The 288358-nt window shown below is 40.6% G+C and overlaps 1 protein-coding gene, 1 long non-coding RNA gene and 1 pseudogene across 16 annotated transcripts, besides 12 other annotated features; 2 read left to right on the forward strand and 1 right to left on the reverse strand.

Moving 5' to 3' along the window:
- Nucleotides 14937-15137: a silencer, noted in NCBI's record as "peak5226 fragment used in MPRA reporter construct". NCBI's record gives its function as "represses an SCP1 promoter by STARR-seq MPRAs in K562 erythroleukemia cells {active_cell/tissue: K562}" and the evidence as "EXISTENCE:reporter gene assay evidence [ECO:0000049][PMID:32103011]".
- Nucleotides 63053-63439, forward strand: RPL39P22 (ribosomal protein L39 pseudogene 22; annotated as a pseudogene).
- Nucleotides 64948-65733: an enhancer, noted in NCBI's record as "NANOG hESC enhancer chr5:36590466-36591251 (GRCh37/hg19 assembly coordinates)". NCBI's record gives its function as "activates a minimal SCP1, AML or CMV promoter by ChIP-STARR-seq in naive H9 embryonic stem cells {active_cell/tissue: H9 hESC(naive)}" and the evidence as "EXISTENCE:reporter gene assay evidence [ECO:0000049][PMID:30033119]".
- Nucleotides 71172-162918, forward strand: SLC1A3 (solute carrier family 1 member 3). 14 transcript variants are annotated; one of them, NM_001438460.1, is made up of 12 exons: nt 81190-81319; nt 82913-83188; nt 104034-104171; nt 104527-104628; nt 104999-105084; nt 145613-145817; nt 148633-148675; nt 151476-151768; nt 154211-154444; nt 154979-155173; nt 158448-158582; nt 160649-162918. In NM_001438460.1, the coding sequence occupies exons 5-12, from the start codon at nt 105048-105050 to the stop codon at nt 160851-160853; spliced, it is 1347 nt and encodes a 448-aa protein (NP_001425389.1). In that variant the 5' UTR covers nt 81190-81319; nt 82913-83188; nt 104034-104171; nt 104527-104628; nt 104999-105047; the 3' UTR covers nt 160854-162918. The 14 variants fall into 14 exon arrangements, with proteins under 14 accessions (NP_001425384.1, NP_001425389.1, NP_001425390.1 ...); NM_001438461.1 differs by having other exon boundaries at nt 104999-105066; NM_001438456.1 differs by lacking the exons at nt 104527-104628; nt 104999-105084 and adding an exon at nt 81757-81895.
- Nucleotides 81297-81396: an enhancer, noted in NCBI's record as "active region_22479". NCBI's record gives its function as "activates an Ori minimal core promoter by ATAC-STARR-seq in GM12878 lymphoblastoid cells {active_cell/tissue: GM12878}" and the evidence as "EXISTENCE:reporter gene assay evidence [ECO:0000049][PMID:35858748]".
- Nucleotides 93563-94077: an enhancer, noted in NCBI's record as "OCT4-NANOG-H3K27ac hESC enhancer chr5:36619081-36619595 (GRCh37/hg19 assembly coordinates)". NCBI's record gives its function as "activates a minimal SCP1, AML or CMV promoter by ChIP-STARR-seq in naive H9 embryonic stem cells {active_cell/tissue: H9 hESC(naive)}" and the evidence as "EXISTENCE:reporter gene assay evidence [ECO:0000049][PMID:30033119]".
- Nucleotides 120630-121829: an enhancer, noted in NCBI's record as "CDK7 strongly-dependent group 2 enhancer chr5:36646148-36647347 (GRCh37/hg19 assembly coordinates)". NCBI's record gives its function as "activates an origin of replication core promoter dependent on BRD2, BRD4, P300/CBP, MED14 and CDK7 cofactors, with strong dependence on CDK7, by STARR-seq in HCT116 cells {active_cell/tissue: HCT116}" and the evidence as "EXISTENCE:reporter gene assay evidence [ECO:0000049][PMID:35650434]".
- SLC1A3-AS1 (SLC1A3 antisense RNA 1) lies at nt 140479-199772 on the reverse strand. Of its 2 annotated transcripts, XR_001742638.2 has the most exons (3): nt 199698-199772; nt 180264-180435; nt 175465-177548 (listed from the first exon to the last, which is right to left on the reverse strand). It is a non-coding gene; the product is annotated as an SLC1A3 antisense RNA 1 (long non-coding RNA). The 2 variants fall into 2 exon arrangements; XR_007058736.1 differs by lacking the exons at nt 175465-177548; nt 180264-180435 and adding an exon at nt 140479-143295.
- Nucleotides 163994-164223: an enhancer, noted in NCBI's record as "active region_22480". NCBI's record gives its function as "activates an Ori minimal core promoter by ATAC-STARR-seq in GM12878 lymphoblastoid cells {active_cell/tissue: GM12878}" and the evidence as "EXISTENCE:reporter gene assay evidence [ECO:0000049][PMID:35858748]".
- Nucleotides 164679-164878: a silencer, noted in NCBI's record as "silent region_15973". NCBI's record gives its function as "represses an Ori minimal core promoter by ATAC-STARR-seq in GM12878 lymphoblastoid cells {active_cell/tissue: GM12878}" and the evidence as "EXISTENCE:reporter gene assay evidence [ECO:0000049][PMID:35858748]".
- Nucleotides 170711-171005: a silencer, noted in NCBI's record as "tiled region #9536; HepG2 Repressive non-DNase unmatched - State 13:Ctcf, and K562 Repressive non-DNase unmatched - State 12:CtcfO". NCBI's record gives its function as "represses a minimal TATA promoter and a strong SV40 promoter by Sharpr-MPRA in HepG2 and K562 cells {active_cell/tissue: HepG2 | K562}" and the evidence as "EXISTENCE:reporter gene assay evidence [ECO:0000049][PMID:27701403]".
- Nucleotides 198350-198399: an enhancer, noted in NCBI's record as "active region_22481". NCBI's record gives its function as "activates an Ori minimal core promoter by ATAC-STARR-seq in GM12878 lymphoblastoid cells {active_cell/tissue: GM12878}" and the evidence as "EXISTENCE:reporter gene assay evidence [ECO:0000049][PMID:35858748]".
- Nucleotides 198410-198459: an enhancer, noted in NCBI's record as "active region_22482". NCBI's record gives its function as "activates an Ori minimal core promoter by ATAC-STARR-seq in GM12878 lymphoblastoid cells {active_cell/tissue: GM12878}" and the evidence as "EXISTENCE:reporter gene assay evidence [ECO:0000049][PMID:35858748]".
- Nucleotides 198500-198769: an enhancer, noted in NCBI's record as "active region_22483". NCBI's record gives its function as "activates an Ori minimal core promoter by ATAC-STARR-seq in GM12878 lymphoblastoid cells {active_cell/tissue: GM12878}" and the evidence as "EXISTENCE:reporter gene assay evidence [ECO:0000049][PMID:35858748]".
- Nucleotides 219302-219391: a silencer, noted in NCBI's record as "silent region_15974". NCBI's record gives its function as "represses an Ori minimal core promoter by ATAC-STARR-seq in GM12878 lymphoblastoid cells {active_cell/tissue: GM12878}" and the evidence as "EXISTENCE:reporter gene assay evidence [ECO:0000049][PMID:35858748]".

Below are 288358 nucleotides of genomic sequence, written 5' to 3' on the forward strand. Positions count from 1 at the left end.
AAAAAAATTAAGGCAGGTGACTTCTAGTAAAGTTTGCAGATTAAACACGACCATCCACTTTCTTCCCCTCCTAAAACACCACTAAAAATGCCTTTCAAATGCTTTCTACTTGGTAATCAAAACTATCCTCACCAAAAGAGAATGGAAGGAAGTCTACCAGAGACTGAGAAGGGTAGTGGGGAGGTAGGGGAAAGGTGGCAATGGTTAAGGGATACAAAACAAACAGAATGAATGAATAAGACCTAGTATTCCACAGCACAACAGGGTGACTGTAGTCAATAATAATTTAATTGAACATTTTAAAATAACTAAAAGAGTATAATTGGATTGTTTGTAACACAAAGGATAAATGCTTGAGGGGATGGATACCCCATTTCCAGCATGTGACTGTTATGCAATGCATGCCTGTATCAAAACATCTCATGTACCCAATAAATATATATACGTACCCACAAAAATTAAAAATTTAAAAAAATTTTTAAAAAAACTATCCTCTACAATTCATGGGAATCAAGCCAGCTTGAAAAAGGGACAAGTTGTGCTTGTAGGCTGGATGTGTGCATATTAATTATAATTATCTGGATATGCACTGAAAGCATCAAGGGTGGGAAAAGCATATATACTTTTTTTTAACTCCTCAGGTAATTTCAAGGGTTGGCCTGGTAGAGAAACCCTGGGCCAGCCCCTCAATATCCCCACATTCCTTAACCTGGGGCAGAGTTTCTCCAACTTTCTTGGTAAGATTCACCTGGGATACCTGCTAAAGATACAAATTCCCAAATCCATCCGTTTCTCTGAATCAAGTCTTAGGGGAAGAGGCCTAGAAAGTAGGTGAATGATATCATCTGGGAGTTGGGAAACACCGCCCACAGTTCCTCAAATGTTACCTGAAAACCTTGCTTTTCCTCAGTTACCTGAAAACCTTGTTTTTAAGAAGTAAAGATTGCCAGGCAGATCCACCCTAACTCAAAGAATTTTGAGAACCCTGGAGTGAGACTTGGAATTTTCACTTCTACCTAGCACTCAAAGAATTTTAATTTGAGAACCCTGGAGTGAGACCTGGAATTTTCACTTCGACCTAGCACCCTCGGTTGACCCCCAAGTCTGCTACTCCATAAGAAATGCTGCTCCAAACCTCTGGAATGGCACCAGAGAATGGAGGATGATTCCTAAGTACTGCCAGCTCACACCTCCTATGCCTGAACCAGACACTTGCTTGAACTTCCTTGTGGCTATTAAAAAGGGTTGACTAATTATACAAAGGGACAGCCCTGAGCCATTTCAAGCCTGGGGAGTGAAAGCTGTAAAGTAAGGTAGGTGGCCTGAGGTGCTGAGACAAGCCTGGGCAGGCAAGCCAGTGTCCAGAGAAGTTGCATTCCTAGGGCTGCTTTCCGGGGCTCCACCCCCTTTAAGCTGTGAAACAACTCATATGCGCCGCTGCCCCCAAGGAAGTGCTCCTTCACCCTGGTGCTGTAGACGTGTACAAGGGTCTGGCCACTAGTGACAGACCTGGCGAATCTCCCTTTGGCATCCATTCTCGGGGCTCCTGCCGCCATCTTGGATCCCATCCCCACGGGGTCTGCAGACTCATCACTAAGGACAGAACCTCTCTGGGCACATGATGTAGTCTCCTCTCGAGTATATTTCTGTCTCCAAGCAAGGAGCCATTAATTATGGAAAATGTGAGGAAGGGGGGCATTTTCTTCCTTCCCTAAAGTTCCTGTCAGCATGCAAACAAGAATTTCTGTCCTCTCCAATGTACTGAAGCAAAAGCTGCTACTTCCCAGCCACCTCTCATTGGTTTCTCCCTAAGTGATAACAGGGGGTCAGTCTAGCAGTGTAGGAAGGTTGTTCTTGCTGGGTCTCTGCCCTCAGCTGCAGGAATTTATCCAAGGGACAGCTTGTGCCCCCCTGTTACTGTGTACTCTGGAGATCCTGTGGCTTGTCCCTTTGGCAATATGAATGTTAAGGTATGGATTCAGAAATACAGTAAAGAAAAGCTTGCTTCAAAGTATAAGAGGACCTGGGGATTCACTATTTGTCTTTAAAAGATGAAGGGGTAAACTTATTTCTACCCTTCCATCACCCATCTGTTTTAATCTCTCTTTTGAAACCACTATCATATAAGAGTGCGGGACGAACACAGAGCATGAGTCCCTGAGCATGGGGTGCTGACGGGCAGACTGACTGGCTAACCAACTACAGAGACTCCCAATTGAATCCACAGCCCATCTATCTATGTTTACTCTTAGAGTTAATTTTTCATGGTCACCAACTAAAGAATTTTAAAAAAATTAAGGCAGGTGACTTCTAGTAAAGTTTGTAGAGTAAACACGACCATCCACTTTCTTCCCCTCCTAAAACACCACTAAAAATGCTAATAAAGAGATTTTTTTTTCTTAAGCCACAAATCTAAAAGGCTGATAGTCCATGAGAGGGGGCATGAAGAGCAAAATTTTGAAGGCAGAAAATGCACAAATGCAATCTGTCAACCAGAAAGCTAAGAAGCAATTTGATTTGCAACAAGAGATCCTCCAAAGCTTAAAAATTAGCAGCCACTAGTAGGGGCTGAAAGGAGTAGCTGAAATAAATAGGAGTGGCTGAAAGTCTATATTTTAGAGTCGAACCCTCTAAGCCCCTCCCAGGGCAGTCATGTTATGCAATCTGTGGCTTTTCTCCTAACAAATCTCAGAGACTTCTGTGATTCTAATTTAGTTATTTATTTATTTATTTATTTATTTATTGACAGAGTCTCACTCTCGCCAGGCTGGAGTGCAGTGGCACGATCTCGGCTCACTGCAACCTCCAACTCCCGGGTTCAAGTGATTCTCCTGCCTCAGCCTCCCGAGTCTCTGGGATTACAGGTGCACACCACTGCGCCCAGCTAATTTTTTGTATTTTTAGTAGAGACGGGGTTTCACCATGTTGGCCAGGATGGCCTCGGTCTCCTGACCTCATGATCCACCAGCCTCGGCCTCCCAAAGTGCTGGGATTACAGGTATGAGCCACTGCCCCTGGCCTTGTGATACTTTAAACTATGTGCATTTACTGCCTTTAAAAAAATTTGTTTATATAAGGAGAAAGGGAAGGTGAGAAGAAGGGATTCTCCACTGATGCGTATGTTGAAGGCCAATTTCCCGTCTTCCTCTTCACTCTGGATCTGGCCTTTTTAAGTCCAACACACACTGTCAGTTGAAGATCTGAAAGGAGCAATGCCGCGGTGTGAGGAAATTTCATCGTGAGAACAGTTGGGTGTGGTAGCACATTACTCAGGAGCTTGACTTTTGTCTAAAGCATGTAATTAGGCCCATCCAGGCTCTCCCCTTCTGCCAGGGCACGGGCCCTACTAGAGGCCCTGACCCTCAAGGCTACTGTCCTTCTGGCCAGCACAGCTGACTTCCATGACCCTGGCCAAAGCTGAGATCATCCTGTTAGCTGCACTTTGATCCTGGAGAAGGCCTTCTCCCATGCTGGCCAGGGTTCCTCGTTGGAATGGAAGCCTGTCAAGTCACATTCCTCACCACCTACGTGCTAGAAGCCCATATTTTCTAAATCACTCCTGTTGTGCTCATCAAGGTTCTTCTTGCTGAGAGTCCACCCAGTCTCTCCATTTTCAGAAAGCCCATTCTGGGTTAGATACACACTCATCCTTTCTTGGCATTTTCTCCTCTGCAAAGTGGCTTCCTCCCAGCTCTGCCTCAGGCCAGCCTTACCATGCCAGGTCCCATTTGGGACTCTTTTGCTCCAAAACTCTGAAATCTCCATTTTCAAGGACAAGACAATGATGTGGCTCTGGGAAGCCCAGTGCACTTAAATTGCAGCTCTTTAAACTCTTAGGATTCTGTCTAATTTGCATTTTAATGCATATACCTCTAGTGGCTTGCCTGAACCCTTGTCGCCATCTTTGGGAGAGGAAGTTATAAAAGCACACTTGCTAGAAAGAGGAACTTTGTGGTCATTTCATTTATGGAGACTCTAGTGTCTCTGGGTGCTTCTCCTTAGGATATCCTAAGGAGATATCCTATCCTATGTAGACTACTGGGACAGTAGTCTACCTTCTATGGGTAGACATCACTAATGTAAAACATTACTAATCCTCACCTATTTTTCATACTCTTAGCCCCAGAGCAGCTTACTGGAAATGATTTCCTGAAGAACTGGACAGTCATTAAGACTGTGTGCTCTGGGGTATGGAATCCTGACTCAGTTGTGTGACCTTAAGAAGTTAACTTAACTTCTCAGTTTATTCATCCGGGAATAACAATAGTATTTGTCTCATGGGTTTTTATACTAGTTAATCTGGGTATGTGCTCTGAATGGTACCTGGCGTAGAGTAAATGCTCAATAAATACTATTATCATGAGATCCTCCTGTCCTTCAAGGAAAACCCACATGACCCCCAAGTTACCCACTCCCCTCTGTTGAGCACTGTGCCTAATATGTGTGGCTGTTGTTGCATTTATCACCCTGCAGCCTCCCCCAGCTGGACAGTGGCCTCCTGAGGACAGGTGCTGTATCTTAATCCTCTCTACATTCCCCAATATCTGGCACAGAGCTCAGCATTTTGTAGATGTGCAATAAATGTTTGTGGAATAAATACCTTTCAGAGGAGAGGGAATGGCAGGCAGTTCTGAACTACTCAGCAGGTTTGATCAGGCAACCAAAGAAATGTGAAATAATTCTTGTTATCTTTCCTTCCTCAACTGCACCTTAACTGTCAGGGACTCTGGCCACATCATCTGTGTCACCGGGGAGATTTTCCCATTTGATTATAACTTGTTTCTCCTCAGGGAGGAGTGGTGAAATGCCTCTAGAGAGGAGGGATGCTGGAAGAAGGATGGAGAGAGGGAATTGATCCAAATGTGGTGGATCCTGATCAGCAAGGCAGCCAGTTCATTGTTTTGTGTTCTGTGACCTTTTGAGGATGTCATTTTTCAAGACTTCTTCTCAGCAAGAGCACTCTGCCTCTTTCAAACTCCCCTTAGCATTATTGTACCACCCCAGAGTCTGTTGACCACAAAGTTTGTTTACAAATACTATGGCAACCCCAGGAGCTCTGGCAAATCTATTGCCAGCAAATAAAGCACAAGGCTGGAATCACCAAAGCCCTCTGGAGTCTCAGCCTTACGGATAGGGTTTTTAAAGCATCTGTTTTATGTTCCTGAGCAAGCGTTTCACCATGATTTGCAGGGCATTTTTTTTTTCCTTTAAATGTCTCATATCCCTCTCCTAAGGGACATTTAAAAAGCCATTCTTCTTGCCAGTAACCCCATTAAAGTTTAGTTCCAGAGCTTTACTGGGGGGATTTTCAACTATCTTTTTGATGTTCTGGTTTTAATGGGACAGTATATCAAATGTGAGTTTTTATTGTAGCTCTATCCCCTTTGCCGTACCTGTTTAGTTCTGTTGCAGATCCTGATATTAGGACTCAAGTATGAGAAGTTTTGGAAGCAGGTGATCCCAAGAAACACTGGAGGCAAAAAGAGGAAGTAAGCAAAGAGAAGACAATGAATAAATGGTGTATGATCCATGAATAAATGGTGTACAGCCAATTTCTGCTGTGACTGGAGCATGAATCCATTTGGGGAACACAGGAGTCAGAATGAGTGCCTGAGAGTTATCAAGTCCCGGGGCAAGGGAGCCGAAGGATCTGTACACCAACTTTCATCAGTCCCTGGTTGAGGACAGCTGGGTAGGAGAGATGGAACTCATCTTTACACACTTCTCACCTGCTGAAAGCAAGCCCTAGGGTGTGAGAAGTCTGGAACTACAATAGTAAGGCCAGAGAGGATATGGGCAGGACACCAAAAGCAACCCCTAGATACCCTCCTCAGCCTCATGCCCAAGAATGGGGGATTCTGTTCTTTGTATCCGTGTGTTTCTGTCTTTCTTCTCCCAAAACAGAATGACTGATGGTGACATGCACATGGGATTTATCCTCTCCAAGGAACTGTGGATCACATGTGATTGTACATGCAGCACCCACATGGGACAAGAAAGAGAGTTAGGTCTTGCTAGTCATCCAACACACATACTTCTACTGTTTATTTCAAAGCTCTTCTAATAGTTCACTATAACCACCCTGTCCTGTTGAGTCTTTGCTTCTCTAGGCTGAATGTTCCCAGATGCCTTCATGAGTATGAGTAGAATACAGTAACACCACCTAGTTTTTGCACAATGCTTTAATTTCTTATGAAACACAGAGCATAGTCATGCCACAGTTACCACTCACTCTGAGCCCTCCCGTACCTCCCTGTAATGAGGCTATGCTGCTGGCTTTAAATATGGAGGAAGAGGCCCATGAGCTGAGGCCTCCAGAAGCAGAGAAAAGCATTTTCCCCAGAGCCTCCACAAGGAACCAACCCTGATGGCATTTTGACTTTAGCCCAGTGAGACTGATTTTGGACTTCTGACCTCCAGAACTGTAAGGTAATAATTATGTTGTTTTAAGTCTCTAAGTTTTTGATAATTTGTTATAGCAACAATGGGAAATTTAAATAGATGAGAAAAGATATATCATGTTAACATTAATCAAAATAAAGCTAGTGTGCTATTTTAATATTAGATAGGTAAATTTTAGAGTAAAGAACACTGTCATGGATAGAAAAGGTAATTACATAATGATAAATGGGTCAAGAGAACATAAAAATTCCAAAAATGTGTACATCTAATAACAGAGCTTCAAAAATACATGAAACAGAAACTGACGTAACTTCAAGGAGAAAATTTTTAAATCTGTAATTGTCAGATTTCAATGTCGGTCTCTCAATAATTAATAGGAAATATAGAATGTAAATCAAAAAAGATATAGACATCTTGAACAACACTATCTGTTAACTTGTCCTAATTGGTATTTATAAAACACTCCACACAATAACAACAGAATATACAATATTTCCAAGTGCACACGGAACACTTATCAAAGTAGACCACATTCTGAGCAATGAAACAAAACTGTATACATTTAAGAGGATTATATTATACAAAGGATTTATATTATACTGACTTCTAATTTAATTTCATTGTAGGATGCAGCCAAAATGGTACTTGGAGATGCAAGTATAGCAGTAGCCACCTATATTAGAAGGAAGACCGCTATTGAATCAATGATTTCAACTTGCACCTTAAGAAATTCTAAAAGCAGCAAATTAAACTGAGGAAGTAAAGCAGAAGGAAGTAATGATAAATATCAAAGCCAAAATCAACAAATACACAACAGAAAAACAATAGAGGAAAGCAATGAAACCAAAAGCTGCTTGCTTGAGAAGATTAATAAACATTGATGGATAAATAATAAAACTGATGAATCTCTACCTAGAAAGGTCAGGTAAGAAAGTAGAGAAAAAAAATCATTCATATTAGAAATGAAAGAGGTGACTGCACCTCAAATTCTACAGATATTTTTAAAATAATAAGGAAATATCATGAGCAATTTTATTCCAATAAATGCAACAACTTAGATAAAATGGACCAAGTCTTTGAAAAATACAAACTAATAAAGCTCATGCAAAATAGATTAATTTCAAAATAATTATGCTGAGTGAAAGAAGCCAGACAAAAAACAGTATATATTGTATAATTCCATTCATATAAACTTCTAGAAAATGAAAACTAATCTGAGAGGAAGCAGATCAGTGGTTGCCTGGGGATTTCGGGTGGAGCTTTGGAAGGTCAGGGAGCAGGAATGGAGGAGAGAAATGGATGACAAAGGGGCAAGAGGAAAATTTAGGGGGTGATGAGTATGTTCATTTTCTTGGTTATGATGACAGCTTTACCACAATCAAGTGACATATACGTCTGCCAGGACTTATCAAATTGGAAAACCTAAGGGTAACACTTCAAGACATTGGTCTAGGCAAAGATTTTATGGGTAAGACTTCAACAGCACAGGCAACTGAAGCAAAAATAGACAAATGGGACTGTATCAAACTAGAAAGCTTCTGCACAGAAAAGAAACAATTAACAGAATGAAGAGACAACCTGTAGAATGGGAGAAAACATTTGCACACTATTCATCCAATGAGGGACTAATATCTGAAATCTACAAGAAATTCAAACAACTGAACAGCCGGAAAAAAAAAAAAATCCCATCAAAAAATCGGCAAAGGCATTTCTCAAAAGAAAACATACAAATGGCCAACAAGTATGTGAGAAAATGCACAACATCACTAATCACTTGAGAAAGGCAAAAAACAACCACAGTGAGAGATAATCTCACCCCAGTTAGAATGGCAATTATCAAAAAGACAAAAAATAACAAATGCTGGTGACAACTGGGAGAAGGGGAACTCATACATGCCATTACTTGTTAATGGCAAAAACTGCAATCAAAAGTAACGGCAAAAATTGCAATTACTTTTGCACTAACCTAATAGAAAACAGTAAGAGGTTCCTCAAACAACTAAAAGTAGAACTACCATATATGATCAGCAATCTCACCTCTGAGTAAGTATCCAGAGGAAATGAAATCAGTATGTCAAAGAGGTATCTGCACCCCTATGTTTATTGCAGCACTATTCATAATAGTCAAGATATGGAATCAGCCTAAATGCTCATCAGCAGATGAATGGATAAAGAAAATGTGGGGCCAGGCGCAGTGGCTCACACCTGTACTCCCAGTACTTTGGGAGGCCAAGGCAGGCAGATGACCTGAGGTCAGGAGTTCAAGACCAGCCTGGCCAACATGGAGAAACCTTGTCTCTACTAAAAATTAAAAAAAAAATTAGCTGGATGTGGTGGCGCATGCCTGTAATCCCAGCTACTGAGGAGGCTGAGACAGGAGAATCGCTTGAACCTGGGAGGTGGAGGTTGCAGTGAGCAGAGATTGTGCCACTGCACTCCAGCCTGGGCAACACAGTGAGACTCCACCTCAAAAAAAAAAAAAAAGAAAAGAAAAGAAAATGTGGTAGATATACACAATGGAATACGATTCAACCATAAAAAAGAATGAAATCCTGTCATTTGCAGCTACATGGATGAGCCTAGAGGACATTATATTAAGTGAAATAAGTCAAGCACAGAAAGATAAATACCACACGTTCTCACTCCTATGTGGGAGCTAAAAAAAAAGTTGAGCTCATAGAAGTAGAGAGCAGAACTGTGGTTATTAGAGGCTGAGAAGAATAGGAGGGAGAGAAGGATATGGAGGGTGTTTAGCAGACAGGAAATTACAGGCAGATAAGAGGAATAAGTTAGTGTTCTATAGCACTATAGGGTGACTACAAATAATAATTCATTGTGTATTTTCAAAAAGCTAGAAGAGAGAGTTTTGAATGTTCACCAAGAAATGATCAATATTTGAGGTTATGAATATGCTAATTACCCTGATTTGATCATTGCACATTGTATACATGTATTAAGATATCACTCTATATCCTATAAATATGTATAATTATGTGTCAACTAAAAATAAAAGGAAAAATCTTATCAAATTGTACACTTAATCACATGTGGTTTATTTTGTGTCGATTATACCTTCATGAAAGTGTGGGTTTTTTTCTTTTCAATTCGAGGGCTGTTCGATAAATCACTACTCAATCTACCTGTTTTTAAAGTTTGAATTCCAAGGACCATCCAGCTTTATTAAAATCCCAGCATTTTGAGAGGCCAAGGCGGGCAGATCACCTGAGGTCAGGAGTTTGAGACCACCCTGGCCAACATGGTGAAATTCCGTCTCTACTAAAAATACCAAAAATTAGCCAGGTATAGTGGCAGGCACCTGCAATTCCAGCTACTCAGGAGGCTGAGACAGGAGAATCACTTGAACCCGGGAGGTGGAGGTTGCAGTGAGCCGAGATCACGCCATTGCACTCCAGCCTGGGCAACAAGAGCGAAACTCTGTCTCAAAAAAAAAAAAAAAATCCCCTTGAAACCAGGGGATGTGAACGGTCATATGCATATTTATGTGCAGTATGCTGAGTTCTGTCCTGAAGAGGAAAGGAGAGGTGGACAGAAAGGGAGGGCACAGGCAGCAAGCTTAGCGGAGCTACCAAAAGTGCTACAGACACAAAAAACTTTCACTTGCCACCCTCTCCCCAGGCAATACACAGGATACAAAGTAAGTGAAATCCATTTTCTTTACTCCTGGCCCGACATAAATATTCACTGGCCTGAAGCAGAAGAACTTGTTCCAGCTAGCTTGCCAGTTACACCATCCTGGCCAGGCCACACGCTTAGCAAGCTGTATTCCAAGTCACTGTGTCCTGGCTAAGCCGCCAAGGGCATTGCTTGGGACCTTGCTATAGGCAGGCCAGAGATTTGCATTTCTTAGCTGGGGGATTCCAGCAAAGAGATCAGTTCGGGCACCTGAATCTGACATGGAAATGTAATATTTGATCCATGAAGCCAGTTGAGATGTTGCAACTCCTTTGCACCGATCTGATTTTACTCTAGAAGTATTTTCCTCCAGCCTAGACTTGGCTCAGGTGTCCTAGAAATCAGAACTGTATGTGGGTAAAAAGTGAGCAGGTCTAATGTTTACTGAAAAGAACGCAAGGTCTCTGTGCATAGGGATGTTATAATTGCTCTAGGAGTCAGGCCTCCCTCCATCCCTCCATCCGCTGGTCAGTGTGGGGTTTCCTTCCACTGGGGTGGGGAACAGAGCTGCTGAGAATGCTGCTGCTGCTCTCAGAAATGCCACCACGGTTGCCATTGGCAATCCTTTCTTGTGCAATGTCCTTTCTCAGGAAGATGAATACAGGCTGTACATAAACCAAGCATCAGTCAAACACTCAGCAACCCCCGGTCTCATTAAGCAGAAACTAAAAGGACCCTGAGGAGAAATAAATTTGGCTAAATCTGGAGTTCAGGGGAGAACCCAGGAAAGGGAAGGAACTTCCTGCCACATGGGGACCACTTTTAGGAAAAAACCCTGAAGCCCAGCACATACATTTTCCTCCCTCCCAAATGCCAAGGCCATTTTAACTTTCATCTCTTTGTTCATCTGTTTCATCAGCAAAATCCCTGATTTGAGAGTCATGGACAGAAAGAATTGCTATAAGTAAAGGTCTGTGCAGAACAGGATAGCACTTGCTTCTCTTAGAACAGATGTGTTTGCAGAGAAGGAACAATACACCAGGGTTTTTCTAATCTATATCTGACTCTGATTAGTTGTGAAACCTCAAAACAAGAAGAGTGGACTCTAGTTTTCAAGCTGTAAAGTTCTATAACCCATGATTTAATAAAATCCACCTCTGATTGCTCTCTGGAACTCTGAACTCTTCAGAAATCAGCCAGAATCCAGCAGAAAATAAAAGTTGGCCATGAAGGACAGCCATTCTACTTTGATTTATTTTTGCTGCATTTTATCTTTTGTGTAAAATATTTGGCACATAATGACAAAAGAAACAATCAATCTAAGCTACAAGGAGCAGCAATTGTAAGGGCAGAAATGATTTCATAAGAAAAATTTCTTTGACCATGTGCCAAAAAACCTGCTTTCTATGTACAGTGATCAGGCTGCCTTTGAGTTTTCAGACTCTTGGTAGAAAAAAAAACAAATTCCAATTTTGAATGTTTCATGTTTCTTGGTACTTTGCCCTACACAGATAGTCTTAAAGTTTATTGTTATTTCTAGGACTAATCTGGTCTTAATTCTTCATAATAACATAGGCCAAATATCATAAAACAAAACATCATTTATCCAGTGTCATGGGGGTTATATTGGTCAATGTTTTCAGTTGCACATGGCAGAAGCAACTCTAGATGTTTAAGCTGAAGAGGAATGGCTTTCTTTGAGGATATGATGGTGGGCCAGGGATTTTTCACCTGTGGCCTGGTAGCCAGAGACATTGTTCAAATTATACCACCAAACTTCTCCTATTGCTGCTACCTAGGTAAACCAAGTTAGTGGAACATCAGTTAACCTTTTCCTGGGGCCGAGGGCTATTGCTCTGAATAAAATGTGTTGTGATATGAAGTACAGAGAGACTGGAACTGGAGCCACGCAGTGGGGAGGCAGGAAGCGTGTGTATCAGGCATAAGCTTTCAGCTGTAGCCCCGGAAGCTGGTACTAGAGGGCTCAGACTCACTTTACACTGGTGACCCACCTCGTGTATATGTGGAGTCTCTGCATTCTGCCTCCAGCCTCTGTAGGATAGACAAGTGCAGGCTGAAATTTACGTCTTCTGGGGCAACCCTCAATGAATTTAGTACAGAGTAGAGTGGGCAGGTAAATGCTCTAGCCCCTCTCATCTTCAGGGAAACTGTCTGACAGGCATTCTGTACACTTCTTAAGAGACCCTGGCAGAATCCAGCACTGCTGTCCATAGTAGCAGCTTTGATCATGCATCCTTACACTAGCTTTTCCTCCTTCCTTGCCTCACTGTCACCATCCCTCACTCCTGCTTCCTAAGAACATTTCCTCAGTAAAGAGGCATCCCGAAAGACTACTCAAGTCCTTGTCTCAGGCTCCGCCTCAGGGAGAACGCACACTGAGACAGCCTGGCTCATGAACTGAATCTGTCAACTTGGAATTCCATCACAGAGCTTTGCCTGCATCATGTACCAGGGGAGTGAACAGAGGATGAAAGAGAGAAGAAAGGGCAGTCTCAGCTCACTGTGCCAGAGTGCTTAGCTCAGCGTATAACAGGGACTCCATAAATATGGAATGAATGAACAAATGAATGAAAGAATTGAACATAGCAAGTTCATCTTCAACAATGATAAATGTAACAATAACTACCAATAACTACTCTGTATGCACCTTCTTATGTAAAATGTACAACCATTGTACAGCTTAGGTTTCAGAATCAGAGCTGGGTTGGAATCCAAGCTCCTTGACTTGGATTAACTTTCAGCGTTTTTACTTAACCTCACTAGGCCTTAATTCCCTCATGAACAAAATACGTGTAATAATAGTATTTACCTCGATGTTTACAAAAGATGCTTGGCACAGGGCTTATCTAGCACTTACATAGCTAGCTATTTTTCTTATCAGTCCCTTTTTGCAGATGAGAAAACTCAGGTCCAGCTATCAATGGTTGAGTTGGAACTTCATCCTGATCAGTTCAGTGGCAAAACTTAAGTCATTTTAGCTGCTATTTGTCCCTACTGCCCTGCTGGAAAAGTGGTCCAGAATTTTACCTATGGAATTGGGCAAAGTTTGTTCAGGTTGTAGGCATGATTCAACAGAAACTGAAAACAGTGTCTTATGTTTACAACAGTTTGTGGAAAATACCAAGTGCATAAGTAGCTGCTGTAGGCTGGATGGTTGCATCTCCCCAAAATGCATATATTGAAGAAGCCCCTGACCTCCAATGTGATAGTATTTGGAGATGGGGCCTTTGGAAAGTAATTGGACTTAGATGAGGCCATGAGGGTAGTGTCTCATGATGAAATTAGTGCCCTTATTAAAAGAGAAAGAGACATGGAACCTCTCTCACTGAGGAAGGGAACATTCCAAATACTGAGCATTTACCTGAAGGCAAGTGTATTACTAAAGAAACCTAGAAACCATTAATGAAATGTTTGTTATTCCCTGCAACCTGTCAGGTAAGGCTCATGCAGATTAATTGTGTTGCAGAAAAACAAAGAACCAATATTTTCTTTGCACAACTGACTAGGAGTAAATAAATTATCACCACATTGGGTGATGAAAAAATTTTTGAAAAAGCTGCTGTGTTGCTCCTGACAGATTTTTTTCCCATTCTTTGTACTAGTTTCCGAGCTTGAATGCATTATAACCAACGACAGTTATCTTAAAGCTAGTCATATAACATTCCCTGGTCGATTGATTTTATTATATACAGTTAACGATAAAAGAAGTGTTTATATGGGTGGGGGAGTGGCAAACATAAATGTAAAATAACAGTATTTATTTTACATTTACTCTTCACTTTGACAAGCAAATAATGTGGTTTCAAGAATGCTTTTGAAAAACAGATAACCAGGCCGGGCGCAGTGGCTCACGCCTGTAATCCTAGCACTTCAGGAGGCCAAGGCGGTTGGATAACCTGAGGTCAGGAGTTCAAGACCAGCCTGGCCACCATGGGGAAATTTCATGTCTACTAAAAATACAAAATTAGCCAGGCATAGTGGCACATGCCTGTAATCCCAGCTACTCGGGAGGATGAGGCAGAAAAATTGCTTGAACCCTGGAGGTGGAGGTTGCAGTGAGCCAAGATTGCACCACTGCACTCCAGCCTGGGCAACAAGAGTGAAACTCTGTCAAAAAAGAAGAAAAGAAAAGAAAAGAAGAAAAGAAAAACAGAAAACCAGTAGAAAAATGTTAATATAAGATAAATACTTTCAAAAACACTGGAAAATATTGAAATAAGGGAAGCACAGCCCATATAGGAAAAGACAGTATACATAGTAATGAAAGAAAAAGAAAAAACATGTTTTAAAAAGAGGACATATATACCAACTATATCATACTCACAATAAAAATAAATAGCTTAATCTCCACTATTAGAGCTTGAGATTTTCAGAATATTTACAAATTCTAACTATATTTTATTTATAAAACATTTATCTAAATCACAGAAAGTTTAGGAGTAATAGGATAGGCAAAGATATGATAACTAAATGCAAACAAACATAGTTACTCAGTATCCATATGTCATAGTCGAATTTACTCCTCCCCCTAAAAATGAACAAGACGGAGGGTAATTTCTTTTCTAATTATTTATTTATTTTAAATTAACAGATAACATTGTATGTTTTTATCATGTACAACATGACATTTCAGAGTATATAAACATTGTAGAATGGTTAAATTTCAGTAATTAACAAATGCCTTACCTCACATAGTAATTGTGGCGAAAGCACATAACATCCACTTTATATTTTTTAAGGAAACAAATAAGCATACAATGTGTCATCATTAACTATCGTCACCTTGCTGTACTGTAAAGCTCTTGAAATTTATTGCTTCTATCTAACTTCTGTCTATCTAATTATTATGACTGACCAAATCTCCCTCCTGTCTAACCGTCCAAGCCTCTGCTAACCACCATTTTACTCTCTACTCCCATTAGATCAGCCTTTTCAGATTTCACATGAGTGAGATCATGCAGCACAGTAGTCCCTCCATATGCACAGTTTTGCTTTCCAGTGTTTCAGCTACCCACAGTCAACTGTGGTGTGAAAATAGGTAAGTACAGTAAATGTGTATATACCACATTTTCTTTATCCATTCAACCACTGATAAACACTTAGACTGATTCCATATCTTGGCTATTGTGGATGGTGCTGTGATAATCACAGGAGTACAGATCACTCTTTGACATAGTAATTTCATTTCCTTTCGATATATACCCCGTAGTGGGATTGCTGAACCATATGGCAGTTCTATTTTTAATATTTTGAGGAAGCTTCATACTGTTTTCCATAATGGTTGTACTAATTTACATTCCCACCAATGTATAAGGGCTCCCTTTTCTCCACATTCTTGCCAACACTTATCTTTTGTCTTTTTGATAATGGCCATTCTCACTGGGGTGAGGTGATATCTCATTGCGGTTTTGATTTACATTTCCCTGATGATTAAAAATGGTGAACATTTAAAAAACATACCCGTTGCCCATTTGTATATCTTCTTCTGAGAAATGCCTACTCAGATCTTTTGCCCATTTTAAAATCAGGGTTTTTGTTGTTGTTGTTGTTGTTGTTGAATTCTGTTCCTTATGTATTTTGGATATTAACCCCTTTTCAGATATATAGTTTGCGAATATGTTTTCCCATTTAAAGAAGGTAATTTTATAAGAATCTTAATCATGATAGTGCTCACAAAAGCCAGTTAAAAAAGGAAACAAAAGAATTTTAATCATGAACCTTTATGAACAGAATAGCACTCAGTTAGAGAAGGCAAAAAAAATAAGTGTGGTGCATCATGAAGAAAATAAGAGCACCTGTTTTGCTGTTTGACAAGTCAAATAGTAAAAGTAAATAAATTAAAACAGGCCGGGCGTGGTGGCTCACGCCTGTAATCCCAGCACGTTGGGAGGCTGAGGCGGGTGGATCACCTGAGGTCAGGAGTTAAAGACCAGCCTGACCAACATGGAGAAATCCCGTCTCTACTAAAAACACAAAATTAGCCGGGTGTGGTGGCAGGCGCCTGTAATTCCAGCTACTCGGGAGGCTGAGGCAGTAGAATCGCTTGAACCTGGGAGGCAGAGGTTGCAGTGAACGGAGATCACACCACTGCACTCCAGCCTGGGCAATAAGAGCAAAACTCCATCTCAAAATAATAATAATAATAATTAATTACTTAAAACAAAGATCTGAATAATATAGGAAAGTTGAATAGCTATAGCTACAGTTGCAGCCAAATTTTATTCCCTACAGGAAATACATTATCCTTTCTAGAGCCCATTAAACATTTATAAAGATTGATCATGTATATTATGCCATAAAAATTGTCAATAAATTCCAACTGTAGATACTGCAGAGGTAACATTCTGTTATTAGAACAAAACAAAACAAAACAAAAAATATGGCTAGTTTCCCAATTTATTTTATTAAGCCAGCATAATTTGATGGCAATCCTTGACAAATGTATGACATGAATTCACTTAAAATATAGATGGAAAATTCTAAATATAATATAAGGAAAGTGGAATTTAGGAGCACACTAAAAGAAAGAATGCACTGCAAACAATTGGCTTTATCTCAAGAATATAAAGCAGATTTATTGCCAATCTCTTATTATGGCATCTGTAAATCAAAATAGAAAACTTCATGATCATGCTAATAGATGCTAGAAATGCATTTGATAATATTCTGTAACCATTCCTGATAATAACTTTGGTAAATCAGAAGAAAGCCTGCTTTAACATAGCAAACAGTTACAAGTATAAATAACTATTTAATCCTCACCAATACACTAATGGTGGACAATATTATTGTTTCTGACTTATAAATGATAAGTGAAGCATAGAGAGGTTACAACACCTTCCACTAATAAGTAGAATGGAAATGAAGCCAACATAATATTTGTATCAGTAAGAGTTCCACAGAAAAACAGAACCAGTAGGAGATATGTATTAAGAGATTTATTGCAACAAGGCCAGGCCAGTGGCTCATGCCTGTAATCCCAACACTTTGGGATGCCAAGGAGGGCCGATCACCTGAGGTCAGGAGTTTGAGATCAGCCTGGCCAACATGGTGAAACCCCATCTGTACTAAAAATACAAAAATTGGCCAGACATGGTGGCCCATGCATGTAATCCCAGCTACTTGGGAGGCTGAGGCAGGAGAATCGCTTGAATCTGGGAGGCAGAGGTTGCAGTGGGCCGAGATCTCACCACTGCACTCCAGCCTGTGAGACAGAGCGAGGCTCCACCTCAAAAAAGAAAAATTAAAAAAAAAAAAAGATTTATTGCAATAAATTGATTTTTGTAATTCTGGGAGCTGGTTACAAGTGCAAAATCTGTAGGCAGGTCATCAGGAAAGGAAGGTACAGAAAGGAAGCTGCAATCCACGGATGGAAGTTTTTCTTCAGGGAAGCCTCAGTTTTGTTCTTAATGCCTTTCAACTGATTCAGGCAGGCCTACACAGAGTATGGGGCATAATCTCCCTTACTTAGTAAAGTAAGACTTCGTTTTTATAAAAAGGTTTTATTTGGCTGGGCCTGGTGGCTCGCTCCTGTAATCCCAGCACTTTGGGAGGCCGAGGCGGGTGAATCACAAGGTCAGGAGTTCAAGACCAGCCTGGCCAAGATGGTGAAACCCCATCTCTACTAAAAATACAAAAATTAGCCAGGCGTGGTGGCACATGCCTGTAATCCCAGCTACTCAGGAGGCTGAGGCAGAGAATTGCTTGAACCTGGGAGGCGGAGGTTGCAGTGAGCCGAGATCGTGCCACTGCACTCCAGACTGGGTGACAGACTGAGACTCTGTCTCCAAAAAAAAAAAAAAAGGTTTTATTTTAGGTTCAAAGTTACATGTGCAGGTTTGTTATATAGATAAAAAGTGTGTCACAAGGGTTTGGCGTACAGATTATTTCATCTTCCAGGTAATAAGCATAACACCCAATAGGTAGTTTTTCAATCCTTGCCCTCCTCCCATTCTCCACCCTCAAGAAGACCCCAGTGTCTATTGTTCTCTTCTTTGTGTCCATGTGTACTCAATGTTTAGCTGTCACTTACCAGTAAGAAAATGCAGTATTTGGTTTTCTGTTCCTGCCTTAGCTTGCTTAGGATAATGGCCTCTAGCTCCATTCATGTTGCTGCAAAGGACATGATTTTGTTCTTTTTATGGCTGTGTACTATCCTATGGTATATATATATCACATTTGCTTTATCCGGCCTACCATTGATGGGCATTTAGGTTGATTCCATGTCCTTGCTATTGTGAATAGTGCTGAAATGAACACATGCATGCATGTGTCTTTTTGGTAGAACAATTTCTATTCCTTTGGATATGTACCCAATAATGGGATTGCTGGGCCAAATGGTAGTTCTGTTTTAAGTTCTTTGAGAAATTGCCAAACTGCAGTCCACAGTGGCTAAACTAGTTTACATTCCCACCAGCAGTGTATAAACATTCCCTTTTCTCTGCAGCCTCACCAGCATGTTATTTTTTGACTTTTTAATAATAGCCTTTCTGACTGGTGTGAGATAGTATCTCATTTCGGTTTTGATTTGCATTTCTCTAACTATTAGTGATGTTGAGCATTTTTCATATGCTTCCTGGCTGTGTATATGTCTTCTTTTGAGAAGTGTCTGTTCATGTCCTTTGCCCACTTTTTAATGGGATTGTTTGTTTTTTTCCTGTTAAGTTCCTTATATATTCTGGATATTAGATCTTTGTTGGATGCATAGTTTGCAAATATTTTCTCCCATTCTGTAGGTTGTCTGTTTACTCTAAAGATAGTTTATTTTGCTGTGTAGAATCTCTTAGTTTAATTAGGTCCCATTTGTCAATTTTTGTTTTTGTTGCAATTGCTTTTAGTGCCTACTTCATGAAATCTTTGCCAGGACCTATGTCAAGAATGGCATTTCCTAGGTTTTTTCTTTATTTCTGGGCTGTTCCATTGGTCTATGTGACTGTTTGTGTACCAGTGCCATGCTGTTTTGGTTACTATAGCCTTGTAGTATAGTTTGAAGTCAGGTAATGTGATGCCTCCAGCTTTGTTCCTTTTCTTAGGATTGCTTTGGCTATTCAGGCTCTTTTTGGGTTCCATATGAATTTCAGAATAGTTTTTCTAATTCTATGAAAAAATGTCGTTGGTAGTTTGATAAGAATAGTATTGAAACTGTAGATTGCTTTGGGCAGTATGACCATTTTAACAATATTGATTCTTCTTGTCTGTGAGAATGGAATAGTTTTCATTTGTTTGTGTTGTCTCTGATTTTTTTCAGCAGCGTAATTTAATTCTCATTGTAGAGATCTTTCACCTCCCAAGTAAGACTTTAATCCTACTTTAATCACATCTATAGAATCTTATCCTAAATATATTATATATGCACCCAACATTGGAGCACCCAGGTTCATAAAACAGCTACTTCTAGATCTACAAAAAGACTTAGACAGTCACACAATAATAGCAGGGGGACTTCAAAACCACACTGAAGAATTAGACAGAACATCAAGGCAGAAAACTAACAAAGTAACTCTGGACTTAAATTCGACACTTAACCAACTGGATATAATAGACATCTACAGAACACTCCACCCATAAATTGTAGAATATACATTCTTCTCATCTGTACATGGAATATACTCCAAGATTGACCACGTGCTAGACCATAAAGCTAGTATCAATAAATTTAAAAATATTGAAATCATACCAACCATACCCTGAGACCACAGTGGAATAAAAATAGAAATCAATACTGAGATCTCCCAAAACCACACAATTACATGGAAATTAAACAACTTGCTCTTGAATGACTTTTGGGTAAAGAATGAAATTAAGGCAGAAATAAAAAAATGTTTTGAAATAAAGGAAAATACAAACAAAACATACCCAAATCTCTGGGATGCAGTAAAAGCAGTGTTAAGAGAATATTTATGGCAGTAAACACCTACCTCAAATGGTTAAAAAGATCTCAAATTAACAATCTTACATCGCACCTAAAGGAACTAGAAAAACAAAAACAAACTAACCCCAAAGCTAGCAGAAGAAAAGAAATAACTAACATCAGGGAAGAAATGAATAAAATTGAGACCCAGAAATTCATACAAAAATCAATAAAACAAAAAAATTGTTTTTCAAAAGAATAAACAAGATCAATAGACCACTGGCCAGAGTAACAAAGAAAAAGAAAATTCAAATAAGAACAATCACAAACAACAACGGTGACATTACAACCAATTCCACAGAAATACAAAAGACCCTCAGAGGCCATTATGAACACCTTCATACACACAAACTAGAAAATATAGAAGAAATGGATGTCTTTTGCAACAACTTGGATGGAACTGGAGGCCATTATCCTAAGTAGTAACTCAGGAACAAAAAAGCAAATACCTCCTGTTCTCACTTATAAGTGGGAGCTAAGCCATGGATTACACAAAGGCATACAGAGTGGTAAAAATGGACATTGGAGACTCAGAAGTAAGGAGGGTGGGAAGGAGGTGAGGGACAAAAAAAGGTCACCTATTGAGTACAATGTATACTACTTAAGTAACAGGTGCAATAAAAGCCCAGACTTCATCACTATACAGTTCATTCAAATAACAAAAACCACTTGTATCCCTAAAGCTATTAAAATAATAAATAAATAAATAAATAAATGCTTTCTTTCTTCAATAACAAATTAACCTTAACTTATGGTAACTTTTTTACTTATAATTTACTTACTTTTAATTTTTTTTAACTTTTAAGATTCCTTTGTAATAACACTTAAGTTAAACACACATTGTACACCTGCACAAAATAATTTTTTCTTTATATGCTTGTTCTATAAGCTTTTTTCTATTTTTAATTTTTATTCTTTTACTTCTTAAACTTTTTATTAAAAACTAAGACACACACACATTACCTATATGACTGGCAGTGCGGTAGGTTTGTTTGTAATAGTGTCACCACAAACACATAAATAATGTATTGTATTACAATGTCAGGACATCACTAGGCAATAGGAATTTTTCAACTTCATTATAATCTTATGAGACAACCACTGCATATGTGGTCCTGTTGATCAAAATATTGTTAGGCAGCACATGACTGTGTTGTCTATCCTATGTTGAAATTTACATGATTATCTCAAATGTCTTTTGTGTAGTTGTTAGACCTATACAGAGTCTCCAGGCTTGCCACCAAGGCTATACTGTTCATGGACTCTTTGTGCAAGCACTATGGTGGTTGAGGACAGAGACTGGCTGGTCTCTAATGGCTGAGTTATCATGTCCACTTGTTCAATGCATTCTCTGTGGTTGATACCCTCTTTATTCACTGACTTCTATCTCCCCTTGTTTAGGGGTTTCCCCAAGAGCATAATTCTTCCCACACTTCTGGGTCATGTTTACACACAATCAAGAAAATTTCCGTGGTGTTGAAGAAGGCCTACAGGCAGTAAAGTGAGAAATGCAGGTCCTTGTGGAAGGAAGCTGTCAGCATGCCAGGAACTGTCTGCAGCTATAGGTATGCTCACGTTAAGTGAAGGCAATATGCGGTGAGATAGTAGAAGCATCAGCTATAAATAAGAAATGTCATAAGCCTATGCTATAATAGAGAAAATAAAAGTTTGGACAAAGCTTCCCAAGCATAGGCAAGGTTAAAAGAAATTAAATAGAATCTATGAATAGAAACAAGAAGAAGAAGATAAAGGAATGTAGCATGCAAAAGACAAACGAAAGACTAAAATTGGAATAGGGCTCAAGAAACAGGAGAATATTATTTTACAATGTCTCTATAGAATAACTTTATTAAGAATATTAATTTGACCAGGAACAGTGGCTCACACCTGTAATCCCAGCACTTTGGGAGGCTAAGGCAGGCGGATCACAAGGTCAAGAGATCCAGACCATCCTGGCCAACACGGTGAAACCCCATCTCTACTAAAAATACAAAAATTAGCTGGGCGTGGTGGCACATGCCTGTAGTCCCAGCTACTCGGGAGGCTGAGGCAGGAGAATCACTTGAACCCGGGAGGCAGAGGTTGCAGTGAGCCGAGACTGCGCCACTGCACTCCAGCCTGGCCACAGAGTGAAACTTTGTCTCAAAAAAAAAAATTAATTCAATATAAAAAGAATGCAAAGGCAAGAACATATAACAACATGGAGATGGGAAAGGAGATGGAGAATGAAAAAAAGCATATTGAGAATACCAAAAACCTCTCACCATTATATATCCCATAAGTAACCTAGATACGGCAAGGAATAAAACAGATAAGGCTAAATATTAAATCAATGATGTGGAGGAATATCTTAAGATAAAAAGAGTGAATACATAATAAAAATAAAAGAAATGAAATGAATGAAGGTAAAATAATAGAGAACAAAGACAGTTCAACTTAAATGTAGGTGGTGTCCTTGAAGTAAAAAATAAAATGGATTTAGAGGGGGAAAATGTATTTAGAGATATAAAATTACCCTGAAATGAATAAAGAACAGAATCTAAAAACTTGAAAGAGCACACTAAGTATCAAGTAAAAATGATATAATGTACTAAATACCACGACGTAGTCTGATTAAACTGTTAAACTTTAGAAATAAAGGAATCTGTATGTGTACTATATTTCATAATAAAATATATAAATTTAAAAATAAAGGAAGAAATCCAGGCAGAAATTTAAAAGTCATAAATAGGGTAAAAATGCAGGATGACTTATCCACAGAAAATTTAATTCCAGAAGACATTGGAATAACATATACCAGATTCTGAGAAAAAGAAAAGATCTACCCATACATGTTGTCTGGTATAAAAACCACAGGTAAACATTTTTAAACAAAAATCATACTTTCTTAAAACACATTTTGAAAAAACTATTTAACGATGAAATCCAGTCACACAAGCAAGGAATCAAAACAAAAGAGTGTAGGAATCTAAAATGGTAAAATCAATGTAAAAGACTGAATCTATTGAAAGTAGCTCTAAGCAGCCAGAGAAATAATTTCATCTCAAGCAAAACATAAGTATAGACTGAACAATCAAACAAAAAAACCAGTAAGGGTATAATGGGGCTGAAAAACACTATAAATCAATCTGACATAACTAATATTTATAGAACACTATATCCAACAACTACAGAATACACACTCTTTTCAGTGCATATGGAATGTTTATGAAGACCACACACTAGGGTATAAAATAAATCTCAAGAAAATGAAATGTATTGAAATTATAGAGTAATATAATTTTGTTGCATATGTGACCACAAGGCAATAATTAGAAACCAACAACAGGAAAATATCTAAAAATATGCAAATGTTTGGAACTAACAATATACTTCTAAATAACCCATAGGTAAAAGAATATGTCACAATAGAAATTAGAAAATATTTTGAACTCAATGAAAATGAAAGAACAACAAAGCAAATTTTGTGAGATGAAGCTAAAACAGCGTATAGGAAGAAATTTATGGAATTTTAATTGTTTAAACAATCATAAAAGAAGCTCTAAAGTCAATGAACAAAGCTTTGACTTGAAGCTAAGAAAAAGAAGAGCAAATTAAACCCAAAGTAGAAGAAAGAAAATATTAAAGTTAGGAGCTAAAGTCAGTAAAGTTGAAAACAGAAAAACTGTACATAAAAATCAATTAAAAACAAAACCTGTTTATTTGAAAAAGTAAAATTGATAACCTTCTAGCTAGAGATATTACATCCATTAAAAAGATAATAAAGGGCCAGAAGCGGTGCCTCATGCCTATAATCCCAGCAGTTTGGGAAGCCAAGATGGGAGGATCACTTGAGCCCAGGAGTTTGAGACCAACGTGAGCAACCTAGTGAGACGCCATCTCTACAAAAAATTTAAAAATTACCCAGTTGTGGAGGTGCATGCCTGTAGTCCCAGCTATTTGGCAGGCTGAGGTGGGAGAATCACTTGAGCCTGGGAGGTTAAGGCTGCCGTGAGCCTCACATCACTACACTGCAACCTGAGTGACAGAGCAAGACACTGTCTTAAAAAAAAGTGACAATAAAGGCATATTACAAACAATTTGATCCCATAAATTTGACAAAAGAGATGAGATTTTTAAAAATTCTTTGAAAAAAACAAACTACTAAAACCTAGTCAAGAAAAAGTAAAAATCAAATAATCCTCTATTAAAAATTAAATTTATAATTTAAAAGCTTCCTACAAAGAAAATTTCAGGCCCAGCTGGTTTCATAGACAAATTCTATCAAACACTTAAGGAAAAAATAATATCAATTCTACACAAAGTCTTTCAAATAAATTAAAGAAGTGGAAATATTTCTTACTCAACTCATTCCATAATGCTAGGATTTCTTGGATACCAAAATTAGACAGACATTATAAGGGGGAAAAAGCCTACATATCAATGTTTCACACTAATATATACTCAAAAACCCTGAATAAAAGTTTAGCAAAATAATACAACAATATATAATAAGGAGAATATATGATAACCAAATGATTTTCATCTCAGGAATGCAAGGTTTGCTTAACATTATTATAATATTGTCAATCAATGTGATATTGCTTAGAACAAAGGAAAAACTATTGATTCTAATAAATGCAGGAAAAGCATTTAATAAAAATCCAACATCCATTTATTATAAAAATTTTCAGGAATCTAGGAAACAATGGAAGTGTTTTCATCTAATAAAGAACATTGAAAAACCTACAGCTGACATCATCCCTAAAAGCAGACTTTCGTCCTTACATCAGGAAGAAGGCAAGGATACCCTTTCTAACCATGTTCATTCAGTATTATACTAGACTTCTTAGCCAGTGTGATCAAGCAAGAAAAAGGAATAGAAGACATAACTACTGAAAAGAAAGAAACAAAGCAGTCCTTGTTCTGCAATGATATGATTATATATGTAGAAAGTCCTAAGAAATCTACAAAAAGAATACTAAAACGAATAATGGACAGTTTAATAAAGGTCAATATATAAAAATTAATTTATATTTCTGTATACTAACAATGAAATATTAAAAATTGAAAGTTTAAAAACACCACTTAAATGTCACAAGCAATCTACAGGATCAATTTTGCAAAAAATATATAAGACTTGCATTCTGAAAGCTACAAAACAATAGTGAAAAATATTTTAAAGACCCAAATAAAAGAGATATACTATGTTTATAAATTGGAAGACTCAACATTGTTAAGATGTCATTTCTTTCCAAATTGATTTATAGATTCAATGCAGTCCTAATCAAAACCCAAGCAGGTATTTTTATAGAAATTGACAAGCCGATTCAAATATTTATATGAAAATTGCAAAGGACCTAGAATAGTTAAAACAACTTTACAAAAGAAAAACTAAATGAGATGATTTATATCATTTGATTTCAAGACTTGCTGTAAAACGATAACAATCAAGATGTACTACTGACATATGGATAAAAAGATACATCAGTGGAACAGAATAGACAGTCCAGAAATAGGCCCATACTTTTGGGGGTAACACCTATCTTTTTTTAAATAGACACTGCTAAGAAAACGAAAGGAGAAGTCCAGGAGCGGTGGCTCATGCCTGTAATCCCAGCACTATGGGAGGCCGAGGAGGGTGGATCTCAAGGTCAGGAGTTTGAGACCCATCTGGCCAACATAGTGAAACCCTGTCTCAACCAAAAATACAAAAATTAGCTGGGCATGGTGGCACACTCGTCCCAGCTACTCGGGAGGTTGAGGCAGAATAGCTTGAACCCAGGAGGCAGAGGTTGCGGTGAGCCAAGGTCATGCCACTTCACTCCAGCCTGGGCAGCAGAGCGAGACTCTGTCTCAAAAAAAAAAAAAAAAGAAAGAGAACAAAAGGAGAAGCCATAGACTGGGAGAAACTTTAATGTATCTGTTATATATTATATAACTTGTAACCAGAATATATAAAGAGTTTACAACTCAGTAAGAAGTTTACAACAAAATTTAAAAATGGGCAAAATATTTGAACAGATACTTTGCAAAACTGGATACACAAATGGCCAATACACATATGGAAAGATGCTCAATACTAGCAATCTTCAGAAAAATTAAATTAAAACCACAATGTGATATCAATTCATATCCATTAGTATAATGCTATTAAAACGACTGCCAAAATCAGCTGGGCGTGGTGGCACATGCCTGTAATCCCACTACTCAGGAGACTGAGGCAGGAGAATCTCTTGAACCTGGAAGGCAGAGGTTGTGGTGAGCCGAGATCACGCCATTGTACTTCAGCCTGGGTGACAGAGCGAGACTCCATCTCAAAAAAAAAAAAAAAAAAAAAAAAAAAGACTGTCAATGCCAAGAAGCAACTGAAACTCTTATGCATTGCTGGCAAAGATATAAAAAATACCACTGCTTTGGAAAATAATTTGTCTGTTTCTTCTAAGGTTAGATATAGCCTTACCATGTGACTCAGAAATTCTAAGTATTTTTTCAATAGGAAAAACAGTTGAATGAAAGGACTTGAACATAATAGAAGCTTATTCATAACAGGCAAAAGCTAGAACAACACAAGTGTTTATCAACAGGTGAATGGGTAAATAAGTCATGCTATATTCATACAATGGAATTCTACTCAGCAAATTCAAATTTTAACACTGATACACACAACAACATAGATGAATCTAAAAAACATATCTTGACTGTGGAGGTGGTTACACAGGTGTAAAAAGTGGATGTATTTTATTGTATGTAAATTATACCTTTATAAATTTGCTTTTAAAAATAAGCAAATATCAGACTTTTTAATGGAAAGATCAGGCTGACAATGTCTGAACCTACTGATTTATCTTAACATCACAAAAAGATAAATATTCCGGTAATCAAATATGTTTTTCTCCTGATGTTGCAACCGGCCTTTTTTTTTTTTTTTTTTTTGAGATGGAGTTTTGCTCTTCTTGCCCAGGCTGGAGTGCAACGGAGTGACCTCGGCTCACTGCAACCTCCGCCTCCCGGGTTGAAGTGATTCTCCTGCCTCAGCCTCCTGAGTAGCTGGGATTACAGGCGCCCGCCTTCATGCCCAGCTAATTTTTTGTATTTTTAGTAGAGACAGGGTTGCACCATGTTGACCAGGCTGGTCTGGAACTCCTGACCTCAGGTGATCCACCCGCCTCAGCCTCCCAAAGTGCTGGGATTACAGGTGTGAGTCACCGTGCCCAGCCACAATAGGATATTTTAAATGTCATTTACATAATGTTCTTGCCAGAAAATCAACCCTGAATCTGATAAAGTCTCTAGTTCCAAATACGAGTTTAAAGAAAAGAGACAGAAAAACGTGTTAAACTACTATGAGGTGTACAATCAGCAGAAACCAGAACATAGGAAACTCTAGACGATAAATGAATGACATGTTTTTTTCAACAACTAGATTACAAAGGAAATTAAAACAGTGAGGAAGTCTATAAAAAAAATTGCCTTACCGTGAATCCACTAGTAAAGAGAGCCTGAGGCAAAGCTTATCTCAGGAAATGAGGAGAAAGGGAAATAGAAGAGGAAATAGGTTAATAAAAGAGTGTACATTTCTGACCTGCCCCACTTGGTGCCAAGTGTGCAGTCTTGAGGGACCGTCTTCTGAGACACAATTTGAGCTACTGCATTTCAGGACAGCCTACATAGGAAGAGGACGATGGAGGAATTTATGCACTAGCTCCCATCACCCATTGATCAAAGATTTACCTTTGAGTGTTAACAACCCAAAACTTCCCTGTGCACATTCATGGGTCCCAAAATAACTCACGTCTCGTGGAAAAGGAATTCCCAAGAAGGAATGCAGGAGCCCCATGCCATGGGCATGATGCCTCACCACTGTTGGGTTTTGTTTATGTGAAGGCTGTCACTAAGGCAACTGGAATAAAACAAGTGGCCAAGGGCCTGGGGAAAGGTGAGCTGAGAGGATCTGAAGTGGTGCACCTAAGAGGGGCTTGATACATAGACTTAGGAGACATATTAACCAAACACAAAGTGAGGACCTTGGTTGGATGTTTATTCAAACAAGTTGTAGAAAAACGTCTATGATATAATTGGAAGAAATTGAAAAATTGAAAAATGACTGGATACTTTGTATTAAATAATTAATATTTGGGTTATAGTAACAGTACTATGTTTATTTTAAATACTTATCATTTACAGATATATGCTGAAGAATTTGTGGATGAAGTATTATGATGTCCAGGATTTGCTTCTAAATAATCCATTGGGCAGAGAGGGAGGTAAAGATAACCCAAAGTTGGCCATGTGTTGATAATGATTAAAGCTATACGCTTATCATATGAAATTTGTTATACCCTTTTGTCTACTTCCGTCTGTTTAAAATAATCCACAGTATAATATTTTTTAAAAATAGGGCACTAAGAGCTTTTACATTAAAGGCTCTGGCACGTGGGTGAGATGCCCTTACTTAGGGGAAATAGCAATATGCTAACTTTAAATCTCTTTTCTTGGACTGGTCAGAGTTCCCAGAGAAGATCCTCTCAAATCCCTGCCTGCAGGGTGTATTTGTGGATGCCAGAACTCTGGGAACAAAGGAGAGGCAGACTCAGGGTGGTCTCACCATTCAAAATGCCCAATTTCACTTATCTCCCTGTTTTTAGCATGGCACCTCTACCCTCAACCATGTTTGATATCCATCAGCCTCCTCTGCTCTCCCTCTCCAGAGAATAAACCTCCTATCTTCTCCTGGAAGCAGAACGAGCATTTGCCCAGCTATGCAGATAAGGAAGAATGGATCTCTCAATCTCTAGATCTTCAACCAATCTGTTTTCCCACTTCTAGAGGTGGGAGTGAGCAACGTATTCCCTATTCCAGAGACTTTTGAGGATCCAGCGTCAAAAATCATGCTGCTTCTTAGCATTCCCTAAAGTCAATTTAAAGTTAATGTTCTGGGGACTTTATCCATCTATTTCCTAAGTTCTAAAATGTTGGTGTTGTGTTCGTCTATGCCTTTTTAAAAGAAAAATCAATTTACTGGCATTTTAGTAGAATTTAAAGAAGAAGCAAAACTAAATCAACAGCTTTATAAGGATATAATTCACACACCATCCAACTCATTCAATTAAAGTGTAAGCTCAATGGTTTTTAGTATATTCACAGAGTTGTACAACTATCACCACCACCAATTTTAGAAAATTTTCATCACCCGGGGAAGAAACCTCATACTCATTAGCAGTCACTTCCAATTTCCCTCCAAACTCCAAGCCCTAGGCAACCACCAATCTATCTTATGTCTCTATAAACATTTGCCTATTCTGGGCACTTCATATAAATACAATAATATAATATGTGGCCCTTTGTGACCAGCTTCTTTCACTCAGCATATTTGCAAGATTTATTCAGAATGTAGCCTGTATCAATACTACATTTAATTGCCAAATAATATTCCATTTTATAAACATATCACATTTTATATATCCATTCATCAGCTGATGAACATTTGAGCTGTTTCTACTTTTTGGATCTTATGAATAATGCCATATGGACATTCTTTTTTAACTTTTATTTTAGGTTCAGAAGTACATGTCCAGGTTTGTTAATAGGCAAATTATGTGTCACGGGAGTTTTGTGTACATATTATTTCATCACCCAGGTAATAAGCATAGTACCAGTAGACATTTTTTCAGTCTTCTCTCTCCTCCCACCCAACACCCTCAAGTAGATCCCAGTGTCTGTTGTTCCCTTCTTTGTGTCCATGGCTACTCAATGTTTTGCTCCCACTAATAAGTGAGAACATATGGTATTTAGTTTTCTGTTTCTGTGTTAGTTTGTGTAGGAGTATGGTCTCCAGTTCCATCTATGTTACTGCAAGGAACATGACCTCATTCTTTTTTATGGCTGCATAGTATTCCATCGTGTATATGTATCACATTTTCTTTATCCAGTCTACTGTTGATGGGCATTTAGATTGATTCCATGACTTTGCTATTGGGAATATTGCTCCAATTGCACATATGTGTGGGTGTCTTTATGGTAGAACAATTTATATTCCTTTGGGTATATGCCCAATAATGGGATTTCTGGGTAAAATGGTAGTTTTTTTCTAAGTTCTTTGAGAAATTGCCAAACTGCTTTCCACAGTGGCTGAACTAATTTACATTCCAATGAGCATATGTATAAGCATTCCCTTTTTCTCCATAGTTTTGCCAGCTTCTGCTTTGTTTTTTTTTTTTTTTTTGACTTTTTAATAATAGGCATTCTAACTAGTGTGAGGTGTTATCTCATTTTGGTTTTGATTTCCATTTCTCTAATGATTAGTGAATGTTGAGCATTTTTTCATATGCTTGTTGACTGCCTGTGTGTCTTTTTTTGAGAAGTGTCTATTCATGTTCTTTGCCCACTTTTTAGTGGAGTTGTTTGGTTTTTGCTTCTTAATTTAAGTCTCTTATATATTCTGGATATTAGACCTTTGTTGGATGCATAGTTTGCAAATATTTTTTCCCATTCTGTTGTCTGTTTACTCTGATGATAGTTTCTTTTGCCATGCAGAAGCTCTTTAGTTTAATTAGGTCCCATTTGTCAATTTTTATTTTTGTTTCAATTGCTTTTGGCATCTTCATCATGAAATCTTTGCCAGGGCCTATGTCCAGAATGGTATATCCTAGGTTATCTTCCAAGGTTTTTATAGCTTTGCATTTTACATTTAAGTCTTTACTCCATTTTGAGTTTATTTTTGTATATGGTATAAGAAGTCCAGCTTCAATCTTATTCATATGGCTACCACCATTTATGGAATAGGGAGTCCTTTCCTCAATGCTTGTTTTTGTCAGCATTGCTAAAGATCAGATAATTGAAGGTGTGCAGCTTTATTTCTGGGCTCTAGCAAGTCAAATCCAGCAGCACATCAAAAAGCTAATCCACCATCATCAAGTAGGCCTCATCCCTGAGATGCAAACCTCATCCCTGGGATGCAAATTTAGTTCAACATAAACAAATCAATAAACATGATTCACCACATAAACAGAACTAAAAACAAAACCACATAACCACCTCAATAGCTGCAGAAAATGCTTTTGATAAAATTCAACCTTCCTTTATGTTAAAAATTCTCAACAAACTAGGCACTGGAGGAACATACCTCAAAATAATAAGAGCCATCTCTGACAAACACACAGCCAACATCATACTGAATTGTCAAAAGCTGGGAGCATTCCCCTTGAGAACTGGAATAAGACAAGGATGCCCTCTCTCACCACTCCTATTCAACATAGTACTAAAAGTCCTAGCCAGAGCAATCAGGCAAGAGAAAGAAATACAAGGCATCCAAATAGGAAGAAAGGAGGTCAAACGATCTCTGTTTGCAGACTATATTCTATATCTAGAAACCCCATAGTCTCCACCCAACAGCTCCTAGATCTGATAAACAACTTCAGTGAAGTTTCAGGATACAAAATCAATGTACAAAAATTAGTGACATTTCTATACACCAATAATGTCCAAGTTAAGAGCCAAATCAAGAATGCAATCCCATTCACAACAGGATTCACACAAGAATAAAATACATAGGAATACAGCTAACCAGGGAGGTGAAAGATCTCTATAACAAGAATTACAAAGCACTGCTCAAAGAAATCAGAGATGACACAAACAAGTGGAAAAACATTCCATGCTCATGATAGGAAGAATCAATATTGCTAAAACAGCCATACTGCCTAAAGCAATCTACAGAATCAATGCTATTTCTATCAAACTACCAATGACATTTTCACAGAATTAGAAAAAACTATTTTAAAATTCATACAGAATCAGAAAAGAGCTCAAATAGGGAAGGCATTCCTAAGCAAAAAGAACAAATTTGGAGGCATCACATTACCCAACTTCAAACTATACTACAAGGTGACAGTAACCAAAACAGCATGGTACTGGTGCAAAAATAGACACATAGACTAGTGGACTAGTGGAATAACATAGAGAGCACAGAAATAAGGCCACATACCTACAACCATTATGAATGTTCTTAAATATATGTTTTCATTTTTCTTTTTCTTTTCTTTTTTTTTTTTTTTTTGAGACAGAGTTTCGCTCTTGTTGCCCAGGCTGAAGTGCAATGGCATGATCTTGGCTCAGTGCAACCTCCACCTCCTGGGTTCAAGCAATTATCCTGCCTCAGCTTCTCAAGTGGCTGGGATTACAGGTGCCCGCCACCACACCCAGCTAATTTTTTATATTTTTAGTAGAGATAGAGTTTCCCCATGTTGGCCAGGTGAACTCCTGACCTCAGGTGATCCACCTGCCTCTGCCTCCCAGAGTGCTGGGATTACAGGCGTGAGCCACCATACCCAGCCATGTTTTCATTTTTCTTAAGTATATACGAAGGGTGGAATTACTGATCTTATAAGAACTCTATGCTTATAACCTTTTAAAAAATGGCCACACTCTTTTCCAAAGCAACTGTACCATTTTACATTTCCACCAGCAGTGTATGAGAACTCAAATTTCTCTACATCCTCACTAACATGTATTATCTGTCTTAATTATAGCCATCCTAATGAATATGGAATGGTATCTCATTGTGGCTTTGATTTGCATTTCCTTGATGGCTAATGATGCTGAGCATCTTTTCATGTGCTTACTGGCCATCTGGATATCTTTTCTGAAGAAATGCCCATTCAGATACTTCACCCATTTTTTATTGGTGTTATTTGTGTTTTTATTATTGAGTTGTGTAATTTCTTTATGTTTCCCAAATATAAGTCCCTTACCAAACATGTGATCTGCAAATTTTTTCTTGCATTCTGCACGTTGTGTTTTCACTTTCTTGATGGTGTCCTTTGAAGCACAAAAGTTTTAATTTTGATTATATCTAATTTATATTTTCTTTTGTTCTTTTTGCTTTTGATTTCGTTTCTAAGAAACCAGCCATTGCCCAATCAAAGGTTGCCAAGATTTATGCCTCTGTTTTCTTCTCAGAGTTTTGTAGTTTCAGCTTTTACCTTTAGTTATTTGATACATTTTAGTTACTTTTTGTGTATAGTGTGAGGTAAGGATTCAACTTTATTCTTTTGCATGTGGATATCCAGTTGTCCCAGCATCATTTGTTGAAAAGATCATTCTTTCCCCCATTGAATTGTCATGGCTTTCTCATAAAAAATCAGTTGAATGGACATACCCATGTTCATTGCAGCATTATTTGTAATAGCCAAGATGTAGAAGCAATCCAAATGTCCATCAACAGACAAATGGATAAAGAAAATTTGGTATTTTGGTATACACATACAATGGAATGTCATTCCACCTTTAAAAAAAGGAAATCTTGTCATAAGCTACAACATAAATGAAGCTTGAGGACATTAAGCTAAGTGAAATAAGCCAGTTACAAAAAGACAAATACTGTGTCATTCCACTTATATGAGGTATCTGAAGTGGTCAAACTCATAGAAACAGGAAGTAAAATGAAGAGAAAGTTAAACTCATGGAAACAGAAACAGAATGTGATGACCAGGGCTTGAAAAATAAGGACATGAGTAGTTGTTGTTCAGCGGGTATAGAGTTTTAGTTTTGCAAGATGAAACCGTCCTAGGTATCTGTTCACAACAACTGGAACATAGTTAACACTTCTACACTTTACACTTAAATGGTTAAGATGGTAAATTTTATATTATGTGTTTTTTAGTACAATAAAAAGATCAATTGACTGGAAATGTGAGGGTTTATTTCTGAATTCTCAATTCTATTCTGATGATCTATATGCCAGTACCACACAATCTGAATTACTGCAGCATTGTATTAAGTTTTAAAATCAAGAAGTAATTTATCTTTAATCTTTTTTCATAAAAATTGAAAAAATTGTTTTATCTATTCTGGATTCCTTGAATCTTTATATGAATTTTAGGATCCATTTGTCAATTTCTGCCAAAAGTCCAGCTTGGGTTTCAATAGGGATGGCACTTAATCTGTAGATCAATTTGGGGAGCATTACCATGTGATGGTGAGTTTTATGTCAGTTTGGCTGAGCTATGGTTCCCACTTATTCAATCAAAAACTAATATAGGTGTTTTGTAAAGGTATTTTGACACTAAATCAGGGAGATGGTGCTATATAATCTGGGTGGGTCTGATTCAGTCAGTCGAAAGGCCTCAGGCACAGAAGTAAAACATCCCTGAAGAGGAAGAAATTTTGCCTATGGATTGAAGTTTCAGCTCATGGCCGAGTTCTAGCCTGTGCTTTCTAAAATCTGTCTTATGGATTTTGGACTTGCTTGGCCAGCTGCCATGATTTCTTGCAATAAGCAAATCTCTTTCTCTCTCTCTCTTATTGTATGTATGTGTGTGTAATATTCCCTATTGGTTCTATTTCTCTGGTAGAACTGTGACGTATGCATATTAAATGCAAGATTTAACTAAATATTATTAAATTTTACAATCATGAACATAGGATATCTTTCCATTCATTTGGATCTTCTTTAATTTCCCTCAATAATATGTTGTTTTCAGAGTATAAGTTTTGCATTTCTTTTAAAATTTATGTCTAAGTATTTTATTCTTTTTATGCTATTATAAATGGGATAACTTTCTCAATTTAATTTTTGATTTGTTCAGTTACTCTATGGAAATGTAATAGATATTTGCATACTAATTTTCTTTTTTTTAATTTTATTATCATACTTTAAGTTTTAGGGTACATGTGCACAACGTGCAGGTTTGTTACATATGTATACATGTGCCATGTTGGTGTGCTGCACCTCGTCATTAGTTGGTGTGCTAATTAACTCGTCATTTAGCATTAGGTATATCTGCTAATGCTATCCCTCTCCCCTCCCCCCACCCCACAACAGTCCCCGGTGTGTGATGTTCCCCTTCCAGTGTCCATGTGTTCTCATTGTTCAATTCCCACCTATGAGTGAGAACATGTGGTATTTGGTTTTTTGTCCTTGCGATAGTTTGCTAAGAATGATGGTTTCCAGTTTCATCCATGTCCCTACAAAGGACATAAACTCATCATTTTTTATGACTGCATAGTATTCCATGGTGTATATGTGCCACATTTTCTTAATCCAGTCTATCGTTGTTGGACATTTAGGTTGGTTCCAAATCTTTGCTATTGTGAATAGTTGCATACTAATTTTCTACCTTGAACCTTGCTGAAATTATTAGTTCTAATTTTTTTAATGGATTTCTTAAGATTATTCTGCTATTTTTAACAGAAAAAAAAAGTTTCTTTAAGAAAATGGAGGCCTAGCATGGTGGCTCACACCTGTAATCCCAGCACTTTGAGAGGCCAAGGTGGGCAGATGACTGGAGGCCCGGAGTTTGAGACCAGTCTGGGCATCATGGCGAAACCCAGTCTCTACTAAAAATACAAAAAATTAGCCAAGCATGGTATTGCATGCCTGTGATCCCAACTACTCGGTGGCTGAGGCACGAGAATCACTTGAACCTAGGAGGAGGAGGTTGTAGTGAGCCGAGATCACACCGCTAAACTCCAGCCTGGGCAACAGAGCGAGAACTTGTCTCCAAAAAAGAAAAAAGAAAAGAAATAGAAGAAAAGGGGAAAAAAATAATACTTTAAAATATGTGATAAGGAGCAATTAGAGAATGACATAGTATAGACATGCTTGCATGGAAGTGGCAAAGGATACTGAAACATAAAAGTGTGTTTCAGGTAAACCACAAATAGTATAACACACGAACAGCTCATTAATTCACTTTTTTTTTTTTTTGAGATGGAGTCTCACTCTGTCATCCAGGCTGGAGTGCAATGGCACGAACTCGGCTCACTGCAACCTCCACCTTCCAGGTTCAAGCAATTCTCCTGCTTCAGCTGCCTTAGTGCTGGCACTACGGACATGCACCACCATGCCCGGCTAATTTTTTATTTTTGGTACAGAGGGGGTTTTGCCATGTTGGCCAGGCTGGTCTTGAACTCCTTACCTCAGATGATCCGCCCCCCCTCAGCCTCCCAAAGTGCTGGGATTACAGGCGTGAGCCACCACGCCGGGCCTTAAGAAGTAATTTGAAATCAGATCACAAAGTGCCTTAATAGCCATGCTAAAGAGCTTAGACTTTATTCTATAGACCTGTGCTTCTCAGACTTTAATGTGCATATGAATCTGTGAAAATGCAGATTGTGATTCAGTAGGTTTGGTGTGAGATTCTACATTTTCATCAAGTTCCAACGTGAGGCCAATGCTATTGCTCCAATGATCACACTTTGAGGAGCAAAGCTAGAAGGCAGTGGGAGCCATCGTAAGTTTCAATGCACACATAATTCAGCCAGTTTAAGAAGGCTGGCTCTGACTACAATGCAAACAGGTACAAGCAATATTAAGAGCCAGTAAAAAACTAGATGTCCTGAATTTCCTTTGAGTTGATATACATAGTTATGACATGTTCTCCAGTGGTGTCCAAATGCAAAAAAGGGGAAGCAGAGAAACAGAAAGCGAGTTTACCTCATGTAGTACACTAGCTGCCCACCCACTGCAATCCCCTAGAGTTTTGCCTGAGGAAGGCTGTTTGCTGTATGACTGACTGGACTTTCTAGCTGAGCATCTCAGGGACTCAGAACCTCCAGAGCCAGCCTCCGATGTGGATCTGCCAAAGTAGTGGTGGTTGTGCATCGTTTCCTTTTGCCCCTTTAGAAATGACTATAGTGCAATACGCCAGAATTCCTATTGGGTAGCTTTGGGCTATCAAAACAGCAGAGAATGTGGGGAAAACAAAGAATGATCTTAAACTCTTTAGAAATGCCAAAGAGTTTGATAATATGCTTAACATTTTTGGTCCTTTGCCTGCATATGCCTGCTCCATGTCTGTTACAGGCACATTATCTTTGTGTAGCTGAGCAGAACTAAGCCTGCAGTATCTTCTTTTTAGGACCTCACTTGAGCTTGCATTTAACATGCCAAGTAATTCTAAACAGGAAAAATAAGGGGAAAAAATGCCACAATACTATCTTTTATTTTATTTGTTTGTTTGTTTGTTTGTTTATTTATTTATTTATTTATTTATTTGAGACCGAGTTTCGCTCTTGTTGCCCAGGCTGGAGTACAATGGCAGGATCTTGGCTCACTGCAACCTCCGCCTCCTGGGTTCAAGCGATTCTCCTGCCTCAGCCTCCTGAGTAGCTGGGATTACAGGCATGTACCACCACCCCCAGCTAATTTTGTATTTTTAGTAGAGAGGGGGTTTCTCCATGTTGGTCAGGCTGGTCTCAAACTCCCAACCTCAGGTGACCCACCCACCTCAGCCTCCCAAAGTGCTGGGATTACAGACCTGAGCCACTGTGCCCGGCCAGATCAAATTTACTTTCTAAATGTTTTCTCTGGATGCTGTGCATAGAATAACCCCACTCCTTAAAAATGGCCCAGATACATCTAAAAGAAACCTGGAGAATATTTTTGTAATTTTGGAGTAGGGAAGGTCATGGAAGAGAAGACTGATGCATCCATTCACAAATTCACTTAATACATTTGAATGCTAATAGCGTGTCAGGTATGGCGACAAGCCCTGGGAATACAGTGGTGATGAAACTCTGTCCTTGTGGAATTTATAAACACATTTGACAACATAGATATTGATGACTTCCGAACGGCACAAAAAGAAAAACAAATTAAAGACAAAAACAGAAAGTCACAATAAAAATAAGAGACAGCAAATGGAGAAGAAAAATGTGCAGTGCACAATCTAAAGGGTCTAATTTTCATACCATATACGGAGTTCTTATAAATCAATAAGAAAAAGACAAATAGCCCATTGAAACATGTAGGCAAAGAAAAAGAATAGACAGTCTACAAAAAAATAAAAATAGCCAATTAACAAAAGCATTTTCCAACTGCAATGATAATTTGACAAATACAAACTATAAAAAGCCAGATTATTAATATTTATTGCTGGTGTGAGTAGAAACTTGAAAAAACTTCTTGGGGAGTAATTTTTTTTTTTTTTTTTGAGATGGAGTCTTGCTCTTTCGCCCAGGCTAGAGTGCAGTGGCATGATCTTGGCTCACCACAACCTCCGCCTCCCAATTTCAAACAATTCTCCTGCCTCAGCCTCCCAAGTAGCTGGGATTACCAGTGCCCACCATCACGCCCAGCTAATTTTTGTATTTTTAGTAGAGATGGGGTTTCACCATGTTGGCCTGGCTGGTCTCGAACTTCTGACCTCTTGAACCACCCACCTCGGCCTCCCAAAGTGCTGGGATTACAGGCGTAAGCCACCGCACCCGGCTCTTGGGAAGTAATTTAGAAATGTCTATCAAAATGTGCACAGGTAGATTTGGTGAACTGTTAACCCCGTGGCCCGCCTGAGGGGTGTGCTGTCCCTTCTCCGCCTCGGTATAGTCACAGACTGCGAGCATGTGACCTACAGTTCCCCAAGAAAATGTCTTTTTCTGAGACTTTAGATCTTAACCGTTAGGATAGAAGAAAGAGTTGGAGTTTACTCATCGCTCAGTGACCCTTGGCCCAAGCTGGCCCTGCTATGAAGGGCATTCCTTTGCTTTGTGATTCTGGGCCCCCACTGCTGCAGTGGTTCTTGCCCATCTTCACGGCTGATTCTCCACATTTTTTTAGCATCTGTGAGTCCCAACTGTCCTTCCAGTATGTTCCTTTTTGCTTACGTTAGCAAGAAGGTGTATCGTTGGATTGCAACCCAAAAATTCTCATGCATACACTAAACTCTTTCACAGTGGTTACTTGCTAGAAGTGGGACCAAAAGAGTAATGAAGAGGTGGATGGGTATGGGAAAGGGAAGAGGAGTGATACGGTACTATTACACTGGTTTTTGTTTTGGTTTGGTTTTGAGACGAGTCTTGTTCTGTCGCCCAGGCTGGAGTGCAATGGCGCGATCTCGGTTCACTGCAACCTCCGTCTCCCGAGTTCAAGTGATTCTCCTGCCTCAGCCTCCCAAGTAACTGGGATTACAGGCGTGTGCCACCACGTCCAGCTAATTTTTTTGTATTTTTAGTAGAGACGCTGTTACGCCATGTTGGCCAGGCTGGTCTCGAATTCCTGATCTCAGGTGATCTGCCTGCCTCAGCCTCCCAAAGTGCTGGGATTACAGGCGTGAGCCACCGCCCTCGGACTACATTGGTTTTTAAAATACTATTCACTGCTTATATTTTTATAAGAATTTAAATACAGAAATAAAGAAAAATGGGAGAGTACAGGTAAGCGGAAATTGAGAAAAAAATGAGTCACCTGTAATATTACTAACCAGGGAGGGCTACTGTCAACAGTTTGGGGCATACACATGCAAATTTGTACGTGTATGCATATGTGAGGTTATATGTTTGCATGCACAGACACATTTATTTATATACCCGTATATAAAGATGGGCTTTTACCACATTTGGAGAGTTTCTTTGTCAATCAACAATGTATTAAAAATGCTTATTTGACAGGGCACGGTGGCTCACACCTGTACTCCCAACACTTTGGAAGGTGGAGGTGGGTGGATCGCTTGAGCTCAGGAGTTTAAGACCAGCCTGTGCAACATGGAGAAGTCCCATCTCTACAAAAAATACAAAAATTAGTCAGGCGTGGTGTCATGTGCCTGTAGTCCCGGCTATATCTCTTGAGCCCGGGAGGCAGAGATTGCAGTGAGCCAAGATCACGCCACTGTGCTCTAACCTGGGTGACAGAATGAAACTCTATTTCCAAAACAAAACAAAAAAAGCTGCCAGGCGCGGCGGCTCATGCCTGTAATCCCACCACTTTGGGAGGCCGAGGCAGGCAGATCACAAGGTCAAGAGTTCGAGACCATCCTGGCCAACATGGTGAAACCCCGTCTCTACTAAAAATACAAAAATTAGCTGGGCGTGGTGGTGCGTGCCTGTAATCCCAGTTACTTGGGAGGCTGAAGCAGGAGAATCTCTTGAACCCAGGAAGCAGAGGTTGCAGTGAGCTGAGATCACTCCACTGCACTCCAGCCTGGTGACAGAGTGAGATCTTCTCAAAAAAAAAAAAAAAGCTTTTTCATATCATCAAATATTACTAGATTGTTAATGGCACTGAAGTCTTCACTTGCTATAACATAATTTATTGAATTGATACCTTACTATTAATTTTTACGTTATTTCTCATTTCCAATATTACTATTTAAATGGACATAATAACAATGCAATAAATGATCTTTGATTGGTCATTATTCAGAAATGTAGTTATAAAGGTATTTGAGGGACAAGTGGAGAAATTAGATTATGAAATGGATATGTTAGGAAATTATAGCTCATTTTGTTACTATAATTTATGGTATTGTAGCTGTGAAAAATGTTCTTTTTTAGAGTTTAACACACACATACTTAGAGTTGAAGTGTCACACTTTCTGAAAATTAGTTGTAAATGTTTAGCAAAAATGAAAGATGAACAGATGATAAGCAGATGAGAGAAAGAGAAATAGATGAAGCAAATATGACAAAATATTAGCAAGCATGAAATCTGGGCAGGTGGTGGATACGTGAGTGCTCACTAAAATATTCTTTCTACTGTCCTATTTGTTTGACTTTTTTCATAATACAAAGTTTTCTTTAAGAATATCAAATATTTCATAGAATTTTCTGGAGGGTTAAAATCTGAGGCAAAAAAGACAATGAAAAATATCATAGTTACACTCTTTGTACCTTTACATAATTTTCTTAAGATAGATTGCTCAAAGTGAGTTTCTGGATCAATTAGTCTATATTAATTTAAGCCTTTTGATGCAATATTTTATTAAATTACCTTTCAGAAAGATTTTAGTATTTGCACTCCTAATGATAAAAAATTTGCATACAAGAAAGTATATTTCTCCATATCCTCATCATCACAGAGTACTTACTATCAAAAAAACTTTGATAAACAAAACCTGTCCTGAATTTTGTGTTGTCATTTATTTAGTATGTAATATTCATAATTTAAATGTCATTTACAGTAATTCTATGAATTTCCTGTTCATGTTCTTTGTTCTTTTTTTATGGTAGTCTGATTTTTAAAGTGATGATTAAGGTCTCTTTATATATTAAGAAAAATAATTCTGTGTCTGTCATTCTGTCACACATATTGCCGTTTCTTCTATTTTTTTTTTTTTTTTTTTTTTTTTTTTTGAGATAGAGTCTTGCTCGCTCTGTTGCCCAGGCTGGAGTGCAATGGCACGATCTTGGCTCACTGCAACCTCCGCATCCCAGGTTCAAGTGATTCTTCTGCCTCAGCCTCTCAAGTAGCTGGGACTGCAGGTGCCTGCCATCACGCCCAGCTAATTTTTGTACTTTTAGTAGAGACAGGATTTCACCAGGTTGGCCAGGCTGGTCTTGAACTCCTGACCTCAGGTGATCCACCCAGCTTGGCCTCCCAAAGAGCTGGGGTTACAGGCATGAGCCACCACACCAGGCCTCATTTCTTCATATTTTGTCATTTACTTGTTAACTATGTGTTTTTTCCCCAAATAGACCATTTTAATTTCAAGTCTTTCCTTCATGATTGCGTGTTATGATTTTAATCCCAAGATTAAATATTTATCTATTTTTGTATTTAATTAATGTCTCCCTTTACATTAAATACTTTAATCTTACAGGAATATATTTTATTATAAGGTATGCCCTAGTGTACTAACTTTATTTTTCCAAATGGGTAACTAGCTTCCCTTATCATATCTTAAATATATATACTTGAGTCCCTTTCTGTAGTTTCTGTTGTCTTTTCAATTATCTGTTTATCTGTTTCTGGGCCAGTTTCATACAATTTTATTTGCTGTAGCACTACAATGTATCTTAATCTCTGATACAGCAGAGCCTTATCATTCCCTTCCTGTTCAACATTTTCTTTTGTTTTCTCTTTTGTTAATTCTTCCATGTGAACTTCAGAAGCATTTTGTCAAATTCTAAGAGAAATTCTATTGGCATTTTGATTGAAAATGTTACAGCTATAGATATTAGGGGAGAATTTACATCTTTACTATAGAAAGTCTTCTGTCCAGGAACATAACGTGTCTCTGTATTTAATGGTCTTTTTGTTCTCTCAGGAAAGTTTTTAGTTTCTTTCAGGCAGGTCTTACACATTTTAAGTTTATTCCTAGTTACTTTGTATTTTTTGTTGCTTTTGACAGCTATATGATTTTTTTCTATTTTATTTTCTAACAAAGGTTTTATCTTTATGTCTTATCATCCAATCTGTAACTTAAATTGGCTTACAGAGTGAGATAAAGAACTAACTCCTCTCTTCCCTGAATCGATGAGCTTTTTTCCAAATAGCAGCCTCCATGGAATATTTAGTCACCAAAAAAAGTTAATACAAAAGTACATAACAAGCCAGGAGTGGTGGCTCAAGGCCTGTAATCCCAGCACTTTGAGAGGCCGCAGCAGGCGAATCACCTGAGGTCAGGAGTTCAAGACCAGCCTGGCCAACATGGTGAAACCCCATCTCTACAAAAATACAATAATTAGCTGGGCATGATGGCAGCTGCCTGTAATCCCAACTACTCGGGAGGCTGAGGCAGGAGAATCACTTGAACTGGGGAGACAAGAGGTTGCCATGAGCCAAGATCACGCCATTGCACTCCAGCCTGCATGACAGAGCAAGATTCCGTCTCAAAAAAAAAAAAAAAAAGTATGTATACACTGTGATTGTAATTATGTAAAAATATACAAGCATATTGCCAAAGATTAGAAAATAATATATAAAACTGGAAAGCAGTTTTGTAAGAGTGAATTTTTTATGTTTAAATTTTTCTATTTAAATTGGTTTTCTTTATAATCTTGTTTTCACAATTAATATAAACTGGATATTGAAGAGTTCATTTTTCCTCAGCATCCTTTTGAATGTAACAGTTTCTTGTATTTCACATTATGTACCTAGTGCTTTCAGGTGTTAATTGAGTGGCATTTCCCAAGCTAGACAACCTGGTGCCTGCTTAAAATAAGAGACGAAAAAAGAGAAACCCATGTATGCCCTCAAATATTAAATTCTGGAATAGGGACTTCTGTTTGGCTTAAGTCATGCAGTGTTTTTCTCCTTGCCTAAAAATTTGAAACAAATATTGTTCTGTGTGCCATGAACATTAAAAGGTTTTGGAAGAATCACAGCTCCTGTTGGCAAACACCTGCCACTCCATGGCCTGAATAAAACTTCCCCATCCTCTTTCAGGCTGCGTCTCTCTATTTGTCTCTCCCATGACATTTTTAGAAATTTCTATTTCTTTGTTAGTTGAACTCCATGTCTTAGCATCCCTGTCACCCTCAGGATTACTTCGTGTCATTGCTTTCTTCTCTCAGTCTTCCCTTTTTTTGTTGAAAGCAATTTCCAATACAGATGTGCATAAAGATCCCTGTGTTCCAAGCAGAATTAGGAGAGGATTCTCTTCCTTTGCAAAAAGGCTGCCATGCTATTGCCATTGAGGAACATCTTATCCTACGTTGGGTGAAGTAGAAGCAGAATGGGATACAATTATTATTATCTGTGTCAAAGAGAGTGGTGGATTTTCTAAAGTGCTCAGGATAGATAAAATTGATATGTCAAAGAGTGTTAATAGAATACCTCAGTGGCCTAGCATCATTTGAACATAAACTAGTTAATGGAAGTAAACTTTCCAGATAACTGAAGATTCTCACTGCCAGTCCAACTATTGTATTTCGGTATAGTATAGTGATGATCTCACTGCTTGTAAAGTTTAGGGTCATCTGCCCCTGCATTCAATAGCCTCAAACCCCTACACTTTATTAAAATTAGGCCTGCCTTTTGCCAGACTCTAAGTTGTTCCCTTTTTTCCTATCAGAGTCATCTCTTTCTAGCAGCATCCCACCTCCTTAATTTACTTCTACTCTATCATGGCCTAGAAACCAGATGAACACACAATTGCTGAATTGAGTCCCAATGAAAACCTAAGAAAATTCTGGGACATGTTCCTTAGCTGTCCCCTGCTACGGCTTTGGGAGGTCTAATGTCTCCTAAAATCTTTCTTCCTTGGTAGGACCGTATAGGAATAACACACCATTCATTCATTCATTCCTTTGTTCGTTCAATGAAAAATCCATTCACTATGCCAGATACTGGACATACACTAGTAACTAGGACAGACGACTAGTCTTTGCATGCAAGAAATTTAAAATCTAGTCCTACAAATGGATATTGTGAATTGAGCTTCCAAGAGTACCATGAAAGCATGGAACAGGAGAACTTGTCTACATAGGTCAACTGATAATTCAAATTACAAAAAGAAAAAAAAAGTCCTACATTTCAAAAGGACAAATTTGCTGCCAGGAAACCATAATAGTCCTATTAGAGGCATGAGTCAGAAGCTCTTCAGGGAATAAGTTGTTTCTGGCAGAGGAGGTTGGTTCTGAAAGCAGGTCCAGTCCCGTGCACAGCTTCACGCTCCAGGGCTGCAGCAAGAGACCGGTCCTCTCACACACACCCACCCACCCCTGCAGCTTCTCTTCACACTGAATCTACACAAGCCCGTTTGCTACTGGAGGAAGATATGAATATAGTCGTTGGGGGACTTGAATTTGTACCCATAGCTGGTTGAGCCAGGCAGGAGAAAGGTACCATGATACATGACTTCCCCAGAGGGTTGCAGGAGTCAGCCAAGGGGTCCTCACTTTCAAGAATAAATAAAATGGAGGAATATAGACTCCTCTCTGGACAGTTTCAAATTTGAAGAGACAGCTAAGAAAGAGAAGTGTGAAAATTTCCATGAGATGAGTATTTTGGTCGCTGGTAGAAGCATCGAGTTCACAATTTAGTTTAGGAAAATCTGAACCAGTATTTCTATTCTTTCCTTACAGTTCCAAATTTTGTGCCAGAAATTGAAAAGACTTACTCTCCTGTGCATCTCCCCAAACCTCCCACTTTTTGTATGTTTTTGAAAAGATGATAAGCAGTGGGCTTTCCTAATGGTTCCTGACAGTAAGCAGGGCAATGGGCTAAATTATTTAAAAATAAGAAAAAACCTGGAAAAATATTTAACAAGCTAACTGGTGGTTTTTGTTGTGTTCCAAAATGAGAGGCATTCAAAAGAAGGGCCTTTCTGCTTCCTATTCAAGCAGAAATTCAAGATATCAAGCCCCAAAACAGGGCCCCCGGAGCAGGGAGATGAGGTCACAGCTGACCACATGAGTGGATCTTGTCCAAGAAAACTCTTTGAAGGTATCCCTTATGGTAACTGAACAGATTGTCCCCTGAGGTTGAAGCAAACACAGATAAAAAACACTCGGGAAAAGCCACTGGCATGGCACAGGGATGATAAAACGCCTGCTGATTTCAGCTACTCAATGCAGGCTTCAGGCCATTTTTCCTTAACTCAGTCCTATGTTTACCCTAAACTCCAGAACTCTCAGTTGTGAAGAGTAAGAGGCTGATGGGTGTCCATTCAATCTGCTTATCATGAAAATTACATGAAAGCTTCCTTCTACTTCATAAGAACCCAGGAATTAAAAATGCAAATTTAATCAGGGACTCCAGGCTCTCCACTCATCCAGAATAATCTTCCTAAAAAGTCCCTTTCACTACCCATTGCTCAGAAGCCTGCACAGTCCTCTCAAGTCCGATATAAATGCTTTATAAACAGCCTTGCTGACGTAAGCTTGCTCCTGGGGACACAAGTACTCTGTTCATTTGAGGAAGGTTTCCACATTCTCCCATGTATCTTGTTGACGTCCATACCTGTGCCTGAGCACAGACTACCCTTCTCTGCTAGGTGCACCTGCTCATCTCCATTTAGGCCTCAAGAGGAACATAAGTCCTGACTTTTTCATGCAACCCTTTCTCCCATCATTGACAAACACTTGATTTCTACCCAATTTTTCACAGGTATCTTCACATCAGGGAGCGAGGAGCCTCTGAGATCCACGTAACCCCAAGATCGTGGTGTCTGTGACTTAAAGTAAACATGTGCAGAAAACTAGTTGCCCAAAACCTTGTACAGACTCCAGCATAAGAAAGACAGGGTATTCACAACCAAACTTTCCCATGCATGTCCAATCTCCCGACCCTCCCAGAATCTTTGGGACATAAAGATTATTAAAGTCTCTAGGGCCATACAAGTGTCAGCCATCAAGCTGATTATACCATAGAGAGAGGTGGTCTGTGGGTTTCCTTCCTTCTCCCATCCTCCCTGACTTGCTTTTGAATAGTTTGCCTTGAGTTGGTAGTAAAATGTCCACCTTTCTATCTGGGTCTTTTTCCATGAGCTATTCTATCCTTTGCAGTATGTTTTACATCAACCTATATCCACCCCAGAAGCTGGTATACTTCCAAGTTTTTGCCGTTTTTTCACTGTACTTGGAACATCTTTGTCCTCCTCTCCTCCTGGGAAATGTCTCACCAGTCTTTCCAAGGTTCAGCTCAAATGTAACTTCTTTCTTCATCTTCTCTTTACTTCACTCTTACATAATATTAACTACTCCCTCTTCCCTATCTCCAAGGTATCTTATTCTTTACTCTGTTTTAGAACTCATCAATTGTGTATAGTCAATTGTTTATATATCTGCCATTCCCAGCCCCTGGAGAGGAAGAACTAACTTATTCTTTATACCCCCAGTTCCTGGCCTTGTGCCAAGCACATAGTAGATGTTCTTAATGTATGGAATTGAATGCGAAGTGCCCAGAGGATCTTGAAATGGGCCGGGTGCCACTCTTTTCCACACAGGTAGAAGAGGTCTAGCCTCGGGCAATATTCTGCTGCTTCTGCTGCTTGCTGGAGGCCCTATTGACTCTCCCATGTCAACACACAGTTTCTTCCTTCTTATCCCAGCTCTGACACCCACTTCTGGTTCTGCTTATTCTGCAGACCCATTGCAGGCCAGCTTCTCAAATGTTAGTCTTTTGACCCCTCTCTGCACAAGCCTAAGTACTTGCCTATTATACTTGAGCCTCAGTTTCCTCATCTGATAACCTACTGTTAGCACTGTTGTATAGAGAAAAATGAGATGTGTATATAAAAAGTGTTTTGTTCTGAAATGTCGAACAATAATGCAACCAAACTTAAGTTTATATTTTAAGGTAAAATATATTTCTAATCCAATAATAGTGATGATGCAAAAACAACTCACAAACTTGGCATGCAAAGGAGTTGGAACTATGTTTTTGTGTGGCCGAATAGATTAAGAAAAAAAAATTATAACAATGTTAGTATGATGGAAAAAATATAAAAAGTTACTGAATATTAACTTGAAAGTTACTGAATATTACCAGTTTTAAGAATGAGAAATGAAAACCTTTTTTTTTTTACATCCTTAAGACATCTGATTATTATCTCTCCATAGACACCTCAAATCCAATATGTTCAAAAATAAACTCATTATCTCTTATCCACTCACCCTCCCCCAAACACACTTGCTTCTATACCTACATTCCTTCTTTTGGCCAGTGCCTCTACTATCCATCAGTCCCTCAAACCTGGAGGACCTACCGCTGACTCCTCACCATCCCTATTCCACCTGCCCATCCAATTGGTCACCAAGTACCATGGAGTCTAAATGCTAAAATGCCTCTTGATTCTCTCTCCTCTTATACAAACTCATTGACCCACTTTTAGGTGCTCACAATTTCTCACCTGTTCTGATTCATTTGTGTCCAATTAGATCTTCTGTCTACAGTTCATCCTCCCAAATGCCACTAGAGAGAGCTTCCAAAGACACGAAGCTTAACAGGCCACTTTAAAGTATTCTAGGACTCCCCAAAACTCCTTAGCATGTCATTCAAATTCTTTCATGATTTCACCTCTGCTTACCTTTCTTTCAAGTTATACTTTTAAGAGTATTTTCTAATATGGAAAAGTATCTTCTAAAAGTATCTTCTAATTCAGAAAAGTATCTTCTAACATAGAAAACCTTCTTGGACCTTCCCAAGGTGAGCTTTCTCCCATACATCCTATAGCATTGTGGGCTCACTTTAATTAGAGCATATGTCTCAAACATTGTCATCTCTAATTAGGTATCTTCTCCACCAGACTGTACACTTTTTGCTTATTCAACTAAGATTTTTACAGGAAGATATTAACTGAAATTCTTCCATTGCCTCCTCTTCAAGGCAGGCAGCACATGAGTGAAGTGAGAGGAAGTGGAAGAGAACAATGATGGGAATGGAGGAGTAAAGAAGAGGTGAGTCCCAACGTGGGAGGAAGAAAAGAATAGACCTTGAGGCTTTTGTTGGTGGATGAAGAGAGAAAAACTCCATACCCAGCAAATGTTTGGCCACGTGACACCAGCAAAAACCAAGGAATTTAACCCTTGATATGAGTCATCTTAAAACAATACAGACAGCAAGACTACCCACCATGGCCTCTGAAAAAGGCATCTGACTAGACAAGCTTTTGCCTGATGGATGTGGACTAATCCCAAAGAATGAATGTTTCGTTGTGAATTATGTTTTGACCACATATCAACAGGTGACTGCACTTAAAGGACTTCAGAGGTTTTTAAAGAGGTTTTCAAATATTCTCATCACAGAACTCTCTAAGGGCAGATATACATTTCAAAAACAACATGCTGAAGAAAACACACATGCTCACACACACACACACTGGCCCAAACATAGTAAAAAGAGATCACAAAAACAATAACTCTTGGTAAATTTAACCAGTTAGATTAGTTCTTTGTTGACCTCTCTCCACACAAACATGCTACTATTGGTCTTAACATCTAACCAAGCCCAAGTTTATATAGTAAGAAATAGGATATTCTAAAATTCCATCTTCTTAGGAATCAGTCTTATACACATGAGGTAGGAATTTTATCTACTTAGTAAATGTACTTTTCTCAACCAAACTTTCTGCCCTAAAAGCACCAATATCTATAAAGAACATAATACAGACTATAATTCTAGTGTTATCATTGACTCAGTTACCTACCACTTTAGATATACCTTATAGCTGTTTTTGTGATTTGCCAACATGGGGTATAAAATAATGCTGAGTCTTTTTAAAATATTTACATTAAATAACTCTGAGCTCTACTCTTCTATTGTGAAAATGTATTGCCTCCCTCTTTGGGGTATCTCACCTCCCATACTAAAAGAAAGAATGCAAAGAGGCTTGCTTTGCTGAAGGCAGCAGTCCTGGTTATTACCCCATGATGGAAGAAAACTGGGAAATATGAGGAGTTCATTCACTGAAGAATGCCAGGCTCTAGTGCAGTTGCTGCTGGTAAAGTGCTTGTGGAAAGCAGGTAGTTTGATAGTGAGATTCAATCTTTGGTCACTGCTGCAAGAACAGTGGTGATTTATCATACTTGTGCTGGCCACCCGTCACTAAAGAAAGGGACCTGGGCACCAATTCACATCAATGCTACTGGTTTGGCAGGAGTTTCTTAAGGTGAATTAAAAAAAAAAAAAAAGACATGTAAAAGTCAACAACAGTCACTACACAACAAAGGCACATTTTCTAGTTACCTGGCTCATTCTGAACAATCACACACAGATGTTTTCCAGATGTATGTCCACAGTGCCAGGAAGGGTCCATCAGGAGGAACCTTACAGCCTCGGCCACATCCTGAGCTCCCAGCCAGCTCTTTCCTTGATGATCTGGCCTTGGTTCCTTTCTCTCATAGTGAATGTACACATCTACCAGTTGACCCTCAATCTGAGCCACCTCAATTCATCAGATATAATCTCTTCATGTTAATCTGCAAAACAGAGGGTATTGGTGTCTCCATTCTATTTCTTCTAGAAAGCTCTTTGGTTTTGTGCAAATTGTTCACTCTTACAACCCAGACCCAAATCCTAGCCAAGGAGAATGTCTCAGTCAGAGTCCTGACAGTAAAGAGATGGCACATGTATATACTGAAGATAGTTAATAAAAGCACAATTTAAAGATGTGGCAGGGGGTGGGGAGGGAAATGCAATACCATACTAGTAACAAAGGAGGGCCATCACCCTCTATGGGACTGAAGGGCAAGGGGACAAAGTAGATCAGTACCTAAAGAGGGTAGGCATAAGGAGAGGGCTACCTGACAGGAGCTGTGACTTATAGTAGAGGAGCAGGGACACAACTCACCCTCCATGACCTGTTAAGAAAAGCTGTAGGAATAAACATTCCAACCTCACTCTTCTGCCTTTCTATCTCCTGCTGATTATTTCTGTTGGCCAAATGCAACAGGATGCCAGAAGGCAGGGGATCACGGTCAGTGCATGTCAGCGTCTTGAGTACAGAGCAGGGTAGAAAAAAATGAAGAATACAACTGGATGGGGAAGGGTGAGACTTAGCATAGAAAGCCAGAGGGGAAATGCCCCATATATTAACACTATTCACAGTGCGTTTCACAAACTGGTGCCAGTCTGTGAGGTATTTGCGGCTGAATTGCCATGAGCTAAATACAGAAATACAGAATGTACATTTAGAAACCTTAATAGCAACTTAGCACAGTCAGCATTCAAGTATGTGATTGTTTCATTAAACAGGAAGTAGAACAGTTCAGTAGCTATTGTTTCCTTGAGGAATATTGTTCATGGCATGAGCTATATTCTAGTGGTGTACAAATAGGCTCATGATAACACATGAGATATTTTAAGGCAAGTTTGTCAACTATAACTCAAATATTTATAAAAATATTTTAAATTGTGAGAATTTATTTATTTTTACAACTTACTATTCTATCACTTCAGTTATTAACCAAGCCTATTTTTATTTAGATATAAATTACACATTTTTTCTTATTAGAAAAATTAAGGACTAATATTTGTATTGACACTTCCATGTCTGGTATTGGCAAAGTAGCTTGTATTGACTAACTTTTCTGTAGATCGTGCTGAAAATTTTTTTTTTTTAAATCATCATCTGAAGGTTCTGGAGAGCAATAAAAGAAGCAGAAACTGGAGGAGAGTCAGTGTTTCAAATCAGGGAACTGCACTGGATAAAATTTGTAGGTCGGGCACGATGGCTTACGCCTGTAATCCCAGAACTTTGGGAGGCTGAGGCGGATGGATCATGAGGTCAGGAGTTCAAGACCAGCCTGGCCAACGTGGCAAAACCCCGTCTCTACAAAAAATACAAAAATTAGCCAGATGTGGTGGCACATGTCTGTAATCTCAGCTACTCAGGAGGCTGAGGCAGGAGAATTGCTTGAAGCTGGGAGGCAGAGGTTGCAGTAAGCTGAGATCATACCATTGCACTCCAGCCTGGGCAACATAGCAAGATTCTGTCTCAAAAAAAAAAATCATGTTTATATAGCTTTTTGTCTGAGAGTTTGCCCCAGTTGACACAAGTCTAAGATAACTAAAACTCAAGCAGAAAGTGCCAGTTTGAGGAATCAGATATGGAATTTGAAGAAAATGTCAATAAATTTAATAATGGACCCATTGAAATTATCCAATATAAAAAGAAAGAGGAAAACATTGAAATAAGATGTACAAAACTTTAGGAACCTGTAAGACAATGTCAAGGAGTGAATGCATAGCTCACTGCAGCCTTGAACTCCTGGGGTCAGGCGATCCTTCTGCCTCAACCTCTTGAGCAGCTGGGGCTACAGGCACACACCACCATGCCCAGCTGATTTTTTTAAAAATTTTTTGTAGAGACATCCACACATGTCCAAACACACATAGCACTGAGAAAGCCTTAAGCAATGACACACATGTAACAATAAGCATATCTAGTATCCGTTTGTGGTTTATAAACACCATTGTTAGCCAAAAGCCAGGTTTCCATGGAGAGAAGGAATACAAGATGATCCTGTGGTATCTCATGCTGAAAAGCAAGAAAGTGCTTAAAGAATAAGAAAGCATATCAAAAGGACAAAAAGGCAACTTGAAGGAGCTCCCTCTGGCCAAATCTAGGACAACTGATAAAATCAACTAATGTTAACTATAGTGGGTAAAAATTTGATTCACATGATCTTTGAGTAATTTTCACTAAAATATCTCCACCTTATAAGGGAGAGTTCTGGTGGACACCATCTTATCCATATGATCTAAGTCAATATCACTAATATTGAGACAAATCAACATGGTATGCCTCCAGATATGATATACTGAGAAGGATATATCGCTTTATTCCTGCCAAAAATACATAGCCCGAAACTAATCATACCCAAATTGAGGGACATTCTACAAAACAAACAGCCTTGTTCTCTTAAAAAAAAAATGTCAAGGTTAAATAAGACAAGGAAAAGTTAAGGAACTGTTTCAGATTAAAGGAAGCCCAAGAGACCTGACAACTATTGCTACATGTGATACTGGATTGGATCATGAACCAGAAAAAAAAATAGCTATAAGGGACATTATTAGGACAAGAAATGAAATTTACATAGGGACTATGGATTAGAAAACAGTGTTATAGGAACTTAACAATGTTAAGTTTCCTGAATTTAATATCCTTATTTTCAGAAAATCCACACCAAATGATTTAGCAGAAAGGGGGAATGATGTCTTGAACCTACATTCAGATGGTTCAGAAAAATAATATTTTAAATAAATACACACATGGATATGAGACAGAAAGAGACAGAGGCAGACAGACAGGGAATGGGGGATGAGTGGAGACAGAGACAGAGAGGAGAATACTAAAGCACATGGAAGCAAAATGGGAGCTGGTAAGGGCATACTGGAGCTCCTTGTAAAACTCTTGCAACTTTTCTTCTTCTTCTTTTTTTTTTTTTTTTCTTTTGAGACAGAGTCTCACTCTGTCGCCCAGGCTGGAGTGCAGTGGCATGATCCCAGCTCACTGCAACCTCCGCCTCCTGGGTTCAAGTGATTCTCTTGCCTCAGCCTCCTGAATAGCTGGGATTACAGGTGCCCGCCACCAAGCCCGGCTAATTTTTGTATTTCTAATAGAGACGAGGTTTCACTGTGTTGGTCAGGCTGGTCTCGAACTCCTGACCTCATGATCCACCTGCCTCGGCCTCCCAAAATGCTGGGATTACAGGCATGAGCCACCGCACTCGGTTTCTTGCAAATTTTCTATGAATTTGAAATTGCATCAAAATAAAAACTTAAAACATATAATTAAAATTATATAGTATTTATAAAAATATTCAGTGATCAACAAATTGGTGTTATTTTCTTGGAGAATTTGTGAATTATTCTTATTAAAAATAATTTTTTAAGCTGAAATTTTCTTTAGAAGTTAAAATAATGCATCTGAGTTCGTTAGCATATTTTTTAAAAAAATTATATTAATAGCTGAACATTAAAAAGAATAAAAGTAAAATAATTATTCTTGGTATATATTCATATACTTAATCAGTTTTGTAATTCTGTCTATAATACTATGTCACTTGTGTTCTTCCCTTGCTTCTATGTATTTGAAAGCTTTGTTTTTAATAATTACAATTTGCTATACACTTCAAAATAAAAGTTTTTAGTTGTTTCTGTCACTGAATAATTTCATTAAATATTTTCAACATAATTTTTAATATGAAATTATTATTTTTAATTTTCTCATAAAATAGCCTGCAACATTCTTTATAGGTGAATATTTTATTAATAAATTTGAAATCCATGACAGCTTCAATTGACTCTTCTCTTTTGGCCATAATATTTTTATGTGAAAAACTACTTGTCTTCACAGATGCTGGCCACTGCACAGGCAGCTCTGATCAAAGTCTACTAAATAGAGGCTATTCTCAAATTTCGACTTTTTTTTTTTTTTTTGAGACGGAGTTTCGCTCTTGTTGCCCAGGCTGGAATGCAATGGCACCATCTCGGCTCATCGCAACCTCCACCTCCCAGGTTCAAGCGATTCTCCTGCCTCAGCCTCCCGAGTAGCTGGGATTACAGGCATGTGCCACCACGACCAGCTAATTTTGTATTTTTAGTAGAGGTGAGGTTTCTCCATGTTGGTCAGGCTGGTCTCAAACTCCTGACCTCAGGTGATCCACCCGCCTCAGCTTCCCAAAGTGCTGGGATTACAGGCATGAGCCACCGCACCCAGCCAAATCTTGACTTTTTAAATTGAGATCTTAAATATTTTAGCCCAAATATTTTTACAGGTACTGTTTTTTTCCTTTAGACTACTTTTTGCAACAAATATTTTTACAAGATGAAATTTATTTTAAAGTGTCCCTTTTTATGATTCTTCTAAATATGTAATCAAATTTAGATTCTGCAAAATAATAGGTCTTCTCAATTTCCATCCATTCTAGACTGTAACATAAACTTATAAAATTAAAACGAAAATCTTCATCAAAAGATTTTTCCCATATGTTAACCTATTTCACCACTTGAGCTCTCATCGATTATTTTTTTTGCTTCTTCTCTTGCTTCTATGTATTTGAAAGCTTTGTTTTTAATAACTACAATTTGCTATGCACTTAAAAATAAGTTTTTAGTTGTTTCTGTCACTGAATAATTTCATTAAATATTTTCAACTGATTTTGAACAAGATGCAACCAAAATGAAGAGAACTTTCTTCATCATTATGGTTGATGTTTAGGTTGATTTCCCAAGTAATTCTTCAAAAAGCTCAAACCTTTTTTTTCTTTTTTTTTTTTAAGTTCCGGGATACTTGTGCAGAACGTGCTGGTTTGTTATACAGATATACATGCGCCATGGTAGTTTGCTGCACCTACCAACCCGTCACCCTGGTTTTAAGCCCCACATGCATTGGCTATTTGTCCTGATGTTCTCTCTCCCTTCACCCCACCCCCACCCCACAGACCTCAGTGTGTGTTGTTCCCCTTCCTGTGTCCATGTGTTCTCATTGCTCAACTCCCACTTATGAATGAGAAGATGTGGTGTTTGGTTTTCTGTTCCTGTGTTAGTTTGCTGAGGATGATGGCTTCCAGCTTCATCCATGTCCCTGCAAAGGACATGATCTCTCATTCCTTTTTATGGCTGCATAGTATTCCACAGTGTATATGTACCACATTTTCTTTGTCCAGTCTATAATTGATGGGCATTTGTGTTAGTTCCAAATCTTTGCTACTGTGAATAGTGCTGCAGTAAACATATGTGTGCATGTATCTTTATAATAGAATAATTTATATTCCTTTAGGTATATACCCAGTAATGGGATTGCTGGGTCAAATGATATTCTAGTTCTAGATCCTTGAGGAATCGCCACACTGTCTTCCACAATGGTTGAACTAATTTACATTCCCACCAACAATGTAAAAGCATTCCTATTTCTCCACACCCTTGCCAGCATCTGTTGTTTCTTGACTTTTTAATAATCGCCATTCTGAGTGATGTGAGGTGGTATCTCACTGTGGTTTTGATTTGCATTTCTGTAGTGATCAGTGATGTTGAAAAAAGCCCAAACATTTTTAAGGTCTGATTGATGATGCATGGCAAAGAGAAAGTATATACTGCCATCTGAAGTTTTTTGTTTGTTTTTTAACATCAGCTTTATCATAAAAAAATCAGTTACTCTATATACACATAAAAATATGTGTAAAATTTAACCACTAGCAATTCCTATTTAAATTGGTAAAACACCAAAATCTGCTTGGAGGCAATTAGGAATTGTGTGTGCACCACTGTCAATCCAAGTACACTTCTGTTTTATAGATATCATGATTAGAACATAGTTTTTACCATGGTGCTATGCTCTGCCAAAATTTATATTCATGTCACCACAGACACAAATAATTTCATTTTCAATGTTGAACTTTTCCTTGAATTCATCTCAGTATGCATAATGGTGTCAGATGTTTTGCTTTCAACAAACAAACTTCCAAAAGCATAACTTGATTTCATGAATTGTCAGGTGAAAAGAAAGTTAAGTCATTAACTGGAATGAGCTTGATCAATTTTCTATTTGAAACATCTGATGACTTTGATATACAATTGGAATTATTTAACTGTTTGCAAAGTTCTTCTATTGTTAATGGAGCCAACAGTTCAGCATGGCTTTGCACATGCACAAGAAATGTTGGTACTGAAAATGATTGAAATTAACTTAGAAGAACAGACATTTAATCTAAATGAAAAGTCACTTCAAAGAATGATGTAGAAATAAACCTTTCCACAGCTGCACATATTAAATTGTTTTCTCTGACCACAATCCTCTTAAGATAACTTCCAACTTTGAAGTAGGTGCTGTTGCTTTTTCGGCAGATGCGTGTCATCTGCTTTTTATAGGTTTAGTGATATCACTAAAACCCTTTGATGGATAGTAAATGTCAACATTTTTGTGCAAGTTCTATATTCATCATCAGCTATCTTGAAAAATGAACATTTAAGACCTAATTTTTCATTAAATATGCTCTTTCGGGTTGTTGGTTTTGTTTTGTGTTTGTTATCATCATTGTTGTTGATTTTCCTTTTGTTTTTTAGCTCATTGCTGCTGAAAGTACTTTTTACAAAATTTTTAAATAGAGTTACAAAATAGTAATGACCAAACCATTATAGCAAGAAAGTTTATATTATTTTCTGAATATGACACTTGTATCACTACTATTGAGCTTTATATCCACCACATATGTCTCATATACCCATCCTGTAATTTCCTGTATTTCCTACTGATAGACAATCTTGTGGTTGTGAGTCTTCCCAGCCATGGCTGGGTACATACAGGGCACAACTGACTGGTAGACCAAGTGGCCAGTAGAGACAGCAGCGTCAAAGCGCAGAAGGGGCGAGCTGTCGCTATTCACTCAAGTGTGAGTCTTTCCAGCTAGCTGCCTGCATGCTGTTCTTGGAAGGAGAGGTTAATTTCATTGCATCTGAAAAGAGGTGGAGAAAAGAATATGAGTTATCATTGGTCCTCTTTCCAATTTAACCACATGTTAGGGTAAAAACTCTGTTTACTGCACATGCATCTTACATGTGACCGTGGCAGAACCAAAAGTACAAGATAGAGGGCTACCGTATCCATTTTCTGTGCTACATAACAAATTTCCCTCATCTATAAAATGGGCATAGCAATGGGTCTACTTGTGGGGTTTTTGTAACAAATAAAAGAGTTAACAATACAAATATGATTGGGTTAAGGAAATATATAAGAATTAGGTATTATTATAATAATTATTACTGCTTTCTAGAAAAAAACAAATACTATAATACTTTCAACAATTCCTCATTGTTGAAATTGTTAGAAACCAAGTTGTTTTTCAGACTCTTCACTGTCATGAATGCTTTCTTCGTGTTCCATTTGCCAATTCCTGCCACTTTATAGTTGTATTTCTGTAAATAATAATTCTACTGCTACAACCTCAGCAATTAGCTTTTATGGGCAGTCATGTTACGTATTTGTTGGCTTATATTAAACTTAAGATTTTTTTAAAAAAATGTACACCCAAGTATATTTCATCTAAACCATTACTAAGCCATAGTTTCCCACTTCAAACTCAAATAGCTGGTTTTATGAAAGTACACTTAGAATTTTCCATCCAACCCTTTTTATGTAATCTTGTTAGTTTCCATTCATAGCTCTATTTCTTATGAGATCTTTTTGATCATCCAAGTTATTAGCTTTGGATTATTTGTCATTAAGAGCATAGGTTTGGGCCGGATAAGGTGGCTCACGCCTGTAATCCCAACACTCTGGGAGGCTGAGGTGGGTGGATCACCTGAGGTCAGGAGTTTGAGACCAGCCTGGCCAACATGGTGAAACCCCATCTCTACCAAAAATGCAACAACAACAAAAAATACATAAATAAATAAAATAAGCTGGGCGTTATGGCGGGCGCCTGTAATTCCAGTTCCTCAGGAGGCTGACCCAGGAGAATCGCTTGAACTCAGGAGGCGGAGGTTGCAGTGAGCCGAAATTGTGCCATTGCACTCCAGCCTGGGCAACAAGATCGAAACTCCATCTCAGAAAACAAACAAACAGGCCGGGCGCGGTGGCTCACGCCTGTAATCCCAGCACTTTGGGAGGCTGAGGCTGGCTAAAACGGTGAAACCCCGTCTCTACTAAAAATGCAAAAAATTAGCCAGGCGTGGTGGCGGACGCCTATAGTCCCAGCTACTCGGGAGGCTGAGGCAGCAGAATGGCGTGAACTAGGGAGGCAGAGCTTGCAGTGAGCCCAGATCACGCCACTGCACTCCAGCCTGGGTGACAGAGCAAGACTCCGTCTCAAAAAAAAAAAAAAAGAACATAGGGTTGGGTTGTATTCAAATAATTCTAGGCCTCAATACCAGCTCCACTCTTCATTAATTCTATAGAATTGGGCAATTTCAATCCATTTTCTCATCTGTCAAATGACAATACTAATAAATATTTCACATCACAGGATTCTTGGGGTGATTAAATGGTATAATAGTTGATACCTGTCAATATAGTATATGAATAAAATATTTTATAAATGATATTTATTATATATAACATAATATTAGATTTTAAATGCAACATGTCAAATATTACTATTTATATAATATTAATAAAATATTGTTATGAAAAATTATTCGCCAGGATAAAAATAATCACCAGGATAATAATAATAAAAATAATTTTAAAAAACTATATTCTAATAGAGACTTCCTTCTAGTAGGCATATGACAATTTTAATAGCTACAAATCCATCTGTCAATTTTAAAACTTTAGCAGCAAGAATGATATTACTGTACTAAGATAGTCAACATAAATTTTGATTGACTTCTTACACTCAGATCTTTCTTTTTTCGCAAATGTTTTGTGCCTTATTCATATTTTATTCTTCAGCTCTTTGAATATATCCATGTCAGTGTATCCACCTCAGAAAGTAAGTTCCTGAACAGACTTAACCAGACACCTACACTACCCAGAGGGAGCACACTGGGACAGAAGTCTGCTGCCTGGGAGAGCACGCACACAAAACACATTGCAAGGCAGCTCATCCCAAGGGCTGCACAAATCCTATTCCATCCGAAGAAAAAAGTCACCTATTTCAGAGCCACACACAGAGCAAGCACTCTGTACACATGGAGATAGCATTCCCAGCACTGCTGTATGGATTCCCTCTTCTCTCCTGGTGCCCACATGAACTTGCCCTAGGATATCCTACATTCTCTCTCTCTCTCAGTCCACTTATCTCCCCTCCTACACAAAAACAAATTTTCTCTCTCTCTCTCTCCCTCCTTTTCTCTCTTGGACTTTGGGAGTGTCAAGAAAGAGGGGTGGTGGGGAGGGTTACACTGGATCTTTTACATAATCTTTGAATGTTTAGCAAAGCACAGAGCTTCTCAGGGCATTTCTCCCCACTGCACAGCCAAGGCACCCAACCCAGCTGTTCCATTCACTATTGTCCTGGCAACCCGGCGTGGTTGATCTTTCCCTTGTCCTACTTTTTTAAAAGCCCTTTCATCACAGCTTTTCCCTTTGGAACATAACAAGAAGGGACAGAGGTGAAGGAGTGATGGCCGCTCCTTGTCACATTCTCCACATTACTAGGTGGCCTGCACTGCCTGGGCAGCCACCCCATCCCCAGACTCCACCCTGCTGAAGTGCCCCTTTCCTGCTGGCATTGGGGCTAGGTCTGACTGCAGTGCGGTCCGCTGGCCCTGTCCACCTTCCACTTTGCTCCATTTCCCTTTCCTCCGAGCGCTTTCGCCACCATCAGGCCCTGGTTCAGCCACTGCTGCTGGCCAGTGCCCTTCTGCTAAAGAGCAACAACTCCCTCGTGAATGCCAGAATCATCCTTAAAAAGTCTAATGGAGAAGCTAGTTCTTTAATATCTCAGCTCTTAATCTCCCTCCTCCAGAACCACAATAATGCTCTGGCCTCGCCAGATGCCTCCGTTACATGTTACTTCTACACACAGGGAGAGACGCTATTCACACTTTCAGGGTGTGTAAACCGAGACTCTGAAAGATTAGTAACTGGAAGGAAGGAGACAAGACTATTTCTTCAGTGTGTAACAGACTCCAGCTTTACACACACCACCTCCAGGTAAATGTTCCTGGGGCTGGTTACTGATGCTCACAGTCATTAGGCAACTCACCCGACACTGGAGCTGAACCTAACTCCTCCAACTCCAAACCCAGCATTCCTTCTAGAATTTGAGAAAGAACACTTTTCCCCAGATATCTCAGGAATAAAATGGCTCCCTCCCGAAGGCTCCCACCTCCTCCCACAGCCTCATTACCTTCATAGCTACCTTTACCATCCTGGAGGGTAAGGCTGCCATTTTGTTCACCTTGACATCAACTCTCTGTCTCCCACACTGGAGATGCTCAACAATATATGCTTTATGGAGATACTTTAAGACAGACAAAGGTCTCATAGAGGGAAAGCTTTTATTAATACTTAGGATCAACCTCATACACAAAGGCGATTGGAGACACTGACATTTTTTCCTAGGTGAATCTGCTCCTAATCTGACCCTCCCACCCAGCGCCATTAAAAACACAACATACATTTCCTTCTTCTGTCTATCCATGGGAGTTAGTAATAACCTTTATAGCATTTATTACGGTGTGTCAATATAACTTCTTTCTCATTCTATCTCTCCACCAGGCTGGGAGTTTATCAAGGATAAGACACCCTGTAATTCATTTCTGTGATAGATGAATAGTAGGTGGTAGGTAAATGCTTTTTGAATGAATGAATGAAGATTAAATGAACCAGAATCTCTGCTTGAAATAGGAGGTGGGGAAGGTTGACATTGTCTATGAAGTTGTCAGACTCTTTGATCTATTGAATGCTAGCGTTCAAAGGCACTTTAGAAGTGAAGCCAAATTCCTTCATCTTACCAAGAGGGAAGCCCAAAGAAGTTTAGCAACTTGCCCAAAGTTGCACAATTAGCCACTGAGCTGGAACTAGACCTCAGGTCTTCTGGTTTCCAGTTTAGTGACTCCTGTCCTTTTGAGAATTTGTAACAAAGAGGAGGGAAGACTTAGAAATCTCCCAAAGTGTCCCCATTTCTCCTTCAACCCAAGTTCCTTTAGAAGCCAGCCCAAAACTGTTATCCCTTTTTAGGGGCCTTATATCCAAGGCAGCTGTGGGAGATCATGAAGAATTTGAGCTGGGGTGGCTAAGGAAAGCCAGAACTCCCCTGATGTTCTCTCCCCTTCCCTCAAAAATTGCTTTCACTTCTAAGAATTTACCTTCATCTGTAAGGTGGACAAAGTTTTATATTGAAGGACTTTTATCACAAAGTTATTTATAATAGTAAGCATTTTGCACAATATAAGTGTCCAAAACCAGGAAAATAGTTAAATAAATCATGGTACAGCTATACAATGACTATTACGCACTAACTGAAAAATCGCATTTTGTTAATACAATGAATTCATGCATGACATAAAAATATTAATATTAGCTAACAATTAATGTTTACCATATGCCAGGTGCAAGCTAAGAATTTTACATGTCATCTTATTTAGTCCTGACAGCAAGTTGTGAAGAAGGTACTATTATTACCTCCATTTTGCAGAAGAGGATACTGAGGTTTAGAGAGGTTAAGTAATTTGCCCAAGCTAAAACAACAAGTAAGGACAGAGTTAGAAACTTCAGAAAAATGTCTTTATTATAAAGTTATGTTTTAAAAATCTGATGTACAACTTTCTGTATTATATTATTCCAACTATCTAGTTATTTTATTCAAAGAAAATATCATCAATGTAGTTGTTCCTGGCTAGTAGAAATACGTACAGCTTTTGTTTTCTATAATGTGCAATATTTTTCAAATGTTCTATAATGAATAAATATTTCTCTTACTTTATTTATTTGTTTTGTTTATTTAATTCACAGCGAAAGCTTTTTAAAAAAGTAATGTCTCCTGGGGAAATGGCAGCTACATCATCAGAATTTGAAAAAGAGGAAAAGAGGGGATACCTTAGAAAAAGTCCATAGGAAAATGAGAGAAGTTGAGCCATCTGGCTGCTGGCACCCTACTCCCTCCTCCTCCAAGCCTCTTCCCCTTCACCAGTAAGAACATTCCCAACTCAGGACCCAGAGTAGCAAGACAGGAGCTGCTTGTCTTGCAGTACCAACCATCGGTGAGATATAGATATATGGTTCAGATTTTGCCTCTCAGATCCACTTGTGCCAAACTCAAGAGCCAATGACCCAATATAAAGGAATCGCGATGTCTTTTTTCTCCCACTTGAACATTTCCCAAATTTCAAATTAGTGAAAGTTGCTGAAAATTGGGTCCCCCACATAGAAATGATGGCCATACTAGTAATGAACAGTTAGTGAGAGCCAACATTCCCCAGTCTTCACACTGAACAATCTCTCTGTGGCACTGGAACCTGCTTATGTTTGTCTACGTTCATTTGTTCAACAAACTTTCATTGATCACACAGTATATGACTTTTTCCCAAGCATTGACAATACAGAGGTTAAAAAAATACAGACCAGCCCCCTGTCCTCACAGAATGTGTCTATAAACTCTTAGCATTCCTCCCCTCAAGCCCTGGAATATGGCCTGGCCTTGGTGACTTGTTACTCCTTAATAAAATGCAGCAGAAGTGTCACCATGTCACTTGGTAGTAAACAGCAATGAAACTTCTCCTTAGCTTTCTCTGCAGTGCTCTTGGAACCCAGCCACTATGCTGCAAAGAAACGCAGACCACAGGCAGAAGCCTCATATAAGAGTTCTGGCTGAGGGTCTCGACTGAGGGCTCAGTTGATGGCCACTATCAACTACCAGATACATGAATGAAGAAGGTTTTGAGATGATTCCAACTCCAGCCCTCATCTGGCAAGTAAATGAGAGACCCTGAGTGAAACCTGCCAACCTGAGCAAAGGCAATCTTTCAAACTGTGAGAGGTAATAATAATAAATAATGTTTATTTGTTTTACACCACAAAGTTTGAGATTTTTTTTTAGGCAGCAATAGATGAGTTTACGGTGTAGCAGGGGAAAGCAGACATTAAATAATTATCCAAAAAAAGAAATTACATTATAAGAGTACCGTGAGATTCTTCCCTTTCCTGGCTCACAAACCAGAACTGCATCCCAGTTCGTCGCTATGCCCTCCCAGCTTCTCTCTCCTTGTTAATGGCATCTCTGTCCTGACAAAAACTAAAACTGCAGAATTTGTGTCATTCTGCACTATTTTTTTCAGACTCATACCTAATTGGTAATCATATCCTGCTGATTCTACTTCCAGAGGTACCTCCCATCTGGCTCTTTCTTTCCAATCCTACCACCACCTGGGACCACACTGGGCCCTGAGAATCTCATCCCTGGCTTATTGGAATGCCCTCTCCAGTCAGTCTCACAGCCTCCATTCTCTTCCTTGTCAATCCATTCTATTCTCTGCTTTCAGACATATGTTCCTATACCAGGTCATCCCCAATTTTTCCCTCCCCTGCTCACAAAACTTTACTATCTCTTCTCACTTCCCGCCCTCTTCCTTTCTCCACCATAATGTTGTGTGCTTGACTTAGCTTCTCACAAGACTTTTGGGATTAAGTGATTCCCGGCCAAGAAACAAAAGCAAAATCGTCCTATTCCCCAGTGGATTCGGATGAAAATTGGTAATAAAATCAGGCACAACTCCAAAAGGAGACATTGGAGAAGAACCAAGTTGGGTCTATAGTGTGCCACATGAGATGGCACACATATTTATGCTGTCTGAAGGTCACAATCATGTTATCATATCAAACTGAAAATGTCACCACTATCTGGAGAGCTGGACATGTTTTATTGGGAAGATATTTTTCCTCTCTGTACCTGTTACAAACCCACTGGTTGATTGAGTTGAGTAATAAATATGTGAGACCTTCTGTTTAAAAAAAAAACCAAAACTTTACTATCTCTTCATGGCCTAACAAATGCAGGCCAAATGCCTTAGACCTTTCCTGGTCTGCGGTTCACCTCTGATCTGGCTTTATTTTCCATACAGTTCTGCTACTGCCTGCTACACTCCGATAATCTGGACTTCTCCACACACTCTGAATGCCTCTTCTCTTTGATGCCTCTGAGCTCTCTATCCCCCCATCTGGATGTTTTCTTCCTTCCCCATGTGTCCAGGAGTCTACCTCCTATGACTTTCAAGGCTCTTATAGCAGCGATTGTCATCAGTCCTAAGGCCAGCTAATAATGATAGCTGTGACTGAGATGGCTTATGACCGAACATCTTGCACAATGGAAGTTAGGAGTTTTAACTGAGCGTGCGGTCAGCTAGAGACTACAGTTCCCACCCTTCTAATGCAACTTGGCACAATCAGGTGACTAAGTTCTGGAACATGGAATGTAATCAGAAGTGAAATGAGCCACTTCTGGGTGATGTCCTTAAAAAGATGAAGCATGTCTTCACCTGGCCTTTTACCTTTCTTGCTTGCTGGGATGTGGTAAGAGCCAGAGCAACCATCTTGGTCTTAGAGCTGGAAGCCATGTTAAAATGTGGAGGCCCCCTTATAGCCACAGAATTCCTACCTCTGGACAGAGAGAAGAATAAACCTCTATTATGCTCTGCTACTGGAATTTGGAGTCTTTTTGCTATAGTAGCTTAGTCCATACCCCAACTAATATAATAGTTAATCGTTATATTGACATTTTTATTATGTGGCAGATACTCTTCATCATGTTATTTAATTTTCATAAATGTCATTGTGAAGAAGATAATATTGAAGATGAAGAAATTGAAGCTCAGAAAAGCTTTGCAACTTGCCCAAGGCCACACAGCTAGCAGGTAATCAAGTTAGAACTCAAACCTAGGCCAGATGATTTCAGAAACTATACTCTTAATCACTATTTATCCCTTTGCTCTGTTCCACAGCCTTAAAGGCATAGATAGATCTCATTCAGGCTTGCCAAGTGTCCCCAAAAGCACCTAGGAAAAAATTCTTGTATATAGTAGATGCTCAATAAATGTTTGTTGAATGAATGATTGATCTTAGGAAAACTTTGTGAAAGTTTCTAACTAAAATAATGTGATACACAGCTGGGCATAGTGGCTCACGCTTGTAATCCCAGCACTTTGGGAGGCCGAGGTGGGTGGATCACCTGAGGTCGGGAGTTCGAGACCAGCCTAACCAACATAGAGAAACCCCATCTCTACTAAAAATACAAAACATTAGCCAGGCGTGGTGCCACATGCCTGTAATCCCAGCTACTCAGGAGGCTGAGGCAGGAGAATCGCTTGAACCCTGGAGTCAGAGGTTGCAGTGAGCCAAGATCATGCCATTGTACTCCAACCTGGGCAACAAGAGTGAAACTCCGTCTCAAAATAATAATAATAATAATAATAATGTGATACAGTTAACTGTTTCCGGTGACCAGTAGGCCGCATCCCTATTTTATAGAGACCACTATTCCGGGTGCTTAATACCAACAAATCTCTTCCCAGAGAATACCATGTATTGGAGCACTTTTTGCCCATATCATTATTCATCTTACAATCAACAGGGAGTCTATGTGAATTATTGGGAAAAAACGTTTAGCCTGTTTCAGTCATCTACATTTATTTACACAGCTGTTCTTCCCCTTGTTCAAGCAGAAGACCGTGGTTCAGAAATCAGAGATGGAAATAAAATTAGGGGCTTTTTGAAGACTGCTGTGTGGTATCCTGCATCCTGGGCTCTCAGCAGGGATGTGGGGTCCAGGGACTTTCAAAGTCTTTCTTTGTGCTATGTTAAGGGTCCTGGTAGAAAGTGAATAGTGCTGAGAGCTTGGGGCTGTGGGAGAGGTTATTATAAAGTACCGGCATCCTACTGTGAGGGCTGAATGTGTTCCCTCCTTCAGGGCTCTTATCTGGAGTGCTTCGACAGAAAGGGAATAGAACAGAACGTCTGAACTGTTCTAGGGTTGTCTTCAGCCCTCCTCTGGGAAAACTTTTAGCAAGAAACACAAATCAAGGGGAAGCTAAAGAATGATTTTTAAAAAGGGTCTTCAAACAGTAACAGCCAGGCTTTGTTTTTTTCAATTAAGGGGACAAAAAGAAGAAATCACAGCCAATTCTCTTTCCAATTAAGTCTCATGGACCTCCCAAAATAAAACACAGATGCTGTGACGAACACTAACACGCTCTTCAGTGAAGTGCGCTTGAACTCAGTGACACTTAGAGAATGATTTTTGAAACTAAAAATTTAAAACAAAAACAAAACAGAGAGAGAGAGAGAGAGACCATAAAAGCTTATTATAATCATGGCTTGCACTAACTCTATGGGAGGTTATGCAGTAAAGCTGAATTCTTTTTCATCAGTACATTCAAAATAAATTCATTCTTCTCTTTCACTTCCAATACAGATATACATTTAAGATGATTCTTCCTCCTATGTGTACCTACCATACTGATATTAACATATCAGTTTAAAACTAAGCATTATTTCATGTTAGAACATATGTTTGGTAAGAATGCCCATGCCCTAGAATTTCATGAAGTCATGTGTCCCAGGAAGAAGTTACATGGGTAGGAGGGCTAAGATGATCCTACTACCTAGAGGACATTTAGATTAGGAAGAGCTAGACAAACATTGAAGAGACTTGCTTGACCCACTGCTGTTCAGTTTTAATGAGGCCAAATCTCATGGAACAGGGGCAGAATGGGCGGAGAGTGGGTCATCAGCCCTGGCTAATTCTAGTTTCAATTCAGCAAATCAGAATCACGGTTCGCGGCAGCAATCCCATGGATGCCATCGAGTGTAACCGCCCAACGGTTTCACCTTGCCCGCTGCCTAGACAGAGCCGATTCATCCAGACAGGGGAATTGCAAGAGAAAGAGTAATTCGCGCAGAGTCGGCTGTACAGGAGACTGGAGTTGTATTATTACTCAAATCAGTCCACCTGAGCATTCGAGGATCAGAGTTTTTAAGGATAATTTGGTGGGTCGGGGAAAGCCAGTTAGCCAGGAGTGCTGATTGGTCACGGATGAAATCGTAGGGAGTCGAAGCTGGTCATTTCCTGGGTGGGGGCCACTAGATGAGATGAGCTAGTTTATCGATCTGGGTGGTGCCAGCTGATCCATCAAGTGCAGAGTCTGCAAAATTTTTGAATTTTGAACCATGTGAATATGTTAACTATTCAAAAGATAAATAAAATGGAAATTATTTAAAAATATGAATTATTCACTCTCCTGATGGTAGTAATGGTTTCACAGGTATATAGCTATGTCAAAACTTATCAAATTGTACACTTTAAATATGTATAATATTATATCACAGTAAAGCTACTAAAAATATGATATATGACAAATTTATTCACTATCCAATAAATACTATTAGGATATTTGGCTGCCATTTTAGAAAGTGAAATAGAAAAGTTAGATGCTTACATTACAGCAGACACAAAAACATATTCCAATTGGATTAAAGTGCTACATGAAAAACAAAACAAGCTGGGCACAGTGGCAGGCACATGTAGTCTCAGTTATTCAGGAGGCTGAGATGGGAGAATCATTTGAGCCCAGGAGTTCCAGGCCAGCCTGAGCAAAAGAGCAAGACCCCATTTCTAAACAAAATAAACAAATAAAATAAAAAGGAAAACAAAACAAAGCAAAAGCCCTATAAAAATTTTGAAAGAAAATATTGGAGAGTTACAATGTACGTTTATTACTTTTGAGTGGGGAAGGCCTTTCCAAGAAATACACAAAGCCTAGAAGCCATGGAGAAAAAGTAATAATAGCAGACTTCACCACCCAAAATGTAAAGCCTCTGACAAGAAAGACACCATGAATGAAGTTAATGTCATTGAACAAGGCATCAAGATATCCAGTAGAGGCCGGGCACGGTGGCTCATGCCTGTAATCCCAGCACTTCGGGAGGATGAGGTGGGTGGATTGCTTGAGACCAGGAGTTCAAGACCAGCCTGGGCAACATGATGAAACCCTGTTTAAAAAAAAAAAAAAAAAAAATATATATATATATATATATATATATATACATATATATAAACTCCAGTAGAATATATATCCAGTAGAATATATATCCAGTGGAATATATCTTTAGAGATAGCACGGTCCTCCACTATTCTGCACCACAGGCCCCTATCACAGTCTACTGAAGCACCTTCTCAGATGACATCTGGAGATATCTGAAACAATTGTAAGGTGATATGAAAATATCTGTGATTTCTATGGGTGACAAAGTCCGAGTACTGCTAAAACTCATGTAATTTTCTGCCTACATCCATTAGTTGAAGGAATTGCTGAATTTCAACTAAAGGTTAATGAAAATAACCTAAATATTTTTCCCATTCAAGTTCACAGACCCCTGGAGCCTATCCACAGAACCTTTGTAGGGTGTCTCCAACCCCATGGGCAGTGTTCCAGGGAAAGATCTTGGCATAACCTCAAAAGACAAAGAAATGCAAAGGGTAAAATGTGAAAGTCCAATCAAGCAGTATAGCCCCCCTGGGGTTGCTTAAATTACGTGCCCTCAAGCCTTCAAATTCATAACAGAGAGAAAGAAAAGAACACCTTCCTTCATATGGCAGCATGGAGGTGAGAAGCAGTGCCGTGTGTGCCCAGCTTCATATGTCACACCCAGCCAAAATCTCTAGGCAATGGGCAACATGACTAGCTGAAAACAGAATTCCAAAAAATTCCCCTAGGAAAGCATCTGAAAATTGTTTGGATGACATAATTATTTTCTTAGCAGGTATGTATCTATAATCCTAGGGAGATTTAGAATTAAATGCAGAGGTGAAATAAATAAAAGACATAGTATTCTTTGCTTATGCCGAATTAGGGGAGACTCTGAGACTATTTGATGTTTTCAGTTCTTGTAATTTTAAGATAATTTGGCATGTTAGATAGGACTTCTGCTTTTTCCTCCCTTATCTCATTATCTTCCTTCCAATTCCTCGATATATTCTCCACCTCTAGACATTGGAGAGCCCAGGGCCTTTATCTGTTCTCTAGCTACACTCACACCCCATAGGAACACTATCTATAGCGGATAAAACCAAATCTAGTCTCAAACCAGACCTCTCCCATGAATTCATTCTCTCATATCTAACAGTCTATTCAACATCTCCCCTCGATTGTCTCAAATTTTGACTTCCTGCCCTGACCACACCCCACAAGTCTGTTCTCAGACTTCCCCAAATCAGTAAATTACAACTACATTCCTACAGCTACTCAGGCCAAAAACCTTGGTTTTAGAGTCATTAAATCTTACATAAAAATTTGGCTAACAAAATGAGGCAGAATAATAGAATAGAAATTGGATTAGGTATAATACCAGCTTTTGTAATCGTGTTTGTTGTACTAGCATGTATAATGTTAAATAAAACAACTTCGGCCATTTAATTTTTAGTTATTCCACCCCATTTTGGTTTTGAATCTTCTCCTCCATCTTCATTCATTGTCACGCTCCCTTGGCATGATTACACAGAGTTTTAAATTCTGTGTGTGCCACAGGTCCCAAATATAGAGCTCCAGCTTCACCTCTCTCGAGAATGCTGTTGCCACCTAGAGATTTCCACTGGAGATCTACGAGCATTCAGAGCTCTTCATTCCCCTGCACCTAACTTGAACCTTCAGTCCTCCACCTCATTTTAGTCTATTTACCTCGTTGCTCAAGCCTAAAACTTCAGCTTTATCTTTCACAGCTCTCTTTTCTTATTTTGTCCAATTTTTCATCAAATCCTGACAATTCTTCTTCCAAACCATATCCCTAAGTTGTAGCACTTCTCCCCACATTTATGGTTAGTCACCTTAATCCAAGCCACCAACAACTCTCACTGGGCCTTTTCCAATGGCCTCCCAGGTAGTCTCTCACCCTGCTAACCATTTTCCACAAAGCAGCCAGTTAGCCTTTTAAAAAAAAAAAGCCATTTCATTCTTCTTCATGATGTCCTACAGTGGCTTCCTATTTCACTCCGAGTGAGATCCAAAGTCGTTTCCTAAAGCAGTATGCATTTATTTGTTTGGGGTCTGTCTCCCTCCACTAGAATGTAAGTTCCATGAGGGTCAAGACATCTTCTCCTTTGTTCACTGCTTTAACCACAGCACCTTAAACAGTGCCAGGCAGAGTGGGGATCAAGAAATACTTGTAGCACAAAAAGAGAATAAACTGCTGAATGTGGAGTGAAGGCTGGGAGTATAAAGCAGTGGAGGAAGGAGGGCAACACTAACATTTTAGTCTATATTTTGTACACTTTTGCAAAGAGATGTTTTGAAGACCTCAGTCTTCAAAAATCTAAAAGGAAAAGAAAATTTATTTAAACTTGTTAACAAGTCCAAGCTCTATATAATGACTGAAAGGGCAATAGAATAAGATAGCAAAATCTGTGGGTCCAATGTGGGTAGAGCTGAGGAATCTGGAAATGTTAAATCAACTTTAAGAGGAAGAGGCCGGGCGCGGTGGCTCACACCTGTAATCCCAGCACTTTGGGAGGCCGAGGCGGGCAGATCACCGGATGTTGGGTGTTTGAAGACCAGCCTGACCAACATGGTGAAACCCTTCCCTACTAAAAATACAAAATTAGCCGGGTGTGGTGGTGTGCGCCTGTAATCCCAGCTACTTGGGAGACTGAGGCAGGAGAATCTCTTGAACCCAGGAGACAGAGGTTGCAGTGAGCCGAGATCATGCCATTGCACTCCAGCCTGGGCAACAAGAGTGAAACTTGGTCTCAAAAAAAAAGAGGAAGACCAGGGCTCCGTGTGGCGGCTCTTGCCTGTAAGCTCAGCACTTCGGGAGGCCAAGGTGGGAGAATCACTTGAGTCCAGGAGTTCGAGACCAGCCTGGGCAACAAGCAAGACCCCCATCTCTACAAAAATAAACAAATAAAAAATTAAAAAATAAGAGGAAGAACAGATAGAAGCCATGCTCTAGTCTGTATCGACTTTGTAATGAGGTTCAAATCCCAGTTTTGGCCGGACACTGTATCCCTGAAGAACATCTGTGCCCTTGCCCACTCCTATTTGTTCTTTTCCATTTTCTCATCCTCACAACATCGATTTCAACTCATACAGCCCAATGGGCATTTTAAAATGTCCAGGCAGCTCCTTTTGAGTTAAGATACACCTGAAGGAAGGGTTTTCTTCCATAAAGCCCCAACATCTCCAAATAAAGATTGCAATCTCATCAAAAAGACCCAAGAGAATACTTCAAAATGGACAACCAGCAACCAATGAATTCTGCCTAGCTAGAAGCTCCAGACTTTGAGGACTCGTGGATTTGTGATGATTTTTTTCTGTCTGTGATGAGGAATTGGGAAGACCAGACATTCATGGTGGGTAAAGGAAATGCCAGAGAGGAAGCTCCAGGATTACCAGTAAGTGCCTCTTGAAAAGGGCCAGTTTTGGAAAGGTAGGATTTGCTAGTGCCTGGCTATGGTAATGGGTTTGCAGGAAATGACTGATGCAAAGCAGGGTTAACCTGAAGTAAATTTACCCCTCAGCAGGCCTCCTTTCCTTAACTCCGCCCCCACATATTTTAATCAAGAGGCAAACCCCCAGGCTGGGATTAGACAGGGACTACATTTTAATCACTAAACTTCTTCATAACAATAGGCCTCACTTAATGGTCCTAACTTCCTGGAAGATTTTGAAAGCAGAACTAGGGGGAAAAAAATCTCTGAATCCTTTGGGATTTAATGGAGTAAAGGTGCAAGTCCAAGTAGCTCTCTAGAAAGGGGAGACTCCAGCTACCCTGTGCAGGGCTTGAGGGGTGAGTTCCATCTTAAATATTACATTTGAAAAACAGCAAACATCTAAAAAGAGTTTCCCTAATAAAATTATTCACTCTCTTCTACATCTGGTGAAAGGTGCTTCTTCTAGTCTTGTCTCTCTGCCTTGTGAATGTTAGCAATTGTGACGATTTGGTGAATCTATTGCCCTTTAAGACAGGTCTTCCTCTAATGGAAGAGAAGAAAAACCAGGGTTTTAATCAGAGCACGGATGGGGGCCTGTTTCTGCTGATAGATATCTTGGAATACGGAAGAATGTTGCCGCCTGGGGGTTGCTCCCGTGGTATCTGTGTCACATTTGGATGTTTGGGTTTTTTGGTTTGTTTGGTTGGTTGTTTTGTTTTGTTTTGCTTTGCTTTGTTTTTGGCTCATGGAGATTGGGTAATTCTTGGAAGGTCTTCAGGCTGATTTTGCTGTGGTTGGTGTTACTGCTCGTTCTGCCAGGTACTAGAAAAAAGACTAGCATTCTCCAAAGTGCATTAATATAAACCTATTTTTGATTTTGAAAGTCACACCGAAAACTTCTTCTTCCTTTCTTTTTTTTTTTTTTTTTTTTTTTTTTTTTTTGAGACGGAGTCTTGCTCTGTCGCCCAGGCTAGAGTGCAGTGGTGCGATCTCGGCTCACTGCAAGCTCCGCCTCCCGGGTTCACGCCATTCTCCTGCCTCAGCCTCCCCAGCAGCTGGGACAGGGGCACGCCGCCACGCCCGGCTAGTTTTTGTATTTTTAGTAGAGACGGGGTTTCACCATATTAGCCAGGACGGTCTCGATCTCCTGACCTCGTGATCTGCCAGCCTCGGCCTCCCAAAGTGCTGGGATTACAGGCGTGAGCCACCGCGCCCGGCCCAAAAACTTCTCTTCAACCCAAGAAATGCTGTCACTGCCTTGTCAAGAAAGCAAGGGATACATCTTGTTTCAGCTTTGTTCCCACTCCTCAACTTGTCCTGACTTGGAACTCTCTCCTCAGTCTTTTTTCTGACCTCTTGCCGTGGGTAAACAGCAATCTGGGCCCCCTTGCTGGTCCCCTCACAGGACTTGTCTTGCTCCCGCCATTTCTTCCGCCTGGCACGCCTCTCCCTAGCTACTCCTAACTGCAGAAAAACCTTCCTCATCTTTAGAGTTCTTTCTGAAATGCTGCCTCTTCCATGAAACCCTCCCTTTTCCCCCACAACTGGAATGAATTCATGTCTGTCCTGTCCGCTGAGGGATTTTATGTTTTCATCTCTCTCATGAGGTCTTCCTCTGACACGTATTTCATTGCTCATGTTTTCCCTACCATAATGTAAGATCCTCGAGGACTGCCACGATTTTGCCCCACCTTCTGTATCCCACCTTCCCTCCAGTGCCTTCAAACATAGTGGGAATCTGTAGAATTCTGAGAGTAGTATTTTCATCCGGACTGTTAGTCCCAGCAGAGCAGAATTGTGTAGCGCTTAAGTTCCCAGGCTTTAAGTGCAAGCGGACTAGGGTAGAATCTTGGTCCAACCACTTAACCAGCTCCTGACCTTGGCAGTTGCTAATTCTCTGAGAATCTCAATTCCTTCATTGGGAAAGTGGGAATAATAAAACTTAGTAACAGTGGGATTGTTGTGACAAGTAAATGAGGCAAATATAAAACACTTGGCATGGTGCCTGACACATAAGTCTTTTCAAAAAGACTTAATAAGTGGTGGCTCTTTTATTATTATTACTATTACCATTAGCCATAAACTTCTGTGCAGAAACCAAAATATTCTTACCACATGTTAATCTATTTAAATAAATTAAGAGTGATTGCTCTGGAGAGAGGAATTCATGAGCCCTACCAATTCTATCTTTTTCCAAAGACTCTTCTATAAAGAGCAATCACTTTCTAACAGTGCTGACCAATAGAAATATAATGTGTTATATACATATTTAGAATTTTCTACTAGTTACATTAAAATAAGCAAAAATAAGCAAGTGAAATTAATTTTTTTCTTTGTCACCCTGGCTGGAGTGTAGTGGCACGAACACAGCTCTCTGCAGCCTTGACCTCCCGGGCTCAAGTGATCTTCCCATCTCAGGCTTCCAAGTAGTTGGGACTATAGGTGTCCGCCATCATGCCCAGCTAATTTTTGTATTTTTTATAGAGACTGGGACTGGGTTTTGCCTTGTTGCCCTGGCTGATCTCAAACTCCTGCACTCAAGCAGTCCGCCAACCTTGGCCTTCCAAAGTGCTGGGATTACAAGAGTGAGCCATGGTGCCCAACCAAAATTAATTTCAATATATATTATTTAACTCAATATATCCAAAATATTACCATTACAACATGAAGTCAATATAAGTATTAATGAGATATTTTACATTTTGGGGGTACTAAGTTTTCAAAATCTAATGTATACATAACACATAAAACAGCGCATCTCAAATCCTACTAACTCTATTCAAGTGCTCAATGGTTACATGTGGCTAGTGATTACCATATTGGGCAGCACAGATCTATAACACAGAATTTGAAAACCTCTCCCTCATAAATGAATACTATCATTCCCGGCTTTCACAGAATGTAGTTGGTACTACAAGACAATGTGTTTCTCTGAAAATGGTTAGGACTGGGAGTGCCAACTCTAGACTCTGGTCTGGACTCTGCCATTTACTTGGATAACTTTGGGTAAACCATTAAATTTGGCAGTTTTATTTCCCGCATTTGTCCTGGGGCTTAGCTAGGTCACAAGGCACAAAAAATAGGACTGCTCTCTTCAACTCAGTCTGTCTCATTGCCACCTACGTCCCTAGGAATAGGCCTAAGACCTGAGACAGAAACCCCTACACATCGTAGCTACGGTTGAACTTTTTTTTTTTTTTTTTTTGAGACGGAGTCTCACTCTGTCACCCAGGCTGGAGTGCAATGGTGCTATTTTGGCTCACTGCAAGCTCCGCCTCCAGGGTTCAAGCGATTCTCCTGCCTCAGCCTCCTGAGTAGCTGGGACTACAGGTGTGCGCCACCACGCCTGCTAATTTTTGTATTTTTAGTAGAGACGGAGTTCGCCATGTTGGTCAGGCTGGTCTCGTACTCCTGACCTTGTGATCCACCCGCTTAGGCCTCTCAAAGTGCTGCTGTGGTTGAACTTTTAAAACAAGCCATGTTTTGAAGAAGATTTATTTATTTATTTATTTGAGACGGAGTTTCGCTCTCGTCACCCAGGCTGGATGGAGTGCAGTGGCGCTATCTAGGCTCACCGCAACCTCCGACTCCTGGGTTGAAGCAATTCTCCTGCTTCAGCCTCCCGAGTAGCTAGGATTACAGGCATGCACCACTATTTATTAATTGAGGTATCATGAATACTGTGGAGTTCTTGGAGTTTAACTCATGCTTTTCGTTTTTCCCCCAGAGGTTATTCCAGTTTATGGGAATTTCATTCTTAGAATTTGAGTACTTTGAGTTACCCAATCCAGTCATTTCCAAATCTTGCCCCAACAACTTGGAATACACTCAGGGTCCAGATGCTGGTGGTTGGGGTTAGGGAAGAGAGAGGAGGAGGGGAAGCTAGAGGAAGGGTGAATCAGTGGCTCTGCCTCCCGACTCTTCAGGTTTAGAGCTGATGTGTCATGTTGCTTGTTTCATCATGAGATTTGATTGGAACAAAGGGTTAAAAAAAATTGAAACCCAGACCTCACCTCACTCTTCAGTTTGGAGGAGAGGACCTCCTACAATACTGTATTTGCCCAACCTTGCACCACTCAGGTCTCCTGACCCCCAGTCTCCATGCATTTTTCTCTAATGTCACATGACCTATCCTGATTTCACCTGTTGATTATTAAGCGATTTTGAAAAATCTACTGCATGTCAGCAAACAACTGAGGCCTGGGGTACGAGTCAACTAGTCATCCTGCGTTAATTCTATTTCAAGCAAGTGTGATCCATCCTTCCTGGGGAGGCAGTGGGATGAGGAAGGAGGCTTGCATTTGCTTCTTCTATGACTCAAAAATGAACTGCCTCATAAGGCAATGGGAATTCCCTGCCTGGCCAAGGAAAAGGGGATTGTTAAGCATTCTGAAGGCTTTCTTCCCTGGTCTTTCAGCTTAGAATCAATCCATAGGCACGACATTCACAGAAGATAGAATTTGACTCAGGAGCACAGCCCAAATCTTGAATGTATGTTTTAACGCTTAAACTAACTTTATTCTAACCTTACCCCCAGATTACTATGATTGCATCCAATGTCCAAAAGTTATTTCAGCCACTAAGGTTGATTTGTGCTCAAGGCCCAGTTTCCACCGTTCACCCTGTTTTCTCAACCCAAAACTGCATTTTCTGTTGCTTTAAAAATTTGCATATTTTCTCAGTGCCTGTTTCTGACTTACAATAAACAATACCCAGACCTCCTGCCAAAAAAATGTCCAAATGCGAAATAGTTGCTATAATAGTCGTTTCTGTGATGGCAACTTTGAGCTGTGTGCTTTTAAATTATAATTACTTTTTTCCTTACAAAAGATGTGTATCTGTCTTGATTGCTGTAATTATGATTCTATACCAGCAAACAGTTATAAAAGATTCATGTCATCACTGTGCTTCATAAAACCCATGCCCCTCAATAAGCTTCCTTTGGTACTGTATTATGTTTGTGTTTAATTTGTGGCAGGGAAATCCTAATGAGAAGCCATTAATCACTGAGTGTATATAAAAATTTGTGTCCTTAACTAAACAGACCAAAGTGGATATGGCAAGCCCGTTATTGGCATGACATGATTTAGAATCAGGAAAGCGATTTGAGAAAAACAATCTAGTCTAACCTAGTTTTACGGATGACATTCAGAACTGGGAAAGGAGAGCATGTGGCTTAGTGACTGCACACATAATGGGACCAGGAGCCCAGAGATCCAGGTTTGAAACCTGAACTTGGCACTAAGGAATTATGGCACAAACTGACTTGACTTCCTCATTCATCCTCGCTTCCCAACTGTGATGTGTAGAATCCACACATTAAGGAGGTGCCTCACCCAGGGAGCTACCTGGGGGCAAGAAAAGGGGGACACTGAGGTAGGCTCTGAATCCCACCCACCCCCCATTCAATTAGAGCAGCCACACTTGGATTTATTTTACATTGTAATGATTGAAGAAGGAACTCATTGGCTTTTTTTTTTCCTTTTAAGTTTGATGTTTACTGACTTCCTTTCTCCAAGTCTTAGAATTGGAAATGGACTGATGAACCCTCTTGTGTTTGTGACTGTGTTGCATCTGTTTATTGGTGCAGCAACTCTTTTCTGAGCACCTTCCGTTCTGGTTCCTAAGTATGCAGTAGTTATCCATACAGGCCCTGCCCTCAAAGACCCTGCAGTCTAGACAGGGAGAATTGCAGCACAAAGTGGTAATGACTCTGGAGATTTAAACCCAGGGGGCCTTGGGAGCACATAGGAAAGGCAACCAAGCCCGTTGGATTTGGGGAGTGGGAGGAGATTAGAGTTGACTCCCCAGAAGAAATAACAGATTGTAGGCCTTCCTTTTAATGTTCTTTCCTTTCTTTTCTATCTGTCTTTAAAAAAACTCCTGGGGGCTTCTTTTGGGAAAAGATGAGAAATCAACATGAAGAACTCTTGTCTTAGCGCTGACTATGATCCCCAGCATATTACTCAATCCCTACTGATCTCCAACATCTGGGTCTACAGGACCAGTAATAATAGAGTAGAATAGACCTCAAAGTATTATCACGAAGATTAAATTAGATAATGTGTGTAGAAGTACTTAAAAAACTATAAAGCCCTGTAAACATGTCTGCTGAAGGCTTCAATTCCAATCAACCTACATAATCTTTTCCAGCTAAACGGATATTCTTGGTTCTACAAAGTCTTGACTCATGTTGAGCAACTGGGGAAAATGTCACTTTTCAATATAAATAATAATTGATAACAATAACATGTGTGAAGCCTTCATTAAAAAGCAGACCCTCTTTAGCTTTAGAATGGAGAAAACATGTTGTTTTTTAAGGCATCATTATGTCCACCTGTTGGATCACTTGTGAGAAAAATAACAGTTGGTGTAATTTCTTGCCACGTGGGAATCTATTTGGGGGGGTTCCTCTTGCTGGTCTTCACCTTTGTGTTGGTGTTCCCTAGGCTTCTGCCCTTGCTCAGTCCTCTTCTGAAACCCCATCAGAGGTCAAAACAGAAGAACTTGCTAGAGCCACATGCTGATAACTAACTTGAGTGAAGTGAGCAGGACAAGTGGGCTGGAGAGTGCACACTCCACCTACAGGAGGCAGCCTTGGCTCAGTGTCAGCCGACCCCTTCAAGGGCCTTGATATTCTCAAATGGTCAGTATTTTTCAGTGTGAATGTGAACTCACCTAGTTTGTAAATGCTCCTCCTGCCCCTTGACTTCCTAACCCAAGTCTTAGTCACTTCAAGGCTTTGCATTTTACCTAAAACGAAAATTACTTCCCTGCTTAAATCCTGTGGCTGGCTCCCCATTGACTAGGAGTGGAGTTCAAGTTGTAAATTCGGCCCCTACTGGCCTGTTCTCCAGCAGGAACCACTACTGGCTCCCTGCCATGCCACACGATGGCTGCTATGGGCAGGCACCTGCTAGAAACAGTGTACACAATGTGGATCCAGGCACAGCCCCTTCTCTTAAGTTGCTACCAGTCTTTTTGACATACTAACTGGTAAATAGGCCTCAGCACACAGCGATCTCATAACCTTCTGTTGGGCCCTGTCCTGGCCCACTGCTTAATAATTACGATGCGTTTATGGACTCCTTGAGGAAAGAAACTGGTATTTGGAACACAGTGGTTGCTCAATGTTTGTTGAAAGAATAAATGAATGTGATAAAGTTAATTTTAGTTCACCTCTCTGTAGTTGGATGTTTTTAGGTTTCATATGACTATAACTTTAAAATAAAACCTAGTTATTTAAAAATTCAACTAACCAGACTTCACCACAGGTTTTTTTGTTGTTCTGCTTTTTACATTCATATTTAAGAAGAAAAAAAAATCAAAACAAAATGGAAGACAACTACCACAAGTTCTTCTACACCTACTGCCTCTAACACATCCACTGTTACACTCTGGGGTTAAGTCAGGTCCTGTTCATTGTCTTAGCATTCTACAATTTCCAAATTCTAGGAGGAGAATTGACATTCATGATGATCCTAAAATGCAAGCTATTTAAACAAGGAATGATTTTAAAACCATCATTAAATTAAAAATCAACTTGGAAAATATTGAAAAAAGATTAAAAGGTTTTCTAATCCATTTTGTTGCTCAAAAAAAAATCCAATTAACCAAAATTTCCTAATTTTGAATGGTGAAGTTTGACTGGCCTGTACCATGCTAAGATCAGCACGTGCTTATTACCGTAATCTCTTGTTCTTCAAACCAATAAATGCTCCCTTTAAGGACAGGTTGGATTTGGTTATTTCTTGTTATACTGACATTTTTTCCCAAAGAAAGAATTTACTGATAACATACTTCATCACACAATGTTCACAGAAAGATCTTGACAGATTTTTTCAGCAGGAACAGCATTTGCTGCTGGTGTTTGTGTTTTTTTCATTTGATAATACTAACATTAATATGATCCCCCAGCTTCTGTGTCTCCCACCCTGAGTAGCTTTAAATGAAATACAGCATACAGAGACTTGTTCATAATTTCTTGATCTTTCATTTATTTAGTGTTTCTAGAAGGAAAAAAAAAGATGTTTTAAAGCTCAAGGGACTTAACTATAAAGTAGAGGGGAAAAGGTAGAAATACGCGTTGAGGAAACCCAGGAGGCCCCCAGGCATGACTTTTGCTATAGCTTTCCAGAAAGAGAAAGTGGTGCTTAAAGAAGTAATTCCCAATGTTTCCCTCCAGACTAAAATTGGATGAACTCTGAACTGAGACTCTTTGCATCTCATTTTCTCATTAGGTTTTATTACAGCCAACAAAACTTTCAGTGGTGAATTACTTCCCTTCTCAACAGAATACCAGACTCCCATAATGTCTACACAAACTGAAATAATGAAATGGTTTTTAACCAAGCTTTAGGGATTAGAGAGGAAAAAAAAAGTGAAAAAGAAAGGGCACCAGGGTCTTCCCATCTCTATGCTAACCAAAGTGTGGTTTTCCAGCCCTTTTTCTTGCCTATTAACAAAAATAAAAACAAAAAATGGAAATGCCACTGGGCTTGAAACCCCATTTAAAATCAGATTTCTCTTTCGAGTTCCCTTGCAATACAAGTCAAAGTCATTTCCACCAAAAAAAAAAAGCGGTGGGGGGGGGGGGTGTGCAAATTAATCCTAAACTCATGGCTCAGATAGGACCTGGTATAGTAAATAAATGCTTTTAAAAGTAGTCATGGCATTGAGAAATGGCTCCATGCACCTAAACCAGAGGCACCAATGTAAAAACTAGTAATTGTGTTTTAACACAAAAGATTGAAAAGCGTTTTGTTTCACATCCTAATATTATTCCACCCACTTAAAAAGAGTTACTTAATATTGACTCTGTATTAGGTATAAGACAAGTTCTTGCCCTCAAAGAACTTATAATTTAGTTGAGAAACCAAAACTTAACATGAGCTTAAAAAGAAGGATGCAGTACAAAACATGGTATAATTAAGTGCTAAACAATGTAGTATAGATGCTCAGTGACCTAGGAGATCAGAGGAAGGGAAGGGTCACTGAGGGCTGGGAATGTCAAAAGCATGTACTTTCAGTAAGTTCTTAAAATGATAGCATGTTAGAAAGCTGTTATAATTGCTGCTGATTTGTAATTTTAAAGCATTGACATGATTCACCATTGCTTTCCAACCAGTAGCTGTTTAAAAGGACATACAGTTGAGGGTGAAAGGAGATATTTCTTTATGATCTCCAGAGATTTGTATTGAGGGGAAAAAAGACATACTTTCTTGTTGAATAATAGACCAAGAATTGAGCATATTTTGCATGGGGAATATTAAATTCAGTGAACAAGAATCCAAACCTCAGGCTGTGATTCTGGTATAAATTTTTGTTTCTAATGAACCATTTTCTTCCTTCTAAAGAAGATTTAAGTTTTGGGAATAAGTCACCTCAAAAAAATTTTTTTTTATTTTCTAATATCTATTTTCACAATTTATTTTTCTTTTAAGAAAAGTGGACTAGAAGCTCAAGTTACCTTCTCAAGGCAATGAGAATTTTTTAGCTCTAAAAAAGTTGTGTGTGGTAGGGAGAACATTTAGCATCCTTTAAAATGGAGACATCTGAACAGCAACCTATCTTTTGAATCACCAAATCTCAAGTGTACTTTGCACTCTTGGTCTTAAAATGCTTTTCATTTTCTAGTTTGGCAAAAATTCCAGTCTCTTTACATTTGCTACCTTTTCCGTCTTTGCAACACAGGCAGTGTGAGCTAAATTAGGTTTGTTAAAATGAAGTTTTGAAGTTTCAACTGCTGAAATAGAGGCATGTCCCTAACTTTAGACAAATTTAGAGAATCGTAGTAAGCATTATTTTTTTTCTACATACTTGTCTGCATTCAGTGTCTTCCCAAGAAACGTCAGTTAATTCCCCGATTCGAAAAAGGAACTTTCTCGTAACAGTTGTACAACCAGGCTAAAGAGCACACCCTCGTCTTCCCTGAAAGGGAGGAAACATGCAATAATGTGAGGTAATTAAATTTAGCCTTAGAAAAGTCTTTGAAACGTTCTAATCAAGACTTTCAGCTTTCCGATTGTGTGCGCTTTATTTTTCAATTCTTCCTAGTCCCGGTTTTGCATTTCTAATGACAGTGAACTGACAAAGCGTGAAAGTGGTCTAAGGAGCAAAACAAAGCCAGCAAGCCTGCTTCTGGTGTGCCAAGATTAATCAATATTCCAGAAACCTCGGGGTTTCCCCCTCCTCCCTGTGCGGTTTCCATTCCCCACTCCTCCTTTCCCGGGCACAGACTCCTCCCCTTTTCTTAAGTTGCCCTGATAGTAACTTGCAGTTTCAGAGCACATGCACACTGTCAGGGCTAGCCTGCCTGCTTACGCGCGCTGCGGATTGTTGCTCCGTTGTACCTGCTGGGGAATTCACCTCGTTACTGCTTGATATCTTCCACCCCTTACAAAATCAGAAAAGGTAAGTGTCACATTCTGTGTTCCTGCTGGGTTTAATTTCTCCTTTCACTTCTCTGCCGATGTATTTTGCCTTCCAAGCAGAGGAGTAGCCTGAATCAAGGCTAGCCATTTTGGTAGATAAAGTCCTTGTTAGTCATCTCACGTCGTGAGAGTGTGGTGTCTGTTTATGCCGGGTCCGCTGTTAATTCGGAGTTGAGTCATTCGGGGTGGATTGGGGGCAGATTGTGGCGCGAGATCTAGAAAAGGATCAAGGTTGAGCGGATCTGCTTAAAAGTGACTGGTAAGAGGAATCAGAGCTATTAGTTTAAAAAAAAAAAAAATCTGGTCTCTCCTATTTCCCGGTCTTCACTTCTCCCTAAGCATTTAATCCAGTGTGAAGTCTTAAACAAATTAGAAGTCTTAGTATCACTGACCCCAACTTGCAATTTTATTTAAAAGGCAAACTGTTAAGACAAGTCTTTTTTTTTCCTGCACTGGGATTGCGAGAAGTCATTTGCGAGGAGTCCTTTGGTTTCCAGTTACCTCCCCCACAGGCGCACACGCTGGCTGCTTGCGTTGGCAGCGACACACATCCATGGTACGGCTGGTTTTCACTCGGATTGATTATGGGAAGGGCTATGGATTAGAGCTCCTGTAAAGCACCAGGAGGAATCCCTTGATTTTTCAGAACAGCTGATTTCCACCAGGAAAGAGATTTACTGAAATGTAGTTAAATAGCGTGAGTGCTTTAAAGAAACCAGAAACCACAAGCTGTAATGTTTGGAATGAAAATTGGTTTCATCTCATCTGTTCTAGAAATCCTAAATTTTAAAACGCTAAAAAGTCAGCGATAGTTTCCTCGGAAGATTCCAGCATGTGTGTCACAAAGAAAAACACTACTTCATACTTCTACTTGTGATAAACGAAGCTGAATTGTGATTTCAGATGATTTATAGATGTGCCCAGAGCACTTTGCTTATTTCATGGAAAAAAAATGAAAAAATTACCCTGTAAAATAGTCACATGTATTTCCCATGTACTGTGGGCACTTGTGTTCTTTTTATGACCATATTTACTAGTAGATATTATTATATTTTTTTCTTAATGAAGAAAATAGCTGGTTACTTTACTGCATGTAACAGAGACAACTCCCACCTATCAGTATCTTAATTATTTTTATTGACCTGGTTATGCTTTCAACCATGTATACAGCATAATTTGTCAAGTAATGATTGAATACTTTCTGTGCATTCAGTTCAATTGGACATTTACTGATTGTGTACGTTGTGCAAGGCATCAGCTGGGTTCTGCGGGGGAGGGTGGGAATAGGGGTTCTCAGTCAGATCTAGCTCTGAAGAACCCTTTTATAGCCTCATTGGAAGGGGAAGGACGGATTTTTAAAAAGAAAATAGAATATATTCCGAATTTATGCACATTTCTCACACGTGGTCCACTAAAATATGCACACTGCAACCTTGAGGTCTGGTATTGTGGCTCTCCAGTCCTTGATTCCTGCTGAGATTATGCAATTTGCCAAGAGCTTGCCTGGTGTGGAGCAGCACTGATTTCTCACCCCTGGAGGCTATAACTCATGTCTCTTTTTCTCCCATTCTAGTTGTGTTTTCTAATACCAAAGAGGAGGTTTGGCTTTCTGTGGGTGATTCCCAGACACTGAAGTGCAAAGAAGAGACCCTCCTAGAAAAGTAAAATATGACTAAAAGCAATGGAGAAGAGCCCAAGATGGGGGGCAGGATGGAGAGATTCCAGCAGGGAGTCCGTAAACGCACACTTTTGGCCAAGAAGAAAGTGCAGAACATTACAAAGGAGGATGTTAAAAGTTACCTGTTTCGGAATGCTTTTGTGCTGCTCACAGTCACCGCTGTCATTGTGGGTGAGTCATTTGATTAAAAACAAAAAAACCTGTATCTTGTTTCTCTGGGGCATCTGGCTGCCCGGGGAATATTATCAGATGAACTAGTTGTAGGTATCAAAATGGTAGCCTAGGCTTTCCTCTGAACTTGATGATTTTTCTCCATAAAAATGACTGTTTTGGCTTGTTTGGAGCAATATATAGTAAACACATCATTAGGCATCATTAGGCATTATGCAAATCAATTGTGTGAGGAAGAAAAATAAATAAAATATTTTCCCATTTCATGTAAGGATAAGGAAGTGATCATTTAATCATTAGGCATGACAAAGCAAGCATGCTAGATTTGGCCAAAATGTAATTATATACAATGTCAGTTGCACTTAAAACTAATTTATACAATTAGTACACCTAAAATGACATGTTGGTTCCAAATAGTAATTATATTCTAACTGGTGCTGACTTGAAGCTGAGTATCAACGCTTAGGCACAGAGACCGAATATTTTATGTGTTTGCACTCTCTCACCCAGCAACTGGGAAAGGTAGATTGGGGAAAATGTTAACACAGATCTCTTTCATTCATTGCTTTGCAGAGCCTGCCATAACCAGCTATACCTTTTTTTGAATCATTTCCATCTCTTACTAATTTAGCAGGGTTGACAGCAATCTGTACTAATAAAATATTATTGTTTTGTTTTGTTTATTGATCTTAAAAGTTATAGTTTATTACTTATGGGTGGCATTGATCCTACTTTAAAATATAGCTGAAAAAACCTACTTATTTGGAATTTTTGACCAAACCAATACAGAAATCCTTAGATTGACAAACATATACGCCAATGCCAGGTTGTAAAAATATTCCAACTTAACCTACCAATTTGCCACCAAAAAAGAGGCATTCAGTACCGTTTTAATCTCTACTTTGGAGTTTGCCAAGATTTCCATCAACTTTAAAGAGGTAATGATTTAATAAAGATTAAGAAAATTCTGTAGTGTGTAAATATAACTTTTTTCAAGAAAATTGAATTCTTAAATTGTAGACAAATGAAGTATAGCAGGAGAGTTTGTCACAAGATTTTAGATACATCCCATTTTAACATCATTGTCTTCCATTAGTAATCACTGGTGATTAATGATGGTTCAATTAATTTAGAGATATTCAAAGAGAACATGTCCTAACTGACCCAGAGAAGTAATGGCTTTCCACAGTAGGTTTCCAGGCTTGAATATATTCCTGGGTGAAATATTTCAGTCCCACATCATTGTCCTGGAAGTCAATGCAAAATACAGTCTGCTTGCCTCATTTGTCACTCTGAATCAAAGTCATTGCCAAGCCAAGCAATAGCTGCATAATAATAATTGCAAACATTTATATAGTACTATTCCAGCTACTCTGTAGGAGTTTTGTTTATATTAGCTCACTTAATCCTCAAACAAGCCTATGAAGCGAGTGAGAAGGTATGATTACTATGATCTTCCTCATTTTGTAGATGAAACTGACTGTGGAGAGATCAAGCAATTTGCCCAAAGTGACAACACTAGTAAACTCTAGAGCTGGAAGTCAAATTCAGTCTAGCACCGGAGGCCATTCTCTTAACCACTCTATTCTTCCTCTGCTCTGCTGCTAGTTGACATCTTTTAAGAGATGCCAGGAAGAGAAATACCCTCATGAGTTGATGAAGGCCAGTTAGCTAGCAGTGCATTCACACAGCATTGTCATTTAACTGCATGATTTACCCGGTTACCTCAAAAGAAAACTTACAGTTCTCCTATAGACCATTAAGCCACTTCCTTCTCATTCATTTAACACATACTCATTTATAATTCATGATCCTATACGTATAATAAATAGAGCTCAGTAATACTGGAGTATATTTGAAAAAGATGGAGAAACACCATTCAAAATGGTGTTGTAAACACCAGAAGAGTGGAATTTCTAAGACAGAAATGTTTCCATTCAAGAATACAGGAATGGAAATTCATAAAACTTGAACATGGAAGACAGATTGATGGAGAAGGAAGTTCCTAAGTCATTAGTACAAAGCAATAACATCTCTAATAAAAAGAAGATAATGCCAGGATTTAAAAGTCTGTTTTTCTCTAGGAGTTCTGGGATCATCCCTAGTCTATTTTTCTCTAGGAGTTCTGGGATCATTCCTCACCCAGTGAGGGCTTTCCTAAGATTTGTGAGAATTGCAATAAGAGTTGGCTGAGCTAGGGTAGATAAGTTGGCCGGGTGCCCTCATGGTTGGCTTTACTAATGGAAACTGAGGAGGCAGAAGCAGCAAGAAGAAGGCACTAACAAAGAAACACATAAAAAGAGCTCATTGACAGTCAAAGAGACCACTGAGTCTACATCAAAGACTTGGAATAGCAAATAGACAACTTAGGAGCAAACAGATTTAGGAGAGAAGGAAGAACCCTTCAGTTATCTGTTAGTGTGTCTTCCATCAAGAACCCAGTGAATATAAAGGCTCTATTTAGCTTGTCACTGGGTTCCATGTCTACCAGTCCTAAGAGATAGGAAAAGAATGTGTCTGTACACCAACTCTTAATTTATTTGCTGTAGCATAAGAAAAAACAAGAAAGATGCTAGCAAGGAAGAAGGAGATAATTATTTTCCCCCAAGATGAGAGATGAGAAGAGCTATAGTTATTACCTAGTTTTCAAATTCCTAGGTTTTTATTGCTTTTAGTAAAAAAAAAAAAAAAAAAAATCACTGGGAAAACCTATGTACTGGGTTGAATCTTTTGTTTAGACTGTTTTTTTTTTTTGCCTTTTTGAAATAAAATGTATATGATTTAATGTGTAGAAGTGGAAACTAGAAAAATATTATGATAAAGACATGTGAATCCATATATTCAAAATAAAGCAGAAAATTATAAATATTTTGATATAAATTCATCTACAAGCATAAGCATAGAACCATTTGTACAATTTTATGTCATTTCTACTGTCATTTCTAAGCAATGTCAAAGTCTGAATGTGCCATGCCATGACAAAAGCTCATGTAACAAGAGCGGTTAGCAATCCGAGAGAACACAGTGCCAAGCTCCACATCCCTTAGAGGGCCCGTCATGAAAGCATTAGATAATGGTCTGCCAGGGCTGTTGTGGACATCCGTCTGACAAAAACCACACTGGGAAGAGTGGTTATTGTCTTTCTTCCTCCAGAAAGAAATTTCTCCCTTTGGACTGTGGTAAGTTGTGTTAGAGTGACCTCAGACATCTAGCTGAAAGAAAGGAAAAGTCTTTGTCATGTTCAAGTCACAGAACACTGACTCTTTCCATGGCTAGGGAATGAATTGCACAATAAAAATGAAATCTCAGGCCAAACAATATAAAGAAATGGGTCATAAGATCAGCTGCAAGGTTGGGGGATATGTATAAATAGGAATGCATAGAATTGAGTGGTAGTTTTACCTGAAGGCATTCACAAACACAGTAAACTAGCAGCTTTCTCTGATGTTGGTCTTGGCGCACGCGCACACACACACACACGCACACACACACACACAGAGTTTGCATTTGAGTTCTCCTTTTTCTGATGGTCTCCTTGCACAGTTCACATTTGAGTTCTCCTTTCTCTGATATTGATCTCTCACACACACACACATACACACACACTCACAGAGTTTACATTTGAGTTCTCCTTTATATGGATTTGAAAGAAATCGGTGAATCATCCTGGCTAAATTTTTATAAAGCATTTCCCTCTGTTCTCTAATACTCTGGCAATGAATTTAAATTGCACTAAAATTCAGTGGAGGGAGGATCACTTGAGCCAGGAGTTCAAGATCAATCTGGGTAACATAGTAAGTTCTCATCTCTCCAAAAACATTTTTTAAAAAAGTATCCGGGTGTAGTGGTACATGTCTGTAGTCCCAGCTACTTGGGGGGGCTGAAGTGGGAGGAGGATCACTTAAGCCCAGGAGGTTGAGGCTGCAGTGAGCCATGTTCATGCCATTGCACTCCAGCCTGGATGACAGAGCGAGACCCTGTCTCCAAATAAGAAAAAAAAAATAATAATAATAATAATAATAATGGTAATAGCTAACACTCACAATGTATGGAAAGCACTATTGTGTTTAAGTGTATTAACTTTATTTAATTCTCACAACAACCCAGAGAGGGAGGTAATTTTATTACTCTCATTGTACAGATGAAAAAACTGAAGCCCAAATCCTTACCACACAGCTGATGAATACTGAGTGGGATTCAAATCCACCATTCCGGCTCCAGGTGCTCATTCACCACACTGTTCTGGGTGCTATAACACCCATTCTGGCTTTACTCCAGCAATTTGCTGAGGGTCTGCCTGAGGTAGCAACGGAAGAGATGGAAAAGAGAGGTCGAACTGAAAGCCCACTGGTGAGACTTGGCAATTGATTCAATGAGAGAAGGTGGACTGCAGACCAATGGCCCGCTTTCTGGTTTAGGTGGCAGAGTGGCTGATGATGCCACATTTGAAGGTAGGATACAGGAGAAAGACTGGGGCCTTGGGGGTGCACGAGGGTAAGTTCAGTTTGGACCTGTTGAGTTTGTGGGGCGGGATGCCACCGAGGTGCATATACAATGGAAGAAGCTTGCTGCAAATCAAGATTTAGAAGGTATTCCTACAACCTCCAAACTGAACGAAGACAGTTCTGTCTTTGGATTTCAAGTGAATAAGGATCAGTGAATCGGGCTATCCTACTGCATAAATGAGTCTACTCTGTAAGTGAGTCTATTCTCAGAACAGTTTCCGTAACTCTAGGGCCCTCTCCTTCATGCTTAAAAGCACTAATCTTTCAGAAATGCTGTAGTGGTGTTCTGTGCCTGGACGTAACTGACCAAGCCAGTTAGGTCAGCCAAGCAGGTTAATCAATGTGGTTTGCTATCAGCTGCTGGACTGAACTGACCTGGTAGTGGGACCACAATAGCCAACTGCTTGAGTTCGTGGAGCAGGCACAGTCGGGCGCCCACACCTCTCAACTTCCTGAACCCCTGATAGCGGGGCATTTTCACACTGATTGAACAACAGCAATCCAAACAACGATGGACAGATAACTGGGTTCAGACTTACGGTTTCTTCAACACTTCTTGGAAATGAGCAGGGAGAGAGGAGCTTCAAGAAGCTGGGGGTAGGGGGATCCTGAGTCCCCTGGTGTTACCAGAGCTCAGCTGTGCTTTCACTCAGCAGAGGCTGGGAGAGGAGGAGGAGGAAGCTATGGATTTGCAGAGTTTTTCTCTGGAGAAGCCACACTGGGTTAGGTTATAAGAACTAGGGTCTGATTTCTCTGTGCTTTATCTTCTCCCCTGGGGGAAAAAAAATACAGAAAAATTGTCAGGGCTAGTGATAACACATGTACCCACAGCACACATGCCTCCCAGCCCTCTCCCACCTTCTCCAAAAGCACTCCAGGCGCTGCCTCCTACTGTGACGGTGTAGCCCAGTAAGGTATAGTGGAGATCAGAGCTATGTGCTCTGGAGTCAGACAGCCTAGGTTTATGTCCAGTTCTGGAACTGAGCCTCTGTTTCTTCATGTATAAAACAGAATAATTATAAAAACTGTCTGCCAAGATTTATATCCCAGTTCTGCTATGCACAAGCCATATCACCTTAAATGATTTCCCTAAGTGCTTGCCAGGTAAAGTGTCCATAGACATTGTAAACCCCACATCTTTTATTTACATCTCTGATATGGCTTCAAGCTGTCATATGCACTGATTTGATGATGCTGATCTTCCAGAGAGCTATAAGACCCTGGCATTTGGGGAGGCTGGGGGGCAGAAGATACTCACCTGGTTTTGGTTTAGAAGTGGCTTCTATTTCCTTAGCTAGAGAAGAGAGCCAAGAGAGTTGTAGGAAGAGCCTTAATAGTTGTAACGGGCTTTTAGATGCAGAAATGAAAGCCTCAGAGTAAGTGATACCATCATTATCTGTCCCTTACCGATCTGGCCTCCTGAGCAGAACCAGAAAGTAATCCCCAGGCAGCCGTTATCACAGCAGACTACTTAGTGGAGGGGGCGCCTGACAGTAGACGCCTCTCTCAGGAAAACAGGGAGGTGCTAAGAAATGTTTTAGTAAGTGTTGTAATACACTCAATAGTGAATTTTTTGTTCATACCTCTCAGGGCCAATCTGAGTGTTCACCACCTCCCTGGTTTCTTCTTTCCTCCAGCCCTTTGGTGCCTACTGCCCATTAACTGCCACTCTGGTCAGAGTGGGGGCTGGCTGGAACCCTGAGAGAAATGTGGCTGGTTTCCAAGAGAGTTGGGAAAGGTTGTTTTGAAGCAGTGGGTAGAAGTCTTAATGTTGTTCTAAGTGTATCTCTGGATTCTATTTTGCTCTTTTTCTTCTTGTCATTTCAGATATTGAGGAAACAGAGCAGGCAATTTCAAATTTCTCTTTCAAGTAGGTAATCAAATAAGCAAGTGTGTTCAGAACAATTAACCTTCAGTAATAATACCTTTCATTTTTGTGGTGGTACAGTTTACAAAGCACTTTCTGTTGCACTCTCTGTAGCACGTAAGCTATGACCAGGCCACCCTCCTTCTGATTTGTATCTGCAAATGTCTGGGACGCAGCTAAGAAAGCATTGAGAGTCTAAAGATCCTGGGTACAGGCCCGGCTCCATCAACTAACTCGATTTTTATGGTGTAAGACAAATCTCTGGGTCTCATTTTCTCATCAGCAAAGTAAGTTTGGACTAATGTCTGCTTCCAACTCCAAAATTCTATCATTTTAAGTCTAGTTTATCTTCCTCTAAAATATCTGAATATATAGAATAATAAACAGAGGTGTTTTGCTTTGTTTTATTTTGTTTTGCTTTGTTTTGTTTCCAGGGCATGACACTGTACCATTGCTAGAATCTTTTTCCTAGATAACCCATTCTGGCTGGTCTCTCCAGTCTAACAAATAGCCCCCTTCTCTCCCTTTGACCTCTTGAGGGCCCCTGGCTCTGGGTCTGATAATCAGTGTTTCCTAGCCAGTGTTTGAGAACACAGTGAGGACACACTTTGCAGAAGCCCCTTCTGCCCTTCAGTCTCTGCCCATCTCTCATAAATTAGGGGAAGAAAACCACAGGCTTTTGTTTTTGCTATGGAATAAATAAGATTGTGAAGAGCCTAACCTGTTTAGAGGAGGCAACCAGAGTTTGAGCACTGTCTTTTCCAAGCTGTACATTCCAGGTACTTGATATTTATGGAACACTAGGATACTATCATTCATCAAGTATTTGCTGGCAGCTAGGTGAGCTGCATCATTGCTGGGAGCTGAGAAAACACACAGAGCACTTCAGTGCACAGAGTTTAGCGACTATACTCACTGAGTATAAAAATGATGAATTTTGTCTGCGTGCAGTGGCTCACGCCTGTAATCCCAGCACTTTGGGAGGCCGAGGCGGGTGGATTACTACGTCAGGAGTTCAAGACCAGCCTGGCCAAGATGGTGAAACCCGGTCTCTACTAAAAATACAAAAATTAGCCAGGCGCGGTGGCGGCTGCCTGTAATCCCAGCTACTCGGGAGGCTGAGGCAGAGAATTGCTTGAACCGGGAAGGAGGAGGTTGCAGTGAACTGAGATCGTGCCACTGCACTCCAGCCTAGGTGACAGATAGAGACTCCATCTAAAAAAAAAAGATGAGTTTTATGTCAAGCTTCAGTGCTATCAAGATTGCCTAGAGCTTATTCCCTAGGCCAAGAATATTCACATCACTATGCCCTATCAAGAGATATGCTCAAGAGAGTTTGAAACCAAAAAGAGAAAGATAAAAGGCCCAAAAAGGTTTAGATAAAGGAAGATATACCCTGGATAAGTTAAGGGAGGGCGCTCCCTTTTTCCCTTTGTATAACTTATCAAAGATTGGCAGGTAAATTTAGGCGCAGCAAATTGAAAGGCACAACCAAGGTTTGAATTTCAAGACGGGGTTTCTGTCTCCAGAGAGGGCAACTCCATTCTTCTTGTCCTCAGACTTCTCCAGTTCTCCAACAATGTTTCCAGGCTACAAACTGCTGCTGCTTCACACAGAGAAGACAGCCGGCTGTTAGCGAGAGACTTCTTATTCAGAACCTTGTATGATGAGGCTCGTTTATCCCTAATGAGAGTAGGGAGAAAAATATACCCTGCAAAGATGGTCCCTTCTTTTATACACATCGCATTACTTGAAATATCATCTTTCAAGCAAATAAAACAAAAGCCCGGGTTTCTTGTGCTTGTCTAGAAGCTTGCTGGTATCTTCAGCTACTTGATGAATGTGAAGAGAAACATCAAGAAGGAAATTATGAGTCTATGGAGAAACTCCCTGTGAAAAAAGTAGTCATGCTTTTATTTAGTTATTTATTTATTTTTGTTTTCTTAGATTTGCCCTTTTAGGGCAAATGAAGTAGTTTGTAAGCAAACCTGAGATTCAACAAACTTTTCAGGGCCTTGTAAGTTCTGACTTTGCAGTGCTTTCCACGAGACGATGGGTGACGAGGAGCTTGTCATCTTTGCAGAGCGGTTTCAGTTTTCTCATACTTGTAACTCCAAGGGCTAATTGATTGAAGTTGCACATGAGCCTATAATGATTGAGTTCAAAGTTTTTTCAGATTCGCTTCCTTGTCTCCAAAAAAAAAGAAAGCGGTTTGGTCAGAAAGTGATCTACTCACTATAAATCTGAACACAATTAGTGACTTTCCTCTCCATGGCCTAAACTAAGTAAACTCCTCGTTAAAGCAAATTAAAGCAGGATTGAGGAGAAATCAACCCAGACTCAAAGCGACATTTTAGAAAGATGCAGGCATCCAGCAAAAATATTGCAGAAAAGAATCCAATAAGATTAAAAAAGAAAGAGGGAGAAAAGGTTGCGGGCTTTTTTTTTTTTTTTTTTTTTTGGCCTATTTTATTTTACTTATGTAGTAAATAAATTAACATAGTCCAAAATAAAAAAATAGAAAAGCTTATAAAAAGAAAGTATCTTATTGACCCCTGTCCCCCAAGGTTCCCGTTTATCTTGTTATTCATTTCTCGTATGCCTTTGGAGAAATGTTATGACTATAAAAATAAATATGTATTTATTCCTTTTTTGACTCTTTGTATACAAATAATAGCATAGTATACATAGCCCACTTTTCACCTTGCTTTTTTCACTTTACAATATACCTGGGATATTATTCCTTAGCACGTAGAAAGGCCCCTCATTCTTAGGGCTACATTGTATGGGCATAATATAACTTATTTAAGCAATTACCAATTGATGGACACTTCGGTTGTTTCCAGTCTTTAGACATTTTTATTTAAAAACGTTGTAATGAATGATCTTTCACCCATGTATCTGGATATACCTAGAAGTGAAATTGCTGGGTCTAAAGGTATACTCATTCATAATGTTGATAAGTATTGCTAATTTGTACTCCATAGAATTTGTAGTCATTTGCTACAAATGTGGGATTTAAAAAAGAGTTAGCCTCGGTACTGTACTGCCTCTGCCAAAGGTAAGCATGAGTGGACTTTGCAGTTTGTGCGGGTTCCGCAGACAGACTGAGGAAACTAAGGAAATCAGTGCATTGGAAAACTGCAATTTCAGGATAGAATCAGGTAGATGCAGGTATCTCCCTGCTTCTAAAGCCCAAATTTAATCCATATACAACACCCAAAGCTTTAATTTGTATGTTACATTCAACTTTTGAAGCCCTTTCACATCTCTTACCATCTATCATCTTCACAATAAACTGTGAAAGAGATGAACCAGGGTTTCAGTTTTTATCCCTCCCTCTAAGCCTTCACCCCCTACCACCAATTTAGCAGAAGTTTAGAAAGTGAAACATTGAGTGATGTGTCAAAGGCGCTTAGAAATAAGAGACTGCCAGAAATAAGTCTATAGAAGCTAGGATCACCCCGCTCCCAGGCCAGCCCTGGCTGCTTTAGTTACAGTCTTAGGGGATGCAACCTGTCCACAAATAATTCCCCAGAATACTGGTGCTAACAGTCTGAGCACAGATGGGTCTCGGCTGGGCTCTAGAGCAGAACATAAAATCAGGAAACTAGAGCAAACTTTACTCTTCATACTGCACAGAGACATATCAGTTAGTAGAACAGAGGCTCTGAAAGAACAGAAAAGGGAATAGATGGAAATGGGAACACCTTTGCTGTGCACCAGCATATAACACACAAAAGGCACCAGGGGAACTTGGGAAATTTTAAACATATTTCATTCCCAGTTTCTACTTGTTCATAATAATTTCCTTTTTCCAGAAAGGAAGGCAACAAGTCCTGCTTTTAATTGCTATTTCTGGAATAGAAGATTTTTAAAAATAACAATGGATTGGACATTTAGAATACCTGTAGGATTATTTGTAAATTAAATTACCACTTCACATAGCCTTTTTTGGTGCAGTTTTTGGAAGAAAGCACCAGGCCTTTCTTAAAACTCCAAGGTTCTTCTGATGCAGTTGTCTCTAAGAGTCACACACCGTGTGCACATAAGTCCGTGTCTCCACTCTACTTGGTCATCAGTCACCCAGGGCTCTCTCATTTGGGCACCCCTGGTGGAACAAGGCTGGGGCAGGTATTTCCCACCTTCAACAGGAAATACCAAAGGACAAAAGAATGAGCCAGGCCAAGGCCCAAATCTCCCAAGGATGTGGAAACAGAGGAGTGGGGGAGGGTTAAGAGGTTGCCTCCAACACTGAGTAGCTTCTCACCAGGAAACGCCTGAAAGTTTGACAGAAACAAAAGACCAGGGACCAGCAGAACTCTTACCCAGGTAGATTCACCATTATGGCTTTGCTTTCTTTGTAAAAATAAGCCAATACAGCCTGGCACAGTGACTCACTGCTGTAATACCAGCAACTCAGGGGGTTAAGGCAGGAGGATCCCTTGAGACCAGGAGTTTGAGACCAGCCTGGGCAACATAGTGAGACCCTGTCTCTAAAAAAATTTCTAAAATTAGCCAGGCGTTGTGGTGCGCACCTGTAGTCCTTGCTACTCAGAAGGCTGAGGCGGGAGGATCACTTGAGGCCAGAAGTTCGAGACCAGCCTGGGCAACAGAGTAAGACCCTAGCTCTAAAAATAATGAAAATAAGCGAATGGAAATTTATGTCCAACAGCTTCATCAAACTGTAGTTTGTAAGCAAACATAAAAATCATAAGTGTGAGACAGGCTTATGATTTCTCCAAATTGGGCCAATTCCTGAAATAGAAATTTTTATTTGATTTCTCATATAATTATTGCATGCCTGCCATAATAATTGTAATGGCTAAATTGCTAAAACATTTTTTGACTCATTAAATGCTCTCATATGCATTATCAAGGAGTTTAGAATTCATTAACAGAAACAAGATGAATTAGTATAAAGCAGCTAAGATTTATAATGCTTTTGATGAACATGGTTCTTTTAAACTCAGAACTTAAAGTTCAGGAGGATCTTAGACACCACCCATTCCAATTGATCTCTCTCATTTTGCAGATTTTTTTAAAAAAGAAAAAAGAGGCCTGAAGAGATTGTGTGATTTGAAGATATGGAAACAGGCAGACCTAAGTTTGCCATCCCATCCTCTCATATCACTTACCGCAATGTGCCTTGGGCAAGTGGCTTATTCTTTCTAGGCCTCAATCTTTTCATTAATGAGATACTGATATTAAACGCTACAGGTTTGATGTGAAAATTAAATCATTTAGATAAAGCATCGCCTACCCTAAGTTACTGACAGGATCAGGCCCAGAACTGTCTTTCTACAGCATCACACTTGCTCTCCCTTCTACTCAAAAAAACCTACCTTAGGAGCAAATTCGGGATCCATAGCTGTCATTCCTCATTTGTGAATTTAGAAAGCTAAGCCTATGAGAAATCATAATTCAGTCAAGATCCAGTCCCACAGACCATGAGAGCAAAATCACATGGTTTTGTACAGAGGGGACATTCCTTAGGGTAGGCTACTATGTTCAGGGATTGCAGTAGGGAATCAGATTTACTGGGGAGCACAGAACAGAGAGATTCCTGCATTCAGAAAGTGTGCTCAGCACCAGCTGGGGCCCAGGCACTGTTGGATCCTGCTCATCTGAAAGAAAATAAGACATGTTTGTTCATTCGTTCAACAATATATTAAGCACCTACTGTGTGCCAGGAACTGTTTGAGGGGCTTGATATAGGTCAGTGAACAAAACTGTCCAAAAAAACCAAAAAAAGTTCTAACCTTGTGGAGCTTACATTTAGCAGGCAGAGAAAATAATAAACAACAAGCATAATAAATAGAAAATTATATTGTATTTTGGAAGGTGATAGGAACTATTAAAACAAATAAAACCAGCTAAGGGATAGGAAAGTTCAAGGTAGACCTCATTCAGAAAGTGACATTTGAGCTAGGTCTTTTTTTTTTTTTAGGCAGGGTCTCTCTCTGTCACCTAGGCTGGAGTGCAGTGGTGCAATCTCGGCTCACTACAACCTCCACCTCCCAGGTTCAAGCGATTCTCCTGCCTCAGCCTCCTGAGTAGCTGGGACAACAGGTGTGCACCACCACACCTGGCTAATTTTTGTATTTTTAGTAGAGAGGGGGTTTCACCATCTTGGCCTGGCAGGTCTCCAACTCCTGACCTCAGGTGATCCACCCACCTCGGCCTCCCAAAGTGCTGGAGTTACAGGCGTGAGCCACCACGCCTGGCCGAACTAAATCTTAAAGGAGGTAAGTGTTGTGGATATGTGGGAATGATGTTTTAGGCAGAAGGAAGAGCCAGTGCAAGGACCATAAAGGGGGATCCTGTCTAAGATGATGGAGAAATGACAAGGAGGGAAGTGTGGAAACAGGTGAGAGGGAGCAGAGTAGGAGATGGGTTCTGAGGCAAGGTGGATCTAGGGGGGCTTGCCAGGAGCACCCATTGATTGCATGGTCTTGGGCTTTGACTACATGAGAGGAGGAGTCAGTGGAGGGAGTAGGGGAGAGAGATCCTGACCTAGGTCTCAGTGTTCTTTTGGGAATAGGCTGGAGAGAGGTGAAGTAGAGGCAGAGAAACCAGTTAGAAGACTACTGCAATAGTCCAGCCAATAAGGAGGGTGACTTTTTAATCTTGGAGCCTTCTTCATTTACAAATTAGAAAAAAAATTTGAAGCATAGAAGGCAATAGAGTTATCCAGGATCACACGGGGAGTTAAGGGCTAGGACTAGAATCTCGACATCATTAATTCCTTAAACATTTGTAGAGCATCTTCTCTATGAAGATAGAAGCAGCCTGGTAAGGAGGCCCAGAGACCTCTGCATGTTAGATTGACCTCTAACTGCCGTGTATAGCTCAATTGTCAAGTGTGGGTGGGACTTGTGACTTCTAACCAACAGAATATGGCAGAGGTGATGGGATGACACTCCTGTGATTATATTACAATTATACGGCAAATTCTTGTAACCTTGAGACAAATTAGTGCTAGTTTGGTTTTGGTTTTGCTACCTAAATGGAAATATCCTAACTGTGAAATGGCAGCATTTGTGTCACGTAAAACCAGTGAGTGGTGTGCTATCAACACTGTGATTTTCCTTGAGCCACGAAAATGGACATCCTGGTCCCCTTTCTGGCTAGATATGCAGGCTGAGGTTTTTCTGGGCAATGGGTATGAATGCCTCCTGGCATTCCTGTAGCACTAATGCTCAAACAGCTGGCTGGCTCATCTTGGTCAGGCACTTAGTTTTCTCGTGGTTGGCCTCAGAATGCGAGGTCTTTCTGTCAAGATCATTGTCTCTATTGCTTTGAGATTTCCTTTTGACATCTGAGCTCCTTTGGGGCACTACCTCGTTTTCTGGAAGATTTGGCGTAGTAATAACTCTTAGAAGACTTTGGTCTGCCAAATTGTTCATGACAAAGTTCGCAGATAGAGGAGGTACTTTAGTAAAATTTTACTATTTCAAACTCCAACATTTACCAAAAGTTAAGTAGTATGATTTGGTCTGAAGTTTACTTCAAATCATGCCTCATTCTTTTACTCTTAAATATTTTCTGGCATCTTAATATTTTCAATAGTTTTATCATATTAAATGTGGACCAAATTCTTAAAGTTGGTCTTTAGCTTGTAACTTATTGTGTGTGTTTGGCCTTAAAGAGTAAACCTATGATATCTTCTTTCTGAGGCTCCAGTGTGCACGTTGTGTCTTAGTTTAGAAAATGAGACGATATTTAATTTTCCAAAGAAGTATTTGTTGTTGGCCGGGCGCATTGGCTCACGCCTGTAATCCCAACACTTTGGGAGGCCGAGGTGGGCAGATCACGAGGTCAGGAGATCGAGACCATCTTGTCTAACACTGTGAAACCCCGTCACTAAAAAAAAATACAAAAAATTAGCCGGGTGTGGTGGCAGGCGCATGTAGTCCCAGCTACTCGGGAGGCTGAGGCAGGAGAATGGCTTGAACCTGGGAGGCGGAGCTTGCAGTGAGCCGAGATCGCACCACTGCACTGCAGCCTGGGCTACAGAGGGAGACTCCATCATCTCAAAAAAAAAAAAAAAAAAAAAGAAGTGTTTGTTGTTAGGAAAACAAGGAACCTCTGAAGGACTCCTTTCTTGAACTTTCTGCATTAGCAAAGAGAAACTATTTAAGCAAAAATGCAACTTTGTTTATAGCATTCATCCAGCACAGTTATTTTGATCACTTTAAACATTCTAGTCAATATATTTTCTAGATTCTAGAAATCTTGTTAAAATACTAACACTGGAGTAAAACAGAAATCTTAACTAATATTGATAACCAAGGGTGCATGATCTGAATATTGCTCATGACATCCATATATTGTATAACATCACCTAGATGCAAACTTTGCAAAATTTGTTTCAGCTCTAACAAATTCTGCTAGGAAGTTATTTTGATTTTCATTGCTATTTTTGCAGAGTAATCTATAATAAAGGATTCGTTCTTTTGCACTGAGGATCTGGTGGCCATAAAGCTTTTTGTCAGCTTTGGGACTATCAATCAATGTGTTTCAAATAAGTGACCACTAATGAAGCTCAGTTTTGCAAAGGGTGAGCTGCTTTACCACAGAGAAAGACTGGTTGTGGCCGGGAGAGGTGGTTCACGCCTGTAATCCCAAAACTTTGGGAGGCTGAGGTGGGTGGATCACAAGGTCAGAAGATTGAGACTACCGTGACCAACAATGTGAAATACCGTCTCTACTAAAAATACAAAAAAAAAAAAAAATTAGCCATGCATGGTGGCGCATGCCTGTAATCCCAGCTACTTGTGAGGCTGAGGCAGGAGAATCGCTTGAACCCAGAGGCAGAGGTTGCAGTGAGCCGAGATTGCGCCACTGCACTCCAGCCTGGGCGACAGAGCAAGACACCGTCTCAAAAAAAAAAAAAAAAAGAAAAGAAAAAGAAAGACTGGTCATGCTACGTCTCCTTGGTCGGAAAGACAGAGCAAAGAGGGCTCTGAGAAGTCTGTGTATCAGGCTGTGTTTCCATGAAGGCTTTTTTCATTGCTGGGGTAGAATGTAATAGGAAACTAGAACTGCCTACCAAGATAAGCAGCCTTCGTATTCACCGCATTTCCTCTTGATTTGATGCTGATAGCTGGCCGACCCTACCTCTGGCTTCAGCTCTAACGTGGCTTGTAGGAGCAGAAAGCTGATGAAAAATGACTTTTGTTGATTCATTCAGCAGTGAGTTGAGAAAAGCTAGCTGTTGACTTCGTTAAGTAAAATCAACAAAACTTTTCCTCAGCTTAAGCTCTAGATTTAGTTAATGTCATTCAAAATAGATGAAAAAGTAGGCAAAATATTGTGTACCCATTTAGACTCCTTCAGTCAGTACCATGGCTGTTGAGAGGCTGCGAGGACAGTAGAGTGGGTGAGTCTGGACCCTGGAGCTGGACAGTGTGGGTATCAGGTCCACCTCAGCCACTCCATGGACTTAGGTGAGCACGTAACCCCTCTTTAAGCCTACTGTGGCGCCAGCCTGCCAGCTGTGTGGTTTTGGCAATTTACCTGCCCTCTCAATGACTCTGATTCCTCATCTGTGAGATGTGGATAACAATAATAGTCCTGGCCTCGATACAATGCGTGAGGCAATGTGCTTGTGAGGACTTGGTATCTGCCACGTGGTCAATGACTAGGAGCTGTTGCTGTTAAGGATGCAAACGTTGACACACGTCTTCATTAAATTCTTAATTAAATGTCCTTCTCACGTTACTACCGATGGTTTCTAGTGACTGAAAATGTGTGCAGTGGAGGGAAAGGCAGACTATTTTAATTAATAAGCTTTATATAAGTTTTATTAAATCATGAAAAAGGATTTGGTATAGCCATTTTTGAAAGTGGCTATACCACCTTTGAGATCTTCAGCAAGTAAGAAGACCTGTAAAGGGTTCCAAGATGTGCTGGTGCTTACAGGACATGTGTAGGAGATCCAAGGTTATTTCTCCAGGGCGTTCACCATGTAGGAGTTCAAGATGCTAAAGACCCAGGAACCAGGCTCTTTTGAGACCTATACTCAGGCCTAGGCTACAAGAGCATGTTTGTGTTTGAGAGGCATTAAAAGAGTAACGGAAAGAGCACTGGGCTTTGTGTAGAATCCCTCCACTCAACCACTTATGAGATCTATAAGCCTGAGCAAGTTAACTGACTTCTGAGCATCAGTTTATTAATATTTAAAATAGACACAAGGCCTGGTACAGTGGCTCACGCCTGTAATCCTAGCACTTCGGGAAGCCGAGGCAGGCGGATCACGTGACGTCAGGAGTTTGAGACCAGCCTGGCCAACATGGCAGAACCCCATCTCTACTAAAAATACAAAAATTAGCTGGGCCTGTTGGTTCATGCCTGTAATCACAGCTACTCAGGAGGCTGAGGCATGAGAATTGCTTGAACCAGGAGGCGGAGGTTGCAGTGAGCCGAGATTGTGCCACTGCACTCCAGCTTGGGTGACGGAGTAAGACTCTATCTCAAAAAAATAAAAAGAAAATAAAATAGATACAATAATATCTACCTCATAAAGTTGTGATGAGTGTTAAACACCATCGTTAACACATAGTAAGGGCTCAATAAATTTTCCCCTTTCCCAGTGTAATCTCATCTTTTTCAAGAGTAGAAATAGCTCACCTGGTAAACCCAGAAATAGTAAACCAACCAAAGCATAGTCAGGGATAAAAATGATTCAAAATGTGTCTGAATCTACTATCACTCTAAACAACACCTCTCTTCAAAACTTTTGACCTAAAACTATCCCTTATAAATAAATGATGTCTCCTCTCTATAGAGAAGAGATGTCCTACTTTAGAGAAATGACGTCCTCCTACTATAGAGAAGAACTTTTAGACAATGTAGGTGTTGTCTTAAGGAATGTAAAGAAATAGAGACACATCCTAGAGTAGGACTGCACTTCCCAGCAAGACCAGCTTGCTGACTATAAGGAGAGACACACACAAAATATCACCACCTCTTGAGACTTTGCTTCCCTTACTGTCTTGCATTGTTCTGTTAGATATCTGTTTGGCAGGTAAGAGACTGTGTCATTCACACATTACCCAGAATTCATTCATGGAGCTGGCTTACTTTCCCTCCTAATACCTAAATAAAAATTGGTTGCACTGAGTAAGTGCAGGGCTTGAGTGGGGAAGAGGAGAGAAGGTAGTAGAACACCCAAGGAGAGGAAGAGGCTGTATACACAACCAGTGTTGTTGTATCAATGGGAGTAGAGTTAGTGTAGGCTCAGATGAGACTCTGGAAGATGAGATCAAGTGCACCTAGTATTTAGAATAATCGCTTCCTTCATCAGCCCTTGTTTGACTTTTGCTTCTAGAACCTATATCATTAGCAGAACAGCTATTCTATCAATTACTTATAAATAAGATAAATTTTATGGACTAGATAGTATCCTGCCTACCCTTGGAAATATTACTGTATGTAAGTAAGTGTATTTCTAATAACAAACAGCCAACTTGGATATGAATTTGTAAAACCAAGTCTGGTCTTCAACTGTTGTTTGCAGAATATCTAAAACTCGTGACAGCTTGATACGTTCAAATTCCAGATGACCAAAATGAGCCCCTTGTGTTTATCATGCACATGTTTTGTTATAATTGAATGTCAAGTGTTTAAATCCATTTAAATGAAGATCAGAAAGACACATCATCAATTCCAGTAAAATTAATTTGATTGGAAGTAAAGCAAAATGTTTGTTTATTTATATGTGATAAAGCACTTATCTTTGTGTGACTTGGCTTTTATGTGAGCAAGCAGGAAAAAGACAGATATAACCAAAGTATTTTATTAATTCCTATAAGTTATGGATACTGCTGTGTTAAATAATGCACATTGTAAATCAGAATTAAATGCCTTACACCAGATTGGGTTCCAGGAAGATTGAAAGTTAAATATTTTAAAACAAAACAAGTAAACAAAGAAAGAAACATGAATTTAAGATCTATCAAACTTGTGAGGGGGGAGGGAAATTAAAATGTATAAACTCAAGAAGAAATCACCTAATAAAAAAGGTGTGCAGACATTGTTATAAAAATGCAAAACACCTGTACATGTTTAATATAATGTAAGGCAAACAAACCAGAAAAACAGTTATAGCAAGTATTTTATACATAGGCAAAGGGTAATTATCTTTATTATATAAAAATAATCTACCCAACATATACACACACACACACGTACGTACCTAGACTCTTAAACGATTAGGATTGAATAGATGCTTGGAGAAAATACAATTAGGAAAAATAGTCAACATCATTAGATGTTAAGTAAATACAAAATAAAACAAAGTATATAATATTTACTCATCACATTATCAAATTTTGCTTGTTTTAACAATCTTTTTATGATAATACTCTGCTCCTGGGGGTAGAGGAAATAAAGCCTCATTCACTAATAGAGCATTAAGCTACCCAGCCAACCCACGCAGAAAGCAATTTCGTAACATGGATTCAGGTAGTCGTATCCTCTGAGGTAGCAGTTCCCTTTCTCTAAAACTACACTAAAAAAAAAAAATCCCAGATGTAAAATAGCCTTCATATATTCATCATGATATGCTTCATAAAAGTGAAAAATGCCAAACAACCTAAATGTTCAACAATAGAGTGAGGACAAAGTAAAGCCTGATACAGTGAACGAATCTGATATCAGGAGACCTAAAAGTGATGTTTATGGGGACCGTATATGGAAAAGTATATTCTGTATGATTTCCATGTGTTTAACTATGTATTGGAACATTCTGCAAAAGAGACACACAAAGTGGTTGCCTTTGCTCTACAGGAGAAGAGGAAACACATAAAGGGGTTAAGAACCTGGGATCTGAGTCCAAATTGTCTGTTTTTAAATCCTAGCTCTGCCACTTGAGTATATTTGACTTTAAGCAAGTTTTAAGTTCATCGTGATTAGGTTTCTCCCTCAGTAAGTTAGTGGTAAAATAGTACCCTCCTCCTGGGGTTGTTGCAAGGATTAAATTTGCTGCTAACCTAGGCAACACCCAGCATATAGCAAGAGCTCAGTAAGCATTAGTTATTTACTATTTATTTCAGTGATACAAACAATATGGGCAGGATTTTGCCCCACCTTTCTGCGTTTTCCAATTCAACTTTTCTCCTTGACCATATTACTGTTACATTGGAAAAAAGCAATAAATATTTACCTGAAGGCCCTGAGAGCTGGGTCAGCTGGATTTTTTTTAGCCACGTAGATTAAGATTCTTATTAGAATATCACAGTTTAGAGACAAAGAATGGATACTTTATGGTTGCTAAGACCCAAGAATTGAAATTGGAGTTGCAGTGACAATTCAAATGAACTTTGTGTCCCATTTCATAAGAAGTTAAGACAGTTCAGTTTCCGTAAAAGACTGCTTGCCTCCTCTAGAAAAGCTTGTGCCAACCCGGTATCATTCCCGCTTCTCCCCACCAACCCACCACCCCCAGCCTTTAGCTCCTAGTTAACTCAGTGCTGGGCATGCTGCTTTCTCTATAACTTACATGGACTTTTTTAAAAAATGGAATCACATGTTTCAGTAATAATAGCAAGGCAAAAACTTTAAAAACATTTACAACACTGGCATAAGTAAATTTTCTTTGGCAAGGAAAGTAAATTAGGTAAAGGGGAGAGGGAGTAAATTTACACTTTTATTGACACCAATACCTTTATTAATTTCTGAACATTTCAGTAGTTATCATGCATAATTTGATTTAAATGCAAATTTCTCATTCTAAAAAGATTTTAAAGTTTCAGTTGTAGAGGGAAAATTAAGGGGAAAATTGCGTTCTCTTTCCCCTATATTCTCCCACGTTTTCAGGGAAAATTTTGGGGAGAAAATCTCTGCTCATTTTGGAGTCTTCTCTTGCCAGCAACTAACAAGTCTGTACAATACAGTTACCAAGGCAATGTCAAGACCATGTAGACAGAGGGAGAAAATGTGGTGTGAAGACAGGGAGATGATGAAAATGGATTAACAATGTGAACATGAGGGGTTTTTCTAACTGGAAAAAAAAATAAAATCACACTATCCTTTAAAAGTGGTTATGTTAGCAATTCTAACATCTGTTGTTATAAAGGAACTTAATTAAAATAAAGCCTTTTTTTTCTATATCACCTGTTCGTGAATGCTTATTTGTTTCCTAATTATGCCCCAATCTTTGTAACTCTGTATTGAGCCAGGTCAGAATGAGTTCCACTGCATTCAAGTTAGACAAAGGGATTTTTTTACTTGTTGAAACTAGAAAGAGTTTTTTTCTATAAGTTCTATTGAACCACGGATTCAGCCAGACCCTCACAGATAATGACTGCAAAGATAGATACATCTCTTGCTCCCAAAGCAGCACAGATATTTGCTGCTTAAATAAATACAACCACCAGCCAAATACTTACTCATTTTGCTAGGGCTGTTCCTTCTGTTTCAAAAAAGACTCAATTTTTCTTTTTCTTTTTTTTTTTTTTTCCTTCAGGTACAATCCTTGGATTTACCCTCCGACCATACAGAATGAGCTACCGGGAAGTCAAGTACTTCTCCTTTCCTGGGGAACTTCTGATGAGGATGTTACAGATGCTGGTCTTACCACTTATCATCTCCAGTCTTGTCACAGGTACCATAAGCAGTTGTTGGTTTGTTTGGTTTTTTTTAAGTGTGTTTATTGCAAAAGATTGCTTAGAAAAGCCAGTGCTTTAGGTTTCTGCTGGATGCATGCTCTGTTCTAGAAAAAAAAAAAAAGTCCCTTCAAAATGATGGAAAGGAGGCTTTAGTAATGCATGAATGATTATAACTCTCGTATTTTACCAATCACAAGAGGAAACGAATTTAAACAGCCACGTAATCTGGTTCGCCTCACAGTGAACGAGGTGCCCTGCTAAACACCACACCATCAGCCTTCTCTGACCACAGTGATGTAGTTGACAACAGCGTACAACAGGTCTGTTTTCTCACCCTCTTATCCCACCCAGATAACATCTGGTTGGACAGCCTATTAGCTATTGATGCAAGAATGCTTGTTCTCAGAACCACCAGGACTTGAGCGGGAGCCTTCTTGGAAGCCTCATCAAGAGGTAATGCCCACAACACTCACCAACTCTGCTGCCACCAACACTTATCTTTTCCTGGTGTACCCGCATGATTTCATTTCCTTCTCCAGTTGCCTCCCACCCCCGTTACCTTTTATGCTAGTGGGAGAAGGGGGAGGGGGCGGGAGATTTTCCCATCTGAATATTTTATCAGTGGACACTTGGATTTTTAACAAGTGGAAGCTTTGCAGGATAGGATTCTATGTTCTATGACAATGAGATAACCATTTATTCCTGCATGGGAAAAGGTGAAAGAGTCATTTGTCTATGTGATTGGTGAATCAGATGGAGCCAAGAAGTTGCAGAAAAATGTTACTGTACATTCCTTCCTGCCCACTCTTCTCTTTCCCCACAGCACATCTCTGACTTGGAGAAGGAATTTCCATAGACACTGCCCGAGCAGGATGATTTCTGGGTTTGTAGGTAAAGCTCAGAACTCAGGTATTACTGACCCTATTCTCTTTTCCACCCTTGGCTCACTGTTCCCCTGTTGGGCATATACCACTCTACCTCTATGTGAGCTGGCACTGAGAATCCTTCCCATCCCAGGGAGTTCTCAAGGATATTTATACTATCCTTCAAGATCTCTGTGTAATGAGAACTTCATAGTACAACTCAAAAGTCATGGAGGAACATTCTATTACATGCCTTGGAGGGCTGGCTATTACTTAGACAGGAACTATGTCAGATTTTCCCTCAATGCCTTGCAGATCTCTGCTGGTTTCCACTTGTCCAGGGCCTTAAACAAGTGATTGCATGTACATATGCTTTCACTGGAGAATGAATTGCCCATAAAACAGTCCTGGAGTTGATTTGATGTACTTGTTTGTGAAGCTGGGATGGTCCATTGCTGACCAGGGGTAATCACAGCAGCTACAGTTCTTACCACAAAAGCTATATTCATGCTGACATGAGGGCACATGCTTATTTTATTATCCATATGCTGATATTTTTCTGGGAAACAAATTATTCACAGAAAGCACTTGTAAGACAGAACCCACATCTGACATTTTCTGTGGTAGAGCAGAGTCTCTCCTCACCATCCCTGCTGGCAGGGCATCTGGATTAAGTGCCTGCAGTTTTCCTATACACAAACCGAGGGGTTCTGGATCTTTTATACTTTCTCTTCAAGGGTGGAACCAATGTTTAGAGGTATCTGCTTTCTCTTAACTGTGCTGAAAATCCAATGTGTTACTCTTTAAAAGAGAAAAGCCCTTATATGATACAATTAGAGAAGTGTTACTTCCCCTTAGCAGCAGTCCCAGTTGATCACCACCTTGAAGTGGAATTTCCTGATTTTTCTTAATACCTAATAACAAACAACTTTATTGAAGAAATAAGAACTTTGGTTGTGTAATTTTTCAGAAAAAAAAATACTATGATGCAATCCCTTTGCATGGCTAAAGAGAAATTTTTGGTCAAAACTTGGAAAAATTGTTAACATTTATAATATTGTTAAAGAGAAAAGAATTATAAGCTGCAAACAACTAATATAAAATGAACTTTTAAAACTGTAACCTAATTGCAAGTTGGGAGTGTTGCCAAATTGGACCATTAAGAGAGTTTTAGCTCTTGTCCAGGACTGTGCTAAGGCAAGGAGTCTGAGGGGCAGAATTTAGTTCGCCAAAGATCTTTTTAAGGTGTTAGTCTGAAGTGAGTAATTTCCAAACTACACAGTAATTTAGATATTTATGATCAAATGGAATGAATGATGGATTCAGTAAGAATGTCCTTTATGGTTTTGAATACAATAATTCTAACCCAAATGAGGGTATGACCCAGCTATAATGGGAAGGGAGGAACTTCTACAAATTACACAGACCCCTGGAGGATCCCTGTGTATACTGGGAAATGTTACTGGAGAATGTGTTGCCTAGGGAAGAAACAAAGGCAGGCTCCATTGCTTTAGAGTGGAAAGGCAACCTCAAATGCCTCCAGTGGCCACGTGGGTGATGCATGTACATGAAGCTGCCCTTTCAGGCTATTTTTTGTTTTCCTATTTTGATAGAGTCATGGATACAGAGAAATATTTCTCTTCAACAAGAGAACTAAGAGGGACAAGTATGATGATAAACGGAGAGGGACCCAACTACAGAATAATATGGCAAAAGGCAGGCAAAGAGACTATTGAGACAAGGGCCAGATCTTCCTGTTTTTCAAGAGTATCCAGAAATCTCAAATTTTTTAAGAACCTGCAGATTCTTTGATACAATTCACGAAACAAACCAGTGCAAAGCAAACGCAGTACACCCATTCCAATGTAATTCCAATGGCAGGCCCATTCCAACCCTCAGACTACCAATATTTGAACTCAGGTTTGAATGTCAGAATCCAATCATTGGCAGTCCTGTGCCAAAGCTTAACTGATAATGTGGAATTCACTACTGAACATCATGTTTACTGCTGACTAAACAAATTGCTATTGGAAAGCCTCTTCTCTCCATCTTCTGGGTATAACTGCATTGTGTAGTAGCCATTCTGGTCTTTTCTGCACCAGAAGGAACACTGGAGTAAGAACTCAGAGGTCATGCTCCCATAGGAAATATTTCCCAGTGGGGAAATACTTTATAGACTTGTTTCTCCTAAGTTCAGTTGTCCCAGGGTCTGTAGACAGAAACTGAAATGCATAAAACTATTATTGTGTTTCTTGGACTAAGCTTTTTATTGTGGAAGATTCTAGAAAACATGCTATAAGTTTAATTGTACTAAAGCCACATTTAAATTCTGAGACATCTAAGTTATATTTTTTACTTGAAACATCCGTGTTTATGAGTTGTGGCTCTATAGCCCTTGTAAGCCATGTTCCCTTTTCCCTGAATTTGAAACTCCAATCTTTCCAAACATCCCTGGTGTGTATTAGCATTCCAGAGGCTGCCAGAAAGAAGCTGGGAGGAAGCCTAATGGCTAGATTTGTACTCAAGTACCTATTTTTTGGACAAGAAGACTATGTCTGTGCCAACACACCACACAATAAAATAGGGGTTTGGTGCCAGTTTCTATCGATTTGGTCAGGATGGGCAGCCAAACTAGAAATTTCATGCCAGAAATATGAGTTGGTTTGGCTGACTTAGCCTGATTAAATTCACTGGATAATAATTAAATGTCACATCTGGTTGTGCAGGGTAGACATAACTATTACCTCCTCACTTCTGAATCTTTTCAGAAACTAGTGCTTTCTTCTTTTCTCATTCTAAGTGTGCATTCCCCCTCAATCACTTACCTCAGAAGAAATCTTTGGTGTCACCCCAGTTTTCTGGAAGTGGGGAGCACAACTTTTGACATGCAATCTCTGTGGTGTTGGGCATGATGTAAGTAAAAGAGGTGAGAGAGGAGTGTCAACACGAGTAAAAGCAACAGTGTCTGGGACGTATGGTAGGGCACCCTCGAGGCAGGATTATCAAGTAGATGAAATTTCTCATTTAACATTCATTCATTCTTTAACAGCTGTTTATTGCGCTTCTACTATGTCAGACACTGGGGATACATGAACACAAAGATACAGTCCCCAAGAAGATGTATGTTGGGTGCTGAGGAGAGAGCTTCCCTGCATCCCTTAATTCACATAATATTCCAGTTCCAACTAAAAGGAGATAAGACTCGTTCTCTGTACTCCCAACAAGAAAGTGACAAGCTGATTTTTAAGAACATGATTTCAAATCTGATTTTCATGACACAGCATCTCCATCCTAAAGTCAACTAGCCCAGAATTTTCCATCATAGGTACCATCTCAGTCTCATTTACTTAATATTTTCTTTAAACCAACATACTCTTCTTCCACAGCCTACAATCATTACCCAAAATGGAAACCTCCTATTACTTGTCATGTGAAGGAGATAAGTAACAATGTTATGAAATTGTAAATTGATGCAATTGCCTAACAAAGGCTCTGGGAGCCTGAGACCCGACTCCCCCGCTCTTGTAGTATTTTTAAATGGCTGGGCGTCGTGGCTCATGCCTGTAATCCCAGCACTTTGGGAGACTAAAGCTGGCAGATCACTTGAGGTCACATGTTCGAGACCAGCCTGGCCAACATGGTGAAACCCCATCTCTACTAAAAATACAAAAATTAGCCAGGAGTGGTGGCGTGTGCCTGTAATCCCAGCTACTCGGGAGTCTGAGGCAGGAGAATCACTTGAACCCAGGAGGCTGAGGTTACAGTGAGCCAAGATCGCGCCACTGTAGTCCAGCCTGGGTAACGGAGTGAGGCTCTGTCTCAAAAAAAGAAATATAAATAAATAAATAAATAAATAAATAGAGGGGATTAGCAAATGTTAACAAGGTGTTAAACACACATTAGTACCAAAATAAGACTTTGCCTTTCCTGTAATCCAAAGAATCAAAAGAGAATTGAAAAGAATGACTTTCTCACTGTGATTTAATATTAATTAAGGTAGGATTTCCACACCACCAGAACACCTATCCCACTTTGGAAAGCACTGATCTGGTGGTCCAGACATTCCTGCAGTGTCCCTTCCAAATGACTGTCCAGCTTCTTCCTGAACATATCTAAAGACAAGAGCTCTTTGGAACCCATTTGTCCTTAGAAAACTCTAACAATACTTTTTTTTTTATCCAAAATAAAACAAATAAATTTAAAAACCAGAAAAACAAAACACAACACCTGCCTCTCTGGTCCTCTCCTCTCCATGTGACAAGCTCTATGATGTGTCACATATTATTTGGGCAGCTTCTTTTCAAATCTATAGACCAACAACTTCAGTCAAATGTGGGACTCAATGACTGTTGAAGGCAGTGAGCTAGAATCACCAGCAAAGGGCTTTCTTAATTAAAAATAATAAATGTTGTACCTCAAAGTACGGTCCTTTGGCTTCAGAGAGATGACAGTTACAGTAAGAGTGAACTAAAGTTTTGTCATTTCGTGTAACACAAAAGGGCTAGACAATTCTTAAATCTTCGCATCTGAAGGGTTTGTCAAGGGCTTGCAAAATGAGTCGAAATCACTTAAGAGAAATTTAATATCTTAAACTATGCATTGCCATGGCTCTGGTGTATGTCTGAGGCCTGTTTGAATACTCTGAGCATTTATGGACAAGAAAAGGAGCTGTAGATTTCACCACCTGCCCCCCTCAACACCTACCCGTACGTTGTATTGAAAAAAAAAAAAAACAGTATCTAACGCAGGGAGGAATTTCTTTAGGCTTCCCTTTCATTCTCTATAAAATGTAAGTGATAAGATACCTGTGTCACAAGGTTGTTGTGAGGATTTATGCCTGGCACATAGTGTGTGCTCAATTAATGGTAGCTGTTGGCGGTAAGAGTAGCAGCAAGAGCTGTCTTCTGGCGGTTCCCATTGTATAAATGAAAATTCTAGAGCAAGAAGACAGAGCTTCAAGTCAGGGACACGGAACTAAGGCTCCAGATTTCACAAGTCTCATTTGTCTGTGATCCCTGAAGCAACCACTTTCCTATTAAGGTAAATTGAAGAAACCATAAAATTAATCCGGTAACAACATGGGAGCCAGCGAGAATTCCTACCTCATTACTGGAAGGGATAGGTTTCTGCCCTGCGGCATGGAATTCGATTACCTTATCACAGCTGCATAATTGTAAATATTTTCATTGGTTATACAACTGCTGTGTCTTTTCTGAGAAACTCAGCCCCAATGTGTAACACCCTGGATTCCACGGGGCAGCAAATTCCACACACTGCACCCATGTTGTGAGCGGAGATTTTCGGGCTGACCAAAACTTGAGGCGAACTGAGTCTCCATCTTAACACTCAAACACACTTCATGGCGGCCTGGAAACAAGGCAATCATTATGAAGCTTCAGCCCAGTTCTTCTGAAACCAACGTATTGGGCCTGCTTCATTGTCTCTCTAGGGGCTAATCACAAACATGTGGGAAGGGAAGCTAAGGAATGCCTGTCTAGAAAGGGAGGTTGTATAATGTAGTGGGAAGAACCTATCTGTGGGGTAAACTTTTTTTGCATCATGTAGAAAGCAAATCTGGGTAATTAAATGTTTGTGTGTGTGTGTGTGTGTGTGTGTGTGTGTGTATTTAGGTTTTGGTGAGGTATAAAGCCATTTAAGTCTAGCTATACCAAAAAGAATTTACCTTTCCATTACAGATGATTCATTCAGTAAGCATTTGTTGAGGATCTTTATATGCCAGGTGCTTCTCTAGGAGCTGAGGATACCAAAATGGAGAAGACAAGATTTCTGCCCTCAAGGCGTTCAACGTCTGGTTGGGAGATGGACTCATGATTGCAGTATTCATGGTATCAGTGACATGGGTAGTATCATCTCAATGAAGGAACAACTTAGGGAAGGAACGATGCACCCGTCTCTTGCCCTGCCTCTCCAGTATTCGGGCTTCCTTGCTGGGAAATAACTCTATTAGCAGAGAAGAAGGGGGTCTTTTCTTTTTCTTTCTTTCTTTCTTTTCTTTCTTTCTTTCTTTCTTTCTTTCTTTCTTTCTTTCTTTTTCTTTCTTTCTTTCTCTCTCTTTCCTTTTCTCTCTCTCTTTCCTTTCTTTCTTTCTCCCCTTCCTTCCTTTCTTTTTCTTCCTTTCTTCTTTCTTTTTTTTTTTTTTTTGCCCTGAATTGTTTTCCTCTCACCTGAGTCTTTCACCATTAAATGCAGAAAGAACCAGAGGTGGGGCCCTGTGAAATTCCCAAGAAAAGTCAACCTGAGGAACATGGCCTCACAAATGGGAAGTAAAGGAGAAAAGGTGCTTGACAGGCTTTCAACGACAGAAACCTTCCCTTTCGAAGGGAGCTTGCAGGAAGGGAGCCAGGAGACCTGAGGATCTCTGGGCTCATGCAACCTTGCTACCAGAGCAGGAATCCCCTCTCCAGCCCCTGGAAAGTGGCCATGGAGCTCCCCTAAATGGTCCATTCTTAGGTGGTCTCAACTACGAAGTCTGTCTTCTGTGAGGTCCACCTATTGGTCCTAATTGTGTTATTTGGCACAATTAGGATGGCAGTCTTTCAGATGGTCTCAGGGGAGCACCTAGCAGTCTCTTGGGCACCTAAGCATAAGCAAAGTGTCCCAGTGCTTCTTCTGTGCCTGTTCTCCAGGACTTCCACCATCTTGATTGCCTCTCCACCATCCACTGTGCTCCCAGAGCTGATCCTGGTGCTCCAGATGTCATGTGACTGGGTAGGGACAGTGGTCTAGATCCAATCCTCTATTAATGCAGGCCAAGGTTGGGTCCGCTGCTTTACCAGCCACGACAAACCATTGGCTTAGAGGAGTTAAGCTTGTGGTCAACTAAATCCTGCAGAACTGAGTGTGGAAAGATTTTTGTGGCAAAAATGGAATTGTTCTTCAATTAAAAGATCAGTAATAAAAGGCATACGGCTTTGTTGTGAGATGCTGCTTTCCAGAAGGCTTGAGCCTGTGTGAGTTAGAAATTCTTATTTGCTAATTTCAGCAGCTTCAAGTGAGCCAGAGATTTTGATCAGTTCTCGTTTGGAAGAAATTTTTGAAAAATTTAAAGAAAAGGTAAATAAGAAAGGAAAATTTAAAGCTTCCTTTATCTCTAGGAAAAATAAGATTTTCCACCCTTAAATTATCAACTTAATAAATCTCCTTCAGAATGCTGTGGAACTGCAGGTTTCTTCTGCTGATATCATGGTTTCCAAGAGAGTGAGTTACCTGGTTAATTCTGACTTGGAGGTTTGTGCCTAAGGATTGGAGGTGGCAGGTTGGGGTTGGAGGTGGGGAATACTTCCGAAGTGAGACACTGTCTTAGGCTCTTCTAATTTCTAGAGCTCACATTCTGAGAGGATGCACTGTCCCATCAGATTAATTGCACTACATAGAGGTAGTGCCCAGCTTCCAATCCCTGCCCCCCACCCCAGAGTTCTTTAATTAATTGATCTGAAATGGAGCTTGGGAGTTGACATTTATTTGTAGTTCTCTAGATGATTCTATTGTGCACCCATGGTTGAAAACTACCACTTTACAGTTTTTCTAGAATTGTTGTTTTCTGGCGCCACAGTCCCCCACTGTTACTACTTTAGTTGATACCTTTATTAGTTCAGATACCCCCTCTTCTAGGAAGCCTTCCCTGGCTTTCCCCTGCTAATACAGGGTCGCAGAGGTGTAGATACGTTTCCACCTTATCACAGTTACTGCATCACAATGGAATGCACTGTTAACATGTCTATCTTCCTCATAGAGGCTTCTTGAAGGTACTGTGTCTTTATCTGGCACATTCTTTGCATTGCCTAGAGGACAGAGTCTGCATTCTTGGCAGGACAAATAAGAGCCTTAGCAGCCTTCGCAAGCCCCTCTACCAGCTTTATTGCCTGCTGCTCTCCTGGCAGAAACCCTGTCCCTCTCTCAACGTCCTAATGCCCTCAGCACTTCATCCTTAGTATGCTTCCCTCTTCCCTAGCTCCATCAGAATTCTTTACCTACTTCAAAGTAAATTGAAAGCTTAGCTTTCAATCTTTCCGTAAAGTTAGCCCTATTGATCCCTCCCTGGAGTACCTGTCACTGTCACTCATACATTACCAGCACATGCTGTCATGCTCCAAACTAAACTGGAGGGTTCCACTAGGACCATGTTTGATGTATTTTTGTGGCATCTGGAGCAAAGTTCATCCTGCCTGAGAAGTGTACCATTTTTAATGGTTTTTTGTTTGTTTGTTTTTGAGATGGAGTCTCGCTCTGTCGCCCAGGCTGGAGTGCAGTGACGCGACCTCAGCTCACTGCAACCTCTGCATCCCGTGTTCAAGGGATTCTCCTGCCTCAACCTCCTGAGTAGCTGGGACTACAGGGGCCCGCCACCACGCCCAGCTAATTTTTGTATTTTTAGTAGAGACGGGGTTTCACCATATTGGCCAGGCTGGTCTCGAACTCCTGACCTTGTGATCCACCCGTCTCGGCCTCCCAAAGTGCTGGGATTATAGGCATGAGTCACCGCGCCTGGCTAGTTATTTTTAATCACAAAAGCAATGCATTCTCTATTAGAAATGACACATACAAATATTGATGAGCATAAAGTAAAAAGTGAAATGCTACTCTGCAAAGGTAACAACCGTTAACAGTGCTAGACCTGTTGCTGGAGAAGCAGTGTGTGGTAGGGAATAAGTGTTCAGGCTAGAAGGACTGAGTTGGAAGCCCAGCGTGGCCACTTCCCAGCTCAGTGACCTTCGATGGGCTACTTTATCTCTCTCTGCCTCAGTTTCTTTATCTACACGATGGGGATAATAGTAGTATCTACCTCATTGGATTGTTGTGAATATGCAAGTTAATACACATTAAACATACTGCCTGACACACAATCGCTGCTAAAACATCGGCACTATTAATCTTTCACACGCTTTGTTAAAAGCTTACACACAAATATACCATTGTTTTTATGAAAACGGAATCATATGTATTGTTCTGTAATATGCTTTATTTGGATAGTATTCTCCTATGCAGATATGTCTTATCACTGAATGATTAGGGTATCTCTAATATTCTGCTCTTTCAAATAATTCTGCAGTAAACTTCAGCATGTATGTATCTTTGTAGTCTATTTCTGAATGATTGATGACTAAAAGCAGAGCTGTTAGAGCACCAAGCATGTGCATGTAAAATCCAGAGAGATGTTGCTAAATTACCTCCCAAAATTATTCTCCCAAAAGGATGCTGTTTTCTCCTACTCCTTCAGAAGATATTCTCCACTATAAATTCCATACAGTTTTATTTAAAGTCATTTTTATTACTCGGGTGGTGCATGAATGCTTACTATTTGTGTAAGTAAAATAGAAAATGCTATATATAAGGGAAAACATGAAAGTACGCTGCGCATGCACGCACGCACACACACTCACAAACATGAAGACCCCCACTACATTCACTCTAATTTGAATAGACTTCTAAACTGATTACCCTGGAAATGACTGGGAACCCGCATTCCGTTATAAAAAGACTCTGTGCACCATAAAGCCAAGTAAAAAGATGCTGGAGTTTCTGCTAGCAGAAATAGACAGAGAGAGAGAGGAAGAGGTGGGGGCGGCTGGGGGAAGGGTCTATATCCAGATAAGGATTTCTGTGGCCATGTCATGAATTGTATGCCTCCAGAGGACAGTTCTGTTTTTTCCCTCTGTTTGGTATTTGGTGGTCATTTCATGATAAGCAGAAAGAAAACTTTGGGATAGTGCTATTCTCTGCTGAAGGACGGATTTACCTGAATGATCTTCCAATTTTGAGTCTGGGTAGAATCTAGGGTCCTAAGTCTTAAGTGTCTGCAAATTCATTTTACCAGGCAAGATAGACTTCTTTTTGCTTCTTCATGGTGAAGATCCTTGCAATAATCTCAGATCCTCAGGCTGGAAGCCGGTGCATTACCCCATGATGTACTTCTTTCACTAACCCATCAACTTCTATACTACCAGTGTAACACTCTTCTCAACCGGACTGCCTCATATGGGGATATAGGCTTGCCATCTTTGTGTTTATTTTTTAAAACAATTGTTTGAGTTTCCATCCAGGTTTTCTTCAAAGGGAAGAAATTTCCCCTAAATTACCAAGCCAGTTTCCTCTCATAAGGCATTGGATTAAGAGTGGCCAGTAGCTGAGTTTTGTGATTCTGAGGATAAGTAATAAGTCAAAAAGAGCTGTTGGCTAATCCTTTAGAAGGATACTAAAAGAAGAGTAAGATGATCGTAAGCTTCCTAGATCCAGGCTGTTAAAATGACCTCCATATTACCAAGACTTGTCAGTACTGTTAAGGGAAAAAAGAGGGGAACCCCTATATATAAAACCACAATCTTGTTTCATCTATAATACCCCTGGTCCCCCTCCTTCATCTACACTGCCACCCCCACCTACACCCACCACTTGATCATTTTATAGCAGATATTTTATTACATTTTTGAAAGCAAAGGAAACATAAGACAGGTGTACTATTTTAAGATTATATTAACATATTTCATGTTTCTTTAATGCCCCAACACACACACACATACACACACACACACACATACACACACACCAAGAGCTGATCACTTGAACAAATCATTAACCAATTGACTTGCTTCCCATTTCTGGTATAAGCTTCTGTACCAGTGCTTTATATTAATTACCAAAACCCTCCTGCAGACAGAGCATGATACATCTTTAGTATAGGATGATGCAATAAAATGTTTATGCTGTGAAATTTGGGGACAAAATTTTTCATCATGGCATAATGTGCATGTATGGGCACACATAGCTTTGTTTGTTTATTCTTTTTTCAGAAGTCCTTCCAATTCTAAAATGTATTGTAGTCTGACAGTGCCTCTAATATTGGTAATTCTTTTTAAGTTTATAACTTTTCCCGAGTTTGTTTCTGCACTTTAAGGTTTCTTAACTAGGTTATTTCTAGTTGAGCTGTAATTTCAGTGTATAGTTCTCCAGAGTGTTTGTGCTAAGTGCTGAAGTTTCATTATTTTAAAGCTACCTCCCTGAAAGTATATTACAAATGTTCTACAATTGTAATATAGTGATTCACACACAAAAAAATCCCTATTATCAGCATACCTAAACTACACACTAAATATTTAAGAAAAAAAAAGTGGAAACATTAGTAGCTTTTATACTGGAATCTTGCCATTTCTTTTTCAATTTAGAATAGAATTTGGTTGTCTTATCTTGGTACTCTGTGCTTCATGACATATCTGAAAGCATTCTTTTGGCATGGATCTGGAAGATAGTTTTAGAGCCAGACATCAGTGTAGTAGTTCTCAAGATACTGAAAATTCATAACATTCTTATGGGTATAATAAAAAATGTTTACATATTGAATTCTATGAATTCTATAATATAAAGTAGGAGCACACTTACTATGTGAAATATAACTCCTATGCAATATAAAAGTAAAATTATAAGCATATTTCCATAAACAGTAAAAGCTATTAAATCTAAGCATGATTGACAATTTCAAATGTTCCAATATCATTTAGGCATAATACTTCAAAGATTTCAAGCCCTTTTTCTGCTAGCATTCAGAAAAGTAGAGGACAAGAAAGGATGAAGAAAAGCTTACAGTGAAAAAATCTTAAAATTGAGAGAATTCAATCTATTAACTTTAATCTATAAACCTTTTTTCTCCGAACTGGGTACATTGGCATCATTATTTGATTTTAGCAGCAAACATTTGGGTTTAGCTTATGGAAGGCAGATGTCCTGTGGGAACGTGACTTGAAGTCACCATATAACTTCCCGCTAAATAAACATCTGAACTGTAACTTGACAGCTACCAAGTGAGGTCAAGTGTCTGAAAGTGCTGTGTACACCACATAAGCACGTTTTCCTTATGTGAAGGATGCATTTCTAGCAATGTGTATCAGACTTTCAAGTACTCAAAACATACTTGCTGCCAAACTTTGCCACCCACCACTAACCTCCATTTGATCCTTAGAAGGTAGAAACTTATTTTACAATAGAAAAAGAGATTATTTTATTTGTATGATGTCCCTAAAATTATTTCTTGGTATTGATAGACCTAGGTTTATCTTATTTCAAGTTTGCCTTATTTTTTAAGAGGTTTATTGAGATATAACTCACATACATGCAATTTACCCATTTAAAGTGTACAATTTAATGGCTTCTAGTATATTTACAGAGTTGTGCATCCATCATCACAATCAATTTTAGGACATTTTTATCACCCCAGAAATAAAGCCTGCATTCGTTGGCCATCACCCCCCGATTCCCCCAAGCCCTCAGCCCCAGGCAAACTCTAGTCTACTTTCTTTCTCTATAGATCTACCTATTATGAACATGTCATGTAAGTGATATCATTCAATATATGGTCCTTTGTGACTGGCTTTTTTCACTCAGCACAATGTTTTCAAGATTCATCCATGGTGTTGTATATATCAGTACTTCGTTCCTTTTTATAGCTGAATAATAATATGATACATACATATTGCATATACATGGACATGTGATATGTCCATATAATGGAATACTACCCATTCATATAATGAACATATCACATGTCCATATTCCATATATGACATGTCCATATAATGGAATATTATCCATTCATTAGTTAGATATTTGGGTTTTTCCTATTTTTTGGTTTGGTTTGGTTTTTGCTATTATAAATAAGGCTGCTTTGAACATTCATGGACATACATTTTCATTTCTCTTGTGTATTTACTTAGGAATAGAATTGCTGGGTCATATGATAACTCTTCTTAGCCTTTTGAAGAATTACCATGCCATTTTCCAAAGTGGCTGCACTATTTTACATCCCCAGCAGCAGTGTATGAGTGTTCTAATTTCTCCACTTTCTTACCAACACTTCTTATTATCTGTCTTTTAGTTATTATTCATCTTTTTATCAGGGTGGGTATTAAATGCTGTCTCACTGTGGTTTGATTTGCACTTCTCTGAAGGCTAATAATGTCAAGTATATTTTTATGTGCCTATTAGTCATTCATACATCTTCTTTAGAGAAATGTCTATTCAGATCCTTTGCCCATTTTTTAATGGGGGTGGCTTTTTGTTATTGAATTGTAATCGTTCTTTATATATTAAACTTACACCTTGTAAAAACGCTGGGCACTAGACTATACAGGGATTACTGTACCACTTGTCATAAATCATAGCTATGGTCCTCCTTGAGAAGAATTCCTTACTGTAGTTAACACCTGCTCTAAATAAGCACTCTGAAGTGCTTCTTACAAAGGGTAACGTGGGCCAGGCACGGTGGCTCACACCTGTAATCCCACCACTTTGGGTGGCCGAGGCGGGTGGATCATGAGGTCAAGAGTTCGAGACCAGCCTGGCCAACATGGTAAAACCAAGTCTCTACTAAAGATACCAAAAAATAGCCAGGCGTGGTGGCATGAGCCTGTAATCCCAGCTACTCGAGAGGCTGAGGCAGGAGAATTGCTTGAACCTGGGAGGTGGAGGTTGCAGTGAGCCAAGATTGGGCCATTGCATTCTGTTAAGCCATTGCACTCCAGCCTGGGCAACAGGGCAAGACTCCGTCTCAAAAAATAAATAAATAAATAAATAAATAAATAAATAAATAAATAAATTGCAATGTGAATAATGAAACATCAGTGAAAATAAGTAGTTTTATATTATTATGTACTTTTGAAGTAAAACGTCTCCCCCCACCCCCCATAGCAAAGAGATATAATAGCCAAAACCAAAAAGGAAATACAGTGGGATGTCGTTAGTAATACCTTTTGTTTGTCTTAGGTGTGAGAGGATTCTTGCTCTTATCCGTGTGATACATGTTTTGGCTAAAGCTTTGAAGTCATAAGATATGTAGTCTAGGTATTGTAATTGTGCATTTCATATTTCAAAAATTGTAAAATTCAAATGTTAAGTCTTTGGCTACACTAAAATAATTGTTGAAATCCCTTAAAATGTAGATGGTAAACTCATCAGTTATAACTTTTTGTTGCACTAAAATATGAGTTTATTTCTTTAGTTGTAGTGAATAAAAATAAAGTTAATTACAAAAGTAAAGCAGGTAACACAACTATTTGAATATGCTTAACACTATTGAACTGTACCTCTAAAAATAGTTAAGATGGCACATTTTATTATGTGTTTTATACCATAATTAAAATTTTCAAAAATAAGGCAGATATAAATATTTTAATGTCAATTCTTTTGAGTGGACTATTCTAAATGATTATTTGCTTATCAGTCTAACTTAAGCACAGTTAATCACTTTTACACTGCTTTGAGTTAGATAGCTGCTCCCTATCCTAAATTTTACTTTCTAAGATGAGTAATACAGATACTCAAGTTAACCAGGATGTTAGTCTGTGGGTCAGTGATCAGGTATCTCCAAGTCAAGACATTCCTCAGCCGCCCCTGTGGTTGTCCTGTGAGGTGGTTGGTGGTGAGGGTGGGCCTGGGGGGAGACAACTGCAACAGGAGGACCTCTGGATTACATACCCAAGTTCCCTCTCAGGAATGTGGATGCTAAAAGTGAAGTGCTGATAACAAATCTCACTGGTATGAAGTAGATTTTACAAGCTGCTTCAGTCTCAGGCTATATCTCAATTTATGGGGCGGCGTCATTGCTGAAAGTTCTGTGTAGGTCTTTTACCATAGTATTGAATTTTACATTCATTATAATGCTTTTTATTATGAGCTCTAATTCCAAGTTAGTTATTTTTAATTCAGAAAGAAAGTAAATATTTGCTTTCTGGAGGTAACTGCACTTGAGTATCTGCAAGGAGAGCCCCTCAAGTTCTGTTTTTGGGGATCCTCCCCTTTTGAAAACACTAATCGGACCTCAAAACCAGATTTTATCTTTGAGGACTGACTTCCGCTGCCTTTTTTTTTTTTTTTTTTTTTTTTTTTTTGATAGAGTCTCACTCTCACCCAGGCCAGAGTGCAGTGGCGTGTTCTCGGCTCACTGTAACCTCCGCCTCCCAGGTTCAAGCAATTCTCTTCCCCAGCTGCCCAAGTAGCTGGAATTACAGGTGCCTACCACCACGCCCAGTTAATTTTTACATTTTTAGTATAGACAGGTTTCACCATCTTGGCCAGGCTGGTCTTGAACTCCTGACCTTGTGATCTACCCCCACCTCGGCCTCCCAAAGTGCTGGGATTACAGATGTGAGCCACCGCGCCCGGCCCTCCATTGCCTTTTGACCATCAACAAAAAAGGCCAAAGTGAAGCTTGCTGGAAAGGCTTTGTAAGCCAACCATTCTCAGTAATTTTGGGGTTGTTTCATTCGTCTTTATTTGGACGAGGTTAAAATCAGTTGCACATTTGTACTGAGCATTTTGGAGTCCTGTTATTTGAATTATCCATTATTTCCTATATAATTGGAGAGTTAGGGTTAATGTTTTCTTCTATCTCATGTCTTGAATTCCCAGCAGAGGCTACACAAAATTTACTTCTACTTCATATACCAGTTTATCATGGTACAGATTATTGCTCATTTTTATTCTTGAATAGAGCTACAGGCCAAGCAACTTCTTGCATTGATATTGATGTCTTCTTTCACATATGTAAGTAATATATGTAGTGATTACAAGACATTCCTTTTGTTCATTAAAGAAAACCCCCAGGAGACTCTTTGGAGTAAGCTATGGGTAACCCACTGAATACTCTTTAAAGAAGCAAACCTATATCATTAAGGGAAAGCTAAAGATACGTAAGTTTTTTGAAGTTGACATCAAGGAGGGCAGCATTGCTTGGCTGGTGCAACTGCCAAAGACAGGACAGATTATTGGTCTGACGAAGGACAATCTGGAATTGTAAAGAACGCTGATAGAATATTGCATGGACAAGTTTAGATAACAAGGGCTGGTATTTTTCACTAACACTTGGTTTCCTCTGTGTGTTTTGCTTTTTCAGATTTATCTTTTCTGTGTTGAAATCCACACAAGGGACATAAAATAACCCTCAAAAAAATATAAACACAATATCCAAACCTTTTGGAAATTTAAATGTTAAGTATTATTCAGTAATGTCTGCCCACTGTAGTTGGACAAAACCACATTCAGGTCTATGTGTCAGCTTTGTCCCTCAGCCCTGTGATTTGCTTTTGGTGGCTCAGGGCCAGCTCTCCAAGGGCAAGCTCCATGAAGGCAGACAGTGCGTCTCCATTTTGATGAAGGCTTGCAGTCAAGGTCCTCAGTGTGTGTTAGAGAGGCATAGAGCTCTGCAAGGGTAAGTTCATGTCTATAACAATAATTGACCTCCCTAGTGGAAAGACAGGATTTTCCCAAGGAAAATAGTTTGCGGTGTCATATTTGTGGTCTCTCTAGAGAGACAATTCCGTAAGTGGTTCCTAAGCCTTGGAAAATTCTCTTTTACAATAGTACCCACAAATAATGTTCAAAGAGCTATTTTTGAGGAAAGGATTCCTCACATTTTTGCAGGTGTAAGTCATTCCTGCCTCAGTGGAGTACAAAGAGTGATGTGAGGGAAGCAGAGCTGCTGGCAGGAATTTTAAAAGTATACTATATTTGTCCCACATTAACTGTGCTTCTGGGGTATAAAGGTCAGGGATAGAACTGGTCCTGTGGGATGTTTCTCATCGAAACCACCTCTATTCCAAAGCCTTGGTGTCACTAGCCAAGATGTATCTATTCTAATAAAATATAGGTCTCATATGACACCACATTACAAAATACAAATTTTCATTTGTTTTTGTTTATCTAGTCTATTGGAAATGTGTGGTTCTTTTGTAGTTTCAGTTAAGAGTCTAATTTGGTCATTTGCCTCTTAAAATACTCTTCAAGTCCTGTGAGTACTCAACAAACACTCACTGTTGACCAATTTCTATTTCCAGCCACATACTGTTCATAATGAAACCTACTTAGAGGATTTGAATGAAATAATTTAATTATTTTCAATGTACAAGAGGCAAAATTATCTGCCATGAATTTCTCTGGAGTAAAGCATCCTCAGTCCATCCAAGTAAATGTTTCCATTTTTGATGTTCAATCAAGAAACATTCAAATTCAACTGTATTTTTTGTTAAGAAGAATATTTCCTTTGGCATTCAAAATGATCCCAAACATTGCTTGGAAGAGAGAAGTGGGGAGAGAGACCACATGTATTAAAGCACATTTAACCAATTTTACTTTGGCACATTTTGTTTTGCCATTCCACCTATCAGTCTTCTCACAACCGAAGAGCACTTATAAACATTAAGATAGAATTTTAATCTTTCATGGAAGGAGCTTTTTGTCAGCATTGGAAAAAGGGAGATTTGGGTCAAATTTTGACTGAAGGGCCATTTCCTTAGCAAACATCCAGACTCCAGGGATCCATTTTGTTTTATTTTTGCCATTGAAAACTGTTTTTGAGAAAAGGCAAAAGTCAAAATTATTAGGCTTTAAAAGACAGCAGTTTCTTTTATCACAATTTGCCACACTAACTTCGTGGCTTCTTGTTTGTTTGTTTGTTTATTGTTTTTAATTTATTCCAATATTTATTGGGAGGAGACTAAAATCAGCTGTAAGTGTATGGTGAACATTTTGGAGTTAGGGTTAATGTGTAAGCCATTCTGCATTTCTTTCATCACTGAGATTTTTATTTAATTAACGCATTAATTATCATGAAGCTTACTATTTGGTGTCTGCTTATCTCTTTTTTTGAGGACCAAGCATATAAATATGCGAGGAATAGTGTTTTATTATTCTAAATACCTTGCCATTATTAAGAGTTTTTTTATGATTATACTGTCTCAATGTTGAAAGAAAAATTTTTAAAGATTTGCATTTCAATTTTTTTACCTATAGGCAAGACTGTACCACTCTGGGCAACAAACTTAAGTTTCAGAAATTTAACTTAGGAACTTTTCAAGGAAATTTGAGATTTGTGTCAAGAAACCTTTTTATTAACGATTAATGTAAAATTTGGAATACGGTTCTTAAGTTAATGTGAACCTGCAAAATCTACCATTTTTGCCTCCATAATAAGTCAGACCTTGTACAACTTAAAAATGCATTCTGTCCCACGTTTCATGCTGTCCCTTCCTCAGAATAGTCTGGGAGTTCAGCTTTTATAACCTTTGGTTGCCCTTGGAAGGTATTTATGGCTTGGATGGGCTTTGTTCATAATCACTGTGTTCTTGTAGGATAACCCCCCTGGCCTTCTTGTGACACTGAGCTACTGATAACAACTTCTCACGTGTACAGATAATCCAAATCCACATTCAAAAAGTGCAGCGTCATCAAGACAGACTTGAAAAGGCTTTTTTAGGCATCAACAGGTCATTAAAGATAGCACATCTCACCATTTTTCCCTTCAACTACATACATTGTGAAGACTTAATGGGGGAAGGTGTAAGATTTTGATCTCTCATGATCCTGTGTTAATGGCCTGTGGTTCAAGGGTTACTAAGATTGCAATAGAAGAAAAAAAATATAAAAGCAAAAAAATTTCCCAAGAAACTACCACAAATACATACTTTTATACTGCACATAATGAACATTCCCGACTGTACAGTGCTATAATTATAGTCCTTATGTATGTTTAATTGTAAAAGTCACACATCTACCCTACTTGAATGAATGTATCTGATTGACTCATTGGTAAAAGATTATTTATCTTGACGAGGCCTGGTGGCTCATGCCTGTAATCCCAGTACTTTGGGAGGCCAAGGTGGGTGGATCACCTGAGATTGGGAGTTCGAGACCAGCTGGACCAACATGGAGAAACCCCATCTCTACTAAAAAAAAAATACAAAATTAGCCAGGTTTGGTGGCCCATGCTTGTAATCCCAGCTACTCCAGAGGCTGAGGCAGGAGAATCACTTGAACCTGGGAGGTGGAGGTTGCAGTGAACTGAGATTGTGCCATTGCACTCCAGCCTGGGCAACAAAAGCAAAACTCCATCTCAAAAAAAAAAAAAAAAAAAGATTCTCTATCTCTATTCCGTATCTCTATCCACACACACAAAAAGGGACAATTGGCATAAATTCCTATTTTTAGGCTTCCCAAAGAAAAACACAATCCTATGTTCTGTTGGCTGACAAGACTAAGATTAAAAAGTGACATAAAGCGTAGGACTGCAGCCTTTCTATAGTTTATTATTTGTCTCCTGAAAAGGAAGATATTTGTATTTCTTTTAGGAACTTCACTCCAACAGATTTATTCTAAAACAATTCCTGACTGTGTTGAAATAATGAGGTACAGTTCACTTTGAGAAAATACCCTAAAGAAAAGTCCTGATCAATGATTCTCAAAATTTTTCCGGTCTCAATATACTTATGGGATAAAAAGTCATTCTTCTCAGTAATTAATAGTAGCTAATATAACCCTTTGCTTTTGTGTTTATTGTTGGTGTAGAGAGAGCAGAAGGAGCTATGTTAATTTGTATGGCTTTTAAAAACTAAAGATTATTCTGATATCCCAATATTCATTTCCCCCAGTCCTCAACCCTTGAGTGAGATGGGCCTTCCCCATTGAAAATCACTGTGTGAGTTTTCCAAAAACAATTAATTATAATACGTTCCATCATGGATTACTTTAGTGCACTTAAAATTTGACTCAAAATTTTACAAGCATTGATTTTACTTTCAGAAATACGTTTGTGGGCAGATGTGAAATTTTCCTATGGGAATATCAGTCTACCTTACTGTTTTGGGGACATCCAAGTCTTAGTGTAGAGGCGGGTGGGGAAACTAGATTAAATGTTGAGTGAACTTGTCTACTGTTTCTACCTTGACCTCTAACTCTCAGGTGAGGGTGGAAGTCCTCTCTCCTGAATACAGGATAGGGATTGTCTATAGTCTGAGGGAAAGGCTGCTTTCCACTGGGGTCATTTATCCATCTGTAAAAGAGGATTTTTCTCCCCTTAAATATAATCATAATACCCATTATCACTTGTTAAAACATAAATAATAATCCTTTAATAATGCCATTAGTCAGTTTTCAAAAATCCCCATTTCTTTTCTTTCTCTTTTCACAGTTTGTTTGAATCAAGCCATATTCATACATTGAATTTGTTTGACAGAGTCTCTGAATCTGTTAAGTTTGAAGGCTAGCTCTCACATTCTCTATCACCAGCTTTATCTCTGTCTTCCTTTCCCACCCTTCTTATTTGTAATTTGTTTGTTAAAGAGATCAGGTTGTCAGGTAAAATTAGTCTTCCACAATCTGGATTTTGATGATTATGTCACCATGGTATTGTTTAACATCTTTCTCTTTCCCCCAAACCATTGGTTTTCAGTCATGAGAGATAGATATAAGCATTAAAACTCTATAGCTGAAATGGCCTTGAAGATCCTTTGTAACCCATAGCTTTTAAAAGCTGGTACAAGTCAATTGGCCAAAGGATATTGAGTTAGGCAGGGCCAGCCTTTGGCAATGCAATTGCTGCTTCCTCAGACTCAACAAAAATTATTTGTTTTCTTTGAAAATGGGAAAAAGCTACAGGATAAGTCATAAGGCATAAGCATAACTAGAATTGTCTGCAAAATAAGCTTATACACATGGTAAAGGCCTCATGATTCTAAGCCTGTGTCCCAGGTTCCCTTTCAAGTTACCAAGATTTGCAGAGTTACTTCATTATTATGAAGATGGTGAGTGCATGCAGAACAAATGTATTCCTGGTAAAAGAACATTAACATGATGGGGAATGCAGCTATTCTAGATGTGATATATAAGAGTAGGGAAACTAAGTTTTTTTTAAAAAAAAAAAAAAAAAAAAAAAAAGGAAATATAGAAACTAGGGGCTAAACTAGTAACTTGGCCCCTCCTTGGGTTCCTTCCCCACACCAGGCTTGCTGACTCTTCCTCCCTAACTCCACTGCCCTCTACTATGGCCACCATCTGCACCCTAGTCTGGGCAACACCATATTGATCCTAATCTACACTAACTTCCTTTCTAGTCTCCCTGCCATCCGCCTACCCCACAATCCAGGGTCTTGCTCTTTTCTTACCTACTTTTTTTGCACAAAGGTAGCATGTTCTTCCTAAAACTCAACTCTGGGCTCATTCCCCACATTGCTTTTGGAATAAAGATCAAACTTCTCACATGGCTCCAGCTTGTGCCTTTCTGTCTTATTTCTCACTCCTCCTCCCCACCCTCCCACCCCCAGCCCAACCCCACTCCCACCCTAGTGTCTGCCTGGACTCTTTTCCCCAGCTTCTTCACCTGAAACCCCTCCTTACCCTCAGGTCTTACCTTGCATGTCACTTTCTCCAGGAAACATCTCCTACACACACAGTACAGTTAGGCAGCCCCATTGCCAGTCTCCACCTCCTCCAGCCAACTGTGTCATGAAAACAGGGACCATTTTGTTCAGCTCTCCATCCCTGGGGACAGACAGAAATCATCTTTCGAGATTCCAGAGAGTCTTAAGTTATTTTATAAAGTGTTGTGAAAGTCTCCACTTTCATGTTAAAAAGTACTATATGCTGCATAACATTTTTCAGAAAGGGTTATTATGGAAGGGCCGAGGGTCAAAGTTCCAAGGTCCTGAAAGTATTACACTGCTTCCCTGAGCAGTGTCAGACCAGAAAAACCAACACCGGACTCTTGACTCAGGGAAATATTGCACCCTACTGCCAATTTATGTGGTTGGCTTTTTTATCTTTTTAAACAGGCAAAGAGAGCTTTGCCATGCTTTTCCTGGAAAGATTCACTGATTCAATCCTTCAGCTAATATTTGGTGGAATGCCTACTAAAGCCATGGCATGCAATTCTGCCGTAGGACATGAAGTCGTGTGTGCCTGCTGTTGAAAGCAGTGAGTGTTACATGAGAGTTTTCTGATTGCCAGCTAGTTTGCTTCCCTGACAGGCATTTCCAGATGTGAGGAAAGATTTATTTTGGCACTCCCAGCTCCAAGTGGCGTGAGCGCACACACACATACACACACACACACACACACAACATTCACTCTCCTTCAGTGCTTAGGATCATCATCCTCTGCCTTCAAAGTTGGTAAATTGAGTTTGCGCTACAGCAGAATAGCTGGCTGTTGGTAACTTTCAAGGGGAGAAAGGGCATCTCTCCCTCCCCTGCAGCTGAGTACAACAGCTTAAAAATAGAACAATGTGTGTTTGGTGTGTTCTTTTCATCCTCTGCATCAATAACAGGTGTACAGTTACAGACACAAAGAGCTAGATTCACGTCTTCTGAAGCCTCCAGAGAATTCCCAGAGTTACCCATGGAGCAAGAACTGGGCCTAAAATATTTAGTAAAAAGAAAGTAACCCAATATATCTATGTATTACTAACACTGCTGTCTCACATGGCTTTATTCTTCTCCTCCCATAGTGATCCCCAGATGTAAATGCACAGCGGAAGAAAATTTTACCAAGAACAATTCTTAGCGACATTACATACCCACACTTTCCCCAAAACAAAATAAAGTTAATACCTCTAAAAATTGAACTACAGAAATTGGCGTGACTGCTGTGAATAGCAAACTTGGAAATGCTTTGGGTGAGGGTACAATACTGAACATTCAAATGCTTCCACTGGATAATGCAGGTCTAGCTTCATAAACCCAGTGTGAGAAGTCAGATTGATTTGCTAGTTTGCTTTTTATGCATTTTCTAAGATGTTTCTTCTTGTTTTATGACCTCTTAGAAGCACTGACCTCATATTTGCCTTGAGATTGAATGCTTTGCCCATCTTGCTGCACATCTGTGATCATTAATGGTATTACTTAATGAATAAGTTAGCATGTAAATTTGCAATGTGGAAACTGCATCCCCTGCCATCACACTTCTCAGCAGCTGCTTACAATTCTTTCACGTTCCCTCCCCAAGGAAATGGTTCATAACAGAATTGAACAGATGCTAGGTGTTTGGCAGCATTGTGAGCGACACTGGTTTTCAAAATTTAGGTTATTTCATGTCAGATAATTACAATTTCAACAGCTTTTAGGCCTTTAATGTGTGGCGGTGTTCACATAAATACTTAACCTCTGACTCCACATTTACCCCTCCCAAGTTCCCCTAACTTATTTATTGGTTCTGACAACACCACTACTAAATTCTTGGCTCTCAAAGTCGAATCTGGTAAACACGCATGGGCAGATCTGACTTGGCACTAAAATTGCTCCTTCTTTCTAGATGAGCTTTTACAGTTGTTCCTGACAGCAGTCAAGTGTTGCCAGAACTCCAATGTATAGTTTAGTAGAGTTTCCCAAGTGCCTCTCTCCTGGGCCCCTCACTTCTGACACACACAGATCTCTTCTTTCTCAACCTGATGCACTGTTCTGTCTCATGGAATGCTGTGATGCCCTGGACTTGTGAGCTTTGAGAGCAAACACTAGGTCTTTCTAGAGCTCCTGAGAGTGGCATACAATAAGTGCTCAATAAATGCATCCCACATGAGCTGAGGATAATTAGCTAAAAATAAGGAAAATATTGATGCTTTTGTTTGTTTGTTTTGTTTTTGAGAGAGCCTCGCTCTGTCGCCCAGACTGGAGTGCAGTGGTGCGATCTTGGCTCACTGCAACCTTCGCCTCCTGAGTTCAAGTGATTCTCCTGCCTCAGCCTCCTGAGTAGTTGGGATTACAGGCATGTGCCACCACATCCAGCTAATTTTTGTATTTTTCGTAGAGACAGGGTTTTGCCATGTTGGTCAGGCTGGTCTCGAACTCCTGACCTCGTGATCCACCCTCCTCAGCCTCCAAAAGTGCTGGGATTACAGGTGTGAGCCACCACGCCCAGCCTAATGTTTTCTTCCTAATCAGCTTTAATGTCAGAAGACTCAAAATCCACATCTGAGGGGTTCTTACACCCCTCCAGGGGCTGTTAGGAAACACAGTGAAAATGGTTTGGGCATACAGAAAACACTCTGTGAGTGGGATGAGCCAATGGAAATGTTCTCGTGCTGCAGAACACTCAGTGGTAGATGAAGGGTGGTTTGTGTATCTTAATGACTGAGTCCCTGCTCATCGATATCCCAATCACTTGACTTCTTAACACAGTTTATCTCCCTACTTGAAATGTTTTACCTTTCCCCCCATTCGAAAGTTATTCCACACACATTCATGAAGCATTTTACAAATGCTGCAGCCTCCCTAAGACTGGATGCTGATAACACTTCTAAAGGGGCACAGACTCCATAAGACTGTGGATGCCGATACACTTCTCAAGAGGCACCATTTCCTTTCCCCTAGCAAGCCTTGTATAGCTCTGTCCCCTCACTGGATACACAGAAAACAGTCTTGACCGAGCATCTGCCATATGTCTTCATGCTACCTTCCCTTCCTTGTCCCCATTGCATGTGTGCTCTGCGTCATGCAGGGCTGCTATTGTCTAGCTGAGGTTGTTAATTCATTCAGTATTGAGGCCCTCCAGTTAGCTGTGCTAGGTGCCTAAGAAGGAAGTCACAGCACTGTTAACCATAGACTCCAGGTCCTACATCTCCTTCCTCTGCAGAGTGAGGAGATGTTTGCATCTGAAAAGGTAAACAGGGGCCAGCTGAGTGGTGCAGGGGACATTCGCTCTGGCTGCATTTATTTGTAGTAATTCCTGTTTGGTTCTTAAGAACACAAACTTCTGGAGCTACCAGTTGCAGCATTGACTAGCTGTGGGAGAAGTCACTTTGGCATTCAGGGCTTGTTTATGGAGTGGAAATAATAGTAGTGACAGTAATAAACATGTTTGTTGTATGTGCCTCCTGGGGGACCTGGAGGTGAGCTCACGGGGAATCATGGCTGTGAGTGTGGTCTATGTGAATCTATAGGCATTGGCTAATGTCAGTGACTACTACACTCTGAGATTCTGCTTTAATATTATAAACACCAACTTCAAAAGCCCTTTTGGCTTCTTTGCCGGAGAGTATCAGGTGTAAGGTCTCTCTTTGCACTTGCATCTAGTGTCTGCCTAGAGAGGATCATTTCCTCAGCCTCGGCTTGGTCAAATGATGGCATTCTCACTGGCTGTGCCCTGGCTTTGTCACTAATTGTTAGGCAGTTTCAGAGATCGTGTTGCATGTTACTTCACCCCGTTTCTGCTGACTGGCTGCCTCCTGAGTGCTGCTTACTGCAGTTCATAGATGTTTCTGAAAACTGCTTATGGGTGACCCTGAGTAAACAATTAAAAGTCACTGTATTTTCTATGTTAGAATTAAAAAATCTACCTTGCCAAGAAAGCTTGTGACCTTGTAAAGATTGGGAAAACTCCACTTGTCATAAACTTAACCAGTTTCCAACTCATGCACTAAAGCAAAGCTTTAAGCCACTTTGCCTTATCAAAAGGCCATGAAACTTTCATTCTGTCCTAGCCTCACCACTAACTAGTGGTGTCATTTTATACATCATCAAGCCTTTTGGGTTCCTTGACCTCACTCACCAGACCTGGAGGGCCCCGGCCAGTTTTAGGCATTTAATTTTGACTTTTTGATGACAGAATGGTTTCCAAGGGTGTTTGAGATTCCCTGTGGAATTATGTTCACTACAATCAAGTTTCCATTGCATTAAGATGAGTGCAAGTTAGAGGAAACACATCACAGGGTTTACTTAGCCTGGAACAGAGCTGGACGCATGATTGCTCCTCAGTAATCAGATAAATAAGATGTGATTTACATCAGAAGCTGTAAATGACTGAGAACATTGGTGTTGCAGTAAAGATTATACTTATTCTACCTTAAAGTACTAAAATCCTAATCTTGATTAAAGGTTAATTCTATAATTGGTCAGTGACTTTTTAATTTTACCTGCCATAATAATTGCTAGCAACTACTGGGTAAAAAAAATATGCTGGTTATTAAACATATGTACTTGTTATTCCTTCTGAAAGGTCATTGTTATTATTCCCATTTTATAGATCAAGAAACTAGGTCTCAGAGAGGTTGCATAATGTCTCAGGGTCTCCCTGCTAGCAAGGGGCTGAGCTTGAATTCAAACTCAAATCTACGTGTCACTAAAGCCCCCTCTCTCTAGAGCCATGTAACCCCTGATGTGGTATGTGGCCTCTAGATTAGTACTGGATCAGTTTATAATTTTAAAGTGCATTTGTTCCCTTAAGTCTTTTCTCCACATGAGCTAAATATTTTTCATAATTTTTCTGTACTCGTGTACTTAGCCCTTTACATCATGTGTGGTTGAACATTCTATTATTTGGTGAGACTATGACTGTCTAATTGGTCAGTGAGAATCTGACTTGTCTAGCAACAAAAGAACTCCTTGAGAAGAGGAGCTACTATTTGTACATTTGCATTGCAGCCCTGGTTGCAGTGATGAACTCTTGCTATAGTATGTTACAAAATTATGTCATTGATTTGTAGATTGAGTATAGTTGCTTAATTATTCTCACCTGCTGAATTTGCAGAATTTGTCATTCATCATTCATTCAACAAAGCTATACTGAGTTCCTGCAGTGTTAGTCACTGGGCATATAGTAATCAATGTAAACCATCGTGTATTACTATACTTCAAGGGCTGTGACCTGGAAAATCACTGATATGTTATTCCAGAATGAATAAAAGTGAAGTTGAACTTAAGGCATATACTTTAAAAGAATGGACTTTTTAATAATCATTGTAGCACAACCAGAAATTTTTGCTAATGAATTATCCAATTAACTTTTCTGAAGCCTAAAATAATTATGCTGTTATTTCTTTTGCATATGAATAACTTCTGTTTGTATTGATCCTTGATGCATTTACATCTCTGCCCAAATGATATGACATTCCTATCTAGAGGGGAAGGATATTTATTAGCTTATACTTCTCTAGATTGATACTACTGATTCTTTTAGGAAAACAGTAATTCCTGAAGTTACAAAGTCAGGCTAACAGTATTCCCACAAAACATCTTGTAATAGCTTCATGTGCTATAGGGAATTTTTTTGTTTAAAAAGTGCTCCCTTTCTATAATCACTTTTTGGTTGTGGAATTCCTGAAACAATTTGTTTTGGTTATTCTGAAAAATTCTGAATCTTCCCTAATACCTTTAGTAATAAAATAGGACCTGATAAAAATCACGAAGTGTCTTTGAATCTGGCTGAATATCTAGACTTAATGAGTGTTTAAGGCTCCATGTCAACCTGCAAAGATACCTGGTGAAGCACCCTTATGTACTTTTCTAAAAAAACCCTGCCCTGTTCCATACTTTAATCAACGACTCAACAACATAGAAGTCATCTACATAGTGTTTTCATACGACATAAGCCCAAAAAGGATGGCTTCCACTGCATATGCCTGTGATCATGATTCATAATGATTTCAATAGGCTGCAATGCTGGATGGAAACCAACATGATGAAGTTGAGCAAGGAATAAGTGTACATTTCTGCTTTTAGATTCAAAAGGCAATTGCGCAATTACAGGATGGGGAACAACTGAGCTTGGCAGCAGTTCATGTGACTAAAGGCTTAATGTGAACCAACAGTAGGAAGTGGTGGCTAAAAAAGAATGAATGTAGCCGTGTGCTTCCTCAGTAGAAATATTAATAGTCACTGTACTCTGCGCTGACCGCACTGCATTGGGAATAATTTGTTTGGTTCTGAGCACATTCAGGAGAGGCTTTGACAAAGCAGAGTAGCTACTAAGAGGGTGTTGAATCCAATCCAAGACACATTTATTAGACTCCTGTTTTGGGCAGGCAATGTGCTAACCAGGGCAGGCAATAAAGACACAAAGAGACTTTGCCAGTCTCTAGGCTCAAGGAGTTGAAAATTTAAATAGAGAGTCAGACAGGTACACGCATGACTATAAAACAAAGCGCCCCACGAAACCAAGAAGCACAAAGAAAGGGTTGTGGGAATTCAGGGGCTGGGCTAGTGGTCAGATTTCCACAGGAAATGAGGACGAGAGCAGAAGAAGCCTTAAGAGCAAAGAGACAGAGACAGGAAAACCCAAGGCATGTCTAGGGAATGCTGAGAAGTCTGGGTTGCCTGGCAGAATAGGGTAGGCCTGCGTAGGAAATGAAGCTGAAAAAAGAAGGTTTGGGCCAGAGCGTGAGGACATTGACTGGTAGGCAGTGGGAGGCATTACAGGTTGGTGAGCATCTGAAAAAAAATAATGATATATGAGGATCTGTTGGAGAAATGATGCATATTGAGTCTATAGAAAAGAAGACCGAAGTCCCCTGGTAAACGTATCTCAGACTTGCTTTGGGTTCCTCCAGAAGCAAAAATTTATCTCAAAGGGAAAGGGTTAAAAGGAATGAGATTTTAGATTTCTAAGCAGTTTTTTTTGTTTGTTTGTTTAATCAAAGCTGCCCATGGTGAAGACTTACCTTAGAAGATTGTGAGCACCATTGTGGTGGGACTCAGAGAAAGTTTGGTAACTGACACTCTAAACAGAGTTGGGGGAGAAATGCTGCAGCTTCACCAACTGGCCTGGGCATTCTAGGGATTACCCATGGCCTTTGCAATGTGTAATTATCCATGGTTGAGGTTTTTTTCTTTCTTCTTTGACTTAAGACATCCATTAGTATGTCATTTTCTGAATAAAGCCACTATGTTATGACTCTCCAGTTCAATGAGAGATGTCAAACTAACTCCAGTGCAGGTCCCAGGGCTGTGACAGTAGCCACTCACCATGACTGTGGCACTTTACAACCTACCCATTTTTTTTTTTACTGTGATATATGGCTTCCTTTCAAACATGACTTTAAGCAGATTACTATCACAATTCCACATTGGATAGATCAAATGCACATCAATGATTGATACCAGTCTAGTGTGAAGAAGAATTTATTTTACAGAAAATCTCCAAGACAGTAGGCATAATGATCAAACAGTGGGCACTGGAGTTGGAGAGACTTCAGATGCCAGCAATGCCACTTATTAGCTGTGTGATCCTGAGTGAGGGACTTAACCTCCCTGTTTCCTAATCCATAAATGCAGAGTGACCATTGTTAGCCTCCACCTTGAAGGGTTGTTAGGAGGATAAAGGAGGTGAAGCACTCAGCACAGTGCCTGGCAGTAGGCTCTAATTTGACTGAGTTCTTATGGTTTACAATGGTGTTCCAAGGAGCCCTTCAGAGCTAAAAATCCTTTTTTAAAAGCAAAAATAAAAACATCACTGTCATCATGCCACATATTATTAAGGCATCACGTATGTTAATTTATTGAATTCTCAAAAACATCCATTTGCCAAGAGAGTGAGGGATTACATACCTTGACCAGTCACAAGCTGATAAGTGGGGGGAGCCAGGATTCAAGCCAAGCAGCCCTGGAGTTCATGTTGATGACAACCATTTCCTTCCAGTTCGTACCAACACGTTTCTGTTTTCCTCCAATTCCATTCCAAATCACCCCGCTAGATAATTTGATGTGTTTTATTTGTTTAGGCCAGTTTCACAATATTTTTTTAAGTCCTGTTGACTGTAATAAATACATCAAAGGCTTAATGTTTATGTCCTTTGCCAGAGTATCAAGAAGGTCCTTAATAAATGTTGAAAGAGTGCACGAATAAGTGAAAAATTTTAATTGTAGGAGTAATTTATAGTCACTTTTAGAAGAAGCATGTTATCCTGAATGTAACTTCACTACCTTACCAATTCATTCCATTATTTGTGATGAGCCATAGTCCTTTGAATCCTTCATTTAAAAATCATTGTTTTGTACCTGGCTTCTCTTTACCTTATGTATAGTTCTTCTATTCCATACTTCTCTTTAACAACAATGTCCCCAGTTCTATCACTCGCTGTCTTTTTAAATCATTTAGTGTGACTATATTTTACTCAAATATATCCATCTACCAATTGTGTTTGTTCCAAACCCTGGTGACTGTATCTTCATCACTCACTCTATTCCTAAATTCCAGATTAAAGAATTATTTTACCAACCCGTCTCATGCAACTCAAGTCAACCAAATGTTACTTCCACATCCTTTCTCTATACGCCTTCCTAGACCCCTGAAATCTATTCAGGATAAGTGAAGTTTGCTATAAGGGACTGTCCACAATTTTCTTGTATAATTTTTGGGATTCCTAAATACTCCTTGAAAAAAAACATTGGAATATGAAGCTGAGAAGAAACTATGCACGTAAGTATTACAAAACTAAAGTAGAATGTGCAGAAACAACTCCCTCCTAGAGAAGGAAGAAAGCTACAAAAGTGTTATGCCACTACTTGTGGAATATATCAGCAATTATTCAATTCCATTGCTGCCCTTGGACCTGGGGGCAAAAATGTAGCTTTTCCTGTTCCAAGGGAAGAATGTTCTGTTACAATGGTAACCAGAAACAGGGAAGCCGACCAATTCTAGAGTTTACTCCGACAGTGTTTTCACTCTATGCAGTAACACTGCTTTATTGTTTGGCTCTGGTAGCTGAGAGAACAATCTCCCACTCCCTAGGTGAGACTATTCTTTTATAGGAACTATTCTTTTAGATAAAACAACCAATGAGCTTTTAAATGCTGAGAAAACTAATCAGAACTGAAAGGGGGTGCCGTTGGCCACAGCTCAAGAAATATGCTGACTAAGATAAAAGCCCCTTCTGAATTTTTCTCCATCCCATCTTCCTTTGCTTTCTCATCTCCCTTCCTTTTCTCTACGTTTTCTCTTTTCTCTTTCTCCTCTTGTCATTCTCTCAGCTCTATCTCCACAATCTTCCCTTTCTCCTCTCCTCAGCCCCAGCTCTATCACCAAAGATTTCATTTTGCACACTCTTTTTACTGGCCAAAGTGTGGACCTGAATTTTTTAAATGTATTTTCTTATATAGTAGATAAGATTCACATCTCTGGATTTAATTTAAAAAATAGACAAAGTGGTGGCTCATGCCTGTAATCTCAGCACTTTGGGAGGTCCAGGCGGGCGGATCACCTGAGGTCAGGAGTGCGAGACCAGACAGGCCAACGTGGCGAAACCCCGTCTCTACTAAAAATACAAAAATTAGCCAAGCGTGGTGGTGGGCACCTGTAATCCCAGCTACTTGGGAGGCTGAGGCAGGAGAATCACTTGAACCTGGGAGGCAGAGGTTGCAGTAAGCTGAGATCATGCCACTGCACTCCAGCCTGGGCAACAGAGCGAGACTCCGTCTCAAAGAAAAAGAAAAGAAAAGAAACAAGGTGAACATGTTTTATTCACTAGTTGCTTTTTTTTCTTTAAAGAAATACATCTGTTTGAAAAATCTTAATTTCAGTTTCAAGCAACAAACAACTTCAGTCCATTTCAGAGTGCTAACGTTGGAATCTGGTTCCAGAATCTTTGCAGAGTGTGGGTGGGCACAGGTGCATGTGGCTCCTTTGGCCATAAGAATCTGCTGCTTCCCAGCCTCATGACTGGGCCTGGAGTCACACTCCTGCTTCAGCTGTTCTTTGGCAAAGCAGGGCCAGAATGAACTGGTCTTTAACATTCATATATTGCTTTCAACTTCTATGAGGCTTTCATTTCAATTCCTTTTCTTCTGTGAGGGACAGGCCTTCCTTGGGAAGAAAGGTCACCCCTTGAGTCTGACATGCTCTGCAGTCAATTTGAGAAGCCTTTTGGTTAATTTTGGACAAGTCAAGCCTGGTGGTGGAATTCGGTCCCATTTAGCATTCTGCCAGCTAGGAAGCGTGCTATCTCGATCATCTTCCCAAGACAGTCATGCGGGAAGGTCTTTTCGCTAACAAGAAACACAATCCAAAGTAAAGACAGCTTTTGTGGAAATTGCAAACTACTCATCCAGTGGTCAGTTGTAAATCATGATTCTTTTGGAAAGAAAGGGAGACAGGCTGGGGCTCTGGCCCTCAAAGAACTTCCTCTCATTAAACCAAAGCAATTTGCTGCTCTCCCCAGGCTCTTTCTGTGCGTAAATTCACCTACTTTTCCCGCCACCATCAGTGGTCCTGGTGCTGCTGGTGAATGGGCATCATGGGGAGACAGGGCTTTCCACGTGATAGAGGTTTCTTTCCAAACCCAGGCTTTACAGGTAGATCCAAGGGTGGCTTTCGTCAGCCTGTTGCCCCCACTGCCCAACACACACTTTGCTTTTTGCTGCTATTTTCTGCGGTCCTGGGTTTCTAAATCTTGGCAAGAGGACAGTCATTCCTTTGTGCTCGGCTGTTACAATGAGGTAGCCAGAGAAAGGGTCTTGGTCTGAGGCTGTCAGCTGTTACTAATCACGACTCCCCGGCCCATGGTGGGTCCCGCTCGCCTCTCCCTCTTGCTCTGCTTAGCACACATAAAGAAGATGAATTACTCTCTGGTTCCTCTTCAAAAAAGCATATTGTGCGGCACATTCCAATACAGTGAGCGAAGGATGGGCTCATGTGAAGGGTAAATGGGTATCCAAATCACCTCGCAGCGGGGCTCGCGCCGGCAGCTGTGGGCCTCTGAGAAGTGAATTTCGGAGCTGCCCCTTCTGAGAGTTTCCGGCGACCTCGCTGAGAGTGAGAGGAAGTCCCTGCGGTGGGCCCTCTGGCAAACCACATACTGGGAAGATCGCGGGACTGTGTTAAGCTGTCATGAGAGTCAATTGAATGGTCAAGACCAGCGTAGACAGAAATAAAGCTTGACCACTCAGAGGCCGCCATGGGCTGCTTACCCGGGAGAGGCAGTCTCCACCCCAAAGGTTAAGCCAAAGGGCGCTAGAAGTTCTTTGATGTTAGAAGTAGCAGTGGTGGAAGTTGTGCCTCAGTTTCCTCTCATTGCTTCCGAATTAAAGTTCATCCTCAAAGGACGACTGTAGCCAGAGAAAAGGGATTGTCTGCTTAGTCCTATCAGACCGAGGATACAGTGATTTAGTTGACTTTTTCTGCCACTAATAATACTGTCTTCGCCACTGATTTTTTTCTACTTAACAATCTTTCAAAAGAGAATGTTTCTCTTTTGCTTTTCTACACTTCATTTTCTTTTCTTGTTTGTTTGTTTTTGTTTTTAGAGACGGAGTCTCGCTCTGTCCCCCAGGCTGGAGTGCAGTAGCGTGATCTCTGCTCCCTGCAACCTCCGCTTCCCAGGTTCGAGCAATTCTCCTGCCTCAGCCTCTCGGGTAGCTGGGATTACAGGCATGCTCCACCACGCCCGGCATTTTTTTTTTTTTTTTTTTTTTTTTGTATTTTTTGTATTTTTAGTAGAGACGGGGTCCCCATGTTGGCCAGGCTGGTCCCGAACTCCTGACCTCAGGTGATCCACCTGCCTCAGCCTCCCAAAGTACTGGGATTATAGGCGTGAGCCACCGCGCCCGGCCCTGCACTTAGTTTTCTTAAGGAACACTAGAGCTTGAAGAAAAAGACGTGTTGACAAGTTTTAAGGGTCAAATTTAAAAATCAGTTTCCCTGATAAAGTATGTGCCATCACACGTGGCAAATCTGTAAGGAACACTTGGTGTTTTCATGTAATGTAATCTTATAAGGCTAAGCTGTGTTATAGGCTAATAAAATGTCATTTGTGATATTATAAACAGCCATAATGAGAAGGAACCTTTGACCAGGGTGAAAACCCGTGTGAAAATGCTTGTGACTGTGAATTCTGCAAAATCGTTCTCCGCTCTTCATGGAGATGGTTTCATTCTCTTCACCAAGAATCACTGATAAAAGTAAATTGCCTTCTTTGCTCAAAATTCCGTGAAGTGAACCTTTCTAAAATGTATTCCCTTGTTACAATGTCCATAAAATTTCTGTTCAAGTGAAATGACCCAATACCCAAGGTCACTATCCTCATTCTGTGGTCTCCACTAGTGAGATGAAGCAAGTTCTTGGGTATGGTGGACAGCCCAAGATCATAGGAAACAAAGATGGTAGGAAGGGAAGACAATAAATAGTTCATGGTTCCTTTTTGTTGCTGTTGTTGTTGTTTTTAGACAGAGTTTCGCTCTTTTTTGCCCAGGCTGGAGTGCAATGGCATGATCTCAGCTCACTGCAACCTCTGCCTCCCAGGTTCGAGGGATTCTCCTGCCTCAGCCTCCCAACTAGCTGGGATTACAGGCGTGCACCACCACACCTAGCTAATTTTGTATTTTTAGTAGAGACAGGGTTTCACTATGTTGGCCAGGCTGGTCTCGAACTCCTGACCTCCAGTGATCCACCCTCCTCGGCCTCCCAAAGTGCTGGAATTACAGGTTTGAGCCACCATGCCCGGCCCATTGGCTCCTTTTTAAAGCCTCTACTATTAACCAAATGGGGGTTTATGCCAGTGTTTACAAACATTTTTTTTTTTACCAGAAACTACAATAATAAATATATTTTGTATTGCAACCTGGCACTCACACACATACACACAGAGAGCTGAAAAAAAATTCTCACAAAACAATACTTACCTTTACCACATGTGACACACTGTGATATTTTCTATTCACTTTGATTAATTGATGAAAATACTAGTTATGACCTACTAAATTGACTTCATGAAGGCACACATTTAGACCACAGGCCTCTCTTTCATTCCCTTCTCTGCATTTCTATTTTAATTTACTCATTCATTCACCTGTTAACATATGGACAGATAGAGCTATAGCAGTTACTTCTATAGGCTCATCTGCAAGAGGGAAATATGTTAGCAAAACAGGGAAAATAATACAGGTGTGCCAGAGAGAAGGCAAAGGAAGGGAAAGCAATAGGGTGCCCATTCCATGGTGGTGAGTAATAAGTGGAAGTTTTCCAGCCTCCTGGCCTTCCTGAGCAGCTTAGGGCCACCTTGCCGGGAACTCATTCCCAGCTCTGGAAATGAAACTCCGGGTGCCGCTGGGTTTGCATTGACACTCTTTCCCCACAAGGTTTGTCTCTTGTTGTTCCAGACAGAATGAACCTCATTATTTTGGATTAATTGGGGGAAGATCAACCAAAATTAGTGAGTCAGAATTAAAGAGTGTTTTAAACAAAAGCAACTTTAGAATTTGTAATTCATATAGTAACCCAATCTAAGTGTTAGAAAAAAAAAAAAAGCATGTGGCCTCTATCCAGCATAGCAACAAAAACACTAATAAGAATGGCTGGTTATTCAAAAAAATGATTATTGAGCCCCTCTATGTGCAGACACTATGCTAGGCACTGAGGCCACTGCAATGAATAAAACAGATGGTCCCGCTCTCTTGGCACTAAAATTCTGGTAGCAGGAGACACAGAATGAACAAAACTGTCCTTTATCAAGGACCTACTTTGTACCCTGTAAATATGTTTTCTCTAATCTTGCAATGTAGATATTGTTAGTGTATTTTCTACATCAGAAGTAAGGCTTAGAGGTGAAATAATGCTTTGTGAACAGCTTGTTTATTATGTACCTGTTTAATAAGTAATAATAACACCTAACATTTGTTGAATGCTTACCACGTGCTGAACACTACTTTAAGTGCTTTCTATATGGAAGCCCCTTTAATGCCAGTGAAAACCCTATGAGGGAGCTTCTATTTTTCACATTCCACAGAGGAGGAAACTGAGGCTTGGAGAAGCCACATGGTACCAGAGCCAAAAGTAGAATCCAGGTATTCTAACGTCAGAGTCTGAACTCTTAACCACTGTGCCACTGTCTCTTAGATTACATTCCGAGGCTATCACTGGCTTACTAACTGTGATGCAAAATTGTGACATAATCATTCTTTACCAACAATTTGGAATCTAACTTTTAATGATTTGTCTTCGGTTCCAGAACCCTTAGAATCATAGCACTTTGCAGTGTTTTTACAAGCTAGTCTATAAAGGGGCCAGAAGAAAATATTTTTGCACAGAAAAACAATATAGTTCTAGAGAGAGATTTGAAGTGACTTTCTTTGTGCTCCCTCCCCACCCCTCACTGCCTTTCCTGGGTGAGTTTTTTCACCCTCCTCCTCACTCTCTTCCTAGGATGGCAGTGTACCCTGGACTCAGCAGTGGGCAGCTGCCTAGGACACACGGCCCCATTTTTCAATCTGTAATTATGAAGTATATTGTATTTTTAGAGTTTGATTTTCTTATTAAAAAAACTTATATTCACATGAATATGGTACATATTAGCACTCATCCTTGCTTTCCTTGTAAGTTTGCCCATCTTGAAATTCTAGGAGGGTTGAGAACAGGCGTCTTTCATTAGATGCGTGTATGAGAAACTCATTGTGGAGAAGGGGTACATCTAAAATAAAATAAAAACTGAAACAGAACAATCTTCTTGAATCAGCAGTTGCCATCACTCTTTTCTTTCCTTCTGGACCTGTTCCAGTGGCCCTGGAAGAACAATGAAACATCATGGGGATAAGTGGGAAGACAATTCAAAACAGAAGACTACTTCTCTAGATTTTGTGTTTCAAAACCAGAGATGGGAATTGTTGAGGGGAGTACACTGATACATGTTAATGTCCAAGTCACAGATTTTCAGCAGACAGGAGAATAAAATCCATGCCAATGATGGAAACTTGGGAACTTGGCACATTTTATGTTGTCCTTTAATACTTGACTGAATGTATATTTTATTTATCCAAGAAGTCATATTAATTATTATACCATAAGAGATCTAATTTACCATATAGACTTACAGAGTACCACATACACATTTCCAAAACATTCCCTCTCTGCCCCCTAAAATCCCATGAATTTGGTGCATATTTGTTGTGACAAATCAATTGCCAAAAGACTGTCTTTATAATTACCTATTTGCTCAAGAAACTCCCTTCCTTTCCTCTCTCTTCCATGTGATTACTGCCTAAAATACTCAGGTGTTTGAAGCAAAGTTTTAATCTTTTACTTTCTAGAAAGCATCTTATTCAGTCTCCTTCTGATGCTTAACTCATTGTTGAACAGAAATAGGTTTGGAGAAATGATTGCTTGCTTGATAAGTGGTTATTTATGGGTAGACTTGTAGAAAAGAAAATAAGACTCAAGTGCTCACAGCAGCCAGCAAATATCCACGGCTCTCCACCCTCCATTAAACATGCTCTGGGCTGTTTTTCTAGGAATGGTGAAGAATTTGCACTGATATTATCAGCTCTCTAGCTAGTCCTTCTGGTGACCAGTGTTAATCAGCTTGATCTTAAAGTAGGTTTAGGGAATACTGAGTAATGGGACAGAGATTTTTCACAATTATATTCCTCCACAGAATTATCTTCAAGCCAAGTGGCTCATCTTAGCAATTAACTCAAATGCAAGAAAGTTAGAGAAAGTCAGCATGGATAACAAGCAAATGAAACATGGGTGACTCCTGGCTTGTCCATAAAAAGAGAGGTATAGCAGTAAGAATACTCTCTTGGAAATGTGGGTTCAAATCCTGCCACTGTCATTTATTAGCTGTGCAATGCCGGGCAAGTTATTTAACTTCTCTGGTCTCTTGTTTCTTCACCTATAATATAGTATCAACAATATCTGCATTATACAATTGTCATGGAATTAAATGACCATTACCATCAATCAAAGATAGGACTTAGCGAGTGAGTCTTTGGACCACATAAAAGTTAACTCAAAATGTACAAAACACACACACAAATGTGTCATTGTAAGTGAAAGAGCCATCATGGTACTTATAACAATAGTACAATACAGTATTTCTTTGGATTTCAGGGGGGTCTTGATTCTGAAGGCAGGTTGTTTTCATAATAAAGATGTCATGATGTCTTGAATTGGGCTAGTTTAGCTAAGCCCAGATCAAATGAAGAAAAAGAAACTAGTCAAGATCATTATCTTTACCACTTGCTCTGGAATGTGTTTCTCAAATATGTATTTAGATGAATGCATGGCTGTCGTAACACACTCCCACAATTACCTACATACCAAAGTAACTTCCCGTCTCCCCATCACCCCAGTGCCCTTTTCTCCCATATATTTTAAAGTGATAAGGCTCAATGTAAACTTCCTCCTTCCCAAACGTTTAGGGCAGTTCCTGCCAAAGTGCCCCATTCTACAAAGTGATTTAGTACTTTAACCTTGCTCCAGACACTCTGACATCTCTGTTTAGTCTCTGGTGTAAAAAGGTTCGTCTCTCATATTTCTTGAGGTTGGGGAAAGGAAATGGTCACAGAGTTTAGGTGAGGGTGGGAAAGTGATGCCCTGCTCATTTGGGGTTTTGTCTTCCAGAGTTCTTCCTCCATTTTCCTGATGCCACCAGTATTAAGGCCATTGTGTGTGAACAGATTGCACACATCTGTCCTGCTGTTGCCCTGATGACAGTGTACTGCCTTGTTCCTGGTGGTCTCATTTGTTTTACAAGCTAGGGTACCTGGAACAGAGGTGGTCAAGTAACTCTGTGTGGGACTTCGATCCTCCTTTAAGGGAAGGACCTACATGGAGATGTGATTAATGAATATACCTCCCTTACCTTTCTTGGCTGAAAGAATAGCAGCTGTTACTTTATTCTCTTTCAAAGGATAAGGGCCAATATGCAGAGGTGAGTGAGGCCTCTCATTTGATGATTGAATCTCCTTCTGTGCTTTTTGGGAAAAAATGCCTTGATGGTTGTCTTCAGCTATTTAGAATTAGAAAGTATGAAGAAAATGTTTTCATATTGGTTTTTACTTTAAACATTTTTTAAAAACCTATGAACTTTATTTTCTAGAGTCGACAGCCCTGTAGCCGTGGGTATTGGGATAACTTTCCCTATCCCTCTCCCTATGGTGTGAGAAGGGACATTAAACCTCATCCTTTGTTTGCCACTTTGGTTTCCAGTGCTCTGCCTTGACCACTTAGCACTCTCTCCGAATAGCTGTAGGTCGAGAATAGTGGGCAGGAGCATCAGAGAAGAGTTGGCGTGAGAACGGAACAGCACCACAAAATAGAAGGCGAGAGGGAAAAAAGCATCTCGGAGGAAGAAAATACTGCCGCCTGGTACTCCCTGGTACCCAGAGATATCCGGCGTATTGTGCTTACACTACTCGCCGGTTCCACAGGGAGAGAGCCGGAAGAATTGCAGGCTTTGGTGGTGACAAGTTCAGGCACTCATGGGAAAGAGAGTGGGCCCCTTTCTGAGAGAAATCATTTTGAGCACAGCCAAGCCAAGATATTTTGAGATGTGATTCAGACCTGAGAATGAAACTGCGGGGGGATGGGATACTTCGGTTGGGAACAGATTAGCCCATTTTTAACATAGTTGAAATGTTGAAGTGGTGCCATCCTAACAAATGAATACTTAGCCCCGGGTTTCGAGAAAGTGGCCAAGGATAAAAGAGGCTAAGTGCATGGCATCAAAGCCAAAGCTGGCCTCCTTATCTGTGGGAGCTGCAGTTGGTTTTCTCAGAGGCAGAAAGTACACTGAACCTAGTTACATAAGACCCGAGTTCAAGTTCCCACTCCATTCCACTTGGTGTTAAGTCCTTTAAACTGTTACTTAACTGCTTTATAATCTGCATTATAGGTTGTTAAAAATAAGAACATATGAAATACTAAGGGCTTATAATGAAAATTATAAGTGATACGATTCAAATACGAATGAAATTATAAATTGAAGGTCATGGCTTCAATTTCCACTTAAGCTAATTACCTTTGTATTAAGATTTTTGAGCAAACCCAACCAGTTATCTGGCAATCGTAGACACCATTTTAATCAGTACTTTACCTTCTAAATATGCAAATATTTAGAGTTCACACAAACTCTAAATATGTTCATGTGAACAGGGCCACTACCTGAATATTAAACCACCATTAGAATCTGATACTCGTCATTGAAATACAGCATAACCTTTTAATACATTTGTGGAAACACCATTTTAAATTGTTAAAAAAAAAAAAAACTCAATTAACTGTAATTGGATTACACTATAATTGGATTTTAGTGGGATTGGGGAGGATAAAGAATGAAGAAAAGTGAAGATACAGCTAATAAAACAGAAGAGCTCATATTAATATAGATAATTTAATCTTTTGAGAGTTTTTTGTCTTTTCCAATAGTTTTTCAGCCCAAAAAGCATGGAACTGTGTTCCATTAGCTACAGCCTTTAGGAAAACCTTAAAAGTCATGCCTCCTTTTTTCTCTAGGATGACACCTTGCCTGAGGCAGACTTTGAAGATGTTCTGAAAATGAGGGAAAGAGGGATATTTAGCATGAGATGAGGCATCTCAGACCTGTGGGACAAAGTAGAGGAAGACAGGGTACAAGAATGAGAACTGTGCCATGATAATTTTTAAAAATTCTTTGATTGGATGAGATGAAATAATAGCAGAGAAACTATTTGAGAACCTTATAAGCCAATGTCTACTTTAAATGCAAATTGAAGATAGATCACCAGGTGATCAGAATAATAGCTTAAATTGTACATTAAAACATCAAAAAAGAATCCCAAATACATATATAAAATAATTCTTTTGAAAGAATTTAATGGCAGTTAATCTGTGTGTGAATCACCAGAGTGCTTGAACTTGAGGTAAACTTAGATTATCCTGCCAGAAAAATGTTTTAAGTATTTATTTACACACACATGCACACAGGCACACTCACACACGCACTACTCACACTCATAGCTTCCCCAACTAACAGTAACCTAGGAAACAATCTGATTGCACTTTTGGACCATTAGAGAACAGTATTGATTTGGCCATGTGAAATCAACTCTTGGGGCAGAAAATGAGTGACTGCATGTTCACTGACACTGCTGATGCCTCACCATTCTAGCCTCGGCCTTTTCCCTTCACCTTGTGAGATTTGGGGCCAGGTTCTCACAACATGTACGAAATCCCATGGCTGGGTGGGATAAGGGTAGGGGAGTATAAAGGAAATGCTGTTCCCATTGTTTTCCACTGGAGAATTCCCTGGACTGACTTCCTGAAAATCTTCTGTTTGCCTCCACCAGGAATGGCGGCGCTAGATAGTAAGGCATCAGGGAAGATGGGAATGCGAGCTGTAGTCTATTATATGACTACCACCATCATTGCTGTGGTGATTGGCATAATCATTGTCATCATCATCCATCCTGGGAAGGGCACAAAGGAAAACATGCACAGAGAAGGCAAAATTGTACGAGTGACAGCTGCAGATGCCTTCCTGGACTTGATCAGGTATGTCCTTGCAAGCCCGTCCTTTGGGGTGTATTTTCGCCATCCAGACCCTCTTACTGGTTACTATTCAAACCCTGGAAGGGGTGTGTGACTGAACCAGCCTTGCCAGGCTTGAAATGAAGGTCATATATCTTTACCTCTTTCTTATAGAAATTGAAGAAAGGATCCATTTTCTGATCTTGTATGAGAGAGGCGAAAAGAGCAAGGAGAGGATATGGATTTTGAGAGCCTTGCTTTTCGGATTCAGAATCTGGTCACTGACCTCTCTCAACTATGCAGCTCACCTTGGAATTTTAATAATTCTTAACCTATTTTTCTTAACTGCTGTTCTTTAAGGCTAATTTTTATTCAAGTATGCCCTATTCTTTGGACCCTTCTGATTTTGAACTTGTGATCAGTATCATTGCCCACTATGCACAACGCATTATACACAGTTTGGTTCCAGAGGGACTTTAGAGATCATCTTGTCAAACCTGTCCCAAGGTTTTCCTTTCATAATGTTTATGGAGAAAGAATTTGGCAGGTCTGTAATAAAAGAATAAAGGATGGCTTCTTTAGCATTGTTTTACATACAAACCATACGTTGATTACAAATGAGTTTTATCTACTACTTGAAGCAGACTTGGTAATAGAGTCAGCCTTATGTAGAACTGTGAAGTAAGCCAAAATCCAATCCCAGCACCTTCCTGCTTCCTCTCCCCTACACACCTGCCCTTGCTCAGTCAGGTCCTGGCAGGAAGCATACCACATACTCTAAAGGAACCTTGAAGAAGGTTTGCCAAGGTGCGGGCAGCCTTAAAGGAACCTACAAACGATGGTAAGGCCTCAAAGCCCTAACAGTAAGAAACTATTTTGTTAACACCCTTAGCTATGAAGGAGCAAAGGGAACCCAGAAAGAGCTATAGCCTTGGGAGGGAAGGGCCTCAGGAGCCCTAAATGGAGGAAGGGAGCTGCCACAAAATCTGTCAAAGAGAGCTCTGGGAGAATATAGACTCCCTCTGCCCTGTGATCTGTCAGTGCATGTCACTAGACAAACCTAATAGGAGTAGGAAGCCAGAGGGCAAGAGAACCCATGTGTTGTGGTCCATAGAGGCCTGGATCCCAGGGCATAGACAGAGTGGAGAGTGAATCTAGAATGACAAAGGAAAGATATCTCAGCATAGGCTCTAGATGCCCCATCTGCTCAGCATTCCCCCACTGTTTAGTCCCTCCCAGCCTGTCTTCCCAAAGACTAGCTCTTTCCTCCCAGCTTTTCAGCTAACTTACCTGCAGAGTGATTGGGCTGCCAATTATAGATACCTGTCTAAAGGGCCCATTCCCCATTGATCTTCTGAAGGAAATTCCTCTATGCCATCTCAAGGAATGGGGCTGTGGCAGGTAAAGCCAAGAGAGATTTGGGGAGCAGAGGGTACCTTCAGCAGCACCTCTCAATTCCCACCATGGGTGACTTTGCACCATCTCTATGTATGTAAACACTACCCAAGGGGCCTCTTCTTGAAAGTCCTTTTTCAGGGAGTTAATCACAATGATCTGCAGGTATCAAGCCACCCTATAACATTATTTCATACCAAGTTGACATTCAATAGCTATGTTTTTATTTAGTTCATACAATTAATTAAGGCTTTTCACCATTTCTGCATGAACTTTACCCTCAGATAGTTTAGATTAGAAGTATTTTATTATATTACATTTTCTTTCCCTGTAATTTTTATTCCTTGTTTGAAGAATTGGAATCTTGTCATCCCCAGTCTGGTTGATCCATCAGAAGACTGTGTTTCTGCCCTGCCTTGCTGCAGTGAAAAATGTATCCTGCCTACAACCAATCACTTGGTTTGAACATTTATCCTGGAATCTCCTGAATGCATATTTCTATCAAGGTTGATAGCAACAACCTCATAGAGTGTAGATAGGAAGGAAAAGAAAACAGGATGATCTAGTAGGAAGAAAGGGACAAGCATTTATAATACTAAAATATAACTTTGATAACGTGCAACTGCTGGATTCTTGAGCCTGTGATAACTGCTGGATCATTTCTCCTTCTCCCATAGTCTTTCATCTTGGAGCTCTAATGATAGTTTAATCCAATCTCCTCTTTAAGAGATGAGTCAAATGAGACATAAATGGGTGCCATGACTTGGCCAGTGTCACACAGCTGATGACAGACTTCCCAGCCAGAGTGTTGTCCCTCACTCTACCCCCTACAAACACAAACAGTGCTTTGACAAAGTCTCTGAAGAAGTAACAAGTCCTGCCACATGGGCTTCAAGTTCAAATTTTGCAGGTCATCTCTCCATTGGCTACCAAAGAGTTGCAGAAGCTTTAGCAATTCAGTGCCAAAACCCCATTCCCCAGAACGCCTTTGGGAGGCTTTTCTGGAGAACAAAATTCCATAGGCTGACCATGGCTTTTGATTCAGAACATTTGGTTCCTAGACACATGGCACAATAACCAAAATGACCACTGCTAAACAATACCTTAGTTAGCCAGAAAGCTAATGATAAAAGTCATTTCCAGTCTTACTTTGATTATTCCTAGTAGCAGGGTTTTTAATAATATAATGGCTGAGTGAAGAACCCCATTGGCTGACAAGAGGATAAATGAGTCAAGTTTGGACTCCCCTGAAAATATGAACTACATGGGCCACACTTAGGGAGGACCATATATTCTTTTCAAGCTGTAAAATCCACTAACATTTTTGTTTTTCCATTTGTTGCTTGGTTCAATGCAATCTTTACCTTACACACAATGAAACAGAATTTAAGGAGCAAACTTATTACTTGGAAAATTTTGCAAGTGACTATTACTTTCTTTGCAGGAACATGTTCCCTCCAAATCTGGTAGAAGCCTGCTTTAAACAGGTAAACACTCTACAGACATTAACTTGCCTTTTAAATTCCTCTTTTCTATACCAAACCAAGTGGGACCCTCTTTTCCCTGCTCATTTCTCTGCTATAAGAAACACTTCTCTTGTCAACCAGATTAAAAACACTAGCGTTTTCTAGGAATTTTGGGGGGAAAGGATGGTTCTTACCTTGTATTGAAAGCTTAGTAGTTGTCAGACACAGTGTGTCTTGCATACAAATATCTCATTGAGTCTGCTATTGTTAAGAAGGCTAATCACAAGACCCCCCCTTCCTATCACCCAACTCCCCACTGGCAAAAGCCCACCAACCAAACAAACACCAATATAAAATATATTTATAACTTGCCTTAAAGAAGATTAGAGAGATTATTTAGATTTCTGGGTTTGATTTAAATATCAATGGACTGTTTTTTTTTTTCAAGTCTACCAAGCACCTAATGGACTCTAAAGGAGAGCCAAAGCAGAAAGGAATGGCATCATCATTCATGGAAATCCTGCTATATGCCAAGCACTAACATTATTTTTAGTCCTCACATAAATACTATAAATATCATTGTCTTCATTTCACTGATGGGGCAGCTCATCTATAAGACTCAAAGCAATTATGTATCGTGCACAAATTCTCACAAGTAGTAAGTGGGAAGACTCGGAATTCAAATTCATTGTGTTGACTCCAAATTCTATCTGCTTTCTGCTACTCCATTCTGCTTCCATGAAAGGAATATTCAGGGCGATGAGACACCGACCTGGAGGCTATACTGAGGTCCAGCTCCTTTTAGCTCATATACAAGCAACTCTTGGCTCTGTGTTGCAGATACAAATACCTTTTACCATTAGAAGATAAAAGCTCACTTTAACCTCACTTGAATATAAGAGCTTTGTTGCCTAAAATATTAAAAGGGAAACAGACACTCTTGGTTAAATAATATTTCCCAAACATTTCTCCAGATGGTGTCAATTCACTCCTGTTGTAATTCCCTAACGCTTCTGCTTAGGATCTGTAAAACAAACCAAACAAAACCCCAACCTAGTAGAAGACTGGATTTTACACATATAAGTCTCCCTTTGTTTTTTTTCCCCTTGTAATAATTTTTAAGACTATTTTTAATATGTAATGCATGCACACATTGAAACATTCAAACCAAATTCTTTCTTTAAAAAAAAAAATAAGCCTGAGGCCAAAATCTAACTTTCTTTGTTCAAAAACAACTATAACTATAAATAATAAGCGCCTTTCAATCCAACCAGCCAACTCTAGCACCATGGGGCTGACGATTCCAGTAAGTCAGCTGGCCCTGTGTGATATCAAAAATGCTGATTTCCAGATCCTTCAGATGGAAAAAGTGCTGACTTGTACAGATTGATTGTGTTTGATTTGGATTTGCATTCACAGGATTTTGAAGGGAAAGAAAATGTTTCTCCCCAGGTCTAGTTGGCTTAGACCAGGATGCAAACAAGGTTGCAGTTTCTGTGCATGCTGCAAACAGAGTCTAAGGGGAATGAGTTAGAGGCATAAGAAAGCCTGATCAGGATTGAAAATCTGCCCTGGACAATCCATAAAATGCATAAGGACCCAACGGAATAAAGAAATTTGAGAGTTGGTTGGAATAGATGAATGGGGCCAATTTTTTTGTTGCTTGAAATTACCAGTGCTACTAACTGTTCATGAATGTGTCCATAGTATTGACAGCTGGCCATGGCTTTGTTTGGGAGTAGTTGTTTCCCAGTGGATAAGAAACTTTTCCATTAACCCTTGGTAAAGAAATGACCAAGCACTTCATATACAGCAGCACTTTCTTCCCCTAGACTCTAGATTCACTCACCATCACTCACCATTATTACTCTCACTGGTGCTTTCCCTACAATCACCATCAAGATCAGGAATTCTATTCTCATTAAAATCACAGAGGGATGAGTTTACTTGTTTCATGTGGCCAGCATCTCCTGACTGGGGCATCTATGTAGAAACTGAATAGATGATGGGAAAAAGACCATCTCTTGAGTTAGAAGAGAAACCCCACTATAGACTTGGAGAAGATGAGCTGTCATCACCAACTATTAATCAGGCACCTATTCTTAAGAACTAATAACATCAAGAATGGCTTGGAAACAGCTTGTTTAGGGATTTTTAATTTGTAATACCCACTGAAATCTCTAAACAGGTCTAATCCCTGAAGGGCTTTTTCATTGAGCACCATTAGCAGAAATTAGTACAATACTTTAAAATTTGCAAGATGTTCTCCTATATTCTGTTTAATTTGATTATCACAACAACACTGTGAGGTAGAACCAGCACAACTGTTCTTGTTTCACAGCTGTAGAATATGAGAGAAAGGATACCAGGTGATTTATCTATTATACCATAGCATGATCCCCACAGAAAAGAAAAGGACTATTGTGAATATTTGGGTTTATGGTTTTAAAAAAATCCCATTATAGTCATTTTATTAGGGTTTCAGAAGAAAGCAAAAGCACATGCATGTGTTTAGTCCAGCATCTTTAGCTGGATATCTCTTTCCTGTTATCATTTGTTATGTATTTGAGTGTGTGTATGTGTGTGTGTGTGTGTGTGTCATGATTTGTATGTATTTCAGTATGTGTTTCTGTCTGTCTGTGTTGAGAAACTAGTAGGGGTTTGCCACAGATTAAAGAGAGAGAGAGACTTTCTATAACACTCATCTCTGAATACAAAGTAACAGAGTAACAGTAATCATTTTAGAAAATTTGACAATAGGAAAATATAAAGAAAAAAATAAAAATCACCTTTAATCCTCGTTGTGCTTTTTATTTTTAAGTTTAAAACCAACTATGAGAAGAGAAGCTTTAAAGTGCCCATCCAGGCCAACGAAACGCTTGTGGGTGCTGTGATAAACAATGTGTCTGAGGCCATGGAGACTCTTACCCGAATCACAGAGGAGCTGGTCCCAGTTCCAGGATCTGTGAATGGAGTCAATGCCCTGGGTCTAGTTGTCTTCTCCATGTGCTTCGGTTTTGTGATTGGAAACATGAAGGAACAGGGGCAGGCCCTGAGAGAGTTCTTTGATTCTCTTAACGAAGCCATCATGAGACTGGTAGCAGTAATAATGTGGTATGTATTTCCATTTTCTATATATGTTATATACGAGATGGTTATTGCCATCAACATGTGTTCTGTACTGAGGAAGGTGCCACGAGGCAGGATGGCCAATTGCAGTTATCTCACTCTGGTAAGCCCAGGAAAATCAATGAATCTCTGGGCCTCTAGAGGCCTTGAACCTATCTGCAAGCCTCTTCTAATAAGTTTGCTTCCTTGTTTTCAAAAGCTGTCACCTCCTTTTACCCCAGTGCTGATGGAATCTCATTCCTCATTTCTCCATTTTTTATCTAGTTTTTCATTCAAGACATAATTATTGAGTGTCTACTATATGCTAAGCATATAGTGCCAGGCACTGTGGATATAGCAATAAAGAAAACATACAAGGATATTCCAGATCTTACACTCTTTTAAGGGAGACAGACAATAAACAAACAAATCAATCAACCATATGCTTTAGTCACAGGTGCTGTGGAAAAATAAAATAAAATTGCAGGTAACTAGGAGAAGGCACAAAGTTTGCCTTGGATGGTGCAGAAAGGCCTCTGAGGAGGTGACGTACTTTGTTAAGACCTGAATGAACAGAGGAAGCAGTCATACCAAAGTGCCAGAAGAAGGGTGTTTCCAGTAAAGGGAAAAGCAAACGGAGAGGCCCCCTAGGCCATCAGGAAAACTGAGGGCTCCTCATCTGTTTCAGCCCTAAGAAAGAAATGTAAATGGCAGTTCTGCTGCAATATCTAAAAGATTCACAGGAAGTATTACAAAATGCCAAGCCACAATTTATAACAAAATTTGCTTTAATAAAGTTGACAGCAGGAGACAAAGGAAGAGACTATAAATGCAAGAGGAACATTGACCTTGGAAAGTAAACTTTACCCAACGGGGAGAGAACGCTTTGATTGACCTAGGCTTTGTGTGGAGGTTGCTTCTCTTTCATTCTTTATTTTTAATCCAGTCTCCTCTGTGGTACCTGAGGCAGGAAAGCATCCATTGCTAAGAAAAGTACTCAGTCACCAACATGATTAAAAATGCCCTTGTCTTTAATGCCAACAAAGCCCAGAGAAATCCATTTTTCAGGAATTTGTACAAGATGGATATGAACTTGGGCACAAAGACAGATCAGAATGTGGTCTCCACAGGAGCCCCCACTTGGAAGGCTCCTTTGAAACCCTGGCAGGAATGAAAGTGGACATTTATCTTCATATTATTAAATGCCTCCACCTTTCACCTCTTTTATGAAAGAAGCCCATTCAAGGCCACTGAATGAATCTCACATGCAGCTTGTCTAGCTGTACATTCGCCTGCACATTCAACGCTGAGTTATTATATTTCTGAAAACAGGTATTCCTATGATTTCCTGGCCTGGGTTCTTAAAGGACTTTTGAAAGAAGCATTGTATTTTTCGATTTGAAACAAGTCCTCCATAGTTCCCAGGAGACCCTTCTTCTTAAGTGTGATTGGCTTCTCTGTGTTTGGTAATGTGAGTTTGGTTGTAGTTTGCTGCACATATGAAACAAACAGAAGGGAAATCCAGGCAGCGAGGCCTTTAAGCAAACTCTAGGTTATTTCAACATGTAGAAATCATTTTGAGTCTCAGTTTATTGTCTGCAGAAGGAAAGCTCATAAATGGCAGTAGCAGCCTGTGGGGAATAATGACTTCATTAGAACACCTATAACCTGATTGCAGTAGTACATACATGCACATTATTAAGTTTAATAATGAATTTATTTTATGGACATCTTCTAATTATGGCAAGTGGTACTAGATTTCCATTTGTACTATAACATAGAATTTTCTCTTAAAGTAAATTTACTTAAGTAAAAAAGGTGATCTGAAGAATAATACTAAGTAATCTTGTAAGTGGTATGAAGATATGGAAAGGCAATAATAAAAGTGGCCCTTGAATAAGAGAACTGACTGCAAACCTGAGACACTGGTGTAGCATCGTGTGCCTCTTGCTTTAACTTGGGAATCAGGCTCTGATGTGGAAAATGCTTCCAAAAGTCTGGATATTGGTACAGTGGATTCCGGCTGTTCAGGACACTTAGCAAGGGAGCAGGAGGCAGAGGGAGTGAGTGGCATCTGAGGACCAGAAAAGTGACCCCCATGTAGTGAAAGGAGGGCTGGCTAGGAAGACAGAGGTGGGTATCAAAAGCTCTGTATCTGCCTTTTCCCCCAGGTCTAAGAGAAAAACATTGTGTCCTAGAGCAATTCTCAGTGAGGGGAAAGCCCGATTCTGCAAGAATCAGGGGAAATTTATATTTACAAAAGAAAAAAAAGAAGTCCACAGTTTCTGTAAGAAAAGAAGTCCACAGTTTCTGTAAGTCCTAATGGTATCCTGGGCAGGAAAGTTTGGCAGTCAACTCTCTTTTCCCTTTTTCTTATCACTTGGAAATTTCTGTGGACTAGCTTGGTGGAAACCAGACTCCAACCGTGCTGGTGTTGCTTCTCCCCAGGTATGCCCCCGTGGGTATTCTCTTCCTGATTGCTGGGAAGATTGTGGAGATGGAAGACATGGGTGTGATTGGGGGGCAGCTTGCCATGTACACCGTGACTGTCATTGTTGGCTTACTCATTCACGCAGTCATCGTCTTGCCACTCCTCTACTTCTTGGTAACACGGAAAAACCCTTGGGTTTTTATTGGAGGGTTGCTGCAAGCACTCATCACCGCTCTGGGGACCTCTTCAAGGTATGTATGTATGTGTGGAAAATGAGTCTGAAATGTTACCTTGAACCAGGGCCCCTCAAGTAGGGTGTAGGAGAAGCCATTTTATTCTGAGTTTTAAACTTCCAAGAATGATGAGTTAGCTTTCTCATTTCTGATGTCAATCACACCTGTTTGGGATTCAGGAAATGCCTGGCTACATATCTTTTGTGGGGACAAATTGGAAATCAACTATCCTTTCCCGTCCACTTCATCTCTCTTTAGTTGACATTTGCCTGAGGGAGAAGAGGCAGAGTGACTTGGCACAGGCTGTCGTGATGAGGGCATGATCACAAGTGATGCCTCACAGAGGAACCCAGAAGCAGGAGAGCTGCCAAATGACCCCGTGAGGGGACCACACTGTTCTTAACCTGCTCCCCTATTTATACAATTGCTGACTTAGTTCCCTTTAAGTTAGAACATGGGAGAGGAAGGAACTGTCTGTCCCAAAGACCAAACGCACAGACAGTCAGAACTACCAGGACACTCAGCTGATGTGCCCTATTTCACTGTTCTCAGTTCTGCCACCCTACCCATCACCTTCAAGTGCCTGGAAGAGAACAATGGCGTGGACAAGCGCGTCACCAGATTCGTGCTCCCCGTAGGAGCCACCATTAACATGGATGGGACTGCCCTCTATGAGGCTTTGGCTGCCATTTTCATTGCTCAAGTTAACAACTTTGAACTGAACTTCGGACAAATTATTACAATCAGGTACAAGGAAAGAGTTCTATACACCCTTTCTTAAGAATGCCTTTAAGGCTGGGCGTGGTGGCTCACGCCTGTAATCCTAACACTTTGGGAGGCCAAGGCGGGTGGATCTCCTGAGGCCAGGAGTTCAAGACTAGCCTGGCAACATAGTGAAACCCTGTCTCCACTAAAAATACAAAAATTAGCCAGGCCTGGTGGCACGGGCCTGTGGTCCCAGCTACTTGGGAGGCTGAAGCAGGAGAATTGCTTGAACCCGGAGGCAGAGATTGCAGGGAGCTGAGATCATGCCACTGCACTCCAGCCTGGGGGACACAGCAAGACTCCATCTCAAAAAAAAAAAAAAAAGAATGCCTTTAAAAGACAAGAGGATGACCAGGGTTGGGAAGGGGATCCCACATAATCAAGAGGTGGGGATTTGGGGTAATCATTCTATATTTAGGTATTTTAATTGGTTTTTTTAGATTATAGATGTATACACTCATTAATAACAAGGTTCAAAAAATATAAATATGTATAAAGTAAAAAGGGAAACTTGCCTGCCATCACATCGCTCCACATCCTTCTGTAAGTGACCATTGTTCATGTTTGGTTTGGAAAGACTTTTCCTATGCATAGACATGCACACACTTCTTTTTTGTAGTTAGTGAAATCATACTATACATACATGTTTGCCTTTGATTGGTTTGCTTATTAATAGACCAATAAATATGTCTACTTCATCATTCTTTTTAATGTCTGTAAAATACATAGTATGGATATTTCTCCTTTTTAAAAGTGTTAGATTATACTTCAATTTTTAAAAGCATTAAAATATGTTAGCTTGTATAGATACTACTAGAAAATAAAAAGTTAGATGAACTTTTTCTCTTGGGTGAATTTTTAGACAGTGTAAGATAGATGACAGACCACACTGACAAGTAGTTCAAGAATCTGATTTTTGTGGAGAATTTTTTTTAACTATTATATTTGAGGTGTTCAGTGAAAAGTTATTTTCCTTTCCATACCTTCCCCCCATCTCTTAGTTTCCTTCTGCAGAGGCAACCAGTGTTACCTGCAAGTTTCTTCTGCATCCTTCCAGAGATACGCCAGGCATACGCATGTGCATGTGCAAATATAATCCCTCCTTTTTGCTTATTAAAAGTTATTTTGCACAAGGGACCCATGAGTCTAATGGCAATGGGACACTTTAAGCCTCACTATCCAGATCAGCCTCTGCTCTTCATTGTTGTGGGGTTTTTTTTAAATTGTTATTAAAAGTACATTTTGGAGAGCAAACTAAGTCAGATTTGGGGGGATTTTTATCACTCAACATTTTGTTGTGAAATGCCCTACATATAGGGAAGTTGAAACAATATTATACCAACCATCCTCTACCAGATGGAAAAATTGCAAACGTTTTGCCATTTTTGCTTCTTCTTTCTCTTTCTCTGCCATTATGACATTTCACCTGTACAAAATTCAGCATGCATCTCCTAAGAATAAGGATATTTTTCTACATAACCACAATAGTAAGAATCTTAAACATACTTCCAGAATATCCAATCTATATTCAAATTTCCACAGTTGTCCCCCAAAACATGTCTTTTACAGATTTTACTTCCAGACCAAGTTCAAATCCACATTTATGGCCTACATTTGGTGTCTTAGTTTCTTTTCATCTAATCAGTCACCACACATTTGTTGTTATGTTTATTTAGAAATAAGTTGTTAGACTCTGTGTATATGTTTTGTGTTAGTAGAAAATGATAATAGTTGTAGTAGGATGCATCGGAGTAAAAAGGAAAAGGCTGATCAGGGCCAGAGGTCAATGACTGACCTGGGGGTTCTGGGAACCTCAGGCCCAAAGTAGTTATAATGGGACTTAGGAGATCATTATCTCAGCTCACCTGTAACCTATACTTTGGCATATTGATTGAAAGGCTCTGGGTTATTAAAAAAAAAAGGTGACAGAGTTAAAAATAACAGTAACAGTGACAAGCAAGATAGAAATATATTTCTCTTTCATGCAGCACAGCTCTGCTCCACAAAGCCTTCAAGGCTGATTGATAGGTGCTCTGTGGTATAAGAGACTAAGTCTCTAGGGTATTATCATTATCCAGGTGGTCCGGGATGACTCACCACCCCCAGATTTTAGTCAGTCGGAAGTGGGGAGATGGTATACCCTGCAAGTTGCTCAGTACCTCCATGCATGTCTGACTGGCCAGAACTTAATCTAAGCTTCAAGGGAGGTTGGGAAGTGTAGTCTTCATTCTGGGGAGCCATATACCAGCTAAAAGTCCCAGTATCTTAGAAGGGGACCAGTATGGGGACCATGAATACTTTCTGTGACAGACTTAATACTTTATTAATACCACTTATAACCAGATAATACTTTACTATTTATAAAACATTTGCTTTGCAAGCCAGGTCTACACTGCCTTCATAAAAAGTATTTCTAATACTATAAAACTTTGTTCATAAATCATTTTGCTTTTGAATTAACTAAGCAAACCAAACTAAGAAACCAAATTTGATTCTTTTGACAACATTAATCATGAATGTTCAGTAACTTTACAACCCTCCACTTGGATAGGGGAATTACTAGAAACAAATTATTATTGTAACTCTACAGCATTTTAGACTTTGCCTTACAAAATACTTTCAGGGATGTTTAAAAGTGTATAGCTGCCAGTTTATTTAAAAACGACTAGAATAATAGGTCCAACTTCACAAGGGTCATTGTACGAGGACCAAATTAGATAAACCATGCTTAGTATATCAGAAGACACATAGTAAGCACATGATAAATATTAGTTAGCATGATGATTAGTTCAATTTTTTTTTTTTTAATCTCATTTACGGGCCAGGCATGATGGCTCATGCCGGTAATCCCAGCACTTTGGGAGGCCAAGGTGGGTGGATCACTTGAGGTCAAGAGTTCGAGACTAACCTGGCTAACATGGTGAAATCCTGCTCTACTAAAAACACGAATATTAGTCGAGTGTGGGGGCATGAAGCTGTATTCCCAGCTACTCAGGGGACTGAGGCACGAGAATCACTTGAACCCAGGAGGAAGAGGTTTCAGTGAGCCTAGTTTGCACCACTGCACTCCAGCCTGGGCAACAGAGTGAGATACTGTTTCAAAAAAAAAAAAAATCTCATTTACGTTTTTTCTGAAGCGCGTCCTCTTGTGTTACATGGCAAGTCAGGCATCGGCACCGTGCGTATTTTGCAGCGTATATGCTCTACGTGGGGAGCTTTGTAAAAGTGTTTTCTGTTCTGGTACTTCTGTTAACAGCATCACAGCCACAGCTGCCAGTATTGGGGCAGCTGGAATTCCTCAGGCGGGCCTGGTCACTATGGTCATTGTGCTGACATCTGTCGGCCTGCCCACTGACGACATCACGCTCATCATCGCGGTGGACTGGTTCCTGTGAGTATGCTTGGCCTGCATTCCAGCTCACTGTCACAGGGTCCCCCTCTGTCACTCTAGGGCACCAGGCAGCCTGGCACATCTACAGAAAGAACTCTGAGGAGAGGGGCCTCTCGGCCCATAGTTAAATTGTCCTTATTGTCTGACCCCTGGTCCTTATCTGGAGACCGAGCCCCAGATGCCATGTGCACTCACTCCCCTGTCAGCCTAAGGGGCACATCTGGCTGCCACACATCTCACTCCATAAAGCCATTCAGGAATTGGGAAACCCGCTGTCTGCAAAGGCAACATAAATCAGCAAGGCTGTTTCTGAGTTGCACAACATGACACCACAGCAGCTGGAACAAAGCTGCAGGCCCCACATGCCAGCTTAGGCCCTGCCTCTGTGTGCTTCCCATTCCAGTGGGAATGATTTTCCCATCCTAGCCCAATAGGGTGAGGCTGAGCTATGCCGACACTGGGAAGAGAGCTAGTGTCATTAAGTGGAATTGAGTTTCGGATCTAGGGAAAGTTACAAGAAATGTGCCCTCCACATTCTCAAACTCTAACCTCTACAGGCCCATCCCTTCGCCCCCTTCCCTCGCTCTTCCAGCTGGCATTCTCTGTGCCTTTTCTCTTAAAAATTTCCTTCCACTTTTGAAAATCTTTCCCCAGGATGCCCAAAGCAAAGCCTAGAACAGAGTACGTGTTGGAGTTAACACAACATATGTTCACTAGAACTGCAACATGAAAAGAGCTTGACAGTGTGCGTGAAACCCCAGACTGGGCGAGAGGATTCACTCCCCAGTTACTTGGACCTGTGTTTGTGTCCTGACCTTGTGTGAGACCGGGCAGATTACCCAACCACCCTAGTTTCTACCTCTGTAAAATGAGGGTGCCCGTGTCCTCTACCTCCTAGGGGTACTGCAAGATTCAGTGCAATGATGCCTAGAAAGCATGCAGCCTACTGTCTGGCCCACAGTCAGCATCAGTTAACATGAGCACTCTCATATAAAGCTACAGTTCTCCACAGTCTTTGATCTTTACACTTCAAAATTATTGAGAACTGAAACAGCATTTGATCTATATGGGTTGTATCTATTCATATTTATCATATTAGACACACTTATAAATTTCCACTTGTTAATTTATTACATGTTTTATTTAAAGGTGATAATAATTCATAAAATAAAATAATGGAATGAATTTATTATCATCTTTAAACAAAAAGGTTATATATGCTAACATAAATAGCATTTTTTTGCAAAAAACAACCATTTCGACCCCAAAATTTATTTTATTTATTTACTTGTTTTGAGATGGAGTTCCATTCCTGTTGCCCAGGCTAGAGTGCAATGGCACAGTCTTGGCTCACTGCAACCTCCGCCTCCTGGGTTCAAGTGATTCTCCTGCCTCAGCCTCCTGAGTAGCTGGGATTAGAGGCGCCCGCCACCACGCCTGGCTAATTTTTGTATTTTTAGTAGAGACGGGTTTCACCATGTTGGCCAGGCTGGTCTCGAACTCCTGACCTCAGGTGAACCACCTGCCTTGGCCTCCCAAAGTGCTGAGATTACAGGTGTGAGCCACGGTGCCCGGCCTCGACCCCAATATTTAGTGAAAAGAATGGTACTATTTTATGTTTTGCAAGTTTTCTTAATGTCTGGCTTAATACAAGACAGTTGGAGTTTCCTGTTTCTGCAGTTTCACAACTGCTTCAGTGAGTTGTGACATCACACATCATGTAGTCTTTGCAAAACTCCACTATACATTCATGAGAAAATGAGACTGAGAGGGACAAATGACATCTTAGTATTATTATGAGAATGGCTTAAAGAGAAGGCTCGTTCCCCACTGTTGGGACTCTCACTTCAGTCAAACTAATAACTGAACATTCATCATCTATATGGCCTTATAACCTTTAATAGCTACTATTATGAATATTATGTGTCTATTACGTAATCTTGCAGTTGGTAGATACGGCGAACTGAATGTTAAGAGGTGCTTCGCTGGCCAGTTCCTAACGTAAGTTGAAAACTTGTGATGCTCACGGGAGCCTCGTTTTTCCCTCCTCCCCACCCTGCCTGCAGGGATCGCCTCCGGACCACCACCAACGTACTGGGAGACTCCCTGGGAGCTGGGATTGTGGAGCACTTGTCACGACATGAACTGAAGAACAGAGATGTTGAAATGGGTAACTCAGTGATTGAAGAGAATGAAATGAAGAAACCATATCAACTGATTGCACAGGACAATGAAACTGAGAAACCCATCGACAGTGAAACCAAGATGTAGACTAACATAAAGAAACACTTTCTTGAGCACCAGGTGTTAAAAACCATTATAAAATCTTTCCATCTCATTACAGCTCATTCGCTCCAGCAAGCCCGTCATCTTCCCTTTCCTCCCTTCTGATAAGACTGGAAAATAGTCCTCCAAAACACAAGGGAGGATTTTGGGTGGCCAAAGTGTACAATTTTCATCCCACAATTGAAATTTTTAAATCATTTCATGTTAGTCTTACCGAATAAGGTACCAAGATCACAAATAGTGTTGATCAGATCTTACAAGTTTATGTGGCACACAATCCTATAAATGTGATTTTTTTATATAAGTTAAAGAGACAAATAGTAGGCTAAAAACATTTTAAAATCAACTTTTGAAATTTAAAAATCTTTCAGAATACAATTCAGTTTTAGTTTCAAAATGTTAACAACTTGAATTACAACCGGTTATCAGTTGGACAGTAAGATTTTATCCCTTTCTCTTCTGACTGGTATACCTATTTCATTAGTAGCTAGGTGCACATATACATCTAGCACAGCTGTGAGGACAGACAGAAGGCAAAGTTTCCATGTGGCCTTGAGCAAGTCCCATCTCACCTCTAGGCCTCAGTGTCCTCATCTATAAAATGAGGGACTTCCCTAGAAGTCTTCATGGTCTCTTCCAGCCCAGACATCCTGTGATGTCATGAAAGCACCTGCCCTCTGTTTCCCCTCAGAACACCCTGTACCATCCATGGAGCACGAGGCCTTCAGAAAAGACACTTCAATGGGAGTGAACATTTCTAACTAAGGACAGGATGGCTGTGTGTGGTGGTCACCAGGTCCTGTGAGCAAAGTGCAGGTTATGCAAGTCGCCAGGCAGGAGGCCATTCCAGGAGTGGGATTATTCATCAAACTCTTTGCCCAGTTCATCCCAATGGGGGAAGTATTCCCTTCTTTCCTACTCTGGGAAGAATGTCTCCTGCCACTCCTCAACTGATGATAGACTTCGAAAACAGATGAGAAGACTAGCAGCTAGCAAGGGTGCTTGTGGTCACACTGTGGAACACTAAAGAGCTAGGAAAGAGTTGAGCACAGGCAACATTACAAACAAAGGATTTGAAAACACCAAGAGTACAGGTCTTCTTTAAGGAAGAATAAAAAAGAAGAGGTTCATTTTTCTGGCTTTTTTTTTCACCTGAAACACTTTTTCTCGAGTCCAAAATCATTCCCCCCGTGAAGTCTGCTTACCAAAACATAAGACGACTTATATATTTGAAAGAAGTCAAATGAATGAGCTCTCTAATAGAAGTCCATGAGTTGAGTGGGTATTTCTTATTTGAAAGTGTTTTTCTTTAATCAAAAGTCCTTAGAATGAGGGAAACAAAATATTTATTTGTTTTGGAATCCCACTTATCAAATCATTCAAAACTTTCAGCTGGAGTGGGGTTTGCTTTTGTTTTGTTTGTGTCCATAAGAGAAATGGTAGAAGATGAATCAGTATGAAGACACTGTCAATGAGGTTATGAGAAAAAAACAGCAGGGGCATTAGTTTCAGGCAAGGCAGCTCCCAGGTTTAGAGATTAATTTTTACCCCCTAAGGAATATCCAGTCAAAGACGCTGAGTGGGAGCTGTCAGGCAGTAGCAGCTGTGTTTGAGTTTCTGGCTGAAAATGGTGAAGAATGGACTTAATTATGCTAACAAACTGAAAAATCTAGACATAGATCCTCTGATATACAATTAGAGATATTTTTATATAGACCCCAAGCATTCTGTGCATAAAAGTTAACATTAGGCTGTGGTGCAGTAACCATTTAATGTCGAGGCTCTATTTCGGAAATACACTACAAATGTTAAAGTACGTGGCTGTCCTCTTAAGACACTAGTAGAGCAAAGACTTAATCATATCAACTTAATTCTGTTACACAATATGTGTTTTTTAATATACTAACCATTTCTTATGGAAAGGTCCTGTGGGGAGCCCATCCTCTCGCCAAGCCATCACAGGCTCTGCATACACATGCACTCAGTGTGGACTGGGAAGCATTACTTTGTAGATGTATTTTCAATAAAGAAAAAAATAGTTTTACATTAACATCTTTGCACGTTGTTGTTATTCTTCTCCTCAAAGAAAAATACATTTTCCATTCATGGAAATATTACAATAAGCTCAGGGCAGTCTCTGGAAGGATCCCATGCAGCAAGGTAAAATCTTGGCAGAGCCAGCCACAAGAAAATAAGTAAGGACATGCTCTCCTGCTCAACTCCAAGAACTGGAGCTGGAAACAGGAGGAGGTGAGCGGAGCACTTTGCTGTAGCAGGCCATACTTCCTTGTCCATGTCAGATTCAAATTTCTCAGATGAATTGAATCATTTCCATGTCGGGATTAGAAAAGTGTGATACCACCATGGGCCCTTCCGAAAAAGTAACTTCCTGTCTGACCTCCAAATTAGGTAGATTTATCTCTGTGATTATTACCACCATTTGTGAAAAGAGCTAACTAAGATCTCAAGGGATTTCCAGAAACAGCCATTGTGCTGGTGCTCTATTCATTAAGAACAGCTTACGGATGACTACTTTTCATCATGCTTTTTAGTAAAGAATTCGCAGGCAATATCATGAAATCTCCAGATTGAAGTAGTGTCTGGAGCCTATAATCTGACCCTCTCTACCAGCAGGTGGCAGCCACCTAGAGGAAAGGCTCTTAAGTTGGATCCATGGACCCCTAGGTCATCCACATGAGAGTTCAATAGGTTCATCGCCCTTGAAGTTGTGGGGAAAGTTTTGTGCATTTGCCTTTTTCTGGGGGTAAAATTCTTAATTTCAATCGGTTTCTCTAACAGATCTTACGACTAAAAAAAAAAAAAAATTTACAAATCGCTATGTTTGAACCATACACCCTAACTTTTGTGAAGGCATATGTGGTATTTACATGACCAGTTTGGGAAAAGAAAGGCTGCTCACAAACTGAGGGAACCAAGCCTGGCCACCCTGAGCAGATCAATATTTGCCCCCTGTGAAACGTTCTGGGAAGTGCCGCATAAAATCAATCCACTGCTAGGAAGTGCTCCCTTCTGCCGGGACCATTTTCTTCCCTTCTGCAGCCCACGCTGGGTTTTGGCCACCTCCACAATGCAGACATAAGAAGCAGGTCATCTGCCTGTGGGAGGTCTGTGGAAAGCCCCTTATGGTTAAGGGAAGTGCCTCTCAGCCAGAGTATGACAAAGAGGGTGGAGAAGCAGGCCTTAGATCCCAACATGTGGTAGTCACACATGTGCTCACAAATGGAACTATGAAAAATATGCAGGTTCACAGCTTTTTTTTTTTTTTTTAAGATACAGGGTCTCACTCTGTGATTATGGCTCACTGCAGCCTCGAACTCCTGGGCTCAAGCGATCCTCAGCCTCCCGAGTATCTAGGACCATAGGCTCACACCACCACGCCCAGGCTAATTTTTATTTTTATTTTTTGTAGAGACAGGATCTCGCTATGTTGCTCAGGCTGGTCTCAAACTCCTGGCCTCAAGCCATCCTTCTGCCTCAGCCTCCCAAAGTGCTGGGATTACAGGAGTGAGCCGCTGCACCCAGCCTCTGGCTGACATTTTTTAAAATGTTTCTTATAAGTTATTACATTTAACAAAATATTTAAATCCTACCCTCAGAAGTTAGGAGTCTATGTCCTCCTGTATCCACATTCATCCTGGTACCACCACTGTCCCTTCCCACCCAAGCAAAATTCTCCTTTTCAAGAGAAAAAATCTCACTTTACCTCACTATACCTATAAGTAAAGGCATAGAAAAAAAAGTAAAATCCTTGACTCATCTACACAGTGTTGAAAACAGAAGTGTGAGTTCTGTTAGCTGAACGGGCCTGGAGGAAGCGTGGCGGGAAGGCTGGATCCCCGCCGCAGGGGCTGCGGGGCTGTGGCTGCCTGCGGGCTGGGCAGGGCCGGGCGCACGCCCTCCTTCCGGGTGGCCGCGGGCCCCGACCCCAGGCTGCCGTCAGTCGAGCGGCCTCCGCAGCGGCCGCGCTTCCCCTTCTCCCACCCGGGTGGTCCCAGAACTGGAGCAACAATGGCCGGCTCTGTGTGGCCGCGTCCTGGGGCCAAAGCAGTCGGGACGTGTCACGCCGAGGGAGGGCTCCGAATGAATACGCTGACAATAAGAAGGAAGGGAGAGCGAGGGAGGTGATGGGCAGCGTCCTAGAGGGAAAGCGGGAGATGAGAAATCTACGAGATCCGCGAGGCGGCGTCCGGGGAGCGAGCCTCATAGTGGCCACCAGGGGGAATGCGGAGCTCACCTTGGGCCGCTTCCGCGGGGAGCTCTAAAGGGAGCTGGGGCACTTCCTCTTAGAGATCTCACTTGGGTAACATCGAATTCCAAGTCTGCAGTGCCGAGAGGGAGCAATCTGTGAAAGCCATCAAGTCAGGTTTAAAATTCCTCAGTGCCCCCATGTCACTTTTCCCTCTGTTCACCCTGCTTCTTCAATAGCCTCCCCAGAGGACCCCCTTCCTTTCTGGGTATCCTGTTTTGTCTCCCTTGTGCCTCATCTCCCTTCTCTCCCATCTCCTCTTCCGGATTCTCATCTCCCTCTTCTGTCACTTACATGTTTTGCAGCTACAGACAGGTACTCAGAAGGTGGCATGGTAACGGTTTCCTGCAGGTCATGTCTCATCGTGCCCACAAAACTGCTGTCTCAACCTTCAATTTTGAAACATTCACAGCATGCTGAATTCCACATATAAGTAGGGTTGTCAGATAAAATACAAGACACACAGTTAAATTTGAATTTCGGGTAAATAACAATGTTTTAGTATGAGTATTAAATAACAATGTGGTGGTGTAAGTATGCAAAATACTGCATGGGGCATCCTGTAATTTTATGTGTTAATCTGGCAACCCTCTAGACACTTGAAATGTGGAACTCAGAACAATTTGTATTTGCTTCAATGAAGCTGATATTATAGGTGAAAGAGGTTGCTTGGAGTGGGGGGATCTTCATTATAAAATAATCACCCCCATTTTGAATTTTTCTCTGAAAGCAAAAACATGCTTTAAAAAGCAATTTAGATCTAACATCTCCTACTATTAATTGTTCTGGTGACATTATCACTTATTATGTGCTTGTAAATCTTGTGGCCATAGTTAAAAAGCTTGATGAATCACCTTTAGGATTTCACAAAACTGTCTTGAATAAATTAAGCAATACCTCAGTTATCCATAGTTGAGATATTTAAGACTGACATCTGCTTTTGTTTTCTTCCCTCTCCTATTTTCTTCTTTCCTTCTCTCACTCCTTACTTCTACCCTCCCCACTGCCCCAACATAAAATATTTTCTGTAATCCATTACAGGGCTGAAAATTTTGGCATTCACATATTGTTCTCCAAAGACGGACACATTTTTTTCATTTGGGGAGCACCTATTAGAAAAGCACCCATTTTTTTTCATATTGTGCTATTCAAAGTTGATTATTTTCCAGTCTCTGTAAAGTTGAGAATGAGGCATTTTTCAGTCTCTTCAGGGAACTCCAGCCTCCATGAATGGGAATCATTCCCAAAAAAAACCCCTTTTTAAGCCAAGTCTGAAGGATATGAAAAAACAGGACCCAACTGACACCGCACAAGGGGAACAAAATCAAATCATAAACTCTTTCCAATAATGACATATGCAAAATCATGTAAAGATGGTAGTGAGTGTCCTAGAAGATGGTGTCAGATGACAACTTTTTTATTTCTTTTCCAACTCTTAGCTTCAGAGGATCATAAGTCCTGGAAGCAGCCAGCCAGGAGCTTCCAGACATAGCTGTCACAGGGGAAAATAAAGACCATTTGGAAGTCAGCTCAGCCCTGCACAATGAACTGATGACTGGCCTGCCCTGGGGAGAACTCAGCACGCAAAGATTTTTGTCGGCAACACAAACCTCTGAATGCTATAACCAAATTCCCCTGCCCTTGGCACTCCAGTGCCTCAGTGAGGCCTTCTTTCATTTAAGCCCATGAGGAGCTGTTAGCTAAAGAAGTGGAAAACAAACATGAGAAAGTCAGCAGGCATGTTAGAAAACTCACATGGCTAGACTAAAAATAGCTTTACGCTTCCTAAAACTTAAAGGCCTTCCGCTTCAGAGTGGTGGTTGAACTCAAACTTCTACACGGGGATGGGTTGAATCCACACTTGTTATACCTGAATTCTTAAGCAGTTCAGAGACCCTGGCTGGTCCATTCCCTGCACCTCAGCATCCTCATCTGTAGATGTGGGGATTGCATGAAACCTACCGTCTCCAAATCAACTTTCATATCAAGTGTCTGTGTATTGGAGGGGATGCTAGAGTTAAAACGCTTAGTTAAATGGTCAACTGCCCTTAGCATATGATAGGTTAAACTTCAACTTCCCTATCGTAAATGGGTATCATAATACCTTCTTTATTATGGTGTAATGAGAATTAAATAGATAATAACTAGATATAAGATTCTCAGCACAGTTCCTGGCACTCAGGGAGATTCTTAAGATGTTCAGAACAACACTGGCTCAGTAGGGAGGAAGAGGCACGGGGTGACGCTGGAGGAAGGGAGAGTGGCTCCCGGTGCCATCTGGACCTGCTGTGAGCTGGAAGGAACTCCCCGAGGAGGCCACAGACCTACATTGCCCGGGGGGGACGCTTTGCGGAGGTCGTCACCCCTGGAAACCGGCATCATGAGACACTGCCAGGCTTCTTCACGGAGGGGCCCGGGCCTCTGCGCCCGGGGCGGCCCAGCAACCCCTGCTCGCCTCCGCAGAGGCCTTTTGTCCCGCGGGCTCTCCCAGCGGCCCCGCGCTGCGTGGCCGTTTTGTGAAGGGCACAATCCGATGTTCTGAGGAGACCACCCAGCTTCCTCTCCCAGAGTCTACCAGAGAACAAAACCGCCCCTTCGTGTGCCAGCGACCTCCCCTTCTGCCAGACCCCCTCCCACTGGCCTCCTCCCTGCCCTGCCAAGCGGGGACGGAGAGCCAGCCGGCCCTGGCCCGGTGGGAACCCAGTTGATGGTGCGCTTATTAGCTGTCCTGAGCGCGGGGACAAACTTTCTGTACCTGGGCCGCTGCTGCCACCCTGCGGCCAAGACCTTTCTCTAGGCCCCGATGACCCAGAGCAGCCCGGACCAGACAACGTGCAAAGAGGAGCGCTTACAGCAAACTCCTCCCTGAGGGGCTCAAGGAAGGCTGGAGAGCCAGGAAACAGTTCCGATGGCTGAAGGAAAAAGGAACTCATGCTCTGTGGCCACAGCACTGATTCTCAAAGTGTGGTCCCACAACCAGTATCAGCATTCCCTGGGAACTTAGAAATACAAATTCTCAGACACCACCCTAGACCTACTGAATCATAAACTCAGAGGGTAGACCCCAGCAATCTGTTTTTTGGTTTGGGGGAGTTTTTTAGAGATGGATCTTGCTGTGCTGCCCTGGCTGAAGTGCAGTAGTTATTCGCGGGCACAATCATAGCGCACTGCAGCCTGGAAGTCCTGGGGCTCAAGTGATCGTCCTGCTAAAGCCTCCCAAGTAGCTGGGACTACAGGTGCATGCCACCTTGCCCTGCCCAGCCATCTGTCTTAAGAAGCTGACCAGGGGATTCTGATGCACACCCAAGTTTGAGAACCACTGGTCTAGACTCTAAAAAGAAACAGACCTCAGAGGTGACAGAGCAGGATGCTAATCCTGGCTTTGCCTATGAGCTGTGTGACCTTGGGCAAGTTTCTTAACCTCTCCTTGCCTCCTCTGATTCCTATCATGATGAAAATCATTCCTAATTTCCAGGATTGTTGAGGATTAGATCAGAAAGAAAGGTGAAGTCACTGACATATATTCGTGCTTGATAAAAGGTGCTTGCTTCCGGTGTTATTATAATGGGGTCATAAATGTGCCCGCATTAACACTAGAATGTACAGAGAAAACACAATTCCTCTTTTCATTTATTTAGCAGGTATTTATGGGATGCCTACTGTAATGGGCAATGTTGATAAAGCCCCTCCCTCCAGGGAGGTACATTTTAATATCTGTGTAATATAGGGTGCTATGGACTGAATTGTGTTCTCCCACCCTTCACCAACATTCATATGTCAAAGCCCTAACCCCCAATGTGACTATATTTGGAGATGAGGCTTATAGGAGGTAATTAGGGTTAAATGAGGTCACAAAGATGGGGTCCAAATCCAATAGGATTGGTGGCTTTCCAAGTACAAGGAGAGAGAGAGAGATCTCTTTCCACAAGCACACACCAAGCAAAGGCCATGTGAGGACACAGTGAGAAGGCAGCTGTCTGCAAGCCAAGAAGAGGGCCCTACCAGAAATAAGTCATGCTTAGAGGGTCAGAGGGTCAGACAGAGGCATTCCAGTGAAAGCAACACCGTAAACTGACGTATCTTCCTCTCCCCACACCTCTGCGAGGCAGTTCATCCAGCACGCTGCTTTTGAGCATCGATGTGGCTGGACTACACAAGCAGGATTACTCTATTCTTAAAGATTCCCAGTTGCTGGTTTTAGAACTTAATCCCCCTTCCACATTAGAAATGCCCTCCTTTAGTGAAATTGTAAAGTTCTCTTACCACATATAGTATAAAAACCTTCAAGTACAGAAGGGAAAGGCATATATAGCCTGGGCTGGGCACGGTGGCTCACACCTATAATCCCAGCAACTCGGGAGGCCAAGGCAGGAGGACTGCCTGAGCCAAGGAGTTTGAAGCCGCAGTGAGCTATGATCGTGACATTGTACTCCAACCTGGGCCACAAAGCGAGACCTTGTCTCTAAAAAAGAGAGTGAGAGACAGGAAGGAAGGAATGAAAAAAGGGAGGGAGGGAAGGAGGGAGGGAGGAAGGCTGTTGTGTAGCAGGTGCCTCACAGTGATCCTGTGAATAGACAGAATTCTCCTCATTTCACACATGAAAATGTTGAGGTTCAGAAAATAAGCAGCTTACTCCAGGTAAAAATCGCAATTTGAGTCTCTCTCCAAATCCAAAGCAGGTGTTTTTCCCCTTAGACTGTTTTAACCATGGAAATTATGTCTGGTCAAGCACTGCAAACCAAGAACTTCATCTGAAACATACTGTGGTAATATCTCCTAGGCCAGTGTTTCTCTTTTTTTTTTTTTCTTTGAGACGGAGTACTGCTCTGTCGCCCAGGCTGGAGTGCAGTGGCACTATCTTGGCTCACTGCAACCTCTGCCTCCCGGGTTCACGCCATTCTCCTGCCTCAGCCTCCCGAGTAGCTGGGACTACAGGCGCCCGCCACCGCGCCCGGCTAATTTTTTTGTATTTTTAGTAGAGACGGGGTTTCACCGTGTTAGCCAGGATGGTCTCGATCTCCTGACCTCGTGATCCACCCGCCTCGGCCTCCCAAAGTGCTAGGATTAGAGGCGTGAGCCACTGCACCCGGCCTAGGCCAGTGTTTTTCAAACTGTAGGTTGTCAGTTTAGAGGGTCCCAATTAGTATTTTTTAGTGAAAGAATAGAGCAGAATAGAACAGAAAATATCACATGTATTAAAGTATTGTTTCAGGAAATTTTTATTATAATTGTGCGCATGTGTGTATAGGCTTGTAACTTGAGTAACTTCCATTTCATGATTAATAAGTGTAAAGCCACAGTTCCAAGCTTTTTCTGATCAATAATCCATCACCAATCAATAATTTTTCCACCCCTTGAATTCAAGAGTTTGACTGGCTTGCTGTTTCCAGAACTGATCACCTTCAAGGAGCTTTTATCTTCCAAATACAAACTGTTTCTTAGGAAGTGATGCTGTGGACTTTCATATTAAAGAGCCAAGTGTTCTACCACCACACATTTCCAAATTCAGTTCTGGGTTCTGTAATATATGTTCTTCTGACCTAGCCTTCCAAAATCACCCCACACTGATGAATGTGAAGATGGGCACCAAGACCAAGTTAAGCTTCTCTTAGACAGTACCTGCTGGTGCTGCTTGCCAAATGAATAAGCGTGCCCTGGCACCTAGCTCTGGAAACAACCAAGTAGAGGAATCTCTTGTTAGCACTGACATCTGGTGGTCACTGAGAGGCCAGCACCCCAGCATCTTGAACTTAAAAGTATGCACCTGGGAACCAGGCACCAACCCCGACGACTCCAGCAGAATTGATTCCTCGTCCCCCTCCTCTCCTGGACCACCTACCTTCTCCATGCAGCTGGACTCAGCAAGCTGGAGAGAAAGATCAAGGATTTAGAGTCGGATGCAGCCAGGGTCCACAGCCTAACACGTGATCCCAGGTAAACTATCTAAACTCTGTAAGACTCAGCTGCAAAATTGGGATAAGAAAACAATCTACATTGGGCATTGGGGTATCTTATTTAACTCTCAAAACAACTTCTTTGATGTTAAGTTCCACATACCTATTAAGCATCCAAATGTTGATTCCCTTCTTCCTTCTGTCATTTTATTTAAGGCACGCTCTATTCCTTCAAAGTCTTGAGTCCCACTTCCTTTCTATCATTTTTTGTCTGGCTTACTCCATTGAAATAATAGCTAATATTTATGGAGTGCCTACTATGAGCCAGGTGTTGTTCTGAGATGTACACTGTTAAAATCGAGCTATGTCAGCCCTCTGAAGTCAAGACTATCATCTTCCCTCTGTTTCACTGATGAAGAAAATGAGGTGGGGTGAGTTTAAGCAGGTTGCCCAAGGCCACAAGTCTTGGGACTAAATTTTTAAACCCAACACTGTAGCTCCAGAAGGCACACTCTTAACTTTTGAGCTGAATTTGACTCTTTGCCTTCTGTTGTAATAATAGCTAATGCTTATTGAGTGATTATTAAGTGCTGGGTTCTTATATATATTATCTCATCTAATCTTTACAAAAACCTATGAGATCATTATTATCATTATCTTCATTCTACAGATGAAAAAAACTGAGGTTAAATGATCCGCCCGAGGTCACGAAGTCAACAAATGGTGAAATTGGAATTCCAACTTGGATAGTTGGATTCTGTAGTCTTTGGCCTTAACCATCCTTCTCCTGGAGGGGATGCTGGAGTTATGTAGTTCCAGCCTCCCAATGAGCCTGTGATCTCGAAGGCAGAGCAGTCTCTGCTGGTAGAAGGCACTTCCTTGCCAGATGGTTGATGACAGTGATAGTGATCTGGCTACGCTGGTGAGGCCAGTCCTGCCTTTGTGGCTGCACAGTAGCGCAGCTTCAAGGAGAGGTCAATAGAAAGGCCTCAATGACTCTCAGGTGACTCTCAGCAGATTTCCTGCCCAGTGTCTAAAGGCAAGGGACAATAATACTGACACTAAGAGAGCTCTCAATTCAATGTGCCATCCCTGACATGGGTTCTTGTCATTCCCTTAATTTAAACTCTGCAGTGGCTTCTCATGGCTCCAGGATAAAGTATAAATTCCTGCACGGAGTGTCAGGGTCTCTGATTACTGAACCCCTGCTTCCCTCTCCATCCTGATTTGCAGTCCTCGCCTCTGTTGGAAGGAAATAGCCACAGAACAAACTTGCCCCCCATGGCACTGTGCTCTCATAACTCCAGGCCTTAGTTACACATGCTGGTCCTCATCTGGAAACATCACCTCCCTACCCCAACTGTCCCCTCGCACCCCAAACCACTCGGCCCACCTCCTTGTTGACTCCAACTCCTACTTCAGTGGAGGCAGCAGGTGTTTCAGGAAGCCTTTCCAGACCCCTCTTTGTTCCCCTTGGCCTCCCAGGTTACTGATATCATGGCAGAATGTGGTCTGTCTCCCACCAACTATATGCTTCTTTAGGGCAAAAAGTGGGTTTTTTAAAAAACCATTGTACCCCAGTGCCTGGCACAGAGTAAAAAAATAAATTTAAGTATATATATATATAAATTTAAATTGTATATATATATGTATGTAAAATGGTGAATTTCAAATGACCATTGTTAGCAACTATTTGAGTGCTGCGCACTTCCCCTTCCATTCTTTCCCAGTACAGGTGTTACTGACATTTTTGGTGAGACAATTCATAAGGTGGGAATGCCCTGAGAATTGCAGGCATTTGACATCCCTGAGTCCTGGACACCAGATGCTGGTAGGTCCCCACCCCTCTACCATCCCCATCACCCTTTCCCATTTTCCACCTTTTCATCCTTGTTGCTGTGACAATGAAAAATACACCTTTACATATTTTTTTAACATCCTCGCAGAGGTACCTTCCTCAGAACCACTGTAGCTAAAAGGTGTTTCCGATTCGGACAGAACATACTTTCCTTGAATCGGGCATTCACAATGTTTATGGAAAGTTTACATTTCATCTCTAATGCCAATGCTTCTGCATATTTATTTATACATTCTGTATATTTCTAATGCCATTGCTTCTGTATATTTCACCTCTAATACCATTGCCTGTCATGTGTAAGCTCCAGGAGACCCTCTTGGGTGACAGTGAACTTGAGCTGTGTAGCAATGACATTATCATGATATGAGTCTGCCCCTGATAGGGATAAAGGGTAAGGAGGGGAGAGGAACTCAGAGAGATAAAATGTTAATCACATTGTTAGGGCAGGGATGACAATAGTATTCACCTTTTCTACTTGACCAACTTAATGAAAACAGTAAAATTCTCTTGGGGAATTCTCAGTATCCATTGTTAACATCAATTACACAAGCAGTAGACATCAGGTCTGTGTCAGGAGCAAATGGCTGACCTGAAGAGATGCCTTATGTGCTTTGAAGGTAGTGCTAGGAGGGCTTACAAGTTATGTTGAATATTTGACATTGCTGATACCCAGTTGTTTTGGGAAAGTAAAAATCCTCCCTTTGATTGACTGGTGGTCTCAGTTTCCTTCTCTGCAATGGGGATTTTTTTTTTTTTTAATGCTTCTCTGTCTAACTGAGTAGAGCAAGGAAAAACCTCAGGAATTTCAGAAATGAATGTACCATTCACCTTTCTATTTTGAAGGCTAACTATTGCTTAAGTCAGGCCTTGTATCTTCATTATCAGTGTCAGCACATCAAAGTGTTAAGTATGGGACTGTGTTATGAAAGAGACCATGAAACTCTACTATCATTTCTTTTATACTTATAGGCATTGATCACTTTAATCAAAGATAAAACACCTTGTTTAAAACAATTAGCTTTGACAATACATGTATAAGCAGAACCTTAAATTGTAAATGTGTTCATTTTCTTCTTCCCTACTACACATATTAAATAATAGAGACAAGAAAAGTAGGTGGAAGATGATTCCAAGTAACTTTGGGGCATTATTACAAAGTGAAGCTGGTAAGATTTTTGTCTTTTTGACAAATTCAAGGAAGCCTGCAGAAAAAATCTTGTTTCAGGAGTACATTTTCACTTAGCTGTTCTCTAAGTAGAAATGCATTACTCCTAGAAAGAAAAATGAAAGTTCTTCAACTGCCGAAGACAAAATGACAGATTTGGCTTCCAGCAATACATTCTTGACAGCTACTAGAGTTTCAGGAAAAGAAAACAAGAAAATTAAATTTGACAGAAATGAAGAGGGGGAAAAAAGAAGCAATTTTTTCTAGTTAGCATCTCAATGTCTTTGGAGGGATTTTAGGGCAATTCCATAACAGACCACTTAGGCATCTCCCCCATGTTCCCCTATAGATGTGAATGTTATTTTAATGGAGCTGCCACCCTATAGACAACAGGTGGTGTCTACACGTGAGTCCACAGACTGACTGCATGATGACTTGCTCAAGAGAACTTGAGAACAAACGGGAGCCACGACACGCTTGGAAATGAATTGTACAGCTTTCCATCAGACTTCATTTCTGTAAACTTAAGAATATACTTCTGCAGAATTTTGCAAAAGCCTGTACTCAAGTTTGGGCTTCAGATGGAGGAGCTTGTTTTTTCCATGTTTGGACAGCTATGTGATCCAATATGGCAGGAGCTATTAAAATGTAAATTAATTTACCTATATTATTTAAATAAATTACTTAAATTAATTGGTTGATTATATTTAACATGCAACTAAAAAGTCGGTTCTTCAGTCACACTAGCCATGTTTCAAGGGCTCAAAATCCACATGTGGCTAGTGGCTACCACGTTGGACAGCGTGAATACAGAACATTGCCATCATGGTGGAAGGTTTTATTCACTGAGTTATCTCTGAGCTCAGGACAGAGTCATGGATAGTGAAGGGTGGGAATTGGGAGTGAAGTGGCACAAAAGGAATAAGCTGGGGAGAAGAGGTTGCAGCAGACTTCTGTGAGCAACCAGGAAGCAATTCAAGTCAAGAAATAATTGCTAGCCCAGGCATGGTGGTTCATGCCTGTAATCCCAGCATTTTGGGAGCCGAGGCAGGCCGATCACTGGAGCCCAGGAGTTTGAATAGCCTGGCCAACATGATGAAACCCTGTCTCTACCAAAAAATACAAAAAATTAGCCAGGCATGGTAGCACGTGCCTGTAGTCCCAGCAGCTACTCAAGAGACTGAGTGGTGAGGATCACTTGAACCCAAGAGGTGGAGGCTGCAGTGAGCCAAGATTGTGCCAAGGCACACCAGCCTGGGCAATACAGTGAGATCCCATATAAAAAAAAAAAAAAAGAAAGAATTGCTAATTGCCAATGCATAACCACAGAACCTGAGGGAAACATAGAAGAATAAAAGAGATGTAGTCCCTGCCCTCAGGAAATTCAGAGTAGGACAAAAGAAACAGAAATACCCATTACAAAACCACTTTAATACAAGTTCCAGTGACAAAAAGGACATCTCAGGAGACAGTGATCGAGGAGCTCATGGAGTTATAAACAGGAATTAAAGATGAGATCATTAAATGGCTGAAGGATGGGTGAAAAAGGGGACCAACGGGTAGGAGAGGAGGAGAGGACTCCACAAGGGAGATGACAGGGATTGGAGGGAAATGCAGGGGTGTAAGTGCTGGCAAACACAAGCTTGATGTGGAGCCAGGCAGGCAGAGGGTGTAGACTCCCCAGGATCACCAAGGACGGCTTTTTATTCATCTCTCACCACTACATTTGAAAGACATTTATTCTTATTACCGAAATGATGGAATAGGCATGTGCTTTGGACTCAGAAAATCTTGGGTTTGCACCCTAGCTCTACTACTATGTACCAGCTATGTGACCTTAGACAACTTACCTACCCTCTCTGAGCCTACCTTTTCTTCCTCATCTACAGAACTGGGAAATGATAGCTATTTCTAAATACTGTCACGAGGATTAAATGATGTGTGTAAAAGTGCTTAACAGAATGCCTAGCACATAGTAGATACTCAACAGGGTTAGTTTCCCTTCCCTTTTCTGAAGGCACTGGCTACATCTGCAGACTTTGGGGGCAGAATGCTTGGTTAAACTCCACTCTGCCTCTCATGCCGGCTGTGTGATAAGTGGGCATGTTGCATTCCAACAGAGGCATTCCCAAGTGACAGGTGAGTGTGGACATGTTACAGCTTAAGCCTGAGCACACCACTGTTTGCAGCAGGAATAGGAACTATTGGCAAAATCACTTGGTAGGATTCCATTCACACTTCTTATGTTAAGGAGAAATGTTTGCCAGTTAATCTCACAGTAACAATTTGAGAACGATGAGAAGAAATCTTGAAGCAACCACTCAGAACAATTGGGGAGGGAGAGGGGGCATTCAATAGGGTTTTATTTACACTTGTATGGTCAGATCTGCTGCAATCTGCGCCCGTGGTGACACCTCACAGCACTCCCTATTGGTTTACACTTTTAGAACTTAATCACATACATTTGGGCTTACAGTGTTATCTCTTCTATAACAGATCATCTGCTTCCTTTTCATTTATCTTATCTCCCAAGCCAATATCCAATTTTCTTGAAGGCAAAAGCTGAGTATATGCTCTTTCTATCCCAGGTCATACCTAGCACATTCCTGAACTTGCTGTAGAAAGGAGAAAAAGAGAAAGGAAGGAAAGAAAGGAGAAGCTTGTATTCGTGTTTGAAATCTGAAATAAATAGATATTTGATAATGAAATGGCCACACTGAGTAATACTCACACGGCCCATTACAGTCTAACATTTGGTGTCAAGTGCTGTGTTGTGGCACAGTCTGGGCCATCTTCATGTCAATCTCAAATAATCAAGACTGTATCTTGGAAACATGCTAGAAAAACCCTTTAAGGTTCTGCAGCCATTACTTGTTCTAAATTATTTTAAAGAGATACAATAAATCTTTTTGCTCATATTTTATATGTTTTTTAAAATAGTATATGAATTCATTTTCTTGCAAAAGATTTGAAAAATAGGGAAATATAAAAGTAAACCATAGAAGTTGCCTTCACACTTTCATCTCACTCCCACCCCCCTGACAAGCCCTGTTAACTATTTATTGTGTTTCCCTGAAGTAATCTAACTCACTAGGTTCAAGTTAGATCCATGCATTTGTTTCCTGTGGGTGCTGTAACAAATCATCATAAATTCAATGGCTTAAAGCAACAGAAAAGTATTCCCTCACAGTTCTAGAGGGCAGAAGTCCAAAATCAGTATCACTGGGCCAAAATCAAGGTGTTAGCAGGGCCATTCTCCCTCCAGAGGCTCCAAAGGAGAATCCATTCATTGCCCCTTCGGCCACTGGCAGCTGCCAACAATCCTTGGTTTGTGGCCACATCACTCCCCTCTCTGCCTCCATGGTCACATTGCCTTCCCCTCTCCTGCATGTGTCAGATCTTCTGCTTCCTACTTAGAAGGATCGCAATGTGGTGACATGTAGGGCCCACTGGATAATTCAGGATCATTTCTCCACCTGGAGATTCTTCATTACACCTGCAATGACACTTTTTCAGTATGTCATAACATTTACAGGTTCCAGAGATTTGAATCTGGTATCTTCAGGGGCTATTATTCAGCCCACTCCAGTAATTTGTTTTGTTTTTTGAAAAAACAGTGAAGCCTTCCTTCAAAAATTAATGACAATAATAATAACAAAACTGCTGTCGAGATCATGTTCATGTTACTACAACTGGGAAAAGTTAATATTCTGATGAATCTCTAACATCCCTCACCACTTTCCTCTACTTAATTATACTCCCTTTAAGGTCATCTGAAAAAAGTGGGATGTTCTCAGGTAAATATGCAGCTGGTAATTTAAATTCAGTGCCTCAAGATATTGTTTTTAACCTTCCTTTCTGTCTTCCCTTTCACAAGGGTAACTTAACTCCCAGTGCTCCCAGCCCCTTCCATCCTGTTGCATCAGTTTCAACTATGGTTGTTCTAGCCTCATTGTCAGAGCACGTGATGAAAGATCATTAGCATCTGATGCAAGGCTGTGCTCCCTCAGTGCGCTCCAGTTGGCTCCGTGCCCCCATGTGGAAACTGGGCTGCCTGGCGGTGGACCATGTGCCAGTCCCAGGAGCCCCAAAGATTCTGACTTTGAAAGCAATCTTCAGGGCTTTACCTGGGAAGCAGAAGAACTCTGGAGAACTCTGTACACAGGTGAGTTCACTAGGACGGTGAGCAAAGTAGAGGTAATGTACACTCCAGGAGGAAGAAAAAACCAAAACAGAAACCCCAGCCTCCACTGACCAACCTTCCTCTCCTGATTTCCCACTGAAAAGGCTGGATTTTCCACAGACAACCTGGAAGTTCTTGCCTGGGGAATGTACAGTGTAGAGACTTGGCACTTTCATTTTCTCATGTAATTATGCATTGAAAATGAAGCTTAATATTGAGCCAATAAGGAGAAGTTGAGTTCAAAACTTAACACCTTCCTACATCTTATGCCCTTACTCATCCTGGCTCCATCTCACCAGTATCTATTTTACTTTGGGGAAGGAAGCAGTTAAATTTCAATATGAAACAACAGCTCCCAGAACTTTCATTACCGCCAGTAATTACTGCTCAGGGAAAGGATAAATAATAATAATAATAATAATAATAAAGCATAACTCCAATTCCCCATAATCTGCCTGCTAGTTCAAGTGGCCAACATAATATTTACAATATATTTTAAGTCAAGCATGAAAAAGTTGAGAATACCAACAAACTTTATTATTTGGAGTGCTGACAAAGAACATAATAAAGCAATTAAACACCATGTCAGACCGGGTTCATTACACAAATATGCCCATCCTCCTGGAGGGCTGTTGGGCAGAATAAGTGAGGTAATGTATCTAGGGTGCTCTGCACAGTGCCTGGCAAGTGGTAAAGCCTTGATAAATAGCAGCTAGTGCTATTCTTAGCACAACAGTGGGGCCCACATGGAAACTCCACCCAGTAGTAGGCAAAGGGAGGAAAAGATATGGGAAAGAATGCACAGTAAGAGGTGAGGAGGGAGAGAAAGAGAAGAAGAAAAAGAGAGACCAACAATCAGACAGACAAGTGTCACAAGTTTCCAGCAGGATCACTTCTACCCTGGATGCATAATCCAAAATGACCATTTTATCTGATTGTTAATGCCTCCAATTGACCTAAAATTGTTATACTTTTTATTTATGTCAGAAAACATTTTCCAACTGCGGAAATGCAGTTAGCTCTATTGATTTTCTTTTCTTTACAAAAAGGAAAGACCCAGGTGATGATTTTTTTCCACTCTTCATCCCTGAGATTCATTTCTGGTTTTATGGTTTCATGGACCATTTACCTATCTGGAATATCTGGAAAGTGTGCCTGATTGGGTATAGCTTTCCTTTCCTGGTCAGCAACCAAGACCTCCCTCGATTGCCATAGTGAAATGAGTGAAATCTGCACCACCACGCCTGCCCTTTCAATGTGCTGTATTAAAATAAATTGATGACGCTCATCACCAATCTTTTGCTGGAGAGAGGGACATCAACATTAATATTCTTGTTTGCTTATTTGTGTCCTGTATTGGTCCATGGAGAATTTGAAGAGCTTTTCAACAAGAACACATGCAATACTATTGTAAGTTAGAATAAAGAATCAGCAGCAACAGGGGCAAAATAAATAAAAATAGAAAGTTGAGACTGAGAAAAGCCCACTGTGACTGAAATTTAGCAGGAGAGAGAAGTATCCAGGCAGCCTGAGCAGCAACCTGGGAGCCAGGGCCCAGGAGGCCAACCTGGGGATTGGAGAGAAGGAAACAGCAGGAGCCTCTGGAATCATCAGGAAGACTGCAGGGTGGAGCACACAGAGGGGAGGTCGAAAAGCCTGAGAGTCTAGACAGAGACAGCCAGTGAGCCAGAGATACCCAACTTTGGTCTTGTTATTGCAACTTAACTCCGCCCCTCATCCCCCTTTAGTGTGGCCCCAGGGAAATACAGATTACTAGTTTCCAGTCAAGAACTCAGTGCGTAGGGAGCCTGAGATGCTGGTTAAGGCAGATCCAGATGCTCTTGAGATCAGATCAGCGAGTGGCAAAGTGAGCATCTGCAGGGTCTCCCATGAGCAAAACCAGGAATTTCCTGGAGAAACAGAGTCTGCTCTAGCATGGCAACAAATGAAGGCTAAGCTTGCAGCATTCTATACCATGGGTCATGGCTCTGATATTCTTGGCATGGAAAATACTAAGTCGCGTCTTACCAGTCATACAGCAAGGTCACAAAAAAAAGTCTCAGAAATACCCTCATGAGCAACAGCTTCCCAGTGAATCTGCCTGGATGAATTAGCTGCACAGTGTGTCCCCAGAGGAACTAGATGAAGAAGCCTGCAGCAGGCGGGTACTAGATATGAGGCAATCCATTTTGGAGGACATCTGCCAAAAGAATAATTTTCAATTTAAGATGGTTAATATTGAATCACTCTTTAAAAAAGAAAAACAATTAGCTAGCAGGACCACCTATGTGCTGTAGGCCCCTCCTGGTCCCTGCCATGAGGCTACAGATCAGCAAACTGGAAGGTTTGCAGGTTTGCATTCTCCCATCATCTGTAACCAGGCATCCGGGTGACTGCAAAGAAGTTTCTAATCATTAAAATATGACTTTGCAAATAGGTGACCGTGGCAAGGCACAAATCACAAATTTATCCAATTTCTTAGCAATCTATTCTGGCTTGGATAACCCTACTTCTTACAGAACTATGAATTTACCAGGATTCCTATCACATCTGAATTAATAGCATAATGATTTTTGAGTGCTATGAACCTTCCAATTGCCTCTTCTGATTAAAAAACTGTGTGGGAGGAATCCACTAGGGTACCTCTTCCCCAGTGTCCTTGTCCTTCATTATCTCAGGATAAGTAGAATAATGGCCCCCCAAACATATCCACATCCTAACCCCTGGAACATATGCGTATGTTAGGTTACATGGCCAGAGGGAATTCAAGGTGCAAGTGAAATTAAGTCGTTAATCAACTGATTTTGAAATGGGACATTATCTGGGGTTTTCTCAGTGGGCCTAATGTAATGACAGGGTCCTTAAAAGTGGAAGAAGGAGGCAGGAAAGTCAGAACCAGAGAGATGGCATTGCCAGAAAGACTCAACTAGCCTTTGCTGGCTTTGATGATGGCAGGGAGCCTCTAGAAATCAGAAAAGGCAAGAAAACAGATTCTCCCGTAGAGTCTCCAGAAAGGAACTCAGCTCTGCCAACACAGTGCTGATTTTAGCTCAATTTCTAATTTCTCACTGTAAAATAGTAAATTACTACCTTACTAGTATGCTATTTCTCCCAAACTGCAACTCATACATAACCGGAGAGTTCACCTCTCTCTTCCCAGATGGCAGTGGTTCTCCAACCTTGGCTGCACATTGGAATTCCTTGGGAATCTTTCAAAACACTGAATCCTGGGGCCCAGATCCAGAAAGTCTGGCTTAATTGTTCTGGAGACTGCCCCAAAATTCGGAATTTTAAAAGCTCCCCTGACAATTGTAACGTGCAGGTGAGTTTGAGCACTGTCATTAACTCCTCAGTGTCTCGACAGTTTTTAGTCTCATGCTCTTCAGGCCATAACTGTTTCCTATCAAAGGCTGATGAAAGAACAATAAAAGATATAAACTGACATATAATTGTTGACAGATTTCTTTCCATAACAATGAGGGCATAACCATGATCGACAGTGGAGAAACCGTACTTGAATCTTGTTTGTTTCTCATATAAAATGTTGGCACAGGACATTGGGTCCCTAAAGCTCTACATTGATCAGAGTTTACTTGCAAAGAACTGAATCCACTGTAGCTTGTTTAAGCAAGAAAAATATTTATTATAGGATACTAAATGGCTTACTGAATCATTGAGAGAGTTAAAGAAATAGCCTCCAAGCCATGCTTTCAGGAACAAAAGCCACAAGGTATAAATGGTTACCTTGGAGCTTCTACCTCTTGTGTGGTGTGATCAGGAAGCAGCTGGCTCTGGAATCATACTACCCCCACTACGATGGGGAAGCTGCAACAATGCAAAAGCTGCCATGTCAGAAAGTCACACCTGCCTGCCGTGACACACACTAGCAGAAGGAATGCCCATGGCGAGCTTCTTAGCGCTCATCAACTCAGTTATCAGACACTGGTATCTACGTTAATGCTGAAAAAAAAATCCCTCCATGACTGTGCTTTCCAGAAAAAAAAAGCCAGAGCAGCAAAAGTACAGCTTCCACCTCACTTCTGCTGTCCAGATCTTGTAAAAATATGTTTAACTGGCTCAACTTAAATGGCATTCAAAACCTTAGCTGCAAGAGAGTCTGGGAAAAATAATTTTTTTTTACTCTCTAACTTTTGTAGTTGAAGAAAATTCTCTAGAAGAAAGCTTGAGTGGATATTGAGCACCAATCCACAATAAATTCCATAGACTGTTCCTCTGGCTTTTCAACATACATGCTTACTTTCTGCCTGTATTCAAAGTTCCTAACTGTCCCTTGTACCAAAAAAAAAAAAAAAAAAGCACTCACTTCCCTTCAAAAGGAGAGACCCAAAGTCCTCTAAGTCTCTGCATCTATCTTTGGGTGATACTCATTTCTTCTCTAGCTCAGTCACAACCCCACCATAAATCCCATTTATATGATATTCTGTAAGATATAATCTCATAAAGTTAACCAACATCAGTAGGCCATTTATAAAATTGTGAGGATGAGGGAAAGGAGAAGAGGAAAATGGTCAATATACTAAAAATATACATAACAGAGAAAGGAAGAAAATATTGATGTTTATGATAGTTCTAGTTACTGTCACAAGGCTGTAGTTGGCACTTATAATTTTTTTCCTCCACAACCCGTTATAAGTTACTTTTGTCTCAGTCAGCCCCATAGCTGGGCCAGGCTACTTATCTGGTGGAGTCACCCAAATCTTGATTCCTAGTGGCTCTGAGCCCCTGGTAATCCTGATTATACCAGATTTCAGTAGTCTTCCATTAAAAGTTAATATTAAATATGTAAATTAAATATATAATGCTAATATAAGGTAACTTTTACCAGTGGGCATGACATTACTTTGAGGTGCCCCACAAGATCCCTTGGGTTCCAAAAATACTCTTTCTTAGTCCTGTTATATAACAGCAATCCTATTTCCCCTTGATAATTGGGATTAATCACCCTGCTGACAGAGTAGTGACCCCTCTTTTGCCTGTTGGTTCATCAACACAATTTCTCCAAAATGTTCAATGGCAATCTCAAATTCCAATCCAATGAGACAAACTGGCATCATGTGCATCCTGATGTTTTCCATTGAGAAAAACACAACATTGGTTGGGTGGTATTCCTGCCAAAAGTGCATCCCCTGAATCTAATTGTGAGGAAACAACCCATCAGACTGGGGAAAGAGGCTTACAGACATTCACAAAACGGGTCAATGTGTCCAATTTACTTTTCAGCAATTTCTCATCAATACATGGTTATTGTGAACAAACATATAGGTCATGCATATCCTTATATTCTGTGCCCATCCTGTAAGTTCTAGTCACATACGACTTCTGCACTCTTTCTTGACACCAATATTCCAATCTTTTGCCTTCCAAATTTCTGATTACCAGCTAATCCAGTGCCCATTAGCCATTACCAATGAATCTGTGTTGACCTGGACCTCTGAACATCTTTATGTTCAAGCAACATTGACAAGTTCTACCCATTGAGAGGTTTTCTTTCCCCCACTTCAAGATCACCACTGAGTGGTGCTATAATGCTACATCAGTTGACTTCCAACTGACACAAGAATGTCACGCAGGTGCATCCACAAACCAGGATCGATTTTTTTTTCTTTTTCAGATAACTTATTCATTGGGCCCTCCGAGGAATCTATAGTTGTTGATTAAGGGAGAGGGTGATGCAGCAGGTGATGCCCTAACAGCGTGAGCCTCCCCTCCCGGCTCAGACAATACACTGTGTCTTCAAGACCATGTAACAGTGAAAAATGAAGAATGAGAAGACTATTCTTATAGCATAGTTAATCAACTAACACCCAGCTCATGAAAAGGAAACCAGGACTGTTTCTCAAAGGGAGAATAGTCAACTGACAAATAGGGCATAGCTTTGCTCCACAACCCCAAGGAACCACACTGTAATTCTCCTAGAGGGGCTTGCCACAGGTTCCATGCACCATCCTCATCTGATACAGACACTTCAGCCACTATTAGATCAGCTGGGTTATTAGGGCCAAGTGGTAGCACTGCTTGCTCTGCAGTCTGGACCATCTGAAAAGCCTTTTAATACTCTGGGCCCTACTCCAAGTTGGTAGCCATACAGGTAGCTCAGTAAATGGGTCCAAGCAGCACATCCAAATGTGGTATGTCTCCAAAAGCCAAAAGAGATCTGCCAAGCTTGTGCCTCTTTCACAGTGGAAGGTGCAGGAACTAGTTTTTTTTTTTTTTTTTTTTGGCGGGTGGGGGAGTCTCGCTCTGTCACCAGGCTGGAGTGCAGTGGTGCAATCTCGGTTTACTGCAATTCTTCTGCCTCAGACTCCCAAGTAGCTGGGACTACACGTGCGCACCACCATGCCCAGCTAATTTTTGTATTTTTAGTAGAGACGGGGTTTCACCCTAGTCTTTCACTTTGGATGGGGTATCCCAAAATGCTCCAGGCCACTGGCCCTCTATCAGCTTTACTGAGGTGATGGGTCCTTATGTTCCTATGATTTTTTAAATATCCTCTGTCATGTATGCATCTTACCAAGAGCACATGCTGCTTCTTTCACCAGGCCAAATAGAATGATGTCATTAATGTAGTGAACCAGCATGATGTTCTATAGCATGGCGTGATGGTCAATGTCCCTGCAAACTAAAAATGTGACTGAGAACCTGACAGCTGACACAGCTCAGAGATAAGATAGGGATAATGCACTACATCTCTGTGAAGTAAAAGACAACTGATTCTCGTATCTGTACTAACTAGAACAGGAAAAATAGTATTTGCCAAATTTATGGCTCCATACCAGGTTCCAGAAACTATATATTAATCTGACATGTGAAACAGCAAAATTGGAGTCACTGTCTGAGAAAGTTTACAGTAATCTACTGTCAATCTCCAAGACCCATAGTTTTTCTGTAAGGACCAAATACGTGAGTTTAATACAGATACGAGAAGAATCGTCATCCCTGCCTTTCTGTTATTTCCTTGAGGTTGTTGTATTTTTTCTAGGAAGGGGTGGTGTTACCATTTTGATAGGTGAGGTAGTTGCAGCTTCCACTGGACCCTTGACAGTTAGTAACCTTTACTCCCCAAAACCATTCTCCAGGTGCTGAAATGTGTACTCCAACTGTGCATTCAGGAGTTGAGAAAATAATCACAAGATGACTTCACAAACCCTCTAGGATCACATCACTGAGAGATAAAATCAGACAAGAATTCTACTCGTAACCTCTAGAGAACCACAGTGATATGTTTGGTCTCAGGGGATTAATGTTAATAAAAATTAGAATTCAATAAGCCCTCAAAAGTCTCGGTTTTTCCCTTTTCCCAATGCACAGTTGAGTTGTTAAATTGCTACAAGTTTCTTTGAGAAAGGTTAGGAGGAAGATTTACAGTACATTCTCTTAGTAGGATCTCAGGATCCTGGCTTCCTCTTCATTCAATGGCCCTAGGTTTATAAACTCCTTAGTCTAGAAATTGGGTGAAGTTGGGCCTATGTTTTCCAGATCTACAGTATTTTTTATTAAATTGATCCTGATAGACTGGCCATCTACTCATTCCTAGAAACTCAATGACCAATTAACTTATAACAAAGGTCAGCTTGCCACTCCCATCCTGTTGCCAGTAGCTGTTTCCACCCTGCTTCTGGCATTCAAGAATTTCTACTTGGCCTCTGCCACTCCAGCATCTCAACACACCCTTTAATATCAAAATGCCCATTTCAATAGCAGCATTTTCTACCTTCACTCCTGGCCTACAGAGGACTTCACTGCAATACTTTTCAAGAATTTGTTTCTCACAATTGTGTTCTCAATGCCTTGGTGAAAAGAGCATCCTTGGCAAGTGACTGGGTCATACACAAAATATCCATTCCAATAGTTCTTCCTCCTAAATGTTTGGATCTCTTCCCCTATGCTATATCATGAATTTCTGACACCTCAATTTCCTTGCAAGTATGCCACCTTGGGGTCCTGTTTCCAGTCAATCAGACAGACCAAGTTACAACCATTCCCATCTTTATCAACGAGAACAATGAACTTATACCAATAAATCAAGCCAGATTTGAAAGTTTGCGTCTTCCTCTGTGGCCTAGATTCTTCTAATCCACTCCCACACCTATTCCCCAGGTTTTTGCTGATATAAAATGGGCAAAATCTTGCAGTTCTTTGAGTGTGTAAACTTTTGCTTCTTAAGATAGGCATTGTCCTTTCGGAGTGTGCTGGGGTTTGACTCTAATTATAGGTCTAGAGCAATGAATGGTGGGAGATGAGAACAGGAAGAAATCTTGCAGCCCCTTGCATGGAAACCACTTCAGCAAGACCATTCCAGAGTCTCTAAGGAAGGACAGACCAGCCTCATCACGCAGAGGAGGAGAAGATGTGTCTACTGACAAGGGAAGTTTGATGGAATTCGGAGGACTTGTATACTCAGGTTCAGTTGAACTCGCCCAAATGGCTCCATTTCACTCCTTAGGGTCTCACCCCTTCCCAATCAATACCCAAACTTTCATGTAAGTGACCTAGTGATGCTGTGAGTTCAGACCATCTTTCATCATCAGCCCACAGGATCAAACTGCATGTGACGATAGAATGCATCAGCCCTGTGGCTACATGAAATAAATGATTCTTCTAGAAAGTCATAGAAGCTCCCTGGTCCTCAGATCATGCCTCATACTAAAAACTTTAAAATTCTTAGCATATAGTTTTCTTCTTAAAGCTCTCCAGTGCAGGCAGAGACAGCCATCCAAATCCACAGTCCATGTTTTCCTCATTTTCTCCATAATGATTAGCAGGCACTCAGTCCACTAAAGCCTTGTCTTCACTGGGCACTTCATTCCAAGTGACCAGTGGGTGATATTTTAAGTAACTATTTTGCCACTGTCAAGCACTGCAAGCATTCCATATTCTAATGCTAACCTCATCATTGTTCCTTTCAAACCCAATCAGGTCAGAAAACACAAATCCAGGTTTCCAGTTTCTTTAGAGTATGTTGTCTGTAACCCTCCTGGCACCAGTAACAGTCATAGTCAGGGTCCTATTGCAGAGAACTTAAGCCATTCTAGCAAGTTTAAGCATGAAGGGATTATAGAGCATTAAAAAGCTCACTGAATTATTGGGAGAGCCAAGAAAACAGACTAAGCTTGAGATTTCAGAAATGACTCCCAATGTCACGTTGTAGAATTGGGTCACAAGGAAGCTCTTGGGTCACCCAAGATTAGGAAACCACCACGTCCTAAACCATAGACTGCCAAAGTCAGGAAGCCACCATAGTGTGGAAGTTTTCATGGATAGAAACTGCCTCCACGTCATAGCAGACATGCTTTAATCCTCACCTGCAGAAGGAGATCTCTGTGACTCACCTCTTGACATGAACAAACTTCTGCTAACACTGCCATAGAAAATGCAAATGCCTCCACAAGCAATTCCAAAAGAAAAAGCAGACACAGAAAAAGCATGGCTTCTGCCTCATTTCTGCCTTCCTCACCTTGCACCAGTGCAACATAATGGCTGGATTTAAATCACATCCAGAATCCTGAGGGCGGGGGTGTGCAGGAAATGTGGTGTTTGGTTCTCCAGCCTCGGCAGTGCAGGAAGGCATATTAGAAGGCAAGTGAAGTGGACACTGGGGGCAGATCTACTAAACCCATCACAAGCGCCAAATACTGAGTTCTAGTCTTAAGCTCCGACAAAGAACCCACGTAGATGTAACTCTGTTTGCAATCAATGTGTCCACAGCTTATATCTCTTTATATTCCCCACATAACTGGTATAATCCCTTGACAGTTACATGTAAATTGTAAGTTCCAATTGATTGCATGATTGGTTTAGAATATGTTATAACAAGAAAGCCTTTTTTTTTCTGACTATTGACAGGATCCCAGAGGGGCTTCCGAATCATCTAAGTAACAGTAAATTATATTTGGTAGCATCACAGTTTGAAGTACACTGTGCAATATACTCATTTCTGGAAACTGATATAGGGAACAAAAACATCCCTTTTTTCCATTCACTTCAGAAAACAGAGAGTTTACTGTCTTAAGGAAAGGCACTTTCATGGCCTCTTGCCTTGAAGTCAATAATGTGCTATACCCAAGAGTCCCAGTGGGGACGAACAGTCTATCTTCTCCAAGATACCCTTTCTTATCTTGCATTCGGCTGTCTTGAAACTCCTAAGTCTCTGGAGTAATCATTCTGCCTAAGACAGAGTACATCTTTGTGAGTATTTCCCAGAGGAAAAAATGACCCAGAGAACTATGGCCCCCTCCTTCAAAGTCTGCTCTGAGCACCAAAATCTATTTGGATTATTTAAGTATCCAATTCACACAGTGTGCCAAGTATTGGGCAGAATCTACACCTTGCACAGCCCAGCTGCCTGCTCAGAATTTGGGAGATCAAAGGTCATCCTGTTCATCCCCCTGCCTTCAGTCAGGACTATGCCAAATCATTTCTAGCCAACAAGAAACCAATTGTGACTTGGGAATAACATGAGACACTAAATAGCCATTTTCTTCTCCTTAAACCAAGTATCCCTTGTTAGTTTCTTTCTTTTCTTTTCTTTCCTTTTTTTTTTTTTTTTTTTTTTTGAGACAGAGTCTCACTCTGTCACCCAGGCTGGAGTGCAGTGGTGCAATCTTGGCTCACTGCAACCTCCACCCCCTGAGGTTTAAGCAGTTCTCCTGCCTCGGCCTCCCCAGGAGCTGGGATTACAGGTATGTGCCACCACGCCCGGCTAATTTTTGTATTTTTAGTAGAGATGGGGTTCCACCATGTTGCCCAGGCTGGTCTTGAATTCCTGACCTCAGGTGATCTGCCTGCCTTGGCCTACCAAAGTGCTGGGATTAAATACGTGAGCCACCACACCTGGCCCCTTGTTAGTTTCTAAACCATTGATTGAAGAAAACTAGCTAAGGAAGGTGAAAAAGTTTAGTTTCAGAATCCCCAAGGAGATCTTGCCAAGGCCCACACAGGCCCAGGTAAAGGATATTTCACTGACTATTGTGTCTTGCTCAAAAAAATCTAAGGACTTAGGAGGCAGCACAAGGCTGGTGATGTGGCACACATTGAAGGAAGCGACCAAATCTCTCTCTAAATACAAAAGAGAAAAGAAATAAAGTGGAGGTAATTATTTTAGTAATTCAACAGCTCCCCTCCTGAATTACTGGAATAATTGCCCTATCTTTAGTGGAGATTGGATTGTATGCTTAGTAGCGGCTCTAGGCCTGGATCCTAACCGTGGTCTTCAGGGTAGGGTAGTCTTCCAGTCCTCCACTGCTACTGCAAACTTTATGCTCCTTGGCAATGTGAGTACAACCCTCCCCATTTTCATTCCTTAAACACACTCATATCCCCTCCTGTTTAACCCTAAATTCTCAGGGCTTGTCCATCAAGTAGAACCAGGCCATGGAGGGTATTGGCTAGAACAGAGGTTATGGCTCCATAGGAAGGTGTTTAATGTGGCATTATTTTTCAATGGAACCATGGACAGTCAGATGCCATTTTTAATCCTTTATAAGAAGTCAGCAAAGGAGTAAGAACAACTCCCCAGAATCTCTTGCTAGAATCCTGTCTGGCCCTCAAGGCAATCTCAGCTCTGTCTTGAGGCTTTGTGGCACCCGTCATTGTCTCCCAACTCCTTCCCCCAACATGCACCAATGAAGGCTTCCGCATGTTCTTGCCTTTCTGACCTAAGTTGTGCCTTGCACTCTCCCTCTTATCCCTGTCCTACCCCAGCACACATACACACATGCACACACATGCATGCATACGCACACAATCTTTTGCCCCCACCCCCACGCACACACCCCACACACTGATCTTTTGCCATGACCCCAGTGGTCATAAATAACAGCAGCTTGGAGCTTATATGGGTTCCAGTTGTGGGACCATTTCTGAACTATTGGTCAAGCTCTATGCCTCAATTTTTTTTTTTTTTTTTTTTTTTGAGACGGAGTCTCGCTCTGTCGCCCAGGCTGGAGTGCAATGGCGCTATCTCAGCTCACTGCAACCTCCACCTCCCAGGTTCACGCCATTCTCCTGCCTCAGCCTCCTGAGTAGCTGGGACTACAGGCACCCGCCACCACGCCCAGCTAATTTTTTTGTATTTTTAGTAGAGATGGGGTTTCACCATGTTAGCCAGGATGGTCTCGATCTCCTGACCTCATGATCTGCCCATCTCAGCCTCGCAAAGTGCTGGGATTACAGGCATGAGCCACCGCGCCCGGCCATGCCTCAATTTTTTAATCTCTAAAATGAGGATAACAAAACATCTATTACAAAGAGTTGTTTTTGAGGTACTAGAAAAAATGCCTGGTGCAACACATACTAGCTCTTATTATTATGGGACATGGTGTCTGCGATGGTGTGTGCTGACCATGCCCATAGCTCCCTTCAGAGAAAAGCGATCACAGGTAGACCTTTCTTAAGATGCCATAGCTAATGTTCACTGAATTAAAGGTGAGGACCCAAGCCAAAGGGAGCCACATACAAGTAAACAGAAAATCAGTAAGGCCAGTTGCCAAGGAGAAAACTCTGCTTCAGATGCTACCCAATGGGGGCCACCATTCAATATGGAGTGCCCTGATAGAACTTCTCTCTTAAAATTTTTGAATATAAAAGCTCTCAGAAAATAAAACAAGAGAGGCCTGCTTGGAAAGAGATGAAAAGATGACCAGATCACTAGCAGGGCCATCATACTCTGAACGGCAATGATTCACTGAGTTATCCATGAAACCCACTGTGTACATTTAAGCCTGGAAAGCAAAGGATCCAGGGACAGCATAGATGCTGAGATAATTTCCCACATTTCTTTCCTTCTGATGTATCTTTTTCTCAAAACCTATCCCTAAGCAGTGATTTTCAAACTTTAGTGTTAATAGGAACCTGTGAGATTTGTGAAGATGTAGATTCCTGGGTGCTCCCACTAGAGATTCTGATTCAGGAGAACTGGGATGGGGCCTCAGATAGGGTCACTATTTGTGGCTACACAACTTACTCACTGCGTTCCTCCAGGAAGCACATTCATACTGACTGTGATGTGAATGCCTCCTGGGAGTCGTGCAGTACACAAGCTGCCCCACTGAATGTGGCAGCCAGGAGTAACTCATATAAGTGGCTCCAGTCTCACAGTAAGAAAGAGTGAAGGTAACCTGGATACCTTGTCATCTAAAAGAATTCGGGGTCAGGCATGGTGGCTCATGCCTGTAATCCCAGCACTTTGAGAGGCCAAGGCAGGCAGATCACTTGAGGTCAGGAATTCGAGACCAGCCTAGCCAACACGGTGAAACCTCGTCTCTACTAAAAATACAAAAATTTAGCTGGGCGTGGTGGCAGGCGCCTGTAGTCCCAGCTGCTTGGGAGGCTGAGGCACAAGAATCGCTTGAATCCTGGAGGCGGAGGTTGCAGTGAGCCAAGATCATGTCATTGCATTCCAGCCTGGACGACAGAGTGAGACCTTGTCTCAAAAAAATAAAATAAATAAATAAATAATAAAAGAATTTGGTGAATACTAGTCCCCTGCTGACCCATTGCAGGCCCTAGTCACCACTCATAACCATACAGTATCTACAGCTGGCAAGGACTTCAGTAGAAAGGGAAAAGGTTAGGCAGAGAAAGGACCAGCACATTTGTATTTCATTATATACAGAAAGTTTCAATAAGAGGCTTAGAGTTTAGTCTAAATATATGTCCCTTCTGAGTGCTACTGGCTGTGAAGCAATCGGAATGAAACCAAATACAAAGAGTGCAGAATGAATCGCTGCTGAAAATCTTACAACACCCTGAGGCACTGGCATTGTGCTCCCTGCTCCCTGCCTCTCATTAAAAATACTGCTTTCCAAGCCCCATTAATTGGGAGGGTCTCAATATAGTTAGGGAGTAGGAAGACTCCACAGGCCTTTGAAAAGATAATTGTGCATAGAGAGAAAGGATTTATCATCTACCAAGTGAGCGCAAGTCAACAGGTTTTTGCAGAGCACTGTTAGGGGTTGATAGGATAAAACGGAATTTAAAGACTCCATCCCCAGCTACCCAAAGAAACTGATGTCTTTCATGGGGAAGCGGGACACAATTAAAACACAGAAACACATTGAAGGACAAGGAAGAGATATGTCACGAAGTGCCAAGTTACTGAGCCTGTACATGCAATTAGAGTTCAGAAAACCAAGAGAACAGTGAGGCTTCCCAAAGCCACATGGAAGCAATTGAAGAATATTCCAGTGGCTACTTTTGTAAAAGGTTTGAAAGGAGAAGCAGACTTGCTCACTTTTCTGCTGACAGAGCCCTGTGCTGGATGTCGCTTATGTCCATTTCATGTTCTCTGGACCTCACATTTTACTCCAGTTTTCCTGAGTACACCTCACTTCTGCTGCATGATTGACAGGGGCTTCTCAGACGCCTGGCCTGGGACATCTATGAGAATCACCCAGCACTTGTGCGAATCTGGCAGTGTGAGGGAGTTAACACCTGGAGTTGATCCTTGACCAGCCAAGGATGGGAGCTTGTGGATGCCTGTCCCCATCGTGTCCCTTGAGTAGGCAATCATGAGATTCATTCTTCATGGCTGTCAGAGAGTCCCAGGAGGATCAGGCTCCAGTTTCCCACAACTGCCACCAAATTTGATCATACAACTTTGTAGGTACTGATTTGCCTTCTTTCTTTCTTTCCCCCTTCCCAGTCCCCTACTCCAGTTCCCTGAAATCACTTCTGAAAATAAGCTACTTGCACACAAACCCTTGTGTCAGGCTCTGCTTCCTGGAAGGACTTCAGGGGCTATGACAAGCCCCTGGGAAGATGATGAGTTCTGTTTTTGAGAACTCGAATATTTTCTCAGTTTGCAGTGAACTCTGACACAGGGCTTCTCCCCAAGCAGTTTGCCCTCTAGGAACGTGTAAACCAAAATGTACTATATGCTTGACTTAGAGGTTTAACCAGAAATGAGATTATATTTTAGGAAGGCTCAGGATATGAGGACAAGGAGCAGAAAGGAGCATTTTCTATTTCCTAAGTCCCTATGATGGGCCAGTACTGTGCCATATGTATTTGTATTTTATTAATGATTATGTAAACCTAATTAGGTAAGTAGAATGATCTCTCTTTTGGAGAGGAGAAAACTATGGCTCAGAGGGGGCAAGAAGTGACAAAAATTACACGCTGAAATCAGGTCTAGGGACTCCAGAGCCCACATCTGGCTCATTTCCCTGATGCTGTCTCCCACACACTATTCATTCGCGGGGTTAGGCACATCTCTCAAGTGTGTCAATGGTCTTCAGTAATTTTTTTCAAGTGTTGAACTAGAAATCAGTGATCTGCAGCAATTAGTTGGCATTTTAATCTCTCCAGGTTGAGGGATAGAGTTGGCCCCTTAAAAGAGCGTGAACGACCAGAACGCTAGAAAGCTGCTTATATCTGCCTGCTACACCGAGAAACTGAAAGCCAGCTTCAGCTTTGCTCTGAGAAATACAGGGCAGCTGTCTAGCTGGTGTATAACACAGAACTTGTGTCATGCCTATCATAGCGCTGGGCTCAATGCTGAGCACACAGTAAGTGCACAAGAAACATTTGCCAAATTATCTAAAAGCTCTGAGAGCCACAGCTCCATTTTCTTTGTGTTGTAGCTCACAAAACACATTTCTATGCTGTCTATGCTGTGCGCCATTCATACCTTTTACATGTGGACCCCCAGAATAGTAAGGACCTAAATACATTTATTAAAGCCACACAATAGCATCTTGAGTCTGAGAATCCTCTTGTGCTCACATAGCTCCTGGAGCATTATAACTCACAGCTTTTTGAGTTGTCACTCTATCTTGCTCTTGCACAACGAGCTGGATCCCTGCTGCCTCATGTCATCATCCTCTGTACTTTTCCTGATTCTGTGTTTATTTACAAATTGGCTGATTCCAGTTGTTTCTTATTGACTTACAAGTCAACACAGAAAAAACAATTCAAGTGCAGGGTATTGAAAGCCTAGATATACATTCTCACACTGTTTTCTTTGGTCACAGTGACCATGTCACATCTCTGAGACCATCTACCCTCACTTTGCATCTCCCAACCTTGGAGAAGAAAGAATCAGAAATATTTAAGCCTTCTGCAGTGGACATGCCACATCCATGTGTTCATTTACATTTGCTGAGATAGAACTACCTGATTTGTATGCAATGAAAAGTAGGGACTTTAATAACTGATATCAATTTTATTGAGCACTAGGTTGCCATGGAGTTGGGACTCTAAGCAACGTTTCCTAAACTGCGGCCCTTCAACCAGCTGCATCTGAATTTCCTGGAATGTTGTGAAAAATACAGATTCCTAGCCTCCATCCCTGATTATTAGTTCAGAATTTTGTTCGGTTTTGTTGTTTACAAGCCAATTGACTGCTAACCAAGAGATTCTTGTCACAGTAAAGCTTGAGACTCCCTAGGTCTATGGAGACCTGCAAGGCCCTATGTGGCCAAGCACAGATTTCATTGGTGCACATCGCCTCTACCTTGTCCACTTCGGAACTCTCACCCAGCTCTGGCACTGTGTCAGCTAATCCTTCTTCATTATATGAATTTGTCAATGTATTGGTGGAGGTGAAAAGAAATGAAGAAGAAATATTCAAGAAATCACAATCCAAAAAGTTCACTGATGGACTATGAGAAGGAAATTGACCCAAAAATAGACTATGACAGTAAGTCACTGTAAACACATCATGCCTTCCAGCTATTTTCCACATCTGTGTTTGGCTCTCAGAAACTTCCCAGCAGGTACCCCATTTTGGTTCCAAAACCACGGTTATCCAATTTTACTCTGGAAGCAAGGAAGAGTTAACCTAATTTTCTAATTTCCATTGAGAATGTAGGAGAAATTTGGCTTCGTATAAAAGCTGTATGTTGTATAAATAATAATAACTCCTTATGTTTGCAAAGTAATTTATGGTTTCAAACATCATTTAAGGACAGTGTCTTATTTAAACTTTTCATTGTTGAAGATACCAAAATTATAATTTGGTATCTACTAAGGTAAACAGCAAGCCAAGATTTGATTACTTCCCCCAAGTAATTTCTGTCAAACACACAGAGGTCTTAAAAACCAAATCAGAAGAAATTCTTCAGCGAGGGCGTGAGAAACATGCAAATGCTGACTCACAGACAGTTTCGTGAGATACTTCTAATCTTCACATATATAGTTGACAGCAAAAAAAAAAAAAAAAAATCATGATTTGCCAAAATGAAAATTAGCTTCTCTGAGTCACTGTGTTTGAGTGTATAAATTTTGTTAATAAAAGTACCTGCTATGGATTTGGTTCTAGGAGACATATCATGTCTTAAATCACTTCCTGAATTTATGCAAATCCGCCTGCCAAAGAAAGGTTCACTCTCAGACATAATGCTTTTGACCACAAATAAAGTCTCTGCCATCTGTTTTCACACTAGGAAAATGCTATTTGGATTCAGTGATGAAATAAAAAATCCTATTCACATAAATCCAGGTCTTGTTCTCTTACCCTGGGATACCTCCTGCTAAAATTACAAGAAAAGGGACTTTGTTAATTAAAGTGATGAAGTATGAACATATGTTGTTCAAGAATAGCAATACCTCCACCTGCATCTCCAAATTATTAATATTCATATAGCCCTTGGTTTTTATTTGTTTATCGGAAATAAGAGCTCTTCATAACCAGGGCTTCAGATATCATCATTTTATCGGCACCAAAATACCTGAGGGAGGAGGTGTCTTTATTTTTATAGCTCCTTTTAGCTTTGTGCACCAAATACTTCAAGGATATTTATCACTGCTGAGTATCTTTTTGAAATAAGAAAACATAAGCAGATTAGGACACTAAAGAACTAGAGAAGGGAATTTAAGTTTGGGTAGACAAAAGAAATATTATCATGGTTGAGAAAGGTGGATTCTGGGTCCCTAAATCTCACCCCATTGATGACCTCTGCTCCAGGCACAGAGGAGGACATGACTTAAGGGAAAATGCATGGTCAGCACAGGCTGGAGTTTCAGTCCCAAACTTGTAGCCCCACCCTGGGGAGCTTGGGAGGCCCCCTTTTCCTCTGAGCACCAGAGCTAGAGTGAAGGCAGGTGGAATATCCTGTTACCTGGCTAATTACTCCCAGGCCCCACCATGTTCCTGATGGGCTCATCTTGCTATTTTCTCTCCAGAAGAGGAAGTATGAGGTTGTGTGAAAATGTGAGCATGTGTGTCCCCTAAGATACCTTTCCACGCTTCTTTCCCCTTGCCCCAGCCAAAAGGTCATCCAAGGAAGTTGGGGGATAATCAGGCCCAGAGGTGCCCTGGACCAGACGTCCCATGATCTAGCATACGCAAAGGAAGACGCTAAGAAAGTACACATGGAGAAGACGAGGGATACAGGGTGTTTCTTTCCAATCTCTCTGCTTCTTCCAGCAAAAGCCCCACCCTCTAGCCCTCAAGCCTGCTGGCCTCATGGAGTGTAACTAATCCACAGCAGCATCCCTCCTTCTGGGGACACAGTGTTGGGTAAGGAAGTGTAGGGGAGCCAGAGTCTTTGAAACCTTATCAGCCTAAAATCTCAGGGTTACACACAAGTCAGAGGCACTTTCTGTCACCCCTCCTTCTGACCCTGGTCCCACCATTCTCTCAGGTGGAACGCTCCCACCATGCTCTCCCCCTCTATGTCCCACATTAGTCCAAATGTTTCCTTCACGTCATCTCTCATGTCTATAGCTTTCCACATTCGCAGATTCCACCCTAATTCACATACCAAGATTATTACCAGAGACTCTGTTACTGGATTCCTTGACTTTCCCATCAATTATTCTATCTCTCTCCTTCCAAATGACTATCCCTAAGTATCATTGTCTTTGTGCCAAGCTTAGGTACCAACCTTCTGTAGTTCTCATAACCTACAGATTATGATGCAAGGAACTATTAATAGCACAGATTCTGGAGCCAGTCTCCTGGAGCTCCAATCCTGGTTCTGCCACTTATTAACTCTGTTACTTTAGGCAAGTTACTTAACCTCTCTGTGCTTCAGCGTCCACCTCCTAAAATAAGATAAGATAGTAAATACCCCATAGGATTGATCCGAGGATTAAACAAGTTAATACAGAAGTGTCTAAGCAACCAGGAACTGGTAGCTATTATCACTCTTGTTACCGAATGTGGTCCCAACTTCTCAGCCCGGCATCTATTGGTGCATACAGTCAGTACTCTGAAACTACACTCTTGAAATTGTAGATGCTATCCTAGGGGTCGCTAGTAGCTTCTAAAACAAATTAGAAGCCCACTTAAGGTGATAGTCATGGTGGCCAATGAGTCATTCTCTGCTCTCACAGAGTAAAGATTTAATTTGAACTAAGAACCTTAGAAGAAATACAGAAAGCGGGCGAGGAGAGGTGGTTTTTCCCCTCTGCTGTTCCTGGGGACACATGTGATGCTCTGAGAAGGCAGAAGGGAAGATTCGAGCTGATTATAATCTAATGAGGCTGCCAAATCAGTTTCACTTTCCAATACCACATAAGGACTGGTGAGTCTCATGGGCCCTGAGCCAGGATTATTTTAACTGGTAGCATTAGCTGGGTCAGACCGATCAGCCTCTATGGGGAATACTTTGGGAACTGTCATCTTCCAAGCCAGCGCAAGAACAGCCTCTGCCACTGAACTGATGGTGATACACACGGTATTTGGAGGGCAAATCTGATTCACATGCAGTAGCAGGAGATGGAAGAGTGGTTAAAATGAAAGGGAGAGGAGAAGAAGAGCAAGGGACGAGCATAATACAGGGAAAGAAGAATAATACAGGTAGAATAGGAATTACATAGAAGGGAGAAGATCATTTTTTAAAAAAAATAAGGGCCAGGCATGGCAGCCTATAATGGTAGGCAGCACTTTGGGAGGCCATGGCTGGAGGACAGCTTGAGGTCAGGAGTTTGAAATCAGCCTGGGCAACATAGCAAGACCCCCATCTTGACAAAAAATACAAAAGTTAGCCAGATGTGGTGGAACACACCTGTAGTCTCAGCTACTCAGGAGGCCGAGGCAGGAGGATCACTTGAGTCCAAGGGTTTGAGGCTGCAGTGAGCTATGATCATGCCACTGCACTCCAACCTGGGTGACAGAGACCTTGTCTCTAAAAAGTAAAGAAATGAAATAGAAAATAAAAACGAATGGTAGAAATAAAAGGAACTGAGTAGTAGGGGGCAGAGGCATGTCTAGGGGAGAGAACTAGAACTGCCAAGGGATTTGAGTGCCTGATGGATTCTGAAGACTGAAATATACATGACCCCAAAAAGCAATGTCATTTGTAAATATTTGTTAATGAGTTTAGTGAAGTGCTACATGGAGGAATGATCTAGCCAATGAGAACAATGTGCACCAGCCAGTTGGATTCTTGAAGCTGCAGAGACTTCATCTTCAGCCACAGCAGGTGGCTGAGGGCTAGAGTTACTTGGGACTTTCCCCAATGCTCTAGTTCCTTCTATCTCTTGGAAACAAGTCTGGCTCAATATGTTCAGCAGCCCCATTGATGTTGCCCAGAGGAAGTGTGGATCAGGGCTCGCTGACCCCAAGGTTAGCAGCAGAAGAGCAGGGCCTCTGCCTCCCCAGCCAGGAAGCCCACAGTCTTGGCCACATGAATGAAGGAGGTCTTGGCAGCATCTGACACACCTCGGGGTAATGATTTAGCCACCCCAAATTACCGTGTCTCCACAAAATAGTCACTTGGGGCCACACTACATTGTGGAGAGATAATGAAAGAGCTTCTATTTTTGAGCTATCTTTTCCTCATATGCGAATAATTTCACACACAAAAAAATGAGAAAACCACTTCTCTCTGTCACCTACAGAATCAGGAACAGGGATCAGATTATCTTTTAGATACCCGCCCCAAAAAGAAATAAAAATCAAGAAAACATGGGTAAATACCATGGTGGACATTTAAATGAAGCTGAGAAAGAAAGCTTTCTCTATTTAGAGAAGAATTCAAAATGGATGGCAGGAGATTTGTTGAAAATAAGGAAGAGGGAGGGAAAGGTTAGTAAATAATAGGTCAAATCTTCAGCCTAGAGGGCACTACTAAGTTTTCTTTTGTTCCCCCTTAGGTTTCCTGGTGTAGCAGTGCAGTTGCAACGTAGTTTTGTTTTTTGGGTTTCTTTAAACCTAGAGTGGTAAGAGGGACTTGGTGGCGATGGACTGCCATGGGTCGGTTCCTTAGAGGGCTCTTGAGTTTTTCCCACCTGTCTCCAACTCCAGGGCCACCACTCTAATAAAGCCACTGCCATCTCTGACCAGCTCCCCTGCTGTGGCTTTCACTCTTGCTCTCTTTACAGCCCATTCCACACAGCAGCAGCCAGCATGGCACTTCCCGTTCTGGGCCCCTCCCACTGACTGCACCCTGTGCTTGTCCTTCATAGTGTGTAAAGATCTGTATGTGGGGTGATTTGACTAACGGTTCTCTCCCCTTAAGTATAAGTAAACCTATGAGGGCAAGGACTGCTTACCTTAGCATCCTTGGTTCCTGGTAGGATGCCCATCCCATAACAGGCTGGAGCTCCTGGGTGTGTGGGAGGGAGTAGGAAGGAAGCAACAGCTGCCAATCAAAGGCCCATTTGGGCATGTGACCCTTAGCTAGCCAATCAGAATCCTTTCCAGGGTTGTAGCAGTTGAAGCTGTGAGCAGCTCAGTTGGTTGGGTTGTCTGTCTTGTCTTGGCTTGGATTCTCCCAGAAGGAGATCCTGAGTCAATGATTCGGGTGCAAGTAGATTTCTTCTGGGAGCCTTTCTTTAATAAAGCACTTGCACCTGAGTCATTGACTCAGGATCTATTTCAGGATCTCCTTCTTGAGGGAGAGGGCGAAACAGGATCCAGAAGAAGCAAAGCAATGGAGCAGGCATGGCATCAGGAAGAGGACAGGGAGGCTGCCGTAAGCCCAGCAGGCTCCCTTTCAGGCTGTTAAGGAGGGGGATGAGTACGAACATGAAGGTGGCCCAAGTAGCTCTAAGGTCCCTTCTCTCATCTCCTGTCCTTACCGGGGGCCGTAGGCTCTAGATAAAACGCTGCCCCACCACCCGCCAGGGCTTTTGTTTTGGCTCACCTTTCATCCGCCTTCTCAGACTCTGTCTGCCTTGGCTTCCCTCAGCTGAACCCAGGGAATTTGCATTTTGCTATTTTCCATCTGCACTGGGTAGCCTGGCTCCAGATGTTTGGGGCAGCAAATGCAGAAATTCCAGGCAAACGGATCTGATCATTCTCTGCTTGGCTCCACTCGCTGCATCCCAAGCACCAGATGCCTCACTGGTGTCTGCCTACCTTCCTGGGAGGCAGATCCACCGCTCATAAGATAGAGCCCAACGACAAGACCCTGTACTTATGGAGGCCTTTTATTTAACAACTCATTTCATTGAAGGAAAAATCTAGAATCTACTAAGACCTCCTGATATTTTTTAATTAACTAGAAATTGTGGATGTATCCCTCAATATTTTCATCTAAAGTGGTTGAAATGATAATGGAGGGGAAACTGTGTTTTAAAAGCGTGTTACTCCATTTCTTTCATTCACCTCCATCAATGATAATATGAGTTATCACTCTTAATATTAACCACGTGGCAGGCTTCATGCATTCTCACATACATTTCACCCTAAGGCCTGGAGAAGATAATTTCACCAAAGTCACACAGGTAGTACATGGAAAGGTGTAAATTTGAACCTGGATCTTACTGCAAACCCATACTCTTAACTGCTTCATTCAACTTTTGCCAGCAATCATTTGTCATAGACTAAATGCCAGAACCTAAGCCCAAGATTTTGCAGTATACAGAGGAGAAACTGGATGTCTTTTGAAATGCTTCAGAATGGTTTCTATAGTACATATCTGAGCAGCACTCCATGACCAAAGGATGCCAAATCCTTTGCCCCTTGTATTACACTTCATTCATTAGTTCATTCATTCATTCAACAAATGCTTATAAAGCACTCCTGTAAGGCATTATTCTAGGCACTGAGTGTTTGTTATTGAACAAAAAGGACAAAAAATACCTCACTATTCTCAGAGTTTACATTCAGGGATGCAAGAAGGAGCGTGAAACAGGAGATAGGCAATAAACATTAAAAAATTAAGAAAATTTTGTAATATGTTAAGAGGTGATCACTATGGAGAGAAAAAGCAAAGTAAGTGAAATCAGAAGTGCAATTTAAATTAGGGTGGTCAAGTCAGGACTCCCTACGAAGTTGACTTTTGAGCAGAGTGCAGGAGGTGAGGGAGTGAGGCATGTGGCTATCTTGAGGAAGAGTGGTCCAAGCAGAGAGAACAGCCAGTGCAAAGGCCCTGAGGCCCATCCAAGGAACAGTGATAAGACTGGTGTGGCTAGAAGTGAGGGTAATAAGAGACAATGACACAGAAGTAACAGTAGCCAAAAGGCCAGAAATAAGAGGCACTATTTTTATGTCTTGGTCTCTTGAAGGATCAGTAATGTGGTGGTTTCCCCAACACCTGCTAAGCCCTCAAGGTCTTTATATATGCACCATTTTCAGGATTCCAAATGAAAAGAACAGTATGGTCCCGATGGTACCAACGGAGTAGCTTCAGCTGCTCATAGAGCTATTCCTATCCCATTCACCCCACTCCAACACCCACACTCCTCAATTCAGTCTTTCAAGAAGCTGGGGTGACCAGAAACCAGAAGAGGCAAAATTTCCCACCCGTCAGGCCATCTGCAGCTGCCACCTCTGCATGCCTTTCTTCCCCACAGAGCCTGAGACCCTCATTCCTTCCCTGAGAAAGTGCCCTCCAGAGTCTACTTACCCTCCTAAGAACAGCGTATCAGTGAGTGAAAAAATTGGTTTCGCAAAATTTTTTTACAAAGTACTTTATCCAAGTAAGGGAGGCTGAATTTCCACTGAGAGCTAACGTCACTAGTCAGAACAGTAGCAAAATGTACCAAATCTTAGGGACAGGCTAGCACATAATGAGCAAATGAGTAAGAAATCAGGGGCCTTGGCCGGGGGCGGTGGCTCACACCTGTAATCCCAGCACTTTGGGAGGATGAGGCGGGCGGATCACGAGGTCAGGAGATCGAGACCATTCTGGCTAACACGGTGAAACCCCGTCTCTATTAAAAATACCAAAAAAAAATTAGCCGGGAGTGATGGAGGGCACCTGTAGTCCCAGCTATTCGGAGAGGCTGAGGCAGGAGAATGGCGTGAACCCGCGAGGCGGAGCTTGCAGTGAGCCGAAATCGCGCCACTGCAATCCAGCCTGGGCGACAGAGTGAGACTCTGTCTCAAAAAAAAAAAAAGTCAGGGGCCAAGGGCAATACCTAGTGAGGCGCAAGTTTGGGTTGGGTCTAGTGGTATGAGGGCAGTCTCCTTGGGAATCTGAACTTGTGCCAGAGGACGGGCTCCTGTTGTTTAAGGGCTCTGTACCAGGCTGGACAGATGTGGCTGTATGCAAATCTCACTGCCGTAAGTACAGGCCACCAGTGCCAACGTAGGGGGAAAGCAGAGCTTTGTTTCCCATGGCTTTGTAGAGTGATATTGCCACACGTCAGTGAAGAATCCTTATTCACACAAACACATTAGCCCCACTGCGACTCTCACTTGAGGGAACGTAACACAGCCCATCTCATCGTTTCTGTTTGAGATTCAAGCTGAACGTGAACGTGACCCAGCATTTGCAGTCGTCCACAGCAAGAAGTCAAGGTCTTTAACCGTGAGGTCAGAGACTCGAGGTTGAATCCCAGTTCTGCCACGGAGCAGCTGGATGGCAAGTTACCTTAAATTCTCAGAGTCCCCTTCTTGTAGAAAAATGTGGCTAAAATCATACCTCGAAGGATTGTCATGAAGATGAAACAGGCTGGCCCATAGCACCTACTCAGATAAGCCCTTTTGGAAGAACATCATTCAGAATAATCTGTGGGCTGCAGAATTAGATGGCACATTTGAGAAACTGAGGGAAAATATGGAAATGTCAATGATAATCTCCTCAGAAACATATGATTTACTTTCAACTCCACTCTTAGACTCCTGAACATCCAAGGGAAAGTGGGATATTCAGCCCTCAACCAAAGACTTTGCAAGAATGTCTCCATACAATTCCAAGCAAACCCCAATTTAGACGTCCTTTCTTTTGCTGAGCATATTTTATGGAGAAAAAGACACAAATAAATTAAAAGTTTATTCAGATACACCATTCTCTAAAATGACCCTTTGGAAAAGATAGCAAGGAAAAATCTTTAGGTAATATTTCTTTCCTTGACATTAATTCACATAACATAAAATACTTGATTTCAAAATATTCCCCACCCAAAACGATTAAAGGCACCTTTAGCCAATGTTTGTTTAAAAGTCACCTATTTCTTACAGTTTTAGACCTTTATAAAGATATTTTATGTGGAAAAAAGGATTCCAACATTTACTGGTTAATATTTTGGCAAGAAATGTCAGAAAGATCTTGAGTAAATTCAGGTTTTTTTCCTCTTCAGTTCTTCTTAACACTCTGAAAGACATGAATGATTTCTAGGATTTACCACCAGAGGGCACTAATGCAAAACTGAGTCACAGAGTCGCATACAGTGTATTTGGCCTCGCTGTCACCGAAATGCTTCTTTTTAAATAAAATGCTCCCCTTTTATTTAAGCAAAACTTTGAATACAAATGCCTCACATTAGCACTGACTGAAAGCAAAATGTCTGACCACATGCAATCATTAATATAAAAGCATATTATTCGGGAATACTATACATAAGTTGTTTTCTTTTTAAAAGTAGCAGTTTATAAAATTAAAAATAGGGTGAACTGAGAACATCTTCAGAATAACCATGCCCTCATCTCTTGGACTTGTTTCTCTGAGTTCTCTAGTTCTCACTGTCTGTACCACTCCTTTGGGTTTTGCATTTAATAAGCTCCAATGAGGCTGTACTGCAAAGAACAGAGTAGCTAGACCAGATTTGGATTTGAATCCCAGCTTTTCCACATAATAGTTTTGTGACCTGGAGAAGGTCTCTGTGCCTCAGTTTCCCCACCTGTACAATGGAAGCAGTTAGAGCTGGCAGAGCTGTGGTAAGGTGTAAGAGATTATGGTTACAAAGTCCCTAGAACATTCTGGGTGCCTAATTCAATGCTGACATTTCGTGGGATTATATGTGGGATTCCTGTACATGAAGATGCTAAGAAAGAAGTACTATTATTATTCCTGCATGACAGACACGGAAACTGAGGTTAAGTAATATCCCAATGGTCACAGAACTAGTAGTGAGCAGGGAGAGTTACAAAGCTCATGTTACTTTGACTTTCCACACTGCTTGCCCTCGAAGGGTAGATGATGGGTGGGCGGACATTGTATGTTAAGCTTCTTTGCACCTGCAGGGATGACACACATGATAGGTTTTCAATGAATGCACGGTGAAGATGATGAATATGCATATGTGTCAGATTCTGAAAAAAAAAAAAAAAAAAAAAAAAAGGGAGGGAGTAGATACAATTGCTCTGAAAGATCAAAAGAGCTTTACCAAAGCACAGTATTGTTATCATCATTATTATTATCATTATCACAATGATTAAATGCATCACCAGTTTGGCAGATTGCAGGATAATGATATGCAGAGAGTGTCATTTAGCCTAAAAGGTGATACCTTCCCAGGAAAGGGAAAGAAAGGGGAGCTGAGATGAGGCCCAGGGAGCTCAGAATTTCTGAGGCAAGAGAGGAGCTGGGCCTGTGCAGGGAGAAGGACCAAAGGGGGCACTGGGCACCTCGCAGGTGAACTGGTCGAGGGTCCAACAGGTAGCCACACCTGGATGAAGAAGGGCATGCAGTAATAGGGCACCAGAAGCATATTCTGCTAACAGTGTGGCATATCTATAGGGGAATATCTTTCCCCAGCCAGCCCCAAAGAACAGTCTGAACTTGACGTGGCTTCAGTCCTGGAGCCAGCAGGGAGATGTAATCATTGTTGGTTTCCTGGCCTCTGCATCCATCCCTGTTCCTGTCCCCATCATAGTTCCTTGCTATCAGGGACTGTGTCTAGCCTGTCTTAGTATCCCCAATGCCAAGCCTAATAGCTTGCTCAGTAACTCTCTACAGCCTGAAAAATGAAGGGCCCCACGCTCTCCACCACCACCCCAGAAGGAGGCCTTACCAGCATCTGTCCTAAAGCATCAATGTCAAGTGCTTTCGGCTCCAGCACCCTCAGAGCTCTGAGACCAGTGTTTTCTGGCTACACAGGCAGTAAGAAGCACAGGCCTGCTGCTGCTTACAGCAGGCCAGACAGAAGCTAATTACAGCAACCTGAACTTACCATGACTAACATGCTTATTTAATTCAAGTGTTTGTTTGTTGACCTCCAGAAATCAAATATAGAGGCCTCACGGGCCAGGCCACCACTGGCGCCCTGGGAGCGAGGTCTGTGTGCAGAGCAATTACACAGGCCTGCAACCAGGCAGGGGTTGGGTTGCATGGTGATACCTGGAACATTATCCACTCTGGAAAGATGTCAGTTCTGTGGGGAATGTGGTTCAACCTGGGCAGAAAATGAAAGGCATGAAGCTGTCCATGAAGCCTCTTAGCCAGTGACGGCTCTCCTGCAGGAAGACTAATTTGTGGAAATAATAACAGCCCCCTTCACCAAATACCTACTATGTATCAGGTCCTTTATGTACATGATTACATTTATTTATCCCATCTTTGTGAGACAGATATAATTATTGCAATTTTACAGGTAAAAAAAAATTGAGTTTCTTAAGCAAGGACCAGGTTAAATAACTTTCCCAAGGTCAGACTGTAATGGTAGTAACAGTAACAAATATTTTCAGGGTGTTTGCAATAATTCTGAGCTGAGAACTTCATATAATACCATTTAGTACTCATAGGAATCCTATGAGGTAAGGATTATTATTAACTCCATTTTCCAGATGAGGAAACTGAGGCTTGGGGGGGTGGTTGAGTAACTTGTCCAAGGTCACAAACAGCTATGATATGGCAGAGCCAAGGTTCCTATGATGATAATAATAGCTAACATTTAAGGCAGGTACAATGCGCCATGGCTTTTGTCATTTCAGTCTTCACAACAACCTTGTGAGGTGGGAATCGGTATCCTTATTTTACAGATGAGGAAACTGAGGCTTAGGAAGATTAAGTAATTTTTCTAGGGATTAAAGATTTTGACACAGTCTTACCCTAGCACTCTAGCCTGAAATCACTATACTATGGGGCTCCCTGGGCTGGAATTTCATTAGAGCATAAGGAGTGAAACTAAGATTCAAACCCAGTCTGTGTGGCTTCAAAGCCTGTAATCCTTCTGGCTCAACATTATACAATTCTCCAAATGAAGCTTTTGTCTGAAGGGCAGCAATTGTTCTTTAAGTCCAAGCATATCGGCACAGGTTGCTCTGACCTATGGGCAGTTAAAACAAGCTTTCGAAAGACTGAAGGCACATGGAGGTAGAAGGAGACTGGAATAAGAAGGGAAGGATGAGGCTAGAAGTTAAAGCAGGTCACTCAAATCAGCAACCAAGCACCCCCATCCTGAACAGAGGCAGCGAGATTCCATCCAAGCATGGGCACTTGGAGCAGACTTCAGTTACTGATAATAACGATGTTAATGACTACTAATATTTACTGAGCATTAACTAGGTACCAGACACTGTTCTAAGTCTCTACATGCCTTTCTTATCTATTGTATCTCTATTTTACATACAAGCCAACTGAGGCTCAGGGGCCTGGAAGACCTGCCCAAAGGTGACTCCAGCAGGAAAGGCACAAAGCCAGCACCCAGATCTGAATCTCACTCTAGAGCACCCAGGCTGGGTTCTTTCTGCCACTTATGTCACCATGACCCCATGGTCATGAGCTAATATAATGCCTCAGTTAATTAGACTTCTTCATCTACAAAAGGAGTTCATAAGTTTCTCTTCTTTTAATAGGGAGGGAATGTATGAAGGCAGTTCTTTAAAAATATATATATATATCCCACAGGTATTAAAGTTTTCCAAGCTGTCACTAAATAAATGATACTCCTGTTACAGGAAAGAGGCAGGACCTTTAAAGAAGACAGCCACAGCTTCAACACAGCATCAAAAAAGATACATTTCCATTGTTTGTTTATTTTTAAAACAGAGTCTCACACTGTCACTGGCTGGAGTGCAGTGGCTCGATCTCAGCTCACTGCAACCTCCACCTCCTGGATTCAAGTGATTCTCCTGCCTCAGCTTCCCGAGTAGCTGGGATTACAGGTGCACACCACCATGTCTGGCTAATTTTTTTGTATTTTTAGTAGAGACGGGGTTTTGCCATTTTGGCCATGCTGATCTCAAACTCCTGACCTCAGGTGATCCTCCCACCTCGGCCTCCCAAAGTGCTGGGATTACAGGCATGAGCCACTGCACCAGGCCTCTCCATTGTTTATTGTAATCAATTAAACCCAAAAAACATGAAATGGAATTGTATCACTTTTCATGAAAATATACTAGTTACACACCACACACACACACACACACACACACACACACACACACACCCCTTCACTACCCTATAATTAATGGAGATTTCTCCCTGCAAGGAAGTGGTCAGATCTGTGTGAACCGGGTAGTGTGAAGTTAAGTTCCAAGGTATGTATAATGTGTTGTAATTCCTCTACTCTCCATACGCTGTTTTTGTCCCCAAAGAATCAGGGAGTTCCTGGGGAAATCTCTAAAAGACTCAACAGGACTGGGAACAAATCTCACTGCTTTGTTGAGTACTTCCAACATAGTCATTAGTCATGAGTCAAGGACCCAGCAGGTAGCCACACCTGGATGAACAAGGCAGGCAGTGACAGGGCACCAGAAGCATACTCTGCTAACAACGTAACTTCTTCTATATAGAGCACAATTTAAAAGTTGTTTCAGGCTGGGCGCGGTGGTTCATGCCTGTAATCCCAGTGCTTTGGGAAGCCAAGATGGGAGGGTGGCTTGAGGCCAGGAGTTCAAGACCAGCCTGGGCAACATACTGAGACCTCATCTCTACAAAAACCATTTTTAAATTAGCCTGGTGTGGTGGCACATGCATGTAGTCCCAGCTATTTGGAAGGCTGGGTTGGGAGGATCACTTGAGCCCAGGAGTTGGAGGCTGTAGTGAGTCGTGTTCATGCCACTGCACTCCAGCCTGGGCAAGACAACGAGACTCTGTCTCAAAAAAAAAAGGGCTCTTTCTCCTCAGCAGTCTCTCCCCCAATAGAAAGAACCAAAAGGTTTGTGTTAATTTAATACCTTCACTTGAACTCAGGAAACACATTTTAATTCATATTTGCCTGCCTCAGAGTCACAATGTCAAGAAAAGAAAATGCTAGCAAATATTACTTCCAAATTAATTATTTCTGAATGTTTTCTTATATCACTAGAATCTCATTATGATTATAACAAATGTAAGCTAAGGTCCACATATTAATATTTAACTGTTCTGTGCAATGGGTTTATTACTCCAAATACTGCTAAATCCCCAAAGATTGCTATTTAGTTAAATGCAGAGAAGTCTTCATAGAAAGATTTCTAATTCATCATTTCTAGGCCAAGAGTCTCTGAGGTCTCATTTCCATTTAGAAAATGCTACTGCCACGAAAAGAAGAATTGATGAAATCAAATGGCTATCTTCCCTAAGACAGACTTGCTGGTACTTGAACCCTGGATTTAGGGCATAGATCAAAAGAGCACCCTATCTACCGGGAAGCCCCCCTTCCTCCACCACCTTGAGCACACACCCACCAGCAGCATCCTTTAATTTTTCAATTCTATATAGAGATATTGCTGGGCTATTGGAACTGCAGTACTTAGAATTCTTACAAACACATTTCTTCATCCCATCTACCACCTTGGCAGAAGTTCTTGGAAAACTGATGATGTAAATTGGTGCTAAGACCTTGTGAGCACATTAAGGCTTGTCATGGAAAAATGGGTGCAGCGTTATTAAGTCCGAGAGATAGTTCCAGCTTCTGGTCCTCATGTCAGGTTTCCACATCTAACGAGCTAACAGGAGTGACTAACCTCTGGGGTGCAGTGTTGGACAACTTAAAACAGAACATTAGCCCTGGTCCCCATCTCGCCCATACCCATTCTGCTCCTGACATAGTTTACCTTAGTTCAAAGGACTAAAAGACTTTGCCTTTAAAAAGGCATCTTTGATAGAGCAAAATTTGTTTATTGAGCATTCTATCAATCAGATAACTTTATGGTAACTGGCCTGTCTACAAATGCGTAATGATTATTATTATTTACAATTATCATTTTTTAGCTCCTCTGATCCTGATCCTCAGTGACCAGGTCCTGTGGCTTCTGTTTCCAAAGTCCCTCTGGCTGTACAACCCCTGTTTTTCACAGCCTGTCCTTAGATGAGGACTTCATCCTCTCTTGCCAGGTCTACCATCATCGTCTCCTAACTGATGTTCTCGCCAGCCCATTTCATACATTACACCATGCCTTATCATCTGCCTGAAAGCACAGGTCCGGTTTTTGTCATTCCTCTGCTTAGAAGCCTTCAGTAGCTCCTACAGCCCTTCATACTCCTTGATCTGCCATTGACTCCTGTCCACCAAATGGTACCCAACCTCCGCCTTTGCAAACTCATCCTCCAGTGTCTCCTTCACATGTCTCCCTGTGACTTCCTATCTTTCCCCCTTGAGTCCAGAGATGTCAAATCACCCTCCTGTTTCCATCTCTGCCTGTGAGTATTCTACCCTCATCTTTTCAAATGCTACCTTCTTCATGAAGGTTTTCCTCACCTCACTTCACCCATTCCTCTCACCAAACACACACACAAAGATGACCTGGTCCTCTCTGAACCCCCTTTGCACTCTGCACATTTCTAAAGATGTCATCCTCTAGCCAGTATTAGAGCTGGTAGTGAACTTGCCCTAACCACAAGCACCTTACAGGGTCACATTCAAATTCGCTTTCCTCCAATGTTTAGGACAATGCTCTAAGCACATACCAAATAATCAGGAAACATTAGTGTGTGCATTCATTCAAACAATATACCTTCATTTTGCTTTCAAAAAATTGGAAAGATTTTTAATTTTTACATTTGCAAAGAAAAGAATTTTAAGAGATAGCACTGTGCTAAAAGGTTTAATAGTATATGATATCATTCAAAATAAAATATTTAATCAATGGATCCACCTTGCCCGTAAGTGAGCCAATCCTGCAGATTTGACAATTCAAACATGTGACCTTGTGAATGCTGCTAGTAAATATAGCTCAGCGGTCTGAAGCCAGCCTTACATGTGGTCTCCATCTCCAATCCTTTGTCCCTTTTCTCCATGGAGCTTCTTTATAAGCTTTTTTTTTTTTTTTAACTCAAGTTGGTGCTGAATTTTTGGCACTTACAGATCTATCACTCCAAAAAGGAAGCTCAAAAAGTAATAAGCAGGCCCAGATTTATGTTCAGTGCCCAAAAAATATGCAATTTCTCCACTTTAATCTGATCCAGCCAAATGGCCAGTCCAATGTGCAACATATGTCCAGCCAACTGGTTGGAGTCCATGCATTTAGTTCCTTCTGTAGATTAATGAGATTATGGCATTGTTAAAAAGAGACAGAAAATGCTAATTTGACATCTACCATGATATACTTTACAGTTTGGGGGGTTTCTGCATTTTAAGACATTTTTAATTACTTTGTTATGCTGTGCCAATGAGGACCATATGCCCATTCTTGTCCCTCCACGCTGTCTCCATAGTCACCTGCACATTCCCAGGCAGCGCAGACTGTCCAGACCTTGCTATCACAGCCTCTGTCTAGGAGAATCAAAAAGCAGCCTTCTCCTTACACTGGTGCATGCACCTTCTGGTTAAAGCTGTTTCAGAAGAAAATAAAAGTCACCTACATGTTCAGAGCTATAGAATGAACTGACCATGAAAAGAAAACTTACTTCAAAACAATAGGCGTTCACTTGGTTGCAGAAGAAAGCCAGCCACATAGCAGTAGAAGCACTCACCAAAGGTACACTAACCTGTGACTTGGCAAAAATTGGAACTTTTGCTCATGTGATATACATTATCTGCATTTAAAAAAATAATTTATGAGGCGGCTGTGGGCTACTACGCTGCCCCAAAAGGTTGTTGGAGATGATTGATATAACACATGCTAACATACAGGATATTATTCTGTCCTTTGCAAATATTTCTGAACACCCCCAAAAACTTGAACAAAGCAGAATTGGATCTTCCTCCGTTGATCCTCAGGGGAGCCCTCTCCACCATACTCATCTCCTTGTATGGAGATGGACTTCACATGGACGGAGTGCTGAGGCTGAAGGGCAGCACCGCTGCTCACTTCAAAACATTTTCTAAAAGTCCACTTGGACTGACAGCTAGAATTCAAAAAATAAAAATTAAAAATTACCCATGCTAAATCATGAATACTAGCAGTAGCCTGCCACTTATGAAGCACCTACTAAGTGCCAGCCGTCATTCTACAGGCATTACCTCTATCAACTCATTTAATCCTTATACTTATCCTATGATTATTAAATAGATACTGTTATCATCTCTTTCTCACAATTAAGGAGACAGAGGCACAGAAATGTTAAGTAATATGCCCAGTGTCACCCAGCTAGAAAGTGCTACAGTCAGCATATGAACTCCAGAAGTCTGGGAGAGACTGCACCCTTAGCCACTATATTATATGAAAAGAAAAATATGAACAAAGACAACCATCCTACTGAAAATAGAAAGATGGAACGAACAAGCTTATTTTTCCAAATTCTCTTGAGCAATTATTGAAAATGTTTTGTTTACTATGAAAGAGTTTTAACATTTTGGGGTTCCAAACTATGAAATAACGGCATATAGATTGAGTTAAACATTGGCACGATGGCAGCCCTGCGCTGAGGAGGTATACGGGAAAACAATGCAAAACAAAACACAAGCATATGCACCTCGAATCCACCCGGCAAGAACACAAATGGCAGGGAAGAGAACGCGAGCCTCTTCTCTTCCCTACCCAACACCTGTTCCTCTTACCAGATGGGAACCTGCTTCCTGTTCCCGGAAGGCGATAGAAGGCCCCCAGATCCAGGTGGAGCCAGCAGCTCCCCCACCACTTGGAGGCAGCCAGGCAGTTTCTTGGCACAGATCTACAGTGAACAGAAATGTCAGTCCCAGGTAAAGGGTGCGGGAGTGGCCGGGAGGCAGGAGTGCTGTCACAAACTGCTCTTTGGCATCAGCATCTCCCACCCAGGAAGAAGAGGCTGCGGACACGCTCTCTTCTAGTGCTGCTGGAGGCCCAGGGCAATAGAAAACAGTAAGTCCAGGAGGAATTGGCAGAAAAAGTGAGTAGGCCAGTAAGCCTCCACCTCTCCTTCTCCACATCTTAGGATGGTTCCTGGTAGCATAGGCCAGTGGCCATGGGATGAGCTTTAGTGTTAGACTGAACCTCGGATCAAATGCCAGGTGTGCCACTTTCTGGCTATGAGACCTTGCAAAAGTCATTTAACCTCCTTCTACTTTGTTCACCACTACCTTCATCCTCTTCCTGGTTGCCTTGAGATCAAGTCTACGCTTTTTATTTTATTTTATTTTATCTTATTTATTTTTTTGAGACAGGGTCTCACTCTGTCACCCAGGCTGGAGTACAGTCACACAAACACAGCTCACTGCAGCCTCAATCCCCTGGGTTCAAGCCATCCTGCCAACTTCATCCTCCCAAGTAGCTGGGACCACAGGCATGTGCCACCGCACCCAGCTAATTTTTTCTTTCTTTCTTTCTTTTTTTTTTTTTTTGGAGAGATGGCGTTTCACCATGTTGTCCAGGCTAGTCTCAAACTCCTGGGCTCAAGTGATCCTTGTGCCTCAGCCTCCCAAAGTGCTGTGATTACAGGCATGAGTCACTGCACCCAGTCTAAACATCCTCTGAACTAAGCTTTTTATAATCCATAGGTTCAGGCACCTGCTTACCTCTTCAGCCTCATTTCTCGTCCCATATCTATATTCCAGGGACCATTCTAGTTCTCACCTCTGGACCTTGCTCATTCTGTTCCTTCTGCCTGGAACACTTCCTGCCCCTTTTTTTTTTTTTTTAAACTGATCCAACCTACTCACCTTTCAGGTCTCAGTGAATGTCACTTCCTCCAAGGAGCCTCCCTGCCTGTCTCCTCTGTGCTCTTATAGCACCAAATACTTACTCTTAGGGAACATTTATAACCCTACATTGTAAAGCTACATTGCAATGTAGCTGTGATGTGCACTTATAAACAAGCGCATTGTAATAGCCTGTCTGCTGCTCAGTGTATCACTATACTGTGTGCTCCTAATGGGAAGAGGACAACTTTTAACAGCACCCTATTAAACTATCGCTCTTACCTCTTTTATGTTTCTCTTTCCTGCTAGATTGTAAGCTCCACGTGGCCAAAGACTACATGTGTCTTGCCACTTTTGTATCCCCAGAGCCTAGCATATAGGCTGGGCTAGCATATAGCACAAACTTAATGAATATGGTTGACTAAAAGAATAAATAAACCTCTCTACACCTCAGTTTCCCCATCTGTAAAATGGTGTAAAACAATATTCATCTCGAGAAGTACGTATGTGAGAATTAAATGAGCATGTACAAAGCCCCTGAGACGTAGCAGAAGTCAATAAATGGCAGCTCTACCGTCCGTTCATCCATTCAGCCTACATGCATGGTTCCAATCACCCTTTAAGTCCTAGGGAAAATTTGCATTTAGCATTTTGTCCACATCCCATCTCAGAAATATAACTCTTGCCCTAAAAATCTCTAGAGAAGATGCCACACTTCTCCCTCTGGTGACTACCTGTGTTTCCGAGTCCTTTGTTAGTCAATCAGCCAATAATTATGTCAAAATCATCGACGTATGATAGATATTCAACTACAGTATTTACAGAGTTCTTCGATATCCAGAATAAGAAAATCTTGCACAGAACCATCAGAGAGTCATTTCCAAGAGTCGTTTATTCATGAGCCTCTCTCTCTCTCTCTCTGATACACACAATCTCCAGGATACTAGAAAGTTTTCAAGGGACAGTGAGTTATCCCATAGATGAATTCATTCCCCATCCACTGCGGACTCACCTGATGCGAGCTAGATGCTGAGGCAGAAAGACTAAGATAGAGACAAGATAGAGACAAAAATAGAGAACTTCCTTTGGGAGTTCCCAGTCTATTGGAAGGAACAGGCACGTAAAAAAATAATCTGCATAGTAAATGGACTGACAATGGAACGCTGGGTAGTACCGCAGGCTCCCAGAGGAGGGAGCTAGAGAACAACCTAGTCAGATCCTAAAATGGCCCCTACCAGTAGGCTCTAACAAGACTTTTTGCCACATCTTCCACCCCCTTGCTCTCATTCTGTCTCCTGTGAAGATGGAGAACAGTTCATCAGCATCTTCCTGATAATAACTGCCTCAATCCATCATAAAGGCCAGCCCTAAGGAACACAGAAGTCACCAAGTTCACGGACCCTGTCTGAATATCTCACTGTCACAGAAGTCTATAAAAGATAAGACTTGGAATCTGACCGGTTGAGCTAATGGGGGATTTCCAAGCACTAGCTATTCCACCCTTTCATAGATAAGCTCTTTGTGGGTGGTGGTGAGAACACATCATTCTATTTGTTTCTTGTGAGGGCTACTTTGAGCACTGACTTGGTCTTCATGGCACTTTATTTTATGTCCTGAAAAACAGGACCCAACTGAAATTCAGAATCATTACTAAATGCAAAGAGAGAGAGAGAAGCATGAATTATAAGTGCAATAAAATCTCATTTTTTTTTCTGTGTTGCTAATGAGGAGGAACACATTTCTTTCTGTTCTGAGCATGCTTTCAGAGGGAGGCACATGGAGGAATCCACTGCCAGAGACAGTCTTAAGAACAGGTGGCAGAACAGTCCTCGAACAGCTGTGAGCCGGGTGCTCAGAAAGGCATCTTTGACCACCTCCCTGTCGCACAAGCCCTGCTCTGGACACCAGAGTCCCTACCACAGGGAGCCTCCTGAGATACAGAGCACTGTTACTGGGGGAGGATAAACTTATGCTTCCGTCCACAGTATCACATTTCTGATGACGACTAACTACCACCCAGAACAGATCCAGATAATGAGGGGCTGGGAGACAGACCTGGTAAAATGTAAGCAATGGAATAAGCTGGCAGCAGGGAGTGCCCTCAGCTCAAACGGGGTGGTGATCCAAGGGCACAGGTCCCTGGAGAAGTGTGTTAGCTCGCTAGGGCTGCCTAACAAATACCATAGACTGGGCGGTGTAAACAACAGAAACTTACTCTCTCACAATTCTAGAGGCTAGAAGCCTGAGATGGGGTTGGTCTCTTCTGAGGCCCCTCTCCTTGGCTTGCAGGTGGCCAGGTTCTCCCTGTGTCTTCATATGGCCTTTCCTCTGTGTGTGTCTTCGTCCTAATTTCTTCTTCTTATAAGGACACCAGTGATATTGGATTAGGGCTTAATTATTTAACCTTAATTATTAACACCTCTTTAAAGGCCCCATCTCCAAATACAGTCATATTCTGAGATACTGAGAGATAGAATTTCAACTTGGGACACAAGTCAGCCCATAAGAAGGAGTGGGACAGGAAACATGGGATGAAAAAGGAGGGACGCTGCTGGAAAGCCACCAGTGCAGGCACTCACACGAGTTTGACCATATGGAAGGCTTCAGGGCAGAGATGAAGGGTCACAGCTGCCACCTCTCCACTGATGACTTTCAAACCTAATTATTCAACTATGACCGCTCCCTTGTATTCCAGTTCCACGTTTCCAATGGGCTACTGGACACGCGCCACCGGTATGTCCTGCCAACATTTTAAACAAATACAGGAAAATGCAAATAGAACTCATTTCTGATTTCTATTATTGTCATCACTAACCTTCCAGGAATTTTTCATTCCTTCCCTCTCCCTGCAAATCTAAAATATCACCAAGGCCCTTTGCTCTTGCTTTCTTGTGTCTCTTGATCCATCTCCTTTCCCCAGGCTGATGGTTACTACATCTCCTCTGGTCATTATTATCCAGACCACTGAAAATATCTCCTAACAGGCCTCATGCCTCCAGGCTCTTTCACCACCAATTCATCTACATCTACTACTCCTGGAGTAATCTTTCTAAACACTGCTATTAAAACTACCTCTGCTCTAAAACCTTCCATGTCTCCCCATTATTACTGGAAAAACTTTTAACAATACAACCTAGTATTCTAGGCCTCTATCAGTCTGGTCCCTTCTAGTCTGACAGCCTACTCTTCCCCTAAACATTCTGGGGAAAAGTGGAAACGAATGAACAAAACCCCTACACAAACCTTCCATTCCACAAAAGAATAAGTCAATCTTCTTATTTACGGCCTCCTTGTAATATGCCACGTAGATGCTCATGTGCCCAACATTTTCTCCTCTGCCTTTCTAAATTCAACCTGTCTTCTAGTTCCCATCCCATCAATAGTGCCTCCTCCATTCCTGACCTTTCTTGATTGTTAAAAATATCTTTTCCTACTTCTCTCAACAGCACTTACCCATTTAGCACTTCAGTGTGATATTTTTCTTATATTTTTTTCATATCTATTTCTGTGTGTCATCTTACCCCGCAACTACGTGTGTGAGTACGCCTTCCTCCCCAGGCTCCTCAAGGGCAGACACAATGCAAAACCCGTGATACTTAATAATAACCAAAACACTCATTGAATATTGATCACATGCCAGGCACTGTGTTAAGTGTTTTCCAGCATTATTTCATTTAATGCAAACAACAATTCAATAAGGTAGGTACTATTATTATCTCCATTATACAGATGAGGAGATTGTAGGTTGGAAAGGCTAAATAACTCTCCTAAAATGACATAACTAGTAAATGACAGAGCTAGGATTCACACACAGGTCTGCATGACCCAGAAGCCCCTTCTAATAGTACCTTTCACAGAGTAAGTGCCTTTCAGAGAATAAGTGCTGAGCATATGTTTGTGAATTAAGGCTATCCCTGTTACCAGAGCATTTGGGGTGTGTGGCAGGCAGAACAATGGCCCCCAAAGATGTCCACATCCTGATTCTCAGAGCCTGTGAATCTATTACATTACATTGCAAAGGGGGATTTAGGTTGCAGATGGAATTAAGTTTGCTAATCAGAGGACCTTAAAATAGGGAGGTTATACTGCAGTCTCTGGGAGGGCCCAACATAATCATAAGGGTCCTTAAAAGAAGATGAGGGAAGCATAAGAGAGACTCAGGAGTGATGCAATGCCTGCCTCTGCCTTGCTGACTTCAAAGATGGAGGAAGGGCCCATAAGCCGAAGAATCTGGAAGCCTCTGGAAGCTGGAGAAGAAAGGAAATGGATTTGCCCCTGGATCCTGCAGAAAGGGGCACAGTCCTGCAGCCTGACACATTCATTACCACCCAGCGAGACATATTTTTGTCAGATTTCTACCATACTGAAGTGTAAGATGATAAATTTGGTTGTTTTAAGCCACCAGATTTGTGGTCATCTGTTACAGCAGCAATAGGAAGCTAATTCCATGTGCAAAAATTCACAGCTAGCCCTGGATTATCCTGATGAATGGGCATTGCCCTGGTGAAAAATCAGTAGGCAGCTCTCTGTAGAACCCAAAAACCTGCCTTCCACCTCCATGGCAATTCTTCATAGGCAGAAACTGTACCACTCTCACCTGTTTCCTGGGCTGATCCTTTTCTACCCTGTCCCTGTGCTATTCTGAAAATAGCTTTACCAAGAAGGACATGAAACTGTGAGCAAAAGTCACACATTCATGACAAAATTCTCCCAGGAAGATTATCATTCCAATCAAAACATGTATGGTATCCTTTTAAAATATCATTACCCAGAGCTTTCATTCTGAAGCACTTCCCATATATTATTTTAGGTGTCTGTGCCAGCCCATAAGTGTGCATAAATGGCAGTTTCTAGTGCACACCGTGGTTTTTAGATTGCAGTTTTTGAGTTGATTCCAAGAATTTTACTCTTAAGAAGCCCAAATAGCACTGCAGACAAATGTATTTTTTGAAATAGTAGAAAAACTAACAGTTCAGAATTTTTGGACTAAGTAGCTGATAGAGAACAGGTTGGTAACAGGAGACTGGTGTAGACTCATAGACTCATACCCTTCTTGCTGAGCCATCCTCACCCTGTGGCTTGGCCTAATTGATTTTCTAGGATCTTTAACCACGTCTAGGCTGCGGATACACCTTGCATGGTGGCATGACTACATTGATGGAGTTAGAGCTGAGATCCACATTCCTATTTCTCATTTCCTGTCCAGCTGCCTTTGATGGATTTTCCTTAATCACCTGGACCCTCACAGCTCTGCCACTTTCCTTGCTAGTTCGGATTAGTTTGATGTTTATGTGTCTGTAATAATGGAAACAATAAAAACCACCAACCTCCCTGCTATTCTTCAGGTGCTTTACATACACATTATCATTTAACGTGCAGTTTAGTGCTGTGCTTACAGCATGGACTTTGGAACTAGACCACTTTGTTTCCAATCCTGGCCCTACCACTCATCAGCTTGTGTGACCGTGGGCACATTCATTAACATCTCTAGGACTCAGCCCTTCCATCTCCCTCTCCCACAAGCCCTGCTCTGGACACCAGACTCCCCACCACAGGGAGCCTCCTGAGATACAGATCACTGTTACTAGGGGAGGACAACCTTATGCTTCCGTCCACAGTATCACATTTCTGATGACGACTAACTATCACCCAGAACAGATCCAGTGAAATGGCAATTTAAAAAGTACTTCTTTATAAAGTTGCTGCGAGGATCATATGTTTAGAAGGGTCCCGGTAACGTAGCCAATGCCACATAGGTGTATGACCTCTTCCCTATCTTTTGAGGTAGGTGTGAGACTACGGTGCTCAGAAAAGTGGAACGACTTTGGGCAACTTGGGAACAACTTGCCCAAAGTCACACACTTGATCAGAGGCAGAGGTAGGATATGGAACCGGATCAAGTCCAACCGTGGACTTTCCACCCTGCTGCGCCGTCTCAAGTTTGTCCCTGATTGGTTCTGAATCCCTGGCGCCCATTCTCATCCCGCCCATCCGAAGATAAAACAATCTTCCTCCCGCGCCCCGCTGCTTCCCGGGAGCTCCCAGGAACTCTAGAGAAAACAGGAAAACTGAAAAGTGCGCTCTGCCTGCTGTGCCAGGCATGTCCCTCAGGGGGAGCCAACAAGGCTTTATTTCGTCCCGGCAGCTGGCCCCTGGGCACGGCCCCCAGCCCGGCGTCCCAGTTCCAGCCGCGCTGCAGGGGCGCGAGGGTGCCCGGCTCGCAGGTGTCCGCGCGCACCGCAGGGCTGCCCGAGTGCGGCTGGCGGAATCCCTCCCCAGCTGGGGAGGAAGGCAGTTGTTTTCTTCCTGGTGGAACGTTCCACTTGAAACTGTTCCACAAGGGCTGTTCTCGCCTCCGACTCCGGGAGGAACTGTAATTAACACAGCAACAAACGCCCACGACGCTAACTGGCAAAGGGAGTGTAACACGAGCCGCTGCTACAACCGAACTGGGCCAATTGCTTTCCCTTCTTGCCTCCCATTTGGTCTGTTTTGGTTCCGCAGTCATCCAACTGTAGCGTTTCTTAAAACATGTCAGTGGCTGGTGTTTGTGTTTTGGGTTGAACAGTTTCACACACGTCGCTGGAGCCCGTGCTCGACCAGCTGCTGTGCTGGGGATTTGCTTTCTGCGGCTTTGGGAGTGTCAGGTAGCAAAACGAAGAGAGTAGTCGACTAGAACGGTGGCGGGGAGGAGGAGGAGGGATTGTCTGCAGTGGAGTCGGGAGCCTCCTCCGGACCAGGACAGGTAAAACCGGTCTGCCAGGTCTCAGGGGGAGCGGGTGGAGACGTCCCACCTCACCTGGCTGCGCTCCGACTCAGGCTCAGCCGGCAGGTTCTGGGGCAATGGGGGAAGGGAGAGGGGCCGGGCCCTTGTGGGTCCCGCACGCACACAGTACTCAGGGGCCAGCCAGGTGCCATCCCAGGTGGCCCAGCTTGGGGTGGGCAGCCAGGGTTGGGGCAGGGGTGCGTCCTGAGTTCTTTACCTTTGAAAGGTCTGATTTCCAATGCTGCCCTTACACATACCCTTGCTCCTGCCGAGTTTAGTCCGTGGCTTCACTGGGGAACTTGTTACATGGAGATTCACGGGCCCTGCCGGAGACCCAGTGAGGCAGAATCTGCCCTTTAACAAGATCCTCAGGTGATCTGCAGACACGTTAAAGTTTAGGAAGCACTGACTGCCTTATGACATATTATACTTTCTTCTAACGTCTTTCTATCAATTTCCCATCGTGTCAACACACTACCTTAGAAAATTGCAGAACAGGCAGTGGCTTTTAGAGAACTGTAACTGCTCTCAGCTAAATGTCTGCCCCGTTTGATGCTTAGTAGTAGCTCTCTGCTAATTACTGCTAAGGGGTAGAGTGGGGAGAGGCACAGCCAGCAGGACTATACAGTCCAACCCAGGAAAGCTCAGAGACTAGATGGGGAACCCAAATCCAAACAAGAAGAATGATGTAACTCTACAAGGTAAGAATATACAAGGCAGAAATGACTATCATAGAAGCAACGTAAACAGTATGTGCTGCATGTTTAGTAAATTCACTGTATTAAGTATCTACTACCAATTTTTTATGTATTCTCTCTCTATACAGATTCATACATATACATATATGTCTATAAGTATATAGAGACAGAATATATATTCTGACACAGTAGGGATCAATATTTATTGAATCAATAGCTACAGCCCATTACAACGCATTCTCCTGGAAAGAATTTTGTGTTTTAGACCAAACCAGCATATATCTGTTCCAAAATTAAAATGTATTACCAATAACCAAGAGTCCATTTCACATGTCTTTTAAAACATTACGTATGTATTCATCATAGGTACATGGCTCCCATTTGAACATGATGGTTCTAGAAGCCCAGAGAGGCCCAGCAGAGCTACTTAAAGAATCCTGTGAAGTCTTCCCAGTCAGAATAACCCAACATACCTCCTACATGTCCATTAAGTCCTCCCAGGGCACAATGCCCTCATAGATCACAGACTGTAACTTTTTCAAAGCTGTTTCTTTCTCATGAGTTATTGATCTGCAAGCTAAACATTTTCAAACTGAGCTTTCACTCAATGGCCTGGAGTCACTTCAATTTATTCTGTCAAGTACTCAAGGTTCCTTACCTAGGCACTTAATCATGTGAGTTGTACATAGTGAGTACCAGTGAAAAGCAAGGTGGAGCATCCCTCATCTCACCCTATCAGAAGGATGATTACAATTTTTAAAATTCATTTGTTCCATCTAAAGGGGCTAAGGTTAACAAAACATTGCAGGCATTTTTTTCTGTTCTTTGTCTCTGTTATGTCCCAAATGCCTAAGACAGATCATGGAGAACAGCAGGTGCTCAATGAATATTTTGAGTTGAGCCAAATTGAATTGGTGCTTGAGGACATAACCAAGAAGAGATTATCACTCTGTCACACTATGACATTACTACCTGTACATGCTATTTCCAACAATATTTAACACACAATTTGAAGTGTTCCCTCATGCTTTATCCTTGCTGGAGACAATCAGGTCTGGTAAGACAATGGAAGGCAAACAAGGATTCTAGAGGGAAAGGGTTGCAGGAGGGAGTGGGGAAGGACATGCGTTTAACAATGTTTAGTGAATGAGAACTGTCACTTTTGAATGTGAACAGTAAAAAAGCAGAACAAAAGGTTGAGAACCCAATCTAGAATATAATTGCTATTTTTAAAATAAAAGTTTCACCATCAGAGTGAACAGGCAACCTACAGAATGGGAGAAAATTTTTGCAACCTACTCATCTGACAAAGGGCTAATACCCAGAACCTACAATGAACTCAAACAAATTTATAAGAAAAAAACAAACAACCCCATCAAAAAGTGGGTGAAGGATATGAACAGACACTTCTCAAAAGAAGACATTTATGCAGCCAAAAAACACATGAAAAAATGCTCATCATCACTGGCCATCAGAGAAATGCAAATCAAAACCACAATGAGATACCATCTCACACCAGTTAGAATGGTGATCATTAAAAAGTCAGGAAACAACAGGTGCTGGAGAGGATGTGGAGAAATAGGAACACTTTTGCACTGTTGGTGGGATTGTAAACTAGTTCAACCATTGTGGAAGTCAGTGTGGTGATTCCTCAGGGATCTAGAACTAGAAATACCATTTGACCCAGCCATCCCATTACTGGCTATATACCCAAAGGATTATAAATCATGCTGCTATAAAGACACATGCACACGTATGTTTATTGCAGCACTATTCACAATAGCAAAGACTTGGAACCAACCCAAATGTCCAACAATGATAGACTGGATTAAGAAAATGTAGCACATATACACCATGGAATACTATGCAGCCATAAAAAATGATGAGTTCATGTACTTTGTAGGGACATGGATGAAACTGGAAACCATCATTCTCAGCAAACTATCACAAGGACAAAAAACCAAACACCGCATGTTCTCACTCATAGGTAGGAATTGAACAATAAGAACACATGGACACAGGAAGGGGAACATCACACACCGGGGACTGTTGTGGGGTGCGGGGAGTGGGGAGGAGATATACCTAATGCTAAATGACGAGTCGATGGGTGCAGCACACCAACATGGCACGTGTATACATATGTAACAAGTCTGCACATTGTGCACATGTACCCTAAAACTTAAAGTATAATAATAATAAAATTAAAAAAATAAATAAAATAAAATGAAAGTTTCTAAAAGGCAAGAACTTCTAGTTCAATAACGCTTCCCCGTCCACTATAATAACCACAGCTAATATTTATTGAGTACTCACTACATGCCAGGCACAATCCTACTGACTAGTCTTTACACTAACCCTTAGAGGGAGGTGCTGTCACTACCCCCATGATACAGATGAGGAACAAATGACAGAAGTTCGGTCATTTTCCCATGATCACGCAGAGCTAATGGGCTCAAGTACAGGGCCAGGATTTAGAGACCTGGGTTACAAGCCCATGCTTGTAACCAGTGGGCTGAGAGTAAGAAACACCAAGTGAATTTGAAAGAGAAAACAACCTGACAGAAGACCCTGCCGTCCTGTCTTTTGTCCTTCTGTAGCACATGCTCTCAGTCCACTGGCACAGGCCCTCAGCTTACCCTCGAAATCACTGAGCTTCAGTGGTTCCTTCTACGCTCACTGATGGCCCCCCTATGTGAAGACCCTCTGCTTGTCTCCACAGGAGAGTTAGGCCAGAAATGCCAGGGAGCAAATGCCCCAGACCCAAAGCCAGTGAAAAATGGGAGTCAGTAAATCGTCGACTTTTCTCTCCCCTTGTGACACTGTAATAGGATAATTCTGACTTGCATTATACAGTCTTTCAGCGGGCTCCCAGAGGGACTGGGTCCCAATTGTCCTCTGTGCTATTGCTCTCCCCCATACACCCTTTACTGGTTCTCCTCCCCTCCTTGCCTCATTTACCCACTATGTTTCCTGGAATCACTTTTCAAACTCCTTGTCTCAGGATCTACTTTTGAGGAAACCAACTCAAAACACTTAAATAACATGATATTGAGTAGGACTTTTCCCATTGCAATGGATTTAGCAATTAGGACCCCAAACTAAGGATGTTAAGCACCCGACATACTAAAGACAGCTGAATACAACTAGAGGCAAGACATCTGCTTGGTGTCTTAAGAGAAGGATGAAAGAGTTCTGCAAACACATTATCTCTACCCCATTTCTCTCCTTTCCCCCAATCCATATAAGCAGACAACTAGGAAAGGATAATTTAAAGAAATGGTTGAGATCCTCCAATGAGGAGTTCTGTGGCTTTTCCTTCCTCTCCCCATGGGAGCTTCTGGTACCCAAGACAAGTGAAATTGCACAAAAAGTGGACATTTGAGTCACAGAATATACAGAGGCTTCTACAGAGCCCACCAAGAAACATACATGCACCCTTCCTCCTGGACCAAGAGAACCAGCCTCTGGGCACTGGCCACATAGAAGCCTTCAACTTCCAACAGAGCATCAGTCATGTGCCCAGCCGAACAAAGTGATGTCTGCCCCTATTTCCCCCTCACTAGCAACAGAAGAGCTTGAAGTGAAGGGGGAGAAGATAATGGGAACAGAGAATGTGAGAGTAGACCTGCCACTCCTGCAACTTCATGTCCTTTGGGTTAAAATGAGTAGAAGAGGTGAGTGTTAAATTGGATGAGACGTTCAAACTTTGTAGAGGACTAGATTGTTTTATTTTGTTTTGCTTTTTTAACTTAGAGTGATCGAAAACCTATGAAATCTTGAGATATAGTTAAGAAAAGGAAAAGGAATATTCTACCCAGCACAACAAGGGCAGCAATTGGAGAAAAACTATCTTTAATATTTACACCCCAACCAAATTAGGCTTTTCAGATTTGCAAGTTATACTTGTTTTGTAAGGAGAATTCAGCAGAGCCTGTCTGGATATACTATCTAACAAATACTATGGAGTAAAGATGAACTGTCAAATGTGAATGAAAAATCGTTAGGAAGCATTTGAAAGCTTCCTTTATCCCCACCATTAGATTAAAACAAATCTTCTAGGAGAGGTGAACAGCAAATAAGCAAACTGGGACTGGGTGCAGTAGCTCATGCCTATAATCCTAGCACTTTGGGAGGCTAAGGCAAGAGGATTGCTTGAGGCCAGGAATTCAAGACTAGCCTGGGCAACATAATGAGACATTGTCTCTACAAAAAATTAAAAAATAAGCTGGGTATGGTGGCAACGCCTATAGTTCCAGCTACTCAGGAGGCTGAGGCAGAGGATCACTTGAGCCCAGGAAGTGGATGCTGCAGTAAGCCGTGATGTCACCACTGCACTCTAGCCTGGGCAACAGAACAAGATCCGAACTCTTTAAAAAAAAAAAAAAGCGGCTGGGCGCTGTGGCTCACGCCTGTAATCTCAGCACTTTGGGAGGCCAAGGCAGGTGGATCACAAGGTCAGGAGTTCAAGCAGCCTGACCAACATGCTGAAACCCCTTCTCTACTGAAAATACAAAAAAAAATTGGCTGGTTGTGGTGGCGCGCACCTGTAATCCCAGCTACTCGGGAGGCTGAGGCAGGAGAATGGCTTGAACCTGGGAGGCAGAGTTTGCAGTGAGCAGAGATTGAGACACTGCACTCCAGCCTGGGCAACAGAGGGAGACTCCATCTCCAAAAAAAAGAAAGAAAGAAAGCAACCTAGAAGAGAGTAATCCATTTTTGATGGCAGCTCATATGGTTACTTTGTCTAGTACATTTATTTTAAAATATTGGGAATCTTGACATTGAAAGAATTCAAAATCTGTTTTAAATGAGAACTCTGGAAACTGAAATTTGAAGAAATTTCCTCAGGGACTGGTGTTGATAAACTTTACAAATAACATTATTGATCTGCAAAAGTCACCAACATATTGTCATGGTTTTGGTAGAGCCAGGCACTGTACCCGGAAAAAAAAGAAAAGGAAAAAAAAAGCTTTCATCATCAGCAATGTCAAAAACCATAAAATCAGCAATTAGATTTAGAGAAAAAGCCTGTGGGAATGAAAACTAGTGATGCAATCAGTTAATCTGAAGCTGGTTAAAATTCTGGTGTAACCTAGGCACCAATTGCTATCTTTTGCTGATATGAACTGAAGGAATAAAAAGCAAGCACAAATGACTGTAGAAAATAATAAAGCTATCCATTGTTCTTCCCTACTGTCTTTTCCCATAATGATTTTCCAAATATGCAATGAAGGGGATTTTTAATGCTGTATTAAAAGGAGATATTTTATAGAAAATATGTAGAAAAAAATCTGTGAAGATACTCATTAAAGAGCATTGAGATTAATAACAGAATTTTTTAATCCACACAGAATTTAATTTTTTTTTTCTTTTTTTTTTGATGCAGTCTCACTCTGTCACCTAGGCTGGAGTGCAATGGCATGATCTCGGCTCACTGCAACCTCTGTCTCCTGGGTTCAAGCAAGTCTCCTGCCTCAGCCTCCCAAGTAGCTGGGATTACAGGCACGTGCCACCACACCAGGCCAATTTTTATATTTTTAGTAGAAATGGGGTTTCACCTTGTTGGCCAGGGTGGTCTCGAACTCCTGACCTCAGTTGATCCACCCGCCTCAGCCTCCCAAAGTGCTGGGATTATGGCAGTGAGCCACCGCACCTGGCAGAATTTAATTTTTCTAAGCAGAAAAAGTCAAGAAGACACTTGACTTTAACATTAAAAACACCTAAATATTTATTCCAGGAGGAAATATAGGGGATCTTATGCACATATTTATAGACTCTGGTTCTGTCATTGTCACAGATGGACATTTGCCATTCTTTCTGGCCACTCAGCATCTGAAACTTGGTGGTGCTTGAGGGGTGCTTGAAGAACATCCCTCTTGAGTCTCATCCACACTCCTGGGGCACAGCCCATTTCCCACTATAAAGATGAACATGCTAGGCTCTGGATCACTCAGCCTCCTTGTGGCTGGGCACAGGCACTTCAGCAGGCTTCATTCATCAGATGCAACCCCTCAGCCTTTAAAAGAGGGGGGACTGCCCACATTTATTGTGGAGATACATGTTAGTGGTGGCAGCAGGAACATCGCTTGATTTTCAGAGGCAGCAGTGACAGCATTTATAGTGGCCACATAAATGATAATTAATACTGTCAACTTGATTGGATTGAAGGATACAAAGTATTGATCCTGGGTGTGTCTGTGAGGGTGTTGCCAAAAGAGATTAACATTTGAGTCAGTGGACTGGGGAAGGTAGATCCAACCTTCACCTGGTGGGCACAATCTAATCAGCTGCCTGCGAATATAAAGCAGGCAAAAAAAACGTGAAAAGGAGAGACTGGCCTGGCCTCCAAGCCTACATCTTTCTCCTGGATGCTTCCTGTCCTTGAACATTGGACTCCAAGTTCTTCAGTTTTGGGACTTGCACTGGCTCTCCTTGCTCCTCAGCTTGCAGACAGCCTACTGTGGGACTTTGTGATTGTGTAATTTAATACTTAATAAACTCCCCTTTATATATATATATATATATATATATATATATATATATATATCTCCTATTAGTTCTGTCCCTCTAGAGAATCCTGACTAATACACCCTGGCACACCAATGTCAGGAATATCAGCAGCACAAGGTCTAGCATTGGTGTCCAGAGAAGACATTTCTGCAGCATGATCTGGGTATTGTTCTCAACCTACACCTTCCCCCACAGGTACTCTGAGCTGCCTTTAAATGAATTCTTCAGCTTCTGAAATCACCTAGGTTTCTTTGACTGACACAATTATTACTCAACATGTATTGGAAACTGCAAAATGATTTGGGGCAATTATATCCATTAAAAGAAATGAAAATGAAACTTCATCAAATCCTCTTGGGGATAAGAATCTTCCAAAGACGGTCCCTTTTTCCACCAAGAGACATAAGGGAATAAGTTTGTGTATCTACAAACTTAAGTATGGAAAATGGAAGTGACAACTTTCATTTGTAAGCAAGTCCTAATTTTTTCCAAAGCTTTTTAATAAATTTTTTTTTTGTAATTGGAATGAAAAATGGTCAGGGAACTAGAAGAGAAGTTAGGGAATTCTAAATCCATCACTAAGGGTAGTATTTCAAGCAGACCATAAAAGAGAAGCTTGATTGAGAACATCTAGGAAGCTGTGAGTAACAGCATGAAACAAGCAAAGGTCGATTTAGTTGGATGACATTGAATGAAGTACTTTACAGTATAAGATTCATATGATCTCTCAAAGAAAAATTATCAAACTTTCATCTGGAAATAGTAAAAAAAAAAACAGTCAAACATGACACTTATTAACCAATAAATTATAGCATAAAATAATAGTTAAAAATAGCAACAGGAGAAACACCTTTTATTTGAAGATCAAGGTTCCAAGCAAACATTCCCTAATTAATCCTTTCAACAGCATCAGGAAGCTATTATTTAGCATTTTCATAGAAAGCAGTCACTGTTTTCAAAGTGCTTTACCAACAGTAATTAGATGTTTTTCTCATCAACCTTGTGAAGTAGGTCAATATCATTATCCCAATTTTAAAGGAAAGCAAGGCAGTGAATAAATACATACAGATAGTGAAGACCACTAACATAATTCTTATGATCACTATCCATATATCTACCATTCTCATCTTTAAAATATGTAAAAGCATCTCTTGTAAATTGTCTCATTTTAACTCTCCTCAAAAACCCAACATAGTATGTGCAATTGCCTCCATTTGGCCAGTGAAAAATTGAGGTTCACACAACACACACACAGACACACACACACTTCATATTAGAAAGGCAGTTGCCTATTTTGTCTTCTTGTAAGGTCTAACTCAACCATGGTCCCAGGGCCCAACAATACTGAAGCTGCCTAGGCAGACAACACTCACTTCTAAAACAATTTCCTTTCAAACGGAAGGAAATTCCCAAGCATCTGTGCCACATAGTAGAGTGGGTTTTTGCAAAGTGTGTTCATACCATGAAACAGCTCTGAACTTATTTTATTATAGCAGATCCGTGGACCACCAATCCCCTAAGACAACTATAAGGAACATTTTGAATAGCAAGATGGTACTTGCTACATGTGAAACCAAACACACAAATAAAACTACCAGATTCCTTGATGGCTTTAGGAAAATCAGTCTCGTTGAGAATAATAGGAGCTGATTGGTCTTTGAGAAGAGTAATTCAAAACTGGGCCATCAGATTTAAGAAGATAGTTTAGACCGAGGCAGAAACAACTTCAATTTATTTACAAAGGTCTTCATCATATATGGTATTTCTTCACAGAAAACCCAAAAATTAACTACACATGTGTGCTTTTCTTCTTCTCTGTAATTACAGTGGACTTAATGTTTTCTTTTTATGGAGAAAAAATGTCATCTGTGTATTTTCTTTGTAATTTAGTTGGACTGTTTGCTAAACGTTAGCAATTATAGCAAAATATGAATAATAAAAAAGAAAAAATTGTCAGATCATAGCCTGACCTTCTTTTTTACCCACTGCATGAATTTTGACTATATCAAAGCAAAACAGTTTAGAATTAGTAATATGCTATTTTCCATTCATCTAACTGACAATTAAGCTAAGTGAAGAAAATTTGGCCTTAAAGTTTATAGAATTATTCAGCATGAAACAAAAAAAGAACTCAAGTATGCCCGTGTATCTTCAGTCACTACTTTGCAAGTGAATGTTTCATTATCTTGGAAAAGCTGTTTTAGGAAACCTAAGATTTAATACACACTATTTTAAAAACTTGTCCTTTTCATTACAAGCACACTACAGTAATTCCAGTCAACTGTTTATTTTCTTTAGTTATATCTCCCTGAATGTTTCATCTGAGGAAAGTTTCAGTTTGAGAAGCCAAACGTGAGCTGTGACAGAATTCCACAAATCAAAAATTACTTAAAGGTTTACATTGGGGTAATTCCAAAAGCAGGGAAATTTCAAAGCCCAACAAATCAACACCACAGGGAATTCCCTTTAATGCCTTCCATCAGTCCTTGTTATTTAGTTTCACTTAAGAATGAAAGTCGAAAGCATTCCACGATCCTTTTTTAAGGTGATTTCTTTTCCTAATTCAAATACTCCAAGTTTGTGCAGAGAGGTATAACCAGAAATTCTTCCCTCTGGAGGAGCCCTAAGAGCAATGCCACTGTGTCCTCATCAGTTACCTTCTGTGGGCAGCCCAGTATATTGGGCACCATCTGGGGACACCATGAAAGAGCTTGGAAAGGGGAACAAACACCCAGGAGTGGTGAGCATAGAAATCAACAAGAGCAAGGGGCCAGGAACAAGTCAAAGGCAGCTGGATCCATCCTCTTTCCACAGTAGCACCCAAAGGAGCTGCTGCATGCGCAGCCAGTTACCAGACACTTAACCCTGCCTTTCTTCTCACTAAGCTGTCCACACTCTACGAACAAAGGTTTCTAGAAGCAGGTACTAAATCAAGGTTCAAGGTCCATCTCTCTAGTTCGTAGGGTTAGTAAAGACTGAATGTGATAATATGAGGCCCTCAGAAAAGGAAAAAGTGCTGCTTAAATTAAGCTACCACCATCACTATCTTAACCATCAGGGCTGTTTGCTCTGCTTCAGCTTGACATGGACACAAATAATAACAACAGTTGAATGTGTAATATGTGTGGCACTATATAAATCTCACTTAATACAGACCCATATATGTCTGTCAGTCTGTAACACAGGCTTACGGACTGTAAAACTGAAGCATGAAGAGGTTAAGTAACTAACTTGCTAAAATCAAAGTCTCGTTTATCTGACCTTAAAGCCCACTCATTTAACCATATCTTAATTAAAAATATTTATTGTCTTAGTTTGGATTCCTCAGAAAACAGAGCCTAAGGTAGAAGGTTATGTGATGCTATTTTGCTAGGAAGTGAGCCCCAGTGGGCAGGAGTGAAGGAAAGGAGAGCAGGACAGGGAGGTAAGGGGAGGTGATGCCAGGAAGCATGATGGAACTCACCACTGCTGACTGATGTTGATGGCCCCGTCAGCAGGACTTTGTCCCCAAGAAGTTATATCAGCTGCTTCTCATTATGAGGAAAAAAGGGCAGAATTTATTCACTGGCTCCTAGCCTCTGTTAGTCTCTTAGGGTATAGACTCTTCCACACCTCCAAGTTGCCCTTAAGTGAGCATGAACCCAGAGTTGAGTGCCCTGGAGGAATCAACAAGGAATTACAGGGCTGGAGATGAGAGATGTGTGCATAGGCAGCAGGTGATGGGCTGTCAGCTTGCACCTGAAATGAGGCAGAATCCATGCAGTGAGAGAGGGTCTAAAGTGGTTCATAAGAGAGGTCTCATGCACATATACTCTACCATGACATTGGATTTCCAAATGGAGCAGAAAGTCAGAAATCATTCACATGAAAGCCATAGAGCCATCTACAACTTGGAGATCATGGATTGCTTCTGAAAGAATTATGCCACCTCTACCACAGCATTTAGAGTGTATAGGAGTATATATACTCACACTAACCTGAATTCGTCTCATACAGTGATAATATACATGATCCAACTCAATACAATTCACCTGTAAAAAGCAGCTCATGTATCACATCCCTCTGGAAAGTCTTCCCTAATTCTCTCCCTTACTCCTGCCGTTGGGTTAGGGACCTCCCTCTATGTTCTGATAACGTCCTATGCATAGATCTCTGCCATTACCCTTTTCATCTTATGTTATAATTATTTGCTAATATGTCAGTCTTCCCCCAAAAGAATGTGAGATTCTTAAGGGAGGGAACTGCTGTCACAGGTCTTTGAATCCCCAGCATAGTGTTGTATACCTTAGCATGTATTAGGTACTGAAGGCATACAGTGTAAGGAAGGGGAAGTTGGAAGTGTTGGAGGAGTGGAGGCCTGAAACAGTCATTGTGGGAAGTGGAAGAGGGAGCAGTCCAGAGTCCAGAGAATCAGGAAGACTGTACAGGCAGTGCTGAGGGCGCACCTGTGGCTGGCGGCTGTGAGGTCATGATGGAAATTATCTATTCACCTGTGTGACTTTCTCCACTAACACCTAACTGGAGAGGAGAGGGCAAGTTTGAACCACATGTTGCAGATTTTGATGAGTGCTGTGACCAGGAGGTCAGGAAATAATAATTTAACAGGATATTAAATGGTATTTCCTGCTGTCTCATAGTTTCGGCTGAGACCCCAATCTATGGATAATGGGTATAAATGTTTGCAAATTCAAAAGAGAAGTAGTGTCAGTTATATTCAGGACTTACCAAGAGGTGGGCAAAAATCAGTCCTGCACCCTTTAGCCTATTGCCCATCTCTAGGCTATAAAAGAAAAGATAAAATATTTTTTCAGAGAAAAATTCTTTAAAGAAAATTGTCATTCTGGAAAAAAGCATTATGGCACTTCCTCTCACCTTTCCACTACCCTCAACCCAAACGAGAGGGCTCTCTTGGCCCAGTAGTCTCATGAGGCCTGTGATTGGCAGAATTCTAAGATGATGCCTGCCCCACTCCAAGACCCCATGCCCTTGTATAATCTCCTTCCCTTGAGTGCAGATGAGACCTATAGCTATGAGGGCCATCACTCCCATGATTATATTACATTAAGTGATGAAAGAGATATTTGCAGATATAATTAAAGTCCTAGTCAAGTTCATCAAAGGGAAGCTTATCATGAGTGGGCCTGACCTAGTGAGGTAAGCTCTTAAAAGGGTGTCTAATGGTCTCAGATGTTCTCTTCCTGCTCTACAAGAAAACAGACAGCCATGCTGTAAACTGTCTATGGGGTCCAAGTGACAAGAAATAGTGAGTGACCTCTAGAAGCTGACAGCAATCCCCAGTTGACAGCTAGCAAGAAAACAAGGACCTTAGTCCTACAGCTGCAAGGAAATGAATTCTACCAACAAGCAATGAGCTTGAAAAAGGACCCAAAGTCTTAGGTGCAAATCACAGTTCCAGCTAACAGCTTGATTTCAACATGGTGAGACCCTTAGCAGAGGACTCAGCTAACTGCTACCAGGCCTTCTGACCCATAAAAACTGTGAGATGATATATTTGTGTTGTTTTAAGCTGCTAAGCTTGTGGTAATTTTTTACTCAGCAATGGAAAATGAAAATGGCGCCTAAGGAAAATGTGGTGAAAATTCTTGGGAAATATTCATGCCTGTCCCTTAGGGTTGGAGAATGACAAAGGCTAATGCCTCATACTCACCTGGAAAAGTCTGAGGGTGACTGGTTGCCTGAAACTGTTATCTGCAATGGCATGGGAAGAAGAGAAGGCAGCAGGGTATGTATTTATTCTGAAGCCAGCAGGGTATGTATTTATTCTGAGCCAAGTTGTCCCTGCTGAAGTAGCAAGGAATGAGATTTCTCAAAAAGACTCCTGGTAGAACTGCCTGCTGGGGAAAGGCGCTCCCAGCAGAACAGGGTTGAAGGTGTCCATCAGAGGAGTAGTGTAAGAGATCAGCTGGAGAGGGCCTTCCCTGGCGAGCAAAGTGAGGTAGGAGGTCTGCTGAGTGGTGGGAGCATCTCTGAAGAACACACAGAAACTCTCCACAAGAGAAACAACCAGCAATAAGACATATGACTTGCACAGGAAGACAAGTACTGCATGATCTCACTCATATGTGGGATCTATAAAAAGTGGTTCTCAAAGAAGTACAGAGTAGAATGGCAAATACCAGAAGATAGGAAGGGTGGGGGGAGGAGAGAATGGTGAGCGATTGGTCAATGAATTCAAAGCTACAGTTAGACAGGAAGAATAAGTTCTGGATTCTATTAGGAGAGTGACTAGAGTTCACAATAATGTATTGTGTATTACAAAATAGCTAAAAGAGACATTTTTAAATATTTTCACCACAAAGAAATGATAAATGATTAATGATTAAGGTGCTATGTTAATGACCCAGATTTGATCATTGCACAATTTATACATGTATTGAAACATAATGTTCTCCATAAATATGTATAATTATTATGTGTAAATTATTTTTAAAAAGACATCTGCCTTGACAGAGGACACTGACGGCCATGTAATTTCAGCACCAGTCAAGTAAGAAAGTGCCCATCCCCAAGGACATTTGCAACAATAACACTTTTGGTTGTTACAGTGGGAAATAAGGTGGGGGTGGGGCCTGCTACTAGCATCTAGGAGTAAAACCCAGGTTGCTAAACATCCTATAATGTGTAGGACAACCCCCGACAATAAAGTCCAAAATGCAAAAAGTGCTGAGGTTGGTAAAATCTCAAATCCCTTCCTCCCCTGCCTTGAATAAGCCCAAGGCAGCAAAGAGAGTGAGGGAAGAGATAGGTAGAGGACAAGAAAAGACTTCACCTCACTTCTGTAGTGCCATCCTGCAGAATTTCAGTGCCATCCCATGAAGAGAGAGGGGGGCAGCTTTGAACTGAATGAGAGACACAAATGCAGGCATACCTCAGTGATACTGTAGGTTCAGTTCCAGAGCGCCACAATAAAGCAAGTCACATGAATTTTTTGGTTTTCCAGTGCATATAAAAGTTATGTTTACACTATACTTTAGCCTACTATGTGTGCAATAGCATTATGTTTAAAATTGTACATATCTTAACTTTAAAATTCTCTATTGCTAAAAAAAATGCTACGATAATCTGAGCCTGCAGTAAGTTATAATCTTTTTGCTGGTGGAAGGTCTTGCCTTGATGTTGATGATGGCTGACTGATCAGGGTGGTGGTTGCTGAAGGTTGGAGTGACTGTGGCAATTTCTTAAAACATGACAACAATGAAGTCTGCCACATTGATCATCTCTTTCTTTCACAGAAGATTTCTCTATAGCATGTAATGCTGTTTGATAGCATTTTCCCCAGAGTATAACTTCTTTCAAAATTGGAGTTAGTCTTCCCAAATCCTGCCACTGCTTTATCAACTCAGTTTATGTAATACCCCAAATCTTTCACTGTCATTTCAACAGTGTTCACAGCACCTTCACCAGGAGTAGATTCCATCTCAAGAAACAATGGTCTTTGCTCATCCACAAGAAGCAGCTCCTCATCTGTTGAAGTTTTATCATGAGATTGCAACAAGTCAGTCACATAGTTTCCACTTCTAATTCTAGTTCTCCTGCTATTTTCACCACATCTGCAGTTACTTCCTCCACTAAAGTCTTGACCCCTCAAAGTCATCCATGAGAATTGGAATCAACTTCTTCCAAACTCCTGTTAATGTTGATATTTTGACCTCCTCCCATGAATCAAATTTTTAATGGCATCTAGAATGGTGAATTCTTTCCATAAGGTTTTCAATTTACTTTGCTCAGATCCATCAGAGGAACCATTATCACTGGCAACTATAGCCTTACAAGACGTATTTCTTAAAAATAAAACTTGAAAGTTGAAATTACTGCTTGATCCATGGGCTGCAGAATGGATATGTTAGCAGTCATGAAAACAACATAAATCTCCTTGTACATCTCCATCAGAGCTTTTGGGTGACTAGGTGCATTGTTAATGAGCAGTAATATTTTAAAAGGAATCTTTTTGTCTGAGCAGTAAGTCTCAACAGTGGGCTTAAAATATTTAGTAAATCATTCTGTAAATAGACGTGCTGTCATCCAGGCTTTGTTGTTCCATTTACAGAGCACAAGCAGTGTAGATTAAGCATAATTCTTAGGGGTCCTAGGATTTTCAGAATGGTAAATGAGCATTAGCTGCAACTTAAAGTAACCAGCTGCATTAACCTCTAACAGAAGAGTCAGCCTGTCCTTTGAAGATTTAAAGCCAGGCACTGACTTCTCCTCTCTAGCTATGTAGGTCCTAGATGGCATCTTCTTCCAATAGAAGCTGTTAAAAATCTGTTATTTAGTGTAGCCACCTTCATCAACAATCTTAGCTAGATCTTCTGGATAACTTGCTGTAGCTTTTAGATCAGCATTTGCTGCTTCACCCTGCACTTTTAGGTTATGAAGATGGCTTCTTTCCTTGAACCTCATGAGCCAAATTCTGCTAGCTTCAAAGTCTTCTTCTGCAGCTTTCTCACGTTTCTCAGCCATTATAGAATTGAAGAGAGTTAGGGCCTTGCTCTGGATTAGGCTTTAGTTTAAGGGAAGGTTGTGGCTGGTTTGATCTTCTTTCCAGACCACTCAAACTTTCTCCATATCAACAAAAAAGCTGTTTCATTTTCTCATCATTCCTGTCTCCACTGGAGTAGCACTTTTAATTTCCCTCAAGAACTTTTCCTTTGCATTCACAAGTTAGTTACTTTGGAGCAAGAGGCCTAGCTTTTTGCCTACCTCAGCTTTCAATATGCCTTCATCACTAAGCTTAATCATTTCCAGCTTATGATTTAAAGTGAGAGATGTGTGACACTTCTTTCCATTTGAACACTTAGAGGCCATTATAGGGTTATTAATTGGCCTAATTTCAATATTGTTGTGTCTCAGGGAATAGGAAAGCTGGAGGAGAGGGAGAGAGATGGGGAAACAATTGGTTAGTGGAGTAGTCAAAACACACACATTTATCGATTAAGTTCACCATACCATCTTATACAGGTATGGTTCGTGGTGCCATTCATGGCACCTCAAAACAATTATAGTGGTAACATCAAAGATCACTGATCACAGACCATGATAACAGATATAATAATAATGAAAAAGTATGAAATAGGGCAAGAATTACCAAAATGTAACACAGAGACGCAAAGTGAACACAGGCTGCTGGAAAGATAACACCTGTGGATGTGCTTGCTTGATGCAAGTTTGCCTTGAACCTTCAATTTGTAAAAAACACAATCTCTGAGAGGCACAATAAAACAAAGCACAATAAAACAAGATGTGCCTATATTGATGGGACTTTTCAGTACCCCAAAATGAGACTTTGCTGTAGCAAAGCTACGGAAGTCCAAGATGGCATCAGGACAGAGTCAGGGAAATACAACTGAGTGTGTTTAAAAGCAGTTGGTAGAAATTTCCCCAGTGCTGCCCGCTGGGTTCAGCTATTATGGTGTGACAATAGTCACAGATCCACAGAGGCTATAGTGTAACTGAATAGGTCCACACTCAAAGAAACAGAATGTTACAGGAAAAGAGAAGTATCAGTGAGGAACAAGAAAAATGTCCATTGTCTTAGGTCAGGTTCCCTAGAAGTAGAGCCTTAATCAGGGATTCTTGTGCAAAAGGGTCGGTGAGAGAGTGAGACCAGGTGAAATCCCTTCTATTCATTTACCAGCGCTGCCATGACAAAGTACCATCAACTGGGTGGCTTGAAACAAGATAACTTCATTGTCCCACAGTTCTGGAGGCTAGAAGTCTAAAATCAAGATGTCTACAGGACTGGTTCCTTCTGCAGGCTCTGAGGGAGAATCTGTTCCGTGCCCCTTTCCTAGCTTCCAGTGACGGCCAACAATCCTTGGTGTTCCATGACTTGTAGCTGCATCACTCCAATCTCTGCCTCCATTTTCACGTGGCACTCTCTCTGTGCCCCTGTGTCTTTACCTTATATAGACACCAGTCATATTGTATTAGGAACCCACCCTGCTCCAGTATGACCTCATTTTAATTAATTATATCTGCAAGGACCCTATTTTCAAATGAGGTCACATTCTGGGGTACTGGGGATTAGGACTTCAACATATCTTTTTTGGGAAACACAATTCAACCCATAATACCCCTTAAGGGAATGGGGGTGCAGCATAGGGCAGGGGAGGAATCTGAACAAGATATGAGTTTAGCTCAGTTCTAGCCCCATCCTGATCCCACCAGGAGCTCCAAAGTCTGAATGGCATCACAAAGTCATTCCCTTAAAAGGGATGGAGAGAGCATCCTTTTGCAACCCCTGAATTGGCCAACCATTGGCTGCAGGTAGTCCCTGACAGGAAAATCTATCAACCCAGGTGTTTCTGGTTAGGGTTTCCATTCACCTGAGGGCAGTTGTTGTCTAACGTTACTGTGCATCAGGAACACAGATGGCTGGATCCCAATCCCAAGTTTCTGAGTCAGTAGGTAGGGCCTGAGAATTTGCATTTATAACAAATTCCCAGATGATGCTCTGCTGCTGGTCCCAGGACCACACTTTGAGAACCACTGATGCAGGGCAAAAATTCTTAAAGGGGCAGTTGTGAGTAGCCAGTGGCCAACACTTAGAGCAGTGAGGGGCTGGGGTGGGTGCACTGGAGGGTAAAGGGAACCCGGGCAGAGCAGCAACAGTGTAGTAACTACACTATTCTTCTTCACAAAGTTGAGGTAAGTGGGGAGTGGGAAAATAAACCCAGAATGGCTGCAAGGGAATTGGTGTCCTTAGGACAGAGCCAGATTTTTGTTACAGCAAAGAGGAGATCAACTCCTACAAAAAGAGGTTGTGAAAAGAGGGATGATACCAGTGTAGACTGCCAGGTTGTCTGGATAAAAAAGCCAGAAAAAGGAGTTTCTATTTTTCAAACAATCGGTGAGACACGTGGGGTGTACAGGAATAATGCAGGTGATTTTAAAACTACAGAATCTTTCTTGGATCTCCCCTGTGTGCCTCGTGACCAAATTGGCTACCAACGCCAATTCATTCCTTTTTTTCCAACTCTAGGAGTCATTGAGTGGCTAACAACTATGCAGCCACACCACTCAGTCATCTAGAGGGCCTGAAGAATCCCATCAAGTGTGCTACAGTCTGTTTATTTAACTGGTAGAGACAAAGCTTTATGGCAGCTTTAAGCTGCGGCTGAAGCTTAACTATATGGCCCTTCTAGTAAGAGAGTTATCGAAGATTGTATAAAATTGCACCAATTTTACTGAAGCCGAGAAAATGTTCTGTGGTTAGAAGGGGAAAAGATATTTCAAATGCATTATATAAAAGACAAATTAAAATAGACAATTTAAAGAAAGGGGTAACACTAAGTAAAGGGAGCACAAAATGGATTATCCTTGATATCCACAGAGGTTGCTTGAAAAAGAATCTGGGAATAAATATGAATTAATTTAATAGCATCAGACTAAATTATGAAACTAAATGTTTAGAAAGTAGCAGAATGTCTTCACGTTAAAAGCAAAGAAGAGAAAGGATTTCAAAGAACTACATTTCAAGCTGAATGGAAAGCAGATGGAAAAGCCCATATGAAACAAGGAAGCTTCCCCTTGGGGAAGCATATCCTTAAGAGATTCACAGATTTTGAAATTGGGAGTCACATCTTTATTAGGCAGCCACCCAAGGAAGCCTTATGGGAAAAAAGGCTTTAAAAGTTGGGATTTTCTAATGTTTATAATCTTGCATTGGAAGGCTATTTTACCTTTTATTCTTTACATAAAGAAAAATAGGCTGGGTGTGGTGGCTCATGTCTGTAACCCCAACACTTTGGGAGGTCGAGGCAGGAGGATCACCTGAGGCCAGGAGTTCAAGGCCAGCCTGGGCAACATCACAAGACCCTGTCTCTACAAAAATATTTAAAAGAAAAATGCATTCTCACTGTAGAAATTTTAGAAAATACAGAGTATTTATACTTTTGGAAGTTTGTACTAGTAGTAGTAGTACTCCTAAAAGCATGAAGAAGAAAATAACTTGTATTCATCACCCCTTCATGGAAACAAAACCATGGAATATACAATTTTTTCTTCATTATAATAGAGATTGTGTTGTTTTTAACCACCTGTGTCCCAATTTTCTCACTTAACACCATATCATAAACTTTTTCAATATATAAAGGGATTGGTCTTTTTCATTTACATAAGTGAGCTTTGTTTATACGTCTGATAACTTACGATGCTAAATGACAAAGAGTGTTATCAAGAAAATCCAGAGTTCCCACACTGGTATCAAAAGCTAGAGCCAAAAAAGGCTGCTATATTTTGATACCAACGCCAGATGGGACAAGTGTAGAAAACAACAGTTACATCTCTGTATTGATCTGTGTCTTGCAATAATCTGTCCATGTTCTAGAAACTCCTACTCAATAATACAATAAGTGTATTGTACTTATTACCAAACTCAATAATACAATAAGTGAAGCTCTTTTAAATAGTCTCTTTTAGTTTGAGCTATCATACCTATACATAGATAGATAGATAGATAGATAGATAGATAGATAGATAGATGTACCCAATAAAGATACAATATATATATATTTTTTAGACAGAGTCTTGCTCTGTGTCCCAGCCTGGAGTGCAGTGGCACGATCTTGGCTCACTGCAACCTCCGCCTCACAAGTTCAAGTGATTCTCCAGCCTCAGCCTCCCCAGTAGCTGGGACTATAGGTATGCGCCATCACACCTGGCTATGGTTTTGTTTTTGGTATTTTTTGTTTTTGTTTTTTGGTATTTTCAGTAGATATGGAGTTTTGCCACATTGGCCAGGCTGGTCTCGAACTCCTGACCTCAGACGATCAGCCCTCCTTGGCCTCCCAAAGTGCTGGGATTACACGTGTGAGCCACTGAGCCCGGCTTCAATTTTGAATCCTATTTTTTTCCAAAATGAAAGTATATTAACTTTGTTGGGTTTTGTTTTTGGATTATAAAAGCAATGTATGCTCTGTGTTGAAGAAATAGTAATGGAATAGACTGGATCAACTGAATAAAGTAAAATAATAGAAAATACAAACATGTTTTAAAAAAAAAAAGATCACTAGTAATCCAAACATCCGAAGATAAACACTGCTAACATTTTTGTACATGGCAAAATAATATCATCTCTTTAGCTAACTTACTAAGAGAGTAGAGAGTAGTGGTTAAGAGCAAAGATTCTGGTGTCAGCCCGCCTGGATTCAAATCCCAGCTCTACCATTCTGTGATCTTAGCCAAGCTACTTCACCACTCTGCACCTCAGCCTACAGGGCATTAAATGAGTTAACACAAGCAATTAGAATATATCAGTTAGGAACTATTATTTACGTTAAGCAAATATATCCTTACTGACTTGGGAGATAGCATAAAAGGACAATCCAAATCATGTGAGCAATTCTGCCCATCCTTCCAACTCAATGAGCATATGCCTTGAATGAATGTGAAATAGGAGATACAAATCTGCAGTTCCTCCAGTAGGACTGTTCCCAGCTACTTCTGTGGGGGAATCTCATGTTTAAAGATAAGAATTTTTTCTACAACATGGCCTCTAAACACAAGCCAACTACTTCATCTGGCATCTCAGCTGAAGAAACAACGCTCCATTCCAGTGATAGGGAAGACAGTGCCATATTGTTCTCCAATGTGGGACATTCTTAAGAGATTTTCAAGAGTCAAGGTATCTATATGTAATTTTGCTTTAAATTCTGATATCTAAGGTGTCATTCTACCATATATCTGTATTCATTCCCTATTGTTGCAGTATATCTGTATTCATTTCCTATTGTCGCAGTATATCTGTATTCATTCCCTATTGTCGCAGTAATAAATTAGCACAAACTTGGGGGCTTAAAACAACACAAATGTATTCTCTCACAGTTCGGGAGGCCAGAAGTCCAACATTAGTTTCACTGGGCCAAAATCAAGGTATCAGTGGGGTAGCACATCCTCTGGTGACTCCTAGGAATAATCAATTCCTTGATTCTTCCAGTTTTTGGTGGCTGCCAGCATTCCTTGGCTTGTAGCTGCATCCCCCTAATCTCTGCCTCTGTGGCAACATTGCTTTCTCTCCTTTTGTCTGTATCAAATCTCCCTCTGACTCTCTCTTATAAGGACACTTCCAATTATATTTAGGACCCACCCAGATAATCCAGGATAATCCCCCCATGTCAAGATCTTTAACTTATTCACATCTGCAAAATACCCTTTGCCATGTAAGGTAACAGTAAACATTTTGGGAATTAGAATAGGAACATATTTGGGGCCATTCTTTAACATACCAAAATATCCATTAAAATTTTTCATGTGCATTGGGGGTGGGGAGATGGTAGGAAAGGAAGGAGGGAGAGAGAATGAGTGAGAGAGAAATTTCATGGGTGACACCAAAACTGTGTTTTGATTTGGGTGCCATTGAGCCAACACAGCCATGTTCCTAGGTACAGACCAATCTCCAGAGAAGAGAAATCAGTTGCTACTCAACAGGCTTTATAATCTGCTTTGAACACACCAGGTGGATCTTAAATTACAATATTTCCCAAGCTTTAGCTTAACAAAGCAAGTTCTAGCTCCCCATCCTCTCCATGTGTTGTTTTCAGTAAATACACATTTGGTCTCGTGTGAAGAAAGAGGATTTCTCAAGCCCTGTTTCAGGATCCATATACTGTAACCCATTTGTCTGATTCCACCACCCCCACCCCACCCTAACTAGTTTTTCAAATGCTTTCAGGAACAATTAGTTTTGCTAACACATGAAATCCAAATGTCCAATTTTTGTAATAAGATTAAAATCAGCCAGTAGAAGCCAGAAACTGCCTTTCATCAAAACACAAGAATTGTATGTCTCTATGCATATTGTCAAATTTTCTCAAAAAGGAAATGGAAAGGTAGAAAACTGACTCTCGTTCATATGATAATCAACCCATTTTTTGTTTCTCTCTCTATTAAAAGGAATAGATGCATAAGAACTGGTGCTGAACAAGTAAAACAATAGTAATACTACATCTGGAAGATTCTATTCAGAATACGTGCATGGAGAAAATCAAAAGGTGCTAAAATCTCCAGATTAATAGAAGCAGTATTCCAGTTAGAAAAAGTTTAGGTTATAGCCCTAATTTTCTTTTACTGGTATGAATAATAATGTGATTGAATACAGATCTTGCAAAATTTATGAATTAGATTCATTTGACTTCAGAATGCATTATTTTGGAAGCAGCTAGATCAAGGTCAAGACTACATATAGATACTGGACAGAGGAAAAGAGATGGTTGTATACGTGTAGCCAGAGTTACTCCTGAGAAGCCTACTGCAGTAACCACAATAAAAACCATCATCAGAAAACAGAAAAGCTCTTTGAGAAGCAAAGTTGTGCGGTGAAATGAGGCTGAGAATTCAAAGTCTTAGGCTCCAGGTTCTGGCCTAAGAACTACGCTTTTCTACTAAAAAGTTGCTTCACAGTTACATAGAGGGGCTTCAGGACTATTCCAGCCAGCTTCATGTAATGCGTCGAGGGAAAAAGTTTGGGAACCACAAAACCCAAGACAATTATGGAGAACTATATTTAGATCAAATGTGTACACACACACACATTTCTCATCTCAGAAATAGAAAACCCTGATGTACAATGTTTACATATTTTTCAATTACTGTCCCATCTACCTTTATGAAGGCATAATTCAGCAAAATTAATTAGATCAAAATTATTCTTTGACTTCTATAAATTGCCACTTATATTGGAAGAATAGGCAATTTTCTATTCCAAAGTGTTTTTTGTTATCTATTGCTGCATAACAAACCACATAATGGCTTAAAACAATACTAATTTATTATTTCTCATGATTCTGTGGGTAGACTGGGTGGTTTTTCTGCTCTGTGTGGTGTCAACCACAGTGTTGGGATAGCTGGGAGATAAAAAACAATATCACTCAGATGGCTGGCATTTGATACAGGCTGCTAGCTGGGAGCTTAGAAGTTGGTCGGGGGCTTCAGTTCTCTATGTGGTCCTATATATATAGCGGTCTGGGCTTCCTCACAGCATGGCAGTCAGGCTCAGGAGAAAGCATTCCAAGTGTGTAATATGAGAAGCTGCAGATCTCTTAAGGCCCAGCCTCTGCAGTTACAGTGTCACCTCCACCACATTCTATTTGTCAAAACAAGTTACAGAAGCAGCCCAGATTCAAGAGGAGAGGTGGAAAACCATGTTTCTCAATGGGAAGAGTGTCAAAGAATTTGTGGCCACCCACCAGACCAAAGCCAATGAGTTAATAGTATTGGATATCCTTAGGCTATAAAGAGCCTGAGCTACAGAAAATTACTGAGCCAGTTTCAAACTTACAACTGCTTTCTCCAGACTTTCTGTTACATAACAGAATTAAGAGTACTCATTGCTAAAGATACTGTTGGGTGGGTGTTTTGTTACTTGCAGCCAAATGGATCCTAAATAATAAAGTACTTCACTTTCATCACCAAATTTCAGCAGGAAGGCTGTGCTAGGATGACTTAGCTAACAGATCAGAGTGAGAGAATTTGAGTGAATTTCTCCTGAACAAATATGAGACAGTTTTCTAGGGACTCTCAGAAGCATGGCCAAGTTCTTGTACAGATAGTTGAGACTCAAAGTCATCACAATCTGGATCTAATATAAATATGATTTTAATTGGACTCACAGGCTGGTGAGTTGCAGAGGGCAGACATTGACAGTCAGATCTCCTACAATGACTAGCTGATTATACCTAATCAAGTTGTCTTAGTGCCACTCAAAGTGCCAATCTGCAATGAAATAAGAAGATTGCACCAGAATGTAAACCAACACACTGCTTCCTTCATTGAGAAGTCTTGCCAAAAAAAAAAAAAAAAAAAAAAAAGTAAGCTGAACTAAACAGCATGCTTAGTGATACAGTTGAATTACACTCAGGCACAAGTTCCTTATCTCCTCTCTCTTTGCTAACTGGTAACAAACAGTTTGCGGACCTATAGTTGTTCTACAAACCACACAGGCTAATTAATGGGTTATAAAGGTCAGGCAACAGGCTAGACTACATACGATAATTTACAAGGAAAGAAATCCCATGATTCTACTCTGAAACCCACTCCAGTGATTCACAGCAAAGGACTTCTTTTCATTTAAATGTGCTGGCTACCAAATTATGAAATTTTGTTGAATAATATTGAATCAGTGTATTTGTAGATATCATTCCCCACATTTTTTTAAAGTCTATGTCTAATTTAACTATTTAACTAATTTGAAATTTGTTCACAAATGAGAAAGTGGTAACTGTCTAGCCAAGCAGATGGCTGTAAGTAAGGAAATTTTCTGTTCCATGTGGCTTCCGATTAGATTTTTCATCTATACCCAATATAGCACAGTTCTCTTTCAGGAGGTTAAAAAAAATTACTAAATATCTATCTAAGGTTTCTTTAGGAACTGTATTCTATTCAGTAATAGAAAGCTGAAGAGGAAAAAAAGAAAAAAAATAACAGTGGCTAAACAAATGAAGCATTTTGTTTTTCTCACATGAAAGATTTCTGGAGTTAGATGGTTCCAGGTTAGCACAGTGGCTCCATGAGGCCATCAGGTCCCAGGCCTTTTGTTTTTCTGCTTGGCCATCCTTGGCTGTTGCTCTGTGGTCTCAAGTTAGCTGCCTTACTGCCAGCATCATAGTCATCTTCCAGGCCAGAAGAAAGGAAAGGACAAAGGGCAAAAAACACACATGGTAGCTAAATCTGACGTCATTTAGAGCATGTTATTAAATGGTCCACTGAGGAGGTTCCACTTTCATATCTCCTTGGCCACAATGTTGAGACACGGCCACCCCCCATAATGAGGAAACTGAAAAATAAAAAAGTTTTTTGTTTATCCCTTGCATTAGTTTACTAGGGCTGCCATAACAAAGTACCGCAGGCTGGGCGGCTTAAGCAACAGACATTTGTTTTCTCACAATTCTGGAGGCTAGAAGTCTGAGATCAAAGGGCACCTGGGGTTGGTTTCTTCTCAGGCCTCTCTCTTTGACTTGTAGATGGCCATTTTCTCTCTGTGCCTTCACTTGGCCTCTCCTCTGTGTGTATCAGTGTCCTAATCACCTTTTCTTAAAAGGACACCAGTGATAATGGATGGGAGCCCACACGAGTGACCTCATTTACCCAAAATTACCACTTTAAAGACCCTGCGTATTAGTCTGTTTTCATGCTGCTGATAAAGACATACCCGAGAATGGACAACATAGAAAAGAAGGAGGTTTAATGGACTTACAGTTCCATGTGGCTGGGGAGGCCTCACAATCGTGGAGGAAGGTGAAAGGCACATCTCACTTGGTGGCAGACAAGAGAAGAGAGCTTGTGCAGGGAAACTCTTTTTATAAAATCATCAGATCTCAGGAGACTTATTCACTATCACAAGAATAGCACAGGAAAGACCTGCCCCCATGATTCGGTTTCCTCCCACTGGATCCCTCCCCACAACACATGGGAATTGTGGGAGTTACAATTCAAGATGAGATTTGGGTAGGGACACAACCAAACCAAATCACCCTGTCTCCAAATACAGTCACAATCTGAGGTACTGGGGGTGAGGACTTCAACATAAGAATAGTACAGGGACACAACTCAGCCCATAACACCCTTCCGAGCATAATCATGGATCTGCTGGTGAGAAAGAAGGAGGACATTGATATAGGGTAGACACTGCAATGTCTGCCAAACTTACTATATTGCTTGATTTCCTTTAAACAGACAGCTTGAAAATTATACACAATCCAGTTTAGATACTTATAAACAAGATGCATGATAAGGACTACCTAGCTATAACAAAAGGCCTGCTTATTTACTTAAGGTGTTTAATTTTTCATATATATAATAAAAGAATTCGCCCACTGCCATGAGCAACATTAGGAATGTTCTGGAAAATGCTAGAAGTTGTCCACTATGTGGAATAGCAATGATCACAAATAAAGGAAAATTTGCTTGAGGACCACTATTCCTAATATTTGCCATTGTAATTCCATTTGTAATTAAGCAGGGCCAATTGTGTCCCCCTAACTTTTAGTGTCAGAAGATTTTTATTTCTCTTGATCATTATGTGAATTAAGGACAAATCCTTGATTTTGTTAGTGATATTTTTCATTTTATTTTTGTTAGATTATCTATAATATTAATGAAATGAACATGATTACTATCAAGGATTTTGTATTAATTCTTTGATTAATTCTCTGATTCCCTGGAGAGACAAAGAAAACCATCTTGGAATTCTAGTCTCAGCTCTCCAGAGTCCTTATGAACTTCAAGTGTGCTATCTACAAAATGAAATATTTTTCCCTGTATTCTTTAAGTTCCCTGCTTCTAAGGGATTCCATTGAGCCCTAAGATTTGTGCACAAATGTACATCAATTTTGTCTAAACTGGATATTTTTCCTACAAAATGTAGAAATTTTATTGAATGTTCTTTTATTTTTCCATTGTTTTCAAAGAACTAAGATTGCAGAGGGATCAAAATTCATCTATGTGGATAGGTTTGTAAATAACAAGGCTTGGAGGCAAATAATAAAACCAGAATAGGTGAGAAAATATATAGTTCTCCTAGAAATTATACTTTGAAGAGTTAATACTCACATCACCTAGTCATGCCTCTAAAATGAAGAAAGAGGATACTGCTTTGAGTATTCCAATCCTTGGATTTTAATGAGGGAGGAATTTATTCATGGAAACATGCACACAGTAAATGTGTGCCACTTGTACTTCTGAACACATCTGGTGCCAAAATAGAGGAATCTAATAGTCAGACCCACCTGCAATGTCCCCATCAACACAAAAAAGGCAAGCCACACCCATCACATTTAATAATAAATTCATTTTGCATCTGGTTTAACTGAGCTTGAAAAGGGATGCCTGTTATCAGCATATTGCGTATTCTCATTCCAGAATATTTCTCTTTCATTAAATTCTCAGGGGATTCTGTGGGTAGGGGCTGAGAATGTGGATGTCTGAATTGATTAACCCATCACTGTATATATTACAATGAAAAAAAAATGAAGAGCAGCTGGGTGAGAAGTAAGTAAATGCAGAATATCTGTGTATATGTAAATGAAAATAAAGGGGCTTGAAGGAATATATAACAAATGGTTAATAGGACTGCGATGGCTTTGTAAGGTGCACATAAGCACATAAATTCAGGGACCTGCTATTTCAGTGAGGTTTCTGAGAGTCTAGTAGACTGGAACATGTCAGAATATCTCCTTGAACAGCTGCTGCACTTTGCATCCCTTTCCACCAAGAAAGAGGCACAGTGCTTAATGGACCCCTTGGGATTTAGAGACAACATATACCACATTTAAGTGTGCAGTTCCCGTCCATTTACTAAGTGATTCTTAAGGCATCCTGCTCTGAATGGAGCCAAGAGGAAAAGAAGCTCTCCAGCTGAACTCAGATTACAAGTGTCCCTTATGACTTAGCATGTCCAATAAAGTTTGAAATGTCTGTGGCCAATCTGAAAAACTACATTCAAAGATTCACTGCTCAGCCTCCTAGAATTTCACAGGAAAGCCCTGCTGTCCTTAAAAAAAAAAAATTATTTTTCTTTTCTGAGCCACAGCTTTGGGCTTGCTACTGTGCCCTAGTAGAGACATAATATCTACCTGAATTCATTGCTGCTGTAACAAATTACCACGCACTTAGTGGCTGTAGTAGACTAAATAATGGCCACCCAAAGATATTAAGTCCTAATCCTAGAAGCTGTAAATGTTACCCTATAAGGAAAAAGGTCTGTACAGATGTGATTAAGTTCAAGATCTTGAGATGAGAAGATTATCTTGGATTATCTTGGTGGGCCCTGAATTCAATCACACATGTCCTCATAAGAGAGAGGCAGATGGAGATTTGATAGAAGAGAAGTACACATGGGGAGGATAATGTAAGGAAGGGCAGAGGTTGGAGTGATGTGGCCACAATCTTAAGGAATGGTAGCAGCCCCCAGAGGCTGGAAGAGGGGAGGAGTGGGTTCTCCCTTTGAGATCCCCCCAGAGGGAGGGCAGCCCTGCCTACACCTTGATTTTAGTCCAGTGACACTGATTTCAGTCTTCCAGGCTCCAGAACTATGAGGGATACATTTCTGTTATCTTAAGCCACCACATTTGTGATAATTTATTATAGCAGCCACTGGAAACTAATGAAGTGGCTTAAAACAATGCAAAGTTACTCCCTTACTATCCTGGAAATCAGAAGTCTGAAATCAGTTTCACTGAGCCAAAGTCAGGTGACAGCAGGAGGACTGGTTCCTTCTGAGAGCTCTGAGGAGAGAATCCATTCCCTTGCCTTTTTCAGCTTCTAGTGGCTGTGGCCCTTAACTTCTAGGCCCTTCCCCTTTCTTCAAAATGCATCCGTCTAATCACTGCTGCCATCATCACATCACTTCTTCCTCTGACTCCAACTCTTCTTGTAACCTTCCTATAAGTAATGCTGTAGTTACATTGGGTCCATCCAAATAATATAGGTTAATAACCACATCTCAAGATCCTTAAATTTGTCATATACGCAATGTCCTTTTTGTCATAAAAGTGACACCCACAGATCCTAGAAATTCAGGTATAGATATACTTGGGGGCCATTATCCAGCCTACCATGATATCTAACCATCGGATTTCTTTGTTTTTTTGGTTTGTTTGTTTTTTGTTTTTTGCTTTGTTGTGAGACGAAGTCTCATTCACTCTGTCCTCCAGGCTGGAGTGCGGTGGCACGATCTCAGCTCGCTACAACCTCCACCTCTTGGGTTCAAGCAATTCTCGTGCCCCAATCTCCTGAGTAGCTGGGATTACAGGTGTGCACCACCACATCCAGCTAATTTTTTTGTATTTAATAGAGAAGGGGTTTTGCCATGTTGGCCAGGCTGGTCTTGAACTCATGACCTCAGGTGATCTGCCCGTCTCAGCCTCCCAAAGTGCTGGGATTACAGGTGTGAGCCACTGTGCCTGGCCAAACCATGGAATTTCAAATGACTATGCAACCTGCTCTTCCCATCATGAGCTGAGTTGTTATCTGATCCAGAAAACCCTAGCATTGTGTGCAGCTGCATTCCACCCTCAAGGAAAAAAAAGTGTAGGCTCAAGCAGGTTCTGAAGACACCAGCATTTTTCATAAACATGTGGCTTACACTCTGAGGGTTCCTACTCCTGATGCAGTGCCACATCCTCCTCACCTTACACGTAATGACCTGACAATTGCATGGGAATTTTAAAAGAATTTATGAAAGGTTCTCAGATTATTCTGCATAATATGTTGACACCTTCTGTAAGTGGGCTGCTTCACATTACAGTGCCACTTACATGGGCTATGAAGGACGATGAGGCAGATAAATTCTCTCAGTGAGCAGAACTTTTAGCAATACATGTGCTTATCCTCTTTGCTTGGAAACAGAAATGCCCAAAAGTATAGATTAGCATCCATTCATGGGCAGGGGCTACTAATTTGGTTAGTTGGTCAAGGTCTTAGAAGACACAAGAGTGGAAAATTCATAATGAGGGCACTTGGGGAAGAGCTATGTAATGGTGGGGCAGATTGCATTTTTCAAAGATTGTCACACCAGCATATCCCATGCCACATGTGCTCCTTGCAGTGTGACACTGATACTCCTCTCTTGAGAGGTGAGGTCTATGTTCCTCTCTTTGATTGTGGGCAGGTATATGACTGGGCAGGTATATGACATTCCTGAAGTCATGTCATGTTGAGGCAGAATAGGGTCTGGAGGCAGGGAACATAAGGCCTACTTCATGCTGAGGCTACTCCCTTTTCAACCCCTCCTTTTGCTGTGTGGCAGTTGCTGCAGGGCAGTTGGAAAATGAAGATACCTCTGATTGGTCCTCTCCCACAACCAATCAGACTGGTTGCAGGCCTACTCTTCAACCAACTGGACTTGTCATGGGTCACTAGAGTGAACCAATGGGAAACCTCCAGAGGGTATGTAAACCCCAGAAAATTCTGTAACTAGTGCCAAGCTGCTTGCTGGAGCCTGTTCCCACCCTGTGGAGTGTACTTTAGTTTAAAATAAATCTCTACTTTGGCTGCCTTCCTTGTGCGTTTTGTCCAATTCTTTGTTCAGAACTCCAAGAACCTGGACAACTACCCTCAAGCCATAACAATGTGACTTTAAAAACTAAGTCATGGAAAGTCATACAGCTTTGTTCTGATCCTCTTGGGATGCTCACTTTGGAACCTAGTAACCATGCTGCAAGGAAGCCAAGCAGCCACAAAGAAAAGCCACATGTAGATGTTCTAGCCCCAGCACCAACTGAAGACCAAGCCTATATCAGCATCAACCTCCAGATATGTGAGTGAGCAAATCTTCAGAATAATCCAGCCCCTGACCTTCAAGTCATCCTAAGTGACACTAAGCAGAGCAGAGACCAGCTCCGTGAGACCAGCCTAAATAGCAGATTCATGAGCAAAATGAATGTTATCTTAAGCCATTAAGTTTGGGATGATTTGCTATACAGCAATATGTACAGACAGAAAACCTCTCAGAATTGGCTCAAAGTGCAAAATTAGTTGTGTCTGTTGTGACTGCTAACCAAAAGTCAACCACTGCAGATGAAACTCTCCAAAACCTGGTAAACAAGTAAAAGTGTTCTGGAGATGTCAGACTCTTTCCCCAGCCACCCCAGTACTTACTCAATGGGCACGTGAACAAGTTACCATGGTGGAAGGGATGAACTTTCCCTCACCGAGGCTGATCTGGCTACTTCTGTTGCTGAGTGCTCAATCGGCCAACAGCAGAAGCCAGTAATGAGTCCACAACATAGTACCATAAAGTAGTACCTGGTGGGCAGCTGACTCTATAGAAAATCCTCCCTTGTAGTAAGGCAGAGATTGTCCCAAAGGAGTAGAGATGTATTCTGAGTTTGAGTTATCTTTCCTATCTGTCATATTTCTGCCAGTACTGCCATCCACAGACTTACTAAATGTCTTGTTCATTCAACTACTGACCAAGGAACAAAATGTAAAGAAAAATTAAGCATATTATAAATATGGTAATCATTACATCATTATGTATACCATCACCCAGAATTACTCAGCCTTCCAAAGCAGTAAAAATGGCTTACTAGGCCGGGTGTGGTGGCTCACACCTGTAATCCCAGCACTTTGGGAAGCTGAGGTGGGCAGATTACCTGAGGTCAGGAGTTTGAAACCAGCCTGGACAACATGGTGAAACCCCATCTCTACTAAAAATACAAAAATTAGCTGGGCGTGGTGGTAGGCACCTGTAATCCCAGCTCCTCGGGAGACTGAGGCAGAAGAATAGCTTGATCCCAGGAGGCAGAGGTTGCAGTGAGCCAAGATCGTGCCACTGCACTGCAGCCTGGGTGACAAGAGCAAGACCCCGTCCCCCCCCAACAAAAAAATGGCTTACTAAAGACTCAGTTATGGTGTCACCAAGGAAATATTACCATGTTAGGTTGAAATGCTTTCCTACAAGATGTGATATAAGCTCTGATTAAAAAAAAAAAAAACCGATAAGGGGCTGAAATGGAGTAATAAGGGCCAGATTTATGCTCTCATCTGTAACAACCAAAAAAAGGACACAACGTATTTGAACAAACAGTTTGGAAGACACTAGACATCAAGCAATGAAGGACGGTGATCCTGAGAAACAGGAAACAAATGAGGTAAGCCCTACGATTGCCCCCGCTTACTGGCTTGAGTTTCCAGGCTGCAGTACAGGGAAGGAAACCTTAGGTGGAGCCAGATGGATTTCCTGAATTAAGGAGACAGAACTAAGAGTTCATCTCAGGGAGACTAAGTTGCCAGAAATCACATTAAAGTATACCAGAGAGGACAGAGCTGCACACAGAAAGAACCCCAGACATCTGCAGAGGCTCCCAACTACACATTCAGCAGAGTAATGATCATCCCATGTGTGTAAGGAAAATACCTTAGGCCAAAGAAAGAACCATGTGAAAGGATTAGAGGGAACAGTGCCTGGCACCCACACACGGATTGAAATAGTACCCACCAACCAGACTAGAAAACCTCATAGGCTACAGGGCATTGGGTAGAATACTTGGAATGCTCTTGCCTCAGGAGTGGAAAATAATGAATCCTAGACTAAACTTAGCAAATCCTAAAAGCAAGACCCAAAAGAATCAAACTGTGTCCCAGAAACTTACTTGTGTTGAAGAATAAAGCTCAAGAATATTCACAGAAATACAAAACTATACAAGATCTAACAGGGTATGCCTTCCTGTACTGCAGAGGCTAGAAAGCTACAAACAACATTTCCCAGGTTCCCTCACAGCTAGGGTCCTGGAAGCAAATATTTTTTTTTTTTTTTTTTTTTGCGGAGGGGGCCAGTATTTTGCCAACCAGATATATTTTCATGTGACTTGGAAGGTAGAAGTAAGGCAGAGGAATTTTTCCTGATGCTTTGTTCTGCAGCCACATTCCTGTATCCAGGTAGGAACTCTGTGGGTATTATCGCAGCAGCAATAGTGGCTGATTGATTTGGCAGAGTTCATTGAAGTCAGAAATTCCAGCACAACTTTCCAATTTTTCATCTTCCTAATAATGGCAGATGTAGCAGCTCCTCTTGCAGGACAGTATAGTGGTATTATTCTGCAAATGTAGCCTAAATAACATTCCTCTAGTCCTTCCAACTCCTTATATTATACCTCTTTTAGATTAAAACAGCTGAAATTATTTGTTTCTTAAAAACAAATTCTATTATAGAGTTTGTATTATTTAGCTGCTTCTATGTAACAAATTACCCCCCAACCCCAAAAAACTTAGTGGCTTAAAACAATAAACATTTATTATCTTATGATTTCTGTGGGCTAGGAATTTGAAATCAGATTAGCTTGATGATTCTGGTTCAGAGTGTCTTGTGTGGTTGCAATCAAGATATTAGCCAGGGCTACAGTCATCTGAAGGCTTGAGTGGGGCTGGAGGATCCACTTCCAAGATGGCTCACCAATAAAAATGTTGTCAGAATGACTCAGTTCCTCACTTGTATTTGGCAGGAGGCCTCAGTTCCTCACTGCATGTATTTCTCCACAGGGTTGCCTGCATGTCCTAACAACATGGCAGCTGGTTTCCCCCACACACACCACCCTGCCCCCTCACCAGAACAAGCAATCTAAGGAAGAAAATGAAGATAATGCTGCAGTACCTTTTATGACCTTGTCTCCTAAGTTGCATGCCATTACTTCTACTTTATTCTGTTCATTAGAAGCAAATCACTAAGTTCAGCTTACAGTCAAGGAGTGGGAATTTGGTTTCCATTCCTTGAAGGGAGCAGTGCCAAAGAACTTGTGGACGTATTTTAAACCACCACATAATTCTATACAGATGTGAAAGTATATTATTTTGCATATTTTCTATGTAGTCTGCATACATCTAAACATCTCTCCATAATTACTAATAATTCCAACCCCAAATAGGTCATCTCTTCTGTCCTGGAAACTGGTCAAATTTCATCAGTCTTTCTTCTATTATCCTAATTTTTCTTCTTCAAAGGCAGTATTTCATGAAGGTTAATTTGCCTCTTACTCCTGCTAATGTAAAGATGAGATTTGTCTCTGTATTTACTATGAATGTCATGGTTTTCCATACTGAATAATTATTAATAACCACAGACCTATCTTTCTTATGAGCAAAAAATGAAATTCTACCATTGTTTCATAGTAGGAGACCCCAAGAGTAATTAAAATATAAGTGAGTCATTTTAAAAGTGTCAGGATAAGGGAGTGGAAGGGCTTGAATTATCTTACTAAATTTATTGAATAAGTGAATCAGATCATTTAAGAATAATTTCAATTCCTTACGTGATTTTAAAAGCAGTTAAATTATTTTCAAAGGGTTCCCAGATGACTACCCTTATATAGTAATAATAGCAAGATATTTCAGATAATTAAAGATATTTCAGAACCATTTTGACAATTCAAAAATGTTTCTAATCAAACTAGTTATATTATAAAACTGGAGAGATTGCATTAATTGCTCATATTTGTTTTAATATTCTAAGACACAATTTTTAAATTTTTATATGCTATGTCTTTCCCATTAACCCTTTTCACAGATGCCCATTATCAGGATAATGTTAGGACCGTGTCCAACAACTAGCATAGTTATTGTAGCAAATTAAGTGCCCAACAAAATTTCTTGTATTAATTAATGGATTAATGTAGCTAATGAGAGTGAGGTCTGGTCACTTGAAGAAGAGTGGCATCCACCTGGCTGGCAACCATTTCCAAGTTAATTTAAAATCTGTCATTTTGTTCGCCTTACTAGTTGTCTTTTGTGCCATAGATGTGTGAGCCCATAACAATTTTCAGGACTAATATGCAAGATGCCAGAAAATACAGCCCACATCCCCATCCTCAACCTGCCTAATAAATGGAGAATACTAAAGCATGAAAGATAATCGCAAGTGAGGCATTTGCTGAATTCTGAAGATACATTCCTATACCATGTCATCAGAATTCTTATGATTGATTTGTTTTTTTCAAAGTACTACATGCTGGTCTACCTTTACATGGTTGGCTTCCTACCCACTTGTCTCGACCCTTCTTTACTCTAAATATGTTTGCATGTTTTTCATTGTAAACCCTGTGTAAGATAAATGGTACTATAATGAAAAGTAATGTATGAGAAATGAGTGTATTTGACATTGGCTTTAGAAGTGGCCTCCATAGATACATGGGAACAACCGATGGCATGCACTATAGAAGGATCGTAAGCAAGGTTATGGAGAATGGAAAGTGCAAAACACGTTCAGCACCTAGATATCTTTTAATCCTAAGTAACTCCCCTAATTGTGAAAGGAGGTATATTAAAACACAATATGTAGGCACACACCTGTTAATTTTGGAGAATGCAATTGCCTTACTGACGTAAGCCACCCATCAACCAAAAAGGTGAACACCCAAAAGGATATGAGTCATGACTTTTTCTTGACTGTTTAGCTATAATGTTATTGGTCAACTGTGTTAACATACAGACCCCCAATAAAAAAGAGTCATTTGCTTTTTGATTGAAGGTGATTATCAGGACAAAGATATAAAAATCTGAGGAATCTCTAATAAGCATACTATGAATACTGTCAATACCTGGGGGGAAAAATGTCGCCTACATCCATAATATTCTCTCCAAATGGCTTCCAGAATCTAGTCTACCCGATAGCATATGGCAAAAGAAGACACTGGACCCTAACTATAAGGAAGCTTGGAACAGTTGTGACAGTAATTTCTCTGGTAGCATTAGGTAACAACTAGTAAAGTCCTCTGATTACATGCATAGTTCCTCAGAAAAATGAAAAACATGATTTTAAATCTGACAAACTCAATATACGAGGGCTGTAAATCAGAGTTGTTTATTCAGCCCACACATTAAATGCACATATTTCTTTAAAAAATACTTACACACCTACTATGTTCCAGTCACTGTGCTAGGGATGGGGGTGGAAAGGAGAGTAGAAAGATGGATCAAATGGAATTCATTCCTCCTAAGAAATGTACAATTATACAAGGGAAACAAACAAGGGAGAAAGAAAGCATGGGAGGAAAAGTTCACATTGTCCTCTGTGTCTCTCTTTAAATTTTTTTTTATTTTTATCAAACATATACAAACACATATATTTGATTCTTTGAACAAGTAGTTTTACAAATTTTTCCCAATCTCCTTTCATTCTCCATTTAATGAAGGCAAATGTGTCATTCTTCCAGAAGGCTCATGGAAGAGGCAGCACAGATTTCTACTCATGGATTGGTATGGAATAGATGGTCTGTTTATGGAATCTCCTAAATTGGAGGATTTTCTTGGGAATCAGCATCTAGTCTGGATTTCACTAATAAAAAAACAACATTAGTCTGGACAATACCAAGTAGCAGACTCTTTTCCTGCTTTCTGGACATCATCTGGAAGGTGCTAATAATCAAATATTGAGAAAATCCCCAGGAGAATAGTCAAGAATGAACTGCAAATGTATTGATATGTTTCTCACAGATTACTGTTTTTTCCCCCGATTCTCCCAACCCACCTAAAAAGATCATATATTAGGAGTCAATTTTAAATTAATGGTATAAGCATAATACTTGCTCTAGATGTTTGATCATGTGCCCTTCATTTGCAATAAAAGTTTTAATATTTCTAAGTGTTAGAAATATGAATATATCTTAAGGGAGAGGGTTGAAAATGATGCATATTTTTCATATTTTATAGTATATATAAATCTGCTACTGCATTCGTTTTCTTTAAATTAAATGAATTTCATCAACCTTCTTTGCACCAAATACTGTGCTAGGTACCTCACAAATATTAATCCATTTTATTATAACAACAACTCTTGAGTTAGGTATACTTAGGTCCATTTTATCTTACTTTATTATTATTATTATTATTATTTGAGGCAGGGTCTCACTCTGTCGTCCAGGCTGGAGTGCAGTGGCACAATGTATGCCTAGATAGCCAAGCATGAAAAAGAACAGCATGAACAATCAGGAAAACTTAATGTGGCACATTTAAGAAAAGGAAGAATGAAAACCAAAGAGAGGGTGGAGGGGAGGAAGGAAGAAAACATTGAAGAATCAGACACAAAAAGCTCAACCAGAAGAAAAGCTAATCCAAGAAACAGAAGGAAGTTCTCCCAACTTTCACTGTTGTATTTAAAAAAAGAAGAACATAAATTAAAGAAAGTAGGAGATCACATAAAAAAATCTACTTAACCACTAGTATTTGCTTTACCCATGACTTTTCACCAATAGAAACTATGATGTTATAATTAATGTAAATATGCCAGATATCATTAATGTTCACTTCTACTTCAAAATTATGGTATTGAGAGGTGACAGAGTGCTGGCAGTCCTCACAGCCCTCGCTCACTCTTGGTGCCTCTTCTGCGTGGGCTCCCACTTTGGCGGCACTTGAGGAGCCCTTCAGCCCACCGCTGCACTGTGGGAGCCCCTTTCTGGGCTGGCCAAGGCCAGAGCCAACTCCCTCAGCTTGCAGGGAGGTGTGGAGGGAGAGGCGCGAGTGGGAACCGGGGCTGCGCGTGGCGCTTGCGGGCCAGCTGGAGTTCCCCGTGGGCGTGACCTTGGCGGTCCCCGCACTTGGAGCAGCCCGCCGGCCCTGCCAGCCCGGGCAATGAGGGGCTTAGCACCGGGGCCAGCAGCTGCAGAGGGTGTACTGGGTACCCCAGCAGTGCTAGCCCACCGGCGCTGCTCTCAATTTCTCACAGGGTCTTAGCTGTCTTCCCGCGGGGCAGGGCTCGGGACCTACAGCCCGCCATGCCTGAGCCTCCCACCCCCTCCATGGGCTCCTGTGCGGCCAGAGCCTCCCCGATGAGAGCCGCCCCCTGCTCCACAGTGCCCAGTCCCATCCACCACCCAAGGGCTGAGGAGTGCGGGCGCACCGCGCGGGACTGGCAGGCAGCTCCACCTGCAGCCCCGGTGTGGGATCCACTGGGTGAAGCCAGCTGGGCTCCTGAGTCTGGTGGGGACGTGGAAAACCTTTATGTCTAGCTCAGGGATTGTAAATACACCAATCGGCACTGTGTATCCAGCTCAAGGTTTGTAAACACACCAATCAGCACCCTGTGTCTAGCTCAGGGTTTGTGCATGCACCAATCGACACTCTGTATCTAGCTACTCTGGTGGGGCCTTGGAGAACCTTTGTGTGGGCACTCTGTATCTAGCTAATCTGGTGGGGATGTGGAGAACCTTTGTGTCTAGCTCAGGGATTGTAAAGGCACCAATCAGCGCGCTGTCAAAACAGACCACTCCGCTCTACCAATCAGCAGGAGGTGGGTGGGGCCGGATAAGAGAATGAAAGCAGGCTGCCCGAGCCAGCAGTGACAGCCCGCTGGAGTCCCATTCCACACGGCGGAAGCTTTGTTCTTTCGCTCTTTGCAATAAATCTTGCTACTGCTCACTCTTTGGGTCCACGGACTGCTTTTATGAGCTGTAACACTCACCGCGAAAGTCTGCAGCTTCACTCCTGAAGCCAGCGAGACCACACCACGAGCCCACCGGGAGGAACGAACAACTCCAGACGCGCCGCCTTAAGAGCTGTAACAATCACCGCGAAGGTCTGCAGCTTCACTCCTGAGCCAGCAAGACCAGGAACCCACCAGAAGGAAGAAACTCCGAACACATCTGAACATCAGAAGGAACAAACTCCAGACGCGCCACCTTAAAGAGCTGTAACACTCACCACGAAGGTCTGCAGCTTCACTCCTGAGCCAGCGAGAGCACGAACCCACCAGAAGAAAGAAACTCCGAACACATCCAAACATCAGAAGGAACAAACTCCAGACACGCCACCTTAAGAGCTGTAACACTCACCTGGAGGGTCGGCGGCTTCATTCTTGAAGTCAGTGAGGCCAAGAACCCACCAATTCTGGACACAGTAGTTATTAAGCTCATCCTTGAAAGATTCTCCCCAGGGCCTGAAAGCTTAAGGGAATGAATAACTCCTCCCTCCTCAGGCCCAGTCCCAAGGCGCAAGGCCACCTGCGCCAGTAGCGTGCAGTCAGCAAGATAGCAGAAGCAGGAACAGAGCTGGCCGGAAGACACATAACCCCTGAAGATGGAGAGGGAGGCCGTCCGGGTACTACGTAGCAGTCATGTCAGACTGGGACACTTCCTGTTTACAGAGGACTATAAAACCCCTGCCCAGTCCTCATTTGGGGCTGACGCCATTTTAGGCCTCAGCCAGTCTGCACCCAGGTGCTCATTAAAAGAGCCTCTTGCTCCATACCACCTCGTGTTGTCTGTTGGCGCACTCTCCCGGTTCGAACCAATGCAAGAGCCTTGTAATCATTAAATTTTATTATTTAATGCATTAATAAAGGAGCAGATATATTTCTATATCACAAATTTTCAAAATATTTTGATAATTCGTTCTTAATATGATTGATTTTTTCTGTAATTGTATGCATTTTACTTTAAATTTGTAAGAACATTATTCTGAGAAGGAGTCTGTAGACTTCACCAGAGTGCCAAAACCATCCATGGAACAAAAAAGTGGTTAAGAACCCCTGCAGTCAAATCCCAGAAAAGCCTGCAGCTCCTCCAGCGTTCACATCACGTGAAAAGACCTCATGCAAGTGAAGCTGAAGCTTCATTTGTTTTAAATTAAATTGATCACTGGTTGTAGCTGAAGCAGCCATTATCAACCAAGAGATAGAACCCAAGTGCTGGTAATAATACAGTAACAAGAAAGGACTTCTAACATCATGGAGAAGCAATGCTGTTACTAGACCTTACCAACGACAATAGCTCAGAATCTAACACAACCCACAGACTCCTAATAAATGGTAGAACTGGAGAAAGTTGCATATTCATGAGTATTTTCCTTCACAGTATCGAATCTCCTGCGTACAAACGTCCAAGTGAAAATTGTTTCATATCAACAATAAGTGCAATGAAAAGTATCCCTAAATGTGTTAGTCTGTTTTCCCACTGCTGATAAAGACATATCCAAGACTGGGAAGAAAAAGAGGTTTTAATGGACTTAAAATTCCCTGTGGCTGGGGAGGCCTCACAATCATGGTGGAAGGTAAAAGGCACATCTCACTTGGTGGCAGACAAGAGAAGAGAGCTTGTGCAGAGAAACTCCCCTTTTTAAAACCATCAGCTCTGGTGAGACTTACAGTCATAAGAACAGCAGAGGAAAGACCTGCCCCATGATTCAATTACCTCCTACCAGGTCCCTCTAACAATACATGAAAATTCAAGATGAGATTTGCGTGGGGACACAGCCAAACCATATCACTAAATTTAAAAAACTTTTCCATCAATAAAGAAAAGGATCTCCAATCTATGTTTAGCAAAAGTAAACTCGTTACTCCCTAGTCAAAACTCTTCAGAATCTTAATACTATAGCAATGCTTTCAGAGAGTCAAAGACTTCATAGGAAATCTTTTTTTTTTTTTAAGATGAAAAGTCAGGATCTGAATTCATACCTTGCCCAAATGTATTTGGAAATTGCTTTTGAAATCTGAACTCTAGGCATTCTTTCCCTTTAATCAAAAAGCAATATACACATCAAGCGACTTTATATGTGTGCTTGACCTTCATTAATGTTTCCTGTGGGTAGTACTTTCAAATTATTTAGCTTATCCATTAAAGTTCTTAATTCATAAGAAACAAATGTCAAAATTTCAGAAGCTACACATCAGAGATGGTTCTGAAAAAAAAATATTTTTTTGCCAAAATACTAACTTCCCATATCGATTCTCTTTCCCCAAGAGCTCTCAAGGAACTCATTTGAAGTTTTTTCAAGTTCACAACCAGCCTTACAAGATTTATTTACCTAAAAATAAGATCACAAGAATCACAAATAGAGTAGATATGGTGGCCCTTCTGCCTGAAATGTCCTTGCTGCACCTCTCAGCTTGAAAATCTCTTCATTTTTCAGTGCCTTTTCATTCATCCATCTTCCATGCCCCCAGTAGAATTAGCTGCTTTGTCTTGTGTTTCCATAGCACTTAAGTTATGGCCTTATTTAGCACTTACTATCTACCATTTGAATCTGTTTATATGGCTGCTTACTCAACTAGATTACGAGTTCTTCAAGGCTAGGGTGAGTTTTCAGTTCTCTCAGGGATGCAGGGATAATGTAGGTACAGAAACAAAGACAGAAACCGAAGAGAGCAAAGGTTGATGGGAAGAGCAAAAGGTAGAGCCTGAAGTGATTCCTCAAGCCAACCTTCACTGCATCAACTTTTTCCTTTTAATGTATTCGGTTTTAATATGAGAAGAGGAAAGAAGTAGGGTTCAGGACCAAAAATAATTTTACCAACTTTAGTGAGATAATTTTTCTGTAGGAAAATCAAGGTAATTTAAGGTTTATCTCCAACTGTGCCTTTAACCCAGGCTGACCCACCACACATTGTGTAACCAGCACAAGCACTGAATAAAAGTAAACGTAAAGTCTTATATTTCCTATCTGGCAATTATCTCTCATTCATTTGCTTTGCTTTTCCCCACATTTGCTCTTTGCTCCCACTAACTACCCCACACCCATCTCAGTTTATCACACTAGGACAACTTGACTTTTTCTGCTGGGAACCACTGGATGGAAATCCAGGTCCATTTTCAGACTTCATAGTGCAGCTCTGAAACTCAAATCCCAGATCCCAGTGACTTGGAGGAAAACAGAAGAGGTAGTATTGCTTTTCTCCTGCAGAAGAAGAGAGGCAAAGATACATGGCCTCACATGCAGCATGGAGCCCTGCCAGGAAGGCTCTATGAACTTCCTGGTCTTGTTATGTGTTGTGTATAATACCCTCACCTGAGCAGATACAGCCTTTCAGCCATTCAGTTGGAGAGGTAGGTACTATGGCTGCAGTTCCAGGAACTCAAAAGAAGACCTAAGAAACAAAGAACATATTTGTGGCTTTGTTGGAGTTTTCCCAAAAGCAGACTCAAGACAAGGATATTAGTGCAAGTAGTTTTATTAGAGAAACAAAAATAACACAGGTAAAGAAGTGAGAACATGATATATAAAGACAGAAAGAGAAAGCAACCAGTAGGAGTGCTATTAGGTGAGCTGCCACAGTGGAAGCTGGTGCTCTATTTCCCATGTAGAAATCCTTACAAATAGTGCAAAACGTATGTCTCAGAATTACCCAAGCTGTGAGGTGAGGGAGTTGGGATATTTATACATAAAATGTATACATTTTGTACATTTCTACAAGAGTCAACAATTGGCCAGGTGTGGTGGCTGATGCCTGTAATCCCAGCACTTTGGATAGCCAAGGCAGGTGGATCACTTGAGCCCAGGAGTTCAAGACCAGTCTGGCCAACATGGTGAAACTCCATCTTTATGAAAAATACAAAAATTAGCCCAGTGTTGTGGCACGCACTTGTAATCTCAGCTACTCAGGAGGCTGAGGTGGGAGAATCGCTTGAGCTCAGGAAGCCGAGGTTATAGTGAGCTGAGATTGCGCCACTGCAGTCCAGCTTGGGTGACAGAGGGAGATCCTATCTCAAAAAAAAAAAAAAGTCAATAATTGAGGGCTTACTGGAGTGAGAGGGCAGAAGTTAACTCTTAATTGGGCAACATGGTTTTCCACAGTTGTAGTTGGGGGGTGGAGGGAAGATCCCTGCAGCAGATATGCAGATATTGGCAAGTGGAAGTCTAGAGACTGAAAACTCCGAGGACTAGGGTTAGCCACTACCAGCCTGTACTACATGTTGTCTGTCTGCTAATCTGGCCTAAGTCCTTACATTGGATACTTCTGAGGCAAGCCTGGATAAGGAGTATGCATGGACACGAAGTGGGAGTTGGCACTGGAGAGTGCATTTTTTGTAAATGCAGGCTACACTAACACCCCTTTTTGCATAGTGAGAGGGTGTACCCTTTTGTGCTGGTGCCTTACTCAGGCTATTACATAGATGACAATGGAGAAAAACAGGCTTGGCCCTACATCCTAGTATCCTGATCCCCAAATGAGCCAGAGGGTGGAGCGTAGCCAGAATCTGCCTACAGATTCACATAAATGACAAGTCCAGGGGCTCGGGGAACTTCCTGAACCAAGATGCAGTTCAAATCTACCTCACTCTGGGTAGAAGCAATAAGGTAAAAGGAACTATTTTCATCCACATTTCAACTCAGGGAGTAATCTGGGCATCAGAAAGAAACTAAATGGAATCTGTGCCAACCTTTTAAAAAATCTTAGAGCCACCCTTTAGGGCGAGATTTGTAATGTAAACAGGGTCAAGAGGAGTCTATGAACAGGAGAAATGTGTTGTGGTCCTGTAAGCCCAGGCCATGTTGCATGTGCTTTCTAGGTGAGATCTGTTTGCTTCTTAGGTAACTAGTGAAGACATCACCTACTGTTCTCACAGGTGAGGAGCCTCAAATGGAATCAGGGAACTTCTGTCTTCTCTATTGAGATGAGCAGATACTGTTTCATCCTCTTCACTGTTCAAGCCTGGGTAGATGGTAGAGCATCTGTCAGCATCCCTCTGAAACCTGAGGCCTGGAATTTGTACAGCAGAGTAAGCAATGGAAGTATCTGAACTGCTCCCTCCTGTGTGGGGGGCAGGGAATAACGAACATCAGCTTAGAGTCTTCAAAGAGGGGGTTGTGAAACAGGACCAAGGATTTGAATAAGACGAGAGAGTGAGAATGAAGGAGGGCTTGGCACACAGGGAGTATTTGTGTGTAGTACCTTCCATCTGAAGGCCAAGCCTGTGATGCCTCCAGCCCCTTGTGTACAAAGGAAAAGGAAAGTTTTAAAGTCACAGCCCCTGGTTCTCCCTCACCATTATATTCTTGGAGGGCTGCCTTTATCTTCAACATCATACAGCCTGTGTGCATCTGGGGAAGACGAGCAAGGCAGAAGCTGCTCAGAAAGGGCTGCTGTTTCCTGATCATTTTGCAGGATGTATCAGTCCGAGTTCAACCAGTGAAGCAGAGTAGTAGAAGATAAATATATCTCCTCGTGTGTGTGTGTGTGTGTGTGTGTGCGCGCGCGCGTGCAATTGTGCAGCTGGCCAAGTAAGTCCAAAGTCTGTGGGGCAAGCAGTCATGAAAAGAAGATCACAAACAAGCAGAAACCCCAAGGGCACAGCCAGGAGCTTGTTCACAGGAGGTCAGAAGAGAAGATTATAAGCAGGCCAGAACCCATGGGCACAGACATACACACTCTCCCCCATCTTCTCTCCTCCCTCCTTTTTTTTCTCTCTGTCCCCAAAGAAGCCCTATGCCCTCTTTTAAGGCCTTCCAACTGGTAAGGTCAGACCCACGCAGGATAACTTAAAGTCAACTGATGAAGAACTTTAATTACATTTGCAAAAGTCCTTCACAGCAGCACCTAGACTGGTGTTTGATTGGATAACTGGGAGGATTGTATATGCTAACAAATGGCTACTGCTTCCCTTCATTTTCCAGCTCTCACAGGAGTGTGTCTCTTATAGCCCACTCTATCTGGTACTGCACTACAAACGGAATTCTGGAAAATGCAGTTTAACTTAGTTAATCTCAGACATCACACAGCCATCACACAGGGAGATTTGGCAGAGGTGGGGAGGGGTACCAGTCATCCCTGAGAATTACTAGGTGGAGTTCCCAGTAAGTATCACTCACCCAAGAAGGACCTACCAAGGAAAACAACTCTGTGGATAGGAGAGACGTTAAGACTGTCTTCTCTGATTTCTATTCCTCACTCAGATTAGGGGAAAAGCCCCTTCATATTCAAAAAGAAGGGCCCCACTGCAACCTTAATTAGGCATCCTGTACTGGGTGAGAAGTGGAATGTCACTCATGAGATCAAATGCAGAGGCCCACTGAGGGGACTCATTCTGAATGATTGGTATGGTCCTTCCCATGGTCCTTGATGGTAATTCAGGTTTTAATGCAGAAAACAAAAACACTCTAGATTCTTTTTAAAAATTATTTTTAATTGTGTAAAATACACATAACAAAATTTATCATCATAACAATTTTTAAGTGTATAGTTCCGTGACATTAAGCACATTCACATTGCCATATAGACACCATCACCAACCATCTCCAGAACTGTTTTCATTTTGCAAAATGAAAACTCTGTTTCTGTTAACAATATTTCCCCATCCTCCCTTCCCCCAGCCACTGGCAACCATCATTCTACTTTCTGTCTATGAATTTGACGACTCTAGATACCTCATATAAGTGGAACAATACAACACTTGCCCTTTTGTGACTGGCTTATTTCACCTAATATAATGCCCTCAAGGTTCATTCATGTTGTAGTATGTGTAGGAATTTCCTTCCTTTTTAAGGCTGTATAATACTCCATTGTATGTAGATACCACACTTTGTTTAGCAGTCCATCTATTGATGGACTTCTCTGCTTTCAATGCTATTGGCTATAAACACAGAAGTGAAATTGCTGGATCATATGGTAATTCTGTTTTTAATTTTTTGAGGAATTGCCACATATACTGTTTTTCACAGCAGCTGCACCATTTTATATTTCCATGACAGTGAACAAAGTTTCCTATTTCTCCACATCCTCACCAACACTTATTTTCTGTTTTTTTTTTAACAGCAGCCACCCTAATGAGTCTAAGGTGAATCTAGTTATTTTAAGCAGAAATGAAATTAGACACTTAGAAACTATCTGATGCACTGGAGCAACAAGCTCTAGACTGGACTTCCAGAATGATTGCCAGAACACTATAAAACCATCTGCCAGGGGAGCAATTACGTTTGTCACAATCACAAATGAGGGGAAACAAAAAGTTGTTATTAGAACGACTGAGTTCAATAGTAAACCACTATTACTGTTGTATCAACTCTGACTACAATAATGATGCTTAACAAATAACGACAAAACTTCACTGGCCTACAACAATAAATATATATTTAGCTTTGTGCCTGCAGTTGGCTAATCTAGGCTAGACTTTCTGGGAGCAGCTGGACTGAGGCAGGAAGCTCTGCTCCATGTGTTTCTCATCTACCTGCTGGGACCAGCATGTTTACTGGAGTACAGTGTAGTCATCTCATGGTGATGTCATAAGGGTGAGTGGAAACCCACAAGTCCTCTTAAGGGCTAGGCTCAGAACTGGTATGCCAACACTTCCACCTTCTACTTTTGGTTGTATTTCTCTCATTTAGTGACATGGAAAATAATAGGAATACAGGGAAGTAAGAAGATTGGAATCAAGAAACCCCTGCCACTCCCACTCAATGCCCTCAAGCAGGTGTCAAGACATTGGAACATGTGGCTGTCACTGTTTGCCCTACAAGTGTCTCTCACATCCATGAAACTGGAGAGTGGATCCTGGAACACGGCTGCAGAAAAACTCCATAACTATTCTTGCCAGCAGAAAATAGCCAAACACAATAGAAAGTAAATTCCACCTCACATTTCATTTCCAAAACTCACACAAATGCATCTTTTTAGAAGCCCTTAACAAGTATTGAGAGTGCTAGCTGCAAATGAGTCTGAGAAATGGTTTTTTTAAAAAAACTTTTGAGCCTCTGGAACCCAAGACATCACACTAGGAAGCAGAAATTAAGGCCAAGTGCTAATTGGTCACATCCAACATACCTGGCTAGACACTCATAACATATGGTCTCCTGAATCACTTGGATATTCAGCTTCACTGCATCTTAGTGACTCTAATAGTACCTGCAAGCTACCGCAGTCCCTCGAGCTCCTTACTCCTAGGGGTTCTAGTATATGGCTACCAGGACCTCTTAGAGCAAGATCTGAAGAGTCACCCTGAGGCAATATCACCATTATATCATGCTCGTAATACAGGAGGATCATTTACAGATGTGATCTTTATTAAACATGAACTTGAGAAATTCACCCTCTAAAATCTTAGTTTTCATTTGAATTTGAAATGTTACAATATAAAACTAATCCTAGAAAAAGATTTTTCCCAGAAGCAGATAATTTTTGCATTTTATACTTACGTAAGGTTTAAGATAAAATAAAACACATCATTTATTAATTTAGACTTTTTGTTGCAGGTTTCCTGAAACATTGTTGAGTCTTAAAAAATAATTTAGGAATTGATGTACAGGTGTCACTATATTTATCGCTGAAGTCTTTGATGAGTGTTGATGGCACTATTTCCTACTATTGCTGGCTTGTTATAGCCTGCCATGCTAGAAGTTTAGGCATTGATGGATTATAGAACCTGAAGATCTGGAGAAAGAAGTAATTCAAATGTAGTCAAAAGCTGTCAAACTCCTATTGTTATTTTTGGTACTTCAGGGGCTCAAAGAGTAGCTGGAGAAGACCAAGGGCCAGGAGGCAATGTTGGTTAGCAAAGGAGAGCAGGAAGCCAGCAGGCACAGTGGACATTGAGGAATCTTGGATATGCCACACTCCTGATTCAAGAGCAGCAGAGAGTAAATTAAGAAGAGAGAATACAACGAGTCAGGAAAGGCTTTGCCCTGGAGAAAAAGCCAATTCCATGGTCAGCAGGAGAAACTAGAATCAGTTCACTGGTCTGTTACTCATGCACGAAACGAAGTCAGGGCTTGTATCAAAACCTCATGTCCAAGTTGGTAAGTCAAGACTGACATTCAGAAGACTCAAATTGAGTATGACCCAAACTGACTTTAGCAAAAGCAGGGAATCAAAATGCTGGGGGTTAGAGGACAGTAATGGGTCCCAACAATGCAAAGAACTAGAGTATCAGCAAAACAGAACGCACAACAAAATAGAGCCGCCTAGGGATGAGGGTGGAGAAGAACACCAAGGCATGGGCAGACTGCCTCGCTGCTTTTGCCTCAACCAATTTAAAGAGATTGGCCTTGGGATGCAGTATAGAGTTTGGCAGGAACTAGTGGAGACATGGGTGCTGCAGGTCAAGGCAGGCCAGAGATGCCAGGCAGCCAAATAGAGAAATAAAACACAGTTGACCAGCAGTTCTTCACAGTCCAGCAGCTGCTACAAAGACTTACATACTTCTATTTGAAAGAGGAGCCAGATCCCAAAATACAGAATGCTCAGGGGATCCAGTGCAATGAAAATAACCTTGCTAGAGCGACAGAATTTAAAAGACAGACCTTGACTACAATAAATAGCAAAGTAATAAATGTTAGTACCACTCTTCTCACAGTCACAGGGTTCAAGAGGACAAATTTTTAAAAATTATTTTGTTTTATTTTTAAAACATTTATCTATAAGATACATAAAACATCTGCATTTTAAGAAAACTCTTCTGGTAATAATTTTATACTTTATTATTTAAACATTCAATAGAAAGCTAAAATATTAATAAATTAATCAAAATCGGGTTTCATAAAAGTTGCTTCTATAAATGACATTTTATAGAAGTACGATTCTGTAAAAAGACAAAGAAACAGGTCTAGAAATCTGGAATGAGTCTGGTCTCTAATAATGACTACTGATCATTTCTGATAACACATAAAAGATAACATTCTCTGCCCCAATATGAATATTCAGGCCAGGTGCAATAGCTCACTTCTGTAATCCCAGCACCATGGGAGGCCAAAGCAAGAGGATCACTTGAGCCTAGGAGTTTGAGACTAGCCTGGGCAACATAGGAAGACTCCTGCCTCTACAAATAAAGTTTAAAAAATTAGCCAGGTGTAGTGGCACACACCTGCAGTCCTACCTACTCGGGAGGCTGAGGGAGGGGATTGCTCAAGCCCAGGAGTTTGAGATATGTAGTGAACCGTGATCACATCACTGCACTCCAGCGTGGGTGACAGAGCAAGACCTTGTCTCGAAAAAACATTTTTAAAATAAAAATTTTAAAAAAGAATACTCGACCATTTCACAATAGCAGTTAAATATGCATAAAATATAAACAATTATTAAGTATCATTAATATAATCTAATATTTGGAATGGGAAGAAACTTTTGTGCTTTTTCACATGGATTGTATTATCCCTAAAGTCAATGACAGCTCAAATTACATAGTTACAGATGTTAAAAAATACCTGACTGTGTGTGATCAAAAAGTTCATTAAGATATTTGTGGCCTTTTGACAACAAATAGATTTGTATAATCAGCTAAAACCCACTGGAGTATACAAATATGGTGTCTGGAAATTTTTCTTTTTAATAAAGCAACAACAACTTCCAGACAAATTCCAGATACTGGTGAAGCTGACCAGTATCTATGAAAACTTTGCAAGCTGGACTTTCCTCAGACAGCACATTTCTCTTTTCCATCCAAGTCCTTTCTCTGTTATATTTTACATTACGATAACAAAATGATACACAACCTGCTTTAGAATGTAGCCAGTGAATCAACACAGGAATGGTGTTATCTCAGTAGCAGGACTCTTCGTTGGGCAGAGAATGAATACCTAATAGCAAGACAAAATGGAACAAAAAAACCTGTTGTGTATGGTAATTGTGATCTATTAGGTGCTCTAAGTGAGTTTCAAAAATTTGTCTTCAGGAAATTACAAATAGAAGAGTTTCCAGAGAGAGCCCTTACCTACTGTATTTTCTTCCTGGCCCGATTTTTGTTGAGACCTGGTGGCATTACCTTGAGGCCATGGAGAAAGTTACCACTTATAAATCCAGTTTTTAATGTATTTTTTTTCTTTTCTTCAATCTACCATTACCTTGATCTTGATGGTTTTTAATACATTTTAATGTAATGATCACTGCTGCTCTGTTTTTAGTGTTGTAATTATTTTAAAGCCAGCTTCAGTGAACACCAACATTATTAGCTAACTGTATAGGGTGAGGGCTATAAAACTCCAACTATATTTAACTTAAAAATAATTTTGCTTAAACCTTTAAGGCATCTTGATAAACTTTAGGTTAGTTAAAATAAGCAGAGCAGTCAAAGATGTTTTAGAGTTTCATCTCTCATTCATGGACTTTTGTTCCTGTTGTTTATCCCAAACACAATTCCACGTAACTTTCTTTGCCCAGTCACAAGCTGAATATTTTTAACAGCAGCTCAAACTCAGAAAAGGGGTGTGTGTGTGTGTGTGTGTGTACACGGACACACATAGTGTTCTAGTCAGGGTTCAAAATCACAGATACCCAAGCTAGCTCCAACAAAGAGACAGATATGTAAGACATATAAAGAATCTCATGAAATATGAGGTTAGGAATAGCAAGCCTTGTGCAAAAGTGGTACTGAGGATTAGAAAGCTATTTGTTTTTGTTTCTTTTTAAAATTTTTCCATAAGTTATTAGGGTACAGGTAGTATTTGGTTACATGAGTAAGTTCTTTAGTGGTGATTTGTGAGATGTTGGTGCACCCATCACCTGAGCAGTGTACACTGCACCATATTTGTAGTCTTCTATCCTTGTCCCCCTTCCACTCTTCCCCCCAAGTCCCAAAAGTCCATTGTATCATTCTTATGCCTTTGCGTCCTCATAGCTTAGCTCCCACATATCAGTGAGAACATACAATGCTTGGTTTTCCATTCCTGAGTTACTTGAAACCAAGGCTACATTCTCTACTTCTCAGGAACCATGTGACTTTGTCCTTAGTCCTCTCTCTCGTGATTGGATTCTTCTACTTATCAGAACATGGTCATCTGGTATGACTTCATAGCTTGGCTTCTCAGCTCCAGTGAGCACCACCAACTAAAATGGTCTTTTGTGGACATGCAAAGTGGCTCACGCCTGTAATCCCAACACTTTGGGAGACCAAGGCAGAAGGATTTCTTGAGGCCAGGAGTTCAAGACCAGCCTGGACTACAAAGCGAGACCCTGTCTCTACAAAAAATGTTTTAAAAATTAGTCATGTGTGGTGGTGCACACATGTAGTCCTAGCTACTCCAGAGGCTAAGGCAAAAGAATCACTTGTACCCAGGCATCAATGAACTATGATCGTGCCACTGCACTCCAGCCAGGGCAACAAAGTGAGACCCCTCTCTAGAAAAAAATTTTTAATGTCCCTTTGTGTTTCCTAATTCAAGTTTCTGAGAGAGGGACTTAGATAGAGTCAGCAATGTGACCTGTGATTGGCCCTTTGTGGGTCTTCTGGAATAATCAATTAGATCAGAGAAGACAGATCACAAAAATGGCCAAACAGACCTTGTGGGCAGGACAAGCAAAGATAGAAATGTCCAGTATGACCACTGAGTGTATGGATAGTTGTTATTTATATGGCACATTATAGCTTCACAATACTACATTTTAAAATTTACTCTGTCTTAGTGAAAATTCAACTAGAAAACAGAAAATATATTTACTTATTTACAATAGAGGGAATTTAATACTGGAAATTGGTAACATAGGAGATGGAAAGGCTGAAAGTGAAACTGTAAACAACGTAGACATTAGCAACAGCAGGATGTTTCTGGCTCCCCTAAGCTGGAAGGACAAAAATAGCGGGTGGTGTTACTGGAATTCAGGGCCAGAACCACAGTCAGCCTAGAGACGAGGGAACTGAGGTCATAAAAGAGGCACAACTGTTCCTGAAGATGCTGCAGGGAAAGAGAAGAAAATAAATACTCTGGCTTTTCTCTTCTTCTCACTTTCCAGTCTTCTCTGTACTTGCCATTGGCATGACACAGGAACCTGGTGTCTCAGCCAGTTCATGCTGCAATAACAAAATATCACAGACTGGGTGGCTTAAAAAATAGGCATTTATTTCTCACAGTTCTGGAGACTGGGAAGTTCAAAATCAAGAGGTCAGTATGGTAGGTTTCTGGCAAAGGTAGGTTTCTTCCTGGCTTGTAGATGGCCACCTTCTTGCTGTGTCCTCACATGTTGGAGAGAGAGAGAGAGAGAGAGACATCTCTTTCTCTTCCTCATCTTATAAGGCTACGGCCCTACGCTTATGACCTGATTTAACCTTAATTATCTCCTGAAGACCCCATCTCTAGAAACAATCACACTGGAGAGTAGGGTTTCAACATGTGAATTTGGAGGGGGCACAATTCAGTCCCTAGCACCTGGGAAACACAGCTGCTCACCACCCCCATACCACTGGGACATAGAAAATGCAAGAAATGCATCTGTCATCGCAAACAGGACAAGGACTGGCATGCTCTTCACAACACTGCAAGGAAGCTATTATCATTCTTACTTTACAAATTAGGAAATGAAGGCAATTTAAATAAACTTATTCAAGGTCACAAAGGCTGTAGATGGCAGCAACAGATTTTATTCCAGGTCTTCTCATTCCAAACCCAGCTGACAATGACTTCCACTGAGCCTTCACCATGTATTTCAACTTTCCTGGGCTCACCTTTCTCCGAATTTCTATACTACTTTTATTCTTTACCTTGCAATTCATCACTGATTACCATCTTATTTTCATCATTCTTTTGAGGAATATTTTCTCATTCCACACCTGGCCAAATGAACAAAAAGTACCTTAAGATCAAATATCATGTAGCCTCTCCGCCAGGCGCGGTGGCTCACGCCTATAATCCCAGCACTTTGGGAGGCCGAGGCAGGCAGATCACTTGAAGTCAAGGGTTCGAGACCAGCCTGGCCAACATGGTGAAACCCCATCTGTACTAAAAATACAAAAATTAGCCGGGCATGGTGGCATACATCTGTAGTCCCAGCTACTCGGGAGGCTGAGGCAGGAGAATTGCTTGAACCCAGGAGGCGGAGGTTACAGTGAACCAAGATTTCACCAGTTGACTCCAGCCTGGGCGACAGAGCAAGACTCCGTCTTAAAACAAAACAAAACAAATATCATGTAGCCCCCAAATAGCATCCATCCCATTGTCGAGGCATACAGTAGGTGCCAAATGACTGCTTTGATTGATTAATTTCTCCCACAACATTTCCTAGTGTTATTGAGAATGGTTGTATTTTTTCTTGTTAATAAAACCCTTCATCTATTTTCCAAAATGCCATAGTTCTCCAGTCATCAAGAAAATTTGTCTGTGGCTCAAGGAAATCATCTATATAAATGTCTTTTTATTATTTTAGATATAATCCCATAGAATGGCCTATTGGTACGAATCAGAATCTTTAAATACTTTCCAATTTCCCTCTTAACTGAGTTATGTGTCAAGGTTATCTTTCATCTTCCGCATTATTCATCCTTATTGTGAAACTGCCATCCACCTTTGTCATAGCTGCCCTGCGAATATCCGGCTAGGTCACTATTGATTGGCAATATGTCATACCATCCTTTGCAGATGAAATTCATAGAAAAATCAGAAATTCCTTTGCAAAAGCTCTTTCAGGTAAAATGATAAAGATTTATTTCATCATGACCATCTATGTTAGGAAATATGGCATATATATTGCAATCACTCAGAATGTTATTAGCACAATGAGATATAAAACAAAACCAGATTTCATAGAACTTGTATTAAAATATCAGAATCATACTGTCTTTTACTTTTACCCTAACTCAGCTGCCAGCTTCTGGACCCTGTCATAACTAGTAATTCTTTTCTTCAAGTATCCCATTCCCTGATCACCAGCAATTATTTTTCCAGATTACTTTCATGGGCACCACTGCAAAAACTCTTCAACTGCTTTGAGACCTCCAGTGCAATGCCCCTGTCACTTTCTCCCCATCCACTGTTACACATCCCACTCCACCCCTCACCAGTTTAACTTTCTTCCTTTCCTAAAATGTTGTTTTTCTGCATGTCTATTTAAGTTAGTGAACATTCTTGGAGGAAATAACAGGACCAGGCTGAATGATTTCTGAGGTTTAGTCTTTTTCAGGTAGGGGAAGGATGTTTTAGCTTTTGTTTTTGTTTTGAAGGAGATGAGGGTTGCAGCTTTTCTTATGTTTTAAGGAAAATTGATGGTTCCTGTCAGACCCAAATTATATTTAATTTTTTAAAAAAAGTTGTAGTTTAAAAATTCAAGTAACATGAAAGGATGTAGAGGTCAGCATCAGTCTCCCTCCAACCCCCTGATAGTCTCTGGTTCTCCTCTCTGCAGCAACTGGTGTTTTAATTTTTCTGTATCATCTTCCCAGAAGTATATTATATTAGTCAAGATAGGCTAGGTTATACTGTAGCAGCAAATTTAACCCAAAATCTCAGTGGCTGAATACAACAAAGGTTTGTTTCTGCATCAAACTGCATGCTTAAGCTGCATCACTTTGTGAGGCTGTCATCTCAACATACAGTTTTGGGTGAAGAAAGAGCTGGAAGGTTGCACAGGGGCTTAATCACATGGTCCACTTAACTGTAGAGTCATCTTCTGTGTGCCCAGGTGGGAGGGGAGAGCCAGATATCAGTAAGCACTAATAATCTCTATCATAAATACACTTATCTGTTCATTTTGCATAAATGGGAGCATACTAGACATAGTTTCTCCACTTTGCTTTGCTTTATTCACTTTGGAAGATATGATGCATATGATAATTTCCTACATGTGATCACACTATAATTTATTTACCTACTGTTTGATTGGTGGATATGTAGGCCATTTCTAGTATTTTGTTACTATAAACAGTAGCTATAATAAATATTATTGTAAGAGTAATACTGACATGTATTGAGACCATAATGTGTGCAAGGCACTATTCAGATCATGTGGTATATTTTAAGTCTAATGCTGTTGGCAACTCTATGTGACAGGTGACATAATTTACAGGTATATTATTTATAGCAGCAGAGCCTGGCCTTAAACCTAGGCAACTGGTCCCATAGCCTATCTAATTCACATAGATATTTGCACCTATATGCACAAATTTCCACCATATAAATTCCTGTAAGTGAATTTGTGGATCACAAAGAGTTTACGTTTTAAATTCTGTCAGATATTTTCAGAAGCACTAGACACCTTTTGTGGACACTTTCAAATCCACTCTGCTCTTAGGCAACCTATTCCATGCAGGTATCTACAATCTTCACGCAGATGTAATTTGACAGCACCTTTTCTTGGCATTCTCAACACTCACACATCAGAGAACTGGAAGCACAGGGACGTCTAATGCCCATGTAGCCCCCTTGACCAATGGAAGCCAATCAATAAATGCTTCTCTCCCAGCTGGAAACTTCTATGATATATTTCCTAAGGCTCTTCAGAAGATCTCACAGAATTGAGCATTAGTTTTCCAAAGCAGCAACATACTGAATCTTTGCACTAGGTTTCTTTCATCCTCTTTCACTTCCCTGTCTCTCACTCTTGTTCCCTGCAATGACTTCTTAAATAAAGTATCTGCAGCAAAGCATTTGTCTCAACTCTGATTTCAGAGGAATCTAAATGTAGTAAATGCATGGTGCACCAACCAGATCCCTTCTTCAAGCCCACGGTACTCTTTCCCTTGGCCACTGGGAATGTGGCCTGCTGAGTCCCTTTTGGAGCACTACCCTAGCCAAAGGGAGCTGCTCCACTCTCCCCACAGCCTAACCCAGTGACTGGTAGGTTTAGGGGTAAAGGATCCTAACTACCGTGTCTCTGTTTAAGATCTCTTTGAAGAACAAGCTCAACTCCAGATAGTTCCATGGTGATATGGTTTGGATGTTTTGTCCTCTCCAAATCTCATGTTGAAATGTGATCCCCAATGTTGGAGGTCAGGTCTGGTAGCAGGTGTTTGGGTTATGGAGGTGGATTCCTCATGAATGGCTTGGTGCTGTCCTCGTGGTAATGAGTGAGTTCTCACTCAGTGAGTTCACACAAGAGCTGGTTATTTAAAAGAGCCCGGCATTTCTCTTGCTCCTTCTCTCACCATGTGACACGCCGGCTCTCCTTTGCCTTCTGCCATGACTGTGAGCTTCCTGAGGCCCTCACCAGAAGCAGATGTTAGCACCATGGTTCATGTGCAGCCTGCAGAACCATGAGCCAAATAAACTTCATCATTATAAATTACCCAGTCCCAGATGTTTCTTAATAGCAATGCAAATGGACTAACACACATGGGATGCACCAAGCCCAATAAATGGCAACTACATCACAGTTCAACTTCTCCCTCTGCTCAGTCTTGCTTTCCTCACTCCCATACAGGTGTTGTTCTTGAGAACACTCCCCCATAAACCTCCTGCATGTAAATATCCACCTCAGAGCCTGTTTCCTAGGAAACAAGATCTCAGACGCTAAACTAAGACAATTGGTATCAGTAGTGGCCCTAGAAAACAGGCCTTTGGGATGAGATTTTGGGGCTGGATCACTCACAAACTGCAGTAAAACTCCTCTGCAATTCCTGAGCTCTCAATTGTCCAAGATTGAGATGAGGTGCATGTCAAAAGTGAAGTACTGGGTTATGCAGTAGCTAAGGTACTTAACAGGGTTAATGTTCATTATGATTGTAGTGGTGGCCTGAAATGCTTTTGATCTAAAAGGTTTTTGCAGTGACTAAACAGGTGTATTGAGCGCAGATATGATGGGGATCTCAACCACTGAATTCTTTAAGTGTTGATGGGGCTACCATTTCCTCTGAGCTGTGGTATTATTTGTGATTCACTATCTTGGCCAAGGGGTTGGGGGACAGTTTCAGAGGCTTACAGAATGTCTATCAGCATAGCAATGGACACAACATTACCTCTGAGGGTCTCATTTTATGGCAAAAGTAGTAAGTCAGTGGGTACAGGACCACAAGACATAGCGGTTTTATCACATACCTCTTTATCCCAAAGCATCTAGCTTACCAGATGGTTAAGTGACCTTTTACAGGTTCAGGTAACCCTCCAACTCATATGAAGTACCTAAAATAAGCAAATTTATAAAGGCAGTATAATAGAGGTTACCACAGACAGGATACAGGAGGGAATGGGAAGTTATTGTTTTGATGAGTACAGAGTTTCTGTTTGGGATGATGAAAAAGCTCTGGAAATGGATAGTGATGATTGCACAACATTGTAAAGGCACTGAATGCCACTGAATTTTACACTTAAAGATGGTTACAATGGTGACTTCTGTTATGTATATTCTACCACAATAAAAAATGTACAAGTGTTTTTAAAAAGGAATTAATCTGGAGTATAAAATTCCACTGTACTAATGCTTTATCTACTTGGTATTAAGGATACAGATAGGTAGAAAATTAAAAAATATATATAAAGACAATTTGCTGAAGTTTTCCATTTTCCTTCCTTTTTTTTGAGACAGAGTCTCACTCTGTCACCCAGGCTGGAGTGCAATGGCGCAGTCTCTGCTCACTGCAACCTCTGCCTTCCGGATTCAAGAAATTATCCTGCCTCAGCCTCCCAAGTAGCTGGGACTGGAGGTGCATGTCACCACACCCTGCTAATTTTTGTAATTTTTTTTTTAAATAGAGACAGGGTTTCACTATGTTGGCCAGGCTAGTCTCGAACTCTTGATATCATGATCTGCCCATCTGGGCCTCCCCAAGTGCTGGTATTACAGGCGTGAGCCACCACACCCAGCCTTTCCTTCCATGTTTGAGTAGCATTTATTTGGCGGCTCCTAGAATACCAGTTAGTATATGTGCAAAAGGATTTCACTTACCTTGCTTTATCTCTTTATGTGAACGCACTCCATGCTATTAGAATTAGTAACAGTGCAATAAAGTTTCAGAGTGATAACAATATTCACAGAGTCAGTGTGGATTTTATGGCTCACTAATCTAGCTATGGAAATTAGAATGCCAGATAAATACATATTTTACCAGTTTTGCATGTTTAAGGGGATAGGCAGTCTACCAAGACATTTCCGTGAGTGGTTAGTTCCCTTCTGCATTCATATGCAATACTGTAAGCTCTTAGTCTAACTGCATCATTATATTTCCTCAGTGATTGATAAAAATTATAAATTAGCTGTTGTTGCAAGATGTTATTTTTCTTTTCTATAATTTCACAGACATTTCAAAGATAAAACTGCCATATAATCTATAATAGTAGAAAATATCCAAATGCACTCATAATTTGGTGCAGAGGATCTATAGTTGGATAAACTGGAAGAATTGATAAAGAATATAAAAAGCATATCTTTGTTATTACTTAACTGAAATATTCACAGTGATGCTATCATTGTTTTTGCAATGCATGAAAATTATTATTTCTGTATTAATTTAGAACTAGCACTATAAGTTCTGCAATATTGATTATTATTTCCCTTGGGATAGTATAAATCATTTTAATATGCTGATGTGGTTAATATTTCACCAAAGTTAATACTTATTTCTTACACAATTATAACTCAAATAAATCACTCTTTTTAGCACGTTGCTTTGTCTTATTATTCTGTGCAATTTTACTTCAGAATTACTGCCATCCTTTGTTTTTTCTGTGATTGTACTACCTTTTTTACTTTACTTTTTATATAAAATACATAGAGTATAAAATTAATGTGTTTCAAATGAGTTCTGTAAACAATAGTTTAATCACAAGACTCTGAATGCTCCAGGATAGACCTGGGAGCTTCTGCTCCTGTATTTGAGTTTTAAGCTAACCAAGGGTCAATTGTTTATCCCCAGATCTGTTGATGCCAGTTATAGTAGTTGTTACAACTGCAGAATTTAATTAAATACTACATAAAATGAGAAATATGAATGCAGAAACGTTAAGCTTTAATTTGATGGAAACTAAGTCAAAGGCTTCAAAATGCTTAAAAAGTGAGTTGCTTAAAAATATTTGTAAATTACATGGAGGTGAAGCAATTGTAAAAAAAAAAATTGAATTGCAAAAATCCAGAAAGATTCTGCATTCGGACTGCTCTGCAATGTCTTATATTCTATCTCCATGTTAATAAAATGGAAACCATGAAATTGAAGATAATGCAAATGAGATTGTGCCTTATTAAAACAAAGCGTAAAACTCTGATCAGGGGCTAAAACTCAAATGAAAGAAATAGACTCCCCTGAACATTTGGTGAATGAATGCATAAAATATAAGCTTTAATTTTAAAACACGTAATTTTTGTATTGTTTTTCCCCCTTTAACCACTTTTTTGACTAACTAACCACCAGCAGCTAACGTGTCAGCAAAGAGTGTTCCCGGTATTAGATTATAGTCTAGAAGGGCCTGTCTAAATATTCTAATATGTCATAAAAACCTGAAAATTTTAATAGAACAAGATTTAAGTGATTTTGTAGCATGGTTAAGTACAAAACAACAATGCCTAATAACTTAATTTGTTGCATCTAAAATAATATTGGCGTAAGCAGACGTGATTTATAAATTTTTGAAATAGAATAAATTGGGTTTTTGTCTTCTTATCTGTTTTATTCAAATTTGAGGGTTGTTGTTATTGTTGTTTTAATAAAAGATGGAGAAGGGGAATGCAAAGGTAACACTTTTGTTTTTCAGGCTTTTCAGGAGTTAGAGAATATAAATACCAGCAAAATAATCTTTCAAAAACACATTTTACAGCTTTATTGAGGTATAATTGATATATAACAAACAGAACCTATTAAAGTGTATCATTTGATATGTTTTGACATATGAATACACCAAGAAACTAGCACGTTTCCAAAGTGGTTATACATTTTACATTTCCACCATCAGTACATCAGAGTTTGTATTGGTCCACCTCCTTGCTAACAGTTGGTATGATCAGTTCTGTGGTTTGAATGTTTGTCTCCTCTGAAGCTCATGTTAAAACTTAATTCTCATTGTAAAAGTATTAAGAGGGTGGAAAATCTGACTATGCTATTTGAGAGGTGGGACTTTTAGGGAGTAATTAGGATTAGATGAGGTCATGAGAATGGGACATTAGTGGCTTTATAAGAGGAGAAGGAGAGACCTAAGCTAAGATGCTCAGCCCCCTTGCCATGCAATGCCCTGTAGCACCTTGCCCTGGGACTCCCCCGAGTCCCTACCAGCAAGAAGGACCTCACCAGACATGCCTCCTTAACCTTGGACTTCTCATTCTCCAGAAGTGTAAGAAATAAATTCATTTTCTGTACAAATTGCCCAGTCTCAAGTATTCAGTTATAGCAATAGAATACAGACTAAGTCAGTCTTTTAAATTAAAGCAGGTGGGCCGGGCACGGTGGCTCATGCCTGTAATCCCAGCACTTTGGGAGGCTGAGGTAGGCAGATCACCTGAGGCTGGGAGTTCTAGACCAGCCTGACCAACATGGAGAGACCCCGTCTCTACTAAAAATACAAAATTAGCTGGACGTGGTGGCGCATGCCTGTAATCCCAGCTACTCAGGAGGCTGAGGCAGGAGAATTGCTTGAACCCGGGAAGTGGAGGTTGCAATGAGCCGAGATTGTGCCATTGCACTCCAGCCTGGGCAACAAGAGAGAAACTCCGTCTCAAAAAAAAAAAAAAAAAAAAAAAAGCAGGTGTATTCTAGTTGGTGTATTTCATTGTCAGGTTAATTTGCATTTCCCAGTTACCAATGATGTTGAGCATCTTTCCCTGTGCTTATTTGTTATCAATGTATTTTCTTCAAGTCTTTTGCCCATTTTTTATTGGATTGTTAGTCTTATTAAGATGTAAGAGTTCATATATACTAAATAAAAGTTCTTTGTCAGATATATGTTTTGCAAATATTTTCTTCCAGGTTGTGGCTTGCATTTTCATTTTTATTACAGTGTCTTTTAAATAGGGAAGTTTACTAATTTTGATAAAGTCCAATGTGTTAGATTTTTTCTTTTACATTTGTTGTTTTGTGTCCTTTTAAATAAATATTTGCCAAATCTAATGTTTCTAAGATTTCATATAATGTTTCTTCTAGAAGTTTTATAGTTTTAGCTCTTGGATTTAAGACTGTAATCCATCTAAAGTAAATTTTTGTATGTATGAGGTAAGAGGTAAGATTCTTTTTTTTTTTTGCTTTATATTGCTGTCCATTTGTTTTATCATTGTTAATGAAAAGATTGTCCTTTCCCCATTGCATTGCCTTAGCAACTTTGTGAAAATCAATTGATCATGTATATCTGAGTCAATTTCCAAATTCTCTATTCCATTCCATTGATGTATATGTCTACCTTTATATCAATAGCATACTGACTTGATAACTCGCACTTTGTAATCATTCTTGACATCCAGTTTTGTAAGGTTGGCAATTTTGTTATTTTTCAAAGTTGTTTTGGGTATCCTAGAGCCTTCATATTTCCATGTAAATTGTAAAATCAGCCTGCTAATTTCTACCAAAAAAAAGTCTATTGATATTTTTATTGGAATTGCATGAATTTGGTGTGACCACAGCTCACTGCAGCCTTGACTTTCTGGGCTCAAGCGATCTTCCCACCTCAGCCTCCGGAGTAGCTGGGACTACAGGCATGTGCACCACACCTGGCTAATTTTTAATTTTTTTGTAGAGATGGGTCATGGCCATCTCTTGTCCCAGGCTGGTCTTGAGCTCCTGAGCTCAAATAATCCTTCCACGTCAGCCCTGCAAAGTGCTAGGATTATAGGTATGTGGCACTGCACTTGGCTTCTCAGCAATATTTTGTAGTTTTCAGTCTACAGGACTTGCACATCTTTTTAATATTAAATATAAAAATTAAATTTTTATATTTTATATTTTAAATTTTCATAGTTTTTGATGCTACTGTAAATGGCATTTTTATTTGAATTTCTAATAGTTTGTTAAAGTATAAAGAAATATAATTGATTTTTTAATATTGGCTTTGTATTCCCAACCCTGCCAAATTCATTTATTAGTTCTAGTTGCTTTTTTGAGATTACTTAGGATTTTCTTCATAGAAAATCAAATCATCTGAGAATAAAGAGTTTTCAGTTTTCCTCTTCAAACTGTATGCCTTTTATTTCTTTTCTTGCCTTATTGTACTGATAAAATCATCCAGAACAATGTTAAATACAAGTAATGAGCATAGACGTTCTAGCTTTGTTCCTAGTTTAGAGGGAATGCATTCACTTTTTCACAAAGTATGATGTTAGCTGTAGGATTTTTTGTAGATGCCCTTTATCAAGGTGAGAAAATTTTCTTCTATTCTTAGTTTTATGAGACTTTACTTTGTTTTGTTTTACCATAATTGGATGTTGAAGTTTATCGAATGGTTTTTTGCCTCTATTGAGACAATCATATGATTTTCTTTCTTGATTTGTTACTATGGTAAGTTACATTGATTTTTTTCAAATGCTGACCCAACTTTTTATTCCTGGGATAAATTTCACTTGGTTATAATATATCAATCTTTTTATTTATCATTTAGTAACATTTTGTTAAGAATTTTTGTGCCTATGTTCCTGAGGGATACTGGTCTGCAGTTTTTTTTTTTTCTTGCAACATTTTTTTAGCTGTGGTGGCAGTGTAATACCAGCCTTATAAAATAAATTTTAAATTGTTTTTTCTCTTCTGTTTTCTGGAAGAGTATATGTAGAATTGTTTTTTTTATTTTTTAAATGTTTGATAAAATTAACTAATGAAGTCATCTGTACCTGGAATCTTCTCTGTAGACAGGTCTTTATCTACAAATTTAATAATTAATATATGATTATTCAGATGATCTATTTCTTCTTGAGTGACATTTGGTATTTATATATTTTTAAAAATGTGTCCACTTTATCTTGATTATCAAATTTATTTGTATAAAGTTCTTCATAATATTCTATTATTATTCTATTAATGTCTGTAGTAACGTCTCCTCTTTTATTCCTAATAATTCATTTTTTCTTTTTTTTCTTACGAGTCTAAAGATTTATGGTTTTATTGATCTTCTCATAGATCTAGTTTTTGCTTTTATTGATTTTTTTCCCTATTATTTTCTGTTTTCTATATTATATATGTCACTTAGGTCAGGATGGATCAAATCTTCTATATCCTTACTAGTTTTATAACTACCTGTTCTGTCGATTATTGAAAGAGTGTGGAAATCACTGACTATAATTATGAATTCATCTATTTCTCTTTTCAGTTCTGTTACTTTTTGCTTCATGTATTTTCAAGCTCCGTTATATGCATGTGCAATTAGGATTGTTAAGTCCTCTTGATGAACAGATCCCTTTAAAAGACTCCTTAAGGCCAAATTATTTATATAATATAAAGTTTGTGTATTTGGAGTGGGTATAGGAGTCTGGGTATTTAGGTCCTGGTTTCAGCTTTGGTGCAACTTGGCTGTGAGTCTAGTTTTCCTCATCTATAAAATCAGGATTAGATCATTTCTAAACTTCTCTAATCTACGAATGACAAAGATTTTTGTAGTTAAATTTTACATACATTGAGAAATTGCAGAGGTAATTTCTTCCAGTGCACTTTCTCCTGGGAAAAACATCCTTAGATAACAGTTTTTACCTGAATGTAAGTATAAAGAAACATAATTTCATTATATAGTTTTAATAAGCTATTAGAAATTCAAATAAAAATGCCATCTACAATAGCATCAAACATATGAAAATTTAAAATATAAATATGTAAAACAAAATTTTTTGTTTAAATTTATCATACGTGCAAAGATTTATATACTAACATTTAAAGCATGACTTTAAAATCTCCCACACATATAAATGCTACTTCCTTTATCTGATACTTCAAATGGCCAAAGCCTCCATCAGCCCTAACATTAAGCTCTGGACTATTTAGAAGTTTGTTATTTCGTTTGCAAATGTTGGAGATTTTCCAGATATCATTGTGTTATTCATATACGAAGAAGTCAAGTAACTTGCACAAGGACAAACTTATAAGTGGCAGAGCTCAGATTTAAACCCTGACAGTCTGGGTCCAGGAGCCAAGTTCTTATCCAGACACATTATACTGCCTTTCTCCATAGATGTTTAGCTGCCTTATAATATATCCTGTACATAAGTTGATAAATACTCACACATTAGTACACTTTCACCAGTAAATAAGAAATTTCTGAGCATATATGCACAGGGGCTACCAATAATAAAATAATAGCTTTATTAGAAATATGTTTCAATTATAAAATATTTAATAGCTACACATGAGTTAATGCTCATCAATGATGCTTAGACCCAGTCACTTACAGACAATACGCATGTTTTTCTTCTCATTTGATTACTTTGGAAAAGGAAGAAGGGATAAGTACAGCTATCCCTTATTATCCATTGGGGATTGGTTTCAGAACCCATTGTGGATACCAAAATTCATGGACATTCAAGGCTCTTATATAATATGGCATAGTATTTGCATAGAACCTATACACATCCTCCTGTATACTTTAAATCACCTCTAGATTATTTATACCTAAGACAATGTAAATGCTATGCAAATAGTTGTTATATTGCATTATTTAGGAAATAATGACGAGAAAAAAAATTTGTACACATGCAGAACAGACACAGCCATCCGTTTTTTTCTTCAAATAATTTCAATCCCTGGTTGGTTGAATTCACGGATGCAGAACCCAAGGATACAGAGGGCCAACTGTACATGAAAGCACACTTAAAGAGTAACAAAATACAAACCTCTCTAATCAAAAAAGATTTAAAAAGCAAGTTTTTTTTGTTTTTGTTTTTTGGTTTTTGGTTTTTTTGAGACAGAGTCTCGCACTTGTTGCCCAGGCTGGAGTGCAATGGTGTGATCTCGGCTCACCGCAACCTCCGCCTCCCAGGTTCAAGCGATTCTCCTGCCTCGGCCTCCCAAGTAGCTGGGATTACAGGCATGCACCACCTTGCCCAGCTAATTTTGTGTTTTTAGTAGAGACGGGGTCTCTCCATGTTGGTCAGGCTGGTCTCCAACTCCCAACCTCAAGTGATCCGCCCACCTCCGCGTCTCAGAGTGCTGGGATTACAGGCGTAAGCCACCATGCCCAGCCAAAAGCAAGGTTCTTAAGCAATCAATGAAAGAGAAAATGAAAAGAGACAATACATTAGTTCATCTTAGGAAGACTTAGAACCCTCTTTTTATTTGTGCACTTGCTTGAAGCATGTAACAAATTATTTCACTTCTGTAACTGCCTATTTCCTATTATCTTTTTTCAAAATCTGAATGATCAATTTCATTACAAGTAACAGGAGTCTGACCTAACCCCAAAAGGAAATCTATCAGCTCATGTAAGTTGGAAGTTCAAAGGGTGAATTGTAGGCATGAATGTAAGAACTCAAAATGATGTTGTTATACTTCTGCCTCTCTCCATCTTTCAGTTCTACTTGACCCCATGTTGACTTAGGCTCTCTTCAAGATGTGGCAGAGTTAACCATCAGCAAGTCCAGGAGACAGAGCATACAATTCTCTCAAGAGCTCCAACAAAAGTCCCATATAACGTTTCCAGATGTTAACATTGGCCCATCTAAGGTCATATAGTAATCTCTGCTCTAATAACTCAGCATAGGAGCCTGGAATATTCTGTTTCAGACCCTATTTAAACCACAAGGAGCACAAGCTTTGTAGTTTTATGATGATAAGGAAGAAAAGGTATGATGAAGTAAATACAGCCACAGCACATCATTCAATATGACAAAATCAAGGCGATTTACAACAGTCCTAGCAAACTAACACATATGAGCACAATCAAGGTGATATTTCCAAAAAAGGAGACAACACTCTGGGTGGGCAAAAAATGTAGATGTTCACCATTTAACTTCTTTTTTCCAATTACTCCTTTCCCCACCTTCCCTAAGTTTCCTTTCTAGGAAAGGATTTGAGCCAAGTACTCTTTGAACATTTCTGAGTGGCTCACTGTTAACCTTGATACTACTAAGCAAAAAAGTAAGTTCTCTGTTGTTATGGGTTGAATTTTGTCTCCCCAGAATTTGTATGTTGAAGTCCTAGTACATCAGAATGACCTTGTAAGGAGATAGGTCTTTACAGAGGTGATGAAACTATTAGGGTGGGCCCTAATCAAATGTGACTGATGTCTTCATTAAAAAAGGAAATTTGGAGATGCACACATACATATGGGGAGAATGCCACGTATACAGTCATGTGTCACTTAACAACAGGGACACATTCTAAAAAATGTGTCATTAGACAATTTCATCATTGTGCAAACATAACAGAGTGTATTTGCACGAACCTGATAGTATAGCCTACTACACATCTAGGCTATATGGTATAGCCTATTGCTCCTGGCTACAAACCTGAACAGCATATTACTGTACTGAATATTGTAGGCAATACTATGTATTTGTATATCTAAACATAGAAAAGGTACAGTAAAAGTATGGTATGATAATGTTATGGAGCCACTGTCATATATGTGGTCGGTCCGTCACTGACCAAAATGTTGTTATGTGACACGGGACTGTATGTGAAGAGGGTTATCTACAAGCCAATGAAAAAGGCCTGGAAGAGATCGTTCCTTCACAGCCCTCAGAAGGAACCTGACCCTAACCCTTGCTAGCACCTTGATTTTGGACTTCTAACCTCCAGCACTATGAGACAATATATTACTGTTGTTTAAGCCACCAGTTTGTAGTACTCTGTCACAACAGCCCTAGCAAACTAATACATCTAACAAAAACTTCGGAAGTATAGCTCAATATGATAAAGTTGTAGTAATAGACTAAAATTAATAACTAGCTTTCTGACTGAACCCAATGTTCTTAACATTTGCCCACAAAACCTTTTTAGATGAAAAAATTAATGATTTTTATGAGGCCAGCATCATCCTGATACCAAAGCCTGGCAGAAGCACAACAAAAAAAGATAATTTTACACCAATATCCTTGATGAACATTGATGCAAAAATCCTCAATAAAATATTGGCAAACCGAAACCAGCAACACATCAAAAAGCTTATCCACCATGATCAAGTGGGCTTCATCCCTGGGATGCAAGGCTGGTTCAACATACAAAAATCAATAAACATAATCTAGCATATAAACAGAACCAAAGACAAAAACCACATGATTATCTCAATAGATGGAGAAAAGGCCTTTGACAAAATTCAACAGTCCTTCATGCTAAAAACTCTCAATAAACTAGGTATTGATGGGATGTATCTCAAAATAATAAGAGCTATTTATGACAAACCCACAGTCAATATCATACTGAATGGACAAAAACTGGAAGCATCCCCTTTGAAAAGTGGCACAAGACAGGGATGCCCTCTCTCACCACTCCTATTCAACATAGTGTTGGAAGTTCTGGCCAGGGCAATCAGGCAGGAGAAGGAAATAAAGGGTATTCAATTAGGAAAAGAGGAAGTCATATTGTCCCTGTTTGCAGATGACATGATTGTATATTTAGAAAACCCCATCGTCTCAGCCCAAAATCTCCTTAAGGTGTTAAGCAACTTCAGCAAACTCTCAGGATACAAAATCAATATGCAAAAATCACAAGCATTCTTATACATCAATAACAGACAAACAGAGAGCCAAATCATGAGTGAACTCCCATTCACAATTGCTTCAAAGAGAATAAAATACCTAGGAATCCAACTTAAAAGGGATGTGAAGGACCTCTTCAAGGAGAACTACAAACCACTGCTCAATTAAATAAAAGAGGATACAAACAAATGGAAGAACATTCCATGTTCATGGGTAGGAGGAATCAATATCGTGAAAATGGCCATACTGCCCAAGGTAATTTATAGATTCAATACCATCCCCATCAAGCTACCAATGACTTTCTTCACAGAATTGGAAAAAACTACTTTAAAGTTCATACGGAACCAAAAAAGAGCCCTCATTGCCAAGTCAATCCTAAGCCAAAAGAACAAAGCTGGAGGCATCACGCTACCTGACTTCAAACTATATTACAAGGCTACAGTAACCAAAACAGCATGGTACTGGTACCAAAACAGAGCCCTCAGAAATAATGCCGCATATCTACAACTATCAGATCTTTGACAAACCTGACAAAAACAAGAAATGGGGAAAGGATTCCCTATTTAATAAATAGTGCTTGGAAAACTGGCTAGCCATATGTAGAAAGCTGAAACTGGATCCCTTCCTTATACCTTACACAAAAATTAATTCATGATGGATTAAAGACTTAAACGTTAGACCTAAAACCATAAAAACCCTAGAAGAAAACCTAGGCAATACCATTCAGGACATAGGCATGGGCAAGGACTTCATGTCTAAAACACTAAAAGCAATGGCAACAAAAGCCAAAATTGACAAATGGGATCTAATTAAACTAAAGAGCTTCTGCACAGCAAAAGAAACCACCATCAGAGTGAACAGGCAACCTACAGAATGGGAGAAAATTTTTGCAACCTACTCATCTGACAAAGGGCTAATATCCAGAATCTACAATGAACTCAAACAAATTTACAAAAAAAAAAACAACCCCATCAAAAAGTGGGTGAAGGATATGAACAGACACTTCTCAAAAGAAGACATTTATGCAGCCAAAAAACACATGAAAAAATGCTCATCATCACTGGCCATCAGAGAAATGCAAATCAAAACCACAATGAGATACCATCTCACACCAGTTAGGATGGCAATCATTAAAAAGTCAGGAAACAACAGGTGCTGGAGAGGATGTGGAGAAATAGGAACACTTTTACACTATTGGTGGGACTGTAAACTAGTTCAACCATTGTGGAAATTGGTGTGGTGATTCCTCAGGGATTAGAACTAGAAATACCATTTGACCCAGCCATCCCATTACTGGGTATATACCCAAAGAATTATAAATCATGTGCTATAAAGACACATGCACACGTATGTTTATTGCGGCACTATTCACAATAGCAAAGACTTGGAACCAGCCCAAATGTCCAACAATGATAAGACTGGTTAAGAAAATGTGGCACATATACACCATGGAATACTATGCAGCCATAAAAAAGGATGAGTTCATGTCCTTTGTAGGGACACGGATGAAGCTGGAAACCATCATTCTCAGCAAACTATCACAAGGACCAAAAACCAAACATCGCATGTTCTCACTCATAGGTGGGAATTGAACAATGAGAACACATGGACACAGGAAGGGGAACATCACACACTGGGGACTGTTGTGGGGTGGGGGGAGGGGGGAGGGATAGCATTAGGAGATATACCTAATGTAAATGATGGGTTAATGGGTGCAGCACACCAACTTGGCACATGTATACATATGTAACAAACCTGCACATTGTGCACATGTATC

This window comes from Homo sapiens, chromosome 5 (assembly GCF_000001405.40).
Source record: "Homo sapiens chromosome 5, GRCh38.p14 Primary Assembly".
NCBI lineage: Eukaryota > Metazoa > Chordata > Mammalia > Primates > Hominidae > Homo > Homo sapiens.

What these genes read in the sequence shown, in the direction of transcription:
- SLC1A3 (NM_001438458.1), top strand. Translation starts at nt 83,008, where the DNA reads ATGACTAAAAGCAATGGAGAAGAGCCCAAGATGGGGGGCAGGATGGAG. An exon ending in GCCTTCCTGGACTTGATCAG is followed by an intron (nt 145,818 to 148,632) that starts GTATGTCCTTGC and finishes CTTTCTTTGCAG; the next exon opens with GAACATGTTCCCTCCAAATC. An exon ending in AAAAGAAGTCCACAGTTTCT is followed by an intron (nt 154,075 to 154,210) that starts GTAAGTCCTAAT and finishes GCTTCTCCCCAG; the next exon opens with GTATGCCCCCGTGGGTATTC.